This window comes from Oncorhynchus masou, chromosome 5 (genome assembly GCF_036934945.1).
Source record: "Oncorhynchus masou masou isolate Uvic2021 chromosome 5, UVic_Omas_1.1, whole genome shotgun sequence".
Lineage (NCBI taxonomy): Eukaryota > Metazoa > Chordata > Actinopteri > Salmoniformes > Salmonidae > Oncorhynchus > Oncorhynchus masou.
The window spans coordinates 47,505,552-47,793,909 of record NC_088216.1 but is presented as its reverse complement, the minus strand read 5'-3'; the positions used below and the strand labels follow the sequence as shown (position 1 = coordinate 47,793,909).

The window sequence follows — 288,358 nt, the reverse complement described above, 5'->3', positions numbered from 1 at the left end:
AGTGGTGACAGGGGTTGGGTGAGGAACAGAGGTTATGTAAGGTTGTTGGGTAGTGTAAGAGAGGGTACAGAGGGAGAGGCGATGGGAGAACCTTCCAGAAGGACAACCATCTCTGCAGTACTCCACCAATCAGGCCTTTATGCTAGAGTGGCCAGATGGAAGCCACTCCTCAGTAAAAGGTACATGACAGTCCGATTGGTCTCTGCCAAAATGCACATAAAGGACTCTGACCATGAGAAACAAGATTCTCTGGTCTGATGAAACCAAGGTTGAACTATTTGGCCTGAATGCCAAGAGTCACGTCTGGAGGAAACCTGGCACCATCCCTATGGTGAAACGTGGTGGGAGCATCATGCTGTGGGGATGTTTTTCAGCAGCAGGGACTGGGAGACTAATCAGGATCAAGGGAAAGATGAACGGAGCAAAGTTCAGAGAGAAAATGTTCTCCAGAGGGCTCAGGACCTCAGCCTGGGGTGACGGTAAACCTTCCAACAGAACAATGACCCTAAGCACCCAGCCAAGACAATGCAGGAGTGGCTTGAGGACAAGTCTCTGAATGTCCTTGAGTGGCCCAGCCAGAACCCGCACTTGAACCCAATCGAACATCTCTGGAGAGACCTGAAAATAACTGTGCAGCGACGCTCCACAGCCAAACTGGCAGAGCTTGAGAGGATCTGCAGAGAAAAATGGGAGAAACTCCCCAAATGCAGGTGTTCCAAGCTTGTAGCATCATACCCAAGAAGACTTGAGGCTGTATTGCTGCCAAAGGTGCTTCAGTTTTTTTATTGTAATAAATTTGATAAAAAAATCTAAGAACCTGTTTTTGCTTTGTCATTATGGGGTATTGTGTGAAGATTGACCGGGGGAAACGATTTAATGAATTTTAGAATAAGGCTGTAACGTTATAAAATGGGGAAAAAGTCAAGGGGTCTGAATAGTTTCCAAATTAACTGTATATTTTTTCCCAGGTAACAGTTGAGTAGGTGTTTGAGTGATCTGGACATCAGATGTAGGGTGTCAGAAACGTGTGTGTGTGCGTATTTGTGTGTGTGGTTTTGACTTTTCAGTCAAGTGAAGGTAAATGAACAAGAAAGGAGTGAGTAAGAAGCACGAGAGACAGCGTATCAGTAACTGAAAAGCATTGCCATCAGATTTGGGGTCGAGAACAGGAAGATTCTTTACCCCAGTTTTGGGGTTATAGAAATAATCTTGTTTTAGGCCTAAATGTTGTATCTGTCTGGTAAGATCTGTGTAACCACTACTTAAGTCACCCCATGCCCTACATGAAAGAATTCTCTTTTAAATGAATCAGTCAAATTAACAGCACTCTGGCCATACTGTGTGTTCGTGTCCGTGTGTTTGTGTGTGAGTGCACGCGTGTGTACGTGCATGTGCATTCTGTACGTCATGGCTGAGCAACCCCAATCCATATTAATGAATTCTGTTGTGATGGAACAGCACCCAGTAGAGTGATTCAACCACAGCTCCGTCAACCAGCTGAGAAAATACCCATTCAGCATATTTATGAAGGAGTATGTGTGTGTCTGTATATCTTTCAGTGTGCGTGTGCATGCCTTTTGTGTGTGTGTTTGGTGAAATGGTAACCTCATCCTGTGTCTGTCTGTCGCTTTCTAGCTAACCCGGAGTAAACAGAGAGAGGGGATCAGGAAAATACTCCTCTCCAATGGCCTATGACTTTAATAGTAACAATACACTCAGCAGCTTTCTACTAGGGACATGTTTACTATTGGAATTAACGCTTTCCCACGTGTGTGTATGTGTGTGTGTGTGTGGAGGGGGGTTACCATTTTAAGCTAGGATGAAGGGGGGAGGAGGTGGAGAGATGGAAAGGTGAAGGCAAAGGAGAGGTGGAGAGGGTCAGCACTTCACCCTAGCTTGCTATCAATGAGAGCACTGGGAATGGGCTTTTGATCATCTACACACAGGCACACTCGTGCACACACACATACTCAGCGCTTTGACTAGTCTCTGCACTCTTCACGTGATCAGATAGCAAAAGTGCAAAGCCTAGCAGACACCAGTGACATATGCAGGAGGGATCAGACCTTGAAGGTTGCAGTGTTTTCCTGGAGACTCAGTAAACAGAGCAGGTGTGTCTACATCTCACTGCTCTCTTCATCACACAGACAGAATACATTAGCAGCTCCATCCAGGACCGAAGGGGAGAAAGAAGCTTTGCAGCAGTTATGTCTGCTTTACTGCCCACCTGGGTGTGTGATGGGCCCTCATATCACCATGGGCACCTCATCATCCTCAGGCCTGCAATTTGGCTGCTTAGATCCATCACCTCTAAACTAAAATCCTTTGCCTGTTGAGTCGTCCTGAATTTAATTCAGCTCCTTTATCATTCTCTCCCTACCTACCATTCTAGAAGTTGTTTGTGTTGACGTCAAAATGATGTGATTCATGGTTTGTGTAGGCCAGCTCTGGTCCAACCCATTGGTTTCTGGGACCAATCAGAGGGATTTGAATGTTTTCGCATTCGAGACGTTGTCGGGGAGGAAGCAAATCAAGACGCATCATGGAGAAGAAACGTTTGTGGGTGTGGCTTTTGGGCAGAGCGATGTGGATGGGTAACCAGGCAATAAAAAACTTCCCTTGTTGGTTGTAAATGAGGATGTGTTCTCATCCATTTACCTTAGAAAATAAATGTAAGTAGTTGGGGGATTGCTGTTTGGGATGCAAACAGGAACCACATCTGAGAAACAACATTCATAAGATATAGCAATGCGGTATAAAGACAACCTGGAACGCAACCTGTATCTCTCTACAGTTAATAACATTAAAGTACCAGTACAGTCAAAAATGTGATTTCCTGTGTTTTATATATATATCTCCACACTATGAGGTTGGAAAAATACTGTCAAGCTGTGAAAATGATGATAATGCCGTTTCAGTGTAAGAGCTGTTTGAAAAAAAAACACCTGAAATTTCAGCATGTTTTGGTGGGATGTAGTTTGGGCCTGACTGGCGAAATCACCAGGTGGTAAATTACTTAATAGACCAATAAGAGAGTGCTTCAAACCAATAACAGATAGTTTTAAGGGTACAGATCCCTCCCATTAGGCTCTTCCAATTAGGCCCCTCACCCAGACCACTCCCAGAGAGTTCTAGGGGGGGGGGGTGCTGAGGAGTGGTTTTATCCAATCTGCTGATAACTAATTTTCTCTGCACATATAGGTGTAAAAAAAGGCCTAGTTCAATAATTCTGTGAGAGGAGCCTGCAGTTATTTATTTTTTATCATGGGTCGCTACATTACCCTCAGCACCCCTACTTCCCGCAGCTATGCATATGATACCATTTCATCCCTCCACAAGAATATATTTCCGACACAAATTTAGGGTTGCCGCCAGCCAAGACGACTGGTTGTTCATTCGATTGGCATCATTGCCATCCAAGACGACTGGTTGTTCATTCGATTGAGGTTTGTCCTACTGTCACGTTACTATGCCAAACAAAGATGGTTGCTTCACAGGCTCTTCCCCCTTGCTAGCTAGCCAACTACACAACTAACAGTCACTTCAAACTGAAGCTGGAAAGGCAGCAAATCAGCTGCATTTTGTTTTGTTTTTCTATTGACATGTGTCTGTACAGTGACATCAGAAAGTATTCATACCCCTTGACTTATTCCACATTTTGTTGTGTAACAGCAGGGCTTTTCAACTATGTTCCTACGGGGGCCAGATGTTAAAAAGGTTAATTGCAGGGGAGCCAGAAATTTTCCACATTTTAAAATCACAAAATAACTAAGCCTCTCAATAAATAACACAAAGATTACAGCTGTAAGTCGCTTGGGGTATGTCTCTACGAAACATGTCAAACAATGTACTGAATCAATCTTTAGAATGTTGTTTACATATATCTTGAATAACGTTCCAACCGGAGAATTAGAGCGATGGAACGCAGGTATTTCATCTGTGAACACGCCTGGTGAAAGCATGGTCCACTCATGGCTGTGGTGACTATTTCCTGTGTCAATCGACCCCCCTACACATTAGAGTCATCAGACAAATTTCTATTGACTGCTGACATCTAGTGAAAGGCGTAGGAAGTGAAAACTCATCCATATCTTGCTGTAATTTCAATGAGACCTTGGTTGAACAGAATCTGAAAAAACATGAAGTGGAACATCTCAGGTTTTTGCCTGCTATATGAGTTCTGTAATACTCACAGACATAATGCATACAGTTTTATAAACTTCAGAGTGTTTTCTATCCAATACTAATAATATGCAAATATTATCAACTATGACTGAGGAGCAGGCCGTTTGATATGGGCACCTTTCATCCAAGCTACTCAATACTGCCCCTGCAGCCATAAAAAGTTAACGACCGTTCCACAGGTGCATGTTTATTAATTTATTAAAGTTTATGGTTCATTGAACATAGCATGGGAAACAGTGTCTAAACCCTTTACAATGAAGATCTGTGAAGTTATTTGGATTTTTACGGATTATCTTGAAAAAAGGACGTTTCATTTTTTGCCGAGTTCACATATATATATATATAAACAACAACAAAAATAATGATTATTGCACACATAGTGAGTCCATGCAACTTGTTATATGACTTGTTAAGCACATTTTTACTCCTGAACTTCTGTAGGCTTGCCACAACAAAGGGGCTTTTTATTAATTTGTAAACGTTTCTAAAAACACAATTCCCTTTTATGGGGTATTGTGTGTAGGCCAGTGACACAAAATCTCAATTTAATCCCTTTTGCCTGACTCAGAAAAGCTGTCTCGTCCTGACATATTGATTTATATATGGGCCGGCAAAGGTCAAAGAGGCAAACAGCAAAGTTTGTTCAAATCCCCACAGCTGCAAAAGCAGTGCCAGGCTGGAATCAAGATGAAATAATGTCTAGATACTTTTTAAAGTTAATTAATTGCCTGGCTGGGCTGCTGGGAAAGTGGATCTAAGCATTTCTCAGACAGAACAGTAAATAGTAGTTTATTTTTGTGCCATAGACCTAGCTGTTATCAACAGCTTTTTTAGCAATGCTTGTTTTGACCAACCCGTTGTAGAATTAATCATATACAGCCATAGAATGTCTAAATATTGCTAATAAATGCCCAATAAAGTTGAGTTCAACTGTCTTACTCCATCAGAACCCGAAATATAAGCTAGATGTAATCAATTATTTCTAAACAATTGAATCGTAAACAAGCACTGTATTGCTTCAAAACATGGTTAAAACTATCATTTTAATCTCTTGGATGGTCAGTCCTTGCATCCATAGCCTTCAGAGTAGTTATATTTCTCCAGACCCATCTTGGAAGTAAGTACACTGGGGAAAATCAGCGACACCTGGAGGGGTTGGAGGCAATCACAAGGACAGGTGAAACAGATCAGGGCGTGACAGTGTCCGGGTGTCTGCTTTGTTGATTTTTAATCCCAGATTCCCATTGTATTTGTCTCATGGCCATATATGCATGCCTACATACAGTATGGTTTCTCTAGTTTGCAGTGTGATAAGGGGAGTAAGTCTGGAGTTGTGCTCTTATTTTCCCCATGCTGCCCTCTGAATTTCCCGTCCGGGATTGGTGAAGTAGTATGTTATTGTATTGTATTCTATTGTGGAGTCATGGGATTCATGGGGGGGGTTCTCAGTTTTCTCATTCATGTTGCACTACACACGGGTTCTACCATGACAGAATCAGATCTCATTAACATACACACTCATCTGAGCATTTCATCCAATACTGTGTGTAGAGCCTCTACTGCTCATATTTCCACATATATAGGTGTGTGTGTGTGTGTGTGTGTGTGTTCGTGTGTCATTCTGCAATACTCAACAAGATTATAATGGTTCACATTATCATACATAATCCTTACCCACATGATTAGTTCATTTGTGTGTGTGTGTGTGTGTGTGTGTGTGTGTGTGTGTGTGTGTGTGTGTGTGTGTGTGTGTGTGTGTGTGTGTGTGTGTGTGTGTGTGTGTGGTGCCTGCCTGTGTGTGTGCAAGTGTGTGTGTCTGTGAGAATGTGTGTGTTTATATGTGTAACATTGAATATGATAGCAGGTACTGTAACTAAGGTGGTCGTTTCAGGATACACTCATTACCAATGCTAGATGGTCAGACACTTTGTAATGACATGCAAGGCAACATTAAGAAGAGGACACGACCGCACCAGAATGCAATCAGTCCAACCAGACTCAATCTGTGGAGATACAATCTCCCTAATCCCCAGGCAATGCCTTGAAATCAGACATATCAGTGGAATGTATTTAAATTAAACTAAATGTGACTACTGATTTCAGTTTTAGGGAATAATATGAAGACCTGAGAGCTGTAAGGGTATTGATAAGAAACCTCCTGTAGATTGAGTCTAGCCCCGTAGTAAGTCAGTCTGGCCAGTAGAGAGAGAGAGATAAGCCACAATACAGTTGGGATTTATATTCAAGACCAGCCAAAACACACAAGATAGAAAAGCTACAGTATATTGCAGCATGCTCCGTTTATGATGCACACATTTACAACATGCCAATTCATTGCATTTATCAGTTGGGGTTTGGGTTAGGGCAAAGGTTAGGGTTAGTAAGGGTTAGTTGACTGTATTAGCTAATGATGGCCCAGCTCATTACTTCAATGGTGGATGCTGTCTTCTCTGGACCATCTCTCTCCCAACAGCTCACGTCACTTCTGGGTGTGACACACCGCAAACAACTCACAACCACATGACCTACACTCTCAAAACTTTATTTTTATTTTATGTAATATGTTTATTATTTTACAATAAAAATCAAATAAAAAAGACAGCAATACTAACAATGATATTCATTGTACTGTTGAATGGGATGGCCAATTTAGAGGACAAAACAAAACAAAAAACTCACACATACACAAAATAAAACAAAATCCTATTAGGTGGTACATGTATATGAAGACAGCATATAGTCATTACAAGCAGTGTAGTTAAGCCAAAAATAAATATTGAGTGGAGAACAGCACAGAGTAGCAGCAGATTGTCAACCCAGTTATGAAGCGGGACTAGACCATTTATCCAGTATCGGCTGCCATATTTTGAAAAACATTGGACTTCTATTGGAGGTATTGTATCGAATCTTTTCCATATGTACTACATTCCCTAAATCCCGTAACCACATTTCAAAGGTAGGTACAGTCTCCAGTTTCCAAAATTGCAATATGAGCCTTTTGGCTAATAGAGTACAAAGAGAGACATCTTTCCCTTCGTGGTTATTCCCATCAACCGTACCAAACAGAGCGGTCAATGGGTCTGGGGCTAGAACTCTATCAAAGGCTTTAGATAAATAATCAAAAATGAGAGCCCAGTAAACATGTAACATAGGACATGTCCAGAATAAGCGGGTCAACGTCCCCTCATCTTGCTTGCACCTCTCACACAGTGGTGAGGTGTCCGGGAATATTTTATACAGTTTTACTTTTGAGTAATGTAACCTGTGTATCACCTTAAACTGTACAAGGTTGTGTCTGGCATTCACTGAACTGTGGTTTATATTCCTGAGAGCTTCTAACCAGTCCTCATCTGAGATTTCTGACACAAGTTCTTGTTCCCAAGCCCTTTTAATGGTGTCCTTGGATACCTCTATGTGGGCCTGTAGCACATCATGCAGTCTAGAGACCGACCCGTTTGAATGGGGTTTGACAAGGATTAACCTATCTAATGTAGGGCTATTTGGCTTCATGCCATACTGTGGGATATGTGTCCTTAAGAAATTCCTGATTTGGAGGTATCTGAAAAATGTGTTGTTGGCATGTTGAACTTTCCCTGTAATTGTTGAAATGAAGCTAACTGACCATCTATGTATAGATTACCAATTGATGTGAGCCCCTTCTCCCTCCACTGTGAAAACACCACATCATCCATTGCGGGGTGAAAAGCATGATTCAGGCAAATCGGGCTGTCAATCTATACAGTGGGTATGTTAAGAAAATGCCTCATCTGTTTCCAGATCCTAAGCGTATGACAAATGACTGGGTTAGATTTTTTCACATATGATGGGCTATTAACAAGTGCAGGGAGTGAGGAACGTTGACAGGAGGCCTGATCAATCAAAAGCCATGAAGGCATATCCTTCTGTCTCATCGCAGGTAAACCTGCCCTCCAGAAAGACACAATGTTCAGATTAGCAGCCCAATAAATACAGTTTGAAGTGAGGAAGGCCAAAGCCCCCCTCTATTTTATACTTGCATAAATGCTTCTTTGAAATTCTGGATGCCTTGTTATCACATAAAAATGGAGTTACTATTGAATCCAGTTTCTTAAAATAGCTTTGTGGTATGAAATTGGGTAGACATTGGAAGAGGTAAAGAAACCTGGGTAGGACAACCATTTTAATAGCGTTTATACGATCAACCAAGGAGATAGTTTTCCAAAAATCTATATTTTGTTTAAGCTGATATATTTTCATGTCCCAATTCGCTCTGATCAAGGTCTCTTGTCACTACAATACCAAGGCTTGGGAACTTGTCCATCACTGTTCTAAACGGGGTAGATTGCATTAATTGCATATCCACAGGCCGTGATATTGGCATCAACTCACTTTTTTGCCAGTTTATCTTGTAGCCAGAGAAGGAGAGAAGGAGTCAAATGTGTTTATCAAGTTAAGTAAGGGTGGAATAGAAGTTTTAGCTTTAGACAAAAACAAAAGAACATTGTCTGCATATAGGGAAATTTTGTGCTGTGTGTTCTTTATTTTAACAGAAGCTATATCGGCACCCCTGTCGGCACCCCTTGAACAAGCGGAATGACTGCGACATTTCTTGATTGGTTACCACAGGCGCCATTGGGTGTGCATAAATAATTCTTATCCAATTAATAAATTCCTTTCCGAACCCGAAGTGCTCCTGAACCGACATCATTTATTTCCTCTCAATCTGATCAGACGCCTTCTCTGCATCAATAGCTATTACCACTGCCTCAACCTTATGATCGTGATACATTACGTTGAAAAGACGTCTCAAATTGTAGTGTATATGTCGGCCCGGGATAAAATCTGTCTGGTCAGGGTGTATGATGTCAGAAATACATGTTTTCAATCGGTTTGCCAATATCTTTGTCAACACCTTGTTTTCTATGGGGAGTAACGACACGGGGCGATAAGACGACATCTCCATGGAATCTATCTTTTTTCAAGATCATCAGTGCTATTGTAGCCTGATGCAGTGTTTGCGGGAGTTTGGCATTTTCTTTGGATTGTTTAAACAGTCGCAACATAAGTGGAGCTAGACTGGCGCAGTACTTCTTATAGAATTATATTACATATCCATTGGGCCCAGGGGCCTTGCTGTTTGGAAATTGTGCTATCGCTGTGTTAATTTCCTCCAAAGTTATCCCTGCATCGAGTGCAGAAGCTGCCCCCTGTCTAGTTTAGGAAGTTCACATTCAGCGAGTGTCACGCCTTGGTCTTAGTATTTTCTGTTCTTTATTTATTTTGTCAGGTCAGGGTGTGACATGGGTTTTGGTATGTGATGTGTTTTGTCTTGGGGTTTTTCATAGGTATTGGGATTGTGGCTTAGTGGGGTTTTCTAGCTTAGTCTATGGCTGTCTGAAGTGGTTCTCAATCAGAGGCAGGTGTTTATCGTTGTCTCTGATTGGGAACCATATTTAGGCAGCCATATTCTTTGAGTGTGTCGTGGGTGATTGTCCTTGTTTCTGTCTCCGTGTTACTTTGCACCAGTATAGGCTGTTTCGGTTTTCACATTACGTTTATTGTTTTTGTATTGATTCGTGTTTTCATTGTTTTATTAAAACACACCAAGAAAGCCGTTACAGAATCACCCACCACAACAGGACCAAGTGGCGTGGTGACAGGCAGTGGCAGCAGGAGCAACAAGGTCTGGATTATACGACTTGGGAGGAAATGCGTGTTAGTCGGCTGGTGAAGATTGTGCCAGCCTCACGCACCAGGCCTCCTGTGCACCTCCCTAGCCTTGCACGTCCTGTACCAGCCCTGCTCTCAAGATCTCCAGTACGCCTTCACGGTCTAGCCCATCCTGTGCCACCTCCACACACCAGCCCTTCGGTGGCAGCTCCCCGCACCAGGCTTCCTGTGCATGTCCTCGGCCCAGTACCACCAGTGCCAGCACCACGCACCAGGCCTTCAGTGCGCTTCGCCTGTCCAGCGCTGCCAGAGCCTTTCTCCTCTCCAGCGCTGCCGGAGTCTCCCGCCTGTTCAGCGCTGCCAGAGCCTTCCTCCTCTACAGCGCTGCCGGAGTCTCCCGCCTGTTCAGCGCTGCCAGAGCCTTCCGCCTGTTCAGCGCTGCCAGAGCCTACCTCCTCTACAGCGCTGCCGGAGTCTCCCGCCTGTTCAGCGCTGCCAGTCTGCAAGGAGCAGCCACAGCTGCTAGTCTGCAAGGAGCTGCCAGTCTGCAAGGAGCCGCCAGAGCTGCCAGTCTGCAAGAAGCCGCCAGTCTTGCATGGAGCAAGCATGGAGCAGCCAAGCCGCCAGCCTGCATGGAGCAGCCAGAGCCGCCAGTCAGCATGGAGCAGCCAGAGCCGCCAGTCAGCATGGAGCAGCCAGAGCCGCCAGTCAGCATGGAGCAGCCAGAGCCGCCAGTCAGCATGGAGCAGCCAGAGCCGCCAGTCAGCATGGAGCATGGAGCAGCCAGAGCCGCCAGTCAGCATGGAGCAGCCAGAGCCGCCAGTCAGCATGGAGCAGCCAGAGCCGCCAGTCAGCATGGAGCAGCCAGAGCCGCCAGTCAGCATGGAGCAGCAAGAGCCGCCAGTCAGCATGGAGCAGCCAGAGCCGTCAGTCTGCCAGGATCCGCCAGTCAGCCAGGATCTTCCAGACCCGCCAGTCAGCCAGACTCTTCCAGATCCACCAGTCAGCCAGGATCTTCCAGACCCGCCAGTCAGCCAGGATCCGCCAGGATCCGACAGTCAAGCAGACTCTTCCAGATCCGCCAGTCAGCCAGGATCCGCCAGTCAGCCAGACTCTTCCAGATCCGCCAGTCAGCCAGGATTTGCCAGAACCGCCAGCCAGCCAGGATCTGCCAGAGCCAACTACCTGCCTGAGCTACCCCTCAGTGCCGAGCTACCCCTCAGTGCCGAGCTACCCCTCAGTGCCGAGCTACCCCTCAGTGCCGAGCTACCCCTCAGTCCCGAGCTACCCCTCAGTCCCGAGCTACCCCTCAGTCCCGAACTGCCATGCCGCATTTTGGTCTGACTCTCCTTCACACCAAGAAAGAAGTTACAGCGAGAAAGCGTTACATACTTTGTGGATCAGTAGCATCGCATTTTGATTGGTATAGCTCTGAGTAAAACTGCACAAAGCATTTATTAATATCTGTTACTATTTTACCCTTCTTGTCTTTTATTTTGTGAATAGCTCTAGATGCCTGTACATGACTTAGCTGTCTTGCTAATAATTTGTGGTTTGTCACCCAGTTCGAAATAACTTTGTTGCGTTCTAGCAAGTAAAAGAGCCATATTTTAACTTTGTGATCTTCTCTAAAAACGTTCTTCTGTTCCCCTAACTCTCTTTCAATTTCTCTCAGCCTAGTATTGGCGCGTTTCTTCCTCTCTGATGTATAAGAAATAATGTAACCTCTAATCACAGCCTTTAGAGATTCCCAAAGGGTGGAGTCGTCAACATCCCCCGTGTCGTTAGTTCCGAGGAAAAAGGCAATCTGCTCCTTCAAACACTGACAAAAAGCCTCATCTTTCAGCAGGTATGCGTCTAAGCGCCACGGTCGCCGACCTGTCGACATATTGTCGAGTTTCAGCACCATGGACACAGGAGAGTGGTCCGTAATTAGAATAGGGTGAGCTCAGCTGCTGAAATTAGTTTGGAGTCCAACAAAAAATAGTCAATTCTGGAATATGATTTATGAACTTATGAAAAGAAAGAGTAATCCCTGTCTGTTGGGTGCGTCAGTCTCCAAATATCGACAATGTTAAGGTTTGTCATCAATGTATTTAGACAGACACTGGCATTTGATTGTTGAAGTGACCTTGATAGCTGTTTAACTAAAAGAGGATCTAACGTACAGTTAAATTCCCCTCCAACTATAACACTTGTATCCGAGATATTTGGTATGTCCTTAAATACCCTTTGAAAAAATAATGGATCATCGAAGTTGGGTCCATATAAATTGACCAAGGTTACTGGTTTCGAATTCAGTGTACCAGCCACAATAATATACCGGCCATTAGGATCTGAAATCGAGGATGAGTAAACTAAAGGAATGTTTTTCCTTATCAGGATTGCTACCCCTCTCACTTTTTCATCAAAGTTAGACTGGTATATCTGACCGATCCAGCCGACTCGTAGCTTGGCCTGAGCGGAGCGTTTAATAGGAGTTTCTTGAAGAAACACTATGTCAGCACCCAGTGATTTAAGATGAGAGAACCTTAGCTCGTTTCACCACATGCCCTAAGCCATTACAGTTCCAGCTGACTATCTTTATTCCACCTGGTCTACTCTGTGCTCTGTCACTATGTGGCATTTCTTATTTTAGATTGTTGCTGTCATACAAAACTCAGAAGAAAAACGTCCCGCCGTGCGGGAGCTTGTCATGCCACCTGTACTAATAATAAACGTGAACATAAAACACATACCCCATCCCCCCTCCCGTCCCTTTACTGAGTGACTTCCCCAAACGAAGCACTCCTTGGCTAACACACAAACCTTAGGGTGTCTAGACATACAGCTTGAACTAACTCGTCGTCTATAGATGCTCCGCATATACGCTAATATTAAATAACACTTAACTCTCACTTTAGGGGGTGAGTGGCGCTAAAACATGATGTGCCAAACAATGCTATATTAGCCACAACATCTCACCAATCATAAGTCCCAAATTCTGATCTTCTAATCGAAAAGCCTTAGTCCGGAAATCCAAACACATTCCTGGCCTGTATTTGGTAGGGAGCTTGCTTGTCAAGAACCGATCGGCCTCTTTTGGGTTGTCAAACGTACGTGTTGATCCTTCGACTGTCACCTTAAACCGGGCTGGGAAGAGGAATCCATATCCATATCGGATGTTGGCCGCCCTGCATTTGTTGCGTACCTCATCATACTCTTTCCGTTGGTTCCTCACCTCCAAGGTAAGATCTGGGTAGAAAGACACCTTGGCTCTGTTGAAGTTAAGGGGGAACTTTTGACTAGCCAGCTTGAGGATGAGATCCCTGGTCTGGGGATAGTGCAGCCGTACAATGAATGGCCTTGGTGGCCCACCCTTGGCTGGCTTCGTTGTCTGAGATCTGTGTGCGCGGTCGATCAGGATGGTCGTTTTGAAGTGTTCACTCCCCAGCAGGGCCGGTATCAGCTCCGAGACAAATTCTGTGGGTTTCCCTTTCTCAGTGTCCTCCTGGATGCCACATATTCGGATGTTCTGGCGTCTTGAATGCGACTCGAGCATTTCCAGTCGGGCTTTCAGGGTTTTGTTGTCATTTTTGAACGTTGCGCACTGTTTCTCTATGTCCTGTAGCCTGGCCTCGTGATCGACTGTCGTCTGCTCAACCTCATGCACCCTTCTCTGAGTTGCCTTCACAGTTTCAGCCAAAGTCCCAATACTCTTTGAGATATCAGCCATCCTTGTGTCCACCTTCTTGCTTAGTGAGTTTATGGCAGCCAGTATATCACTTTGCGTAGGCTCTGTGGGGGACTCTTGGAAGCTAGCCTCTTCAGCTAACTCCTCGTGGGTTGGCGACGTTGAAATTGGTTCGTTTTCTATCTCATTCAAGTTATCTTGTTTAGCGCTCCCTTTTCTGGTGCCTTTTCCCTTTGTCATATTTGTTTGAAGATATAGGTCGTGAGAGGTTAAGATAAATACAAATTTGTTTCAAACTGGAGCGGAGCTCTAGCAAAGCACGTCTACTCCATAGCACGCTCTCTAACGCCCCCCCGCTCTCGGAACTTGCCCAGTGAAACACACACACAACTGCACAACTAACGGACATAGAGTCCCATTATCCGCCTGAAAACGTCATCCTGGCACGTTTTAGCAAATAGGTAAAATGTCACAATAGCTGATGTTTGTGTCACAGGGTTGATATTTATGTCAGTACATTACACCCCTCTGAGAAAATCTGTACTAATCTTATCAAGGAAGTTAGGGGGGAAAAAAATAGGCCATGTGTGAGATGTTCTTATCTTCCCTGTAGACCTACAATAAAATGCCATCTTAATATAAACAGTACAGTTCTAAAAGCTTATACTACGTCTCAGTGTGAATTCTTTCTCATATTTCCCCCCTTTCAGGGGTATAACATTACAATTGTAAAAATAATAGGCTGTGTGTCTGTAGATCAACTGAAGTGAATGAACCTACAGCAGCCAAGGTGAAAATGGCTGGGGCCATTTTTTGCTCTTCTCCAAATAGAAACTAGCAGTTTTACTAACTGAAACCTCTTTCTCTCCCTCCGTCCACTCTTTCTACTTCAACCTTTCAATTTCCTCTGTTCCCTTTCTCTCCCGTTCATCCCGATCGTTTTGTCAGGCTGGTTCTGATAGTTTTGTCTGGAGCCGCGCCAACGTTATGTAGCTGTGAAACATTAATGCCTGCTAATATATTATTAACACATAGCCAGATAATTATAGATGGTCGTATCCCAGGCAGAGGCTAATGCAAACCTACTTACTGGACAGCACTATTGCATTTGACTGCTTGGCTTTCTCTACTCCTGTATGAAAGAGTCTACATGAGACAGCTCTTTAATTGACTCCCTCTTCAGCCCATTTCCACAGGTTGATACGCCACTAACTTTTGCTGCTGTTGAACACACGAACACATACACACAATCTTTCTCTCTATAACGTGCTGTACACACCACTACAGAGCCTCCCCAACCTGGTTTTCCCTTCTGCCCACCTAGTGGGAGAGAGAGGAGAGAAAGGCACACACACACTTTAGTAATTTAGCAGACGGCCTTATCCAGAGCGACTTATAAGAGCAAATAGGGTGAAGTGCTTGCTCAAGGGAACTTTGGAAGATTTTCTCCCCTAGTCTGCTCTAGGATTTGTACCAGCGACCTTTCGGTTACTGGCCTAACACTCTTAAACACTAGGCTACATTCCGCTGCACCCACGCTCGCTCGCTCACACACACACACAAACACACACACACACACACACCAAATTCTATTGATCTCGTAGACATGTTTAGCAGATGTTACTGAGGGTGGAGTGAAATGCCTGTGTTCATTGCTCCAGCAGTGCAGTAATATCTAACAATACAGAACAATGCACACTAATCTAAAAGACAATAATGGAATTAAGAAGTTTACAAATATTAGGACGATATATTTGTCCGGATAAATACAGTGCATTCAAAAAGTTCAGATCACTTTTTATAGCCTTATTGTAAAATCAATAATAAATAAAAAAAATCTCATCAATCTACACTATATGTCCTAATGACAAAGCAAAAATGGGTGTTTAGAGATGTTTGCAAAGTTATTCAAATTAAAAAACTTCTATCACATTTAGATAATTCAGACCCTTTACTCAGTGCTTTGTTGAAGCACCTTTGGCAGCGATTACAGCCTCGAGTCTTCTTGGGTATGACGCTACAGGCTTGGCACACTTGTATCTCCCATTGTTCTCTGCAGATCGTCTCCAGCTCTGTCCGGTTCAATGTGGAGCATCGCTTACACAGCTATTTTCAAGTCTCTTCAGAGATGTTGGATCGGGTTCAAACCAGGCTCTGGCTGGGCCAATCAAGGACATTCAGAGACTTGTCCTGAAGCCACTCAACTGTTGTCTTGGCTCCTGTGAGTGCTTATGGTCGTTTTCCAATTGGAAGGTGAACCTTTAACCCAATCTGAGGTCCTGAGTACTCTGCAGCAGGTTATCATCAAGGACCTCCCTTTACTTTGCTCCGTTCATCTTTCCCTCGATTCTGACTAGTCTCCCAGTTCCTGCTCCCCCCGGCATGATGCTGCCACCACCATGCTTCACCATAGGGATGGTGCCAGGTTTCCTCCAGATGTGACGCTTGGCATTCAGGCCAAAGAGTTCAATCTTGGTTTCATCAGATCAGAGCATCTTGTTTCAAATGGTCTGAGAGTCCTTTAGGTGCGTTTCGGCAATCTCCAAGTGGGCTGTCATGTGCCTTTTACTGAGGAGTAGGTTCCGTCTGGCCACTCTACCATAAAGGCCTGATTGGTGCAGTGCTGCAGATATGGTTGTCCTTCTGGAAGGTTCTCTCGTCTCCACAGAGGAGCTCTGTCAGAGTGACCATTGGGTTCTTAAGTGATCTGACCAAGCCCCTTCTCCCCCTGAGCTCAGTTTGGCCAGGCGGCCAGCTCTTGGAGTCTTTGTGGTTCCAAAATTCTTCCAATTACAGTTTGACGATTGCTTACACACTCTAAGTGAATTCTTAGACAAAAGCATCAAACACTTTTGTAACCATGCCTTAAACAAAGGCACCACAAGTACAAACACATTGTCTGTTTGCAACACTGCACACTGTTTCTTACATTAGACACTTCGTTCAAGAATGAAATCTCTTGGAATCATTGGGAAGACACTTCGTTCAAGAATGAAATCTCTTGGAATCATTGGGAAAACACTTTATTCAAAATGCAAAACATACCTGAAATTGGCAAAACCCACACACACACATGAAAACACTCATACAGTAATTGAACACCAATTATTCTGAGCCTTAGCACTACAAATAGACCTCAGGTCAGCTCAACTCTTTTGTGAGAACTTTGCAAACATGGAAGCAGTGAGAGCGAGAGGAAGAGAGAGAGGAGGAGGACGAGGACAAGAACAAAGAAGGGGACCAGGCAATAGATGGAGACATATTTCCGACGAAATTAGGGCCACTTGGTGGGCCATGTCATAAATCATGGCCTGACGATGAGGGAGTCTAGCCCAACCTGAGTTGCTACATGGTAGCATCTATAATACGAACATTTAGACTGGAGAACGGGTATGTCTTCAACTTTCTACACTAGACTGTACCTATGTAATTGTTGCACATCATTCAGCATGACAGTACATTACAATGTAGTCCTACAATATTAGGTCTCAGTGAACAAATAAAATAGGTATAGTGCTGTAAAGCACATGTAAGACAGTTTTGATGTTACTGTGTACAGTATGACAGTACAGTATGTAAAGAAGAACCTAACATGACATCATATTCTTGCATTTTCTACAGAACTGCCAGACGGCCTCCTGAGGGTGGAAGGCAATGTCTGTTCACCCATGAACAGGAACGGGCCATTGTCAGTCTAGTGTTGGCAAACAACACAACCGCCTACATCAAATACGAGAGCAAGTCATCTTAGGTCAAACATTCCATAATATCAACCGTGTCAGTATGTCGACACTCTGCCACATCTTGCTTCAACACCAACTTACGATGAAGCAGCTGTACAGGGTCCCATTTGAGAAGAACAGCTTTAAAGTCAAAGATCTTTGCTATGACTTTGTGCAATTAAGTGTCACTGTACTATACTATAATACAGTAATGGCAGTACATTGTGTCCTATTGGTACTGCATAGATACATTCAGACAAAGCAGGTGCCCCAAGCAGGTGCCCCATTCTGTAATCAATGGAAGTGGCATGCGGAGACATTGAGGTGGGTGAGTCCAGGGTTGGATACGCAAGGCGATATTTCCCCATTGCCTAGCCAGGGATGACATTGAGGTGGGTCAGTCCAGGGTTAGATACGCAAGGCGATATTTCCCCGTTGCCTAGCCAGGGATGACATTGAGGTGGGTCAGTCCAGGGTTGGATACGCAAGGCGATATTTCCCCGTTGCCTAGCCAGGGATGACATTGAGGTGGGTCAGTCCAGGGTTGGATACGCATGGCGATATTTCCCCGTTGCCTAGCCAGGGATGACATTGAGGTGGGTCAGTCCAGGGTTGGATACGCAGGGCGATATTTCCCCATTGCCTAGCCAGGGATGACATTGCTTGTGATGTGGATGAGGTGATATGGCCAGACCCTAAAAGAAGGCAGGATCCGTAAACCATCCACCCCATCCATTACAATCCCTTACAGTACTATTTTTTGTTTACCATTGCACAGTAATTTTACTGTAATGATTTTTGTTTACAGTAACATATTGTATTTATTACTGTACTGTAATTCAACTTTCCTTTGTATTTTTTTCATAAGCCTATTTATTTTTGTGTTCATTGAAATGTGAGTAGATGTACTGTACTGGAACAATCTTTCACAGAAGCCTGTATGAGTAAATGAAAAAGCTATACAAAGTACTAAAGACAGCAGTGTTTCATTTAAAGTACATCAGTGTGTGTTGCTGCTTTGAAAGAGTAATTCAAATGGTGCATGTGTGTATCATTTTGTTGCAAAACTGCCATTTTGAAAAGGATTGTTAGGTTTGGATTGCAGAGTTTCATATTGACATAAAAGTGAGATGTTTATCTCCAAGTGTTGTGTCTTATTCGGCTTGTGTGTAGAGTTTTGACACAATTAGTCAAATTCTGCAACAAGTGTGTAAGCAATCGCAAAAAAACTGTAAGAGTGATGGAGGCCACTGTGTTCTTGGGAACCTTCAATGATGCAGAAATGTTTTGGTACCCTTCCGCAGAGCTTTCCCTCGGCACATTCCTGTCTCGGAGCTCTACGGACAATTCCTTTGACCTCATGGCTTGTTTTCTCTGACATGCACAGAAAAATATCAAGGATGATCAATGGAGACAGGATGCACCTGCCAATGTTCTAGGTGAATGGAATAAGGTGGAGTCAGACGCAGGACACAGGTATGAGTAAAGCCACGATATTTACTCAAATTCAACAATAATCCAACAAGGATAACTTGTTATGGCTGCAATCCCGGTAACAGGATAATTGTCATCAACAACCGTTAAACTGCATAGTGCCACATTCAAACAATATTACTTAAAATATTTATATTCATGAAATCACAAGTGCAATATAGGAAAACACAGCTTAGCCTTTTGTTAGTCCATCTGTCGTGTCATTTTGAAAATTTGCTTTACAGCGAAAGCAATCCAAGCGTTTGTGTAAGTTTATCGATTGCTCAACAAAACATTATGTACACTTAGCATCAAGTAGCTTGGTCACGAAAATCAGAAAATCAATCAAATTAATAGTTTACCTTTGATGATCTTCGGATGCTGTCACTCATGAGACTCCCAGTTACACAATAAATGTTCCTTTTGTTCCATAAAGATTATTTTTATATCCAAAATACCACCGTTTGTTTGTGGCGTTATGTTAAGAAATCCACAGGAAAGAGCGGTCATGACGACGCAGACAAATTCCAAATAGTATCCATAATGTCCACAGAAACATGTCAAACGTTTTTTATACTCAATCCTCAGGTTGTTTTTAAAATATATAATTGTTAATATATCAAACGCAACTGTATTTTTCAGTAGGAAAGGGAAAGGCAACGGCTGCCCAAACTCTGTTGCGCGAGCAAAACTCATGCGAACACCTGACGCGGTTATCTTTCTGGCTCATTTTTCAAAATAAAAGCCTGAAACTATGTCCGAAGACTGTTGACACCTTGAGGAAGCGATAGGAAAGGGAATCTGGTTCATATCCCTTTAAATGGAGCAAAGGCAGGCTATGGAACCTGGAGTTTTCAAAATAGAAGCCACTTCCTGGTTTGATTTGCCTCAGAGTTTCGCCTGCAATATCAGTTCTGTTATACTCACAGACAATATTTTGACAGTTTTGGAAACTTTAGAGTGTTTTCTATTCAATACTACTAATAATAATAATTAGCAACTGAGACTGAGGAGCTGGCCGTTTACTCTGGGCACCTTTTCATCCAAGCTACTCAATACTGCCCCTGCAGCCATAAGAAGATAAACATCATGTTCACAGAACCACTTGACAAGACACAATCATGCACAAAATTACAGGGGAAGCCAGAGGGTTAAACAAGGAACCCTGATTATGGAATGGAAACCAGGTGAGTATAATGAAGACAAAACAAAACGAAAATGAAACATGGATCTGTTCTTGCCACAATATACCACCCCTACCTTGTTACAAAAACTGATTGGCTCAGTCCCCTCCTTTACTCCCTGTTCACTCATGACTGCACGGCCAGGCATGACTCCATCATTAAATATGAAGATGACAGTGGTAGGTCTGATCACCAACAACGACGAGTCGGCCTATAGGGAGGAGGTCAGAGACCTGGCCATGTGGTGCCAGGATACAAACTCTCTCTCAACGTGATAAAGACAAAGGAGATGATTGTGGACTACATGCCACATCTGCTCCCACTCTCGCCCTGCATCATGCACTCCCATCATCTATTACGCACACCTGCCTTCCCTCGTCACGCGCATCAGCGATATTGGACTCATCTGGACTCACTCATCACCTGTTATTACCTCCCCTATATTTGTCAGTTCCACTGCTCTGTTCCCCGCTTCTGCATTGATTGTTTTTTGTCTGTATTATTAGTTTGCTGATGCTGTTCCTGTCTCGTTCCATGTCCGTTCTTTATTAAATGTTTTACTCCCCAGAACCTGCTTCGTCTCTCCAGCGTCAACTCATGTGACACTACAGGAAAAAGAGGACCGAGCAGGTTCCCATTCTCATTGACGGGGCTGCAGTGGAGCAGGTTTAGAGCTTTAAGTTCCTTGGTGTCCACTTTACCAACAAACTAACATGGTCCAAGCACACCAAGACAGTCGTGAAGAGGGCACAACAAAACCTATCCCCCTCAGGAGACTGAAAAGATTTGGCATGGGTCCTCAGATCCTCAAAAGGTTCTACAGCTGCACCAACGAGAGCTTCCTGACTGGTTGCATCACTGCTTGGCAAGGCAACTGCTCGGCCCCCGACCGCAAGGCACTACAGAGGGTAGTGCGAACACCTCAGTACATCACTTGGGCCAAGCTTCCTGCCATCTATGACCTCTATACCAGGCGGTGTCAGAGGAAGGCCCTCAAAATTGTCAAAGACTCCAGCCACCCAAATCATAGAATGTTCTCTCTGCTACCACATGGCAAGCCGTACCGGAGCACCAAGTCTAGGTCCAAGATGCTTCTAAACAGCTTCTGGGTGGAGGCTGGCTAGTGATGGCTATTTAACAGTCTGATGGCCTTGAGATAAAAGCTGTTTTTCAGTCTCTCTCTCCCAGCTTTGATGCATCTGTACTTACCTCGCCTTCTGGATGATAGTGGGGTGAACAAGCCAGTGCTCGGGTGGCTGAGGTCCTGGATGATCTTCCTTGATGTCCTGAAAGGCAGGCAGTGTGCTCCCAGTGATGCGTTGGGCTAACCACACGACCCTCTGGAGAGCCCTGCAGTTGCGGACGGTGCAAATGCCGTACCAGGCAGTGATACAGCCCAACAGGATGCTCTCAATGGTGGATATGTAAAAGTTTGTAAGGGTCTTAGGAGCCAAGCCACATTTTCTTCAGCCTCCTGAGGTTGAAGAGGCACTGTTACGCCTTCTTCACCACACTGTCTGTGTGGGTGGACTGTTTCAGATTGTCAGTGATGTGTACACTGAGGAACTTGAAGCTTTTCATCTTTTCCACTGCGGCCCTTCAATGTGGATTGGGGAGTTATCCCTCTGCTGTCTCCTGAAGTCCACAATCAGCTCCTTTGTTTTGTTGACTTTAGGGAGATGTTATTTTCCTGGCCCCGCCCCGCCAGGGCCCTCACCTCCTCTCATCATTGTTGGTATCCAGTCCTACCACTGCTGTGTCGTCCGCAAACTTGGTGATTGTTTTGATGGCGTGCATGGCCACACAGTGATGGATTAACAGGGATTACAGGAGGGGGCTGGGATGCACCCTTATGGGACCCCTGTGTTGCGGATCTGCGTAGTGGAGGTGTTGTTGCCTACCTTCCTCGAAGCAGGATGCTCTGACGACACCGCTAGGGATTCCGTCTAGGCCACTAGCTTTGCATCGGCCACAGAGAACAAGAGTTCACAGTCCACACACACACACACACATGCATGCACAAACACACACACACACACACCTAGGGGTAGCTATAATGAACCTCCCTACCCCCCCCAGGTCTGGCACTATAGACTGTAATGTCTGTTATGAAGTGGGACAGAAATGGTGTCCTTACCTAGTAAATGATAGTTGTAATGATAAATGCATTTACAACGGGGGAATCTCCGATGATTACAGTACATAGGAGAGATGCGACTGAGAGGGAAATTTGTTTGGCTCTGCATGGTGTGTGTTTGTTTGTCTGAGCATGTCTGTGTGTGACTGGATGAATGTATAGTATGTCTAAGTGTGTGTATGCCTGCATAACTGTGTGGGTGTGTGGGATATTTTGTCCTCCAGCGTGCCTCAGAGTGTGTTCTCTCCCAGACTTCCTCTACCTCTTCCTCTCCACTGGGTCCTTTCCTTCTCCTTAATGTGCCCCCATCTTTCTTCCTCTCTTCTTGCCCCCTATCCTCACTAATCTCTCCCTCCTTCCCCACCCTCTTCCTCACCCTAATCCCCCCGTCCATCTCATTCTGCTTTCCTCCATGCATCTCTCTCCAGCCAGCCCTATCGCTGCTCTTCCCCTGGCAGATAATCAATGCACTATGGTGCCAGGGAGAGGCCCAGCATGTATTTCCAATGGACTTGCTGTCAGCTGTGTGTGTGTATGTGTGTGTGTGTGTGTGTGTGTGTGTGTGTGTTTAAAGTAGTACATGTGCACAGAGTTGTATGGTTTGTTTAACTTAGTATTGTTTTTTGTTTGACATACATTTCTCAAGATTTTTCACTTTAAAATGTATTTTTTCCCTTCCTCCTACACACATCCCGACATTCACTGTTTTACCACAACAATGATTAGATCAAGTCGGAATTCCATATTCTTCATCCACAACTATAATCTCATTCAATAGGAACCCCTTTCAAAACAAATCTCAAAAGTATTGTTTTAAAGATAATATACAGAACCAAATGTGAAGGAAAAAACACATTTTTCAAAATTTTTACTGAGGAGTGGCTTCCGCCTGGCCACTCTACCATAAAGGCCTGATTGGTGGATTGCTGCAGAGAAGGTTGTCCTTCTGGAAGGTTCTCCCTTCTCCACAGAGGAACTCTAGAGCTCTATTAGAGGGACCATCGGGTTCTTGGTCACCTCCCTAACCAAGCCCCTTCTCCCCTGATTCTTCAGTTTGGCCAATGTGTTTTGAAGAACCTGCAATGCTGCAGAAATGTTTTGGTAACCTTCCCCAGATCTGTGCTTCGACACAATCATGTCTATGAACAATACAGACAATTCCTTCGACCTCATGTCTTGGTTTTCGCTCTGACATGCACTGTCAACTGTGGGACCTTAAATAGACGTGTGTGAGACTTTCCAAATCATGTCCAATCAATATAATTTACCACAGGTGGACTCTAATCAAGTTTTGGAAACATCTCAAGGATGATCAATGGAAACAGGATGCACTTGAGCTCAATTTCTAATCTATTAACAAAGGGTCTGAATACTTATGTAAATAAGCTATTATTGTTTTTATTTTTCATAAATTTGCAAACATTTAAAAAAGTTTTTCTCTTTGTCATTATGGGGTATTGTGTGTAGATTGCTGAGGATTTTTAAAATTATTATCCAGAATAAGGCTGTAACGTTACAAAATGTGAAAAAAATACTTTCCGAAGGCACTGTATACTTGGAAAAAACGTGCATGTCCTAATATTTATATAATTCTTAATTCCATTGTTTTACTTTTAGATTCATGCATATTGTTGTGAATTGTTAGATACTACTGCACTGTTGGAGCTAGGAACACAAGCATTTCGCAACACCCCCAATAATATCTGCTAAATTCGTGTATGTGCCCAATCAAATGTGATTTGATAAAAAAAATGTCAATAATTGATTATCTTTTGGTGTATTGATCCAACTCCGGTCTTTTATGCATGGTCTTAACCAGGCCCATATTTCACTTAACATACAGTATGTACATTATTGATATTCTCCTTCCTGTCCTGTGCGGAACTCTCTGGCTGCCCCCCCCCCACACACACACACACACACACACACACACACACACACACACACACACACACACACACACACACACCACCCCCCACCCCTTTATTGAGCTGTGGATTGTATCTGGGGGTCAAAGTCGAAACACAAACACTACAGCACACTGACTCACACACACACACACACAATGTACGTATAGTATTCATTCATCTACACACTATGAGAATTCATGTATCAAAATCAAACTGAGGACAAATTTTTAAAAACACACACATGCATGCATGCACGCACATACCCACACACACACACTCACTCACCCTCACTTACTCACCCTGGACCAGCAGTAGTCAATTAGTACTCTGAACGCAGGGCCGGAGAGGAGAGGGGCAGTCAGATCTATAATGTACTGATCCAAGCTCCAAGGTATTTAACCCTGGAAATACAGGAATGACTGGCTTCTACTCCCACTGCTTGCATACAGCCATCCCCCCTGATAAAAATGACTATTCCCCAATGTACTAGCTAAATTCATATTCCCAATGCACAAACTGTATACTGGTAAAACTACATTCCCCACTAAGAGCCATGTACCCCAGTAAAACAATTATCACAACCTTCTATTCTGATCAGCCTCTCTCTGTGCTCCCTAATTAAACTACCAGCCATGTACCCCAGTAAAACAATTATCACAACCCTCTATTCTGATCAGCCTCTCTCTGTGCTCCCTAATTAAACTACCAGCCATGTCAGCTATTCTGATCAGCCTCTCTCTGTGCTCCCTAATTAAACTACCAGCCATGTACCCCAGTAAAACAATTATCACAACCCTCTATTCTGATCAGCCTCTCTCTGTGCTCCCTAATTAAACTACCAGCCATGTACCCCAGTAAAACAATTATCACAACCCTCTACACCCCCTCTATTCTGATCAGCCTCCCTCTCTCGGCTCCAGCCGCGCGTCGACACCAGCTTCTGGGACGACCCGGAGGGCGATGTGCAGGGCGATCCGGATGGAGACGGTGGAATTCTGATAACATGGAAGGATCTAACACGTCCTCCACCGGAACCCAGCATCTCTCCTCCGGCCCGTACCCCTCCCAGTCCACGAGGTACTGAAGGCCCCTCGCCCGACGTCTCGAATCCAAAATGGATCGAACAGAGTACGCCGGAACCCCCTCGATGTCTAGAGGAGGCGGAGAAACATCACGCACTTCAGCCTCCTGGAGCGGGCCAGCCACCATCGGCCTAAGGAGAGAGACATGGAACGAGGGGTTAATACGGTAATTAGTGGGCAGTTGTAACCTATGACATACCTCGTTCACTCTCCTCAGGACTTTAAATGGACCCACAAACCGCGGACCCAGCTTCCGGCAGAGCAGGCGAAGGGGCAGGTTTCGGGTCGAGAGCCAGACCCTGTCCCCTGGTGTGAACACTGGGGCCTCACTGCGGTGACGGTCTGCGCCAATTTTCTGGCGCCTTATGGCACGCTGAAGGTGGACGTGGGCTGCCTCCCAGGTTTCCTCAGCGTGCCGAAACCAATTGTCCACCGCAGGGGCCTCGGTCTGGCTCTGATGCCAAGGAGCCAGAACCCGCTGATACTCCTTTTCAATGTGTATTAGGGTAAGGTTAGTGGAGGAGTGACGTAGCGAGTTCTGAGCCATCTCTGCCCAGGGCACGAACTTCGCCCACTCCCCCGGCCGATCCTGGTAATAAGACCGCAGAAACCTACCCACATCCTGGTTAACTCTCTCCACCTGCCCATTACTCTCGGGGTGAAAACCTGAGGTAAGACTAACCGAGATCCCCAGACGCTCCATGAACGCCTTCCAGACCCTTGATGTGAACTGGGGACCCCGATCAGACACTATATCCTCAGGCACCCCATAGTGCCGGAAAACGTGTGTAAACAGGGCCTCTGCAAGTTTGTAAGGCCGTAGGGAGACCGGGCAAAGGGAGGAGACGACAGGACTTTGAAAACTGATCCACAACGACCAGGATCGTGGTGTAACCCTGTGAAGGTGGAAGATCAGTCAAAAAATCCACCGACAGGTGTGACCACGGCCGTTGAGGAACGGGTAGAGGTTGTAGCTTACCTCTGGGCAGGTGTCTAGGAGCCTTGCACTGAGCGTACACCGAGCAAGAAGAAGCATAAATCCTCACGTCCTTAGCTAAAGTGGGCCACCAATACCTCCCTTCAAGACATCACATCGTCCGACCTATCCCAGGATGACCAGCGGAGGGTGACGTGTGAGCCCAATAGATCAATCGGTCGCGGACAGCAGACTGAACGTACAGACGACCAGCTGGCCACTCAGGGGGAGAGGGCTCTGCACGTGACGCCCGCTCAATGTCCGCGTCAAGCTCCCACACTACGGGCGCCACCAGACACGAAGCTGGGAGTATGGGAGTGGGATCCATGGATCCATGGATCGCTCCTCTATGTCATACAGCCGAGACAATGCGTCTGCCTTAATGTTCTGGGAGCCTGGTCTGTAAGAAAGAGTAAACACAAAACCAGTGAAAAACATGGCCCACCTTGCGTGGCGAGGAATCAATCTCTTCGCCTGCCGGATGTACTCCAGATTGCGGTAGTCAGTCCAGATGAGAAAAGGGTGTTTAGCCCCCTCAAGCCAATGCCCCCACACCTTCAAAGCTTCTACGACAGCTAACAGCTCTCGGTTCCCCACATCATAGTTTCTCTCCGCCGGGCTGAGCTTCTTCGAAAAGAAAGCACAGGGGCGAAGCTTCAGTGGCGTACCCGAACGCTGAGAGAGCACTGCTCCTATCCCAGCTTCGGATGCGTCCACCTCAACTATGAATGGCAAAGAGGAATCCGGATGAGCCAGCACAGGCACCGTGTTAAACAGAGTTTTCAGGTGCTCAAAAGCCCTGTTCGCCTCAGCCGACCACTGCAAGCGCACCGGGCCCCCCTTTAGCAGTGAGGTAATGGGAGCTGCCACCTGACCAAAACTCCGGATAAACCTCCGGTAGTAATTGGAAAACCCCAAAAAACGCTGCAACTCCTTTACCGTGGTTGGAATCGGCCAATTACGCACGGCTGTAATGCGGTCGCTCTCCATCTCCACTCCTGAAGTGGAAATCCGATGCCCTAGGAAGGAGATGGATTGTTGGAGGAACAAGCATTTCTCAGCCTTGACATATAGATCATGCTCCAACAGGCGACCAAGCACCCTGCGCACCAGGGACACATGCTCGGCGCGTGTAGCAGAGTATATCAGAATATCATCGATATACACCACTACGCCCTGCCCGTGCAGGTCCCTGAAGATCTCATCTACAAATGATTGGAAAACCTATGGAGCATTCATCAACCCATATGGCATGACAAGGTACTCATAATGACCTGAGGTGGTGCTAAATGCCGTCTTCCACTCATCCCCCTTCCGAATACGCACCAGATTGTACGCACTCCTGAGATCCAATTTTGTGAAAAAACGTGCCCCGTGCATTAACTCAATAACCGTATTGATCAGAGGTAGCGGGTAACTATATTTCACTGATTTTATTAAGACCTCGATAATCAATGCACGGGCGTAAACCGCCATCCTTTTTTTCAGCGTCTACCAGGAGATCTATCGCACAATCTCCCCGTCGATGGGGTGGTAATTGAGTCGCCTTCATTTTACAGAAGGCGAGAGCCAAATCGGCATATTCGGGGGGAATGCGCACGGTGGAGACCTGGTCTGGACTTTCCACCGTAGTAGCACCAACGGAAACCCCTAAACACCTACCTGAGCATTCTCGTGACCACCCCGTGAGAGCCCTCTGTGGCCAAGAAACAGTGGGGTTATGGCAAACTTACCAGGGTAGGCCTAGCACCACAGAATACGCAGAAGAATCAATAAGGAAAAGACTAATCTTCTCCTTGTGACCCTCCTGCGTTATCATACACAAAGGTGCGGTTACCTCCCTGATAAACCCTGACCCTAATGGTCGACTATCTAAGGCATGAATAGGGAAAGGCATATCCACAGGAACAATAGGGATCCCTAAACTATGAGCTAGACTTTTATTAATGAAATTCCCAGCCGCACCTGAATCTACTAGCACCTTATACTGGGAATGCAGTGAAATAAATCAGGAAAAGAGACAGAGACAAACATTAGTGCAGCAGAGGGCTCTGGATGAGAATGGTGCCTACTCACCTGGGGTGAAGCCAGAATGCCCTGCCTGCCTTCTCTATTCCCAGAGGAACCAACCCGGCACCGACCAGGAGTGTGCCCTCTGAGACCATGAATGGTGCTCGAGCGGGAACCCCCTCCAGTCTCCTTGCGCACCATCCCTCCCAATTCCATAGGTTCGGGAGAGAGGGTGCGGGAGGATGGAACAACCAGACCCCGATCTAGACGTCCACGAGTAGCCAGCATGTTGTCCAGCTTGATGGACATGTCCACCAGCTGGTCGAAGGTGAGGGTGGTGTCTCTACAGGCCAGCTCCCGACGGACGTCCTCGCGTAGACTACAATGGTAATGGTCGATCAGGGCCCTGTCGCTCCATCCAGCGCCGGCAGCCAAGGTCCTAAACTCCAAAGCAAACTCCTGTGCACTCCTCTTCTCCTGCTTCAGATGATAGAGGAGCTCACCCGCTGCTTTGCCTTCAGGTGGATGATCGAATACTATCCGGAATTGGCGGGTGAACTCCTCAAAATGGTCCAACGCCGCATCCTCCCTTCTACACACAGCGCTGGCCCATTCCAGGGCTTTTCCGGTGAGGCATGAGACGAGGGCTTAACTCTTCTCACGGTCAGATGGTACTGGGGAGGCCGTGGCTAGATATAAGTTCAGCTTAAGGAGGAAACCCTGGCAGCCGGCAGTATCTACGTTGTATCCCGTGGGGAGGGATAAATGGATCTTCGATTCCGGAGAGGAAAAAACGTTTACGGGAGATTCCGGTTGTGGTGGTGGCACTGGAGAAACTCCCTGTCTCTCCCAGTGATCCATTTTCTGGACAATGTGATCCATGACGGAGCTTATACAGTCAAGCTCCCTCGCTTGTTCCTGAACGCGTTCCTCCAGCTCCATGGGCATAGTGTCCTCTCCTGCTGACTTCATATTTTGGTCAGAGATTCTGTCATGCATAGGTGTGTAGGTAGCAGGGAAGTCAGGCGCAGGAGAGTCAAACGGAGTGTAAAATGGAGTCTTTTAATAAAGTCCACGTAACATGCTCCATAACACTAAAAGGTACATACATAAACAAACATGGGTATGAGGACCCGACGCGCACCTATACAACATAAAACTACATTGATAATAAAACAATCTCTAACAAAGACATGAGGGGAAACAGAGGGTTAAATACACAACAGGTAATGAATGGGATTGAAAACAGGTGTGTGGGAAGACAAGACAAAACCAATGGAAAATGAAAAATGGATCAATGATGGCTAGAAGACCGGTGACGTCGAACGCCAAGCACCGCCCGAACAAGGAGAGGCAACGACTTCGGTAGAAGTCGTGACACTGAGGCTTTTTCCAAAATGTTTTATGAGTTGGAGAACACATTGGGAGGGATCTTAGACCATTCCTCCATACAGAATCCTTCCAGATCCTTGATGTCCTCTGTTTGTGCTTATGGACTGCCTTCTTTGATTCAAACCACATGTTTTCAGTGGGTTTCAAGTCTGGAGACAGAGATTTTCTATTGCTAAATGTTTATTTTGTGGCCAATTAACCATTCCTTTGTAGATTTTGATGTGTACTTAAGGTTATTATCTTGCTGGAAGATTCTTGGCTAAAATGTCCTGGTACTGGGTAAAGTTCATGATGTTGTTGACCTTAAAACCTCTTGAGACTAGGGGGCAGTATTTTGATGTTTGGATGAAATACATGCCCAAATGAAACTGCCTATTTCTCAGGCCCAGAAGCTAGAATATGCATATAATTGGCAGATGAGGATTGAAAACACTAAAGTTTCCAAAACTGTCAAAATTTTGTCTGTGAGTATAACACAACTGATATTGCTGGCAAAAACCTGAGGAAAATCCATTCAGGAAGTGCTGTTTTTCTGAAACCTCTCTCTTCCATTGCAAGTCTATCCTCCATTTAAAGGGATATCAACCAGATTCCTTTCCATATGGCTTCCCGCAAGGTGTGAACAGTTTTTAGACATAGTTTCAGGCTTTTATTCTGAAAAATGAGCGAGAATGATCACATCGCGTCAGTGGATAGACAGATGTCCTTAGATTTGTTCATGAGCGCGGCACTGGAGCGACACCTTTTCTTTCTCTCTTGTATTGAAAAGGCTACTGTCCGGTTGAAATATTAGCGATTATTTATTGTAAAAACAAACAGAGGATTGATTATAAAAAACATTTGACATGTTTCTACGAACTTTACAGATACTATTTGGAATTTGTGTCTGCCCGTTGTGACCTGCACAAGCCTGTGGATTACTAAAAAATATGTGCCAACCAAATGGAGGTTTTTGGATATAAAGAAAATCTTTATGGAACAAAACAAACATTTATTGTGTAACTGGGAGTCTCATGAGTGGAAACATACGAAGATCATCAAAGGTAAGCAATTAATTTTATTGCTTTTCTGACTTTCGTGACCAATCTACTTTGCTGCTAGCTGTTTGTAATGTTTTGTCTGCTGAGAGCTGTCCTCACATAATCGCATGGTTTGCTTTCACCGTAAAGCTTTTTTGAAATATGACAAGACAGGTGGATTAACAACAAGCTAAACTGTGTGTTGGTATATTGCACTTGTGATTTCATGAAAATTAAATATTTTTAGTAATTTAATTTGAATTTGGCACTCTGCAATTCACCGGATGTTGATGAAAATGATCCAGCTAAAGGGATCGGTGCGCCAAGAAGTTAATATCTCTACCTACATGTACATACTACCTCAACTAATTGGTGCCCCTGCACATTGACTCTGTATCGGTACCCTCCTGTATATAGTATCGCTATTCTTATTTTACTGTTGCTCTTTAATTACTTGTTACTTTTATCTCTTATTCTTCTCCATATTTTTTTGAAACTGCGTTGTTGGTTAGGGGTTCGTAAGTAAGCATTTCACTGTAAGGTCTACACCTGTTGTATTCGACGCATGTGACCAATACAATTTGTTTTGATTTGAGCAGGTGGGTCTGGGCAGGGGTGATGTTGTGGCTATTTGTGTGCGTCTGTATCTGTTTGTATGTGTATGTATATATTTTTTGTATTTTCAAAAAATTATAATACAGTTGTAAAAAAAATAAAAAAATATCACATTGGGAGTGATCTCAGACCATTCCTCTAGAGCCTTGATATCCTTCCACTGTGTTTATGGACTGCATGCATCAAATCAAACCACAGGTTTTCAATGGGTTTCAAGTCCGGAGACTGAGATGGTCATTACAGAATGTAGATTTTGTGACCAAGATTCTTTGTGGATTTTGATGTTTGCTTGAGGTTATTGTCTTGTTGGATGATCAATCCACTTGCGGCCAAGTTTCAACCTCCTGGCAGAGGCAACCTTCTTACTTTGACACCAAACCCACCACTGGTTTGTGTGGCCAAAGAGCTCAATTTTCCAGTTACAAATCAAGTGCCAATGCCATTTGGCAAACCTCGGGCATTTACAGTTGTTGGATGACATGATAATAGAACTCTTTGGCCACACAACCAGTGGTGGATTTGCCGTTGAAATGAGAATGCATAAGCAGCCTGTAAAATACGGTGGTTGGACCTTAGTTTTTATTTATGAACTTTTATTTAAATCAGGGGATCCCAATTGAGACCGGAGTCTCATTTTCAGTGGTGCACCGAGGACATAAAATTAAATATAAATCAAGCAAGGCCTGGCCTTGCAGTCATGAGTGAACAGGGAGTACAGGAGGGGACTGAGCATGCACCCCTGATGGACCCCCGTGTTGAGGATCAGCGTGGCAGATGTGTTGTTACCTACTCTTACCACCTGGGGGCGGCCCGTCAGGAAGTCCAGGATCCAGTTGCAGAGGGAGGTGTTTAGGCCCAGGGTCCTTAGCTTATTGATGAGCTTTGAGTGCACCATGGTGTTGAACGCTGAGCTGTAGTCAATGAATAGCATTCTCACATAGGTGTTCCTTTAATCCAGATGGGAAAGGGCAGTGTGGAGTGCAATAGAGATTGTATCATCTGTGGATCTGTTGGGGTGGTATGCAAATTGGAATGGGTCTCGGGTTGCTGGGCTGATAATGTTGAAGTGAGCCCTTGACCAGTGTTTCAAAGCATTTCATGGCTACAGATGTGAGTGCAACGGGTTGGTAGTCATTTAGGCTGATTGCCTTATTACCTAAGTGTTCTTTGGCACATGGACTAGGGTGGTCTGCTTAAAACATGTTGGTATTACAGACTCGGACAGGGAGAGGTTGAAAATGTCAGTGAAGACACTTGCCAGTTGATAAGCGCATGATCACAGTACATGTCCTGGTAATCCATCTGGCCCTGTGGCCTTGTGAATGTTGACCTGTTTAACTTCTTGACGCTACCCATCCCTTTAACGGTATAATTGTCATCAACAACCGCTGAATTGCGCCACATTCAAATAATATTACTAAAAATATTTATATTCATGAAATCACAAGTGCAATATAGAAAAACACAGCTTAGCATTTGTCGTGTCAGATTTTGAAAATATGCTTTACAGCGAAAGCAATCCAAGCGTTTGTGTAAGTTTATCGATCACTAGACAAAACATTATGAACACCTAGCATCAAAGTAGCTTGGTCACGAAAATCGGAAAAGCAATCAAATAAATCGCTTACCTTTGATGATCTTCGGATGTTTTCACTCACGAGACTCCCAGTTACACAATAAATGTTCCTTTTGTTCCATAAAGATTATTTTTATATCCAAAATACCTCAGTTTGTTTGGCACGTTATGTTCAGAAATCCACAGGCTTGAGCGGTCACGACAACGCAGACGAAAATTCCAAATAGTATCCGTAATGTCCACAGAAACATGTCAAATGTTTTTTATAATCAATCCTCAGGTTGTTTTTAAAATATATAATCGATAATATATCAACCGGCACTGTCTTTTTCAATAGGAGAGGGAGAGATGATGGCTACCCAAGCTCTGTTGCACAAGCAAAACTCATGCGAACACCTGACGCGATGTTATCTTTCTCGCTCATTTTTCAAAATAACAGCCTGAAACTATGTCTAAAGACTGTTAACACCTTGATGAAGCCGTAGGAAAAGGAATCTGGTTGATATCTCTTTAAATGGAGCGAAGGCAGGCTATGGAACATGGAGCTTTCAAAATAGAAGCCACTTCCTGGTTTGATTTTCCTCAGGTTTTCGCCTGCAATATCAGTTATGTTATACTCACAGACAATATTTTGACAGTTTTGGAAACTTTAAAGTGTTTTCTATTGTAATCTGTCAATTATATACATATTCTAGCATCTGTACCTGAGAAATAGGCCGTTTACATTGGGAACGTTATTTTTCCAAACATAAAAATACTGCCCCCTAGCTGAAAGAAGTTAAAGGTCTTACTCACATCATGCTCTCATGCATGATTCAGTGTTACTTGGCTCGAAGCGAGCATGGAATTAATTAAGCTCGTCTGGTAGGCTTGTGTCACTGGGCATCTCTTGGCTGTGCTTCCCTTTGTAGTCTGTAATAGTTTGCAAGCCCTGCCACATTCGACGAGGGTCGGAGACGGTGTAGTACAATTCAATCTCAGTCCTGTATTGACGCTTTGCCTGTTTGATGGTTCGTTGGAGGGCATAGCGGGATTTCTTATAAGCTCCGGGGTTAGAGTCCCGCTCCTTGAAAGTGGCAGCTCTACCCTTTAGCTCAGTGCAGATATTGCCTGTAATATTGCCTGTAATCCATGGCTTCTGGTTGGGGTATGTACGTACAGTCACTGTGGGGACGACATCATTGATGCACATATTAATGAAGCCAGTGACTGATGTGGTGCACTCCTCAATGCAATCTGTAGAATCCTGGAACATACTCCAGTCTGTGCTAGCAAAACAGTCCTGCAGTTTAGGAAAAACATAATCACGAAAAACAGAGATTACCCAAAAATAAAATGATGTTGAAACGGTTTTCTTCTGGTGAAAGAGAGGCGGACCAAAATGCAGCGTGGTTAGTTTTGTACATCTTTAATAAAGATGAAAATACAACAATCTACAAAACAAGAAACATGAAAATCCGAAACAGTCCTATCTGGTGCCACAAAGACAGGAACAATCACCCACAAAACCCAACGCAAAACAAGCTACCTAAATATGGTTCCCAATCAGAGACAATGACTAACACCTGCCTCTGATTGAGAACCATATCAGGCAAAACATAGAAATAGACAAACCAGACACACAACATAGAATGCCCACCCAGCTCACATCCTGACCAACACTAAAACAAGGAAAACACACACAAACGATGGTCAGAACGTGACAGATGTGCTATATTTTTGCTTTAAGACATTTCATGTTTGTATTACATTTATTATTTCAGATGGAAAGTTGAAAGCTTCCAAAGTTTTGAATAGAAAAGACCATTCAAAGTGGTCCATTGTGTCATCAACCGCCATTATTGATGAATCTTGTTTTTTTGCGTATTGTATTAAACTGAAACATGTTCTTGTATTTGTTTGTACGTGTCTTTTTTTAATTAACCCTGTTTGATTGTGAGGTATGAAGTCGGTTAAGACTTTTGCCATTCTATTACTTATGAGCTTTGTTATTATTTTATTGTCACAGATTATTAAACTTATGGGTCTGTAATCAGCAGGGGACTCAACGTTCAGAACGAGAATGTAGAGGTAACTGGTTAATTAGCGGCTGTTGTAAAATCGATATTCTGATATTCTTTGAGTTAATTTGGGAAATAGAAACTCAATAAAAACTCAATAAAAACTAGTTTTCCCATGTTGCCCCAGGTGAATGAGTTAACAATTTCTTGATTCAGTTAATCACGCAATTAGAAACTTTTAATCATTTGATGAGCAATAGTTGTCATATTAACTAATACAACGACAAGGGTAAAGGTTTTTATTTTTTCACTTACGTACATAATACATGTTGGGTTGCGCTCTGTTCATTCTCCATATCCTGTCACTGTTTTTTTCTGTTGCCGTAATTAAGCATGATACCGGAGAATGATCCGATATCACTATGTCATGGATTGTTTAACCCAGTTAATTGTTGAGAGCATTTTGGGAAATGAAAATGTAGTTCAATTCTTGAATAGCTTTTCTTTTGTAGTCTCCAGGTCCCTGTAAATTATTTGTATAGATTACATTTTTCAACCTCTTTCCTTGAATTTGCCTTTTTTTATTGTTACATCTGTCAATCTTATCAAATGATTTAGCTCGACTGCTAAAATAATTGTTCCTGTCTGGATTTGATCTAATATACTGTAGCTTGAATTATATCTAAAAGCACCAGTGTGTTCTCCAACTCATAAAACATTTTAGACAAAGGCTCACTGCCATTTTCCTCGCAAGATGAGGTATTGAAAACAAGTGTGTCAATAATATGGAAGCCTACGTTTTATTTATTTTTTAAATATGACTTTTTTAAAATTTCGACCAACTGGGGGGTTTAGGGTCACCAAAGGAGTACCCCAAGGCTCGATCCTAGGCCCCACGCTCTTCTCAATTTACATCAACAACATATCTCAGGTAGTAGGAATATCTCTCATCCATTTATAGGCAGATGATACAGTCTTATACTCAGCTGGCCCCTCCCTGAATGTTGAGCTAAACGCTCTACAACAAAGCTTTCTTGTGGTCCAACAAGCTTTCTCTGCCCTTAACCTTGTTCTGAACACCTCCAAAACAAAGGTCATGTGGTTTGGTAAGAAGAATGCCCCTCTCCCCACAGGTGTACTTACTACCTCTGAGGGTTTAGAGTTTGAGGTAGTCACCTCATACAAGTACTTGGGAGTATGGCTAGACTGTACACTGTCCTCTCAGCACATATCAAAGCTCCTGTCTAAAGTTAAATCTAGACTTGGTTTCCTCTATTGTAATCACTCCTCTTTCACCCCAGCTGCCAAACTAACCCTGAATCAGATGACCATCCTACCCATGCTAGATTACGGAGACGTAATTTATGGATCGGCAGGTAAGGGTGTTCTCGAGCAGCTAGATGTGCTTTACTATTTGCCACCAATGTTCCTTATAGGACACATCACTGCACTCGATACTCCTCTGTAAACGGGTAATCTCTGTGTACCCGTCGCAAGACCCACTGGTTGATTCTTATTCATAAAACCTTTTTAGGTCTCACTCCCCCCTATCTGAGATATCTACTGCAGCCCTCATCCTCCACATACAACACCCGTTCTGCCAGTCACATTCTGTTAAAGGTCCCCAAAGCACACACATCCCTGTGTCGCTCGTCTTTTCAGGTCACTGCAGCTAGCGGCTGGAACGAGCTGCAACAAACACTCAAAATGGACAGTTTTATCTCCATCTCTTCATTCAAAGACTCAATCATGGACACTCTTACTGACAGTTGTGGCTGCTTTGTGTGATGTATTGTTGTCTGTACCTTATTGTGCTGTTGTCTGTGCCCAATAATGTTTGTACCATGTTTTGTTCTGTTACAATGTTGTGCTGATGCCATGTTGTGTTGCTACCATGTTGTTGTCATGTGATGCTGCCATGCTATGTTGTGTTAGGTCTCTTATGTAGTGTTGTGTTGTCTCTCTTGTCGTGATGTGTGTTCTGTCCTCGGTTTTTATTTTATTTTTAATCCCAGCCCCCATCCCCGCAGGAGGCCTTTTGCCTTTTGGTAGACCGTCATTGTAAATAAGAATTTGTTCTTAACTGAATTGCCTCGTTAAATAAATGGTTAAACATGTCCAGAATCACACACACACAACACACACACATTTGGTTGGTTCCTGGGGGATGTAGTTGGGGTGTTAGGCTGGAGCTGTTGGGCTGCAGCTTTGAGCTGAGAGCTGACAGCAGAGCAGATAGAGCCAGCCTTAATCCAAAGAGGGAATGGAGCACGTCCCTACACAATTACACTGACAGGAATGGGGCCTGAGAAAGAAACACACACACACACACACACCCTGCAGCTACACACAAGTCCAGAGCTCATATCCATCTTTCTTGATGTCCTTCTGTTTCTAAACTATGAATCAAATATGTTCTCCGGTATGTTCAACAGAACACCCCCAGGCACAACTCACTCACTGTCAGTTCAAGTCAGGTCGGATTACCTGTATTTGTGGGAAGAAACCAATAACATATTGCTTTGAGTCCAACCTAAATCACACACTCACCTTACCTCTTCAACAGGTACACCAACAGGTCCAGAAAGAAGTCTTTCAAAAGAAGTGCTCCTTAGACTGTGCTCCTTAGACTGTGCTCCTTAGACTGTGCTCCTTAGACTGTGCTCCTTAGACTGTGCTCCTTAGACTGTGCTCCCTAGACTGTGCTCCCTAGACTGTGCTCTTTAGACTGTGCTCCCTAGACTGTGCTCCTTAGACTGTGCTCCTTAGACTGTGCTCCTTAGACTGTGCTCCCTAGACTGTGCTCCCTAGACTGTGCTCCCTAGACTGTGCTCCTTAGACTGTGCTCCTTAGATTGAATTCAATATTTGTATAATTAGACCCATGCTTTGATAATATTGCTTTTCTGGAGGGTGTTAAATCACAAATTTACAGTCAGTCTGAGTAAAGTACAGAAGAATAGTAGTCACATAATAATCAACATCAAAGGTTGCCCTAGGGCTTGTTCATATTTCTTATAATAGCTCAGTTGGTAAAGCTGTGTGTCTCAGTTGATAGCTGTGTGACCCTTGCAACACCAAGGTTGTGGATTCAATTCCCTCATGAGACCAGTTGAAAATGTATCCACTCACTACTGTAAATTGCTCTGGATAAAAGCATCTGCTCTGTGACTAAAATGTAATGTATGACCTTGGTTCATGTCACACATGCTAAATTCTTGCACACTGCATCCCACAAAACTCAGACTGCAAGCTTCACAGCCATCCCAAGATGTAGGGAAGTTTTAGCTTGATCAACATCCACTGATCCAAAAGAGTTGTTGAGGAAAAGCATATATCTGTAAAAAAAAAATATTCCGAAAAAATGAGAGGGGTAATATATGCCAAGCTCAGCTTAAAATACAACAACATTTCAATTGATCCCCTAAAGCTAGGCAGAATATTCTGAAACATTAAATTTGTGTGTCAGGCATTCACCACTCGTTAAGCAGCAGTACTTTGATACATTCTCCATTGGAAGTGTGTCTTTGAACAGACCAGAGCTGTTTGAAATAATTTCCTCCGCTGGGCTGGCTGGGCGAGGGAGAACCAGCGCCCGCATTCCTTCCACGCTCCATAGACCAACAACCACCAGACTGCTGTTCACTGCACGCTGCCAGGCATACAGCTCATATGCTAATTTAATGATGGAATAATCAGAGTGGAGAGGGGTTCTGGAGAGAGCGCTACATTCCAGAATCAGGCAGATGTTTAGAAATGTACAGTCCTGCTGCTGTTGGCGGGGGCTGGTGTAGTTGTGGTGGGGGTGGGTCATGGTGATAAACAACATTTTTGGATTCCATTTTTTTTAGGTCATTCAGGTTGAAGATGTACATTGTGAGTTGCATTTGGCTTGCCTGGAGACTCAGAGTGTGGTAATTGCGTTTGGAATGCAGATGAAGCAGTGTAGGCAGCAGGCAGGGTTTATTTTCAGCATGATTTGGGGTAGTCTGATTAATCATGCTGTAATACACAATTTAATTGGTATACTGTACACCACCTGAAAGTAATGACTGCAAAATCTTGTAAATGTTCCCTACAAGCCAGAATGTTGAATGCAATTACATTTACTGTACCAGTTGTCTGTGGTGTTGGTCCTTCAGATGGCCAACATTTTATGACAATATATCCAACTGAAAGTATTGTTTACCCAACTTTTTAGAGCGCCTGTTCTGAAGTAGACATTTCTATCACCTAGCACATGCGCAAAACCATGTAAACACCTGCTGACTTCAGTTAGTATACATGCATTGCATGCTTGTACCTTCGTCTTGCATGAAGTCAGCTGATATTTACATTTTATGCATGTGCCAGGTGATAGAAATGTCAATTTCAGTACTGGCGCTCTAAAACATACTTTCCTGTGCATATTTTGTCTCAAATTTTGAGCAGCTAAAGGACAAACTGCACAAACAACATGCATAGCGCGCACAAGACAAAAATACAAGCAAGTTCAAATGTAATTCTATTCAAGATTCTGGCTTGTGAGGAACATTTACATGATTTTGCTGTAATTAGTTTCAGGCTGTATATACCAATTCATTGTGTATTACAGCCTGATTAATCAAGTTCAAGTTCTATTGTCACATGCACAAGTACAGTAAAATACTTAACTTGCAAGCTCTACCCAACAGTTCAGTAATCAATATCAAAATATTATGCCTAATAAAAAATAAATGATAATAATATACACAATTTTCAAAAGTTTGGGGTCACTTAGAAATGTCCTTGTTTTTGAAAGAAAAACACATTTTTTGTCCATTAAAATAACATCAAATTGATCAGAAATACAGTGTAGACATTGTTAATGTTGTAAATGACTATGGTAGTTGGAAACGGCTGATTTTTGTATGGAATATCTGCTTAGGCGTACAGAGGCCCATTATCAGCAATCATCACTCCTGTGTTCCAATGGCACATTGTGTTAGCTAATCCACGGTTATAATTTTAAAAGGTTAATTGATCATTAGAAAACCCTTTTGCAATTATGTTAGTAGAGCTGAAAACTGTTGTTCTGATTAAAGAAGCAATAAACTCAGCATTCTTTGAACTAGCTGAGTATCATGAGCATCAGCATTTGTGGGTTTGATTACAGGCTCAAAATGAACAAAATTAAAGCACTTTCTTCTGAAACTCGTCAGTCTATTTTTGTTCTGAGAAATGAAAGCTATTACATGTGAGAAATTGCCAAGAAACTGAAGATCTCGTACAACACTGTGTACTACTCCCTTCACAGAACAGCGCAAACTAGCTCTAACCAGAATAGAAAGAGGAGTGGGAGGCCCCAGTGCACAACTGAGCAAGATGACAAGTACATTAGTGTCTAGTTTGAGAAACAGATGGCTCACAAGTCCTCAACTGGCAGCTTCATTAAATAGTGCCAGCAAAACACTTATCAACAGTGAAGATCAACAGCGAATAGGTGACTGCGGGATGCTGGCCTTCTAGGCAGAGTTCCTCTGTCCAGTGTCTGTGTACTTTTGCCCATCTTAATCTTTTCTTTTTATTGGCCAGTCTGAGATATGGCTTTTTCTTTGCAACTCTGTCTAGAGGGCCATCATCCCGGAGTCGCCTCTTCACTGTTGACGTTGAGACTGGTGTCTTGTTTCACGTGACTAATAAAATTGGATTTGATTTGATTCTAAAGTGATTGATTCTAAAGATTCTTTATTTTCCACTGGCTGCCCCTACTTTTTCAAAGTAGTCACCCTTTGCCTTGATGACTTTTTCCGGCGTTTCCTCTTGGGAAGCCCAAGGATTGTTTCAGAGGTACACAAAGAGCCCAGGGCAGATGAGTCAAAGTCGGAATTGAAGCCGGAATTGATTTTATTATCTGCCCATCTGATATTCAAACGTTAACATGTCTAGTAGGCTTCCAGGGAGACTGGAGGCAAAGAATAAGGTGTAGAAATTGTGATTTTACAAACAAAATAATCACTGAGTAGTCATTGTAGCGGTAAATAAAAATGCTAAATAGGCAAAGGGACTAACAATAATATATATATATATACAACAAGGAACTTTGACAAAGAAATCAAAGTCATAATTAACTCAATCCAAAATCAAGTTTCAAGTTTTAATGTCACATGCACATGTCCAGTGAAATACCTTTGTTGCAAGCTCGAAATCCAAAAATGTAGTAATCAATAACGATGTAATAGTAAAGATAAGGTAGAACAAAAACACATGAGAAATAAAAATAAGAAATAAGAGGACCAGGTAATTAAGTTGTTATACAATATGCCAGTGGCGGTCAGTGCAGTTTATGATGAGGGAGGAATATTTTTTTTTTCATGAGCATGATGTCACACCCTGATCTGTTTCACCTGTCTTTGTGCTTGTTTCTACCCCCTCCAGGTGTCGCCCATCTTCCCCACTAACCCGAGTGTATTTATACCTGTGTTCTCTGTTTGTCTGTTGCCAGTTTGTTTTGTCCGTCAAGCCTACCAGCGTTTTTCCACTTGCTCCTGTCTTTTTCTATAATTCCTGGTTTCCTGTTTTACCGGTTTAGACCATTCTGCCTGCCCTGAGCCGAAGCCTGCCTGCCGTTCTGTATCTTGTCACACCACCCCGGACTATTGACCTCTGCCTGCCCTGACCCTGAGATTGCCTGCCGTTCTGTACCTTTTGACTCTGATCTGGTTTACTGACCTGTGCCTGCCTTTGACCTGTCATTTTGCATGCCCTTGTTCTAGTAATAAACGGTTGATACTTCAACACTGTCTGCATCTGGGTCTTCCGTAAAACGTGATAGTACAAACTGGCCATGACTGACCCAGCAGACTTGGACCAACTCTGCAACCCCATCTCTTCCCAAGGAGCCACCATCGGAAGGCACGTGGAGTTGCTTCATGTTCTTATGGGAGGGTTCCAGACCTTGGCCGAAACCAATGGCTGAGCGTTGAACACATTGCTGGAGCAATTCCGCGGGTTGCCTATCAGGCAGCCTACCACGACGGTAACCTCTCAGCCTCTCAGCCCCTCAGTAACCCGGCTGTTAGTAGCGCTGCCTCCACGGCCACCCTGGTTTCCCACGAACCCCGCTTACCTCCCCCGGAAGGGCGTTTCTCGCTCAGTGTTCCCTCATCATTGAACTGCAGACCTCCTCCTTCCCCTCGGACCGCTCTAAGATAGCGTACCTCATCACGCTGATGTCCAGGAGGGCTCTCGCCTGGGCTATGGCAGTATTGGAACAGCAGTTGGCCGTATGCTTCAGCCTGGAGGAGTTTGTGGCGGAGGTAAAGAAAGTGTCCAATCTCCATTGTCTGGGAGAGAGGCTGACGGAAGTTACTCGAGGCATCACGGAAGTCCCAGATGGTGCCGTTGCCGAGAGAACCTGAGGCTAGCCTAGTTTCCTCGAGAGTCTCCAAAGGCTGCCGATTCACAGCTTCCCGAGCCAATGCAAAAAGGCAGATCCTCCGAGAGGTGTTCAGTAAGATGACAGACAGTGACACATGGACAGACAGTGACACATTCAATACCGTCTTGCACACTCTTGCCTGCATCTAGCTTATCTAGGGTGTAATCATTACTCCAACAGTTGCAAACGAGAGTTTCTATTGGACAAATTCAGTTATTTTTATCCCTGTTTCATTTGCTTCTGTTGAAAAACATTTTTCAACAGAATCGGTGGAATTAATACTCCCTTGATCATAGCAGCCACGTTGTATTCATTCTAGCCTCTCATTCTCTCATCTTTTCCCCTCGTTTGTGGCCTTCAATGTACCACACATCAGCTGTATGTGACCAGCCGAGCCAAACCATGTCATAACCGCTACACACAGCCTACATCACTGTCCCCATATTAGCTAAAGTAATGTACTAGTCAACATAACTAATAGAACTAATGTGTAAACCCGCTACAGTCATGGAGTAACATTACAGTGTACATTACAGTCAGTAAGCAGTTACACCGGTGGGCCCCAGTGGCAATAACTTGTGTTGGATAGTCATAGCCAGCTAGCTAACATAGCATCCCTCTGTTTCAGCTGGGTGTTTGAGTAACTGAACTAGACAGGTGTATTTGCTAGCTAAGTAAGTGAAACTGAAAGTGAAAAAATGTTTACGAAATCTCTCTTTGTCTTGCCTCTCCATTTTTGAATACATTTATTTTTTGAAAACTGTTGTCTTTCTATCTCTTTGAGTCAACTACTCACCACATTTTATGCACTGCAGTGCTAGCTAGCTGTAGCGTATGCTTTCAGTACTAGAGTAATTCTCTGATCCTTTAATTGGGTGGACAACAAGTCAGTTCATGCTGCAAGATCTCTGATAGGTTGGAGGATGTCCTCCGGAAGCAAGCTGTCCTCCAGTTACACGATGGTGATACCCTACAGAGTTCTGTTGAGGCAAAACAGTGTGTTTTAATCTATTATTTGATTACGTGAATATATTTAGTAGTTTCATCTCAAAAGGATAACTTTTTTTAAATATTTCACTATTTACAAAAAAAAAAAATCTAATTATCTGAGGAGCATAGTCCTCCCCTAACTCCTCTGAGGAGCCTCCACTGATTAAAACCATGAAAATTTGGACAGTCCCCTGCTGATTATGGACCCATAAGTTCAATAAATTGTGACAATAAAATTGTCATAAATGTCAAAATATGAAATTAATGTGGGAAAAATCTAAATAATGGCAATAGGCAAAAGAATAACTTACGGCAATCCTTTACGTGTGAAACACACAAAAAAATATGAAATACTTTGGATGCTTAATAAGTGACAACAAACAACAAATATATAAAGATAACTTTATTCCATTTCTCAACGATATGAAAGCATATCTAATTGAATGAATAATCTTCCAAAAAATTTTAGGTAGAATAAAACTCTTTAGAATGGCATGGCAGCCAAAGTTTTTGTATTTTGTCTGGTAATACTAATTACCCTACCGAAGACACAGCTTTTACTTGCGACATATAGTTAAATGCACTAAAGAAGAACAATGGGTATATATTAAAGATGTGCAATCTCATCCCCAGAATCTTTGTACATGTCTATTTTCAAAGGATATAGCTAAGTACATTAACTACTTCACAGTTAAAAACACTATAACAAGAACCCTGTAATATATATTTATTTCTGCTTGTGATAATTTGGTTGGGCCAACTTTTCTCAGTGCTGTCTTGAGGCTTTTTTGAGTTGGAAGTGGTTAGTGAACAAGCCTAAGAACCAGCTGGTTGAGGGGACACTTATCTATGGTCACTTTTTGGCATTTGAGGGCTTTGTAATTGTACTGTAGGTGGGGGTCACTTGTGTTTAAATTATTATAGAATTTGGTGTCTCTTTTTGGATATCAATCAGAAGAGGGAATTGGCCTAATTCTGCTCTGCATGCATTGTTTTGAGTTTTTCTTTGTACTCTGAGGTTGCTCTTATAGAATTCTGCATGCAGGATTTCTATTGGGTGTTTGTTCCATTTGTCAAATTCTTGTTTTGAAAGTGGACCTCACACTTTTCTCCCATATAGTGCAATTAGTACTATAATTGATTAAAATATTTTTTATCAACATTCTCTAACTCTCTCTCTCTGAGCTATTGATCGGGTTTATGTAATGGCAGTGCATAATGTTATTGCCATGGTTTCTATATCTGTGTGTCAACATTGTGCTTTGTAACCTACCACTGTGCTTACGGTGGTATGGGGACATTTTAACTGAATGCCTGGCATCTCTCACACACACACACACACACGCACGCACACACATTCCATTACAGAGACCCACATATAGACAAACACCCTACACTCTGCCCCCCCCCCCATGCACACACACTCTCCCAAGCATGTGCACATTTTCCTGTACATATACTTACATTCCCCCCTGTACTGTTTGTGCCCACACACACAGACACATACACACACTCCCCCACACACACTCATTACCGGGAGCGGTTGAGCATGGCAGCATGATTGAAGTGCTGGTGTCATGCAGAGAGGGAAGAAAGGGCCTGTAAACACAGGATTATATGTTTCTGGCCTGTTATTGGTTTGCTGTTGCTGCATGCTAAATGACCACGCTTTCAACTAGACTGGTCCATAGGACTCGCTGTGTGTGAGTGTGTGTGTGTGTGTCTGTTTGTGTGCATACGTGCGTGCGTGAGATGGGGAGACAGAGAGAAAGAGAGGGAGAAAGCGAGTGAGACACCAGGTCCTTTGTATGCAGCATACATCAAAATTCAGCTATTTTAAACATTAATATTACCTTTTTGTCCAGCGAGTAGCTGTCAGTGATCATGGCCCTATGGCCACCTTGTGTGTGTGTGTTTGTTAGGGATGGTCACAGTTATGGACGTCAGTATTTGATTACTTGTGTGAATATTCATGCATTTAAAAAAAAATGATAGGCCCAATCAAAAGGCTAAATTAAATTAAAATATCTATGTAACATTGTTAATTACAAGGATATACCATGACATTTCAAATTCTTAATTGAATAAAAACTAACTATTGAATGTAGTTTTTTTGACAAGCGTAGCCTTCAAACATGTGGCTTGTTTTTGTTGGCCAATTAAAGGGGCACTACAATCAAAGAAGATCAAATCAAATGTATCACATGCGCCGAATACAACTGGTGTCCACTTTACAGTGAAATGCTTGCTTACGACCCTTTCCAAAAGATGCATAGTTAAAAGAATTGTCATGAAAAATTCAACAGAACTATCAAAAGAAGAATAAAATAAAATATATTTGTTATATTAAAGCTTTAATCTAAAATGAATGAAATAAAAATAAATCCTCTTTGATCTACACACATTAGCGCATAATGACAAAGTGACAACAGGTTTTTAGACATTTTTGCCACATTTGTTTATGTATTACAAATAAAAACCTGAAAAACCTGATTTACATAAGTATTCAGACACTTTGCTATGAGACTCGAAATTGAGCTCAGGTGCATTCTGGTTCAACTGAGCAACCTTGAGATGTTTCTACAACTTGATTGGAGTCCAGCTGTGGTAAATTCAATGATTTGGAAAGGCACACAGCTGTCTATATAAAGTACCACAGTTAACAGTGAATGTCATAGCAAGAACCAAGCCCTGAGGTCGACGGAATTGTCCGTAGAGATCCGAGACAGGATTGTGTCGAGGCAACAGATCTGGGGAAGCGTGCCCAGAAATGTCTGCAGCATTGAAATTCCCCAAGAACACAGTGGCCTCTATAATCCTTAAATGGAAGAAGTTGGGAACCACCAAGACACTACCTATAGCTGGCTGTCTGGCCAAACTGAGCAATCGGGGGAGAAGGGCCTTGGTCAGGGAGGTGAAAAAAAAACCCAATGGTCACTCTGACCGAGCTCCAGAGTCCCTGTTTAGAGATGGGAGAACCTTCCAGAAAGAGAACCATTTATGCAGCACTCCACCAATCAGGCCTTTATGGTAGAGTGTCCAGACAGAAGCCACTCCTTATAAAGTAGTAAAGTGTAGTGTTTTGATAAAATGTTTGATAAAGGAGGTAAACAGGTATGCCCTGGGTTACTATTGTTAGGTGTTATTCCCTGTGTGTTCTGTGTTTGTGAATGTGATATCAGAGTTGTGTGAGTGTGGAAATAAGAGTTCATCTGAAGTTAATAAGATATAGAAATGTATAGAAATGTGTATAATAAACTGATTTAAATTTTGATAATAAGTTTCGATATGTAGTGTTATCTTGGGGTTCCGTCCATCACTGCCCATTATAGAATATAAAGGGGTGGTATTGAGTGTGGGATGTTATTTTAGGTAAGTAGCGGCAAGTCTATAATTTATGGAAGTCTAGAGAACCGCTGAGGATACGTGTGGAGCATTATTCCCATGACCGGCCGGGCAGTGTCCGGGAAACTAATGTTTTTGGGTTCCGATGGAGAGTCATTGAAAAGGCAAATGGATTGGTTTATGTGAGTACCTAGGATTTCTAACATTATCCATGGATTCTGTGAAGAAATTAAAATAATTTGAAATTGTATGTGTGCATAATCTATTACTAGAGATTTGATCAAGTAATGATGGGAATGAATAATTCTATGCAACTTAAACAAGCCATACGTAGATGTATGGGTCATTTGTTAGAGGTAAGGTTAAAGCATGATATGACTGTCTACAGGATCTGGGAGATAGCCTCAGAAAAAGATTGGCATATGTGACTCATCACCTGGATTCATTCTTATGTTGCAAAATGTGAAAAAAATGTACACTGCATTTGAGGAACAACGGGAAAGTAATTCTGCTTTGAAAGTTGATCAACTTGTAAACTCATGTTGGAGAAAATCACCTTTTAAATGTTTTGGTATCTAGTGAAGAGCTCTTCTTTGTCTACACCCATTCAGCATCGTACACACCGTTTTAATCTTTAGCCCCACCTGTCTTGTTTCGCTCTTGGAGCACACACGACGCTCTGGCCGACGATTTGTTTACCTATGGATAACATGAAAACAACCTAACCAGCTCTGCTGGCAACAATTTCATGGCGCTTTTTTGCAGATGTTTACTGACACTGGCCATATTCAATGGGTGTTGTACACACGTCACGTAACGTTAGCTAACGAGCCAGCCAGGTAAACAGCTAGGTAAACAACACTCTAACCATGGCAGATAACCTAGTGGCTAGAGCTTTGGACTAGTGACCGAAAAGTTGCAAGATCGAATCCCCGGGCTGACAAGGTAAAAATCTGTTGTTCTGCCCCTGAACAAAGCAGTTAACCCACTGTTCCTAGGCCGTCATTGAAAATAAGAATTTGTTCTTAACTGACTTGCCTAGTAAAATAATGGTAAAAAAATCTATTTAAAGATCACATATATCACGTAACATTATCTACCGAGCCAGCCAGCTAACATTAGCTAGTTAAACAACAATGAACAACGTGCCAACAAATCCACAGTGCTGGGCGCTAACCAACCAGGTCCAATGTTAGCTAGCTAACATTAGGCTCTAACTAGAAAAGCAAACAGCTCTGGGAAACAACTAATAATGTCAGCTAGGGAGCCAGCCAGCTAGCTAGCTAACAGTACACTTTAGCTTGAAATGAAACATTTTTTTGTCAAAATTCTAAACATGTAAAATCTGAAAATGTAGCATTCTAACGCTAGACTGTCTTACCTGTATACATCATCATGCATGATGGATGCGTCTCCCTGTCAGAAATGCCATACCACGGTTACCCTTAGTTTGAAGATGTAATCCGGAGACAGGTGTTTTCACCATCTCTTTAGCTATCATACTCTAATTCCACTGATTTCAAAATGTGATCCTCCAGAAAGCAACACTTATGCAGCTCCACTACACAATACATTTATAAAAAATTGGTGTTCGACAGGATTACCAACACAGACTGACGAGCTCAAATAGACAGAAGCCTTCAAAACGGTAGACCAATCTGATCTCCTCTCTCGGCATGTCCAGCCCACAGATCATCTCAGCCAATCATGGCTAGTGGGAAGGTTGCTGTCTTTTTCTGTGGCTTAACCAACAAGGCTCATTATTTAACAATTGTATTCGTATTTCACATGTTCGAGAAGGCATTTCTGATAAAAAAAATACGTTTTTTACATTCAAACTAATACATTAACTAATTATGACGAATGTTATGAAAATGTTGAGCAATGTTATAAAGTAAAGACATTTCAAATAAAGTTGCGTTATATGTTATGTTGGCTAACAGATTTGATGGTTACACTATCCTTATGAACCGCATAGCATATCATTTCTTTGAACTAGTATAGTAACTTTTCACATTATTCTTAGCTTAGATAAATGGTATAATCGTCGTGCGTTCTGAATGACCTTGTTAAATGGGGTGCTTGGTAAATTTGCTATGGCTATTTGTTCTGACTTCAGAGCATTCTTGTCTGAGTGTACCAGAGCACAGAATAACTGATGAATTTACCAACAGTCAACTCCCATTGAATATGGCTGGTGTCAGTAAACGTTAGAGAAAATAATGTATTTCAATTATTGACAGCAGCACAGTTAGTCACTAATGCTTTGAATAACATGAAAAAAGCCTAACCAGCTCTGTTAGGGTGAGTAGAATGGTCAGAGTGAAGATGAGTTCTCTTGTTTGTGTCTGGAAGTAACGTTAGCTTGCAAGGTAGCCAACTTTAGCCAGTCAGCTTGGGTGCTTGACTGCCTATGTGAGAATCAAGGACAGTGGATATTAGGTAACATATGAACATTGACAGTATATATGGGCGAGAGCACGAATTATGTTTACAAAAGTCAAACTTTATATCACGCGGCATTTAAACAATCTGAAAATAGTGCACATTTGAGGGTTATGTGTTGATACAATATGTAGTGAATGTGTTATTTGCGTAGCAAAGACAAAGAAACTCATATGACAAACATAACCATATTAGTAAAGTATTTGGTAGAGCAGGGTCACAGGACATCATATGGGAAAATACAACCAGCAAAAACAAGAGATAACATAGTAATTAAAGTGGCCTCCCTGTGAACAGAAGTTATGTTTGTTTTGACTATTAAAAAAAAATAGAAAAATGTTGACCTGGTAATTGTGTCGTTATTATGTGCTAGATGTTAAGACTGCAAACCATTATAATTGGGTTAATTGAAGGTTTTCCTTGTCATTTCATTAGCATTGGGTCTGTGTTACTGACTGAATCCTGCAATGTTTAGGTAGATATAGCAGCCAGTGTTTGTTTTAATATGTAAACTGAACGTTTTAACAGCTTGCTTAGTTCGAATTGAAAGGCTAATTTATTCAACATGAATAGCAATTTTGAGGTAATACATTTTGTGTGGCCTAAATGGTCTGCTGGAATAACCTACTGAGAATGGAGTTGTATTTGAATCCCTGAATAATGAACTGAATACAAGCTTGTCAACGATTTAAAATCTTTGTTTTATTACCTGTAGCCTAATCAGAAGAGACAGTTACCTAAATTGAAATAATTATAATAATAGCGGATAGGCAATTACGATAGAGCTGTGACCATGATCATGATAAAACTAGGTTACAACAGCAATGGATAGAAGTTGTGGGTAGTAATAGGCTATAGTATTGTTCCCACCAAAATGTGTTTCTTCCTTAAGAATTGGCTGATGTTTTTTATGCATATGCCACATTACTGATTCATCTTAAAATAATAGATGTTTAATAAGTGTGAAGAAGATGTTGGTTTTAAAAATAGAGTAATATTGTTAGGGTAGACTACAATGAAAAAATTGCCTTCTATTATTAAGGAGAGAATAATCATATTTGGTTTCCTTTATTTTCATAAACCTTACGATGGGTGACAGTGATGAAAAGATTGATAACGAGGGTTGATGTAAACTTAATGAGTGTTGACAGTATGTGAATGGTAATATGGTATTAGGGGTGGGGTTGGATAGCACTCTAATGATGCGATGTTTTAGTAATTAGAAGAAGTTGGGGTTTCAAAACAAGGTTCAGTGATTGAGCCTTGAGATTGTAAAATAGATTGGCTGTGGTTGAAAGCGAGCAGGCAGAGGGCCATTTGAAGCAGAGGTATGATACATGTTATTTGACAGTTTCTGATTATTGTTGCTTGGTTCTGTAGTTTAGGTAACACCAGTTAATTGGAGCAGGAAGGTAATGTAATTTAAAATGATAATCTGTTTCCATTATGTGAACAGTGTCAAGTATTTAAAGTGAATGTTTTAGTATTGAACATTGAGCTGATTGGATATTGAGCTGACGGGGCAACATTTTTGTAGGTCCTAGATTTGTTACAATAGGTTTTATATTTTCACTGAATTGATGCAACAGGTTACACTGATACGATACCCAGAAAGGCACTCAGGGATTGTTTACTTTGGAAGGTGTCTATTCCACTTAGTGGAACACTGTATTATCTGATATGTTTGAGTAGGATTCTTTCTTCCAGCACTGATGGTAGTCCACTAGTATGTCTGTTAAGGTAGCTCCTACATTTACTAAGACCTGGCAAATGTTGTTGTTTTTTTACCATACATTATGAATAATTGTTAGTGTTTTAATACCAGGTCTGATTTGGTCTATTTTCAGTTAGTTTTATCGGGTTTTTCATCTTAAACGGGCACACACATGGAATTTTCTGAAGTTTTATTTTCTTAGTTTAATTGAACAATAAATGCACTGTATGACATGTTTCACTGTTTTAAAATAATTTGTCTAAAAGAGAAAGAAACACTTATTTGAAGGGTTTGAATGACCCTATATCCTGACTTTCTAGTGTGGTTTGATCACCCTCACTGGAAAGCTGAGAGACATTGGATGATGATTTAAAGGTCATTTGTAATACTGATAATTACTGAGAAGTTTATAATTAATGGTTATATGTGTGATTAGGACCATGAGAAGGATAGTCTCTAGTCTATTCTTACTATGAAGTTATGGGGGAAAAATATTTATGGAGTTATGGGTAGTGATTTTAATTCGAGTTTATCATTTTAAATTGTTTTGTTTAGTTTAGCCAGCAGTCTTGTTGTTTTTACACATTAATCACTACTTGAGTCATGTGTCAAAATGGGGGAATTACCAGTCCTCTGAGATTTTTGGATTGAAGTTTACATACCTTGAGTGATATGTAGGAATGTATTGAATGATATATGAAGGAATATTTTTTTTGTTCGTTCTGTTTTGTTTCAATATAAATCTCACCAGATTGGGTCTGCTGGATGATGGGGAAACTTCCTGACCCTGTGACTCTGCGATGAGGTTGACAGTGCCATAGGGAGAGTTTAAGCCAATTTGGAAACATTGTTTCAGCAGAATTTGATGCTATTTTCTTTGATATTTGTTTTAGAAATTTGTATAAAAATATTGGTAAAAGTAATAATTTGTCATACAATCAATGCTTGCCTGGATTTCCTGAATCAGAAATTAACTGAACTAAACTGTTTTTCTGATCTGTCCTTTCTCGAGGTTATGCTGAAGGTGACTACACATGGTATCTAGATGCATGGGAGGGATAATTTGACCAAACGGTGTGGACCTCAAAACCCCCTCTAACCGGCGGAAGAAATGGCGTTCAATACGGCCCTGTCCTGCATCACTTCTATTGTGAGACCTGAGTCGTAGCCGGTAACCTGTACACAGAATCCAATCGAAGCTATCAACTGCCTTTTCTCTCATGCCCTTTCTCTTCGGGGTGCGACATGAGTCCACGTGGAGTGAGCATGAAGAGAGATCCATTCCACAACTCATCTTATGTTGCTGGTATACTGGTTAGCAAATGGACAAGACATAATAGGCGTTGTGGTGGGGCTCAAGAGAGACGTTAGTCTGTTTGGGGAAATCTGATTACTCCTGAGACATTGCAATTATCGTGTGCCATCCACTTAGAACTGTGAACATAACTGAAGAAGAGAATTAAGAGATGCCAGAAGAATTGAATGCCGGGGAAGGAAGGGGTTGGTCAACTGTGCCGTAATTGATTTAGACTTGTCTGAATTTCTTTATTTTGATGAGAAGGTTATTGCTAGAGGTATAAGATGAATACATTGTATGTTAATATAAATGTACATTCTACCAGTGTTGATGTATGTTAAGTTGAGGGTTTAAATGTTGAGTGATAGAACCAATGTAAATCACTGAGCAATTTCATTCGACATTTTGGTTGGATAATTAATTGGGTTTAAATTAGGATTTGGAAGCTTATGCTTTTTAAAACGGACTGTTTGATTTGAGTAAGTTTGTGTATGTTAATAACTAAATGAGTGGAGAAATTAATGTATTATGGGTTGATTGCTTTGATTGCTGCTATGCTAATGGTGACATGGGTAAAGAAGGTGTTGTGTACTGAAAATGTTGACACTGTACTTGGTGAATGGAGAGGTGAACTCTGATCCTGAGAGTGAAACTGATCCTAATCTAGTTGACCTATATCCATGACCAAACTGCAATTTTTAATAATAACACTCAGAAACTATAGCAGGTTTATGCTAATGGCACATAGGCGATGCCCTTATCAATTGTGGGATCTGGATGCTTGTCCTGGGTCATGTTCATTAAGCACTAAACTGAATAAATTATACTTAAACAGGGAGTCACCACCTGGATTTGTCCAACAGGATATGCTCATTAAGTTTCTACAGATGGTACTATGGGGATGGAAATAGTTATTTCTACCATGCTGACCAATGGGAGTATGCTCAGTATCAACATGATTTGTTTCATAAATTTACTGATGAAAGATTTACTCTGACTTTGCTGAGAATCTGTTTAAATGTTCACCTAAAATGACATACCCAAATCTAATTGCCTGTACCTCAGGCCCTGAAGCAAGGATATGCATATTCTTGGTACCATTTGAAAGGAAACACTTTGAAGTTTGTGGAAATGTGAATTGACTATGAGAATATAATAAAAATAGATCTGGAAGAAGAAAATACAAAGAAAAAAAACAACCGTTTTCTTTCTACCATAATCTTTGAAATGCAACAGAAATGTCCAACTTCTAGCCATCTAGCCACTCTGGTTGTAATTTCTATGGTGTCCGCAAGATGGCAGCAGTGTATGTGCAAAGATGGATATCTTGAAGTATGAGCAAACTACATGACATTTAGTGTGACGTCACCAGGTACATTTGGGCAAATCGTGAAGGAGACATTTGCATTTATATCAAAATTTTCTGCAAGATAAATCGTCAAATCTGTATACTTGGACATTGATTTAGCATTTCCAGTATTAGTAGCCATATTATAAGTTCAAAATTTGCAAAACATCCAGTTTTCAAAACTTCCTAACTCTGAATATTATTATCATTTTTGTACAAAAGGAAAAGAGATGATGTCGCACAAGGTTAGCAGCAACATTTTGTGACAGATACATAATACTCCCGTAAAGCCCAGCTAATTGGCTATCTAGCTGGCTTTGTTTGACCCCAATAGGTGCTTATTTGACAAAGTTAGAGTCGATCAAGTGAAGACCGGCCATTTCGTCGCCGTGCCATGAAGGAGTCGCTCTCTGACCAAATGTGGTGTCCTATTGGATTTACTACACCCATAATGATATAGTGAAGTCTGGTTACGTTCTAGGCCCAGTCAAACGTGTTTTGAACGAGTGGAAATACAAAATCGATTGTGTATGCCATATGGACCTTTTCAGGATATGAGCAGCAGTGTGCAGGTTAGAAACGTTTGCTTAAAACAACCATGTGTATTTTTGTCTATTTGAAAATCCCTACTGCCTGTCTGTCTGTGTGTGTGCGTGTGCGTGTGTGTGTGTATGTGCGTGCGTGCGTGCGTGTGTGCGTGCGTGAGAGAGAGAGAGAAAGAGAGAGAGAGAAAAACACACACACACTGGATGTTTGTTCTGTTCTGAGGCAGGGTAGTGTGTGTGTGTAATACAGGGTTTAAATGTGACTTTCCCTTCGGCTGTCCTCTAATCTACTGTCTACTTCCATATGCTGTACAATATTTACTATAAGGAACACATCCCTAAGTCAAGGAATCCTTTATCTATAAAATAGCTACAGTGGGGTAAAAAAGTATTTGGTCAGCAACCAATTGTGCAAGTTCTCCCACTTAAAAAGATGAGAGAGGCCTGTAATTGAAAGACAGAATGAGAAAAAAAAATCCAGAAAATCACATTGTAGGATTTTTTTTCTTCTTTTTTTTATTTTTTGTGTGTGAATTTTTACCCCTTTTTCTCCCCAATTTTGTGGTATCCAATTGTTTTAGTAGCTACTATCTTGTCTCATCGCTACAACTCCCGTACGGGCTCAGGAGAGACGAAGGTTGAAAGTCATGCGTCCTCCGATACACAACCCAACCAAGCCGCACTGCTTCTTAACACAGCGCGCATCCAACCCGAAAGCCAGCCGCACCAATGTGTCGGAGGAAACACCGTGCACCTGGCAACCTTGGTTAGTGCGCACTGCGCCCAGCCCGCCACAGGAATCGCTGGTGCGCGATGAAACAAGGACATCCCTACAGGCCAAGCCCTCCCTAACCCGGACGACGCTAGGCCAATTGTGCGTCGCCCCACAGACCTCCCGGTCGCGGCCGGTTATGACAGAGCCTGGGCGCAAACCCAGAGTCTCTGATGTCACAGTTGGCGCTGCAGTTCAGCGCCCTTAACCACTGCGCCACCCGGGAGGCCCTATTGTAGGATTTTTAATTTATTTATTTGCAAATTATGGTGGAAAATAAGTATTCGGTCAATAACAAAAGTTTATCTCAATACTTTGTTATATACCCTTTGTTGGCAATGACAGAGGTCAAACGTTTTCTGTAAGTCTTCACAAGGTTTTCACACACTGTTGCTGGTATTTTGGCCCATTCCTCCATGCAGATCTCCTCTAGAGCAGTGATGTTTTGGGGCTGTTGCTGGGCTACACGGACTTTCAACTCTCTCCAAAGAATTTCTCACAGACCTGTAACTTCTTCTTTAAGATGCTCCTCTGTCCTCCACTCGTTACCTGTATTAACGGCACCTGTTTGAACTTGTTATCAGTATAAAAGACACCTGTCCACAACCTTGGGCTTGAGATCTGGAGACACTAGGCCACTCCAGGACCTTGAAATGCTTCTTACGAAGCCACTCCTTCCTTTCCCGGGCGGTGTGTTTGGGATCATTGTCATGCTGAAGGACCCAGCCACGTTTCATCTTCAATGCCCTTGCTGATGGAAGGAGGTTTTCACTTAAAATCTCACGATACATTGCCCCAGTCATTCTTTCCTTTACACGGATCAGTCGTCCTGGTCCCTTTGCAGAAAAACAGCCCCAAAGCATGATGTTTCCACCCCCATGCTTCACAGTAGGTATGGTGTTCTTTGGATGCAACTCAGCATTCTTTGTCCTCCAAACACGACGAGTTGAGTTTTTACCAAAAAGTTATATTTTGGTTTCATCTGACCATATGACATTTTCCCAATCTTCTTCTGAATCATCCAAATGCTCTCTAGCAAACTTCCGACAGGCCTGGTTATGTACTGGCTTAATCAGGGGACACGTCTGGCACTGCAAGATTTGAGTCCCTGGCAGCGTAGTGTGTTACTGATGGTAGGCTTTGTTACTTTGGTCCCAGCTCTCTGCAGGTCATTCACCGTGTGGTTCTGGGATTTTTGCTCACCGTTCTTGTGATCATTTTGACCCCACGGGGTGAGATCTTGCGTGGAGCCCCAGATCAAGGGAGATTATCAGTGGTCTTGTATGGTCAAAGTTGATTTCTTCAAACCAAGCTGCTTACCTATTGCAGATTCAGTCTTCCCAGCATGCAGGCTACAATTTTTTTCTGGTGTCCTTTGACAGCTCTTTGGTCTTGGCCATAGTGGAGTTTGGAGTGTGACTGTTTGAGGTTGTGGACAGGTGTCTTTTATACTGATAACAAGTTCAAACAGGTGCCAATAATACAGGTAACGAGTGGAGGACAGAGGGGCCTCTTAAAGAAGAAGTTACAGGTCTGTGAGAGCCAGAAATCTTGCTTGTTTGTAGGTGACCAAATACTTATTTTATAATTAATTGGCGAGTAGTACGCTAGGGAGTGGTGCGCAATGTGCCTGTCTCCGGAGCCTGACCAAAAGACCGCTTCGTTTGCCTCTTTTACGATGTCGTTGTTTTGGGTCGCAGGCTGGGATCCATTCCATTGTCCTGGGTGGAAGGCAGAGCACAGGATCTGCTTCGCGAAAGTCAGATTCCTGGTCATACTGATGGTGAGTTGACATTGCTCTTATATTCAGTAGTTCTTCCCGACTGTATGTAATTAAACCTAAGATTACCTGGGGTACCAATGTAAGAAATATCACGTAAAAAAAAATACTGCATAGTTTCCTAGGAACGCGAAGCGAGGCGGCCATCTCTGTCGGCACCGGGTTAAAGTTAGGGTTAGGTTTTAGGGTAGGTACGTACCAAGGATTCCAGATAGCACTAACTGTGGGAGAAGTTACAGGGCGGAAAGAAAGTTGGAAGGGGTTAAGGATGTTAAAGAAAGTTGGTCCCGCTTTAAACTATGTTTAGCTTCATAAATGTGGCATAACTGTGAGACATAATCACCAATGTCAATGTGACATAACCCACTATGTCGAATATGATACAAACTTGTGTTTTATAAAGGGTGACATGTTGTGCTGAAGGATGCACACTCTTCAACACAAGTCATGTTAGTCACATTACACCTCATTTCTTTCCCAGACACTTCTGCCAAAATGCGCAGAAGGTCTGGTGGATAGTGCTGAGCGATTAGTGCTTTTTGAGGGTGGTTTGATTCGATAATTAGAAGATAATCTGTCACTCCCTGATCTGTTTCACATGTCTTTGTGATTGTCTCTACCCACCTCCAGGTGTCTTCAGTTTTCCCCATTAGTCCTAGGGAATTTATTCCGGTGTTCTCTAGTTGTCTGTTGCCAGTTTGTCTTGTCATGTTAAGTCAACCAATGTGGTTTTCCATGCTCCTGCTTTTTCTTATCTCTCTTTTGCTAGTCATCCCAGTTTTGAACCCGCCTGCCTGAACAAACTGCATGCCCTGACCTCGAGCCTGCCTGCCACTCTGTACCTCCTGGACTCTGACCTTGTTAATGATATTTTGCCTGTCCACGACCATTCTCTTGCCTGCCCCTTGGATTATAATAAATATCAGAGACTCAAACCATCTGCCTCCTGTGTCTGCATCTGGGTCTCACCCTGTGCCCTTATATAATCATGGTTTTCGATGATGTATTACAGTATGTGGGGTTGAATGCTGTAACAACACAGAATAAAGCAATTCATAAAAGTCCCATGATGGTGGTAACTGCCAATTACTGCTTAGCATTTATTAACCATAATTTATTCACATTACTTCAGTTTAATAAAATATTTCAGTTGTTGTGTATATTACATTTGTTTTATCTAACCTCTATAAAGATGCTGCCTATGCTGTCTGACAAAATCACTATTTTGTAGTTCTTCAAAGTAAATAAGGCATACTTTTAGGACTGCTGAATACCAACTATAAATCACTTATATCATCATGTAATTTCAGGTAGAGATAGCGTACGAAGCAACAGCTACTCTCTTTATCACCTCACAATCACGCATCCTTGTCTCTTCCAAAGCAGGCATAAAAAAAAGACAGAAGTAGATGCACAATTGTAGTTAATTACCACGTTTTATATGCTAACCTATGTAGAATATTGGTCTGCTTGAAACTACAACTCCCTACTACAACACACAGTTCAGGCTGGATCTGTTTTATCTCTAGAGAAACTGTGCAATGTGCACATTGAGCTCGCAGAAAAAAACAAGAACGAAATGGAATTCAAATAATTGAACTGACGTCGGTCACATAACAAGCCACACCGTGGGGTGCTGGATCCAGTCAGGTCTTCGCCACAACAATATAATAACATACCATACAGTCAGGTCTTTGACACAACAATATAACAGACCATACTGTGGGGTGATGGGGCCCAGTCAGGTCTTCGACACAACAATATAACAGACCATACTGTGGGGTGCTGGGCCCAGTCAGGTCTTCGACACAACAATATAACAGACCATAACAGACCATACTGTGGGGTGCTGGGCCCAGTCAGGTCTTCGACACAACAATATAACAGACCATACTGTGGGGTGCTGGGCCCAGTCAGGTCTTCGACACAACAATATAACATACCATACTGTGGGGTGCTGGGCCCAGTCAGGTCTTCGACACAACAATATAACAGACCATACTGTGGGGTGCTGGGTCCAGTCAGGTATTCGACACAACAATATAACACACCATACTGTGGGGTGCTGGGTCCAGTCAGGTCTTCGACACAACAAAATAACAGACCATACTGTGGGGTTGTAACGGGTTCCTTCCAACTCCTCCTCTGACGAAGAGGTGGAACAAGGATCGGACCAAAATGCAATGTGGTTCGTTCGATACATCTTTAATTATGACGAAACACGAACAATACAAAACAACAAACGTCGAAAACCGAAACAGCCCTGACTGGGGCAACAAACACAGAGACAGGAACAATCACCCACAAACACACAGTGAAACCCAGGCTATCTAAGTATGGTTCCCAATCAGAGACAATGATAATCACCTGACTCTGATTGAGAACCGCCTCAGGCAGCCATAGACTAATCTATACACCACACACAACCCCAAGACGAAACACACTACAAATAACCCATGTCACACCCTGGCCTGACCCAATAAATGAAGATAACATAATAAATATAGACCAGGGCGTGACAGAACCCCCCCCCCCAAGGTGCGGACTCCCAGACGCACAACAAAAACAATAGGGAGGGTCCGGGTGGGCGTCTGTCCATGGTGGCGGCTCCGGCTCGGGACGTGGAACACACTCTATGAATGTCTTAGTCCCCCTTCCTCGCGTCCTAGGATTGTCCACCCTCGCCGCCAACCATGGCCTAGTAGTCCTCACCCAGAACCCCACTGGACTGAGGGGCAGCTCGGGACAGAGGGCAGCTCGGGACAGAGGGGCAGCTCGGGACAGAGGAAGCCCAGCACTGAGAGGAAGCCCAGCACTGAGAGGAAGCCCAGCCAGGGAGTTGAATCTGGCAGATCCTGGCTGGCTGGCAGTTCTGGCAGATCCTGGCTGACTGGCGGATCTGGAAGAGTCTGGTTGACTAGCAGATCTGGAAGAGTCTGGCTGACTGGCAGATCTGGAAGAGTCTGGCTGACTGGCAGATCTGGAAGAGTCTGGCAGATCTGGAAGATCTGGAAGAGTCTGGCTGACTGGAAGAGTCTGGCTGACTGGAAGAGTCTGGCTGACTGGCAGATCTGGAAGAGTCTGGCTGACTGGCAGATCTGGAAGAGTCTGGCTGACTGGCGGATCCTGGCAGACTGACGGCTCTGGCTGCTCCACGCTGACTGGTAGCTCTGGCTGCTTCATGCTGACTGGCGGCTCTGGCTGCTCCATGCTGACTGGCAGTTCTGGCGGCTTCTTGCAGACTGACAGCTCTGGCTGCTCCATGCAGACTAACAGCTCTGGCAGCTCCTTGCAGACTGGCAGCTCCTTGCAGACTGACAGCTCCTTGCAGACTGACAGCTCCTTGCAGACTGGCAGCTCCTTGCAGACTGGCAGCTCCAAGCAGACTGACATCTCTGGCTGCTCCATGCAGACTGACAGCTCTGGCTGGTCCATGCAGACTGGCAGCTCTGGCTGCTCCATGCAGACTGGCAGCTCTGGCTGCGCCTGGTGCAGGGAGCTGCCACCGGAGGGCTGGGGTGTGGAGGGAGAGGCGCACACTGCCAGTGCGGCATGATGGACCAAATGCGTAGAGCCAAGGAGACGCACTGGGGACCAGATGGCATTCATGGCATTTCGACGCTCAATCTAGCCCGGCCGATACGCGGAGCTGGAATAGAACGCACCGGGCTATGCACCCGCACTGGAGACACCGTGCGCACCACAGCATAACACGGTGCCTGCCCGGTCTCTCTAGCCCCCCGGTAAGCACAGAGAGTTTGCGCAGGTCTCCTACCTGACGTAGCCATACTCCCTGTTAGCCTCCCCCAAGAAATTTTTGGGGCTGACTCTCGGGCTTCCAACCGCGTCTCCGCGCTGCCTCTTCATACCAGCGCCTCTCCGCTTTCCGCCTCCAGTTCTTCCTTGGGACGGCGATATTCTCCAGGCTGTGCCCAGGGTCCTTTTCCGTCCAATATCTCCTCCCAAGTCCAGAAGTCCTGTGATCGCTGTTGCTGCCTTTGTTGCTTCTCCTGTGGCTCCTGCCTGTTGACACGTTGCTTGGTCCGTTTGTGGTGGGTGATTCTGTAACGGGTTTCTTCCAACTCCTCCTCTGACGAAGAGGTGGAACAAGGATCGGACCAAAATGCAACGTGGTTCGTTCGATACATCTTTAATTATGACGAAACACGAACAATACAAAACAATAAACGTTGAAAACCGAAACAGCCCTGACTGGTGCAACAAACACAGAGACAAGAACAATCACCCACAAACACACAGTGAAACCCAGGCTACCTAAATATGGTTCCCAATCAGAGACAACGATAATCACCTGACTCTGATTGAGAACCGCCTCAGGCAGCCATAGACTAATCTATACAACCCACACAACCCCAAGACGAAACACACTACAAATAACCCATGTCACACCCTGGCCTGACCCAATAAATGAAGATAACATAATAAATATAGACCAGGGCGTGACAGGGGTGCTGGGCCCAGTCAGGTCTTCGACACAACAATATAACAGACCATACTGTGGGGTGCTGGGTCCAGTCATGTCTTCGACACAACAATATAACAGACCATACTGTGGGGTGCTGGGCCCAGTCAGGTCTTTGACACATTCACCCAACCACAAAATGTTGGCACCATTGTAAAAGGTTGTAATCAAGCCCTGGTCTCCAGCATGGGAACAGAAGAGGAATACCTGGCGCAGTTGTCTCAGGGTTGGACTCCTCCAAATAATCTTGGCTCTGCCACTTACACAAGCACAACCTTTGTAGTTCCATTGATTCATTTGAATACCTCTCACACCCTACAGTAACCTGTGGATCATGAGAGAACCTTCATAAATCAGCAGAACATTAGTAACCTATTTATTGAAACATCATGTAGTGTCCTGTAATACCTTGTTTGAAGTGAGACCCTTTAGGTCATTAATAACACATACATAAAGGCTTAATGATGTAAATACAAATGTATTAACACAAAACAATTATCACTTACAGCTAAAACAAATAAACATTAAAGACATGCTTAAATCATACATTTCCTTCTTTTTATAACAATGCAATTATATTGAACATTATACAGGGCTGTGAATAATGTAGCTGGTCCCTGAGCTGCCTCTCTGCCTGCTGGAGGTACTGCATGTTGGTTTCAACCTTAAAAGTAACAACAAAGACAGTTAACTTGCTAACTGTATACACAACATTAGGAAATGCCTTTGTCACACCATCTGTACAAGGGTGTTTCTGTTCTGCACTAGAAATACTCTAAATGGAGAGATGGGAAACTCAATTCGATTCTTCTTATTATATTCCTCTTTCTTTTACAAATCTCATGACATGACTATGAGTTGCGACTGAATGAGTCGTGACTGACTTTAATTTAGCTAAGCCTGCTAGCTAGCTAAATTGTGTTATGTAGCTAATTAGCAATTGCTGTGAAGTCATCCAAAATATTTGAAATAACGATTGAGGTAGCTAACTCTTAACTACTACAAATTCATGTAAATTGCACAAATAAAGGTTAACTTGTTCATTTTTCACTGTCCAGTGGCATCACAAGTGGGCATTTGATTTGCTAACCCATCACATTTCTACTTACTGCACGACAGATAAAAAGGGCATCTACTTTACACAAAAAAATAATAATCTCAAAAGTCGTTCACTGATGTGGTTTAAGCATGTTGTGAACACATAAAATCAAATGTTATTTTTTATATATTAAAACAGTGTGAAAAATGTGAAAACCCAGAAAAAAAATTGGGGTTTCCGAAACGAGAAAATTGAATAAATAAAATAATAAAAAATAATTCTGAAAAGGAAAGACAGATTTTAAAAGGCCCTACCAATGCATTTTGGGGAAAGTTGAGGTCAGGTTCAATATTGTGTCACGTTCGTCATAACAAGGAGACCAAGGCGCAGCATGATAAACTAACAAAACGACCGTGAAGCTATAAGACACGAGTGCTGACATGCAATTATACATAGACAATAACCCACAAAACCAAAATGAAAAATGGCAACCAATTCAGGCCACCATAGACCTACATTACCTAGACATACAAAAAACAGATATACAAAAACCCTAGACAGGAAAAAAAAAACATATCCAACCTCGTCACACCCTGACCTGACTAAAATAATACATAAAACATAGAGGTCAGGGCGTGACATATTGTCTACGCACCCAAGGGGGAAAGAGGTTTGGCCATCCTAGAAATGTTTAAAGTAACATAATATAATATATACAATTTAGCAGATACTTTTATCCAAAGCAACTTACAGACATGCGTGTATAGATTTTTACGTCTGGGTGGACCCGGCAATAGAACCCACTATCCTAGCATTGCAATGCTCTACCAATGCTTTTTGAAGCCTCAATTTAATATGATTTGTAAAGCATTTATTAAGCAGTGCTTATGCCACCCTTTATAAAGCACACATTTACGTCATATTTGACATAGTGGGTTATGTCAAACAGTTATGCCACATTTATAAACCCTTTATATAGAATGACATACTGTTCTAGATGATTTGTGACATCTTTATATAGTGTTAATGAAGGTTTTATGACTCCTTCATAAGCTGCACGCCATTTAACCTCTTGCGACGAGCAATCCCGTATCCGGGATCGTACTCATAGCCTCAAACGAATTAGCATAACGCAGCGGACATAAATACCCCTAGTAACTTTTTCTATTCATGAAAATCGCAAATGAAATTAAATAAATATATTCAAACACAAGCTTAGCATTTTGTTAACAATACTGTCATCTCAGATTTTCAAAATATGCGTTACTGCCAACGCTAGACAGGCATTTGTGTAAGTTTATCATGGCATAATGCTATGCTAGCTCTGCTGGCAGCAGGCAACATTTTCACGAAAATAAGAAAAGCAACCAAATGAAATCATTTACCTTTGAAGAACTTCGGAAGCTTTCACTCAGGAGACTCACAGTTAGATAGCAAATGTTCCTTTTTTCCAAAAATATTATTTTTGTAGGCGAAATAGCTCCCGTTTGTTCATCATGCTTGGCTGAGAAATCGACCGGAAAATGCTACCATTACAACGCCAAACCTTTTTCAAAATTAACTCCATAATATCGACAGAAACACGGCAAACGTTGTTTAGGATCCATCCTCAAGGTGTTTTTAACATATATATTCGATAATATATCCGTCGATGCATTGTCGAGCATCTTTTCGTGACAAAATATCTTGTTTAAAACGGGAACGTTTTTCACCCCAAAATTTTAATAGCGCCCCCTAATGCATAACTGGTTAAAGTGGGTTCAAAAGGAAATGTTTTGGAGGAAGGTCTAAGGTTAGATAAATCAGGGACTAGAGGCTCTCCTAGTAAGTAAAGACCACTATCACGCCCACACACACTTGCACAAGCACACATAGTCTCCACGATACTCAATGTGTGCTTGTGAAAGTGTGTGGGCGTGATAGTGGTCTTTACTTACTAGGAGAGCCTCGTGTCCCTGATTTATTTATATAACCTTTAGCCATATTGACTCAGAGAAACATACAGTGCACATTCATACATTGATAGATACATACAGGTACTGGTACACATTGCAAATGCCTCACCTGATACATTGTACATTCACCTACTGACACACCTAAGCCATAAGAACATGGGAGCACACCCTAAGTCCATGAATGGAATAAGATAGGGGAGCATAGGACATGAGTCCTTTGGGAGTCATGACATACATCACTGGGAAAACGTCTCTAGCAGCCTATCAACATATCTTGCAGTTTTATATGCCAACCTCCATGGCTAACTCCAATGGCTAAATCCCATACACTAACTCCCAAGGCTGACTCCTATGGCTAACTCATCAGCTCCCAATGCACAGCAAAGCACAGTGCACGTACCATAGTGTCAAACGCTAACGCTAGCTGGCAGCTCCTCAATTCTAATTCCCAATGCACAGCAGCAGCAGCACGAACACATAGGCCCGCTATCACAAGCTTACCCAATCAAACCATACAGTATATTATAGCGTCACATGTTAGCGCCCATAGCTAACAATAATTCCCCATGCACAAAACAGAATGCTATTGTGTTCCAGTCCAGGCACACAACACACACAGCACAGCAGGCTCTATCTTCCCGTTGGCTGTGCAGCGACTGCATCATGAAGCATTGCTGTACCCAGAGGGATTATTGACAGAGTTCTGCTCCTAAACATGCTCATGCTACAGCTTAGATTCTCCTCTCAATTACAGCTGCAGCAGTGTGCAATAAGAAACACCCTTTGCATCTCTGTCACACACACATGCACACACACAAACACATACACAGTCGTATAAACAGCCAGAGTCCTTCCCTTCAACATTGAGTAAATTGTTTGTTGTGTTGCTGACTGAGATGGATTAATGTCATGGCTAAAGTGAAGTAGGCTGAAACAGCAAATACATCTGCAGCATAACATACAAAACACCTTTCTGTTTAAACATGCTATTCACATTCCACATTCATGACTCGCAGTCAGCAGTCTGAATTAATATGCAGTAAAAGGGCTCATGGCTGCGTTTCATTCCAGAAAGTATTCCCCTCCCCGGTCGTCATTCACTCCACACATTAGATCTAAGATGGCTCGATACATAAGCAATTGCTTCACCTAGTATATCACTGTCATGGTTCTATTATATTGCATAGTCGGCCATGTTGCTTTCACAGACCTATCTATGAGTGATCTGTGATGAAATGAAAAGAGAAAACACATGGTCTTGCCTTCTTTGCACTAACAGCTGCACGGTAACACTTTCTATGGAGATCTCAGTGCCCGGGCTACATGCATGAATAGTAGCAATGCCAAGCCATGTGCGTCGTGGGGCAATCCTGTTTTGACGTGTGTGTGTGTGTCCATGTGTGTGTGTGCATGTGTGTGTGTGTATGTTTGCGTTCCACACAGAACAATATCAGGAATGAATCACTCAGAACGACAATGTTTAAGCGGATTTGCATAGCATTTACTGGAGTGGAACCTGAACGTGTGTGAGGCTATGAGCTGTCACTGTGATGGGGGACGTGGACGCCTAAGCGTGTGTTTAGTATGACAGCAGTCGATAACACACATGTTCTAATTTGCCCCTCACATGTTGGGTTGTGGTGGCGTGTGTCAGTGGGAGGACACGATGCGTGAATAACAGAAGAGACAGTCTCTCTGTGTGCCTACACACACACATATACACACACACACACACTGGTGCCAGTGACAGATGCTGATTACCATACAAAGGAGCTGAGGTCCTTTGTGTTAACTCATTGTGCTAGATGTGATAAAGTTGTGGCTGAGATAGATTAGCACTGCAGATAGACTCACTGGGAGACTCACTGGGATGCATGTTAATGACTGCACTGATATGGCTAAAATGGCTCTGCATAAATAGTGTTTTATGTACAGTATACTCTGTGTTGGTGTGTGGGATGTATAGCTAGCTATACAATACTGGATGCACACTGTGTGGGTGGCATGTGGATGCATGTATACCCTTGTGGGATGTACTGTATGTCTTGATATCTACCAGGGGTCTCTAACACTCTCACCTCTACTGCAAACAGGGCTGGTGTGTGTGTGTGTGTGTGTGTGTGTGTGTGTGTGTGTGTGTGTGTGTGTGTGTGTGTGTGTGTGTGTGTGTGTGTGTGTGTGTGTGTGTGTGTGTGTGTGTGTGTGTGTGTGTGTGTGTGTGTGTGTGTGTGTTTGCATAGCCTACTGTGAGTGTGTTAGCTGGATGTACGCTTTAAGCATGGATGGTGTGAGTTACCATTTTCTCTCTCAGTGAGCTTGGTGCGTCAGCTGTGAGCAGTGAGCATGCACCGAGTAGTGCATTTTGCCGGGGTTGTGTAACTGTTTGAAGTGAGCGATGGGGCACAGAGGCACAGCTGTGGTTGGAATGTTAATGTTGCGGCTATGCTAGCTGGTTGAACGTGGGAGAGGAGGGGAAAAGGCTAGAACCTGCCCACGCTAGACCTTGTACTCCAGAGACATGGCTCAGCCATTCACAGCCTGCCATTCCTTACACTGGTTTACATGTTGTAAAAACAAGCTGTTGATTTATGCAGAGAGGGAAACTGCACCCGCTGATTTGGCAAATTATTTGGGCTTGCTCCTCAAGAAACGGTGGCGGCAATGACAGAAGCCAAACGAGTTGAGTTGGGAGTGTTGTTTGATGTGGGTGTTTCTTGGGTGTGTCTTTGCCACCACCAAGACACACCCATCTGCCAGAACCTTGCCTGCAGCTGTTTCCTCCCACTCAATCAAAACAAACAAACCTCCTGCAGGTTGAGCTCAATAACTACAAGCAGATGAATGGTGAGATGTCGGAGGAAGCTTTGAATAGGTCAATACCATTCAAAGTTTAACAATGTGCAGCTTTCACCTTCCATTGTCATTCCCAGCCTATACACATACTGTGCCTATCTGCATTTTGTATGGTGGTAATGGGGCTACCTTGGCAAACCTGTCAGAGTGAGGCTGGAGGTAAAGTTCTTTGCCAGCGCCCCATTGATGGGCATAGCAGCGTAGATCAGCTCCTGGCCCCTCATCAAAGATGCGTGTTGGTCACAAACAAGCAAACACACAGACACAGAGCACTGATTACATTATCAAGGGTGGTTATGATTCAGTGGAGGCTCATAAAAATGTTGTAAAACATTTAAAAAGTTATCCTCTTTAGATAAAACTATACTAAATATAATCACGTTACTAGACAATTGATTAAAACACGCTATTTTGCAAAGAAGGTCTACGGTAGCCTCAACAGCACTCTGTAGGGTAGCCCCATGGTGTAGCCGGAGGACAGCTAGCTTATGTCCTTCTCTGGATACATTGACTTCAATACAAAACCTAGGAGGCTCATGGTTCTCACCCCCTTCCATAGACTTACACAGTAATTATGACAACTTCCGGAGGACGTTGCCTATCAGAGCTCTTGCAGTATGAACTGACATGTTCTCCACCCAATCAGAGGATCAGATAATTAATCTAGTAATGAAAGCATAAACTAAACTAACTTTGAGTAGCTGACTCAAAGAGAGAGAAAAACAATAGTTGTTATTAATTTATTAATAATATTAATTTCTTCTAAAATGAAGGAGAAACAAGAGAGAAATAGATAGATTGTCATTTTTTTCAGTTTCAGTTTCACTTACTTAGCTAGCAAATGCAGCTAGCTAGTTTAGCCTACTGAAACACTCTGCTCAAACAGAAGGATGCTATGCTAGCTAGGTGGCTATGACTATCCAACACAACACTTGACCTCTTCCAAGTCGAGGAAAGCTTTTGGTATTGCTAATTTATTGCCACCAGGGCTCACCCGTGTAACTGCATACTGACTGTACACTAATGTTGCTGCATGATTATGGGTTTACTAACGAACTAGTTATATTAGCTACGCTGACTTACTTTAGCTAATATGGTGACAATGATGTAGGCTGTGTTTAGCGCGCTTGGAATGTTTTTTTTGCCTGGTCACATACAGCTGATGTGTTGTGCATTGAAGTCCACAGCCGAAGGGACAAGGTAAGAGGAGGAGAACGCATAGAAGGACTACAACGTGGCAGTTATAAAAGTGAACTGTGTTTACACGTGATCAGGGGTATATTCTTTCCGCCGATTCTGTTGAAAAACATTTCTTAAACGGAAGCAAACGGAACTGTTACGCCCTGACTTTAGAGAGCCTTTTTTATTCTCTATTTGGTTAGGTCAAGGTGTGACTTGGGTGTGCAAATCTATGTTTCTATTTCTTTGTTGGCCTAGTATGGTTCCAAATCAGAGGCAGCTGTTTATTGTTGTCTCTGATTGGGGATCATATTTAGGCAGCCCTTTTTCCCACCTTCAGTTGTGGGATCTAGATTTTGTTAGTTGCTGTATAGCCTGCAGAATTTTACGTTCATTTATCTTTTGTTGTTTTTTGGTGTTCATCAAAATAAAGAAAGATGTACGCTTACCACTCTGCACCTTGGTCACCTTGGTCTCTCTGTAACAGGAACAAAACAGGGATAAACGTACCTGAATTTGTCCAATAGAAACTCTTGTTTGCAACTGTTGCAACTGACTAATGATTACAACCTACTGTAGATCAGATAGATGCAAGCAAGAGTGTGTAAGGCGGTATTGAATGTCACTGTCTGTCCATGTGTCACTGTCTGTCGCCTCAAAATTGTGTCTTGACTTGTGTGCACCTACGTTGTAAACTTTCATTCATACTATATGCTACGTTGTGGCAACCTCATGATAGGTATAGGGAAAATCAGAATATCATGTAGTAGCTTAAACCTATCGCTGTTACATTGAACTGGTTGAATGGAATATGAATGAGAGTTATCCAAGATGCTGTAATAGAAGTAAGGCCATGCTCATGAAAAATAATTGTTGTCACTGACCGCCACTGTTATGATCAGCCTGGTGGAACCAACCTGGTTGCTGCATTCACCTTTCTATTTCACTTCAGATATCATAATATGTGAAGTGAAAAATAATGGTTAACATAGAGATCAGGCTGGTTCCACCAGGATAGGTTATGAAGGTGAATTGGGACAAAACTCAAAACAGTTTTGAACTTTGATCAGTTCAAATGTCACCAACCTGATTCAAGTGTCCTCCATGTTCCATTTATAGTCAAGTGGTAATTGCATTTTGTTATAAAGATAGGACAAAGCTTTTTGATAATGCGATTCACAACCAAAATGACCACTACTTGTATCCGCTTGGCTGGATAATTAAACTATTAGTTTATATAACCGGGTATGTTTTAATACAACCTTTCACATAACACACAAATGTCGTTCCACTTCATGATTGTGTCCCACTTGTTGTTGATTCTTCACAAAAAATACAGTTTTATATCTTTATGTTTGAAGCCTGAAATGTGGCAAAAGGTCGCAAAGTTCAAGGGGGCCGAATACTTTCGCAAGGCACTGTATATTTACATTTTTGGAAACTTGTTTTCATTGGGTATCGATTTTTATCAAAAGTAATAACTTATGCATGTAAAAACACAGATTCTACTCATTACTCCACATTCTAATTAGTCACTTTCTTTTGAGCCGACTTCAGCTTTGGCATTGAACGAGGAACCTGGCTCACGCCCTGGAGGCAGCCCTGTTCCAAAATGAATGCAAGCAAAACACGCCAGGGCCAGACTAATTCGAGTAAAGGGGAGCGAAGTGGGAGGAGGGGTGGATTTGCACGTGGAGTTTAGCAGAAGAGGGTATGATTTGTTGACATAATTGTAATCCAAACCCAACCTTTATTTACTCGTGACACACTGAGGTTCCAGACTCTGCTTTCAATGAGACTGACTTTATGACCAAAATTATCCTATTTACACTTTGTAATCAATTTTGACACTAGATTAAATGTTTCTGATTCATATCGACGCCACATAGGCCAATTTCAGAGGGATTGGTTGCTCTTTAGGGGCTTGGTGAGTTGTTGTTTAGCTGGAAATGAAAACTGTGTGTATTGGGATGGGATGGAAGGTGAGGTGAGGGAAGTTGGGTTGGTACTGTATTGCCATGTGTTGATAATGGGGGCACACTTTTAGTTTTACTGGTATGTAATCCTATTTGTATTTTCCTAGTATTAATCAAGAAATTATGTGGATGTCCTGTCTTGTCCTTCTATCCAACAACGTTGGTGGAGAGCATTAGAAAATGGTCTGGAGGGGCCCAATTAAAGACATGGATTTTACCACCCCAAGGAAAACACACACACACACACACAAAGACGAGTCCCTGTCATCTGAAATAAACCAAACAACAAACACACACATCTGCAAAAACATTGCAATAATTTACCTCTTGACAACACAAACACACATGCACACCTGCTTCAGTCTTGATAGCCATGATACACACACATACCTCCTGCTGTTCCGACTGGCGCTAGTCCATGATCAAATCAAAATGCAAAACCCGAATGGTAGTGTGTGTGTGCGTGCGTGTGTGTGCGTTGCATGCTCATGCGTGTGTGTTTGTGTTTCTCTGCATGCATGTGTCCCTTCTCTAATAACACGTTGATACCCATCTGAAGGATAAAATAAATGCATTGACCATGTAATTTATGCCCTTTATCTTCCATAGATAAATATGGAGGATGAGCCTCATATTTAAACTACAGAACCAAAAGTATGCTCGTCGAACATCTACATTTCAAAATCATGTGGATTAATATGGAGTTAGTCCCCGCTTTGCTGCTATAACAGCCTCCACTCTTCTGGGAAGGCTTTCCACTAGATGCTGGTACATTGCTGAAGGGACTTGCTTCCATTCAGCCATAGGAGCATTAGTGAGGTCGGGCACTGATGTTGGCAGATTAGGCCTAGCTCACAGACGGCGTTTCAATTAATCCCAAAAGTGTTCGATGTGAGTTGAGGTAAAGGCTCTGAGCAGGTCAGTCAAGTTCTTTCACACTGATCTCGAAAAACAATTTCTGTATTGATGTTGCTTTTTGCACGGGGGCTTTGTTATGCTGAAACAGGAAAGGGCCTTCCCCACAAAGTTGGAAGCACAGAATCGTCTAGAATGTCATTGTATGCTCTAGTGTTAAGATTTCCCTTTACTGGAACTAAGGGGCCTAGCTCGAACCATGATTAACAGCCCCAGACCGTTATTCCTCCACCACCAAACTTTACAGTTGGCACTATGCTTTGGGGCAGGTAGCGTTCTCCTGGTAAAGACAGATTAGTCCGTCGGACTGTCAGATGGTAAAGCGTGATTCATCACTCCAGGGAACGTATTTCCACTGATCCAGAGTCCAATGGCGACTATCTTTAGACCATTCCAGCCAACGCTTGGCATTGCGCATGGTGATCTTAGGCTTGTTGTAAAGGCATCCGAGGATGATGCCATGTTGAAAGTCACTGAGCTCTTCAGTAAGGCCATTCTACTGCCAATGTTAGTCTACGGATATTACATGGCTGTGTGCTCGATTTTATACACCTGTAAGCAACAGGTGTTGCCAAAATAGCCAAATCTATTAATTTGAAGATGTATTCACATACTTGTGTATAGACTGTGCATTCGGAAAGTATTCAGACCCCTTGACTTTTTCCACATTTTTTACATTACATCCTTATTTTAAAATGGATGAAACAGTTTTTTTCCATCAATCTTCAAACAATAGCCTATAATGACAAAGCAAAAACTGTTTTTTAGAATTAAACTGAAATATGACATTTACATAAGTATTCAGCGTCTTCACTCAGTGCTTTGTTGAAGCACCTTTGGCAGTGATTACAGCCTCGATTCTTCGTGGTTATGATGCTACAAGCTTGGCAAACCAGTATTAGGGGAGTTTCTCCCATTCTCTGCAGATCCTCTCAAGCTCTGTCAGCTAGGAATGGTAGCATCACTGCACAGCTATTTTCAGGTCTCTTCAGAGATGTTCGATTGGGTTTAAGTCCGGGCTCTGGCTGGGCCACTCAAGGACTCCTGCATTGCCTTGGCTGTGTGCTTAGGGTTGGTGTCCTGTTGAGGTCCTGTCTGAGGTCCTGAGCACTCTGGAGCAGGCTTTCATCAAGGATCTCTCTGTACTTTGCTCCGTTCATCTTTCCCTCGATCCTGACTAGTCTTCCAGTCCCTGCCGCTGAAAACCATCCCCACAGCATGATACTGCCACCACCATTCTTCAGGTTTCCTCTAGGTTTTCTCCAGACGTAACGCTTGGCATTCAGGCCAAAGAGTTCCATCTTGGTTTCATCAGACCAGAGAACCTTGTTTTTCATGGTCTGAGAGTCCTTTAGGTGCCTTTTGGCAAGCTCCAATCGGGATGTCGTGTGGCTTTTACCGAGGAGTGGCTTCCGTCTGGCCACTAGCATAAAGGCCTGATTGGTGGAGTGCTGCAGAAATGGTTGTCCTTCTGGAAGGTTCTCCCATATCCACAGAAGAACTCTGGAGCTCTCTCAGAGAGAACATCGGGTTCTTGGTCACCTCCTTGACCAAGGCCCTTCTCCCGCGATTTCTCAGTTTTGCCAGGCGGCCAGCTCTAGGATGGAAGTCTTGGTGATTCCAAACTTCTTCCATTTAAGAATGATGGAGGCCAATGTGTTCTTGGGGACCTTCAATGCTGCAAAATGTTTTGGTGCCCTGCCCCAGATATGTGCCTCGACACAAACATGTCTTGGAGCTCTACCAACAATTCCTTTGACATCATGGCTTGGTTTTTGTTCTGACTTGCACTGTCAACTGTGGGACCTTATATAGACAGGTGTGTGCCTTTCCAATTCACGTCCAATCAGTTGACTTTATCACTGGTGGTGTCACGCCCTGGCCTTAGTTATCTTTGTTTTCTTTATTATTTTGGTTAGGTCAAGGTGTGACATGGGGGATTTATGTGTTTTGCCTGGTCTAGGGGTTTTGTATGTTTATGGGTCTGTGTCCTTTCTAGGTAGTTTTGTATGTCTATGGTTGCCTAGATTGGTTCTCAATTAGAGGCAGCTGTCTGTCGTTGTCTCTGATTGGGAACCATATTTAGGCAGCCATGTTCTTTGAGTATTTTGTGGGTGATTGTCTTCTGTCTTTGTGTCTATGCACCAGATAGGACTGTTTTCGGTGTTGTTTTGTATTTTGTAAGTGTTCTCGTTTATCATCTATATTAAACATGTTGAACACTAACCACGCAGCATTTTGGTCCTCCTCTCCTTCAACGGAAGAAAACCGTTACAGGTGGACTCCAAAAAAGTTGTTGAAACATCACAAGGATGATCAACTGAAACAGGACTGCACCTGAGCTCATTAAAAATGTTTTCTAAAAATGGATTTTCAGATTGTTATTGTGGGGTACTGTTTATAGATGATAAGGAAAAAATGTATTTAATCAATTTTAGAGTAAAGCTGTAACGTAACAAAATGTGGAAAAAGTGAAGGGGTCTGAATAATTTCTGTATGCACTGTATCGTGTACAGTATGTCGTAGGGGCGGCAGGTTAGAGTGTTGGGCCAGAAACTGAAAGGTTGCTGGATCGAATCCCTGAGGTGACAAGGTAAAAATCTATCGTTCTGCCCCTGTGCAGGGCAGTCCACCCACTGTTCCCTGGGTGCTGAAGGACTGGATATTGAGTAAAGCATCCCCCTGCACCTCTCTGATTCACCAGGGTTGGGTTAAACGCAGAAGACACATTTCAGCTGAAGTCATTCAGTTGTTCAACTGACTAGGTCTTTCTTTTATATCATATTTGTTCAAATATACTGCATACCGGCTTGCCTTTTATGTCATAACATATTCATCTAACATTTGCATTCTGTATCTTATGTCATTTGCATTGTGTACACCTTAAGTAACGTTCATCCAGACATATTTGATGTTTAACCAATCTACATAATTCAATCTTGAATCTACATAATTCAATTAAATCACCTCTGCCATTCCAAATGCCAATCCTCTTCCTAAAGAGAGCCAAAAAAAGCCAACAGAGCTAAAATATAGAGTGTGAATGAAAAGCAGAAATGTCTTGAGCCAATAAGTGTTCAACCCCTTTTATGGCAAGACTAGATAAGGTCAGGAGCAGAAATGATGCCTAATAACAAGTCACATAATAAGTTGCATGACTCACTCTGTCAATAATTGTGTTTAACATGATTTTTGAACAGCTACTTCATCTCTGTACCCCACACACACATGCAATTATATATAAGGTCCCTAAGTCCAGCAGTGAATTTCAAACACAGATTTAACCACAAAGACCAGGGATGTTTTCCAATGCCTCTACCTATTGGTAGATGGGTTAAAAAATGAATAAAAAAAGCATGGTGAAGTTATTAATTAGACTTGGGATGGTGTATCAATACACCCAGTCAATACAAGATACTGGCGTCCTTCCTAACTCAGTTGCTGGAGAGGAAGAAAACCACTCAGGGATTTCACCATGAGGCCAATGGTGACTTTAAAACAGTTACAGAGTTTAATGGCTGTGATAGAAGATATCTGAGGATGGAACAACAACATTGTAATTACTCCACAATACTAACCTAATTAGCAGAGTTAAAAGAATAAAGCCTGTACAGAATAAAATATTCCAAAACATGCATCCTGTTTGTAATAAGGCACTAAAGTAAAACAGCAAAAAAAATGGAAAAGAAATTAAACTTTATGTCCTGAATACAAAGTGTTATATTTGGGGCAAATCCAACACAACACATCACTGAGTACCACTCTTCATATTCTCAAGCATGGTGGGTGCTGCATCATGTTATTGGTATGCTTGTCATCGGCAAAGACGAGGCTGTTTTGTAGGATAAAAATAAATGTAATAGAGCTAAGCACAGGCAAAATCCTAGACACTAGTAGACAAATTCATATTTCAGCAGGATAATAACCAAAAACATAAGGCCAAATATACTGATGTTGCTTACCAATACGACAATGAATGTTCCTGAGTGGCCTAGTTACAGTTTTGACTGAAATCATCTTGAAAATCTATGGCAAGACTTGTAAATGGCTGTCTAGTGAAGATCAACAACCAACTTGACAGAGTTTGAAGATGTATTTTAATAACAATGTGCAAATATTGTACAATCCAGGTATGCAAAGTTCTTAGAGACGTACCCAGAAATGCTCACAGCTGTAATCACTGCCAAGGGGATTCTAACATGTATTGACTCAGGGGTGTGAATGAGATATTTTTGTATTTAATTTTCAATATATTTGCACAAAAAAGCAACACCATGTTTTCACTTGACATTATGGGCTAATGTGTGTAGATTGGTGATTAAAAAATATATATGTTTAATCCAATTCAGGCTGTAATAGAACAAAATAAGTCAAGGTGTATGAATACTTTCTGAAGGCACTTTACAGTGAAGGAAAACAGTATTTGATCCCCTGCTGATTTTGTACATTTGCCCACTGACAAAAAAATGATCAGTCTATAATTTTAATGTTAGGTTTATTTGAACAGTGAGAGACAGAATAACAACAAAAAAATTAAAAAAACGCATGTTAAAAATGTTATTAATTGATTTGCATTTTAATGAGGGAAATAAGTATTTGAACACTCTGCAAAACATGACTTAGTACTTGGTGGCAAAACCCTTGTTGGCAATCACAGAGGTCAGATGTTTCTTGCAGTTGGCCACCAGGTTTACACACATCTCAGGAGGGATTTTGTCCCACTCCTCTTTGCAGATCTTCTCCAAGTCATTAAGGTTTTGAGGCTGACATTTGGCAACTCGAACATTCGGCTCCCTCCACAGATTTTATATGGGATTAAGGTCTGGAGACTGGCTAGCCCACTCCAGGACCTAAATATGCTTCTTCTCGAGCCACTCCTTTGTTGCCTGGGCTGTGTGTTTTGGGTCATTGTCATGCTGGAATACCCATCCATGACCCATATTTAATGTCCTGGCTGAGGGAAGGAGGTTCTCACCCAAGATTTGACGGTACATGGCCCCGTCCATCGTCCCTTTGATGCGGTGAAGTTGTCCTGTCCCCTTAGCAGAAAAACACCCCCAAAGCATAATGTTTCCCCTTCCATGTTTGACGGTGGGGATGGTGTTCTTGGGGTCATAGGCAGCATTCCTCCTCCTCCAAACACGGCGAGTTGAGTTGATGTCAAAGAGCTCCATTTTGGTCTCATCTGACCACAACACTTTCATCCAGTTGTCCTCTGAATCATTCAGATGTTCATTGGCAAACTTCAGACAGGCATGTATATGTGCTTTCTTGAGCAGGGGGACCTTGCGGGCACTGCAGGATTTCAAATCAAATCAAACCAAATCAAATGTATTTGTCACATACACATGGTTAGCAGATGTTAATGCGAGTGTAGCGAAATGCTTGTGCTTCTAGTTCTGACAATGCAGTAATAACCAACGAGTAATCTAACCTAACAATTCCAAAACTACTACCTTATACACACAAGTGGAAAGGGATAAAGAATATGTACATAAAGATATATGAATGAGTGATGGTACAGAACGGCATAGGCAAGATGCAGTAGATGGTATAGAGTACAGTATACACATATGAGGTGAGTGATGTAGGGTATGTAAACATTATGTTAAGTGGCATTGTTTAAAGTGGCTAGTGATATATTTTACATCAATTTTTATTATTAAAGTGGCTGGAGTTGAGTCAGTGTGTTGGCAGCAGCCATTCAATGTTAGTGGTGGCTGTTTAACAGTCTGATGGCCTTGAGATAGAAGCTGTTTTTCAGTCTCTCGGCCCCCTGCTTTGATGCACCTGTATTGACCTCACCTTCTGGATGATAGCGGAGGGAACAGGCAGTGGCTCGGGTGGTTGTTGTACTTGATGATCTTTATGGCCTTCCTGTGACATCGGGTGGTGTAGGTGTCCTGGAGGGCAGGTAGTTTGCCCCCGGTGATGCGTTGTGCAGACCTCACTACCCTCTGGAGAGCCTTACGGTTGTGGGCGGAGCAGTTGCCATACCAGGCGGTGATACAGCCCGACAGGATGCTCTCGATTGTGCATCTGTAGAAGTTTGTGAGTGCTTTTGGTGACAAGCCGAATTTCTTCAGCGTCCTGAGGTTGAAGAGGCGCTACTGCGCCTTCTTTACGACGCTGTCTGTGTGGGTGGACCAATTCAGTTTGTCCGTGATGTGTATGCCGAGGAACTTAAGACTTACTACCCGCTCCACTACTATCCCATCGATGTGGATAGGGGGGTGCTCCCTCTGCTGTTTCCTGAAGTCCACAATCATCTCCTTAGTTTTGTTGACGTTGAGTGTGAGGTTATTTTCCTGACACCACACTCCGAGGGCCCTCAACTCCTCCCTGTAGGCCGTCTCGGCGTTGTTGGTAATCAAGCCTACCACTGTAGTGTCGTCTGCAAACTTGATGATTGAGTTGGAGGTGTGCATGGCCATGCAGTCGTGGGTGAACAGGGAGTGCAGGAGAGGGTTCAGAACGCACCCTTGTGGGGCCCCAGTGTTGAGGATCAGCAGGGTGGAGATGTTGTTACCTACCCTCACCACCTGGGGGCGGCCTGTCAGGAAGTCCAGTACCCAGTTGCACAGGGCGGGGTCGAGACCCAGGGTCTTGAGCTTGATGACGAGTTTGGAGGGTGCTATGGTGTTAAATGCTGAGCTGCAGTCGATGAACAGCATTCTCACATAGGTATTCCTCTTGTCCAGATGGGTTAGGGCAGTGTGCAGTGTGGTTGAGATAGCGTCGTCTGTGGACCTATTTGGGCAGTAAGCAAATTGGAGTGGGTCTAGGGTGTCAGGTAGGGTGGAGGTGATATGGTCCTTGTCTAGTCTCTCAAAGCACTTCATGATGACGGAAGTGAGTGCTACGGGGTGGTAGTCGTTTAGCTCAGTTACCTTAGCTTTCTTGGGAACAGGGACAATGGTGGCCCTCTTGAAGCATGTGGGAACAGCAGACTGGGATAAGGATTGATTGAATATGTCCGTAAACACACCAGCCAGCTGGTCTGATTTCAGTCTTTCACGGCGTAGTGTGTTACCAATTGTTTTGTTGGTGACTATGGTCCCAGCTGCCTTGAGATCATTGACAAGATCCTCCCGTGTAGTTCTGAGCTGATTCCTCACCGTTCTTATGATCATTGCAACCCCATGAGGTGATATCTTGCATGGAACCCCATGCCGAGGTAGATTGACAGTTATTTTGTGTTTCTTCCATTTGCGAATAATCGCACCAACTGTTGTCACCTTCTCACCAAGCTGCTTGGCGATGGTCTTGTAGCCCATTCCAGCCTTGTGTAGGTCTACAATCTTGTCACTGACATTCTTGGAGAGCTCTTTGGTCTTGGCCATGGTGGAGTTTGGAATCTGATTTATTGATTGCTTTTGTGGACAGGTGTCTTTTATACAGGTAACAAACTGAGAATATGAGCACTCCCTTTAATTAAGAGTGTGCTCCTAATCTAAGCTCGTTACCTGTATAAAAGACACCTGGGAGCCAGGAATCTTTCTGATTGAGAGGGGGTCAAATACTCATTTCCCTCATTAAAATGCAAATCAATTTATAACATTTTTGACATGCGTTTTTCTGGATTTTTGATGTTGTTATTCTGTCTCTCATTGTTCAAATAAACCTACAATTAAAATTATAGACTGATCATTTCTTTGTCAGTGGGAAAACATACAAAATCAGCAGGGGATCAAATATTTTTTTCCCTCACTGTATGTTTATAATGTCCCTTGTTATTTCAGGTAATGTTGATTGCATGACAGGACTATGTGTGAATGCCCTTGAATGACCGATTAATGCTTATCCTGTGGAATGGCATTGCCAGTGTTGAACTGTATGGGTACGTTCTTTCATATTGAATAATGATGATCGTGCGAGTCTGTGTGGTATTCCTTTCATCTCTGTTAAATGTCATGGTTCACTCTCTGTTGATGGAGGGGGGGGGGATGAGTGATCTTATTTCGGGTTTGAAGATGATATCTGGGTCCATTCAGTGCGAAGGCCACACCTTACCAAACCCTCTAACATTCCCCTTGCCCCCCTGGGCAGTGGTAATTACATGGACACGCTCCATGACAGGGATCGTCGAGCAGCTCCAGCCAGGGAGGCAAGGCTCCTCTCCCTACCCAGCATCGGACACACCTTGCTTGGCATCCTACAGCGGGGTGGAGAGTCATGGTGATCTGGATGATGAGTGAGTCTGGGGGGTAGGAACACACCCCTCTCGCTCTTCCTCTATCTCGCTCCTAATAGCTGACATCTCCTGATGGATTCCCCCTTGACCTTTAGCCTTCCATCCCTCCCTCCGATATACAACTTAATTTCAATTCCTCCATTTCATCTATCCATTATATCACTTTATTCCATTACTGTTACATCCCTTCTTTCCATCCCTAATCTTATTCTTAATTCCATTCCTCCATCTTACTATTCCATCAGTGGCGGTCAGTGCCATTTAATATGATGGAGAATGATACTTTTTTGTAATGAGCATGGCCTTATTTCTATTACAGCATGTTGTATGATTGTCATTCACATTCCATTTACCCAGCTCAATGTAATATCGATAGGTTTATGCTACTGCATGATACTGAAATGTTCCCTGTTGCTACAACCTAGCCTATAAATTAAAGTTTACAACGTAGGTGCACAGGTCGAGAGAATTTTGTGACACATTCAATATTGCTTTGCACACTCTTGCCTGTGTCTAGCTGAGTTAGGGTGTAATTATTAGTCCAACATGTCCAAATGTAAGTTTTTATTGGACAATATCAGGTATGTTTTTCCCCGTTTTGCTCTGTTTGCTTCCATTTAAGGAACGTTTCAGACAGAATTGGCTGAATGAAAACACCCCTGATCACACGCAAACACAGTTCACTTTCATAGCAGCCACATACAAACAGCATCATCACTTTGATCATTGTTTATATACAGTAATTCCTTCTCGCAACTATCTACACGCTCTCCCCCTCTCACTTTTTGCCCTCACTTGTGGACCGCTACACACAGCCTACATCATTGTCAAGTCATAGTGAACATAGATACTAGAACTAACGCATTACAGTGTATAGTCAGAAAGCAGTTTAGCAGTTACTCCGGCACAATAAATTAACAAATTCAAAAACGTACCTTGACTTGGAAGAGTTCCAGTGTTGGATGGCCATAGCCAGCTAGCTAACAGAACATCCCTCTGTTTGAGTAGACTAAACTAGCTAGCTGCACTGCTAGCTAAGTGAAAGTTAAAAAATACAGCCAAATATCTCTCTCTCTCTCTCTCTCTCTCTCTCGCTCTCTCTCTCTCTTCTCCTTAATTTGTAAGAATTTAATTTGTTGAAAACTTTTTTTCACCTTTATTTAACCAGGTAGGCTAGTTGAGAACGAGTTCTCATTTGCAACTGCAACCTGGCCAAGATAAAGCAAAGCAGTGTGACACAGACAGCAACACAGAGTTACACATGGAGTAAACAATAAACAAGCCAATAACACAAACAAGTCAATGACAGAGTAGAGAAAAGAAAGTATATATACAGTGTGTGCAAAAGGCATGAGGAGGGAGGCAATAAATAGGCCATAGGAGCGAATAATTACAATTTAGCAGATTAACACTGGAGTGATAAATGAGCAGATGATGTGCAAGTAGAGATACTGGTGTGCAAAAGAGCAGAAAAGTAAATAAAATAAAAACAGTATGGGGATGAGGTAAGTAGATTGGGTGGGCTATTTACAGATGGACTATGTACAGCTCGGTTAGCTGCTCAGATAGTTGATGTTTAAAGTTGGTGAGGGAAATAAAAGTCTCCAACTTCAGCGATTTTTGCAATTCGTTCCAGTCACTGGCAGAAGAGAACTGAAAGGAAAGGCGGCCAAATGAGGTGTTGGCTTGGGGATGGTCAGTGAGATATACCTGCTGGAATGTGTGCTACGGGTGGGTGTTGTTATCGTGACTAGTGAACTGAGAAAAGGCGAAGCTTTACCTAGCATAGACTTATAGATCACCTGGAATCAGTGGGTCTGGCGACAAATATGTAGCGGGGGCCAGCCGACTAGAGCATACAGGTCACAGTGGTGGGTGGTATAAGGTGATTTGGTAACAAAACGGATGGCACTGTGATAGACTGCATCCAGTTTGCTGAGAAGAGTGTTGGAAGCTATTTTGTAGATTACATCGCCGAAGTCGAGGATCGGTAGGACAGTCAGTTTTGCTAGGGTAAGTTTGGCGGTGTGAGTGAAGGAGGCTTTGTTGCAAAATAGAAAGCCGATTATAGATTTGATTTTGGATTGGAGATGTTTAATATGAGTCTGGAAGGAGAGTTTACAGTCTAGCCAGACACCTAGGTATTTATAGTCGTCCACATATTCTAGGTCGGAACCGTCCAGGTTGGTGATGCTAGTCGGGCAGGCGATTGCGGGCAGCGAACGGTTGAAAAGCATGCATTTGGTTTTACTAGCGTTTAAGAGCAGTTGGAGGCCACAGAAGGAGTGTTGTATGGCATTGAAGCTCGTTTGGAGGTTAGTTAGCACAGTGTCCAAGGAAGGGCCAGAAGTATACAGAATGGTGTCGTCTGCGTAGAGGTGGATCAGGGAATCGCCCGCAGCAAGAGCGACATCATTGATATATACAGAGAAAGATTCGGCCCGAGAATTGAACCCTGTGGTACCCCCATAGAGACTGCCAGAGGTCCGGACAACATGCCCTCCGATTTGACACACTGAACTCTGTCTGCAAAGTAGTTGGTGAACCAGGCGAGGCAGTCGTCAGAAAAACCAAGGCTATTGAGTCTGCCGATAAGAATACGGTGATTGACAGAGTCGAAAGCCTTGGCCAGGTTGATGAAGACGGCTGCACAGTACCGTCTTTTATTGATGGCGGTTATGATATCATTTAGTACATTGAGCGTGGCTGAGGTGCACCCGTGACCGGCTCGGAAGATGGATTGCACAGCGGAGAAGGTACGGTGGGATTCGAAATGATCAGTTATCTGTTTATTAACTTGGCTTTCGAAGACTTTAGATAGGCAGGGCAGGATGGATATAGGTCTGTAACAGTTTGGGTCTAGGGTGTCACCCTCTTTGAACACCCTTGACCGCGGCAGCTTTCCAAACTTTATGGATCTCGGACGATACGAAAGAGAGGTTGAACAGGCTGGTAATAGGGGTTGCAACAATGGCGGCGGAGAGTCTTAGAAAGAGAGGGTCCAGATTGTCCAGCCCAGCTGATTTGTACTGGTCCAGGGTTTTGCAGTTCTTTCAGAACATCCTCTGTCTGGATATGGGTAAAGGAGAAGCTGGGGAGGCTTGGACGAGTAGCTGCGGGGGGCGGAGCTGTTGGCCGGGGTTGGAGTAGCCAGGAGGAAGGCATGGCCAGCCGTTGAGAAATGCTTATTGCAATTTTTGATTATCATTATGGATTTATCAGTGGTGACCTACCTAGCCTACCTATCAGTGGTGTTACCTAGCCTCAGTGCAGTGGGCAGCTGGGAGGAGGTACTCTTGGTCTCCGTGGACTTTACAGTGTCCCAAAACTTTTTGGAGTTAGAGCAACAGGATGCGAATTTCTACTTGAAATAGCTAGTCTTTGCTTTCCTGACTGACTGCGTGTATTGGTTCCTGACTTCCCTGTACAGTTCCATATCGTGGGGACTATTCGATGCTATGGCAGTCCGCCACAGGATGTTTTTGTGCTGGTCAAGGGCAGTAAGATCTGGAGTGAACCAAGGGCTATATCTGTTTTTAGTTCTGCATTTTTGAATGGGGCATGCTTATCTAAGATGCTGAGGAAATTACCTTTAAAGAATGACCAGGCATCCTCGACTGACAGGATGAGGTCAATATCCTTCCAGGATGCCCGGGCCAGGTCGATTAGAAAGGCTTGCTCGAAGAAGTGTTTTAGGGAGCGTTTGACAGTGATGAGGGGTGGTTATTTGACCCATAGAGGATACAGGCAATAAGGCAGTGATCGCTGAGATCCTGATTTAAAACAGCGGAGGTGTATTTGGAGGGCAAGTTGTTCAGAATAATGTCTATGAGGGTGCCCGTGTTTACAGATTTAGGGTTGTACCTGGTGGGTTCCTTGATGATTTGTGTGAGATTGAGGGCATCTAGCTTAGATTGTAGGACTGCCGGGGTGTTAAGCATATCCCAATTTAGGTCACCTAACATAATGAACTCTGAAGCTAGATGGTGGGCGATCAATTCACAAATGGTGTCCAGGGCACAGCTGGTAGCGGAGGGGGGTCGATAGCAGGTGGCAACAGTGAGAGAATTATTTCTGGAGAGGTTAATATTTAAAATTAGAAGTTCAAACTGTTTGGGTATAGACCTGAAAAGTATGACAGAACTTTGCACGCTGTCTCTGCAGTAGATTACAACACCTCCCCCTTGGCAGTTCAATCATCACAAAAAAATGTTGTAGCTGGGTATGGAAATGGCCTTCCTAAGCCAGGATTCAGACACGGCAAGGACATCAAAGAATAAAAGGAGCAGATTTCTGGGCGTGGTAGAATAGATTCAGGGCATAATGTGCAGACAGGGGTATGGTGGGGTGTGGGTACAGCGGGGGTAAGCCCAGGCACTGGGTGATGATAAGAGAGGTTGTATCTCTGGATAAGCTGGTTATAATGGGTGAGGTCACCGCATGTGTGGGAGGTGGGACAAAGGAGGTATCAGAGGTATAATGAGTGGAACTAGGGGCTCCATTTTAAACTAAAACAATGATAACTAACCTAAACAACAGTATACAAGGCATATTGACATATGAGAGAGACATACAGCGAGGCATAAAGTAATCACAGGTGTTGATTTGGAGAGCTAGCTAAGACAACAACAACAGGTAATCAGCTAAAACAATAACAGGTAAAATGGCGATGAATGGGCAGAGGGTCGGTTAACTATAGACAGAGCCTGTGTTCGCGGCTGGAGCCAGCAGATAAACAAAAAAACCACAAAAATAATAAAATGCTTTTGGTACTAGATTCATTCTCTGATCCTTTGATTGGGTGGATAAAGTCATGCTGCAAGAGCTCTGATGGGTCAGAGGACGTCCTCAGGGAAGTTGTCATAATTACTGTGTAAGTCTATGGAAGGGGGAGAACTATGAGCCTCCTAGGTTTTGTATTTAAGTCAATGTACCCAGAGGAGGACAGAAGCTAGCTGTCCTCCAGCTACAACAAGGTGCTACCCTACAGAGTACTGCTGAGGCTATTGAGAGCTGCTGAGGCTACCTTCATTGCAAAATAGTGTGTTTTAATCAATTATTTGGGGATATGTGAATATAGTTCGTATAGTTTTAACTAAAAAGGATAACTTTTTTAATGTTTCACTATTTAGATTTTTATGAAATTCCCTGAGGAGGATGGTCCTGCACTTCCTACATTGTTTTTTCCATCCCTCTAAGTCATCCATTTATCCGTCCAAGGAGAGAGAGCGAGCGAGAGAGAGAGAGAGAGAGAGAGAGAGAGAGAGAGAGAGAGAGAGAGAGGAGGGAGGGAGGGAGGGAGGGAGGCAGGCAGGCAGGGAGCAGGTGTCAGGCAAGCAGGTCTTGCATATGTTAACGAAGCAGGCCAGGGCACCTCAGAGATGGTGGAAAGATTCACAAGTGGTTAGCTAGCTCCAACCTGATCCCTGCCTCCCTCCTGAGGTACACATACAAACACACACACAGACGGAAACACGCACACATGCAGGTGCACACACACATGCCCTAAGGAGAGATCTCACCTGTCGAGTTTGACAGCTTGAGCTTCCGCACACACATAGCTCTCTCTCGCTCTAACACACACACAGTCATGGGGGAGTAATGCAGGAGCTCTTCATCAGGTGTGAGTGGCAGGGCATTGGGTCTAGCTGACAGATTGAACAGGAGTGTTTAGAAAGACAGAGCTGTGGTACTGAGCTCTATCAGCCCTGGCCTCTACTGCAGCTACTGTAGCTATAGTAACACTGGAGCGGGGTTAGATGTTTTTCAGACATCTTCCTGTGTACTTCCTAGTAGTCCTTCTTCCTGAAAGCCACTAAGAGCATCTGCTGGGTGACTAAGTGCTAATGTGACAGAGAGAACAGGAAAACAGGACAAAAGAGCCTAGACCCTAGGGCTATGTCCCTAACAGTGCACTATATTGGTGATAGGGTGCCATTTGGGATGCAGCCTCCATCTTCAGCGGTCCAGAGGTCATCTCCGATGTCATTATGTATTATGTGTCCCCAAGCTAAAGCACAGAAGGACGTACTGTGCTCCACAGATGCCTTTTTAATTGATCGCTAACCATATAGCAGTCTTTTTTAATCAACTCAGGCCTTGGGGTCAGTAGCACTATTGGTTCATTCTACCCCTCTAATCAGTGAGAGATCAGTAGATAAGTTTTATTTATTTATTTAATTTAACCTTTATTTAACTAGGGAAGTCAGAACTTGTTAAGCCTATGGGTTCCCCTACAGGAACTACACCCCCCGTTCAGCTGAAACGATGGCGCAGGGAATGCAAAAATGTTCTTAGAAATATTTAACCTCCACACATTAACAAGTCCAATACCTCAAATGAAAGATAAGCACCTTGTTCATCTACCCAGCGTCTCAGATTTTTTAAATGTTTTACGGCGAAAACACAATATATATTTATGTTAGACCACCACCAAAACAAAGAATAAACGTAGCCATTTTGTACCACAAAAGATAAAATGACAAAAGCAGGATTTAAAAAAAAATCATTCACTAACCTCTTGAAAATCTTCATCAGATGACAGTCATATGACATGTTGCACAGTACTTTTATGTTTTGTTTGATAATATGCATTTTTTATCCATAAATCTCGGTTTACATTGATGCCATGTTCAGAAAATTCTCCAAAATGTCTGGAGGAAATATAGAAAGCTACGCCAGATAACAGAAATACTCATCATAAACTATGTTCTACATATAACTAAAAAGATACACTGGTTCTTAATGCAACCGCTGTGTCACATTTTTTTTACATTACGGAAAAAGGCTAACATTGCAATAATCTGAGACGGCACTCAGACGTACCAATATTTCTCCGCTATGTTGGAGTCAACAGAAATACAAAATTACAACATAAATATTCCCTTACCTTTGATGATCTTCCATAAGAATGTAGTGCAAGGAGTCCTATTTCAATAATAAATCGTTTTGTTTCATAATGTTCAATTCTAGTGTCCATGTAGCAGCATTTGCTACCACTTTCAGCTCAAATGCCCCAAAAATGACTTCTGGTCCAGGATAATTTTGCATCAAAACTTCCAAATGACATATTACAGGTCGACGAAACTGGTCAAACTAAGTGCAGAATCAATCTTCAGGATGTTATAATCATACAGACCGAATAGCATTCCACCGGGCCATCCATGTTCATCTGGGGCTGATTGGAACAGACGAAGCGCTCCAACGTATACGCGCCTTCAAGCACCTGAATCTTTTGCGACACTTTAGTACTTTCCTTCCCATTAGGTCAAAGTTCACAGCAAATTCTACATTACACTTTCTACTGAATGAGGACATCTAGTGGAAGACATAGGAAGTGTTTCCAGATCCATAACTTGTTGGGAAGGGAGGGGGCGATAACGTCAAATTTGCCCCAACTTTCAGGATTTCATAACTAGTTTGGAAGATTACCTGCCCTGTGAGTTCTGTTATACTCACAGACATAATTCAAACGGTTTTAGAAACTTGAGAGTGTTTTCTATCCAATATTAATTAATAATATGCATATATTAGCAATTTAGAACAGATTTTGATGCAGTTCACTATGGGCACGCAATACATCCAAAGGGGAAATACTGCCCCCTATCTCCAACAGGTTTTTAAGAACAAATGCTTATTTAAAATGACGGCCTACCCCGGCCAAACCCTAACCCAGACAACACAGGGCCAATTGTGCGCCACCATATGGGACTCCCAATCACGGCCGGTTGTGATACAGACTGGTATCGAGACAGGGTCTGTAGTGGCGCCTCTATATTGACATGGGGATGATAAAATATCCTCAGGCAACATCTTCATAATATCAAATACAAACACGACTACTTGTGTCTTCCTTAACTATAGAATAGCATATTACATAATTAGTCTTTAAATTTCATTATAAACTGGGTGGTTCGAGCCCTGAATTCTGATTGGCTGACAGCCATGGTATATCATACCGTATACCACGGGTATGACAAACATGTATTTTTACTGCTCTAATTACGCTGGTAACCAGTTTATAATAACAATAAGGCACCACAGGGGTTTGTGGTATATGGCCAGTATATCACGGTTAAGGGCTGTGTCCACTCCGCGTTGCGTTGTGCATTAGAACAGCCCTTAGCCGTGGTATATTGCCTATGTACCACACCCCCTTCCCTGTTTTTTCCAGACCAAATACTACTCCCCCCTTGAGCTTCCCCGCCGGAATAAGAACTATCGTCTCTCCTCTGACGTCTCTCCTCTGACGCCGTTACCTGCATCGTGGCTCACGCCGCAACTGGTCTGTTAACTATACTGCTGGTAGCAGGATTAACTCTCTCTGGTCTCACTCGCGCCCTGCTCCCAATCATCTCGTACTGTAAACCATGACTGCCTACACCCCCTTCAGCCTACCACTATCCATAAACTCAACTCTCAAGCATCACAATACTAACTTTGGTCTCCTCAACACTCGATCCATGAACCACAAAGCTCCCTTACTCCATTGACTTAAAACAAGCTTGACTTCCTCCTCCCAACGGAAACATGGCAACATCCTGGTGATTTATTTTCTCTTAACCAATCTACTCCTGCTGGTTATGGCTACCTTTGTCATCCCCCACTTCACCGGCCGTGGTGGCAGCCTAGCTGTACTGTTCAACTCTAAAATCGAAATAACTGAACTGTCTCTCCCGAGTGTCTCCTCATTTGAATACCTTGCTTACAAATCATCTGTCTCCATGACCACTATACTTGTGTACCGTCCTCCTAAAGATAATGAATCGTTCCTGTCAGAACTATTTGAACCCCTCACCATTGCTGTCCCATTTTAACCCTGCTTACTCCACCCTCTCATTTGACCACCACATAAAACAGACTGTCAAATCCTCATTCTTCCATCTCTGCAACATTGCCAAAGTCAGGTCCCCCCTCTCCCGTCCTGCCGCTGAAACCCTCATATATGCATACATCTCCTCACGTCTTGACTACTGCAACTCACTACTCTCCAGGATCAACTCAAGTTCCCTCCATAAGCTCCAAATGGTTTAAAACTCTGCAGCCCGACTTACCCACACCAAGTCCTGGCAGCACATCACCCCTGTCCTCTGTGAACTCCACTGGCTCCCTGTCTCCCAACGCATTGATTTCAAGATCCTCCTTCTGATCTCCTTCTACCCCCTTACCTCTCAAACCATCTTCTGTTTCTACCCCCTTACCTCTCAAACCATCTTCTCCTTCTACCCCCTTACCTCTCAAACCATCTTCTCTTTCTACCCCCTTACCTCTCAAACCATCTTCTCCTTCTACCCCCTTACCTTTCAAACCATCTTCTCCTTCTACCCCCTTACCTCTCAAACCATCTTCTCCTTCTACCCCCTTACCTCTCAAACCATCTTCTCTTTCTACCCCCTTACCTTTCAAACCATCTTCTCCTTCTACCCCCTTACCTCTCAAACCATCTTCTCCTTCTACCCCCTTACCTCTCAAACCATCTTCTCCTTCTACCCCCTTACCTCTCAAACCATCTTCTCTTTCTACCCCCTTACCTCTCAAACCATCTTCTCCTTCTACCCCCTTACCTTTCAAACTATCTTCTCTTTCTACCCCCTTACCTCTCAAACCATCTTCTCCTTCTAACCCCTTACCTCTCAAACCATCTTCTCCTTCTACCCCCTTACCTTTCAAGCCTTCTCTTTCTACCCCCTTACCTCTCAAACCATCTTCTCCTTCTAACCCCTTACCTCTCAAACCATCTTCTCCTTCTACCCCCTTACCTTTCAAGCCTTCTCTTTCTACCCCCTTACCTCTCAAACCATCTTCTCCTTCTACCCCCTTACCTCTCAAACCTTCTTCTCCCCTTCCAACCCACATGCGCACCACCCCCCACCTTCCCCCAACACACACACACACACACACACAAGCAAAAAGCAGCATTTAACCCTTACCTTACCCTCTGCCCTAAATCTGGTTCATATCCATATCCAAATCCCAATCCTCTCCCCATAGACTGATACATCTCACTCTTTCCCTTCATGAGGCCACCCCTCTCTTCATTTATGTCTTGTTTAGGATGATTTTCTGTTTGTCTTTTTCATTTCTATAATTGTAAAGCATCTCTGGGTCCTTGAAAAGCGCTATATAAGTCCCATGTATTATTCTTCTTATTATTATTATTCCCTATATAGTGCACTACTTTTGACCAGGACCAATAGGGTACCCTAGTAGACTGCTACAGAGTGTATGAAGGAGCAGTCTACTGAGTTGGTCACAGCCACCCTGCAGGGGCCATGCATCTGTCTCTAAGCTAGAGAATGGAAGATGATATTATTGTATTACCCAGAGCAAACGCTTACAGCATCATTAGTACTTTTAGTGTTTTGGGCTTCACTATGGGACAACCCGTCACTGAGCTAGTACCACTGAGCTGTGCAGTGCTTTGTGTGCATGCGTGTATATGTGTGCGTGTGTGTATCCTCGCAGGCCCGTTGGTTGACATTAAAGGAGGTCCTGCCTGATGATAAGATAACACTTTCAGTCTCCGTCCTTCTCTTTCTCCGATCTTCTCTCTCCGTCCTTCTCTCTCTCCCCATCCTTCTCTCTCTCTCTCTGCCTTTCTCTCTCTCTCTGCAAAATAATATAACTTTACAAATGGCCCCTGTAGCTAATCAAAACTATTTGCTTAATTTCATGTGAAAATGGACCAGTGTTGCTCCTCATTGGAAATATGTTATTGTGAGAGCTTCCTGGTAGCTCTCTAATTTTATGTCACATGCATCATTCTACTACCTTCAAGCACGTTAATCCTCGCAATGCTGCCGGTCCGGATGGCATCCCAAGCCATGTTCTCAGAGCATGCATCATATAGCGCTCACTTGTCATCATGGAGGGCTTTGAAAGTCAAGAACCATATCAACTGGGACCCACTACAATTTGCATACCGCCCCAACAGCTCCGCGAACAACGCAATCGCCATTGCACTGCACAGCACACTGCCCTATCCCACCTAGACAAGAGGAATACCTATGTGAGAATGCTGATCGTGGGCTGCAGCTCAACTTTCAAAACCTTAGTGCACAGCAAGCGAGTGTGTGCTGCCCTCTTGTACTCCCTGTTCACCATGACTGCATGGCCACGCACGACTCCAACTCAATCATCACGTTTGCTAACGACACGACAGGGTTAGGCCTGAGACAGCCTAACAGGGAGGACCTCAGATCCCTGGTGTAACAATGCCAAGAAAATAAGCTCTCCCTCGTCATAAACAAAACGAAGGAGCTGATCGTGGACTACAGCAGACAGAAGAGAGATCCTCATTGACGAGGCAACATTGGGTCGGGTCAAAATGTCACGGTTTTCATATGGTGAAGGAGAGTCGGACCAAAATGCAGCGTGTCTATTGTGATCCATGTTTAATAAAACAAACGGCGGCTACACTCCCCTGGTTTAGCCCAGGGTCCTCTCCCGTCAAGGATTTCCTCCCATGTCCAGAAATCCTTAATACGCAGCTCCTCTTTGGGCTGCTCCTGCCTGTTGACACGCTGCTTGGTCTGTTTATGGTGGGTGATTCTGTCACGGTTTTCATATGGTGAAGGAGAGTCGGACCAAACTGCAGCGTGTCTATTGTGATCCATGTTTAATAAAACAAACGTAACACGAATCAATACAAAACACTACAAAACAAATAAACAAAAATGAAAACCGAAACAGCCTAAACTGGTGTCAACTAACACATCACAAGGACATCAAGACACTAAGGACAATCACCCATGACAAACTCAAAGAATATGGCTGCCTAAATATGGTTCCCAATCAGAGACAACGATAAGCACCTGCCTCTGATTGAGAACCACTCCAGACAGCCATAGACTTTGCTAGATAACCCCACTAGCTACAATCCCAAATACATACACACCAAAACCCCAAGACAAAACACACCACAATACAAAAACTCCATGCCACACCCTGGCCTGACCCAATACATGAAGAAAAACACAAAATACTTAGACCAGGGCATGACACAAAAGCTTCAAGATCCTCTACGTGCACATCAATGAAAACCTGAAATGGTCACAACACCAACACCGTGGTGAAGAAGGCAGGAACAGCGCCCCTAAGAGCCTCACAAACTTCTACATAAGTTAGGCGTTACTGGGAGCATTATGTCGGGCTGCATTACCGCCTGGTACGGCAACTGCAATGCCCTCAACTGCATGGCTCTCCAGAGGGTGGTGTGGTCAGCGGAACGCATCATCAGGGACACACTGCCTTCCCTCCGGGACATCTACAGCACTCAGTGTCAAAGGAATGCCAAGAAGATCATTATGGACCTCACAGTCACCTGAGCCACAGACTGTTCACTGCTACCAACCCCTGTGACACAGCTCACAATCCAGAGGTGGAGGAATCTACTATGTGACATGTTGCATATTCTCCAGGCAGCGCACCTACTGATAGCCCACTCAGTAGCACATAATCTACTGTAGGTGGAACAGCCTCTCCTCTAAGGGCCAGGAAAAAGACGGTTGCTTTAATTGTTAACCCAGAAAGGATTTCAAATCCAATCAAATCAGTTTATTTGTCACGTACACAGTTTAGCAGATGTTATAGCGGGTGGAGCGAAATGCTTATGTTAATAGATCCTAACAATGCAAACAAGTATACAAATAATCAACAACAACAACAAAAAATCTAGAAACGTTGGAATGAATCAAATGAACTACCCAACTAGCATGGTACCAGTAATCCGAAGGCAATCTATGCATATTTATACACCAGATGAATTTGCACAGGATACACTAGGAATGATATAGGTACAGCAATAGATATATCAGTGAGCTATGTCAAGAGTCCAGTGTATAGATAAATACGCGCTGTGTAAAAAAAATTTAAACTAAAACACAATGTACAGTAGAATAATTATTAGAATGAGCTGTGTCGAGAATACACCATTTAAACACACAGTCTGAAACGGGAAGTGTCCAGTGGTTTAATGTCTCTGTAACACAGGACAGCAGCGTTGGCTGTGTGTGTGTGTGTGTCAGTCTGATGTTCTGGTAATAGAAGCTGTCCAACAGTCTGATGGTTGGTAATAGAAGCTGTCCAACAGTCTGATGGTCTGGTAATAGAAGCTGTCCAACAATCTGATGGTCTGGTAATAGAAGCTGTCCAACAGTCTGATGGTCTGGGAATAGAAGCTGTTCAACAGTCTGAATGCCTTGTAATAGAAGCTGTCCAACAGTCTGATGGTTGGTAATAGAAGCTGTCCAACAATCTGATGGTCTGGTAATAGAAGCTGTCCAACAATCTGATGGTCTGGTAATAGAAGCTGTCCAACAGTCTGATGGTCTGGTAATAGAAGCTGTCCAACAGTCTGATGGTCTGGTAATAGAAGCTGTCCAACAGTCTGATGGTCTGGTAATAGAAGCTGTCCAACAGTCTGATGGTCTGGTAATAGAAGCTGTCCAACAGTCTGATGGTCTGGTAATAGAAGCTGTTCAACAGTCTGATGGTCTGGTAAGAGGTCCATCCAAAAATTAATTAATGAACCTTTTTCAATTCCATATGTACTAGGATGTTACGTTTTGGGTTCTTGGGCTTCGGGAATGTGACTGAAAACGTGCCTCAAGCCTTGAAAAAGAAAGCCTTGAAAAAAGTTCAAAAGTGCAGATCAGACCGAGAGCCTAATGCTTCTTACCCGCTGACCAAACCGTCCGCGTTGTGTTTGCAAGGACGTTGCGAAATAAATGTACACATACACGTTATTCAATCATTTCAAGCAAACTGCTTGTGCGCGTCAACAAGCGTCTGCATAGCCAGTCGCTAAAATATACCTTGGTTTAAGGTATATTACCGTCACCAACTGGACTGGAGTGTGGACCTCGTTCATCTTTCAATCACCCACATGGATATATGCTCATAAAACCAATGAGGCGGGACTGGCTTGACAAGTCCCGCCTCTCCCATCTACTCTTTGGGTTTTATGAGCATATATCCACGTGGGTGATTGAAAGATGAATGAGGTCCACACTCCAGTCCAGTTGGTGGCGGTAATATACCTTACAGTTGGTTACCAACCGCCATATAAAATCCACAGAAGAAGAAAGATGAACAAGGAGAGATTAATCAAGAAACTGTTTTTTTTATCTGTGGATTAATTGTCCGAGTAGATCACACACGATTTTCTATGACTCAGAATGGGTCAAAATTCTACAAAGATCCAGCATATTAGGTCAAATACTGAGTCCATATCATGGCAAGTACAGCTCAAATAAGCAAAGGGAAATGACAGTCCATCATTACTTTAAGACAAGCAGGTTAGTCAATCCAAGTTTCGTCAACTGCAGTCGCAAAAACCATCAACAAACTGGCTCTCATGAGGACCGCCACAGGAAAGGAAGACCCAGAAATACCTCTACTGCAGAGGATAAGTTCATTAGAGTTACCAGCCTCAGAAAGGGCAGCCCAAATAAATGCTTCAGAGTTCAAATAACAGACACATCTATACATCTACGGTTCAGAAGAGACTGTGTGAATCAGGCCTTCGTGGCTGAATTACTGCAAAGAAACCACTACTTAAGGACATCAATAATAAGAAGAGACTTGCTTAGGTCAAGAAACACGAGCAATGAACATTAGACCTGTGGAAATCTGTCCTTTGGTCTGATGAGTCCAAATTTGAGATTTTTGTTTCCAACCGCTGTGTTTTTGTGAGACACAGAGCAGGTGAACCGATGATCTCCCATGTATGGTTCTCACCGTGGAGCATGGACGAGGAGGTGTGATGGTGTGGGGATGCTTTGCTGGTGACACTGTCAGTGATTTATTTCGAATTCAAGGCACATTTAACCAGCATGGCTTCCACAGCATGCTGCAGCGATATGCCATCCCATCTGGTTAGTGGAACTGCTGCATCAGATGTCCTGGCCTCCACAATCACCCGACATCAACCCAATTGAGATGGTTTGGGATGATTTGGACCGCAGACTGAAGGAAAAGCAGCCAACAAGTGCTCAGCATATGTGGGAACTTCTTCAAGACTGTTGGAAAAGCATTCCAGGTGAAGCTGGTTGAGAGAATGCCAAGAGAATGCAAAGCTGTCATCAAGTTAAAGGGTGGCTACTTTGAAGAATCTCGATTTTTGTATCACTTTTTTGGTCACTACATGATTCCATGTGTTATTTCATAGTTTAGATGTTTTCACTATTATTCTACGATGTACAAAATAGTGCAAAATAAAGAAAAACCCTTGAATGAGTAGGTGTGTCGAAACGTTTGACTGGTACTTGGTTCACAGTTTTGGTATTTAACCTGCATGTGAGGAATGCGTCTGGCGGGGATAGATCAAATCGACGATTGCGCATGCAGAGCCGGTTTGGTCAGCATGTTAGGTTGTTCTTCTTGAGTTTTAGTGTAGAAAACGATCTCTCCGCAGAAGTACCAGTTGCAGGGATGGGAAAGAAAGCTTGATTGCTGTAGCAATATCAGGAAAACTGAACAGAAGGGAGTGGTGTTTAAAAATTCAGCAGTTCTGCAACATTTTTAATTGAGCCTCACATTCTTCTTAATTTCCGGCCTCAACACATTACGGAAAGGGATTAACTGTATTGGAAGCTCTTAGGACAGGTCATCTGGATACTGGACAGACAATACATTTGCAAACAGATTATTATCTTTAGAGGACAACAGTTCTTGAGGGCTTGAACAAAATATTTTTTTCATACTGGTGAAGCAGCATTTGAGTTGTGTGGCTGCAATATCAACAGTCCCATATCCCTGGTATATATTGGCATGCAACATTCAAGACTAAGTTTAAATTGTGTGAAGCGCAATGGACATATAATGCACAATGTCTCAGGAAAGACTGTCTGGGTTGGCAATATACAGCATAGGAAACAGTCGGGCCCGCAACCTGGACCAACAGGCAGTGGTGAAACCATTTGCACACTAAAAAGGAGGACATAAGGAGACCAGGGGAGTGTAGTGGCTGTCTCCTCTGACGAGGAGGAGTAGTAAGGATCGGAGGACCAATGCGCAGCACGTGTTCATGCTCTTTATTAAAACAATCGAACACTGAAACAAAACAATAAAGGACACATGAAATAACCGACCCGAAACAGTTCCGTGTGGGACACACAGACACAGAAGATAAACACCCACGAAACACAAGTGGGAAAAGGCTACCTAAGTATGATTCTCAATCAGAGACAACTAACGACACCTGCCTCTGATTGAGAACCATACCAGGCCAAACGCAAAATCCCAAATCATAGAAAATAGGAACATAGACAACCCACCGAACTCACGCCCTGACCAACTAAACAAAGACATAACAACAGAACTAAGGTCAGAACGTGGCAGGGAGTCTCTAAAGTTGGATTTGTTTTGATTTAATTGAATTGACCTTCAATATTGCAGGCCATTTTTGTAGGAAATTAGCCAGAAAAAAAACCTGCTGAATTCATCAAAGTGTCTGAATTTATCCTCAAGCCGACTAGTTTTTTCCTCACTATCTAGGTTTCCATCCAATTGGCGACAGATTTTCATGCAAATATTCTAAAATCCGCATAAAAACAATATGTGCATTTCCCACCAGAGATGTTTCCATCAAATGGACTTCTTGCAGATAAAAGGCTGTGCGTGATGATGTAGTGCATATACACATTTATTTTTCTCTTAAATTCCCACTACATTTTCCATTGCATTTTTAACTCTACCGATGGTTTTCTCACAAAAAAATGTTTGCTTTATATAGTGTGTGCCCACAATGGTATTGGCAAGAGAACTCTAGCCAACCGTGCTGCACACTATTGGCTACAGCGCACGTATCGAACACTGATACATGCGCTGTCCATCTGTCCATATGATGAGATTATATGGACAGATGGCAGCCAAGCATCGACGGTCATGTCAGCAGAACAAGACCCTAGATATTTATTGGAAAGGAGCATGAAGCTCATCACCTTGCACTTTCACCACCCTGTGAAGTTCATCATCACTTATTTCATCTGTAGCCTAATAAACTCTGTGCTTTCCCGACAAGTTGTAGTGGGAGGACCACACGACATTGCATCGCGTGACTCCAGGTTTACTTCGATATGATGGTCATTATGTCAGTATTTGTGATTAAATGCATTTCCATCGACATTTCTCAGAGAAAGTAATTATTCCTGACACAAAAACATCTCACCTTGTCTAGCATGTTTTGTTTCCTCAACGTTTGCAACGTTTACAGACAAATGCTCTGTATCCATCAGGCCTGTCATGAAATGTTTTATCTGACATGTACTTTACTCGCATAAAAGTTTGGATGGAAACCTGGTTACTGTTAGGCTATTTCATGTGACATTTTTTTATAAAAGGTTTATAAATAGCAGCCAAATAGCAGCAAAATACACTATATAGCTTTAGATAGTACACTGCATAATGAAACAATCCCTAGTAAGCTAGTGTTTTCATGGTGGACTGACTGTATTATTTGTCATTAATAGACTGGTTTTACGCACAATACATTTTTATTCATGCTAAGAGAGAGCATGAGGACAGCTCATGTCATGCAGGTTCAGGGAGCCTATACAGGACAGTTGTAAAACTCTGCAAAAAAATAAACATCCTCTCACTGTCAATTCCGTTTATTTTCAGCAAACTTCACGTGCAAATATTTGTATGAACATGACGAGATTCATGACAAGATTCAACAACTGAGACATAAACAGAACAAGTTCACAGACATGTGACTAACAGAAATTGAATAATGTGTCCCTGAACAAAGCGGGGGTCAAAATCAAAAGTAACAGTGTGGCCACCAGCTGCATTAACTACTGCAGTGCATCTACTCCTTATGGACTGCACCAGATTTGCCAGTTCTTGCTGTGAGATGTTACCACACTCTTCCACCAAGGCACCTGCAAGTTCCTGGACATTTCTGGGGGGAATGGCCATAGCCCTCACCCTCCAATCCAACAGGTCCCAGACGTGCTCAGTGGGATTGAGATCCGGGCTCTTCGCTGGCCATGGCAGAACACTGACATTCCTTTCTTGCAGGAAATCACACACAGAACGAGCAGTATGGCTGGTGGCATTGTCATGCTGGAGGGTCATGTCAGGATGAGCCTGCAGGATGGGTACCACATGAGGGAGGAGGATGTCTTACCTGTAACACACAGCGTTGAGATTGCCTGCAATGACGACAAGCTCAGTCCGATGATGCTGTGACACACCGCCCCAGACCATGACAGACCCTCCACCTCCAAATCGATCCCGCTCCAGAGTACAGTCCTCAGTGTAATGCTTATTCCTTCGACGATAAACACGAATCCGACCATCACCCCTGGTGAGACAAAACCACAACTCGTCAGAGAATAGCACTTTTTGCCAGTCCTGTCTGGTCCAGCGATGGTGGGTTTGTGCCCATAGGCAACGTGGTTGCCAGTGATGTCTGGTGAGGACCTGCCTTACAACAGGCCTACAAGCCTTCAGTCCAGCCTCTCTTAGCCGTTTGCGGAAAGTCTGAGCACTCATGGAGGGATTGTGTGTTCCTGGTGTAACTCGGACAGTTGTTGTCGCAATCCTGTACCTGTCCCGCAGGTGGGATGTTTGGATGTACCGATCCTGTGCAGGTGTTGTTACATGTGGTCTGCCACTGCGAGGACGATCAGCTGTCCATCCTGTCGCCCTGTAGTGCTGTCTTAGGCGTCTCACAGTACGGACATTGCTATTTATTGCCCTGACCACATCTGCAGTCTTCATGCCTCCTTGCAGCAGGGCATCTTTCTTTTGGTGTTTTTTCTTTTCTTTTGGTCAGTAGAAAGGCCTCTTTAGAGTCCTAAGTTTTCATAACTGTGACCTCAATTGCCTACCTTCTGTAAGCTGTTAGTGTCTTGACGACCGTTCCACAGGTGCATGTTCATTAATTGTTTATGGTTCATTGAACAAGCATGGGAAACAGTGTTTAAACCCTTTACAATTAAGATGTGTGAAGTTATTTGGATTTTTACGAATTATGTATGAAAGACAGTGTCCTGAAAAAGGGACATTTCTTTTTTTATATTCAAAAAAAATTAATTGGTAGCTGATTAGTATGCTCTTGCAGAGAAAATGTATTTTACAATCTGCAATGTTTTAGTTTCCAACTACTTATCTTAAAAAAGGTATGTCTAAATACTTACTTTCGCACAATAACTGAACAAGTAATTACATTATTACCACCAGCCACCAGTCTAAAAATGGCAGCATTGCGACACAGTGTATAGCTTTGTGAAATGTTAGGTTTCACCTGAAATTACAAACATTTATCCATTAGCTAAAGCAAAGCTATACATTCCCTGGCACCACCAAAAGCCTATCATTGATTTGATAGGTATGCAGCCGCATACACATGTCGCAATTTCAGCACCATGGCTATACTTTGTGAGTGGCTGTCTTGATCACCCATTCAAGGGGGGGGGTCCTGAGAAACTGCGTTACTCCAGTGGTGACTACATTTTATTTTAAGTGAGTATATATTGAAAAAAACTATACTCGAAAGGAAACCTTTAAAGGGAATGTGAAAGACCACCAGGGCTGCATTATGTTCTCGTTGTGTGTTCTCCCTCTCACTGACTCCAGGTAACTATGGTTACTGTGCTTTTACATGCAGTTGGCTCTGAGGGATGTTCTGTTTCAGTTTCTTCTCTTAGCAAATACATGTTTAAACGCTCTGATTGATGACTGTGTTGTTATACTTGAATTCTTACCAAATATATAACTATAAAGTATTTTGATGGTAAGCTTAGGCCTCTAGGGGTACCCTTTTAACAAGCTACAACAGTTCTTCAGTAGGTCAGGGGGATGTCTCCTTCCACCAAAATATAATTGTGATCATTATATCTCTATCTCTCCTTCTTCTTCCTCACTATTTTGGAAACAATTATTTCTAGGTGAGAAAGTGAAAGTGAAAGTGAAAATGAATGTGTGTGTGTGTGTGTGTGTGTGTGTGTGTGTGTGTGTGTGTGTGTGTGTGTGTGTGTGTGTGTGTGTGTGTGTGTGTGTGTGTGTGTGTGTGTGTGTGTGTGTGTGTGTGTGTGTGTGTGTGTGTGTCAGACCTGGGTTCAAATACTATTTAGGGTATTTCAATTACTTTCAAAGACATTTGAATGTAAGTATTTAGACATACCTTTTTTAAGATAAGTAGTTGAATTTTGGAATGTACAGTATTTGGAATTACACCTGGAAAATATTTGAAAATACTTACTAAATACACTGACTCAAATACACCCCCATGCATTTAACACAGATATTTACAATTAGATGTGAAATAAGTATTTGAAAATACATTCAAAATGTAGGCTATTTATAGGATTTGTTTTTTAAATACTTTCAAATATGTCCAATAGAACACAAATACACAGAGAGAAAGGAGAGAGAAACAAAAGGAGAGGGAAGAAAGAGATAGAGGGAGAGACAAGCAAGGGACACTTTTATACCTGAACATAAAATGTCTGCTAGAATCTATAAGGGTCCCCAAACCTGGGAACACACTATTACACACCAAAAGCTCTTGGCGTTTTCTATTGACACATCGAGTCAGCAAAACCATTGTCTCCAAACAGGTGTCAGTCCTAACACAAGCCAAAAGAAATTCCACAATGAGCTACAGCTGATTGAGGTCTCCTTCACCAGCAAGAGTTATCCCTGATACTGCGTCCTCCCTCCTATCAAATCCTCCTCTACTCTCTTCTCCTAACCAGCGCTGTATTGACATTAGATACACAAGGCTGTTATGGCAACAAGAACAGAACGAGGGGATATGGGACAGTGCTACCAGCAACAGCCAATCAGGTTTCACCGTTACATATCACATCCCTTCTCTGGAGGGTAGACAGGCAGGGAAAGGAAAGGGTGTGCGTGTGTGCGTGTGTGCGTGTGTGCGCGCGCTTGTGTGTGCGTGTGTGTGTGTGTGCGTGTGTGTGTGTGTGTGTGCGTGTGTGCGCGCGCGTGTGTGTGTGTGTGTGTGTGTGTGTGTGTGTGTGTGTGTGTGTGTGTGTGTGTGTGTGTGTGTGTGTGTGTGTGTGTGTGTGTGTGTGTGTGTGTGTGTGTGTGTGTGTCTGTGTGTGTGTGTTACTGTGTACGTGTGAGAGAGAGCGAGAGAGAGAGAGAGAGAGAGAGAGAGAGAGAGAGAGAGACGGTTGGGATAAAGAAAGGGATAGAGGTGAAGGAGAGACAGTGACAGAAGGAGTGAGAGCACAAGAACTCAAATGCATTTTCTCCATTAACCCAACCTGAGTGGATGGTAACAGTTGGTGATACGGCTGGTGATACGGTTGGTAATGCGCGTGTCTATCCTGTGATCAAGGCTCCAGGTGAGGAGATGAAGAGATGAGTTGTGTTCGGTGCTGTAGATGTACTGGTTAATCTGTGTGTTTGTCCAGCTACGCAAAGCTCAGCCCACGGAGGCTTTGTCTTACACAACACAGAGAAGAAGAGAGCAAATAGATGGGTCAGGGAATGAGAGAGAAAGGGAGGGGAATAGAAACAGAGGGGAAACATTTTAAATGTTTTTGGAGAGAGAGGGAGAAAGAAAGAGTAAACAAGCTTGGGGATAGAGGTAATGAGAGACTCTAAAAAAGGGGATAGATAGAGAAATGACAGCGAAAGAGGAAGGCAAGAAGAGATGGGGGAAAAGAGTAAGAAGGAGAAGACAGAGAGGAGATATGGAGGGAATGATAGATAAAAGTAGAATAGAAAGAGAGGAAACGTTCAAAAACGTATGGGAGGAAGAGGAGGAGGAGGATAAGAAGGAAGAGGAGGGTTGATACCTGATCTATCTCTAATGCTGCAGTGCAGGGACCTGTCAGAGGGTGAATTAACCATCTGCACGTGCACGCATGGACACACACACACACACACACACACACCAAGGTTATTATAGTAAACTAAAACTTGAACTAAAACTAATCATGAAAAAACAACTTAGTGAAATAAAATTAAATAATTAACAAACCTGTTTGGAAAACTAAAATTATACTGAAACTATTATCTTTGACTCCAAAACTAACTCAAATCAAATTTAAATAAGACATTCATTATGTTCAGTTTTTTTCTAGTTTGGTTATCATCAGGCCTCTGAATCTGGCGGGTCACATTGAGATTGACTTCATCATTTAAAGGGAGACTTGGCGAGGTGACGTTGCCGCGAGCAACACCGCAGATATTGGGCTTGTTTGAGTGGATAAAGCAACCAAAAGTCGAGGAGTAGAGCCGGGGGAGGTGCATCTGCGACAGCCGAGAGTCAGACACTAATGTGGTTTTCCGACAGCAAGGCTCAGATCAACATGGCAGTGTTGCCAGGATGACATCAGAAACTGCAGAAACTTGCAGTCGACTGCAGTCAAAACATCGCATGGTTTTTGTAAAGTTAAATGCAGTCGACATTTATGCGCAAGTCTGAAAAAATGCCCCCCCCCCCCCCCAGAATGCAACACACTTTGACGGGCAGTGTCCATCAACTTGACAAAAGTGATCCGCTCAAACGAGCCCATTGAGATAAGCATAAAGTCACACAGAGTATGTGCACAGGTGCACTTCACGCCGCTACAACGTGGTAGCTATGGGACCAAAACAGAGGAGAACTTTTACCTCACGCTTCAACACACCTGGTTGTTGTCTGCAGGGAAACCCGACCTTGGTGTTGAACTACCCTTTAAGATTAGGTGTTGTACTATCCCTTTAAGATTTGGTGTTGAACTTCCCCTTTAAGATTTGGTGTTGACCTATCTCTTTAACGTTTGGTGTTGACCATAGAGACAGATAGAGGACTCATATAACCTGTTTTAGCATGGGAATTGCCATTGAGGGCTTCCACCCTTTTGAAGTAGTCAACTGGGTGGGGATTCCTATGGCCTTGGAACGATCAGCCAATGATCAGAGCATTGTCTTCTTCTTCAAATTGTGTTGCCTATGGTATGTCAATGGCTTTAAGCTATATCGCTGACATCTAGTGGCTACAATAAATAAATGACAAGTTTCGATTCAGGACTCACATCACTGCATGTGTCAGTAAATCGGCAATATTAGCTTCATGCTTTTTTCAAACATAAAAGAAGAAGAAAAATTACTACTTTAAAATGTAGATTTTGTGCTCTATGGTGTTGACCTGTTTGCTTTAAAATTTGACCTGTCCAATCAAAATTTGGCGTTGAGTTGTCCCTTTTATATTTGTTTTATAAATGTCCCTCTAATATTTGGTGTTGAACTACCCCTTAAAGATTTGGTGTTGACCTCTCCATTATATATTTGTTGTTGTTCTATCCCTGTAATATTTGGTGTTGAACTACCTTTTCAAGATTTGGTGTTGAATTATCCCTTTAAGTGCAAAGGGAGGGTGTCAGTCACAGAAGAGCTGAGATGTTGACTGGCACCTCTCAGCCTGTAACGCCTACATGTAGAACAGGTGCTCATGAATATCAGATGCAGTGTTTTCATGCGTTGGCGTTTCTTATAGGCCTTGGGCATAGATTCTCGCCTCTGTATTCTATCAGGTCTTATATGTAGATGCAGTAAAGGTGGTTTACTGACTGAACTATGTTCAAACTGTCAGAAAACTGAAGACTCATGTTAGCTCCCCTAACTAATGCATAGGCTTTAGCTCAGAGGGATAACTCAGGCACAAAGGTATGACAATATCGATTTGTGACTTCCTCATTTGTGTCTCTGTTTTTGACCATAACCACAAACCAGGAATCAAACCAAAAATCAAACCCTAACCCTAAGACCATGATGGCGCACAGAGCTAGTTAAATAAAGATTAAATAAAAATGTACCTTTTGTGTTAAAAACAAATCTTCAGGCAAGATTGCTCATTATGCGAGCATAATTTACCGAACCCCCTCTGCTACACAACTTCACTCTCACGACTCTGCTACACAACTTTAAACACATGTTGAACTCATTTACATTTGAAATCATTGCACTGTATGCTAGAGTCGAGACCATTCTCTCTCTCTTTCTTTCTCGCTCTTTTTCTCCAAGCTAATAACATGTTTGTGTTCCTAGAACACTCTGTTATCTACATATGGTCGCAACTATTTTAGCAACCCATCTCATTGTTTCAACCAGACTGCATTTCTTTTTCTACCTTTAACCTATTTTTGCTCAGTGTTTACAAATACTAATACAGCACATGGAACGTTTGAGTCAAATGTCCACTTTCATAAATTATATTAATTCATCAAATAATTGAATTTTTCTATGATTTGAGCATAGAGGGAAGATAGAAATGCATGTAAATCTCTCCATATATGTACTGACAAAGTATGACCGGTCGTTTCCATGGCTACCCATGCACATAATGTGTATTTTTATGGTGAGTTAAAAATGTTTTTGTTTTTTTACCTAAAACCCACTAGAGTCGGATTCCGTGCCCCCGCTGAAATCTAATTAGCATAATACAAAAATCCCCATCAACATCTGCCGGTTTAAACTGGAGATATCTGGGGGCAGAGCCGATGTCGCCCTTCCACATCTGCGGTGAAAGGTGGCAGAGCTGGAGCGGTGTTTGTCAGACCATGACACATCCTGTAAATCGCTCTTCTCACCAAAAGGCCTGTGGTGTCCGATGTATGAACATTTTGAAATCATTTCATATGTTAGCTTTGTAGAACCCACTGGAGGCCCAGTGCAGTCAAAAACTTGATTTATTGTATATATTTCCAAACTATGAGATTGGAATAATACCGTGAAATTGAGAACATTATGATAATGTCCAGTCTAGAAGCTGTTTGAAAAGACTGCCTGAAATGTCAGCCTGTTTTGGTGGGTTGGAGTTTTGGCCTTCCATGGTGACATCACTGTGCAGTAAATTTGATAAATAGACCAAAAGGACACAGAGTTACAAACCTCTCTGCCAATAACTGCTCATTTTCAGTTGACCTCTCTCCTCTCAGACCACTCCCAGACAGTCCTACCAAAATTCTTGCTTGAGAAAATGCTCTTTGCTAAGAAGGTACTGAAACCGCTACCTTGGAAACAACCACTGCATTCATATAAACCATGTATCATCAGTAGCCTACATAATCTGCTGTATTTGGGCTATACACAATTCACTACGTATTTATTTGGACAGAGGAGCTAAAACTTGGCTATATACTCCAGCGTTTTGCATTTTAGATCAAATGTTTTATATGAGGCGAAAGTACAGAATGTCATCTTTTATTTGAGGGTATTTTCATACATATCCGTTTTAGCATTTAGAAATAAATGCACTTTATGTATATAGTCCCCCCATTTGAAGGTGTCATAAGTATTTGGACAAATTCACTTAAATGTAGTCAAAAGTTTAGTATTTGGTCCCATATTCCTAGCAAAACTTGCTGGATGCATTTGCAGTTTGTTTTGGTTGTGTTTCGTATTATGTTTTTTCAAATGTATTCAACCTTTATTTAACAAGGCAAGTCAGTTAAGAAACAAATTCTTATTTACAATGAAGGCCTTTCCGGACAAACTTCCCTTAACCCGGACGACGCTGGGCCAATTGTGCGCTGCCCTACGGTCGTTGTGAACAAATGTTGTGAAACTAGTTTCAGCATCATCTCTGTAACTTTGCCACTCATCATTACTCACCATTCATTCATGATTACCCAGAATCATGGTAGCACCCAGAATAATGTAGATTTGCTCAGAAACATTACATTATTATTCTAATGACTTGCCTAGTTAATTAAAATGTTAAAAAATAATAATTATGTAATAAAAAGTGACTCAAAATGACTCATTTCTATTGGGCCCAACATAATCCGAAACACTATTTAGGCCTATAGGTACATTCTTATTCTACTAAACCTTAGGCTACTTGTGGAGTCTTAATCAAACATGTATTCCTGTATTGGGGACATGTAACCAGGCCTAGGCCTAAATTGAACCATTTCATGAATCACACCGTGGAGGGCAGAGCTGACAAGCAACAACGCAGACCTGGGACGGAAATATGATAATTATATAGGTTTCCTGATGTCATTACGGGACTATTCAAGCGGTCATCGATTCAACTGTTCAAGAGAAACGATCATGTCTCCTCAAGGATCCACTTTAAATGGGTAATCCCGATTGTGTCCCTCCCTCTTTCTCCCTCCGCCCGCCTCCCCCTCCCGCTCCGTGGCGGCGCTCGCTTCAGACGCTGTATATCTCTTTCGTTTTTCCAGCCACGGAAATCGGTGAACCGATCTTTCTATAGTTCGGAGATTGGTTGCGTTTATCTGTACTTTTTACCGCGGATGGACGTGAACCCAGTCACAATTTAGCCTAAACAAAACAAGAAACCTTGCGGAGTGAATCTATTGGGACTGCTGCTGTGCATTCGGACCACCAAGAGGATCCTTCCTCTGCGCGATATTTTCCTCCTATTTGGAGAGGAAGGGTGTTAGTTTTCGAAGTGAAATCTCAACAGTTGGTTTCCATTTGGGACTCATAACGCGTTGGTCTAGTTTGTCACACACTCCACGTCAAGTTACCGATATCTAAAACAAAGGGAAAATCTACAAAGTGCCACGATCAAGCCCGTCTCTGTGCAATGCCACAGTTGTCACATCGGAGCCCAGATGAGGAAAAAACAAAATCGTAGGCTATAGCTTGCACTTCTACAGCACGCATATTTGCGCCGATCACATAGTGGTAAATACCATCTCACTGATTTCTTTCCCCATCTCAAAGGCACAATATCAATATAGGCACTGATTTTTTTGGGGGGGTGTATATGTGGTGTTTTTCGGTGTCAAACTGTACGCCTACTCACTGAAATACCTTTTGCACTACCCAGCTCTGACAGAAGCGGAAGAAGACTGAGATACGGGATAGTGGATTTACCCGCTAGTGCAGTGTGATTGTGTGTGTTGGTGAGCTGAGAGGAGCGCTCACTTAGACCATCTCCCGCCGTCTGGTTGTCATGTAGGCTACCTAACCGCCTGACTGCCCTCAGCATCCGGGTAAGGACTGCAGCCTCTACCCTTCTCTTCCAAATTTCATGTTATTTTCCACAGGTGTATGAGTGGAACGAATGAATGGTTTCGTGCGATGCGTGTGTTTTGTACTGGCTTTACCAATGCACCATCCGCCTGTTGTCTGCAGATAACGAGTTCAGTCTTGCTGGGAGAAAATAGTCAAGTTGCAATAAACAACCTCCCCTAGTTTGGTAATAAACACTGGTGTTTTATAGGTGGGAACAGCTAATTTCCGTATGGGGGGGGTGCGGCGCGGCTACTATTCAGACAGGGGGTCTGTGTCCTTCACCAATGAGTGTTTGTCGCAACAGTTTGTCTCAGGTAGAACATGAATGGTTGGTCATGTCTGGGGAGGCATTTTATGCGCTCGTGGGTTTATCCTATCGTTTTATTTGGAGAATCCGCGTAAATGTCACAGACGGCAATGCGCAACTGTCATCAGGGTCGTCTCGTGTGTATTTGATCGTGCTCGCGTGTGCGTGTATTTATCTGTGCGTATCTTTGTGTCTGCATTATTGGATATGCCGGTTTAGCTTGATCCATTAGTTGTTCCTAGTTCAGATTCTACATGTCAACTGTAGTGAATGGTTGTGCTTTTTTTTGACTCAAACAGAATGTTTAGCTCGAGCTTCGAAAGAGAAGAGACAACCTTGTTTAATTAACAAGCGCTCGCTGGTTGCGAGAAGTAAATCCTTCTTACATAATTTCCAAGGGATGGGCATCGGCTCTCCTCTCCATTCTCCTTCCTTTTTCTGGGTGTGTCCTCGCGCTATTGCGTTTCTACAGAGGGAGACCCCGCAAAATCTGCTCGTGACTATTTTTCAGATTGTGTGACCTCCAAAGGAGGTCATCGGGGCTGTTATTTTCCTCCGGCTGCGGAGTGTCAGGGGCCACGGCTATTATTGCAATATTATTATATTCAGAACATTCAGGTTGATCTCACCCCTTTAAAGCCGGCCTTTATCCCATATACGCACTTTCACCTTCACTCTAGACTAGACTAGGTGTGACTGCTGCAGTAAACTGAAAATGTCTAATCATACTGTAGGCTACACCTTCCCCTCAGGAACAGCCTCAGAAAAACATTACATATTTAACTTATTGACTACTATTTGTTGTGTGTTTTAATGCTGTAACATACAGTACCAGTCAAAAGTTTGGACACTGACTAATTCAAGGGGTTTTCTTTATTTTGACTGATTATACCGTGTAGAATGAAAGTGAAGGCATCAAAACTATGAAAAAAACACATTGAATCATGTAGTAACCTAAAAAGTGTGAAACAAATCAAAATATATTTTATATTTGAGGTTCTTCAAATTCGTCCCTCTGATAAAGGGTATCAACCTTTTTATAGCAAAATGTAATTGCTGGTTCAAGACGCACTCTGAACTCCATCGTACTCCACACTCTGAACTCCATCGTACTCCAGACAGAACAGCAAATGGTGACGTCAGCTTCTCAGTGTGACATTGTCATATAGATTGCCGTTCCCCTCCGCAAACGTCGCAGGCATCAACCAATGGTTGCGTGCCACGGCGTCGACTGACGTATTGCTATAATATAGTACCGTTAGCTGATACGTATACGATGCCTATCCAGGCGTTGTAAGATCTGGCAGGGGTCAGCAACTTCTGAGCAGAGGATTGTGTCCTCTGTCCTTGTCCCATGGTCCCGTGGGACATCCTTTTCTGCCTCGTTAATCCACTAGTCACATGCATGAATGACTGCCCCGGTGTCTCCGCCATGCCACTCTCTGGAAGTCACCCTCTGAGTTTTCTCAGCAACACGTGATAATGGAGGTCCCTCAAAGCGAGTTAGTAGGGGCAAGGGGGGTGGTTAGGGATTCACAAAATCTCATCAGTCCCGTCATAAAGACATCATGGCTACCGACCCTAATCATTCCCAGCTTCCTACTGGTCCGTCTCTTCTATCTAATCAGCTACAGCTTCCTTCTTGCTCATCCATCCTTCAAATCTCCACTGTGCCCGAGGGAACTTGTCTGCCAAGGTTGATGGGGGAAGTTGCCCCTTTAAGCTAATATATACACTTGGGACAGTATGCTACTCTTCAGTGTTGGTCCCAGGGGCCCACAAGGATAATAATATATGCCATTTAGAAGACTGGATTGCACTCCCTGTACTGTCATGAATTCCCTGTGGCAATTGAACCCACAACCTTTGTGTTGGTATCATCAGGACCACACGGAGGCACATCCTTATTGTCCAGGGTTTGAACACAGACAAAACTCTGTCATACTGCACCTCTTTGTCTAAACTGTGTTATTGTGAATGTGTCTTGCACACGTTGCTACAGGGTTGACGGGCTCTGTGTTACGTGTTTTTTATTTGTTTTTATTGGGTTTTGTTAGTGTTTTGTTGGTCCGTACTTTAGTGTTTGTTTTGTTAGTGGTTTTTTTAGGGGGTGTTTGTTATGCTAGTTGGTGTGTATTGCGGACCTGTAGGCCTGTAGTGTTATTGTGCCGCAATTGTTCCATATATGTGACTACCATAATTAATATTCTAGAATTCACTGTGCTGCATCTTCCCAACTAAATTGTACATGTTCTATATTTTGTCTTACGCTCTGGGTGGGCTTGGGTGGCCTGCCAGAACTGTGTCCCTCTAGGAAACCTCATCAGTAGCGATCTAAATAGAATGCAATAACCTAGCAACTTCCAACGTCCATTATACTCACTTCTCTTGTTACGTTTGTACATTTTTTTTTTCTTCATGTAACCAACACCGCTAACCCATTATTGAAGGTTTTTCTACAGGACTGTTTGTTCTGGGCGGTAATGTTTCAATTCCCGATTTGGGTGGGAAGAGGGGACATCTTCCAAAAGGATTGGGCTCATGCAGAGGCTGACCGGTGTATTTTCCCTCGTTCAAATCCCCCGCTCCTCAACCCTCTTCTTATTCCATTCCTCTCTTCAATCCCCATTCCCCCCCCCCCCCCCCTTCCTCCTCATGTTCAGGATTGAGTGAACTAAGAATTGAGTTAACCTCTGCTATGAATCGTGACTCTGAGACTAAGCCCCCGAAACCAAGAGCCCCTTTAGAACCCTATCTCATCTCAGAAAGGGCCCCACACACACACGCGCGCGCACAAACACATACGCACAGAGAGTGTTAAGCCTGCATTGCTGGGTGAGTTTGTTCTGAGTCCTATCCCAGCTGGAAAAGAGAGAGGAGATAGATATAGGCCTGTGGCGTTATGGTGCTGCTACACTACATGACCAAAAGTATGTGGACATACGTTGATAATATCATTACAAAATCATGGGGATTAATATGGCGTTGGTCCCTCCTTTTACTGCTATAACAGCCCCCTCTTCTGGGAAGGCTTTCCACTAGATGTTGGAACATTGCTGCAGGACTTCCATTCAATCACAAGAGCATTAGTTAGGTCGGGCACTGATGTGGCTCGCAGTCGTCGTTCCAATTCACCCCAAAGGTGTTAGATGGGGTTGAGCTCTGGGCTCTGCAGGCCAGTGAAGTTCTTCCACACCGACCTTGACAAACCATTTCTGTATGGACCTCGCTTTGTGCACAGGGGCATTGTCATGCTGAAACAGGAAAGGGCCTTCTCCAAACTGTTGACACAAAGTTGGGAGCACAGAATCGTCTAGAATGACATTGAATGGTGTAACTTTAAGATTTCCCTTCACTGGAACTAAGGGGCCTAGCCCGAACCATGAAAAACAGCCCCACACCATGATTCCTCCTCCACCAAACTTTACAGGTGGCACAATGCATTGGGGCAGGTAGCGTTCTCCTGGCATCCGCCAAACCCAGATTCCTCCTTAGGACTGCCAGATGGTAAATCGTGATTCATCAGTCCAGAGAATGCGTTACCACTGTTCCAGAGTCCAATGGAAGCGAGCTTTACACCACTCCAGCCGGGGCTTGACATTGTGATCTTAGGCTTGTGTGCGGCTGCTCGGCCATGGAAACCTGTTTCATGAAGCTCCCGACGAACAGTTCTTGTGCTGACGTTGCTTCCAGAGGCAGTTTAGAACTCGTTAGTGAGTGTTGCAACAGAGGACAGACGATTTTTACATGCCACACGCTTTCAGCACTCGGCGGCCCCCTCCTGTGAGCTTCTGTGACCTACCACTTCGCGGCTGAACTGTTGTTGCTCATAGATGCTTCCACTTCACAATAACAGCACTTACAACTGACCGGGGCAGCTCTAGTAGGGCAGCCATTTTATGAACTGACCTGTTTGAAAGGTGGCATCCTATGGCGGTGCCACGGTGGAAGTCACTGAGCTCTTCAGTTAGGTCATTCTACTGCTAATGTTTGTCTATGGAGATTGCATGGCTGTGTGCTCGATTTTTATACTGTTAATAACCAAATCCACTAATCTGAAGAGATGTCCACATACTTTATATATAGTATAACTGCCAGGCACGCAGAGATGCGTGTTGCCACCTGGGTGTATATAATATGTTTTAGACTAAATCTATACATAACACACACACACACACACACACACACGTGGGTGTGTATATGTCCCAGTTACGCCTACATTCAACTATGATATCAGCAGTATTTTTGCTTCATCACAAACAAGGTACTAGGGTAGTGAATTGATGTTATATTCAGCTGTAAGCAAGGAAAGTTAATCTACAAAGCTGGAAACTACTGGTATCTTCTTGCATTGTAAAGTGTTCTAGACTGTAATGGACATTGTTTTGCGAACACTTTCGACATTTCTAGCTACATGCCATATTGCATTATTCAAAGGCACTCAACCCTAATTGTTCCTGTAAGTCACTCTGGATAAGAGCGTCTGCTAAATTACTAAAATGTAAATGTTAGCTTCTGTGCAGCATAAGTGGTGATGCAGGCCAGACTCTATGTGAGTGCAGTGGTTCAGGCTAGAGCTAGCAATGAGTAAGTAGAGCAGGCACGTTGCGCTTTAAGGGTGCATCGGCTGCACTGATAGACAGACTTGATTCTCTCTCAATCAGTAGACGACATGAGACACATTTGATAGAAGTACCGAAGGGGAAAAATAATTATAGTACCGAACCATTTTTCCTGTTCTTGTATCGAAAAAGTACAGAAATTTTGGTATACAATGCAACACTCTTCTCTTCTCTCAGCTCTCTCCTCTCCACTCCTTTTCTCTCCTTTGTTCGTCATCGTGGCAAATTGTTTTGAGTGTTTTTGTTCTGTATGTGTGTGTTTAGTCATGATGAACTTCTCGTTAAGGTGTTGCAGACTGCTGCTGAGGATGTGATGAGCTGTAAGCAGGCTCCATCAAGTGTGTGTATGTGTGTGTGTGAGTGTGAAGTGACAGCTCAGCGCACACACAGCTGCTAGATGTGTTGTGAGTTGTATTAATAGAGCGTGGAAGTGAAGTGTCCCCTGAGAGTCCCTGTGGTGCATTGTGGGATTGTGGCGTGTTGACAGGATCGACACAGAGTAGAGGTGGGGGGTGGTGGGGGGGCGTGCGGCTTCAGCTCATTATCACAAAACATCACTGGCGTACTCATTAAGACAAACACACACCGGTTTCTGAACACATGAAGTTGTCATTGTTGAGTTCATCTATGGTGCCAAACAATGTGACTCTTTGTCCCTGCTGCAAGGGTGTGTGTGTGGATATTAGCAGACAAGATAAAAATGTAGAACACTGACTAAGAAGTTGGATTGATTAGAAAACATGCTAATGAAGGAGAGAACGCGATGGCGAGAGAGGCACAGAGCGATAGAGAGAACAGGTATGAGTAAGGGAGGGGGGCGAGGGATGAATGGAGCGGAGAGGGATTGTGACCGAGAGCGGAAGGAGAGCAAGTCCAAGGCAAGAGGATTATATGGAGACCGTGAAAGAGGGCCATTAACATATGCTGTCGGTGATGAAACCGGTGTGACTCTAGTACCCAACCCAGATGGTTGTTTACATTGAGAGCACACCTACATTCATACACACATAGTGAAGCAAGGGACTCTTAGATAGTAGGCTACTGAGTTATTTCCTGCATTCTTTTATCATCCTCCGCAGCATGGTTAATGCACGCCCGTTTGGTCATTGTGGCTTTATCTATCAGAGCAAATTGTTGACGATCATAAATAGCAAGCCTCTGCATTTTAGTAGCACACTGTCTCATCTTTTTTATTTTTAGATATTCAAAGCAAAATATGCTCTTTAGATCATCGCAGTAGTGTTCAAAAGAAATGTCCTGTCTCTCGCTTATACCTATTATTGTTGCCATACTGATTTATTGTTTTTAATGTCATAGTCTGTCCCACTTTGCTTGGCCTTGCCACTCTTGCTATAATAAAGCTGATCTGAAGTGGAATTTGAGACTGGCAGAGAGGGAGGGAGAGAAGAAGAGGGAGAGTGGTGAGGTTAGGATGAAGTGTAGTCATTTACTGGAACCAATGGAATGTATTTGCATGGAGGGAGAGAGGGGGAGAGAGGGGGAGAGGGAGGGAGGGAAGGATGCACTGCATGGGTCGTGGAGCTCACGTTGGCTCCAGAGAAGGAGCGCGACGCATTGCACTCGTTTACTGAACTCACTATGTATGGTAACAGTACGGCAGTTAAACTCACAGAGGAGAGGTGGATGAGGGGACAGGAGAGGGGGTGGGACAAAGGGGTCCGAGGTGGAGTGTTGTAGGCGCAGAGGAAGTGGAGATCTGGATGGTTTCCTCATGTTCTGTGTTTCCTCATGCATATTTTCTCCTCGCCATTTCACTTCCTGATATTTTAACGACACTGGGCTGAGGCCTCTCCCTCTCTGTCCCTCTTTTACATCTGTTTGTGTTTATGTTGCCTGTGCGTGTGTGCGTGTGTGTGTGTGTGTGTGTGTGATGTAGTTGTTTAGTTAAATGTGTGTTTAAGTAGCCAGTGTATGTAGTTCTAGTGCTGTAGTTGTTTGGAAGTCTGGCGGTAACAGTAACACACGTCAGATGTAGCTGCCGGGCCCAATGCCAAGGGGGAACTCTCTGCCTCCATCCCCTTGTTCTCTCCCTCTGTCTCCTCTGCTCCCTGTCTTTCGTACTCCCCCCCCCCCCCCCCCCCCGTCCTTCCTCGTTTTCCCCGTCACTCCTTTTTCCTCCCTGTCTCTCTCAGTTCATTCATCATTCTCCCTTCTTTCTCTCTCTGGGATGGGGGAGTTGGTGTGTGTGTGTGTGTTGTGTAGTTAAATGTGTGTTTATGTAGCCAGTGTATGTAGTTCTAGTGCTGTAGTTGTTTGTATGTTTGGAAGTCTGGGAGTAACAGTAACACACGTCAGATGTAGCTGCCGGGCCCAATGCCAAGAGGGAACTCTCTGGCTCACTGCCTCCATCCCTCCCTCCATCCCCTTGTTCTCTGCCTCTCTCTGCTCCCTGTCCTTCCTCATTTCCCCCGTCACTCCTTATTTTCCTCGTCTATCTCTCGGTTCATTCATCGTTCTCTTTTCTTTCTCTCTCTGGGTTGGGGGAGTTGGGGTGTGTGTCGGGGGTCTGATCTGTCCACCCAGACCAGCCTCCAGACAGGCGAGTGTTTTATAGCGGTCACCGCCTTAAACTCATGTGCACACACACACACACACACATATCGTCACAGAGATTAACTGCTCGGATATTTCTGCGCTACATTAAGCTAGTTTACAAATCACACACAATGCTATTAAAACAGGGTTTTGTATTAAAACTGATTGTGCATCGTTAGCTGTTGGTTATGTAATGAGGTGTGTGTGTGTGTGTGTGTGTGTGTGTGTGTGTGTGTGTGTGTGTGCGTCCTGTGTCTGGAGCAGTGAATGGGGGTTGAATGCTGAATGCTGTATTTGGGTTGAGAAACAGGGTGTGGTGCTGTTTGGACATTATTACTGAACACAATGAGGCTGTGCTGTTCTCTCCTACTTTGGCTGTTTACTGAATATATATATATATATATATATATATATATAACACACACTCACTCACTCACTGAACTTCATTCAGTTGACTAGCCCAACATCAAATCCAAAAAGGAAATAGGAATATTATACTGAAATGAAATGTGTCTGGAAAACCTGAAACAGACGTATTTGGAAACCTTACCGAACTGCTCCACTAACGGAACAGAAGTTATTCCACGTTTTATACAGCATAAACCAACCGATTTCTACATGTCCGTTCATTCCTCTGACAGAGTTCGAAAACATTTAGTCTGCTGTTATATATGCTCAGTGGTGTTAATTGAATTAAACTGGCTAGTCTGCGTGTATCAGTGTTCCTGCTTATTTGAGGTTTAGGACAAACCTTTCCGTGTGTGTCAAACAATCAAAGGCGCCGTTGTCCTTGACCTAAATAGCTCTGCGTTATGATCATATGAATGCTGTAAATAACGTGTTTTTTCCACTGCTGCCCGACGTGCTGGTCCCATTTAAACAAGAGGCCTTACAGAAGGAGAAGGGGAAAGGGAGAGCGAGTGGGTGCGGAGACCGAAAAGCACATGGGTGCATTCATACCGACGCTGTATGTATTGTGTAGTTCCTACACGCCTCTTTTGTATGGAATGAAACATCTGATCAACTCTATACATCGCGTCTAGCTGCTGAGTAAGCTGATTGTGTCACAGAACAGAGACAAGGAGAGTGGATTCCAGAAGAGCGAATGAGGACGAAGCCGTAAAGATTGGGAGGACTGTGAGATAGGATTGTGAGATACGCCCGTCCCATCCCACAAGTATCAATGGCTCTCTGTGTTTGCGTCACTGTCTCAAGCAAACCTGGTTAGCACACATTCCAGTAGCATTAGCATGACTTCATTTAAAACAAGCGGTGGCACTGAGGTAGGAATGCTGGTGGTTTGCTGAACACCCTGAAAAACCACGACATTTGTTGTGCCTCAACATCTGGGACCATCTTGTGACAGCAGTAGAGGAACAACCTTGCAAAACAGTCATCCTGAAGCTGACCAAACTATTTTTCCTAAAGAACTAGCACTTCTCTCTCTCTCGCTCTCTCTCTGTGCGCGTGTTTCCAATGTCTTGAGGGTCGAATGAGTCTCGTTCAGTCTAAACTCTTGTCGCTTTAGTAAATCATCACTAATTACACAATGTGACCTTGCTGCACATGCCAAGTGTTATTTGTGACATTTTAGTAGTAGTCAATGTTGGCCAACATTGGATACCCCCTGCTGTTTACTTATATATATATATATATATATATTGCTCAAAAAAAATAAAGGGAACACTTAAACAACACAATGTAACTCCAAGTCAATCACACTTCTGTGAAATCAAACTGTCCACAGGAAGCAACACTGACTGACAATACATGTCACATGCTGTTGTGCAAATGGAATAGACAACAGGTGGAAATTATAGGCAATTAGTAAGACTCCCAATAAAGGAGTGGTTCTGCAGGTGGGGACCACAGACCACTTCTCAGTTCCTATGCTTCCTGGCTGATGTTTTGGTCACTTTTGAATGCTGGCGGTGCTTTCACTCTAGTGGTAGCATGAGACGGAGTCTACAACCCACACAAGTGGCTCAGGTAGTGCAGTTCATCCAGGATGGCATATCAATGTGAGTTGTGGCAAGAAGGTTTGCTGTGCCTGTCAGCGTAGTGTCCAGAGCATGGAGGCGCTACCAGGAGACAGGCCAATATATCAGGACACGTGGAGGAGGCTGTAGGAGGGCAACAACCTAGCAGCAGGACCGCTACCTCCACCTTTGTGCAAGGAGGAGCACTGCCAGAGCCCTGCAAAATGACCTCTAGCAGGCCAAAAATGTGCATGTATCTGCTCAAACGGTCAGAAACAGACTCCATGAGTGTGGTATGAGGGCCCGACGTCCACAGGTGGGGGTTGTGCTTACAGCCCAACACCGTGCAGGACGTTTGGCATTTGCCAGAGAACACCAAGATTGGCAAATTCGCCACTGGCACCCTGTGCTCTTCACAGGTTCACACTGAACACATGTGACAGACGTGACAGAGTCTGGAGACGCCGTGGAGAATGTTCTGCTGCCTGTAACATCCTCTAGCATGACCGGTTTGGCGGTGGGTCAGTCATGGTGTGGGGTGGCATTTCTTTGGGGGGCCGCACAGCCCTCCATGTGCTCGCCAGAGGTAGCCTGACTGCCATTAGGTACCGAGATGAGATCCTCAGACCCCCTGTGAGACCATATGCTGGTGCGGTTGGCCCTGGGTTCCTCCTAATGCAAGACAATGCTAGACCTCATGTGGCTGGAGTGTGTCAGCAGTTCCTGCAAGAGGAAGGCATTGATGCTATGGACTGGCCCGCCCGTTCCCCAGACCTTAATCCAATTGAGCACATCTGGGACATCATGTCTCGCTCCATCCAACAACGCCACGTTGCACCACAGACTGTCCAGGAGTTGGTGGATGCTTTAGTCCAGGTCTGGGAGGAGATCCCTCAGGAGACCATCCGCCACCTCATCAGGAGCATGCCCAGGCGTTGTAGGGAGGTCATACAGGCACATGGAGGCCACACACACTGCTGAGCCTCATTTTGACTTGTTTAAAGGACATTACATCAAAGTTGGATCAGCCTGTAGTGTGGTTTTCGACTTTAATTTTGAGTGTGACTCCAAATCCAGACCTCCATGGGTTGATACATTTGATTTCCATTGATAATTGTTGTGTGATTTTGTTGTCAGGACATTCAACTATGTAAAGAAAAAAGTATTTAATAAGAATATTTCATTCATTCAGATCTAGAATGTTATTTTAGTGTTCCCTTTATTTTTTTGAGCCGTGTGTGTGTGTGTGTGTGTGTGTGTGTGTGTGTGTATACATACATACATACGTGTATACATACATACATACGTGTATACATACATACATACATACGTGTATACATACGTGTATGTATATATTTTTTATGTATTTTTTTATTGTAATCCAGAGTGATGTCGCTTGACAGCATGCCTCTGAGTGATTGGTTAGAAGACAGGCTCAGGGTCATTGGCTGATGTGGGGTGTTCTGCCCCAGAATGCAACACAACACCGGGTGTGTAGCCAAGCCAGCATATAACCTACACAAATGGAATTAGAAGTGGAACCCAGCTAGTCATTATGAATGAAACCATGACAGCAGCGAGGCAGTACTAACATGCCATCCAACCAAGTGGACCGATCTCCCTCCGTAATATGATTCTGCTCTCTACTGTTCACTCCTGATACGTGTCATTCTCTTCCAGTGCACCGCAGTTCACCATGTCCCATTCAAATACATTTTGTACTACTTGCTTCAGTTTAGTGCTTGATTTCATTAGTCTCAAGTCATTGAATATATCGGGGAGTTGGCTGTAGGCCTATACAGCTCAGCCATTGTATCCCAAACAAGACCACCATAATTCTGAATCAATCTTTTGTAAACACCAAAGCGGGGCTGTTGGGGATAGGGCCAGCCCGTGACCACCGGTGTCTCTGCGATCAATCGAACAAGAGGTCAGCTGAATAGGGTCAGGACCAGATGTAGTTTTTTGTTGTTGCCTCTAACCTCTGGCCACACACACTGGTAGCATGCTCAGTGACACTACGCTCCAGGGTGAGTGGTTCTATAATGGGTCTCTCAGTATAAGAGCTGTTGTGTTACCGTCTCAAAAGTAGACCACTTTAACAGCGTTTGTTTTTCTTCCTCTGAAACCGTTAACTTCCTATTGACACAATGTCAAGCTGTTAGTCCAAAAAGACTTAATCCACTGCAAGGTATTTCACTCAAAAATGGAATACTGCCAGTAGAGATTGTATCCTGTGCATCACATTTAATGTAAAAATATCTCCACTTTTAAAAGCTCCAGTCCTGGAGAGCCCGTTTTAGAAGTAGTGTGTGTGTGTGTGTGAATGGGGAAGCAGGTATGTGAACAGGCGTTCACGCCGAACCCTGATTTGTGTTGGACTCCATACAGGCTGGGATTTGTGGGAGGTTGGTATGGTGCCTCTCTCATCCTTAAGCACTGGTACGCTCCCTCTCTCTGTCAGTTGATTCAGTTAGATGTATCTGCTTGTGAGAGGGAGGGGGGAGGGAGAGAGGGATGATATGACTGGCCTTTATCTGAGGGACCTTCTGTGCTATCTAATAATCACTGCTGTAGCCCCCTCCTCCCGACACACACACACTTTTTTTTACAATTCAGGGGATTTATACACTCTCCTTTACCTCAGCCACCCATCTTCTCTCTCCCCGCCCAATCTCCTTGAGGTATTGTGTGTGGAACTTGCCGCGATAGGTGGTTGGGGGGGGGGGAGGGGGGTGGAGAATTAGGCATTGGTGGCTAAAGGGCCGTCTCTATTTCTCCCACAGAGCGCTTGGGAAATGAGAGCTTCAACTTTGGTTGAATATCATGTCAGATGTTTACTTAGCAGCCTTCACACTGTGTAATTAGCATAATTACACACTGTCATCTAACCACCTGTTGGTTTTAGTTTTTCATTGTCAGTCTCTGTAGCCAGTGCCTAGACCTACCGGCTCTGTCTCACTTCAGAATTCGATGTACATCCATGTTTCTCAAATGTCAAATTGTTAAGGTTGTGGTGTTTAAAGTTAAGTTTAGGCATTCACTCCGAATTCTTGAGGTTAGGCATTAACTCGGAATGGTTAAGGTAAGGGTTAAGGATTGGGATAGGATTAGCTAAAATATAAAATCTACTTTATCATTCGTTCGAACTTGCAACATTTGCCTCGAACTTGCCTAGTTAAATAAAGGTAAAAAAAAATAATTATACAAAAATATTCCACAACTGAATCCTACTTGAAGGTAACAGTGCTCACTGTTGCCCCTGGTGGTCAGTTTACACATCTCCTGACATGGATGGATGTCGAATACTGACTTGTATCACAGGTGACCTGGCTGGCCTAGACAGCAAGAGATGAAGGGGGGGACGGGTTAGGAAAGGGGCGATGGAGGGGAGAGAAAGCTGAGGAGGGTAGATGGAAAGGAGATTCAAAGGGAAAACAGGGGCGCAGAGAGGACACTAGATGAGAGATGGTGGTGTTGAAGTGGGGAGAATGGGAGTAAGGGAGCGGGGGAGGAGAGGGAGAGTGGAAGACTGTTGAAAGCTCTTCTGAGCGATTCTAATTAAGAGATTAGCATATCCTCTGAGACTGCTAGCGTAACCACGGCCTGCTAGCACTAACGGCCAAGACATGTCGCAATTAGGAGAACAAGGATCCGCTGGTGCTAAAGTAGACCTCTCTGAGCTTGGTCCGCACACACACACACACACACACACACACACACACACACACACACACACACACACACACACACACACACACACACACACACACAGAAAGGACAAGCAGTCAGCGACACTTCGCCTGAGCTTGTTTTAAGACATGTCCTATCGCTCCAACGACAGACTACTGCAGAGCTACAGGCTTACATGGACTGTTTCAATGTTCACCAGAAAGGGCTTCCCTTTAAATAGCATCGGTTTAGAGGCCCCGTCTTTTCTGTACATGGGTGTTCAGGCCAACACAAGCTCATCTGTACTTGGGGATACCTCCACATCTGATCAGGCGCTTATCTGAACCAGGTGACAGTATCTCTTCATCCAGCCTGGATGTAGGCTCGGCCCAGTGGAGGTCAGCTGCCAGCTAACTCATCCAAGGCCTGGTCTAAACCTGGTCTAAATCAAAGGTTTTTTTTCCCCTCCCTGTGAGCCCTCTGGTTCTCATTAGCCATGGGCGCTGATTGAGAAGGCTTTATAGAGCACAGATGTTGATATGCACTTCAAAGGAGTCCCCTATAGGTAAGAGTGCTGAGAGTGGAATGACTTGGTTCATTCATGGAGGTGTAACTATTCATTGATACAGATCTAGGATCTTAATTTGAGCCAGTTTTCTACCGCAGGAAATTAATTATGTGAATTATAATGAATGGGCATTTCTTTTGTAGGGGTTAGAGAATTTCTCGTAGTCTGACATTTTTAAGTGGAATTTACAAACTTTTTAGAAGCCTTTTTAAACCTTGAATACACAAGTTTGCATTTCCTCCTGTGCAGGAAAGTTCTCAGCAACAAAAGAGTGATCAAATTAAGATCCTACATCTGTAGATGTTGCAATAGCCTAGACATCCCCAGCTGTAAGAGATATTGGTCAAGTTATTACTATAAATAAAAAAATGTATCTCTACTGACAAATTAATATATGCTATAAATCTGGAAAATAAATTGTACATGAAGACCTGGCTTATAAGTGACCTTAACAAAAAAAATAGGGATATTATTAATAATTGCTTTATCTGAAGGTTTATTGATGAGCCTAGTATCACATTCATGAATTCGTATGTTTTCTAAAGCTTGTTTTGTATCAGAAAACACATATGAAATGAATCAATGGCTACAGGATGAATGATAATGGCATATGATTGATACAGGGAATGTATGAATAAAATAAAGAAATTCCAGCAAATTGTTAGATATTCTCAATTTGGATAGACTGACATTTACACACTCCACTATCTTTAACAGGTCACGCGGGTGCATACTGTGAAATACTATTTCCTATATTTCTGTGAATGGAGGGACGAACTTAAAAGGGCAAGTAATGGTTCAGTTCTAATGTTTAAATGATCCTGTTCCAATCAGGAGTTGCTATATCCATTTTTGGGCACCTGAGTGGCGCAGCAGTCAAAGGCACTGCATCTCAGTGTGAGAGGCGTCACTACAGACACCCTGGTTCGAATCCAGGCTGTATCACAACCGGCCGTGATTGGGAGTACCATAGGACGGTGCACAATTGGCCCAGCGTCATCCGAGTTTGGCTGGTGTAGGCCGTCATTGTAAATAAGAATTTTGTTCTTTACTGACTTGCCAAGTAAAATAAAGTTTTTAAATAAATAAAATATTTAAAACAAATATTTATCCATAGATTCTTGAAGATTGTAACTTTTTAAATGCCTCTTGAGCTTAGTTCAACTGTTGTACCCCATCAGACCCCAAAATATAAGCTTGTTTTACTCCGTTTTGTAAACAAACACTATAAAGCCTATTGTTTCTACTGATTATTGCTGCTTTAACGTTAACCTAAAGAGCTACACATTACACCTCATGCCAATGCTGGGGAGAGAAAGGCCAATTTAGTTGTGTAGTTACAGTCAATAGATAGAATGGGGGTCTTCGGATGTTGCGCGCGGGTGGTCCTGGGCTGTGCAAGGCAGAAATGGTCCGAAGTAGAGGTTTGGTGAGGAACGCTAGCGTTGGCCTTCTGACTGAGCTCTTGGCGGGATCAAATCAGAAGCAAGCTGCTAATCTGGAATACTGAGCTCGGCTTCAATGGGGAAAATGACAACTCGCAAGAGGAAGTCCTTTTTCGGTAGTTCGTCTAGAAGTCGTCTTGACAGTCACCGTCTGACAGCCAAAACATTCACTGGAACGAAAGTGTGAAACGTTTTCCGCTGTTCTTTTATTCCTCCATATTGAGGGGAAGGTTGAAGATGTCCCGCCAAACCATCTGACCCTGCAGATTTGGTTCAAGCTCTGAAAGGGGGAGAAAGCCATGTTACGCCTCTCCTAGGGTTGGTATGTTTGTGCCAATTGGAGAAATTAGAAATGGGTCCATAAGTGTCCATAGAATGTTCTGCGTGTACCATACACTCACAGAAACAGTCCAATAGAGAATGAAATGAGGTTTGCAGTTCCAAGGCACCAAACCGGCATTGGTTAGGTTACACATTGCATGATTACTTGTGATGCGCATATTATACCTTGCAATAACATAGAAAAACGAAATAATGTCACACAACGTACTTTACACCAACCCCGAGATGTTATGAGTCCTTCATGTTTGATGTGCTGTTAGGAAAGGTGGTCTCGATCTTGGTCCGTTGTTGAATGAGTAGGCCTATTTTCTTAGAAAAAGACTTGTCACTTTCCATGGTCAAGTGGAAGTAGGCCTCTCTGGATCAGGACTTTATTGCCCAGTCATATACTGGAGAAAAAAGCATTCCAGCTGGGGCTCTTCTGGTTTGTCTATAATATGTTCTATAGCCCTGGATGAAGATAGCAGGCTTGATTGGGGCCTTTTCCTGGTCAAGCCTGGCTTAAAGGGACTTCTTCTGGCCAGTGGGGTCAACAAGGGTTCCTAGTCTGAAGGGGGTTTATTGGCCCCTGTACAGTAAAAGGGTTTTGTGCTGATGTGACGTGAGCGTCCACTCCTACACAGCTATGTCCATGCTACTGCAAAACCGTGTGTGTGTGTGTGTGCTCATTTAGTTGATGAGAGATTAATACGCAAACAAAAAGAATGCAGGAGAGGTACAAACTCTGAAAGGCTTGAAAGTCACCTCCTTTGAAGTATTCATAACACAAACCATACAACAAAAAGTAAAATGCATAATGAAAACAAAGTGGCTAATTGTGGCTGACGGTTGGTTGAGGTGTGTTTTGTAGGTGTGTTTGTAGTACCTCTCTGTTCGCCTGCGCTCATCTCTGAATGTCAACCTCCAGCAAAGGTAAAATAAATTGGCCGGCTGTAATGGAAGCTTGTCATCTGTCAGTGCAGTCAATTCCCACTAACAAGTGTGTGTACACACACACACACACACACACACACACACACACACACAATCACAATCACACTGATCACACACGCACACATAGCGTAGAGCTGCCAAGAGGAAGGACTTTAATTCAATGACAGCAGTCAACCATGATCAGTGGCAACATTCCCATGTGAGATGGAAAACTTACACGCACAATTATCATATGTGCGTATTCGTGTCAACTCCAACCACAACCCAAGTAGAGTTTAACACAACTTGTCCTTCAATGTTAAAAAAAAGGCTTTTACCTCAATTTGCTTAAATCCCTGTTGCAGGAATTTGCTTTTTTCTCGAGCTTTCACCAACTCTGAGAGATGGTTGGATGTTGTTTTTAGAGCTAGGGTTGGTTGCTCTGTGAGTTGAGGTTTCAACAACCCTTCTTTTTATGGGACAGAGGGACCAGATTCACCTTCTAAAGAGTTTAAGATGAGCCTGGGCCAAAACCAACAGGATCAGCTAGAGATGAGACTGTCTGTGTATTTGGCTACTAGTACAAGGGACTGGCTTTTGGCAATTGTCCATGGACTCACCATCACTATGGCAACATGTAACATATCCACCTTTTCTTCACTTTCTTTCATGTACACTGTTGTTTCTCTGGTTAGTTTTGTTTCTTTGTCCTTTGGTCTCTGCACTAGTCAATTCTCTCTCTTTCTGCCCTCTCTTTCCATGCGTTTCATGCGTTTCCCTCTCGCTCTCTCTTCCCCTCTCTCCGATTCTTCTTCTTCTTCTTCTTCCTTCAAACATTTTTAGCTCAGTCTCTCCTCTTGTCTCTTTCCATGTGTCTCGTGCTTACTCACCATGTCCCTCCCTCTCGCTCGCTCTCTCTTCCCCTCTCTCGCTTCTATCGTTCTTCTTCCCTCAAATATTTTTAGCTGTCTCTCCTCTTCTCTTTCCATGTCTCGTGCTTACTCACCAGGTCCCTTCCTCTTCTCGCTCTCTCTCTACCCCTTTTTCTCTCCCCCTCCCTCTATCGTTCTTCTCTCCTCAAACAATTTTAGCTCAGTCTCCTTGTCTCTTGCCCCTTGACTCGAACGTATTCGCTATATTCCTTGCCCTTCCTCTTTCCACATGTTTTTTTCTCTTGCCTCTTTTGCATAAATCTTTTTCTCACTTACTCTACTCTTTACCTCTGTCTCAATCTTCCTCCCCCCGCGCTCTCTCTACTCGTTCCCTCTGTCTCGTTCCCTCTTCTCTGAGCGGGCCCTCTCATTTAGTAGCTGACAGCATGGAATAATTTCTAAATGGAACCAGAGCCCACGCACCCCTGGGAGTGGCTCAGAGTGCTTGGGCACACATACAGCTCATTGTTCTGTTCAGTGAAAGAGGGAGGAGGGAGGGAACGACAGAAATAAGGAACCAAAAAGGTAGGTAGAGGGGAAAGATGGAAGGAGGAACCATTTGAGAGGGAGGAGAGTCCTGCTTTAGCCAAATGTTTCCTCGATAATCTCTCTTTACAAGCTTTTAGAAAACACGCGGTGTGTAGTTTTACATTCAGACTGAGGAATGTGATTCCACCGTCCACCCAGAGTAAGTCGGCAAGAGGGAGGAATGGAGTATGGGACAGGAATGCCAAGAATGAGCTTAATGCATGAAACTATAGTGTGTGCGTGCATCTTTTTTGAATTTCCATGGGTGCTTGTGTGCAAGCCTATGCCTACTTACAAGCCTGTATGTTTGTGTGAGTGTGCATGTGTATGCATGTCTGTGAGAATGCTTGTGTCTTCATGCCTGCCTGTGTGTGGTGGTGTGGGGTGGGAGGGGCAGGGGTGTGATCATGTCTCTGCTTCAGACCCGCCCTCTCAGATCAGTGTGGTGACATTCCAGACCAGGACACACAGAGAGACGGGTCATTTCCTCTTAAAAGCCCCAAGAGCACCAACACGACTTTATAGGAGCATATCACATTTTGTGTCAATTGAAAGCTAATGACTATTTTCCATCTTAAAAAAATAAAAAGCAAAGGCTTTGATTTCTGGTCACACAGATGGAGAGAGTCTTTAAACTCTATTAGGACTACATCAAAACACACTCATGTTGAAGAAATGGTCCCTGACAACGAATATAAGCTTTTATATTTAGTTTTGCAGAAATGATTTGCCTTCTGTAAGTTTAACAAATATTGCCTAGTGTCTTGTCATTCTGTTACCAAAAACCCACACATCTTTAAGATTTTTTTTATGGATAGCAATTTTGTTTATGAATTATTAAGTGACTAAAACATGTCACGATGTTACCAAATTGGTAACAGTGACAGATCAGTAACAGAATGACTGCAATTTAATTGGCCACTATAGGAAATCATAGTCACCAACCGCAGTGGCATTAGAGCACAGTAAAGTAGAGTAAAGAAAGGGATACTACAGTAGAGTAAAGAAAGGGACACTACAGTAGAGTAAAGAAAGGGACACTACAGTAGAGTAAAGAAAGGGACACTACAGTAGAGTAAGGAAAGGGACACTACAGTAGAGTAAGGAAAGGGACACTACAGTAGAGTAAGGAAAGGGACACTACAGTAGAGTAAAGAAAGGACACTACAGTAGAGTAAAGAATGGGACACTACAGTAGAGTAAGGAAAGGGACACTACAGTAGAGTAAGGAAAGGGACACTACAGTAGAGTAAGGAAAGGGACACTACAGTAGAGTAAAGAAAGGGACACTACAGTAGAGTAAAGAAAGGGACACTACAGTAGAGTAAAGAAAGGGACACTACAGTAGAGTAAGGAAAGGACACTACAGTAGAGTAAAGAAAGGGACACTACAGTAGAGTAAGGAAAGGGACACTACAGTAGAGTAAGGAAAGGGACACTACAGTAGAGTAAGGAAAGGGACACTACAGTAGAGTAAGGAAAGGGACACTACAGTAGAGTAAGGAAAGGGACACTACAGTAGAGTAAGGAAAGGACACTACAGTAGAGTAAGGAAAGGGACACTACAGTAGAGTAAGGAAAGGGACACTACAGTAGAGTAAGGAAAGGGACACTACAGTAGAGTAAGGAAAGGGACACTACAGTAGAGTAAGGAAAGGGACACTACAGTAGAGTAAGGAAAGGGACACTACAGTAGAGTAAAGAAAGGGACACTACAGTAGAGTAAAGAAAGGGACACTACAGTAGAGTAAGGAAAGGGACACTACAGTAGAGTAAGGAAAGGGACACTACAGTAGAGTAAAGAAAGGGACACTACAGTAGAGTAAGGAAAGGGACACTACAGTAGAGTAAGGAAAGGGACACTACAGTAGAGTAAAGAAAGGGACACTACAGTAGAGTAAAGAAAGGGACACTACAGTAGAGTAAAGAAAGGGACACTACAGTAGAGTAAGGAAAGGGACACTACAGTAGAGTAAGGAAAGGGACACTACAGTAGAGTAAGGAAAGGGACACTACAGTAGAGTAAAGAAAGGGACACTACAGTAGAGTAAAGAAAGGGACACTACAGTAGAGTAAGGAAAGGGACACTACAGTAGAGTAAGGAAAGGGACACTACAGTAGAGTAAGGAAAGGGACACTACAGTAGAGTAAGGAAAGGGACACTACAGTAGAGTAAGGAAAGGGACACTACAGTAGAGTAAGGAAAGGGACACTACAGTAGAGTAAGGAAAGGGACACTACAGTAGAGTAAGGAAAGGGACACTACAGTAGAGTAAGGAAAGGGACACTACAGTAGAGTAAGGAAAGGGACACTACACGGTAGAGTAAGGAAAGGGACACTACAGTAGAGTAAGGAAAGGGACACTAAAGTAGAGTAGAGGAAAGGGACACTAAAGTAGAGTAAGGAAAGGGACACTACAGTAGAGTAAGGAAAGGGACACTACAGTAGAGTAAGGAAAGGGACACTACAGTAGAGTAAGGAAAGGGACACTACAGTAGAGTAAGGAAAGGGACACTACAGTAGAGTAAGGAAAGGGACACTACAGTAGAGTAAGGAAAGGGACACTACAGTAGAGTAAGGAAAGGGACACTACAGTAGAGTAAGGAAAGGGACACTACAGTAGAGTAAAGAAAGGGACACTACAGTAGAGTAAGGAAAGGGACACTACAGTAGAGTAGAGAAAGGGACACTACAGTAGAGTAGAGAAAGGGACACTACAGTAGAGTAAGGAAAGGGACACTACAGTAGAGTAAGGAAAGGGACACTACAGTAGAGTAAGGAAAGGGACACTACAGTAGAGTAAGGAAAGGGACACTACAGTAGAGTAGAGAAAGGGACACTACAGTAGAGTAGAGAAAGGGACACTACAGTAGAGTAGAGAAAGGGACACTACAGTAGAGTAGAGAAAGGGACACTACAGTAGAGAAAGGGACACTACAGTAGAGAAAGGGATACTACAGTACAATAGAGAAAGGGACACTACAGTAGAGAAAAGGATAATACAGTAGAGTATAGCAAAGAAAAGGACAGAGTATAGAAAATGATAAGGTATAATAAAGGATAGTAGAGGTGTAATGTAATATACATGACTGTACTGAATATTACACTATTTCACTATACCAAATGTGGTTTTGTTTGGGGGCGGAGCTCATTAGAATAGTAACCAGTTTGTAGAATAATACCCAAACATGCAAAGGAGGATATTACATTTGTTTACCTTTTTTGTGTACATATTCAGGATACACCTCCATGAATAAAATGGCATTCATAACTAATCATTTCTGGAAAGTACAGATTGAGGATCCATGATGTCATTCTGTTACCAAGTGTTGAGCCACTTCACTTACTGTAAATATTTTTCTCAAAGTCAAGGTGTCATAATCATAGCTGACACCCCAGTCTTTCCGCAGACATTTTTTGAATCTTTATTTAGAGTAGATGTTTAACGTTGTTTTTGGAAAACGTGGTCACGTAAACTTGGAGATTTTACTGTCATTCTGTTGCCAAAATGTATGTCTGTACTCTTCAAGTAAATGTGTTTTAGTAAAATGTTCAGTAGCAGTTGTTAAAAGTAGACTTCTACAGTGCCAGTCAAAAGTTTGCACACACTGACTCATTCAAGGGTCTTTTAATTTTTTTTTTCTACATTGTGGAATAATAGTGAAGACATCAACTATGAAATAACACATTGATTCATGTAGTAACCAAAAAAGTGTTAAACAAATCAAAATATTTTTATTTGAGTTTCTTCAAAGTAGCCACCCTTTTCCTTGATGACAGCTTTGCACACTCTTGGCATTCTCTCAACCAGCTTCATGAGGAATGCTTTTCCAACAGTCTTGGAGTTCCCACATATGCTGGGCATTTGTTGGCTGCTTTTTCTTCACTCTGCAGTCCAACTCATCCCAAACCATCTCAACTGGGCTGAGGTTGGGTGATTGTGGAGGCCAGGTCATCTGATGCATCACTCTCCTTCTTGGTCATATAGCCCTGACACAGACTGGAAGTGTGTTTTGGGTCATTGTCCTGTTGAAAAACAAATGATAGTCCCACTTAGCACAAACCAGAATGCTGTGGTAGCCATGCTGGCTAAGTGGGCCTTGAATTCTAAATGAATCATGACAGCGTCACCAGCGATGCACCCCCACACAATCGCACCTCCTCGTCCATGCTTCACGGTGGGAACCACACATGCAGAGATCATCCGTTCACCTACTCTGCATCTCACAAAGACATGGCAGTTGGAACCAAAAATCTAAAATTTGGACTCCTCAGACCAAAGGACAGATTTCCAGTGGTTTAATGTCCATTTGCTTGTGTTTCTTGGCCCAAGCAAGTCTCTTCTTATTATTTGTGTTCTTTCGTAGTGGTTGCTATGCAGCAATTTGACCATGAAGCCCTGATTCATGACTTCCTCATTAAGCTGGTTGAGAGAATGCCTAGAGTGTGCAAAGCTGTCAGGATGGAAACTTTTAATTCCTCTAAATTCATTCATATTTGCTAAGTTTGAAAGAGGGAGAGGCCGTAAATAGTATTTTTATCCACTGTCTATACCTGACTGTATATGTGCTTGTGAGACCCAAATGTAACCCCAGCAGCAGGAAGACCCTGGAGTAGGAGATGAGTAGTAGTAGTGGTGTGTGTGTGTATGTGTGTGTGTTTGCTCTTTATCAATGAGGGTTGTCATGGAGATGTTGTGACTGGCTCTGACCAGTGTGAGGGTTAGAGATCCCTGGGTCTCACAGTGGATGGAAAAGGGAACCACTGATCACACACAGAGAAAGAATACAGATCACCAGAAAATATTGTATTATTATTATTATTTTTTTACTGTGAAGTAACTTGCTCTGTACTTGGTTTTTCTAATGCCACTGGTAAATTCATGTAATAGTCATCCTAGTTCTGTGAGCACCCTGGCATGTAGTTGTGTTTGTCTGTGTGCCAACATGCCTTCCAGAGTCCGTCCCAGATTGAGCCTCCGTGTTCTGATCCACTCCATCTGTCCTCCGGTGACTCAGGTGGTGCTGTCTGTCTGTGTCTCCAGCTATTTATTTAGTGTACTATATCTCAGATGCACTCCGAGAGGAGGAAAATGGTCAAAACCTTCTGGCATTGAGGAGCTGTACAGGAGGTCGTTATGTAAAGCTGTGTGGGGTTGGGTAGGTTACTTTCTAAATGTTACAGTTACTAGTTACCTGTCCAAAATTGTAATCAGTAACAACTTTTGGATTACCTGAACTCAGTAATGTAATCAGATTACTTTCTGTTTCTTCTTTCTGAAGAAGACAAAAGGGATCCATCAAACGTATTTGGTGTGTCTTCATAGTGGTCTCTGTTTGTTCCACCTGAGCGTGGTGGAACGAACTTAAACGTGCCTTTTGTCAATGCTGAATTGAATGTCATTGAGAGAACAGAAAGGTGTCATAATGTATTTTTTTCAAAAGCATCCTTTCTGATTTTAAAAGTAATCCAAGAAGAAATCATCTACTTTTTCAAAAGTATCTGTAATCTGACAATATTTTTGCTGGTAACTGATTACATTTACAGGGTAACATAATGGATTCACTTTTTTTGTAACCAGATTACATGTTTGAACGTGTGTTTTTTTTTTTTTTTTTTTAATAGCAGATTTTCTTTGGAATGTTTTACTTGCAATGAATGATATGTGGTTGTCTTACCTTCCTTAGTTGAAAGAACTGAGTGTAAGTTGCTATGGGAAGCATCTGCTAATGGATCGACATGTAAAATCTGTTTGCATGTTTTTTGTGATTTCCATTTGACTGTTGTCAGCTCCTTATATGGATGTGTGTGTGTGTGTGTGTGTGTGTGTGTGTGTGTGTAGGTTCTTGTTGTAGCTGAGTCCTTATATAGTGCTGTGTGTGCGTGCGTGTATTCAGTTTCTTATTGTAGTTGAGTCCTTATATAGAGCTGTATGTGTGTGTAGTTTCTTATTGTAGTTGTGTCCTTATATAGTCTGGGGTGTTGGGGTGTGTGCCACCGTCTTCGCTGATGTTATGTCTTGTTCATACCTTAGGGCCAGGCGCCTACCAGACACACACAGCGGGAGAGAGGGATGAGAAGGAGAGGAGGATTAGAGGAGAGGAGTTGGGAGGTGTCTTTGTGATTTGGGCTGGCCAGCTATGGCTCTCTGCTCACTGCATGTTTGAGAACACAAATGAGTTCAACGTGTCTGAGGAGAAGAGGGCGAGAGTTGCCTCGCCACCAACCCTCGCCCTCTCTCTTCATGTTTTCCCTTTTCTCATTCTCTGCCTCTTATTCACTGCCTGACTCCACTTGTTGTCTCTCTACTTACATGGTTAATCTATTTTCACTGTCTCTCTCTCTGTACTCTTAAAATCCCGTCCGTCTCTGTCTTTTTCAGTTTCTTCTCTTCCGTCTCTCTCTCTCTCTCTCTACCTCTCTCTGCAGTAAGGGATTTCCTCCTCCAGGCAGGTCATGTGACTGCAGATAGGGTGTGGTCTCCTTCATTCCTGCTTTATCCTTCTGCCACTGCAACAGTGGAACGAGGGAGGGAGGGGGAGAGAGGCGGAGGGGGAGATGTTGGTGTGTGTACTCTGTCCTGTTGCAGCTTTTTCATTGGTAAACACCAGCAACTGGTCAGCTCTTTAGAACAGAGGCAGCACAACACTGCATATACAAACACAGACCACATGCTAAGATAATGTTTGTTTAGCTGTGATTTTACTGGATATTATCATCTAGGTTTTTATATTGACTCGTATCTAAAAATAGGGGAGTGGACAGTGTGTTTGAATGCAAAACATTAGCTTATTGAATAACACACTTCAATGCTTCTCTCTCTCTCTCTCTCTCTCTCGTACTCTCGTATTCTGAGATTGTGTGGTGTTGTAGTGAGAGTAAGCACAGTTGAACTGAAGCTGGTTCTTTGAGAAGGGCCTGATTTCCCTATGGAGTGTTATATGTTAAGACTGTTTATTATATTAATCCATCTCTGAAGTCAACTGTGATCTGTGTGTGTGTGTGTGTGTGCACACCATACTGGGTGTGGGTGGAGCAAGTGTTGGCAGCGTGCGTGTGCTTACACTTTACATCACATGGGATGTATGAGTCATTAGTAGGCAGTATAGGGCCGTAAGCGATCAGCCAGCTATAGCATGTGGTGCTGGAACTGTAAAGCTGATTTTGAGCTGTTGCTGGGTGCGACTGGGCAAGTTCCCCACTGTCTAGGGTGTGGCCACAGCCACGTTTTCTTAGTGGCAGGGGGGGAGGTGGGGTTTGGTGCAGTCTGTGAGTGGGGGGTTGCGTGTCTGCTCTGCAGGGAGGGAAGGAGAGGGAGAGACGCAGTCCGTGCTTTAGTATGCAAGGCAGGTGTGTCTGCAGAGGCAGGAAGAGAGGAGGGATGATTGGGAAAGGGCAGGGAGGAGAGAGGTGAGGAGGGAGAAGTTGAGGGGCAAGAGAATGATAGAGGTGAAGAGTTCTGCTTCCTACCAACTGAACCTTATTCTCTCCTCTTGTTCTCTTTCCCCCTCTCTTCTCTTCATCTCTGCGCTCCCCTTTCTACCTCCATTAGAATACAAACCCAGCTCTTCATCTTTCACCTGTGTCACTAACCTACCCATCTCCCTTTCCTCCCTAATTTGTTTACCAGTGTTTGATCTGTTTCGCCTCCAGCCAATCTGTTTTTCCATCCCGACCTGTTGAATACCCTGACTGCTGATGGATGAACGGAGGGTGTAGGGATGGACATGAGTGTTCGAGAACTCGGAAGGACGCCAAAGTTCGATTGTTTAAAAAAAAAATATATTTTAAATGTATTTTTATAACCAGAGATTTAAAAATAAATAAATACATTTAAATGTAAAAACACTGTAAACCAATTTGGGGGAATGTGGTTTGTGGATGCCTGAGCAGGCAAGTGAAATGTTCTTGAAGACTACGTTAATTTTATTTGAGATATGGATTTGTGGGGCACAACAGAAAAGAATCCATGCCAAACGTCACACTGTTCTTCTCCCTAAATTCCCTCCATGGCTCACTCAGTTGCGTTACAACCGTGAGTGCGCGTACAAGCTCCCGTTAGACCTACAGGTATAAGTGCCTGTTAAACTGATTGGATACACATTCCTTGCCAAGTGACGACAGTTTTAGCAACAATTCAAAATGGACTGGTTGATTGTTCCAACAACGAGCTGCAGTTTTGGAATAAATGTGTCCCCTCTATTTTCCACTTAAACTAATTTGCAAACTGTTAGTGCCATTAAGAATTTGTTAGACGAGGCAGCAGGTAGCCTAGCAGTTAAGAGTGTTGGGCCAGTAACTGAAAGGTTACTAGTTCAAATCCCTGAGCCGACTAGGTGAAAAATCTGCCGACGTGTCCTTGAGCAAGAACTTCTGCTAAATGACTAACATATGAAAAATAAATACCTGTGTGTGTGTGTGTGTGTGTGAGTATTTATTTATTTATTTATTTACTTAGGAGGCCCCAAAAAAAAAATACACTGACCCTCTCTCCATCAGCAACTGTTACTCCGAAAAGCTGCTCCCAGGTTGCTGTTGTTGCTGCACTCTACATTTCTCCCTTATTTGTTTTCTGTCTGTTTTCTGTTCTGGATACAGGATAGAGTGCTCTTAACTATAATTTGATGCCAGTTCATGACAGTATATTTGTTTTCTTCTACTAATCATGAAAAGTCTGATTTTGAAAACTCTAAATTTGATCCTGCACTTTTTAATGCCTACTAGACGCTTAACAGTTTAGTTTGAATGAGATGTCAAGCTTTTTTTTTCTTCCAGACATTTTCTATCTCTTTTTCTTCTCCTCTCTAGCGGGGTTATGATGCCTTAAATAATATGCTACCATTTTAAACCAGGCAGCCATGTCCTGTCAATGTCCTCTTTTTGTCAAGTAAAGGGCTGGAATGGAAGCTCAGTGTTAGAATGGATTTACCTTGTTCACTTATTCGCTGGTAAATGCTGCTGCCACTCTTCACAGCACGTTGTATTGAAGTGGCCTAGTACTAGAGGAAGAGAAGTGAGAGAATAGTGGAATGGGAGTAGCAGTGTGTAACTGGGAATTTACACACTTAACATTCACTTACCACACACTGCGTATTGTAGAATTATTTATATCTCCAGTACTGTAGTAATACTGCGTGTACACTTTGGGTATCTACTGTAGTAGCTGTTTGCTCTAATAGTAAGACAATTTGTTCCTGGTTTGCTATATTTCTGTGCATGCACACACACACACACACACACACACACACACTGATCTAGCCTGAGGTACCGTGGTCACTAATTTCATCAGCTGGCCGATAGTAAGCAGATAAACAGTAGAGTGCTCTGTCCAGAATGGCAAAGCTTATATGGAGTCATTGGCCTGAGTCCCAAATGGCACCCTATGCCCTGTGTAGTACTAATGACCAGAGCCCACTATATAGGGCATAGGGTGCCATTTGGGACACTCTCCACAGAGGGAGAGGGAGAAAGAGGCAAAGAGACAGGGGTAGAAGGGAAGGGAGAGTGAAGAAGAGAACGAGGGAGAGCAGGTTTTGTTCCTAGCATAGGCTGTCATGTAGCCTCGTGGTCTTTGAGCCAGTAGAGCATCATTTCCCAAACTGGTGATAGCGACCCCATGTGGGGCCACCTGATTTGAAAATGGGGTTGTGAAATAAAATAAAGCGTGCTGGTTCGCAGAACCGCGGTTACGTCGGTAACCTCCGGTAGCCGCGAGATGCGGTTGTAATAAACAGAGCCACATTTGAAGGAAGACAGAGCGGTTTCAGTTTTCTTTTGAACCGTTAAAGCTACAATCACCTGCTGCCCTCCCTCTCTTTTAACATGTCATCTAATTTACCTCTTTCTACTTTACCTCTTTCGACTCTACCCCTCTTTAACATGTCATCTACTTTACCTCTTTCTCCTTTACCTCCTTTTTTTGACTCTACCCCTCTTTAACATGTCATCTACTTTACCTATATTTCTAACTTTACCTCTTTGTCTGCCCTTCTCATAGAAATCTACTCGATTTGTCTACTCTCCCTCAATTTGAATTCAATTAAAACATATTAATTGGCATGAAAACCAGTACATTGCCAAAGCAAACAAAGGCATTTGTCAAATAAATGATGGTACAGATAGATTTGAGTAAAAAAACAGACCTCAATGGTCCATTGTTAATAGCAATTTAGAAGGACAACACAGTAATGAGGACTGTAATTTAATCAGACACATGTAGCAACGTTATTGCTCTGGTGGGTTATCCATATTTCTCTTTCTACACTACCTCTCGTTCTACTCTACCTCTCGTTCTACTCTACCTCGCTCCCTTTTGTTCGATCTGCCTTTCTACTTACTAAATGTGCCTCCTTGTTTTACTGCTCTCCTTTTTCATCTAGCTCATTTCCCTCTCTACAGTACATGCATATCATTCCTCCTCCTCCACCCCCTCTGTTTTTATATCCTCATTTTTCTCTCACATTCCTCTCTCTCTCTCGCTCTCTCTTGATCTCTCCCTCGCTACATCATTCCATGCAAGAGTTGAGAAAGTGGGGCTCTTCAGTAGCTTGGCGGTGTATTCTGAATAGTATCTAGTGATGATTACAGTGTAAGTGGTGAGTTACTTGACAACAGGCCTGGTAGCAGATCAGGTTGGAGTGGTGTGTGTGTGTGTGTGGAGTTAGTCAAATACCCAGCCACGCTGTTAAAACAGAACCTCCCTGTGCTCTGCTGTGTGTTTGTGTGAATAAGGAAGTGTAGGTAGTTGGCCACATGCCTTGTATTTGTGCTGCTCTCACTTCCTTTACTCAGAGGGAATCCCTCAGCTAGTAGTAGCTGGACGCACACAGCCTTTTCTTTGGCTATTCAATACTCTGCTCTCTTCCATGTTATCGTCTACTTCTCTAAGGTATTCTGTCTCTGTCTTTTCTTTTCTCTACCCTCTCTCTCCCATCGCTGTGGCATAGGCCATAGTTTGGATGTATTTAATCAGGTCATGTTACTAGAATAATGAGGGTACCCCCCCCTATCATTTCGGCATTCAAGTGAATTATTAGATCATTCTCCTCGTCCCTGTTTTTCACATTCTTTCATTCCTTATCTCTCCATCTCACATCCCCTCTCTCCCTAATTGTATCATCACAATAGCTATAATTACTGCATTCCGTGTTAATGACATCACCGCGCTGTTTTGCATAATGAGGGAACAAGCCGCATCTGCGTTATTTTCTTGGTGTTGGAGATGCTCCGGCGCTTGGGCTAATTTCACTAATGAAATGACTATTGGTAAAATTAGCGTGCCAGTTGATTAGCTTGTCTTAACGGGTAGCTAGATCCTCACCCATCGACATTAATAAACATCTCTTCTCATAGAGACGTGTCACAGATCTGTGTTGTTGTTCATTTTGGTGGCGGTGGTGCTCATTCTCTCTGGCGACGGATCGAGGTTGGTTAATGTGGTTTATAGCAAAGTGACCGTGGGAAACGGGAAGAAGTCGGTAAAAGTCATGCTTACGGCTGTTTTTCATACCGTGTATTCATGACGAAGTAGAGAGGAAGAGATGGATGAAGAGGGGCACAGAGGAGGATAAGAGTGAGCGTGAGAACAATACACAGAGGGAGCAAAAGGGGGATAGAGCGAGAGAAGGGGCGAGGCTAGTGACTTGGGGACCTACTTTTGGTCATGTAGTGTATGTGGACACCTGCTCATCAAACATCTCATTCCAAAATCATGGGCCTTAATATGGAGTTGGTCCCCCGTTTGCTACTATAACAGCCTTCACTCTTCTGGGAAAGCTTTCCACTAGATGTTGAAACATTGCTGCGGGGAGTTTCTTCCGTTCAGCCACGAGTATTAGTGAGGTCAGGGACTGATATTGGGCGATTTAGGCCTCGCTCGCAGTCGGCATTCCAATTCATCCCAATGGTGTTCAATGGGGTTGAGGTCAGGGCTCTGTGCAGGCCAGTCAAGTTCTTCCACACCGATCTTGACAATCCATTACTCTGGACCTCGCTTTGTCCACAGGGACATTGTCATGTTGAAACAGGAAAGGACCTTTTCCAAACAAAGTTGGAAGCACAGAATCATCTAGAATGTCATTGTATGCTGTAGCATTAAGATTTCCCTTCACTGGAGGTAAGGGCCTAGCCCCAAAATCATGAAAAACAGCTGCAGAAGATTATTCCTCCACCAAACTGTACAGTTGGCACTGTGCATTTGGGCAGGTAACGTTCTCCTGGCATCTGCCAAATCCAGATTCTTCCGTGGGACTGCCAGATGGTGAAGTGTGATTCATCACTTCAGAGAGCGCGTTTCCACTTCTCCAGAGTCTAATGGCAGTGAGCTTTACACCACTCCAGCCGATGCTTTGCATTGCACATGGTGATCTTAGGCTTGTGTGCGGCTGCTCGGCCATGGAAACCCATTTTATGAAGCTCCCGACTAACTTTTTGTACTGAAGTTGCTTCCAGAGGCAGTTTGTAACTCGGTGGTGTTGCAACCGAGGACAGACGATTTTTACGCGCTACAAGTTTCAACATTGGGCAGTCCTGTTCTGTGAGCTTGTGTGGCCTGCCACTTTGCGGCTAAGCCATTGTTGCTCCTAGACATTTCCACTTCACAATGCCAGCACTTACAATTGAACGGGACAGCTCTAGCAGTGCATAAATTTGATGAACTGACTTGTTGGAAAGTTGGCATCCTATGATGGTGCCACATTGAAAGTCACTAAACTCTTCAATGAGGCCATTCTACTGCCAAAGTTTGTCTATAGATATTGCATGGCTGTGTGCTCGATTTTATACACCTGTCAGCATTGGCTGTGGCTGAAATGGCTGAAACCACTAATTTATCCACATCCTGTTGTGTATATATAGTGTATTGAAGTGTACTGTATGTTGTCTAAAAGCTCTCACTGTTTGGGCCCCTAAATTAGGGAGCCATTTAGTGGCCCTTTGATGGTCCCCAGGCGACTGCTGACATTTCACAAAGTCGATAGATTTTGTTCGGAGCTCATGTGGCATTTACACATGCATACTGGTTACATCAGGCTAATGCATTTGTAGACCAGAGCAGCGTCTACCAACTTTTTGTCCAGAAGCATTGCTGAAAACGCCATCATTGAAACTCTAGAGGCCAGGTCACTTTCCCCTCTGTGGAAAGACACTCACTCACACTCTCTCACTCACACTCACACTCACACACACTTTTTGGGGGAGCAATATAGATGGCCATTCACTTTGAATGGTAAGCTGTATATACTGTTGAAGTCGGAAGATTACCTACATCTTAGCCAAATACATTAAAACTCTGATTAAATGTCAGGAATTGTGAAAAACAGAGTAAAAATGCCATTCCTCCTGACAGACCTGGTGGAACTGCTTGAACACGCTTTTTCAGTTCTGCCCACAAATTTTCTATAGGATTGAGGTCTGGGCTTTGTTATGGCCACTCCAATACCTTGACTTTGTTGTCCTCAAGCCATTTTGCCACAACTTTGGATGTATGCTTGTGGTCATTGTCCATTTGGAAGACCCATTTTGCGACCAAGCTTTAACTTCCTGACTGATGTCAGAAATTCAGAATATCCACATAATTTTCAAGCCTTTTCATGCCATCTATTTTGTGAAGTGCGGCAGTCCATCCTACAGCAAAGCATCCCCACAACATAATGCTGCCACCCCCCGTGCTTCACGGTTGGGATGGTGTTCTTCGGCTTGCAAGTCTCCCCCTTTTTCTCCAAACATAACGATGGTCATTATAGCCAAACATTTCTATTTTTGTTTCATCAGACCAGAGGACATTTCTCCAAAAAGTACAACAATTTTTTTATGAGTGGCCTTTCAGGTTATGATGATATAGGACTCGTTTTACTATGGATTAGAGGTCGGACGATTTTAATTAGGGACGTTTTCTTAACAATCGGTAATCAGCATTTTTGGACACCAGTTATGGCCGTTTACATTGCACTCAAGGTAAGGTGCTACCTAGCATTAAACTTATCTTATAAAAAGCAATCAATCTTAACATAATCACTAGTTAACTACACATGGTTGATGATATTACTAGTGCTAGTTTATCTAGCTTGTCCTTTGTTGCATATAATCGATGTGGTGCCTTTTAATTTATCATTGAATCACAGCCTACTTCGCCAAACGGGTGATTTAACAAGCGCATTTGCGAAAAAAGCACTGTCGTTGCACCATAGTGTACCTAACCATAAACATCAATGCCTTTCTTAAAATCAATACACAAGTATATATTTTTAAATCTGCATATTTAGTTAATATTGCCTGCTAACATGAATTTCTTTTAACTAGGGAAATTTTCTCACTTCTTTTGCATTCTGTGCTAGCAGAGTCATGGTATATGCAGCAGTTTGGGCCGCCTGGCTTGTTGCGAACTGTGTGAAGACCATTTTTTCCTAACAAAGACCGTAAATTCATTTTCCAGAATTGTACATAATTATGACATTGAAGGTTGTGCAATGTAACAGCGATATTTAGACTTAGGGATGCCACCCGTTAGATAAAATGCGGAACGGTTTCGTATTTCACTGAAAGAATAAACGTTTTGTTTTCGAGATGATAGTTTCCGGATTTGACCAAATTAATGACCTAAGGCTCGTATTTCTGTGTGTTATCATATTATAATTAAGTCTATGATTTGATAGAGCAGTCTGACCTGAGCGGTGGTTGCCAGCAGCTCTTAGCGCAATGCTTGAAGCACAGCGGTTTATGAATTCAAGCATATTAACTCCTGAGATTAGGCTGCCAATAATAAAGTACCTATTAGAACATCCAATCGTCAAAAGTCTATGAAATACAAATGGTATAGAGAGAAATAGTCCTATAATAACTACAACCTAAAACTTCTTACCTGGGAATATTGAAGACTCATGTTAAAAGGAACCACCAGATTTCATATGTTCTGAGCAAGGAACTTAAACGTTAGCTTTTTGACATGGCACATATTGCACTTTTACTCTTCTCCAACACTTTGTTTTTGTATTATTTAAACCAAATTGAACACGTTTCATTATTTATTTGAGACTAAATTGATGTGTTATATTAAGTGTTCATTCAGTATTGGTGTAATTGTCATTATTATATATAAATTAATAATATAAATAAAAATCATCCGATTTTAATCGGTATCAGCTTTTTTTTGGTCCTCCAATAATCGGTATCGGCGTTGAAAAATCATAATCGGTTGACCTCTACTATGGATATAGATACTTTTGTACCTGTTTCCTCCAGCATCTTCACATGGTCCTTTTGCTGCTGTTCTGGGATCGATTTGCACCTTTCACACCAAAGTACGTTCATCTCTAGGAGACAGAACGTGTCTCCTTCCTGAGCGGTATGAGGGCTGCATGGTCCCATTGTGTTTATACTTGCGTACTATTGTTTGTACAGATGAACGTGGTACCTTCAGGTGTTTTGGAAATTGCTCCCAAGGATGAACCAGACTTGTGGAGGTCTACAATATTTTTTCTGAGATCTTGGCTTATTTCTTTAGATTTTTCCCATGATGCCAAGCAACGAGGCACTGAGTTTGAAGGTTGGCCTTGAAATACAGCCACAGGTGCACCTCCAATTGACTCAAATGATGTCAATTAGCCTATCAGAAGCTTCTAAAGCCATGACATTTCTGGAATTCTCCAAGCATTTAAAGGTACAGTCAACTTAGTGCATGTAAACTTCTGACCCACTGGAATTGTGATACAGTGAAATAATCTGTCTGTAAACAATTGTTGGAAAAATTCAATGTCCTAACCGACTTGCCAAAACTATAATTTGCTAACAAGGATTTTGTGGAGTGGTTGAAAAACATTTTTTTTTTTTTTAAATGACTCCAACCTAAGTGTGTGGAAACTTCCATTGAGGAGCAGTACATGGCCATGGTGGTTGTTTTGTCTAACTGCTTCAGTGAATGGCCTGAGGTTAAATCCTTGAGGTGCTCTTTGTTTTATATTTCTATCAAATTCCAGGGAAGATGTCAGAGTATAAAGAAGAGCATATTAACCCAATCTAGGTTAATGCCTTCCTGCAGGTTCTCGCAAGCAAACCACCTCACATACACCACTTTCCCATATATAAAATAACCGCTCCTAGGCTAATTGTAGTGTGTGTGTGTGTGTGTGTGTGTGTGTGTGTGTGTGTGTCAGGGTTTTTGTTAGGAAAATTTGCCAAGTGACTGGGAATATTTACATTTATCTGACATTTTGAGAAAATGACCCGGTCATCCATATGTATTGGGGTGCGTAACTCATTAGGGCGTCCACCCAAGCAGCCAGCACCATCAATAAACGAGCGATGTTGGTCAAATGAGCCACATTTACGTGTCCTTAAGAACAACCTTAATTACACATTTCTAAAACACTATTCCTTGTGTTTTCGGTGCGTAGCCTATGCAAAACTTTCTTTGCTATTTGCATTATTGGTTTTTACTTTCCTAAAACAATAATTATTCAGCTGTTGGAGATTTGAGCGCCAAACGCACCAGGGCGTTGCATGCATATGCCTATAGGCTTAGGCATTCACTGTACGATATTTAATAAAGATATAAATGAAGATAAAGGTTAGACCTAGAGCTGGAGAGATGCTGGTAGAATGCTGTACTGACATGCCTTTCAGATGGGCTACTGCGTCTGCTCTGATATAGGTGTACACATGGAGACTAATTCGTTAATTTTCTATCATAATTAATGATGAGTATTATATTGTTAATTTATAGGATTCACTCTGGTAGGCCTAAAACATTCTTCCTCACCTCAAGTTCAACTTTCGGAGTCAGTTGGTGCGCACTGCCACACAACACCAAACCTTCACAAAAGTTTCTAAACTTTATTTGGGTAATTTCAAAAGTAAGTTAAGCCATTGTTTATAGGCAAAATAAGAGCAGGATGTTATATTTTGGCAAACACAATATTACAGTTAACTTAATTTGGCCAAAGAAAATGGCCCAACAGAATTAAATAAATCACTTGTGAACTGGTTTAAACATTCACAAATGTTACCACAATTACCAACAAAGTCTAGTGCTTACCGTATCCAACAAATGACAGCAATAGGCAGGTCTACTTAACCTGTCGCAAACTAAATACAGAGCACACAATTTAAAAAGGCAGGTCGTATTGAGAAAACCGAATGAAACAAAACACTTTTTTTGCATATTAAACAACTGGTTTAGATGAATAAATAGAATAATAATAATAATAATAAATTATTATAAATAGCCCCCCCCCCCCTTTCACTATCGGCATACTTTTCCCCCTCTAACTTTCGTTTTACTTCAATGAAAGTGGCCTCCATCTTTGCAATCAACAGTAACTTAGGCCAAGGCTCGTCTCTCGCTCTCCCTCCTCAGCATCAGGTGCATGTACGTAAGGCAATCGGGGTGTGTATGAGAGGCAGCCCAACAATTTTTATTAATCGGCTTTTCATCATTTTTATCGGCCAAAAGTTGACTGTTGCCGGCTAACGGAAACCCTGGTGTGGATGTGCGTGTGCATGAGTGTATTTCTGGCCTGTGAGACAGAGAATGCAAATCCGGAGAGTCACACTCCAGCACATCAGTTCTTATCACATAAGCACACATCAAAGGCAGACCTCCATTTGGGGTGTTTAGTATGTCATGGAGAGCCCGGAGGAGTGGGACACACACACACACACACACACACACACACACACTGGCTCAGAGGAGTGGTCCAGAGCGTTATCTCACATTAGCATAATGTCCTCTTCCTTCCAGTCAGTTTCAACACATAGCGCTGCATTAAAGACTGCTGTATAAGACTTTGTATTGTATGGGAGATATTAACAATCTATTATAGCTCCTCTCTACAGCTACACACCACTGATAACTACTCTATAGCACTGGTGTCATAGAACCAGGTCACTATGGTGATTCCCATGGCGTCTTTATCCTCTGCCTCCATATAGGGGAATTAGGATTCTTTGTGAAAAGCAGTCGTTTTGGGATAAGCAGTTGGATCTACTGCGAGACGGCTAATCTTATACAAACAAAGGGTCTGTGTGTGTCAAGTGAGAGTCGGATTATCCTAAATATGTGTCCTACTGTATGGCCTGTCCTTAGGAATTGTTCAACCTCGATGCAAAGCATGGCTGTCTTTCCCATTCAGAGAATCACATGCTCTCTGCTTTTGAGAATCTCTTTAGCGTTTTGGCATTTTCTTCTCATCTCAGTTCCTCCACTCCTGCAATGTTCTTGCAATTCTGTACATTTTGCAATGTCGAATGTGTATGACAATGGGCAACAACAAAAACTTGAAATCACAACGTTAGCTGACATGGGCTGGTTGATCTGGACACTTTCTGACTAGATATACATCGCTCTCTATGGTCTGCAATAACTATCACGACGAGGAACTGATGATGCCGTACCCGAATTCGTAAATGCACCTTGCGCGTTCTACAATTGTAACTTTCAAGAGTACGTTTCAAACCGGGCTGAGTTCCTTAAATTACAAATGACCCCCCTCGCCCTCCCCACAGTTTGGGAACCACTGCCATACAGTTCCTGCAATAATTTTTCTTTTTTTTCTGGTTATGTCGTGGTGATCTTGTAGGATTTGATAGAAATCCTCAATAGCAAGCTATTCCTGTGGTTTATATTCATTTAGACCTTTTCAATGTTTTAAAACCTTTTTTTCTTGTCTCTTTCTCCTGCAGTTTTGTGGAACAGAAGAAGTGGCCAACGGATCATGACTCCACTGTTTCCTTGGTAGATAATATGCACTTCCGGGTCCAGACGCTCGTCCACTGATGTTCATCTCCCACACCTGGCAGAGAGACCACCACTCAATACTACTACAATACCCACATTTCCTGTCTGCACAAAGTAAGGACTTAGGTGTTGAAGCCCTTAGGTGACTTGGACTTCCTTGTTGTACTATTGAACTATTTCCGCACTACGAGCCAGTTCTTAGTTTACAACTGTCACGCACAGTGATCTTAGAGAGACAGTAGGCGAGCAAAGAGGAAAAACAATCCAACAACGACAAAATGGCCAACAACACGGCGGACCACCCTCCCGGGAACTCTGTTGCCGATGGCAACCAGGAGGGGGACTTTGGCATCACGGTGATGGACCTCCGAGAGCTGATGGAGCTGAGGAGTGGAGAGGCCGTCACCAAGATAGCCGACTCCTATGGAGACGTGCAGGGGGTCTGCCGCAGGCTCAAGACATCGCCCATCGAGGGTAAGAGACATTACACACACACTCACACATTACTGTATCACCCCATTAGCCCTACTGAATGTTATAATGATGTCATCATATATCTGACCCTTATTCATAGGTTGCACCTCTGTCACTCGGTCGCGTCATGCCATTGTTATGAACATCTACTCAAGTCGCCCTCTACTGGAGGCACAGTAGTGGTGCCCTAAAGTGATGATAAGCGCCCAGTCATTCTGGACAGAGGCTAAATATGATTTTGTCTAAATTACACAATAGTGCCTGGAAATACGATGACATTGAGAAAGTAGTCAAATGTATAGTTGGAAACAACTTTGCCAGCATTGTCATGTCGTCAAATGTACTTTAGACAGATGGCAATGTTGTCATTAGCTAGCAAAGTTCGTCAACAATTGTTAGCAATGCCTCAAGTTTGCTAGCTAAAATCAGGTGACCTTCCATATGTGCAATTGTGGTAAATTGTGGAAAGAATGTCCTCTTAAATGACAATGACCCCTAAAAAATTCACTCAAACATTCAAAACAATATTGTGATGAAACATGTACCCCATGAATAGGGCCCATGGCCAGAGTTAGGCCGCTGGTTGTGCTGAGTCCCAGGGCTAAACTGCTCTGACATGACTGATTTTTAAATCCGTTTGAGCAGCAGAGAGTGAAGGGTTAATTATGGAGGTTAAGTGATGCTGTGTGTAGGACATTTTTATCGTTGCTGTCTCCAACGTAAAGTTTTGAAAATGCAGGCTGAAGTACATCATATATGTAAAATATAGGTCCAGTATGGACTGCAAGTTCACTGACCTGCTAATGCTAACCATTTAACCCAATACAGTATCTATTTCACTGTACAGCCACTCCCCAGTCCCCAGCCTGCCTTTAGCTAGTGAAGTATTCCTTTAACTGCTCCCTCCTGCACATGCTATCCATTAGCGCAGGTGTGGCTATGGGCCTACTGCTAATGAGTTCGACACCGTTTGCTAACCAGGCCTTCAAACCATCCCCGGGCTGGCTTTAGAAACAAGGAGATAATCTTTCGCCACCAACAACTTGCACTCTGATTTATCATCGGAACATTTACGCACGTGCGCACACGTACATACACGATTGGAATCACTCAGAGCAGATTAATCACATGATATCTGACAGCTGATCAACTATGGGTTGAGAGTAGAAAATGGCCACTGCTACTTTCTCTCTTTCTCTCTCTCTCTCTCTCCACTTCCCACCCTCCCTCTTTCTCTCTCCCACCCTCCCACCTACTTTCTCTCTTTCTCGCTTGCTTGCTCGCAAGTGCCCCTCCTTGGTTCTGCGGTTCATTCCAGGGTTGGAATTAGTTCCACACTGTAGCCCTAATGACTTCATAGATCATTGCTCTATTCCATTTAGTAATCAAGGGACAGCTGGAGCGCTGTTCTCCGCACAATAAATGACTATTTTTAATGAAGGAAACATAATTATGTTTTCAGTGGACTGACGGGTGGATGGAGGGGGGGACCCACTCAAACACATAACGAAAGGCAGGTTAATTTCAGTAGAAAACAAGATGGGTTTTCTGCTGGTTGTTTTGTAAGCAAATGGGCCTCAGAAGCCTGGCATCTCATATCACTGTTGTCATAATGCCGCTATTTAGTGCGTGGATTCACTTTCTTTCTTTCACGAGACAAGAAGGGTCCGCTCGGCTCAAATGACTTGTCTAGGATTCGGTTTGCCTTGCCGATACAGTTTTACTTCAGTCCCTTGGCTGTGTGAGTAAGTGTTCTATCCACCGGGGGGGGGGGCTTCTCTGACAATGACGTCACTCTCATCTCGCCACAGCCCAGTGCATGTTACAAATGTATATCTTTATCAGTCTGTACCGCTTCCGTACCCAGTACTGTAGCTAGCAGAACACTTCCTCATTTGATATGGCTGGCTAGTTATCTACCAACTACAATGTGTTTTTATCCCAAATGCCACCCTATTCCCTATATACTGTAGTACACCACATTTGACCAGGACCTATATGGCTCTGGTCAAAAGCATTGCACTGTATAGGGGATAGGGTGCCATTTGGGAACATGTGAATACTGATGCAGTAGCACTAAGTGCATCACCTGATCTAGGATAAATGTGGTTGTTCATTTCCTAGAGATGGATCCAGTCGTTTCATTTCTATGGTTCATTAGTCTGTGGTGCATCAGTGGAGGCGGGAGAGGAGAGAAAGATGAGCATTAACCTCCACCTTAACAACACTTTACCACCTCCATTAACACTCACCTGAACTACTACACAGAGAGGAGAGGCACTTTCCCCTTTTCTCCACCCACTACACACACACATGTGCCCGTACACACACACACATGCATGCCTGCGTACACAAACAAAAGTGCATACAAACACGCACACACACACTCTTGGACACACTCAGCATTGCCATAAGTACAGTTTCATCGGATTTGCTCTTCTCTGCTATGTTGTGTTCAGTGTAGTGTTGTTTGCTCCAGAGACACTACTGTTTTTTTGAAAACACAATGCAATGCTTCTGCTCCTGCTGATTTTGCTGTCCAACCTAGGTTTGAGACTGGATCTGCTCAAGTTATCCAACCAGGGTATGGAGCACGGGGGACCAGGGTATGGAGCACGGGGGACCAGGGTATGGAGTACGGGGGACTCTATAACAACTTACGTAGGCAAGGCTTACACAGAATTAGAACACGACACATCCCTATTTTAGGCAAAGGGGAGAAACTTACGACAGTCCAGCAAGGTACAGAAACAACTAGACCTTATTACTTAGGATATAAGCCTAGTTGGATGTGTGTAAACACGCCCTAGCTCTCTTGTGGAGGCGGTTAGAATGGCGTGGCATGTAGGCATATATGACACGGGCAGAGCAGTGATTCATCGCTGTGCCTGCAGCTAACGGCCCAGCCTCTTTGGCCCAGGATATCCCTGTTCGGTGGGTGGGGTTGTATGACACATCAGCTCAGTTATGCTGCTAGCGCCATGGCAGGAAAAGCGCAGGATTACAGCATTACACCAGACTGCCTTTAAGAGTGATGAAGACTAGAATGGGGTCACCCCTGTATTTTTGAGTGTACTGGTGAGATTCACTCAGAATATATTATGGTGATTAGACCAGGCTTAGTTTGACGTTCTTGGTCTCTGATGTTATAAATAAATGAGTTTATTTCCAAAGCGCTATATCCACCAATTTTTCACGTGTGTTTTTTCACCAGAAATGATTGCTTATGATTACCTTAGTGTTTGTCCAAAATATTACTGTACTTAGATGTTTTATTCATAGATTCTAGATGTGGATAAAAAAGGTAGTTTTTTTTGTTGTTGAAAAAACCTATATATCCATTGTTAAGCTGGAATGGAATGTTCATATCCTGTATATTTCATTGTGATACAGTATGTGGTTGTCTCACCTAGCTATCTTAAGATGAATGCACTTAGTGTAAGTTACTCTGGATAAGAGCATCTGCTAAATTACTAAAATGTCTAATGTAAATACTTTCCATACAGATCTCAAATTGAGGGGAAGCATGTTTTAGCCACCTTCCAGACATGTGAAACATGTACAGTGCATTCGGAAAGTATTCAGACCCCTTGACCTTTTCCACATTATTCTAAAATTGATTCAATCGTTTCTTCCCTCATCAATCTACACACAATACCCCATAATGACAAAGCAAAAACAGGTTTTTAGAAATCTTTGTGTGTGTAAATGTCATTATTTTATATATTATTATATATATATATATATATATATATATATATATATATATATATATATATATATATATATATATATATATATATATATATATATATCACACGCATGCAGTTGAAGTCGGAAGTTTACATACACTTAGGTTGTAGTCATTAAAACTCATTTTCCAACCACTCCACAAATTTCTTGTTAACAAACTATAGTTTTGGCAAGTTGTTTAGGACATCTATTTAGTGCATGACACAAGTAATTTTTCCAAAAATTGTTTACAATCAGATTATTTAACTTATAATTCACTTTATCACAATTCCAGTGGGTCAGAAGTTTACGTATACTAAGTTGACTATGCCTTTAAACAGCTTGGAAAATTCCAGAAAATGTCATGGCTTTAGAAGCTTATGATAGGCTAATTGACATAATTTGAGTCAATTGGAGGTGTGCCTGTGGATGTATTTCAAGGCCTACCTTCAAACTCTGTGCCTCTTTGCTTGACATCAGGGGAAAATCAATAGAAATCAGCCAAGACCTCAGAAAAATAATTGTAGATCTCCACAAGTCTGGTTCTTCCTTGGGAGCAATTTCCAAGCGCCTGAAGGTACCACGTTCATCTGTACAAAAAATAGTACGCAAGTATAAACACCATGGGACCACGCAGCCATCATACTGCTCAGGAAGGATACTCATTCTGTCTCCTAGAGATGATTGTACTTTGGTGCAAAAAGTGCAAATCAATCCCAGAACAATGGTAAAGGACTTTGTGAAAATGCTGGAGGAAACGGGTACAAAAGTATCTATATCTGTCACGACTTCTGCCAAAGTCGTTGCCTCTCCTTGTTCGGGCGGTGCTCGGCATTCGTCACCGGTCTTCTAGCCATCATTGATCCATTTTTAATTTTCCATTGGTTTTGTCTTGTCTTCCCACACACCTGTTTTCAATCCCATTCATTACCTGTTGTGTATTTAACCCTCTGTTTCCCCTCATGTCTTTGTCAGAGATTGTTTTATTTGTCAGTGTAGTTTTATGTTGTATAGGTGCGCGTCGGGTCCTCGTACCCATATTTGTTTATGTATAGATGCCAGGTCGCAGTTGCAAATGAGAACTTGTTCTCAACTAGCCTACCTGGTTAAATAAAGGTGAAATAAATAAAAAAATGGAGCATGTTACGTGGACTTTATTAAAAGACTCCATTTTACACTCTGTTTGACTCTCCTGCGCCTGACTTCCCTGCCACCTATACACCTATGCATGACAATATCCACAGTAAAACGAGTCCTATATTGACATAACCTGAAAGGCCGCTCAGCAAGGAAGATGCCACTGCTCCAAAACCGCCATAAAAAAAGCCATACTACAGTTTGCAACTGCACATAGGGACAAATATTGTACATTTTGGAGAAATGTCCTCTGGTCTGATGAAACAAAATAAATGTTTGGTCATAATGACCAATGTTATGTTTGGAGGAAAAAGGGGGAGGCTTGCAAGCCAAAGAACACTATCCCAGCCGTGAAGCACAGGGGTGACAGCATCATGTTGTGGGGGTGCTTTGCTGCAGGAGGGACTGGTGCACTTCACAAAATAGATGGCATCATGAGGCTGGAAAATTACGTGGATATATTGAAGCAGCATCTCAAGACGTCAGTCAGGAAGTTAAAGAATGGTCGCAAATGGGTCTTCCAAATGGACAATGACCCCAAGCATACTTCCAAAGTTGTAGCAAAATGGACAACAAAGTCAAGGTATTGGAGTGGCCATCACAAAGCCCTGACCTCAATCCTATAGAAAATCTGTGGGCAGAACTGAAAAAGCATGTGCGAGCAAGGAGGCCTATACAAACCTGACTAAGTTACACCAGCTCTGTCAGGAGGAATGGGCCAACATTCACCCAACTTATTGTGGGAAGCTTGGGGAAGGCTACCTGAAACATTTGACCCATGTTAATCAATTTAAAGGCAACGCTCCCAAATACTAATTGAGTGCGTGTTAACTTCTGACCCACTGGTAATGTGATGAAAGGAATAAAAGATGACATCTTTCTCGCTACAATTATTCTGACATTTCACATTCTTAATATAAAGTGGTGATCCTAACTGACCTAAAACAGAATTTTTACGAGGATTAAATGTCAGGTATTTGTGCAACTGAGTTTAAATGTATTTGGCTAATGTGAATGTAAACTTCAGACTTCAAATGTGTGTATATATATAGCTTGGCACACCTGTATTTGGGGAGTTTCTCCCATTCTTCTCTGCAGATCCTCTAAAGCTCTGTCAGGTTGGATGGGGAGCGTCGCTGCACAGCTATTTCAGGTCTCTCCAGAGATGTTCGATCAGGTTCAAGTCCGGGCTCTGGCTGGACCACTCAAGGACACTCAGACTTGTCCCGAAGACACTCCTGCGTTGTCTTGGCTGTGAGCTTCGGGTCATTGTCCTGTTGGAAGTTGAACCTTCTCTCCAATCTGAGGTCCTGAGTGTTCTGAAAAATGTTTTCATCAAGGATCTCTCTGTACTTTGCTCCGTTCATCTTTCCCTCGATCCTGACTAGTCTCCCAGTCCCTGCTGCTGAAAAACATCCCCACGCATGATGCTGCCACCATTTTTCACTGTACGGATAGTGCCAGGTTTCCTCCAGATGTGACGCTTGGCATTAAGGCCAAAGAGTTCAATCTTGGTTTCATCAGACTAGAGAATCTTGTTTCTCATGGTCTGGGAGTCTTATGTGCCTTTTGGGAAACTCCAAATGTGCTGTTATGTGCCTTTTACTTAATGGTAGAGTGGCTTCTGTCTGGTTACTATACGATAAAGTCATGACTGTTGGAGTGCTGCAGAAATGATTGTCCTTCTGGGAGGTTCTACCATCACAGAGAAACTCTGGAGCTCTGTCAGAGTGACCATCGGAGTCTTGGTCACCTCCCTGACCAAGGCCCTTCTCCCCCTATTGCTCAGTTTGGCCGGGCGGCCAGGTCTAGGAACAGTCAGTGGTTCCAAACTTCTTCCATTTTAGAATTATGGAGGCCACTGTGTTTGTAGAGACCTTCAATGCTGCAGACAATTTTGGGTGCCCTTCCCCAGATTTGTGCCTCAACACAATCCTATCTCGTAGCTCTACGGACAATTCTTTTGACCTCATGGCTAGGGTTTTGCTCTGACATGCACTGTCAACTGTGGGACCTTTATATAGATGTGTGTACCTCTCCAAATCATGTCTAATCAATTGAATTTACCACAGATGGACTCCAATCAAGTTGTGGAAACATGTCAAATATGATCAATTGATGCACAGGACCAAAATTTCGAGTCTCATATCAAAGAGTCTGAATACTCATGTAAATTATCTTGAATACATTTTCACAAATTTCTAAAAACCTGTTATTGGTTTGTCATTAAGGGCTATTGTGTGTAGATTGAGGATGTTTTATTTGTTTAATCAATTTCAGAATAAGGCTGTAACGTAACAATGTGTAAATTATCAAGGGGTCTGAATGCTCTGTAAATTTACTTCCCATCAATACTAATGTATCAAGATGGTGGCAGGGTAGTTCCGTTGATCGTGTTGTTTGCAATACTGTTATAGGCTGCGAGAGTTGTCATTGAACAACACCGAACGCAACAAAGTAATCCAAGTGTTAAAACCGCAAGGACACCACATAGTGACGTCTGCTGTCTCTACACGAAGAGACCGTGACGGGGTGGTGCCTTCCCTGAAAGCTGTGAGGACATATATGTGCTGTGACTGACTGTCTAGATGCGCTGGGCTGACTAGCCTTGGATACTCTTCGACAGTCAGATTCTTCACCTGTGTTCTGCCAATCTACCGGTGTCCTCTCCTGCCTTGCTGTGCTGGGTGGTGGAAGCCAGGTCAGTATCTGCCCTGTGACAGAACATCTAGATGCGCTGGGTTTGCTAGCCCAGGTATACGCCCGCCAGGTAGACTCGTCACCGGTGATTTGCTGTTCTACAGGTCCCGCTGCTGCCTCACTGTGCGGGACACTGAAGTGACTGGGTGAATTGACCAGATTCACACACCGGGTGAATTCCGTGTCAGCGCACTCCTCCAGCAGTTGTTGAACGTGCTGGGGCTGCAGCTATGTCACCAACACTAGGGCACACACTTGGTTTTTGACTTAGCTGCAGCCTACAGGTCTAGTTAAGTCAAAAACCAAGTGTGTGCCCTAGCGTTGGTGACATAGCTGCAGCCTACAGGTCTAGTCAAGTCAAAAACCAAGTGTGTGCCCTAGCGTTGGTGACATAGCTGCAGCCTACAGGTCTAGTTATGTCACCAACGCTAGGGCACACACTTGGTTTTTGACTTGACTAGACCTGTAGGCTGCAGCTATGTCACCAACGCTAGGGCACACACTTGGTTTTTGACTTAGCTGCAGCCTACAGGTCTAGTTATGTCACCAACGCTAGGGCACACACTTGGTTTTTGACTTAACTAGACCTGTAGGCTGCAGCTGAAATTTTTTAGGACACTTAAGGTTTTAATAGCTGCATATCTGGGTTATAGCTTCCTGTTTCTGCTTTTGATAACCATCTCCTTACCCCAGAAAAGCTGCCAAACCCTACTTTGACTGACAGTGCAGCAGGTTTTATCGTTCAGAGAGGTCTGACTGTGTTACCATTTGATTCCTACTGTGACATGCTTTTTAAACTTTCTTATCGACAAGATTTGGTTTAAAACGGTTTGTTGTATCAGATTACTTTAGTTTGTATTATTTTAAAGCTGCAATATGTAACTTTTTGGGTGACCCATTCACATAGAAATGGGAGTTATAGATCTGTCATTCTCATTCAAAACAAGTGTAGGAAGTGGTAGATGTTTTATGTGTTATTTCTATGCTTCCCGTTAAGTTTAGTTTTTGTCTTTGTACTTTCAGTTTTGTACACCAGCTTCATACAGCTGAAAATACAGTAATTTGGGTTATGGAGAATATCTTTCACTGGTTTAGCTGGAACAATAATTTTCTACACTATACTTGCTAAACTGAAATTAGTCGAACTATTTAGTATTTTAGCAACCAGGAAATGGCGGAGCGATTTCTGCATCCTGCATCTTTTAAGTGTTCTAAGTGTAGAGAGATTTGAGGAAGCAGCAAATCAAGGTGTTTTATTACAGGCTTGGCTGGTTATAATGGTTAAGCGACGGAGTATATTAAAGACATTCATGTGGTTATTGAACTAAGGTCTTTATCTAAACCAACGTTTTTAGCATCGGAACTGCAGTTATCAAATGCTGTGAAGTTAGACTTAATAAGATGTTATATTCCTCCATCTGCAAAAGTAGAATCCCTGGATTCTCTGGCTGAACTACTGCGTGGTTGGGGAAAGCATTAAATGGTGCTCATGGGCGATTTTAAACTAAGCCTGGGACTCTCAAAACTCTTGAGGCTATAAGAGGACTGTGCAAACCACTGAATTTTACTCAACTGATAAATGCAGTCACAAGACCCAACCCAAAACACATCTCCAAGTCCACACTTACTGATGTTATTCTAACTAACAATCTGCGTAAGTACCAGGCTTTTAATATTTTCCATAGCTAATGATTTAAGTGATCATTGTAAAGTTGCTTGCATTAGACACTAAAATCCCAAAAGTGCCCCCTCGGTTCATAGTCAAACATCATTTTAAGCAATTATGTGAGCAGGCATTCCTGTACAAACTTTCCGCCTGCAACTGGGATAGGATTGCGTATATTACTGACATCGAAGAATGTTTCTCCTATTTTCATTCCATGTTTTCTACAATCTGTGATCAACACGCCCCTCTTAAAAAGTACAGGGAATTATCTGATTTGATCCATAAATGAAATACACAATGGGCCAAAGCCAGAAAGGACAACTCCCAGGCTGAATGGCAATTATTCAGGGCACTGAGAAATAAATGCACTTTGTTAATAGGGAAATGCAAATTTAGCTTCTATTACGAATCTATCAAGGCAACCCTCAGTAACCTGATGAAATGATTGAAAACCATTAAGTCCATATGCTAACACAAACTCCTCTGGTCTTCCGCTGAGGTTGACCTCCAAATTCAATGGACGGTTAATCTATTTCATTTGACCGAGATTGCGCTTTCTGAAGTTGTAAAGGTAGTCAAATCTTTAGATATTAAGATAGCGGCCAGCCCGGACTAATTGAACTTAAACAAAAAAAAAACTGCTGCAGAGATCATTACTGACCCTCTCACACACAAATTCAATATTTCATTGGCAAGTAATATGATTCCAAAAGTCTGGAAAGCAGCCTACATCATCCCTTTACATAAGGGTGGAGATTCGTCACGGTTGGATAGCTGTCGTCCCATATCTAAACTGTCTACACTGGAAAAAGTTTTGTAAAACACAGTGAACTCCAAGTTGAAAGACTTCCTGTATAATAACTCAGTTTTATCTCAATCCCAGTTGGATTTTAGACCTAGCAGTATTACTTATTTATCTGAGAATGAGGCTGATGTATAGCATTTGGCAAAAAAAACATGATTATTTTGTCTCTGAAATGAAACCATCAAGTGATAGACGTGTATTTGTTTAAAATCTGTCATTGAACAACCCCATTCCATGATTAGATAATAAAAAAACACACCAATCTCTTTCATAAGTTCTTTAAAGAATAAAAACAAATTTAGAGAGAGAGAGAGAGAGAGAGAGAGAGCAGGTAGATGCTTTTGTCATAATTTTGTTTGGCATCCCCTTTCTTGTAATGCTAATAATGCTTCTTTAATTGAGAAGTTAGAAGGGAGTGAGGGGGAGAGAGATGGGTGTTTTATTCTCTTTGCAGTGTAAATATATCTGGTCTCTAGGCTACTCTAAATTAATGTGGAATGGACAGACCACATGATGGACAATCTGGGCATTATCCCTCCACTGGCAGACATGCAGCCATCTTGGTTTGGTTGGAAAAACAAACAAACGTATTATTCTACTGACACCCATAGGGTGGTTTTGTTCAGAAAAAAAAGACAAATTCAGAAGTAGGCTAATGTTCCGTCGTTAGTGAATTAAAGCATTGTTATCTCTTTCAAGGTCATAGTCTGGGGAAATACAGTGTAGCATAGTACAAACCAGTGTGTGCCTTGTGATAGCTTTGATTTGATTGGTTGGACTGGGCTCTATGACTACCAGCTTTGTTGCTGGGTCAACCAGCAGATATGCATTGTAGTGGACAATGCAGATGTCATTATGTCATAGAGAAGACATGGCCTTAACCTTGGTCCCAGAGGTTCAATTCTGCTCATTCTGCTCCATCCATTTTGGCCCTTAGAGCAGAAAGAGTTTGGAGATTCTGGACATCATGACATAAGTGCCCTTCTTTATTTAGCTCTGTTAGCTTTCAGAGTGAATGACTGCTTTTTTGGGGGGGTCATTGTCATTTTAAAAGGACATTCTTTCCACAATTTACCACAATTACACATATATAATATACTGAGTGTGTGTATGGTCTGTAAGCATGTATGTTCAGGTTAAAGAGTTTGTTAGTCTGTGGATGCTTTTAGAAATGAGTGATGTGAGAAATTGTGCATCTTCACTCTTACTGGGAACTATGGGTGCGTGACAAGGATAGTCACAGCAATTTCACTTGTTCTCACATACATGAAAACACATACAGTACACACACAACCTAAGGGCTGGATGTCTGTTGAAGGTGCACCAGCAGTTAAAAGACATGCAGGCCTCTTCCCTGCAAAACAACTAGTATACTGTACCTCTTGTCTCTCCCTCCTTTGCCCTCATTCCCCTTTAGCTCCTCTCCCTCTTCCCCTATATCTTCTCATTCACCCTCTGACTCCTATCCATCACTAAACCTCTCTCTCCATATCTACCTCTTTTCACCCTATATCTGCCCCCTCTCTCTTCATCTCCCACTCTCCTCCCATACCTCCACCTGTGGACTGTGTTCTTGTCCCTGCCATTCAACAGTTTGAGGTAGTGGTAAGCTTGAAAAAATGTTGTTTGTAATATATATTATATATATATATATTACCAGTCAAGTTTGAACACACCTACTCATTCCAGGGTTTCTCTTTATTTTACAATGTTCTACATTGTAGAGTAATAGTGAAGACATCACAACTATGAAATAACACACATGGAATCAAGTGTTAAACAAGATTCTTCAAAGTAGCCACCCTTTTGCCCTGATGACAGCTTCTCTCAAACAGCTTCATGAGGTAGTCACCTGGAATGCATTTCAATTAACAGGTGTGCCTTGTTAAAAGTTCCTTTGTGGAATTAATTTCCTTCTGATTGCGTTTGAGCCAATCAGTTTTGTTGTGACAAAGTAGTGGTGATATACAGAAGATGGACCTAATTAGTAAAACTTCAAGTCCATATTATGGCATGAACAGCTCAAATAAGTAAAAAGAAACGACTGTCCATCAATTTCAGACACGAAGGTCAGTCTGTGGATAATTTCAAGAACTTTGAAAGTTTCTTCAAGTGCAGTTGCAAAAACCATCAAGAGCTATGATGAAACTGGCTCTCATGAGGACCGCCACAGGAAAAGAAGAGACAGTTACCTCTGCTGTAGAGGATAAGTTCATTAGAGTTACCAGCTTCAGAAATTGCAGCCCAAATAAATGCTTCAGAGTTCAAGTAACAGACACGTCTCAACATCAACTGTTCAGACGAGACTGCATGAATCAGGCCTTCATGGTCGAATTGCTGCAGAGAAACCACTACTAAAGGACACCAATAAGAAGAAGAGACTTGTTCAGGCCAAGAAGAACGAGCAATGGACATTAGACCGGTGGAAATCCAAATTTGAGATTTTTGGTTACAACCGCTATGTCTTTGTGAGACGCAGAGAAGGTGAATGGATGATCTCTGCACGTGTGGTTCCCACTGTGACGCATGGAGGAGGAGGTGTGATGGTGTGGGGGTGATGTGCTGGTGACACTGTCTGTGATTGATTTATTTCAAATTCAAGCCACACCTAACCAGCAGGACTACCTACCACAGCATTCTGATGCCATCCCATCTGGTTTGCAATTCGTGGAACTATAATTTGTTTTTCAACAGGACAATGACCCAACACACCCCCAGGCTGTGTAAGGGCTAATTGACCAAGAAGGAGAGGGATGGAGTGCTGAATTAGATGACCTGACCTCCACAATCACCCAAACTCAACCAAATTGAGATGGTTTGGGATGAGTTGGACCGCAGAGTGGGGGAAAAGCAGCCAACCAGTGCTCAGCATATGTGGGAGACTGTCGGAAAAGCGTTCCAGGATAAGCTGGTTGAGAGAATGCCAAGAGTGTGCAAACCTGTCATCAAGGCAAAGGGTGACTACTTTGAAGAATATATATATATATATAGATAGATAGATAGATAGATACCACACACACACACAGTGGGGCGAAAAAGTATTTAGTCAGCCACCAATTGTGCACTTAAAAAGATGAGAGGCCTGTAATTTTCATCATAGGTACACTTCAACTATGACAGACAAAATTAGAAAAAAATTCAGAAAATCACATTGTAGGATTTTGTTATGAATTTATTTGCAAATTATAGTGGAAAATAAGTATTTGGTCAATAACAAAAGTTTCTCAATACTTTGTTATATACCCTTTGTTGGCAATGACAGAGGTCAAAGGTTTTCACACACTGTTGCTGGTATTTTGGCCCATTCCTCCATGCAGATCTCCTCTAGAGCAGTGATGTTTTGGGGCTGTTGCTGGGCAACATGGACTTTCAACTCCCTCCAAAAATGTTCTATGGGGTTGAGAGCTGGAGACTGGCTAGGCCACTCCAGGACCTTGAAGTGCTTCTTACGAAGCCACACCTTCGTTGCCCGGGCGGTGTGTTTGGGATCATTGTCATGCTGAAAGACCCAGCCACGTTTCATCTTCAATGCCCTTGCTGATGGAAGGAGGTTTTCACTCAAAATCTCACGATACATGGCCCCATTCATTCTTTCCTTTACACGGATCAGGCGTCCTGGTCCCTTTGCAGAAAAACAGCCCCAAAGCATGATGTTTCCACCCCCATGCTTCACAGTAGGTATGTTGTTCTTTGGATGCAACTCAGCATTCTTTGTCTTCCAAACACGACGAGTTGAGTTCTTACCAAAAAGTTATATTTTGGTTTCATCTGACCATATGGCATTCTCCCAATCTTCTTCTGGATCATCCAAACTTCAGACGGGCCTGGACATGTACTGGCTTAAGCAGGGGAACACGTCTGGCACTGCAGGATTTGAGTCCCTGGCGGCATAGTGTGTTACTGATGGTAGGCTTTGTTACTTTGGTCCCAGCTCTCATTCACTAGGTCACCCCGTGTGGTTCTGGGATTTTTGCTCATGGTTCTTGTGATCATTTTGACCCCACGGGGTGAGATCTTCCATGGAGCCCCAGATCGAGGGAGATTATCAGTGGTCTTGTATGTCTTCCATTTCCTAATAATTGCTCCCACAGTTGATTTCTTCAAAACAAGCTGCTTACCTATTGCAGATTCAGTCTTCCCTGGTGCAGGTCTACAATTTTGTTTTTGGTGTCCTTTGACAGCTCTTTGGTCTTGAGAGACAGAAATCTTGCTTGTTTGTAGGTGACCAAATACTTATTTTCCACCATCATTTGCAAATAAATTCATTAAAAATCCTACAATATAATTCTCTGGATTTTTTTCTCATTTTGTCTGTCATAGTTGAAGTGTACCTATGATGAAAATTACAGGCCTCATCTTTTTAAGTGGGAGAACCTGCACAATTGGTGGCTGACTAAATACTTTTTTGCCCCACTCTATATATTGTTTAACACTTTTGGTTACTACTTGATTCCATATGTGTTCATTCATAGTTTTGATGTCTTAACTATTATTCTACAATGTAGAAAATAGTAAAATAAAGAAGAACCCTTTAATGATTAGGTGTGTCGAAACTTTTGACTTGTACTGTATGTAACAAACAAACAAGTATGTGGATATCTCTTCAAATTGGTGAATTTGGCTATTTCAGCCACACCCGTTGCTGACAGGTGTATTAAAATAGAGCACACAGCCATGTATTATCCATAGACAGCCATTGGCAGTAGAATGGCCTTACTGAAGAGCTCGTCATAGGATGCTACCTTTCCCTACTCGTCAGTTCCTCAAAGTGGTAGGCCACTAAATCTCACAGAACAAGACCACCGAGTGCTGAAGCACATAGCCCGTAAAAGTCCTCTGTCCTCGGTTGCAACACTCACTACTGAGTTCCAAACTGTATCTGGAAGCATCGTCAGCACAATAAGTTTCTTGGGAGCTTCATGAAATAGGTGTTCATGGCCAAGCAGCAGCACACAAGCCTAAGATCACTATGCACAATGCTAAACTTTGGCTGGAGTGCTGCAAAGTTAGCCGCCATTGGACTCTGGAGCAGTGGAAATGCATTTTCTGTAGTGCTTAATCACGCTTCACCATCTGGCATTCCAAAAGACGAATCTAGGTTTGGCGGATGCCAGGAGAACGCTGCCTTCTCCATTTGCATAGTGCTAACTGTAAAGTTTGATGGTGGATGAATAATGGTGTGGGGGTGTTTTTCATGGTTCGGGATAGGCCCCTTAGTTCCAGTGAAGAGATCTTATCAGTACAGCATACAATGACATTCTAGACTATTCTGTTCTTCCCCAAACTGTTGCCTTAAAGTTGGAAGGACCTTTCCTATTTCAGCCTGACAGTGCTACTGTGCATAAAGCAAGGTCTATACATAAATTGTTTGTCAATATCGGTGATGAAGAACTTGACTGGCCTGCACAGAGCCCTGACTTCAACCCCCATCGAACACCTTTTTGGATGATTTGGAACGGTGACTGCACGCCAGGCCTAATCACCCAACATCATTGCCCGACCTCAATAATGCTCTTGTGGCTGAATAGAAGCAAGTCCCCATAGCAATGTTCCAACATCTGGTGGAAAGCCTTCCCAGAAGAGTGGAGGCTGTTATTTATTTAACTAGGCAAGTCAACTAAGAACACATTTTTACTTTACAATGACGGCCAAACCCTCCCCTAACCCGGACAACGCTTGGCCAATTATGTGCCGCCCTATGGGACTCCCGATCACGGCCAGTTGTGATACAGCCCGGGATAGAACAAGGGTCTGTAGTGACGCCTCTTGCACTGAGATGCAGTGCCTTAGACCACTGCACCACTGTTATAGCAACATGTTAATGCCCCTGATTTTGTCTCGATTCAGTCTTATGTAGCAAAATTTGAAATAGTGTTTATTTACATTGGATAAAAGTAGAGACTCAGCTAGAAAATCGTCTTATCATGCACTGCAGTTGAGGAACAATGAGAAGGTAATTCTGCTTTGAAATTTGATAAACTTGTATTCCCACTTTTGAGAAAATGGCCTTTGAATGTTTTGGTACACCTACTCGAGAGCTCTTCTTTGCCTACACCGTTCAGCGTCGTTCACATCCTCTTAAGCCCCACCCATCTCTTTAAGGATTCACATGTGGTAAACACACGCTATATCAAATAAAATATATACATTTATTTGTCTCATGCACAATGTAGAGATGGTGTAAATGGTACGTTGAAGTGGTTACTTGCATATATTATAGATATTTGATCCTTATTAGATGATGCATAACTGACACACTTGTCTAAATTAATGTGAAAGAAATGCTATAACCACCCCCCAGCCACATCTCGATAGGTGGATGGGTCACTATTGTCTAGACACATGTTCATGAAATACAATAGATGGCCATAATCTCAACTAGACACACCTGGCTAATTTCATGGGTCATGTAATAATCCGGTCGAAGTGTAGTCATGGAGCTCGCTAACATTAGTCTCTAACTAGTATTCAAATGGATTTCTGATTTCAAATAATATTACCACACAGATCATAAACGTAACATTTGCTAGCTAACTAACAGAACGCTTTAACTTGCAATAAAAATGTTGAAACGTATATATTTCTGAAAATGTTGCTAGACTCTTACCCGTGTACATGGATGAACGCTTCACGGCAGACTGGAACCATTTAACTCTGCTTTGTTTGTAGCTACATCTTGTTTGTGTCGAGTCACTCTGGTTCACACTGACCGTGGTGTGTGCAGAAAGTAACCCATCTCTTTTTCTAACTGCTAATATCAGTGCATCAATGTTGAGTAAAAGTAGCAAAACTTTTGTAGTGGCTAATGTTTTTTTTTTTTTAAACGGCACAGTAGAAAGGACTGCCAACACATACTGAACAGCTCACGTTATGGAGCATGCTACATGCCAGACCAATCCAAATTCCTCTCTTGGCATGTCCATCTCACCCATTATCTCGGCCAATCATGGCTAGCGGGAAGGTTCCTGTCTTTTTCCGTGGCTAAACGAACTAGGCTCGTAATTTAACCATTTTATTTGTGTTTATGGGTGGAATATGAGTTATATTATTAAGGCACATGAAAGTTTACATTCAAATGCTGCTCCTGTGAAGTAGTGACGTGCGACATATGCCTAGTTTCCTGAAACGAGTCATACATGCATACCTACATTATTCAGACCCCTTGACTCATTACACTTTTTGTTACGTTACTTCTTTGTTCTAAAATTGATGAGAGAAAAAAAACTACACACAATACCCCATAATGACAAAGGTTTTCAGACATGTTTTCAAATGTACAACATTTACATAAGTATTCAGACCCTTTACTCTGTACTTTGTTGAAGAACTTTTTGGCAGCGATTACAGCCTCAAGTCTTCTTGGGTATGACGCTACAAGCTTGGCACACCTGTGTTTGTGGTTTTTTCCTCCCATTCTTCTCTGCAGATCCTATCAAGCTCTGTCAAGTTATATGCAGAGCGTCGCTGTACAGCTATTTTCAGGTCTCTCCAGAGATGTTTGATCGGGTTCAAGTCCAGGGTCTGGCTGGACCACTCAAGCCACTCCGGCATTGTATTGGCTGTGTGCTTAGGGTCGTTGTCCAGTTGGAATGTGAACTTTCACCCTAGTCTGAGGTCCCGAGCGCTCTGCATCAGGTTTTCTCTGTACTTTGCTGCGTTAATCTTTCACTTGATCCTAGCTAGTCTCCCAGTCCCTGCAGCTGAAAAACATCCCCACAGCATGATACTGCCACCACCATGTGACGCTTGGCATTCAAGCCAAAGAGTTCAATCTAGGTTTCTCGTGGTTATCAGTCTTGTTTCTCATGGTCTGAGTCCTTTAGGTGCCAAGCGGGCTGTCATGCATCTTCCGTATGGCCACTATCATAAAGGCCTGATTGGTGGAGTGCTGTCGAGATGGTTGTCCTTCTCTAAAACCTTTTAAGAATGATGGATGCCACTGTTCTTTGGGACCTTCAATGCTGCAGAAATTGTTGGTACCCTTCCCAAGATCTGTGCCTCAAAACAATTATGTCTTGGACTGCTACGGACAATTCCTATGACCTCATGGCTTGGTTTTTGCTCTGACATGCACTGTCAACTGTATCGACCTTATAATGACAGGTGTGTCTGCCTTTCCAATCAATTTAATTTACCACAAGTGGACTCCAAGTTGTAGAAACATTTCAAGGATGACCAATGGAAACAGGATACACCTGAGCTCAATTTCGAGTCTCATATTAAAGGGTCTGAATACTTATGTAAATAATTTTTATTTTTTATTTTTATACATTTGCAAAAAAATCTAAAGCGTTTTTCACTTTGTCATTATGGGGTATTGTGTGTAGATTGATGAAGATTTTAAAACTAATTATGCTCTTTAAAATAAGGCTGTAATATAACAAAATATGGAAAAACGGAAGGGGTCTGAATACTTTCTGAATGTACTGTATATGCCATTTAGCAAATGCTTTTATCTAAAGTGACATACATTCATGCGTGCATACATTTTCACATAGGTGTCCACCGCGGGAATCAAACTCTTGATCCTGAAGTTTCAATGCTCTAACAACTGAGCCCCGTAGGACCACATGTATTGCATACATATTCAATCTAAAGTTATTCCGCTACCCAAGAGTGGTGAAGTGGCCTTTACTGGATCTAACAGCAGACCTATCAGCTTTCTGCCAGGTCTTAGCAAACTGTTGGAAATAATTGTTTGACCAAATACAATGCTATTTCTTTGTAAACAAATTAACAGACTTTCAGTATGCTTTTAGAGAAGGACACCCAACATGTACTGGACTGATACAAATGACTGGTGATTGGTTGAAAGAAATTGATAATTCGAAGATTGTGGGAGCAATACTGTTAGATTTCAGTCAGCCTTTGATATTCTTTTCAAAGTCCCCAGGTCCAGATCAAATTCAAGGAAATGTATACATTATACACAAAGCCATCAGTGCATGGAACTCCCATCTCATATAGCGCAAGTGAACAGCAAATGTGGTTTCAAAAAAACAAATAAAGCAACACCTCATGGCACAACTCCTATCCCCCATGTGACCCTCTTGCTGTGTTTATGTACTGACATGTATGTTTAAAGTCTTTTGTCTGTAATGTCTTTTTAGTTATGTCGGACCCCAGTAAGACTAGCTGTCACCATTGCTGTCGGCTAATGGGGATCCTGATCAATCAAATCTAGAGTATAGCCTGGTATGCTCTCTACTCGGACAGTGCATATATAGACTGCTGATCTGGAGTCAGTGATTTACTTTAAGCCCAGGCTTCCCTCGTTACTGTGCTTTCATGTTAACACGCTTTTTTTCAATGGTTGTTGACAAGTGATCTAGATGACGGTGGAGATGGTGTGTGAAGGCGTGGAGCGTGTGATGTGTGATTGTGTGATGCATATGTTCATGCATCTTTCAGAGCAGGCAAGGATTCTCAGGGGAAGGGGAACAGAAATGTAGTTATCAAGCTGCCTGGAGATGAATGAAGCACATTCACAGTGTGGTAATTAGGATACAAGATTGAGTAAAAGAGGAATATTATGGGGAGAGGGATAGTGAAATATATAAGGGGAGTAAGAGAGAACGTGTGGGAGACAGAGATTGGGATAAAATGCAAAGAAGTGAGAAATTGAGAGTTAGGATGGTGGATTGAGAAGAGGGAGAGAGTGGGACATGGGGGTTGAGAGAGGGAGTGAGGGGGAGAGGCTAACTTGGCCTCCCTCCATGAGAGCTTGTGCCCTGCTGCTGCCCATGTGTTCAGGAACCACAAGACTTCTGTGGTGTCAGAGCATATTTTTAAATTGTTTATTACTGAAAAAATAGACTAAACAAATGTTGGTGAAGGGATCCCTGGAATAAATGTGGGGGGTCTAATACAATACCATTAATCTATCATTTATTTTCTTAACCCTGGGCCTGGGAGACAGGGATATTGGTATCCACAGGTCACCAATTTATAAATGTGCCAACTTAATATTTATTGTACCCCCCCCAAAAAAATGTTTTTATTTTTTTTATAAATGCACTGTAATGTATTATCTTGTGTGTTCTGATTTATGAATTTGTCCCCAGACTCAAGATTTGAGAGACCCTGCCTTAGAGAGAACGAAACGTACATAATGGGAAGGGTCCTCCTCCAGATAATGGGTGTGTCCTGTTTGAGGTGGACTGTATCTAATTCTGATGTATTTTTTCTCTCTCTCTCTGTTGCACAGTAGGGCCTTTTCTTATATTTTATTATGTTTATTACAATTATCAAAATGGCTTCACCGATGGTCTCCATTCCATTCCTGCTATTTCACCCGTTAGCCCTATCCATATACGCCAATTCTCATGAGTATAAAGGGCTAAGTTAAAATGTTTCTTACACAAGAAATATGAAAATCATATGCATTACCATGGTAGCAATTGAAAGGGAACAGTTTGGATTTCATGGTAAAATGATTACTCCCAAAGTGGAGACCCAACCGTTCACCCGACAAGACTGAATCCAAACATTTCACTGTTAATTTGAGGTGCATTTTTATATTTGCTGTATTTTTCGTCGTATCTGTCGTGAACGAACTCTGAAAATACTACGTTCAGTAACAGGATAAGAATATTCCTGGAAAATGTGGGGTAGGTGCAACAAGACAAAACAATGACAAGGGTTTTAGTGAGAGGGCTAACTGGTGCCTCGACGTGGCCACATCTCTCCAAAGCGTGCACCGTTCCTAAGTCATTTCAATGCACTTTTTATGATTCAAAGAAGAGTCTTCAACTATAAGTTTTTTTTTTTAGCTCTCCTAGTTGTGAGGAAGTAGAGCAAAGCACACTTATAGTTGTTTTGTTTGGAACACAACCCTGCATCGCCGCCATCACACAATTACGGTTGTTGTTTATGCAATCCAAAACATACCATTTTATAAATAGCAATCAGGGTCAGGTGAGCATCATAAAGCTTGTTCTATTGCCAACATGACTAGCTAAGTTATCAAATTTGACATTAGTCTTTCACAATGCAATTCCGGGAAACTGATCATCATTATGGTGCCCATAGAACGAGTCATGGGTGCTTTCGGGTACTTGTGCCGCAGTGATTTTTCATCACAAAAGACAAACCAACTTCATTCTCTTCAGAAAAACCCAGGGTATGACGCCATGTCATCTTGTGACTGTACATTAAACATTAGTGGCCATAAAGGTTTACACTGTATATTACATGTGTGTTATGATATGGAAATGTGACGTGCACACACGGGTGTTTGGCTTGCTTGTATGACATCAGTGGTATTTATTATAATCCTCCATGTTTAATCTTTCAAATTACATAGTGCTCTTCATTTACAGCCTTTCCCTCACTCAGATGTGCAAAGTTGCTCAGTTAGCGTAAGGGATGGGGGCAACTTCTTGTCGCACGAGCTGCTCAAGTGAAGCACTATGATGCACGGAGCCAGAGTTCTGACGTCATGTACAGATCTTTACTGTACAGCCACTGAGTTCCAATTTATGAGTTTTTCAGTGCCATTTGAAACCCGGGTACGAGTGTAAAGGCCTACCTCACAATAGTGTGATTATTATTTTTTTATTTTAATTACTCTCCTATCGAGTCATTTTGCATTTTCTCTCACTCTCTCTCTCCCCCTTACACTCACTCACTCACACACTCACTCACTCACACACTCATATATATATATAATCAGTCACCTTGACACCCATCGCCCCCGGTAATGGGCCCTTGGGTGTAACTTTGGGATTCCGCCAGTCTGGATGAGTGATTCAGAGAAGCCTGTGTCCTCCAGAAGCCACTGAGGAAGGAAAGGAGCCCGAGGGGGGTATTTTGATTGGCTCCCTTTGGTGTTTCCCCTGGAGTGGGCGGTCTCAGTGGATGGTATTTATCATCAGGTCTAGCAGTGAACTATGGGGGCATCTTAAATTTCTTTAATCTTACACCCCTAAAATGTTTGCTGAGTGTCCGTTTTAAATTTCTGACGATACATGGTGCACAAGTACAACAATGTGGTCACCATGGTTTCAAACATGGCTCGGGAAGAAGTTTTTAGAGGGAGAAACACCCCAAAATTAATTGTTGTACATGTCTATACAGATAGTGTTGTCTTTTGTGCCGGAGAAGCCCTTGATTTTCAGCTCTACCTCTGGGAAGCCTCAGATGCTCTTGGACTAATTCCCAATCCAGTAAAAGTGTCGGAGCGCACATAAAAACACTTGGCTGCCTCTGCAGTAAAAAGGCGGCACAGGCCGTTAACAGTAAAACATTGACACACGGGGGGTGGGCATCAACCCTTATTGTCTGTTCTGGTTTTATCAACTTTAACACTGCTTACAGGAGAGATTGGGGGATGAGATTGAGAGAGGAAAATGAGGGAGGGTGTATTGCTGAGTGATTAGTGATTTTTGAGGTTGGTTCGGTTTTTGGAAAATGTTGACAGTTTTCAATTTCGTTTTGAGATTTTTTTTACATTATTTAGTACAATAAATGTGTATTTGTTTTAGTATGATGACTTTATTATAGCTATTTCATAAAAAATAGCAAGTAGTGACTGCCCATTACTTATTAGCAAACCACCCTTTATCACAATCCTTTACTTTAATAAAATATTTAAGTTGTGTTTATTACATTTATTTTTATTTGATGAATTTTATTATTTTATTTCAAGTCATCTCATCTCTGCTCGGGCAGTAGCAGCCACCATTTACAGGTAACTGCCAAAATAATGGAAACAATTAAATAAGGGATACAAAGTGTTTTGAAAGCAGGTGCTTCCACACAGGTGGGGTTCCTGAGCTAATTAAGCAAATAACATTGCATCATGCGTAGGATCTTGTATAAAAAATTGCTGGTTGGGCCACCATCCACAGGGCAAGAGTTTTATTTATTTATTTATTTATTTTATTATTATTTATAACAGAAAACACAAGGAAGGGATAACATTAAATTATTAGAACATGAAGGACAAACAATATAGCATCAAGACACTATCAAACATGTATCAGTCTTTCCTCAACAGAGCCATCCTTATTGTGTGAGGGTGTTTGTGCATGATAGTGATATAAAATACGTCATAGTTTCCATTTTCATGATCACAATCTTGTGAAACCCGAACCCTCCAAGATCCCCCCCCCCTCCCACAGAGAAAGAAAAAATACAATTAATTCCATTCCCCACCCCCAAGAACCCCCCCAATGCACCAACAACTAAGTTAATGAACTAAAGAGAAAAAAGGAAAAGACAGAAGAAAACAACAATGCAAAAAAAATCATACAAAATAATACATTTAAAACAAAGGACATCAAGGACAACTGAAAACAGCAATGTCAACTGTATATGTTTGCGTGCATGTCTGGCACTATTACATGTATGTGTGTGTGTTCTTGTATGTGTTTTATTTGAATGATAGTTTGTGTATAGACGTGTACAAACACCTGTGTCATTCAAATGTACTTTTATTATGTTTTATTTAGACTTTTTATTTATTTTATCTTTTGACCACCATTCTCTCTCTCACACAGCAACTCCACTCCCTCAGCCCATCTCATCTATCTCTGCTGGCCACCCACTTCGGGTTTCTACGCATCACATACCTTTCAACTATGCTATTATGTATAACATACAATTTCTATCTAATCGAATAGAATCTACAGATTGCGTGTTGAAGATAAATACTTTCACTAAGTGTATTAGTATATTAGTAATTGACTGACCCGGTCTCTCCAGATCTCCTATCAGTACTATTTCTAGGGTCAATTTTAGATCAATGCTATGCATTTTCAGCCATTCCTGAACCTGAGACCAGAAACGGGCTACCTGAGGAAACGGGCTACCTGAGGAAACGGGCTACCTGAGGAAACGAGCTACCTGAGGGCAACTGGTCTATTGATTCTGTATCCTCACAACAAAATCTGCAGAGCTTCCATGATTTTTATGGCCCACTGGGCAAGAGTTGTCACTTAATGGTTTAATGAGCATAAATTATGTAAACCTTATGCCATGGCCGTCTCAGTCACCAGATCTCAACCCTATTGAACACGACAGATTCTCGAGCGCCGCCTGAGACAGCATTTTCCAAATTATGGTATTTCCTGAGGAAGAATGGTGTCACATCCCTCCAATAGTGTTCCAGACACTTGTAGAATCTATGTGAAGGTGCATTGAAGCTGTTCTGGCAGCTCACGGTGGCCCTATTAAGACACTTTATGTTGGCATTTCCTTTATTTGGGCAGTCACCTAAGTATCTCTGTGCTCCCCAATGAGCCATCCTAATTGGGCTTGCTAGCTGGTTATGCTGTCTGACGAAAGCACTACTTTAGTAGTTCTTCAAAGTAGATAAGGCATACTTTCAAGACAGATTACATTAAAAGAATCAGATGTATTGTCGACGAGAGATAGGCAACCTCAAAAAGCAACTGTTTCCGTCTCTTTCCCTATCCGTCCACTGTCTCCCTAACGTCGTGCTCTGATGTTCCCTACTCTCACGAGGTCTGTGTCGAGAGGGAAAAAATGGAATTATGGTGATGATAATAAACTACAATGTTTTCTACGGTAAATTATGTTGACTATTTTCATTTTTAAAACCTCAACTACCGACTAAGTTCCAAATCAGCTAATAATTAAAACTGAAAAGAAATCTCAGCTAATCGCTCAACACTAAGAGGGAGGGAAGTGAGGGAGAAGGAGCGGGGAGATGTTGTGAGGAGAATAAAGGTGACCCAATGATGGAGAGGGAATGATAGAGAAGTGGAGGCAGGGAGAATGAATGAGGGATATAAAGGGAGATGGAGCAAGGGAAGATTGACAGAAGGAAGGAGAGATATACAGTAGCAGGCTTCACAGGCCAGTTGGCACGGAGGGCACTTTATCAGAACCCAGGAAGGGAGAGAGGGTGTGTGTGTGTGTGTGTAATGGCTGACTTTTATGGATGGAAGAACCCAAGTAGTGCTTCAGCAGGAAGGGAGAGACGGGAGAAAGGGGGGGACGATGGAGAGAGGAGGGAGGCAAAGAAGAGGTGGGTGGGTGGGTGGGTGGGTGTGACTCTCAATTGGCTAAGCTGTTTACCCTTATGAGCGGCCATATGTAGCAGCGCATTGAAGTCGGTGATCCACACATAGAGAGGGGGATTGAAAGAGAAACGGAGGAGATAAGATGGAAGGGCATGGGTAAGTCTGAAGGAGAGACTGAGGAGATAAGATGGAAGGGCATGGGTAAGTCTGAAGGAGAGACTGAGGAGATAAGATGGAAGGGCATGGGTAAGTCTGAAGGAGAGACTGAGGAGATAAGATGGAAGGGCATGGGTAAGTCTGAAGGAGAGACTAAGGAGATAAGATGGAAGGGCATGGGTAAGTCTGAAGGAGAGACTGAGGAGATAAGATGGAAGGGCATGGGTAAGTCTGAAGGAGAGACTGAGGAGATAAGATGGAAGGGCATGGGTAAGTCTGAAGGAGAGACTGAGGAGATAAGATGGAAGGGCATGGGTAAGGCTGAAGGAGAGACTGAGGAGATAAGATGGAAGGGCATGGGTAAGTCTGAAGGAGAGACTGAGGAGATAAGATGGAAGGGCATGGGTAAGGCTGAAGGAGAGGAGGAAAGGATGCCCTTCCGTGTCATTTGTTTACACAGAAGATCTCTGCTAAACAGCATCACATGGTGTATCCATCTCCACTCTGACCGAGAACTTCAGTACAAAGTTGCCAATCTCAGCAATTGATACAATCACGTGACGTATACAAATATGAGTCAAATGGCAACTGAGATGACTGCGTTAAAAAATAGAGTAGGCTGTGGGCCTATTTTAATCATATTGAAATACATTTCGTGTTCAATCGAGTAATTCGTTTTTTTTTTGCTACTTGTAGGCTACTTGTAGGCTAGGCTACTGTCTGTAGTTTGTCTCAGTATATGGCATGATGTGCCAAATCAGAGGTTTAATGCATTTTTATCAGGTAAGCGTTAGAATAACCTGCATCAAAATGTGCAGCCGTAGGTGGAAATATTTGTCTAGAAGCTCATGTCGTCAGTATTGTGAAATAATGCTAAGGTAAGATTTGAATAAAGAATGCTGATCCTAGAGCAACGCCCCCTTTCTTTAGATCCCATTAACAGTTGAAGTCAGAGGTTTACATACACCTTAACCAGTTTTTCACAATTCCTGACATTTAATCCTAGTAAAAATTGCCTGTCTTAGGTTAGGATCACCACTATTATTTTAAGAATGTGAAATTTCAGAATAATAATAGAGATTTATTTCAGCTTTAATTTCTTTAATCACATTCCCAGTAGGTCAGATGTTTACATACACTTAATTTAGTATTTGGTAGCGTTGCCTTTAAATTGTTTAACTTGGGTCAAATGTTTTGGGTAGCCTTCCACAAGCTTCCCACAATAAGTTGGATGTTGGCCCATTCCTCCAGACAGACCTAGTGTAACTGAGTCAGGTTTGTAGGCCTCCTTGCTCACACAGTTTCAGTTCTGCCCACAAATGTTCAATAGGATTTAGGTCAGGGCTTTGTGATGGCCACTCCAATACCTTGACTTTATTGTACCTTAAGCCATTTTGCCACAACTTTGGAAATATGCTTGGGGTCATTGGTCGCAAATGGAACTTCCAAATGGACAATCTTTAACTTCCCGACTGATGTCTTGAGATGTTGCTTCAATATATCCACATCATTTTTCTACCTCATGATGTCATCTATTTTGTGAAGTGCACCAGTCCCTCCTGCAGCAAAGCACCCCCACAATATGATGCTGCCACCCCTGTGCTTCACGGTTGGGAAGGTGTTCTTTGGCTTGCAAGCCTCCCCCTTTTTTCTCCAAACATAACGATGGTCATTATGGCCAAACAGTTCTATTTTAGTTTCATCAGCCCAGAGGACATTTCTCCAAAAAGTACAATCTTTGTCCCCATGTGAAGTTGCAAACCGTAGTCTGGCTTTTTTGGGGCAGTTTTGGAGCAGTAGCTTCTTCCTTGCTGAGTGGCCTTTCAGGTTATGTCGATATAGGACTCGTTTTACTGTGGATATAGAAACTTTTGTACCCATTTCCTCCAGCATCTTCATAATGGGATTGATTTGCACTTTTTCGCACCAAAGTACGTTCATCTCTAGGAGACAGAACGCATCTCCTTCCTGAGTGGTATGATGGCTGCGTGGTCCCATGGTGTTTATACTTGTGCACTATTGTTTGTACAAATCGACGCGGCATCAGGCATTTGGAAATTGCTCCTAAGGATGAACCAGACTTGTGGAGATTTACAATTATTTTTCTGAGGTCTTGGCTGATTTCTATTGATTTTCCCATGATGTGAAGCAAAGAGGCGCTGAGTTTGAAGGTCGGCCTTGAAAATACATCCGCAGGTACACCTCCAATTGACTCAAATTATTTCAATTTGCCTATTACTACAGGGAACAAGCTTCTAAAGCCATATAATTTTCTGGAATTTTCCAAGCTGTTTAATGGCATAGGCAACTTAGTGTATGTAAACTTCTGACCCACTGGAATTATGATACTGTGAATTATAAGTGAAATAATCTGTCTATAATTAAATGTTAGAAAAATTACTTGTCATGCACAAAGTAATATCCCAACTGACTTGCCAAAACTAGTTTGTTGACAATACGAGTTTTGATGACTCCATCCTAAGTTTATGTAAACTTCCGACTTCAACTGTATATCGACACATGCTCCAACATTGCACGTAGTGACCGTTCTCTCTCCGCTGTGTTTTGGGAAACGCATGTTAAATATTTGTCCGTTGTAGGAAAAATACATCGTTAAAACACTCCTAAGCCTAAATTCCATCGCTATCGGGAAACTGGGCCCCTGGGTATTCAACTCTTACCTTATGTGGTTCGGGGCCTGCTGATTCTGTTCTACCTGATAATTAATTGCACACACCTGGTGTCCCAGGTCTAAATCAGTCCCTAAATCAGATTATAAAGGCGTTTGACTGCACCTGTCCGGTGCATGTGACAAATAAAACACCTATCTGTTGGTTTTAGCCTCAGACTATTTGGGCTCCCGAGTGGCTCAGCGGTCTAAGGCACTGCATCTCAATGCAAGGTGCGTCAATACAGTTCTTGGTTTTAATCCAGGCTGCATCACACCGGGCAGTGATTGGGAGACCCATAGGGCGGCTCACAATTGGCCCACTGTAGTCCGGGTAGGCCGTCATTGTAAATAAGAATTTGTTCTTAACTGACTTGCCTAGTTAAATAAAGGTTCAATGTAAAAATATATATTTTTAAAAAGGCTATAAATGGTGATGACTCAACATGGCAACTTCAGACTGTAAAAGTGTGGTTTTTGCCTAGCCTGACGACCCGTTGCTGTGTCATGTTTGTCTGTGTGCAGACAATGCCCCTGAAACCCCAGACACCTCATCATTCGCTTCTTCTGTTTTCCACGGCAACTTCTCCCAAATTATTCATTTGCCCCCTCTGCGGCTGCCATCCCATAACCCCTCGACTTCGCTGAACGACGGTTGTCTTGTATGTGTTTTCTGTCAGGCTGCGGCAAGATGGATTTCCTTTCAGTTTTCCTCTCTCGCTTTCTCTCGCTCTCTCTTTCTTTCTTTCTTTCTTTCTTTCTTTCCATATGGCTTCCTCTATACCTATTTTCCTCTTCCTCTCCACCGACCCCTCCCTCCCTCTATCCTCCCTCTATCCTCCCTCTGCACCTGCTCCCGTATCACTGCCCATGGAAATAGAGGGATGAAAAAGTGACAGCAACGCTTCACATTTATCATGGTAACTGGGAGGCCAGACTAACAGAACAGGACTCTAGGCAGACAGCCAGTGTCCACAGACAATACTCTGTCACTTCTGATAGCACCCAATCTCCTGACTAGACTCAGATCCTGACAGATAGCCAACCAGAAAGCGCTTGGCAGCGGTGCTTTGTATTGGGGCTTTTGTTCTCGTTCTTTTTCCTTATTTTATTTGGCCACAGTACATTCCTCCTCTAGCCTCACAAGCCACCTGATCTCGTGAGCTTACATGGATGTTTGCTACACGGTTATCTGTCTGGTAGGGCTGTAAAGCAAGTATGGGTAGCTGCAAGCCAATGTGGCGACCGTCGTATGGGCGCGTGGGTGTGTCGAAAGGAGTGGGTGTGTCGAAAGGAGTGGGTGTATGGAATCAGCTAATTGGGCAGATTTGTTGCCACTCAAGACGGTTTTGTGTGGCTGATTGGGCTGCATGACGAGTCAATAAATCGGTGCGAATGTCTAGGTTGTATTGAGGTGCCTGAGAATCTGTATTGCTGGCGGTAGCTAACATGGCAATCAGTGCACCGGTGTTTGTATCGAGGTCCTTGCCAACCTTCCCACTGAGCAGCTTTATCACTGTGTGGCTGGTCAGTAGATGTAGCCATGACTTTAGGGAGGATAGTAACCTAAACAAGAAATTACTAATTGATAACCATCTAGATGTCACTTTGATACATACATGCAGTCTATTCAATGTGGCGGGAATGAACGGCAACAACACTGGGATACAGTGTCCTTCACTCCCTCGTGCCAATCACTACTTGTCTTGCAATGCATCGGAAGTAGCTACCTAGTGGCTAATATCAGGGTGACAGTCACAGTAAGCACAAGGACACAACACTTACAAGCAAACAGTACACCCATCATCAGTACTTTAAATAAAACATGAACAATTAGCAATTTTATTTCTGAATATTTACAATTATTTGTGTTAAACTAATAGTGAAATGCAATTTAAACATACACATGGTTAGCAGATGTTAACGCGAGTGTAGTGAAATTATTGTGCTTCTAGTTCCGACCATGCAGTAATGTCTGAAGTAATCTAACAATTTCACAACAACTACTTTATACACACAAGTGTAAAGGAATGAATACTAAAATGTACACAAAAATATATGGATGGGCGATGGCCGAATGGCATAGGCAAGATGCAGTAGATGGTACAGAGTACAGTATATACATTTGAGATGAGTAATGTAGGGTAAACATTATATAAATTGGCATTGTTTAAAGTGGCTAGTGATACATTTATTACATCCAATTTTTAATTATTAACGTGGCTAGAGATGAGTCAGTATGTTGGCAGCAGCCACTCAATGTTAGTGATGGCTGTTTAATAGTCAGATGGCCTTGAGATAGAAGCTGTTTTTCAGTCTCTCGGTCCCCGCTTTGATGCACCTGTACTGACTTCACTGCCCTCTGGAGAGCCTTACGGTTGTGGGCGGAGCAGTTGCCGTACCAGGCGGTGATACAGCCCGACAGGATGCTCTCGATTGTGCATCTGTAGAAGTTTGAGTGTTTTTGATGACAAGACAAATTTCTTCAGCCTCGGAGGTTGAAGAGGCGCTGCTGCGCCGCCTTCACCACGCTGTCTGTGTGGGTGGACCTTTTCAGTTTGTCTGTGATGTGTACGCCGGGGAACTTAAAACGTTCCACCTTCTCCACTACTGTCCCATCGATGTGGATAGGGGGCTGCTCCCTCTGTTTCCTGAAGTCCACAATCATCTCCTTTTGTTTTGTTGACATTGAGTGTGAGGTTATTTTCCTGACACCACACTACGAGGGCACTCACCTCCTCCCTGTAGGCCATCTCATCGTTGTTGGTAATCAAGCCTACCACTGTAGTGTGGTCTGCAAACTTGATGATTGTGTTGGAGGCATGCGTAACCACACAGTCATGGGTGAACAGGGAGTACAGGAGAATGATGAGAACGCACCCTTGTGGGGCCCCAGTGTTGAGGATCAGTGGGGTGGAGATGTTGTTTCCTACCCTCACCACCCGGGGGCTGCCCGTCAGGAAGTCCAGGACCCAGTTGCACAGGGCGGGGTCGAGACTCAGGGTCTCAAGCTTAATGACGAGTTTGGAGGGTACTATGGTGTTAAATGCTGAGCTGTAGTTGAACAGCATTCTTACAAAGGTATTCCTCTTGTCCAGATGGGTTAGGGCAGTGTGATTGCAATTGCGTCGTCTGTATTTGATCACTCCAATATGGCATCACAATACCAGATTAATCGTGAACTAGGCATGGCCAGACGAGCATAATCTTGTCGGACTGAACTCAGGGCAGTCATGGTTGCTATGTCCCTCCATCCCCCTCTAAGGAAGTGGAGGCAACACCCAACACGGCTATCCTGACCTGGTCCGCGGCAGCACCATTGACTCGATAGTACCTAACAAAAGTGCTAGACGACGCCCAACTTGCCGAGGCGCAAACCCAAACCCAGAGGGACTAGAGCAGGGCTGCCCAATCCTCTTCCTGGAGATCTACTGTCCTCTAGGTTTTCAGTCCAACCCTGATTCTTCATAATTTCTGATTCAGCTAGTTAAGATCTTGTTGTCCAACATCTACAACCAGCTGGGACAATGAATGCAAACAGGTCCACCTGCCCTCTCCCAAACCTTTCCCACAGCTCTAACACCAACTGAGGGTGTAGACTCCAGTCCTCCTTCAGCAGGCCATTTCTCAAAAGCATGTTCGCTACACGGTTCAAGACCTCGTGGATGTGCGTTAACCGGGGTCTAAGCCCACAGCAAGAGCTCGGAAGCCATTTTGTGTAGGTGCCGTGATCTCAGTCTACCATGGTGATTGATATACGCCGCTACCGCGTTGTCTGATCTGACCAGAACATGCTTCCCTTCCATGCTTCTGGAGCTATTGGAGTGCCAGGCGAACCGCCCTGAGCTCCAGCACATTGATGTGCTTGCCACGCCATGGGGGCTCCAGCGTCCGCTCGCTGTCATTCCTCTGAACACTGCCCCCCAATCCGCTAGCGAGACATCAGTGCACACTAGCTCCCTGCGGTGGACTCTGTTCAGTATCACTCCCTCCAACAGGAAGGAGTGAGTGCCATTTCAACAGAGTCCACACATGCATTTGTCACGATAGCTGACAATGTCTGTCGTCTCTGGTGTAGATGATGAGAGTTGATCAGATATGAAGAGAGAACCTTTGTGTGAGTAGTTGTTGTAGGTTGATGTTTTCCATTCAAGATAGATCATTTAACCATGAAGGAGTTGCAGTTCTTAGCCTTATCAGTGGGCATGCATCTGGAAGGCTGTGTGCATATAGTAGGCCTAACCAACCAAACAGTATGCAAATGGTCTATTATAATCACGTAGTATTTATTATTGAACTGTGTGTTTATTTGATATGAATAGCTGTTTCTATAGTTACTAGAAAGTCATGGAGAATCCTCAAACGTATCCATTATATATGATGGGTATAATGTTTCCTATGAAATTTGATATATGCTATTAAATTGTGTAAATATACCACTGTTTTTAATGAGGTTGATGATGTTCAAATGACCGTTCAAGTCTGACAAATGTGCCATGGTAGACATTGTCATGTCTTTGGTAGACATTGTCATGTCTATCCTTAAATGTGAAGACTAATTTTATCCAATCAATTGTGTAATTATTGTTACGCGATTAAACTAATCATGTAAACTTTAATTAACTAGGATGTCGGAGAAGCATGGGATTTTTGTTGTCGTCTCTGTTTCCCGAATCGACTCTTCAGACATTTTCATATTTTATCAATTAGTCTTCCATTCATGATTATTAATTGTTACCTTCTATCAGTCTCATCTGAAGGTTGTAAAATTATTGGTCTGCATGAACCCTAGCATTAATTATTAATCAGCAATATACAAATTGGCTTAATTATTTATTTACTAACTAAATAATCACAGAAATACATAAAAACAAACAGTAGATATTGGTTACTAGCAATGATGGAGAAATCCCTAGTGGGCTAAGCCGATATGACCGCTTGGTAGACAAAGAGAAAGGGGTGGGACTGAGAGAGCGGGAAAGACAAATGGATTCATTACACAGTCTATAATTTTATTCATTGATGCTAATCCTTTGCCTATGAATGACCGCTCATTCGAAAATAAATTGCAATTTATATTTACGCCCGTATGTCGTTGTTGTCTTCCGTTGGAATCCTCGATCATCCTGTAGGGTTCATCAGTCTCTGAATAACTTTCCCACAAGTCACAAAGTCTTTCGTGGTTGTAGATGTTTAGAATGGATACTTCCGAGTACTATTCAGAAATGTTCTCATTGAATAGTTGCTTCGGCGGTTGTCGGTGTTCTCGTCCTAGGTTTATGTCATTTCTAGCCGCAGTCTAGTAATTAGTGTCGTCTAGAATTTCTCACTCATTCTGTAGTGAATCGATAGTCTCAGAGTTGAACCATTTCCTGCCATGTAGCCAATGCTCCACATGGGATGGTTTTCTAGTCTTATCGTTTTGTAGGGGTCCTAACCATTTGAAACCACAGCTCACGCTTAGGTTTGCTTAGTCTGACGTGAATTGGGTCATGGGGGCTTTATACTGGGGAAGTGAAGGGCATGTTTCATCCCTCTCCAACCAATGTATGTTCACTTGGGCGTGGCCCCTGAATGGGCATAAATTACTTGTGAAAACAATTCTCTCATTTAAAAGGCTAAAATGACATTTTATCTTTTCACAAATAGTTTCATATTGAAACATTTAAATTGCACAACAATTCAATGTTAATCTGAACTAGAATGTGTAGACTTTCCACAATACAATTTATCAGATATAATGTCCCAGAAAACAACTGATCTGTACCAACGGACACTTTCAACTGGTTGGATTACAGAAATATTGTTCTATTCCCCAACCTTTTTAAGTTACTGTATTGCAAAGTCTCTCTCTGTGGTAACAAAGGATTTATTGCAATGTCCATTCTATAGAGTGGAGAGGAGAGTTTTGGTATTCATGGGGGGGGGGGGTCATAAACTGCTGAGGGGAAGAGGAAGAAAGGGGGTTTTATGACCCTCACCCAAACGGGCAAAGTCATTACATCTTATTCTAGCCCATCTTCTCAGCTGTCCACTTTCTAGGCTCAACAAGTAGCATCGACGGAGGAGGGCCTGGAAAACGATCGCTGTCATCAAGTCACCCAATGTTTGCTTCTTGTACAGTTTTAATATATTCTACAATAACCGTAAATTGTGTATATTCCATTCATAACCTTTGTATTATGCTACTAGATGTAAGTCGTTTAGGTCTATAGTATACGTAGTGACAGTCAAAAGGAGATAAAGGAGACCTCTACTTGGCAGACTTCTACTTGACGCATTTTGTCAACACCATGCTGATGTGAAGCCTTACCAATCAGAATTGCATGTCAATATGCAAAACCTACGAAAACCTGGTTTGTAATTTGTCTTTGTTTAATAAAACAAACTGTTCTAACACACCGGTCACTAAATGAAACAATATTGTTCCATAGTTGTTTGACATTTAAGTGTGTTACATACTGTGTTACATAAGTGTGTTAAATTTTTTGAAATGCAACAGAATCTAACTTTTTATCGAATCCAATCAGCTGTCTTGATTAATTTCAACTGTTCACTTTAGGACTGTGGTATTTCTCAATCAGTTATGCATAGGCTACTAAATACTAAATGAGCCCCCAAAGGATTAAGTAATGTTAGATGTTTACTTTATTATAGTAGACAACAGGATAGCAATGCTTTACATGACAGTTTGAACTCTGCTAAAAAAAATCTTGAGATGCAAATTACAATGAAAATCCCATCTCATTGCCTCTATGCTCCCTACCATACCTGCTCCATTCTATGTGAAATCAGTAATATGTGTACCAGTCCACAGTTTGGACACACCTACTCATTCAAGGGTTTTTATTTATTCATACTATATTGTACATTGTAGAATAATAGTGAAGACATCAAAACTATGAAATAACACATGGAATCATTTAGTAACCAAAACAAGTGTTAAACAAATCTAAATATATATCATATTTGAGTTTCTTCAAAGTAGCCACTCTTTTCCTTGATGGCAGCTTTGCACACTCTTGGCATTCTCTCAACCAGCTTCACCTGGAATGCTTTTCAAACAGTCTTGAAGGAGTTCCCACATATGCTGAGCACTTGTTGACTGCTTTTCCTTCACTCTGCGGTCCAACTCGTCTCAAACCATCTCAATTGGGTTGAGGTCGGGTGATTTTGGAGGCCAGGTCATCTGATGCAGCACTGTAACCAGATGGGATGTTGTATCGCTGTAGAATGATGTTGTTGCCAAGCTGGTTAAGTGTGCCTTTTTGAATTCTAAATAAATAACAGACAGTGTCCCCAGCAAAGCACCATCACACATCCTCCATGCTTCACGGTGGGAACCACACAGGCAGAGATCATCCGTCCACCCGCTCTGCGTCTCGCAAAGCCAGCAAAAATCTCCAATTTGGACTCATCAGACCAAAGGACATATTTCCAATGGTCTATTGTCCATTGCTCAAGTTTCTTGGCCCAAGCAAGTCTCTTCTTCTTATTGGTGTCCTTTAGAAGTGGTTTCTTTGCAGCAATTCGACCATGACATTTTCCGAATTGACTGAGCTTCATGTCTTAAAGTAATGATGGACTGTCATTTCTCTTTGCTTATGTGAGCTGTTATTGCCATAATATGGACTTGGTCTTTAACCAAATAGGGATATAGTCTGTATACCACCCCTATCTTGTCACAACACAACGTACTAAGAAGGGAAGAAATTCCACAAAATAACTTTTTACAAGGCACACCTGCTAATTGAAATGCATTCCAGGTGACTACCACATTTATGCTGGTTGAGAAAATGCCAAGAGTGTGCAAAGCTGTCAAGGCAAAGGGTGGCTACTAGGAAGAATATCAATTAAATAAATAAAAATATTTGTATATATTTTAATACTTTTTTGGTAGCTACATGATTCCATATGTGTTATTTCATAGTTTTGATGTCTTCACTATTATTCTACAATGTGGAAAATAGTACAAATAAAGAAAAGCCCTTGAATGAGTAGGTGTGTCAACTTTTGACTGGTACTGTAAATTCAGCGAAGGTTCTCTGTTGACTGTCGGAGGTTGCTGTGTCAAAACTATAGGCAGATTTCAATTGACCCAACTTTATTTGACAAAAGCAATGTCACACAAAAAAAACATTGCGACATGTTCAATGGTCACTGCAACAATCGGAGAAATGTTCTCAAGATCTGTTCGACGGATGAATTTTTATCTTGCTGAACTGTCTTTATTGCGAAAAATCATAATGGGAACGATTGTATTTTGAACTCCCCATTTTTATTCTAAATTCCTACTGCTTGCTAAATCTATTTTTAAACTATAAAAATAATGCTTCTTTGCAGGACAAGGGTTGTCTTGACTTTCAAGAATGCCTGAATTGCTTCATCTTGATTTTCTGGCTGGCTGGATGCAAGTTTCGTCATCAAATTATTTCAGATCTACAGGAGTGCAAGTTTCACCATGGCACGAACCGGTGGGATACATTGGCACATGACAATTATTAGAATATGGCAAATATGATTCAATTAGTGCCTTCTATCCATGCTGTTTTTGCGGTCTTCCTGAGACATGGAACAGATAGGTGGGAGGGTATACAGACTGTCGACAATGTATTAATATGCAATTTGCCTGAATGGATAATGGAACTTGGACTTCAACCACTCCATTTTTATTTGACACAAGGTTTTTGCGTAACAATATTTTTGGGGGGTTTGACTTCATTACGTCCAGCTGTTTTCAGCAACATAAGACAGCCCCCCCCCCCCCCTCACACTTCCCTCACCTTCTGCCTTTCTTCCCCACTCCCTCACCCACCCCCTGCCCCCCTCTCTCCCTCCATCCCTCCCTCTGGTTGTCCAGCTGGCTCACAGTAGCGGGAAAGCAATATGATGGTGGTTTTAAGGGGCATCTGTCATAGAGGGCTGGGACTCCTGTATACTGTATTTTGCTTATCCAGCTTGTTCTCACGTTTATCCGGTTAGCTTAGCTAACTACAGTTCTGCATATCGGCAGTGTAATACATCAGCATGTTAGCATAACTAGCTGTCTTTAGTTGTGGATCTACTCACCAGTCATGCACTACCATAACAAGCCATGTCAATACTAAATGTATTCTGAACTTATTGATCTTGTATAACTGTTAGTGTGCTGTACTATCGATGTATCCTATACACCTCACCAGTTATACACTCCGGTTATCCATAGCTAGCCACATATCTCAGTATCTGATCTATTTGAATAGACCTTGAACTACATGAGGGAGATTGATACAATGAGGACATAATGTAAAGCTGCTGAGTGAAAGATTGAACGAAGCAGGGAGAGTGGTTAAATCCTGGACCAATGTGGGAGTGACTAAAGCATAATTGATTCACTGTCTGATCCTTCCGACATTCAATCCCAGAGGACAGGAAACAGTCATGACAGCTACATCCCCAATGACGCCCGATTCCCTATGGGTCCTGGTCAAAAGTAGTGCACTTCATAGGGAGTAGCTTGCCATTTTGGGACGCGCCCAATGTGTTCAGCACCCTTGTGATAATTTCAAACGCCTCATGGGTTCTCATTGACTGACCTCCTTTTTGTATTTTTTTTTTAATTGCAGTTTTCTAGATTTATTTGCAACATTTATGAATCATAAGATTTCCATGAGGTGATGATATCTTACTCAGAATGTATTTTTTGATCTTAATAGGACAATACCAGATGATCTAGCGGTTTGATTGATGAAAAATGTACCAAAGGGATATTATGTTTTGTCGGACCGATGTGTGATTTTGTCCAACTGAAATTCTTTGGCAGTGGTTGTCTAGCAGCTTGTGACAGCAGCGGGAGGCTGACATGGGGTGTGGATGGGTGTGTTTGGACTGTCAGCTCTACTTGGTTCTGTTTGATATGGCAACAGCCATTGTTGTCATGTTTATCCTCAGATAAAGAAAGGGTGATGTTTCACTACAAAGTCATTTTAGACATTTGTACCCAGACTTATACAGCAACCTATAGACAGTGGTTGGAAAATGTACCCTATTGTCATACTTGAGTAATTTTCTATTAAGACGTCTAGACTTTTACTCAAGTAAAAGTAAAATACTACTTGAGTAAAATTCTAAAAGTATTTGGTTTTAAATATACTTCAAATTCCTTATTAAGCAAACCAGATGGTACAATTGTATTTACAGTTAACCAGGGGCACACTCCTACGCTCAGACAATTTACAAACGATGCATTTGTGTTTAGTGAGTCCGCCAGATAAGAGTCAGTAGAGATGACCAGGGATGTTCTCTTGAGAAGAGTGTGAATTGGCCCATTTTCATGTCCTGCTTAGCATTCAAAATGTAACACGTACTTTTGGGAGTTAAGGAAAAGGGATGGAGTATAAAGTACATCTACTTTCTTTAGGAATGTGGTAAAGTAAGTTTAAAGTATTTTCACTTAAGTACTTTACACCACTTCCTATAGAATCCCCTAAAGACTTCTAACCCTGACGGGTTGTCATATGTTTTCATACCTTTTTATAGTGAGTGTATGTATATATTCAACATCTATTGTTTTGATCTCATTATATGCATTTCTGTGATAACTGGTCACTATATTAACTGTCTCTTCTCCTTCCTCCTCCTTTTCTTCCCTCTCCTCCTCCATTTCTCTCAGGTCTGTCTGGTAACCCAGTGGATCTGGAGAAACGCCACGCGGCATTTGGGAAGAACTTCATCCCTCCTAAAAAGCCTAAGTCCTTCCTGGCGCTGGTATGGGAGGCCCTACAGGATGTTACTCTCATCATCCTGGAGATTGCTGCCGTAATCTCCCTGGGCCTGTCCTTCTACCACCCCCCTGGGGGAGATAGCGAGCGTGAGTAGTACACCCTAACCCGGGGCAGTTTTGGACAGGTGGGAGAATGAAGAGGGTTTGTAAAAGTTTTGGTCCTGTGTTATTCACTTGGCCATGTTTTGTTCCTGTTCTATTGACCTTGTCGGGTTTTGGTTCTGTTCCATTGACCTGGTGGTGTTTCAGCTCTGTTCCACTGACCTGGTTGTGTTTTGGTCTGTTGTTATTAAAACTGGTGTGCTCTGGTGTTCTGGTTTCCCCAGTGTGTGGTGAGACAGCGTCAGGAGTGGAGGATGAGGGGGAGGCGCAGGCGGGCTGGATCGAGGGCGCCGCCATCTTGTTCTCTGTGGCAATCGTTGTCTTGGTGACAGCGTTTAACGACTGGAGCAAGGAGAAGCAGTTCCGTGGGCTGCAGAACCGCATCGAGCAGGAGCAAAAGTTCACCGTCATTCGCAAGGGCCAGGTCATCCAGATCCCCGTGTCCGAACTGGTGACAGGAGACATCGCCCAGATCAAATATGGTAAGCCATGGTTCATTTAAAAAGCATTAAATCATGGTTCAATTAAAACGCGGTAAAACATGGTTCAGATAAAACAAGGTAAGGCATCACCCAGATCAAATATGGTGAGACAGGGTTCCGTTAAAACGCGGTGAGACAGGGTTCCGTTAAAACGCGGTGAGACGGGGTTCCGTTAAAACGCGGTGAGACAGGGTTCCGTTAAAACGCGGTGAGACGGGGTTCTGTTAAAACGCGGTGAGACGGGGTTCTGTTAAAACGCGGTGAGACGGGGTTCTGTTAAAACGCGGTGAGACGGGGTTCTGTTAAAACGCGTGTGAGACGGTGAGGGGTTCTGTTAAAACAGGGTTCTGGTGAGACGGGGTTCTGTTAAAACGCGGTGAGACGGGGTTCTGTTAAAACGCGGTGAGACGGGGTTCTGTTAAAACGCGGTGAGACGGGGTTCTGTTAAAACGCGGTGAGACGGGGTTCTGTTAAAACGCGGTGAGACGGGGTTCTGTTAAAACGCGGTGAGACGGGGTTCTGTTAAAACGCGGTGAGACGGGGTTCTGTTAAAACGCGGTGAGACGGGGTTCTGTTAAAACGCGGTGAGAGATATAGCTTGAATTCAACATTCTGTAATATACCCCAGACAGGATACAGTGAACCAATATAATGAGGTAACACATTGACCGAATGCACCAAGGTAGGGTATATGATGAGACATTGTATATCGCAGTCATATAACTGTGTAACTGTTTCCTAGGTGACCTGCTGCCAGCTGATGGTATCCTGATCCAGGGCAACGACCTGAAGATCGATGAGAGCTCTCTGACCGGCGAATCAGACCAAGTCAGGAAGTCCCTGGAGAAGGACCCCATGCTGCTGTCCGGTGAGAGCGCCTGTTAATAACATCACTATTATCAGACATTCAATATCCCAGTCAAATCAAGTCAAATTGTATTTGTCACATGCGCCGAATACAACAGGTGTAGACCAGTGAAATGCTTAGAAAATACCCCCCCCCCCCCAAAATAAGTAACAAATAGTTAAATAGCAGCTGTAAATAAAAATAGTGTTGCTATACACAAGTTGTTCCGGTACAGAGTCATTGTGCAGAGTCACCGGTGACGACGTTATATGTAGGTAGAGTTGTCAAAGTGAATATGCATAGATAATAACAGAGAGTAGCAGCATATAAGTAGCAGTGTATAAGAGGAGGAGGGGGTGAGGCAATGCAAAAACTCTGGGTAGCCATTTGATTAGCTGTTCGGGAGTCTTATGGCTTGGGGGTAAAATCTGTTTAGAAGCCTCTTGGACCAAGACTTGGCACTCCTCTCTGCTACCGCACAGCAAGCAGTCCCGAACAGTCTATGACTGGGGTGGCTGGAGTCTTTGACAATTTTTAGGGCCTTCCTCTGACACCACCTGGTATAGAGGTCCTGAATGGCAGGAAGCTTGGCCCCGGTGATGTACTGGGCCGTACGCACTACCCTCTGTAGTGCCTTGTGATCGGAGGACGGGCAGTTGCTTTACCAGGCATTGATGCAACCCGTTAGGATGCTCCCGATGGTGCAGCTGTAACACAGTCCCCTGTCCCCTGAGGGGGAATAGGTTTTGTCGTGCCCTCTTCATGACTGTCTTGGTGTACCATGTTAGTTTGTTGGTAATGTGGATGCCAAGGAACTTGAAGCTCTCAACCTGCTCAACTACAGCCCCGACGATGAGAATAGGAGCATGCTCGGTCCTCCTTTTCCTGTAGTTCACAATTATCACCTTTGATCACATTGAGGGAGAGGTTGTTGTCCTTGCACCACACGGTCAGGTCTCTGAGCTCCCTATAGGCTGTCTCATCGTTGTGGGTGATCAGGTCTACCACTGTTGTTTCATCAGCAAACGAAATGATAGTGTTGGAGTCGTGCCTGGCCGTGCAGTCATGAGTGAACAGGGAGTACAGGAGGGGACTGAGCACGCACCCCTGAGGGGCCCCCGTGTTGAGGATCAGCGTGGCAGATGTGTTGTTACCTACCCTTAACACCTGGGGCGGCACGTCAGGAAGTCCAGGATCCAGTTGCAGATGGAGGTGTTTAGTCATAGGGTCCTTAGCTTCGTGATGAGTTTTGAGGGCACTATGGTATTGAACACTGAGCTGTAGTCAATGAATAGCATTCTCACGTAGGTGTTCCTTTTGTTCAGGTGTGAAAGGGCAGTGTGGAGTGCAATAGAGATTGCATCATCTGTGGATCTGTTGGTGCGGTATGCAAATTGGAGTGGATCTAGGGTTTCTGGGATAATGGTGTTGATGTGATGCATGACCAGCCTTTCAAAGCATTTAATGGCTACAGACGTGAGTGCTACGGGTCTGTAGTATTTAGTCAGGTTACCTTGGTGTTCTTGGGCACAGGGACTACGGTGGTCTGTTTGAAACATGTTGGTATTACAGACTCAGACAGGGAAAGATTGAAAATGTCAGTGAAGACACTTTGTTTGTCGCGCGTGCTCGGGGTACACGTCTGCGGCCTTGTGAATGTTGACCTGTTTAAAGGTCTTACTCACATTGGCTGCGGAGAGCGTGATCACACTGTTGTCGGAACAACTGATGCTGACATGCATGTTTCAGTGTTACTTGCCTCTATTTAGCTCATCTGGTAGGCTTGTGTCACTGGGCAGCTCTTGGCTGTGCTTCCCTTTGTAGTCTGTAATAGTTTGCAAGCCCTGCCACATCCGACGAGCGTCGGAGCTGGTGTAGTATGATTCGATCTTAGTCCTGGTTTGACACTTTGCTTGTTTGATCGTTCTTCTGAGGGCATAGTGGGATTTCTTATAAGCTTCCGGGTTAGAGTCCCACTCCTTGAAAGCGGCAGCTCTACCCTGTAGATCAGTGCGAATATTGCTGGTAAATCCATGGCTTCTGGTCGGGGTAGAAACGTACAGTCACTGTGGGGACGACGTCCTCGATGCACTTATTGATAAAGCTTGTGACTGATGTGGTGTACTCCTTAATGCCATCGGAAGAATCCCGGAACATATTCCAGTCAGGAACTTTGTCTTTAAAAAGGGTAATATGCAGTTGCTACATCCAATTTGCCCCTTTAAAGATAGAATCCGCAATTCAAACTATCCAAGCTTTCATCCCGCTTCTGTTTTTGTAAAAAGCTGTGGGATGGGCCTAAAAAAATGTTACCACTCAAATTCATAGGACTGACCATCCATTGATATAACAATTATAGTTTTAAGCATATTTTTATGCTATGCAAATTGTGTTTACATTTACGTTGTTTACAAACATTGGTCTAAAACAATCTTGTACTTTGTGTTCTGATGGTGTACGACAGTTGAAATAAGCTCATGAGGCATTTACGCATAAGTTATAGTCTTCAGGAATCAATTGTTATATATATCACTCATTTATAAGTCCGACAATTGGTGTAGCAACTAAGGATTCTAGCTTGAATGATAACATGAAGCGTGTGATGTAGTATATGGAGACTACACAATGGAGTAACACACAGTACAGTCATTCATACGTACAGTATACTGTAGCACAGTCATGACCTTTCTGTTTATGTGCTAGTACTCTCTCTTTCTATTTATCTTTCCTTCCCTCCCTCCTCCAGGCACCCATGTGATGGAGGGATCAGGCCGAATGGTGGTGTCTGCAGTGGGTCTCAACTCCCAGACTGGAATCATCTTCACTCTGCTGGGGGCGGGAGACAGCGATGAGGAAAAGAAGATCAAGAAAGGTGAGAGATAAACGGGGAACAATTGACAAAACGCATGTCGCCACGGTCACAGTTCACAGAGAGTCAGTGACTTGCTTTTTTACAAGTGGTCCCCTTCCTCTGCGTTTCTTTCCGCCGAGCTCTCTCGGTCTTTCTATGTGAGTTCTCGGTTTGCTGGTTCCCTGAGGTAAGATTCTGGTACGAGGTTGAGTAACTACACAGTCTGCTGAACTCTAGAATGTTGTAGCGAAGAGTGGGACGGCCATGATCCACACTGTACTATGAAGGCCAGCGGTTCCATTCTGAATGCTCAGTGTCACTGACCTCCCTGTCCTACCCTTCTTTTATCGAATCCTTGGTGTTAGATTTCACATCCAAGCCAAGGCCCTTTCTAGACCACTCCTTCCCAGAAGGGGTTCTGTTCATGGGTGGTCATTTTATTCTCCACTCCTTCATCCCCCCCCCCTCCTTCGTATCTGTTCTAACTACACTGGAACGCCATTGTCAGAACCCTGTACTTAACCTACTTAAATCTATGACGTCACAGGCGCTGAAGTGAGGAGAGCTAAAGCGGGGACATCACTGTATGTGTTCAACATCTGTCATGCATCTACCTCTCAAGGGACTAGACGTGGGGAAGCTCGTGGATAGATATGATCACGTTAAACAACAAAGGCCTGACAATACATTCGATCTGTGTATCTATCAATATGGCCTCTAATAAGCGTGTGTTCCGTACTAATACTTTGCCACGTCTTCTTTTCTGTTTGGTAAGAGTTTTTTTGCTAAGATTTCAGTTCTTCAGGCATTCATTCTAAAGGGGCTGAATGTGCCTGCTCAGAGGAGGGAGCTGCAAGGCAACAACTCATTCCAGTTGGCATCTCATGGCATCACAGAATCAGACTGTGATTTCAATTCTTCATGAAACCGCAGAGCGCCACCATCATGATCTTAATGTCATGGGTTTATAAGAAAGTAGATCAGAGCAAGTACAGGCTAGATGCAGACACACACACAGGCGCACACACACACACACACACACTGGCTGCAACACAGGCACACACACTAGATGTTGAAATGGCTGTCTTCCTCTGAGACAGGTGTGTACAGCAAGGATGGAAACAGAAAGAGTGCTGTGTCACCTCCACACACACACACACACACACACACACACACACACACACACACACACACACACACACACACACACACACAAACTCACCTCCCATGCGTTCACTCATGCACACACACTTCCCCTTCATGCTCACACACACACACACACACACACACACACACACACACACACACACACACACACAGACAGTCAAACACATATACACACACACACATTTGCCAGAGACACATACTGATACAGTTACTCATAGAGTAGATGAGGGGGCAGAGACTTCAGGACATTTTGCTGACAACTGTTACGTATACACACACACACACACACACACACGTATACAAACACGTATACACACGCGCACACACACAATTAATTTCCACATACACCCCCCTTCAGGGCTACACACATCTTGAACTGACATACACCCCCCCCCCCATTCTTCACCACCACTCTCAGGCAGAAGGAGAAAAACCTGTGGCCATGCAGCCTCTTCGTCTGTCTGACATCAATCTGAAATGACTGCTTCCCTGAATGTCAAGACCGAGGCATGAGTGAATGGATGGTGTGTCTGTGTGTGTGTGTGTGTGTGTGTATGTCTGTGTTTTTATAAACTTACTGCCGTTAGTTACACATGTATTGACTGAAACAGACAAGAGCCCAGTGACACCAGTAATCAGTAACCGACCTGCTGTCTATGGTGGATGCTCTACTTTATACTCTACAGCCTTAAACCAACTAGTGCTCTCTCTCCTCTGATGGCCCGTTCCAGCCCCCAACACACGTGAATTTCTATTGTTTTGATCTTCTGTTCTGTTTGGCTTTATGATTTTTTAATTTCCTTTTAAGCCATGTTGTCAGCATTCCGCACTCTCTCTCTCTGTCTGAACAGGTAAAAAACAAGGACCCCCCGAAAATCGCAACAAAGGTAACCCCTCCATCCCTCCCTCCCCCCTCCATTCAGCAGCAGTCTGGGAGTCTCGTGTCCGTCTCACTCTGTCTCTCTCACTCTCGCTTCCCTCCACCTGCTGAAAAGGGGAGGTTCTTCTCGTCTCGCTTTACCTGTGAAAGGATGCAACTCTCACCTGCCACTGGCACACAGAGAAAAGTGGGGTAGGCTGTCAATGCTACCGTAGCAGACCCAATCAATCACTAAGCTAGCTAGGGTTAGCATTCAGCATTACTGTTATTGACTACAGTTATATCATTCAGAGCTATTTAACTCCAGTAGATTTTTAACCCTTATAGAGCTAAATGGGTTTAGCTTTATCTCGCTCACAGAGCTGCAAAGGGATTAGTTCTAGAAGTTTCACCATCCTCACATGCTATGTTGAGATTGAAAATATACATTCCACATATATTTTCATCTCAACAAATAAAGGTTTAATTAAAGTACTTACAAAAATGTGTGTATGCGTGTGTGTGTCAGATGTGGAGAGGTCAGATACATTAAACAAAGGACCCGGGTGTTGTAGCTCTTCCCGGATTTCCTGGCCTGGACGGGTCCACCCTCCCACCCTCTGTGGCGTGTTATTCAGAACTCATCCAAGCTTTGCCCCCCCTGCCTCCCCCCTCACACACCATACCGTCCCCCAGCCACCTAGGGCCTGAGCATCTGCTACTTACACCTCCCCAGCCCTCCTGCCCTCTCTTTCCCCTCGCCCTTGGACTTTATCACTAGTGAACAGATTGTCTCCTTTCTAGCATGGAGAAATATTGCTGGAGAAGGTTAAATTAATTGGACATGTCGACCTGACCTGCATTCACTTCACAACATATCATAGTCTGAAAATGTCTACATACTTATTTTAATTGCAGTGAACCCAGTGTAGCTTTATGGACGCCAAGTCATCTCTGTCTCTTGAGAGGTAATGGGATGGGAGTTGTAGGACCCCTGATACCATGCTCCACATACATTTCATGAATCTGGGAATTTGGCAATAGTGATTGGGCTTAGTGTAAATAGAAGGGATCTTAATAGAATTGTAGTAGAATACTAGAATATCTAACACTAGTCTCTAGGGGTTAAGGAGACAGCATTAGCTCTGGGAAGTGGCTCAGTGTGGGAATTGCACCCTGACAGTATCAATTGGCTGTGGATTGTTGTCTGGTCTGTTTCTCTATTGTTTCTCTTTAATTTCTCTCACTGTTGCCTCTTTCCAGGATGTTGCTCAGGACCTCATGCTGTCTCTCGTACTCTCTTATCACCGTTTACCTCTCTTTCTGTCTCTCTCTCTCTCCCTCTCTTTCGCAAAAAAAAACTACCTCTGGAGATTTGCAGCCTCCTCTCCTACCTCTTCTTTACTACCCTCCTTCTCTTCTTTTTTTTTTGTGGTGGTTGTATCGCTCTGCTTGGTTTTTTTGGGTATCTTTTTGCAGTTTGTCGGTTCCTTTGTTTGTTGACATGTTTTTTTTTTCTTTTTTCGTGACACACACTCGCCCCCCCTTCTTCGTCGTGGTGCGTGGTCCGTGCTGCGTTTGTAAGTGCTGTGCGTGAGTCAGTCCGTCCGTCTGCCAGTCCAGTCAGTGTGTGGCTGTGTTTATTCTGGTCTGTTCTAATGGGTTTTGTGTTGAGACTGGTGGCCTGTTCTGCTCAGCACAGGGGGACTCATGTAAAGTCATATTATCTAGGCAAAAGCAACATGAGTAGACGGTACAAAATGATCCTGCTAGATTGTGAATGTACTGCTTTTGTGTGAACTGACTAGTGTTGAGTGTTGCATGTGCCACAAATGGAATGCATAAGGCACTGATTACCATAGAATTCTGATATCTTTATTCATCCATTACTTTATCACCTTTATTATACTCACCCTTAGATATTGTGGATTATTTCTACTGTAAAATAGATAGTGAATTGTTGCAGTGCCAGGTTGTTGGCAGAATGAAGATGAAACACCGAGATCACAATGCTCCCAGAGAACAAACAGAGCAAATCTAAGCTGTTGAAGTGGTGAAATGCAAATCTCATATTTGCGTATGTAAAACATGACTGAGCTCTGTAGCAGAGATGGAAAATGTTCAGTTGACAATCCCCCGACAATGAACCATTGTAAAATGTACAACCTGTATCTCTTGTTCTGAATCTATTCTCTGTTCATATGAATGCTGTAAAAATGTCTCCGTAGACTCTGGGACAAGTTGTATATCGTTAAATTGCTGCTTTAAATCCGTTTTGTATCATTAAATCCTTTTATCTCAAGCATTTCCTGCTGAATTCTGTGCTATGTGTTTACTCTTTCAAATACCTTCTTTCATAATGTTTCATTTATGCATAAGAGTACTTAAACAATCAGTCGATTTTAATTTTTTTGAATACCGATTTTCCTTTAATGAAGAATACACATTGCTGAACTTTCCATCAACCTGACAGGTAACAACACATAATAACATCAGTGTTGATCACCTTAAGGGATTTGTTCTGGTTAAAGAGCTCTAAGTGATCCACAGCTGAGTTGTTTCAGTGGATCACTGTTCAGGACCGGAGTCTGGTGGTTTGGTGACTGACTGTGTCTGTCTCTCTTTCAACCGTAACTGAACCACAACCTCTGTCTCTCTGCCCTTCACCCCAACCCCTCCTTGATCCCCTTACTGTTGCTGTTCATCTCCCCGACCCAACAAAACCTCACCACCGATCATCTTCATCCTCATATCACTATCTTAACCCCCACCTCCCCCAAACCTTCCCCACACCACTACTAAATGCTTCCCTCCGCTCAACCTCCCACTCCACCTCCCTCTATCCCAATTCCCTTTACCCCCTTCCTCTATCCCACCCATCCCTCTTCCCCATCCCGTTACCCTATCCAATAGCTAAGACCCAGGATGGCATTGCTCTGGAGATCCAGCCCCTGAAGAGTGACGAGGCGGTTGAGTCTGAGGAGAAGGAGCCTGAGGTGGAGGTGAAACGGGTGAAGAAGGTTCAGGTCAACAAGAAGGAGAAGTCTGTGCTGCAGGGCAAACTCACCAAACTGGCCGTGCAGATCGGGAAGGCAGGTGAGGACCGAGGCGGAGATACACACTTACACGGACACACACACAGATGGACATAAAACGATATACGTTATAGCTGTATTCTAAAATGTTTTTGGTTTTTAAATCTTTCAATCTACACACAATACCCCATAATGACAAACTGAAGAGTGGCTTACATCTTAGCCACTCTACCATCAAGGCTTGCAGAGATGGTTGTCCTTCTGGAAGGTTCTCCCATCTCCCCAGAGGAACTCTGGAGCTCTGTCAGAGTGAACATCGGGTTCATGATTACCTCCCTGACCAAGGCCCTTCTCCCCCCAATGGCTCAGTTTGGCCGGGTGGCCAGCTCCAGGAAGAGTCTTGGTGGTTCCAAACTTTTTCCATTTAAGAATGATGGAGTCCACTGTGTTCTTGGGCACCTTCAATGCTGCAGACATGTTTTGGTACCCTTCCCTAGATCTGTGCCTCGACACAATCGTGTCTCGGAGCTCTACGGACAATTCCTTCGACCTTATGGCTTGGTTTATGCTCTGATATGCACTGTCAACTGTGGGACCTTTTATATAGAGAGGTGTGTGCCTTTCCAAATTGTCCAATCAATTGAATTTACCACAAGTGGACTCCAATCAAGATGTAGAAACATCTCAAGGATGATCAATGGAAACAGGATGCGCTTGAGCTCAATAAGTCTCATAGCAAAGGGTCTGAATAATTCTGTAAATAAGGTATTTATTTTATTTTTTGCAAAAAAAATTAAAACCTCTTTTTGCTTTGTCATTATGGGGTATTGTGTGTAGATTGATGACGACACTAGTGCTGCACGGTATACCAAACGTCTGTACTGTTTCGATACTAGAACATAGAAAACGGTTCGGTATTAGAATTTTTGTTACTTACTGTACTTCTGTCAAATGTGTCTCACTCCATCTACTGAGAGCATAGATCAAGTAATGTATTCACACCCCTTGACTTTTTTTCTTCACATTTTGTTGTTTTACAGCCTGAATTTTACGCAATATCCCATAATATCCAAGTGGAATAATGCTTAGACATTTTAACAAATTAATTTAAAAACAAAGCTGAACACCCTTTTGTTATGGCAAGCCTAAATAAATTCAGAAGTAAAAATGTGCTTAACAAGTCACACAATGAGTTGCATGGACACACTCTGTGTGCAATAATAATGGTTCAAATTATTATTTTTAATGACTACCTCATCTCTGTACCCCACACATGTAGAATGTTCTCTAAGGTCCCTCAGTCGTGCAGTGAATTTTAAACACTGATACAACCACAAAGACCAGGGAGGTTTTCCAATGCGTTGCAAAGAAGGGCACCTATTGGTACATGGGTAAAAATAAAAAGTAGACTTTGAATATTATTATTAATTACACTTTGGATGGTGTATCAATACACCCAGTCACTACAAATATACAGGCGTCCTTCCTAACTCAGTTGGCGGAGAGGAAAGAAACCGCTCAGGGATTTCACCATGAGGCCAATGATTCTTTTTTAAGTTAGTTTAATGGCTATGGTAGGAGAAAATGGAGGATGAATCAACAACATTGTAGTTATTCCACAATACTAACCTAATTAACAGAGTGAAAAGGAAGGCTGTCCAGAATAGAAAATATTCCAAAACATGCATCCTATTTGCAGTTTAGCTTAAGTGTCAAAGCAATTTTACTTTTTGTCCTGAATAAATAGTTATGTTTGGAAATAATACAACACATTACTGAGTACCACTCTCCATATTTTCAAGCATAGTGGTGGCTGCATCATGTTATGGGTATGCTTGTAATCATTAATAACTGGGGTGTTTTTCAGGATAACAAATAAATGGAATGGAGCTAAGCACAGGTAACATCCTAGAGGAAAGCCTGGTCCAGTCTGCTTTCCACTAGACATTTGGGAGATTATTTCTCCTTTCAGCAGGACAATAACCTAAAACACATGACCAAATCTACACTGGAGTTGCTTACCAAGAAGACCGTGACTGTTCCTGAGTGGCCGAGTTACAATTTTGACTTAAATCTGCTTGAAAATCTATGGCAAGACTTGTAAAAATGGTTGTCTAGCAATGATCAACAGCCAATTTTACAGAACTTGAATAATTTTGAAAAGAATAATGTGCAAATATTGTACAATCCAGGTCTGCAAAGCACTTAGAGACTTACCCAGAAAGACTAAAATCTGTAATCACTGGCAAAGGTGACGTGTATTGACTCAGGGGTGTGAATACTTATGTAAATGAGATATTTCTGTATTTAATTTTCAATACTTTTGAAAACATTTCTAAAACCATGTTTTCACTTTGTCATTATGTGTCGTGTGTAGATTGGCGAGAAACAATACCTATACTGTTCCCCAGTAGGCCGTCATTGTAAATAAGAATTTGTTCTTAACTGACTTGCCTAGTTAAATAAAAATTCAGGCTGTAACACAAAAAAGTGGAATAAATGGAGTATCCATACTTTCTGAAGGCATTACAGCTGAAGCTAACATCAATGTACTACCATTGTACCTTATTTGTGATAATATGCAAACCATAACGCAAACATATTGCTGCTTTTAAAAGCTGATTGTCACCAAAACTTCATGTCTCTCCAAGTCAAGGTGATCTTTGCTTGTTCCTCGAACTGTGTGTGAATGACATCATGGCTCTTAAATAGACCATGCACACTATTCTAAAAGAAGAGATAGCTTGCGTGCAAATGTTGTTGATCAGTACAACACAAGTCGTCCCAAATGTAGCCCCATGTAATCACACAAACGAAGCTCAAAAAAACTCAATGAATGTGCACACCCCTATTGAATATGCATTCACCTGTATTGCTGCATCTTGATTTGCCCAGTTTATCAACCCGAGATTTACCATTGAAATAAATGATTACCGTCATATTGTTATGTAATTAGATTGATTGTATGCATGTAATGATATTGAACTCAAAAGATCTGTCTGGAAGTGCTATTCTGTGACTAATGCGCCTTTTTTCTGTTTTGCCATAATATCGTTTTCGTATCTGATATTGTGACGGTATCGAGTATCCTGATATTAAACTCAAAATGTAAAAAAATCTGGTATTGTGACAACACTAACGAGCACACACAGACAGAAAAACCATAGAGAGACACACACAGAGACGGACCATGCAGATTGGGAAGGCAGAGAAGGTCTTAAAAACGTTAGGACGCACATCGTTCTTATATTCCTTCTCCTGGATTTGACCGCAGGATTGCAATTGTCTACTTCGTTTCCTATGCCCAGGTCTGATCATGTCAGCTGTGACTGTGATCATTCTCATCCTGTACTTCGTGATTGACACGTTCGGGGTGCAGGGTCGCCCATGGCTGAAGGAGTGTACCCCCATCTATATCCAGTACTTTGTCAAGTTCTTCATCATCGGAGTCACTGTTCTGGTGGTGGCTGTGCCTGAGGGGCTGCCCCTAGCTGTCACCATCTCTCTGGCCTACTCTGTCAAGGTACACACAGAGAGACACACAGTGTGAGCGCGCACACACACACACACACACACACACACACAATGCTGGTAGTGGCAGTACCAGAGGGGCTGCCGCTAGCTGTCACCATCTCCCAGACTTACTCTGTCAGGTACACACACACACAGCTCTAACCTGTACTGTCTGTCTTGTCCCCTGTGTAGAAAATGATGAAGGACAATAACCTGGTGCGTCACCTGGATGCATGCGAGACCATGGGTAACGCTACCACCATCTGCTCTGACAAGACAGGCACCCTCACCATGAACCGTATGACCGTGGTGCAGGCCTACTTGGGAGACACACACTACAAGAAAGTACCGGAACCTGACGTCATCAAACCATTCACTCTGGAAATCATGGTCAACAGCATCGCCATCAACTCAGCCTATACTACTAAGATTCTGGTAAGAGAGAGACCCACAGACAGACAGACCAGACCAGACCAGACCAGACCAGACCAGACCAGACCAGACATGAAGCACACTCTAATATCGTCCCAGTCTTCAGTAATGGTCCATAATAGCATTTAAGAAAAATGTATGCTGCCTTCCATCCATTCATTCATCAGCCCATCAACACCAATTCAGATAATCACACAAGATGGAAGACACAGGCTTGAAATAGCCCTTAGGGAGTAGCCCTCACTCACCTTCTCGTTCCTTGGAGCATAGCGCCCCAACATATGGCTCACCACTCTACCTCTACACAGTGTGTGCACATCCATACGAAAGCATAGTGTCTTCTTCTCTAGTGCATATCTACATGGTTGCTTTTACACTCTATATGATGCATGTCTCAATGTCCCTTCTGCTGAATGTCTTCATGAAATATACATGTTGGTAGGATACGGTATGTTGGTAGGATACGGTATGTTGGTAGGATACGGTATGTTGGTAGGATACAGTATGTAGGTTATATGTAACATTTTTGTTGCTCCAGTCCCCAGAGAAGGAGGGAGGTCTGCCCCGCCACGTCGGCAACAAGACAGAGTGCTCCCTACTGGGCTTCGTGCTGGAGTTGAAGAGAGACTACCAGCCAATCAGGGACGAGATTCCCGAAGAGAGTCTGTACAAGGTGTGTAGCTGCTTCAAAATGTATCCATAACGTTAATGGTGCAATCTGTAACTTGTCTATCTAATGTATGTATATGTGTGTTTTGTTCCCGGTGGCCCCAAGACAAAATATTCAAATAACCTACTACCCATTATTCTTACAGAGAGCTAACTTATACACAAGCTACTGTACTATAATAATATAGTGTAATATGATAGTTATAACTGATTGGTGTGTTTCAAGGTGTACACCTTCAACTCGTCCCGTAAGAGCATGAGCACGGTGCTGAAGAACACAGACGGTAGTGGCTTCCGCATGTACAGCAAGGGAGCTTCCGAGATCGTCCTACGCAAGTACGGAATGGAGGGAGATTGGTCTTGTCTTTCCCTGATGAACAGATACACAGAGATGGATAAACAGAAAGATGGAGTTGATCATCTGCGATGTGATGAGTTAAACATCTCTTCCCCCTTCCCTCTCTAGATGTTCTCATATCCTGAACACAAACGGGGAGCCACGTATCTTCAAGCCTAAGGACCGTGACGAGATGGTGAAGAACGTGATTGAGCCCATGGCCTGTGACGGTCTGAGGACAATCTGTGTGGCCTACAGGGACTTCCCTGCCGAGGCAGGAGAACCAGACTGGGACAACGAGGGCGACATCCTTGATGAGCTCACCTGCATCTGTGTGGTCGGCATCGAGGATCCCGTCAGACACGAGGTGGGACACAGAAAGACGCATTCTGCATGAACAAAACACACTGGTGGACACCCTCAGCCTGATCAGAAAGCGATTGGGATTTTTGTAGTTGATCCCTTCAGAGCTGAGGTTGGATATTGCTGGACACTGCTTAGATTAGCTGTGTAGGGTGTTGTCTGGAGGTTGTCTGGAGGTTGACTGGAGGTTGACTGGAGGTTGACTGGAGGTTGACTGGAGGTTGACTGGAGGTTGTTCACAGTATCAGACATTTAGACATGAAACCCAATGTACTATATTTTCCCAATGTACTATATGGGCTATATTTTCAGCTGGCGCGAAGGTGGTGCAAGTCTTGTAATTAATTATGTACTACCTTATTGATTCATTTAATCAGAATTATTTGGATTTGTAGCTTTAAAAAAATAACTTGTTGTCAATTTCGCCATGTGTAAACTGTCGCTCTGGCATTTTATGCATCGCAGTGCTTGAGGCATCACTACAGCCCCGGGTTCGATCTCCGGTTGCATCATAGCCAGCCGTGACCGGGAGACCCATGAGGCATACACTACATGAAAAGATACGAGGACACCTGCTCGCCGAACATCTCATTCCAAAATCATGGGCATTAATATGGAGTTGGTCCCCCCTTTGCTGCCTTACTAAAAATATATATATATATTTAACCTTTATTTAACTAGGCAAGTCAGTTAAGAACAAATTCTTATTTTCAATGATGGCCTTGGGACAGTGGGTTAACTGCCTTGTTCAGGGGCAGAATGAAAGATTTTTTTACTTTAACCTGTTGAAACTCCCCATCCCGGATCCGGGATCGTGACTAAAGCCTCAGGCTCATTAGCATAACGCAACGTTAACGATTTCTGAAAATCGCAAATAAAATTAAAATAATGCGTTTGCTCTCAAGCTTAGCCTTTTCTTAACAACACTGTCATCTCAGATTTTCAAAATATGCTTTTGAACCATAGAAATGGACTAATTTGTGTAAGAGTATGCAAAGCTAGCATAGCATTTTGTGTAGCATGTAGCACGCAACATTTTCACAAAAGCCAGATAACCAAATAAATAAAATCATTTACCTTTGAAGAGCTTCTGATGTTTTCAATGAGGAGGCTCTCAGTCACATACCAAATGCGCAGTGTTTCCTGAAAGCGTCTGTGTGTAGGAGAAATCGTTCCGTTTTCTACATTGCGCCTGGCTACTGAAACGAACCGAAAATGCAGTCACCTACAACGTAAAACTTTTTCCGGATTAACTACATAATATCGACCGAAACATGGCAAACGTTGTTTGGAATCAGTCCTCAAGGTGTTTTTTCACATATCTCTTCATTGACATGCAGTTCGTGGAAGCTTGCTTTCCTCTCTGTATTCCTTGGAAAAATACTGGCAGGTGACTTTTGCGCACCAATTTCGGCGCAGGACACCGGGCGGACACGTGGTAAATGTGGTCTGTTATGGTCAATCTTCCAATGATCTGCCTACAAATACGTCACAATGCTGCAGACACCTTGGGGAAACGACAGAGAGGGTTGATTCATTCCTCTTGCGTTCACAGCCATATAAGGAGATCATGACAAACAGAGCCTCAAAAATCCTTGTCATTTCCTGGATGCCATCTCATCTTGGTTTTGCCTGAAGCTCACGTTAAAGGGCACGCACAGAGAAGATCTTTGTATTTCTGGACACGTCAGAGTGTTTTCTTTCGAACAGTAGCAATTATATGCATAGTCGAGCATCTTTTTGTGACAAAATATCTTGTTTAAAACGGGAACGTTTTTCATCCAAAAATGAAATTGCGCCCCTAGAGTTCCAAGAAGTTAACTCAGGGATTCAATCTTGCAACCTTTCGGGTACTAGTCCAACGCTCTAACCACTAGGCTACCTGCCGCACCGCACATGACCAAAAGTATGTTGGGACCTGCTCGTCAAACATCTCATTGCAAAATCATGGGTATTAATATGGAGTTGGTCCCCCCTTTGCTGCTATAACAGCCTCAATTTTCTGGGCAGGCTTCCACTAGATGTTGGAACATTGCTGCGGGGATTTGCTTCCATTCAGCCACAAGAGCATTAGTGAGGTCGGGCATTGATGTCGGGCACTGATGTTAGGCCTGGCTCTCAGTTGGCATTCCAGTCAATCCCAAAGGTGTTCGATGTGGTTGAGGTCAGGGCTCTGCGAAGGCCAGTCAAGTCCTTCCACACCGATGTCGACAAACCTTTTCTGTATGTACCTCGCTTTGTGCATGTGGGCATTGTCATGCTGAAACAGGAAAGAGATGTTGCAAAAGTTGGAGGCACAGAATCGTCTAGATTAATTGTATACTGTAGCTAAGGAGTCGCCTCTTCACTGTTGACGTTGAGACTGGTGTTTTGTGGGTACTATTTAATGAAGCTGCCAGTGTGTCTGTGAGAATTGTGGGAAAGGGCTGGTGTTGCCATAGCAATTGTGAGTTGAACTCTGTGAGATAGACTCCTAAGTATATAGCGCAGTTTGTTTAGGCGATTTTACAGCTAGCTAGCTACTTCACATGCTGGTATTGACTTTGGTGTTATTGTGTGTTGCTTAAGGTGACCAAATTTCTGAAATGAAAACCGGGGACATTTCCAGTTCGGCGGTCAATATATAATTAAAATATCCAATGTTATGATCTATGAAATAAAAAAAGGGGGACAGTTCCGGGTTTCAGGTATTTAGTCTAACATGCACACTGTGATAGAGAAAACAACTATACTACAGAAGCACTACAGACTAGACAGAACTGTCTGATCTGAACAGCCATTCAGTGGTCCTGGTAGTCTGGGTAGAATAAGAGCAGAAGAGAACATGAGCAAAATTGAAAAAACAGAGACAATAGTATAACATAATAAAGAAATAAGATGATGAGGAGATTGGTAACTACATAATAGACTTATACCAACCAAATCGTTCATTTCTCAGAAGAATGTATTTTCTTCAGGATTGCTCTGTCTTTGGCCAGCTTCTCCATGAACTCCTGGCAGGGCAGGTTGAATTTTGTCTTCACAATAAGCATGGCCTTGATGGTAGGAACCTATTTCTTGCTGATGTCCATATATCATTCATTTGGGAGAACACTCTCTCGACTGGTGCGTTACTTCCAGGTAAGCACATGACAACAAATGCTAATCTAGCCAGGTTAGTGTGTGGGATGTGATTCTCTTTGAAGTGGGTAACCACCGTGCTCCATCTCTGACTAAGCGGTGTCTCAGATGTTTTCCATTCTTCAAGCGATCCCCCCTTTAGGAACTCTTGCAGGCAGTAACCTCATCACACAATGCATCCTCATTGATGGTCACATTGGGGAATTTTTTTCTGCAGTGTGGCTACTGCCTTCTGGATCTCTTCGCGCTGAGGTTGCCTTTTTAAAAGGAGACCATGTAAATCTTTGCTTGCATGTAGTTCACAGCCATAGTGAAGAATGAGTGGGATGTTTTGAGAAAGCTCTCTTTAGACATTGCTCCACATTTTCCTCCAGCTCTCTCAGAAGTCCTCTGACCAAAACCGGAATGACGTTTTCATCACGTCTTGCAATCAATTTTGCCTCAACGTTTCTCAGAATTGCAGCTGACTCCACAGCACAGCGGTCCTGGCCTTCAAGCATCTTGATCGTGTCACTGAATACGGTCAGGTTTCCATGGACAAAGGCCAGGCAAAGTTCGGTCAGTTTGCAGGACAACAGGGGATTTGTCTTCAGAAAGAAAATAGGGATTTCAATGGCACATACATTTTCAGCATTCTTTCTAGAGCAGAGAGCATGGACAGCCAGCGAACATTGTTGTGTAATAAAATGTTATGGTACTCCTGGCAAACAAACTCACAAAACCTCTTCAGTCTTTCTACTCTGATGATAAAAATATAAAAATATCTTTGAGCAGGTACTCAACATCAAGGGGAATCATATGCAAATCTGTTCTGGCTGTGTAATGAATTATGTGGGCAGGACAACCTAAGTCAATCACCTCCCGCTGTAGATTATTTTAAACTTTGGTATAGACATTCACCCTCCCCAGTCTATTCAGTCCTCCAAAGTTGGTATTTGTGTTGTCGGCAGAGAATGCCACAACTTTGTTTTCCAGGTTACATTTTTGGATGAACACCAGGACCTCCTCTGCAATTCCCTCTGTTGTTTCTCCTTTCAATTCAACAAAATCAAGCAGTTTTGTTTCCACAGATGTGCTGCCATCATGTATCTTACAATATCTGACTACTATTGTCAGCAGCTTTACATGTCTATGATTGGACGCAATCTTTCCTTCTCCTCCAATCGAGCTCCTCCTCTTGTCTTCACTTGTCTTCCTTCTCTTTCTTCCTTTCCTTCTCTTTACCTTTCCACCTCACTCTTCTACACTCCTCGCTTCACTCGTTTTACTCCATTGGTCCTTCTCACTCTCTTCTCCTTCTGCTCCAATCTTTAATTAATAAATAGTACACTATTAGATAAAATACTTTGGTTAACTTCTTGCGTCGAGCAATCCCGTATCCGGGAGCGTAATCATAGCCTCAAGCTCATTAGCATAACGCAACGTTAACTATTCATGAAAATCGCAAATAAAATTAAATAAATATATTGGCTCACAAGCTTAGCCTTTTGTTAACAACACTGTCATCTCAGATTTTCAAAATATGCTTTTCAACCATAGCTACATAAGCATTTGTGTAAGAGTATTGATAGCTAGCATAGCATTAAGCCTAGCATTCAGCAGGCAACATTTTCACAAAAACAAGAAAAGCATTCAAATAAAATCATTTACCTTTGAAGAACTTCGGATGTTTTCAATGAGGAGACTCTCAGTTAGATAGCAAATGTTCAAAAATATTATTTGTGTAGGAGAAATCGCTCCGTTTTGTTCATCACGTTTGGCTAAGAAAAAACCCCGAAAATTCAGTCATTACAACGCTGAACTCTTTTCCAAATTAACTCCATAATATCGACAGAAACATGGCAAACGTTGTTTAGAATCAATCCTCAAGGTGTTTTTCACATATCTATTCGATGATAAATCATTCGTGGCAGTTGCCTTTCTCCTCTGAACCTAATGGAAAAGTGGACGCAGCTGGAGATTGCGCAATAATTTCAACGGAGGACCCCAAGCGGACACCTGGAAAATGTAGTCTCTTATGGTCAATCTTCCAATGATATGCCTACAAATAGGTCACAATGCTGCAGACACCCCTCTGTTGGCCAAAACAAGCACAATGTGATTGAGACGTCAACCGGTAGACTCTGTTGCCTGGTCTTTCTTGACACCTAAAATATTATTTCACTTTGTGGTCTGTTTTGAACACACACAGTTAAAAACGGTCCAATTCCGGGTACATCTGTCCCCGTTTGGTCACCCCAGTGTAGCTACGTTTGCTAGCTAGTTAGTTAGCCAGCCAGCCCAGAGAGAGCGCATTGCATTGTAGGTTTTGTAATCAAATTGAGCTGCAACAGATACCCACAACGATTTTCACATGTTGCTACCATCCTTGTTGTATTGACGTAAACAAAACATGTGTTCACAAAAAAGTTTGTTTAAAGCTGTAATATGTAACTTTTTGGCTGACCTGACCAAATTCACATAGAAATGTGAGTTATAGATATGTTATTCGCATTGAAAGCAAGTCTAAGAACTGGTAGATCTGTTCTATGTGCACTGTTTCTTTGCTTCCCGTTCTTAAGTTTTGTTTTTGTGTCATTTACTTTCGGTTTTGGACACCAGCATCAAACAGCTGAAAACACAATTGTTTGGTTATGGAAAATATATTTCACAGCGGTTTAGATGGTACAATGATTCTCTATATTATACTTGCTTGCAAACTGAAATTTGGCAAACTGAATTTTACTACTACTTTGCAAGCTCCCATTTTGGACGTGTGTAAAAGTCGCTCTGGATAAGAGCGTCTGCTAAATGACTTAAATGTAATGTAAATGTAAAAAATAAAAACTCCACAGACACATGTGTACAGTCTCACACACAGACATACAGTCTCTCTCTCTACTCACCACACACACACACACACACACACACACACACACACACACACACACACACACACACACACACACACACACACACACACACATCACATGTAAGTGACGCCCGTTCAGTGAAGCCCAAGTATTTTATTAGGATGCCCCCCAGCTGAACACACCACCTCACTCCACTGTGGCCCTAGAGGACTGAAATGTCCCTGTTGTCTCCTAAAAAAAGTCTTCTCTATAACTCCAGCCAGAGCCATATTGCCCATAAACCTGATAATTAGAATTCAAATGTAATATCACAGAGCACTGAACTTTGGTGACAACAGCATTATGTAAATCTAATATAGCCATTTTTGAGAGTGTGACTGTGACATATTCACTATTTCCTTGCTCCGCCCAACCGCCACTTGCTGTGTTCTTCACGTGACAGACTGATAGTCATTAGAGTTTTGAATGTCAAGCAGCAGCAGATAAGAGTGGATGGAAATAGCTTCGTAGCCAGTGGGTGACTGACTCTACCATTTCCCAATAGAGTCGGGAGGAAAGGGCGGCTAGATGAAAGATACTGTACCGTAGCCGCCAGTATAATGGCTGGGCACTTTAGTGCTGATCTTTCATGACAGCGGCGTCTCTGAAATGAGCTGCTGGTATGTCGAAGATTTACTCGTATCATCTATTAATTACGGAGATGAGGAACACTTTTAATTCCCATGATAAATGAGGAAAGGACACCTGTGTCATTTTATTATTCAAATGCATAACTGAGGGGAAAATGCAAAGTATCAGGGATATTATCATGGTTTGGACTAAAGTCCAGAAATGTGGAACATCGGAGAGTGAGTGATCGTAGGTTTGTGAGTTGTTTTGAATTTTATATATATATGTTTCTTTTTTTCAAGCAATAATGCAATACAGACAATAAAAATGGCTGCCCCCATTAGTGGGTGCGCTGGTCAGATGGTGCTCTCGCCCCCACCCGCCCCGAGACACCAGCAAGGCCCTGGCCCAAATGGATTTTCCAAAGGCAGGAAAAACCAAGCACAGCCCGGCGCCCGGGTGGAGCGCACAAATAACTACCAGGACCAGCACACACACAGCTCACAGCATGAAACCAAACCACAAAACATAAATAGCAAAACGCAAAGCGTACAAAAATCCCATTCCCACCCTTTCCCCTGATTGGAGGACCTCAAACATTTACGCTGTACATTTGTGTATATAATTATTCCAACACCCATCAATTCCACCATTCAGACAGCCACAGATCAACCCCTCTTCCCCAATAAGTCATTCTACCATTTCCTATTGCAATTCATCCCACCATTCTCCCATGGTGTCTCACTAGGGACTTGAACCTCCCAGTTTGCAGCATTTCTGACAAAATTGCCCCAAAAATAAACAATTTAGCCAAGAGCACAATTATATTTCCTATTGACTGTGTGGTCCTTCAAATCCCTCAGCAATACAGTTTGCAGGTCAACCTTACCCTGATATGTCATAGTAACCATTCTTGGACCTGACTCCAAAAACAAGCTTCTGATGGACAGTACCAAAGAGATGCTCTATTGATTCTCTCTTGATTATGTGGGGCGAGAATTTAATATAATAGCTTAAATTGATGCATCAATTGTTCGGTATATCAGTTCATAAACCCAATGCCATGGTATTGAGACAACTATCTTGAATTTTATGCGGCATATTTGTCAACACTCTTGACCGTATGTGAAACTGATACATTTTACAATTTACATGAGTGATTTCAAGGATTTGGCATTTTTAATTGGTGGCAGACAAACTACTTCATTGCATTTTCCATTTTTTGTGTCGGAGCTACGATGAGTTGGTTATATTTTCCATACACCTGGATGAATTGGTTGTAACACCGTCATTGTTCACAATGTCATTCATAAACATACCTTTCTTATACATCTCTCTCAGTACATTGGCATTTAGCCATATTGTTTGCTGTAATATACCCTACCGTTCAAAAGTTTGTGGTCACTTAGATACAGATGCCTCACAAGTCCTTAATCTGTCAGCTTCATTAAATAGTACCCGCAAAACACCAGTCTCAATGTCAACAGTGACGAGGCGACTCCGGGATGCTGGCCTTCTAGACTGAGTTGCAAAGAAAAAGTCATATCTCAGACTGGCTCCCAAAAAATAAAAGATTGAGATGGCCAAAAGAACACAGACACTGGACAGAGGAACTCTGCCTTGAAGGCAGCATCCCAGAGTTGCCTCTTCACGGTTGACATTGAGACGGGTGTTTTGCGGGTACTATTTATTGAAGCTGACAGTTGAGAACTTGAGGCATCTGTTTCTCAAACTAGATACTAATGTATTTGTCCTTGTCCTCTTGCTCAGTTGTGCACCAGGGCCTCCCACTCCTTTCTATTCTGGTTAGAGACAGTTTTCTCTGTTCTGTGAAGGGAGAAGTACACAGCGTTGTACGAGATCTTCAGTTCCTTGGCAATTTCTTGCATGGAATACCCTTAATTTCTCAGAACAAGGATAGACTGACGAGGTTCAGAAGAAAGTTCTTTGTTTCTGGACATTTTGATCCTGTAATCGAACCCACAATGCTTCAGATACTCATCTAGTCTAAAGAAGGCCAATTGTATTGCTTCTTTAATTAGCACAACAGTTTCAGCTGTGCTAACATAATTGCAATAGGATTTTCTAATGATCAATTAGCCTTTTAAAATGATAAACTTGGATTAGTTAACACAACATGTCATTGGAACACATGAGTGATGGTTGCTTATAATGGGCTTCTGTACTCCTATGTAGATATTCCATTAAAAAAATCTGCCGTTTCCAGCTATAATATTAATTTACAACATTAACAATGTCTACACTGTATTTCTGATCAATTTTGTTATTTTAATGGACAAAAAATGTGATTTTTCTTTCAAAAATAAGGACATTTCTAAGTGACCCCAAACTTTTGAAGGTTCGTGTAGATTCTGCCTCTTCTGGAGGATAAATTGTAATTTTAGAAAACTCTGCATACCTTCATTTAAAAATAAGAATACTTTAAACAGGGTTACAATCCACTGGAAATTGATATTTTTAATCTATATAACAGCAGAGAGCCCCCTTTTAAACATTGGATGTGCCACTTAGTCTCCTCCTGGAAAACCAGTTTGGATTTAGATATAGTTTCAGTATAATATAAGCTTTAAGAGAGAGGTTTGAATGTCTTGATATTTATTTATTTTAGTTAAATAAAGGTGAAATATTATTATTCTTTGCTTTAAAGCAAAGGGGGAACCAACTCCATATTAATGCCCATGATTTTGGAATGAGATGTTTCAGCGAGCAGGTGTCCTCATACTTTTTCATGTAGTGTATGCCTCATGGGTCTCCCGGTCACGACGCAGCCAGGGATCGAACCTGGGGCTGTAGTGATGCAGTGCCTTCGACTACTGCGCCACTCAGGAGGCCCTCTACTGGAGAGAGCTTCTTTGTCTACACCCATTCAGCATCCTTCACATCCTCTTAAGCCTTAGCCCCACCCATCTCTTTAAGGATTCACATGTGAGGCCATGTGCTAATCATGGTGAATAGGGTAGTGTAGTAAACAACCAAAGATTTCAAGACTAAAAGTGGTGAGTTGTAGTAAGAAGTAGTAGTAAAAATACACTTTTTCTAGTCCTTGGCCTATATCCTAATCTGACTTTGAAGCAGGTCATATTGTTCTTCACATTACCGTCTTTGGTAAACACACGCTATATCAAATATAATCAAAGTTTATTTGTCACATGCACAGTATACAGAAGGTGTAAACGGTACAGTGAAATGGTTACTTGCATAGTAGAATATTTTGTTTAGACATTTGGCTAGCTAGCTAAACAATCAACCATAAATTAATCCTAACTCATACTACCATGCACAATGCATGAATCTGCAGGTGTCTAAAGCTAACCAACTATGTTCAATGTTAGCTAGCTAGCTAATTGGGCTATAACTAGCAATGCAAATGTATCTCTGAGATACAAATAATATTACAACATAGATCATACAGACCATTTAGCTAGACTCTTACCCGTATACATGGATGAACACCTCTCCCTCTCTGTCATGGATGCCATGGTTGCCCTTTAGTTTGAAGATGTAATCCGGAGACGGGTGTTTTATACAACAGCCTTCTGTGTTCTCTTTTTGACTCTCCACATTTGGCAATGATCTCTCTTCTTCCACTGGGCATTCCACTGATTACTAGCATTATACCTATTCATGATTATAACATGACTAAACATATAGATAAACAGTGCATTTTCTGTGTAGGCTAGTATCTGTTTATTATATAGGCTATAACAGATACATCATCAGATGGAATAGTATGTTTGGAATTACCACCGCAAATGTGAGTTATATAGCCCAGTGGCAGCCATTTGGCATAATGGCCAATAAAGTAAACTCCAAAGAAATTATGGTTTATCATTTCAGTATTTTGGTTCATAAACCTATGGCAACAAGCTCAAACTCCTAACCCACGAGTTTAGTCAACTGTTCACATACCCTGGTCCTTAATGCGTGGGTCCCTCTTCCAGTTGTCAAAACTCTCTGGTAGAGGCGACACCTTGCCCACCTCCGGTGACAAAGAATAGCCTAGTTAATTACAACTAACGTCGTATCAGTCCATCATGCCCCTGAGTTGTTCTGCGTTAGGGCGTGAGTGGATGTTTGCATGAGGTGGTCTGCCAGTGTTATTGTTGGATCATTCCACCATAGTGGGTCAAGGTTCTATTGTTTCTTTGTGGTTCTCTGTTACTTTGGGGGTGTGAGAGGGTTACTCAAAGAGTGTAGCTACATGTTTAGTGGTCTATGTGAGGGCAGAGGAGGTGGGGGTGCCAGGTTGGGGTTCAGCGGTGTGATTGACAGGCAGACAACTGTGGGGGGTTTCTAATGATCTATAAATAAGTAATCTCATTGGTCTAATGAGAAGTGACTCATCACATGCCTGAGGGTGGATAATTACACAGGACTTCAAACGCAAGCTCACATACAAGCACAGACACATACACACTCACTCAAACACACAGAGAGAGCGTCTCGCATACACAGCGGGTTGAGAGGTCAGGCCCGAATGAGCAAAAGCTGTCAGGGCTTCACATTGTCATGCTGAGAGAGAGAGAAACTAAAATAACATCCGACACTTACTGTTACTGAGACTAACCCTGGAGTGGGGAACATATGGAGGGGAATATACATACAGAATCACTCAGATACAAACATATACCTGACACAGACTGGCCTGAGATCAGCACTGATACTATACCAAGGAATGTTGTGAAGTGGATCTATAACTAGAGAATACTGGCTGATCAATGTCCTTGTAGTGATGTTCAAGTCATGACTCTCTCCTCCCTCACCTAAAGGTACCTAATGCCATCCTCAAGTGCCAGAAGGCCGGCATCACCGTGCGCATGGTTACCGGGGACAACATCAACACTGCCCGCGCCATAGCAACCAAGTGTGGCATCCTGTTGCCGGGTGAGGACTTCCTGTGTCTGGAGGGCAAAGAGTTCAACCAGCTGATCCGTAACGACCAGGGAGAGGTGAGACACACCACAGGACTTTTTTTTATTTTGAAAGGGGTACTTTTATTATTATATATTAAAGATGAGACCGGCTTGGGGACTTAAATTATGTCCTAGTAGTAGTACTAACATTGGGAGTGATGCATTTTTTAAAAGTTCTTCATTGGTCGAGATTCAGTCCCTCTGACTCCGTGTCCTCCTGTGCTCTAGGTGGAGCAAGAGCGTCTGGATAAGGTGTGGCCCAAGCTGCGTGTGCTGGCTCGCTCCTCTCCCACTGACAAACACACTCTGGTCAAAGGTGGGTTAAAGCTGTCACACATCTCTCCTTTTCTTGTTTTTACTCCCCTCCTCCTTCCTAAAATGTGTTCTCTTTCATGTGTGATCGACACACACAGCGGACCCAGGGGTCTCTAGCACTGCCATCCCCTTCAGCCCAACCCAGTTTTCTTCAAAGACTAGCCTGTTTCATCTCAGTTGGGGGTGGTGGAGGGGTGGAGAGAGAGTTACAGGCCAGGTGAGGCATAACGCAGGTGTTGGTCATGAATATGGAGACTCTTGACTAGAAGACTTACTGGGGAAAAAACACTGAATTTCAGCCACTGAAAAAGCAAATGAAATGGCTAAAAGGCCATTTCGAAATATTGGGGGACCGACATTTGTTAGTTATGTTCATCCAACAAAATGCCATTCCTCAGAGAATGTGTATACTGCTGTCCAGTGTACTGATATCTGAGGGGTGTGGTCTTGTTCATCTCCCTCAGGTATCATGGACAGCACCGTCCTCGAGACACGACAGGTGGTGGCTGTGACAGGCGACGGAACTAACGATGGCCCCGCCCTAAAGAAGGCTGATGTCGGATTCGCTATGGTAACACTCTATTCACATCGGTCTGTTTTCATGGTTCCCTTGTAACAAATTTCCTTCCGATTTTACCCCCTCTATTTTCTCAGACAAGAATTGTTAGCGAGAACTTAGTAAGTATTTGCGAATACACAACAGCCATGACAAGCTAATTTTGCCCAAACCTCATCTCTGCAACTCTCCAATTTACTCCAAGTGCCCCCATTTAAGATGGCTGTGTAATTGGATAATAAATCATTAGAGGGAGTAACGACTGGATAAATCTGCTTATCACCAGACAAGCCCCACTACATTCACACACACACACTGCACCCCTCGTAGAAAGACCTCTGGGTTTGGGAGTTACAGAATAAGAGTGAGTGTGTGAGTGTACATGTGTAATTATACTGTGTTGTCTATACTCTTGTCTATCTGTGTGCTTGGCAGCCCATGTCAGTACGCCGCTGTGAGGAGCCTTGTTTCAGATTAGCAGTCGGCCTTGTGGTTCAGTTAAATCCCATCCCAATATAGTCCCCTTCACATTCATTCAGACTACACTCCCTCTGCGAGCCTGTGTCACACTAACGGGGAGACCCCACAGCCAGGAAGACCAGTTCATAGAATCAATCACATTTATTTATGAAGCCCTTCTTACATCAGCTGATGTCACAAAGTGCTGTACAGAAACCCTACCTAAAACTCCAAACAGCAAGCAATGCAGGTGTAGAAGCACGGTGGCTAGGGAAAACTCCCTAGAACCAGGCTATGATGGAACCAGGCTATGATGGGTGGCCAGTCCTCTTCTTGCTGTGCCTGGTGGAGATTATAACAGAACATGGCCAAGATGTTCAAATGTTCATAGATGACCAGCAGGGTCAAATAATAATAATCACAGTGGCTGTCGAGGGTGCAACAGGTCAGCACCTCAGGAGTAAATGTCAGTTGGCTTTTCATAGCCGATCATTCAGAGTATCTCTACCGCTCCTCCTGTCTCCAGAGATTTGAAAATAGCAGGTCTGGGACAGGTAGCATTTGGAGCAGCAGCACGGCCAGGAGAACTGGGGACAGCAAGAAGTTATCAGGCCAGGTAGTCCTGAGGCATGGTCCCAGGGATTAGGTCCTCCGAAACAGGGAGAGAATTGAGAGAGAGCGATCTGCTTGAGAGAGAGCGATCTGCTTGAGAGAGAGCGATCTGCTTGAGAGAGAGAGCGATCTGCTTGAGAGAGAGCGATCTGCTTGAGAGAGAGCGATCTGCTTGAGAGAGAGCGATCTGCTTGAGAGAGAGCGATCTGCTTGAGAGAGAGCGATCTGCTTGAGAGAGAGCGATCTGCTTGAGAGAGAGCGATCTGCTTGAGAGAGAGCGATCTGCTTGAGAGAGAGCGATCTGCTTGAGAGAGAGAGAGCTGCTTGAGAGAGAGCGAGCTGCTTGAGAGAGAGCGAGCTGCTTGAGAGAGAGCGAGAGAGCGAGCTGGGCCTCCCGGGTGGTGCAGTGGTTAAGGGCGCTGTACTGCAGCGCCAGCTGTGCCACCAGAGATTCTGGGTTCGCGCCCAGGCTCTGTCGTAACCGGCCGCGACCGGGAGGTCCGTGGGGAGACGCACAATTGGCATAGCGTTGTCCAGGTTAGGGAGGGTTTGGCCGATAGGGATATCCTTGTCTTATCGCGCACCAGCGACTCCTGTGGCGGGCCGGGCGCAGTGCACGCTAACCAAGGTTGCCAGGTGCACGGTGTTTCCTCCGACGGGTTGGATGCTTGCTGTGTTAAGAAGCAGTGCGGCTTGGTTGGGTGGCGTATCGGAGGTCGCATGACTTTCAACCTTCGTCTCTCTCGAGCCGGTACAGGAGTTGTAGCAATGAGACTAGATAGTAATTACTAACAATTGGATACCACGAAATTGGGGAGAAAAAGGGGGTAAAATTCACAAAAAAAAGAGAAAACCGAGAGAGAGCGAGCTGCTAGAGAGAGAGCGAGCTGCTAGAGAGAGAGCGAGCTGCTAGAGAGAGAGCGAGCTGCTAGAGGGAGAGCGAGCTGCTAGAGAGAGAGCGAGCTGCTAGAGGGAGAGCGAGCTGCTAGAGGGAGAGCGAGCTGCTAGAGGGAGAGCGAGCTGCTAGAGGGAGAGCGAGCTGCTAGAGGGAGAGCGAGCTGCTAGAGGGAGAGCGAGCTGCTAGAGGGAGAGCGAGCTGCTAGAGGGAGAGCGAGCTGCTAGAGGGAGAGCGAGCTGCTAGAGGGAGAGCGAGCTGCTAGAGGGAGAGCGAGCTGCTAGAGGGAGAGCGAGCTGCTAGAGGGAGAGCGAGCTGCTAGAGGGAGAGCGAGCTGCTAGAGGGAGAGCGAGCTGCTAGAGGGAGAGCGAGCTGCTAGAGGGAGAGCGAGCTGCTAGAGGGAGAGAGAGCTGCTAGAGGGAGAGCGAGCTGCTTGAGGGAGCTGACTATAAGAATCCTGTGGATACAACAATTGCAGAAGAAGAATTATTGGAAAAACTACGTGCTTTCCAACCCAAAAAGGCCTGTGGTGCTGATGGTATTTGAAATGAAATGATCAAATATACATCCACAAATTCAAATTTGCTATACTCAAACTCTTCAACATTATCCTCACTGCAGGTATTTTCCCCGATATTTGGTTTCAGGGATTGATCACACCAATCTAAAAATGGAGACAAATTTGACCCAAATAATTACAGAGGAATTTGCGTTAACAGAAGCTTGGGGAAAATTCTCTGCAGTATTATAAATAGCAGACCACACCATTTCCTTGACCAACACAATGTCCTGAGCAGAAGCCAGATTGGATTTCTAAAACATTATCTTAAACAGACCACATTTACGCCCTCCACACTCTAATTGACAAACAAGTAAACCAAAACAAAGGCAAAATCTACTCGTGTTTTGTTGATTTCAAGAAACATTTGATTCAATTTGGCACAAAGGTCTTTTTTACAAACTAATAGAAAGTGGTATTGGTGGGAAAACATATGATGTTATTAAATCAATGTACACTAAAAACAAATGTGCAGTTAAAATTGGCAACAAGCAAACAGACTTCTCTCGGGGATGTGGAGTGAAACAGGGCTGCCCAATAAGTCCAACACTACTTAACATCTACATTAATGAATTGGCAAGAACATTAGAAGAATCGGAAGCACCTGGTATCACCCTACACAACACTGAAATCAAGTGTCTGCTGTACGCAGATGACCTGGTGCTGCTGTCTCCCACTAAAGAGGGGTTACAGCAGCACCTAGATCGTCTTCACAGGTTCTGTCAGACCTGGGCTCTGACCGTTAACCTAAAAAAATAAAAAATATAATGATATTCCAAAAAATGTCCGGAAATCAGGATGAGAAATCTAAATTCTATTTGGACACAGTTCTATTAGAACACACCAAAAACTACACACATCTCGGACTAAATATCAGCAACACAGGTAGCTTTCACATGGCTGTGAATGAGCTGAAAGACAAAGCAAGAAGAGCATTATATGCCATTAAAAGGAACATTAAAATCGAAATTCCAATTAGAATCTGGCTCAAAATGTTCCAATCGGTTATAGAACCAATTGCTCTATATGGCAGTGAAGTATGGGGTCCACTCTCTAATGAATTCACCAAATGGGACAAACATCCAATTGAAATACTGCATGCATAGTTTTGCAAGTGCAAAGAATAACTAATAATTGGGCCAATACCCCCTCATTCGAATCGAAAAAAAGAGCCATCAAATTTTACAACCATCTAAAAACAAGTGACCCCAAAACATTCCACCACACAGCTCTACAATGTCAAGAGATGAAACCAGAGCAGAGTCCCCTCAGCCAGCTGGTTCTGAGGCTCAGTTCACAAACCCAAACCAAACCCATAGAGCCTCATGACAGCACTCAGAAAATCTGGCCCAACGAAATCATCACAAAACAAAAAGAAAAATATATCACCGATTGGAAATTTGCCACAAAAAATGAAAGTAAACTTCAATGCTATTTGGCTCTAAACAGACAGTACATGGTGGCAGACTATCTGATCACTGTGTCTGATAGAAAACTGAGGAAAACACCGACTAGGTACAGAGAGTCTATAGTCCCACATAGATCTCCATGAAACACTCACTGTTCTTATATGTAATGAGGAAAATGGCCTAAGTGAGTTCAACAAAGCTTTGAGGGAAAGCACAGTAATTGAAAATAGAAAGGATAATGATATAGCCTCGGGTATTAGTGGCCCCAAATGTTCTGTGTAGAGGAAGGGTCGAGGAGAGATGAAATACATTTTAATAGCTAGACTTTGTCTCCTTCCCTTTTTTTTCTCCAAGGTTAATTGACTCGCATGATTTAGAGGAGAAAAGGGGAGATGTTAAAGGGGTGGAATGCAGTACCAATATGTCATGAAATGCAGGCGGTTTGCATGCATGCTAGTTCTTTTCACCGGGACTCAAACTTTGACACTTAATGCTGTGGGTACTGGTTACTCACTCTCACTCATCACTCTCATCCACCTGGCTGATGCATGGCAGCCATTTTGTGGTTCATGTCCCTGACTGACTGCAACTTTTATTGAACCTTTATTATTACGGCCGGCCGAACTGAGGTCACATCTGGCAAAAAAAGGCTGCCGTTATCAGCCAGGCACAGTAGATTGGTGTTACACATTGGTGGTGGATTAGGGTAGTTCCCCATACAATGTAAAGCAATTGAGATGTAATCGATAGCACTATATAAATGTAATTCATTGTTAATAGGCCTAAAGGGAATATGTAATAACATTTATAAAAACAATGGGAACGATCACGGCCATTTCTATCATCATCAGCCTCATCATCATCCCTATAAACCGAACTTCTCCATCTCTGTCTCCTGATAGGGTATTGCCGGTACAGATGTGGCTAAGGAAGCATCTGACATCATTCTGACTGACGATAACTTCACCAGCATCGTCAAGGCTGTGATGTGGGGCCGCAACGTCTACGACAGCATCTCCAAGTTCCTCCAGTTCCAGCTCACTGTCAACGTGGTGGCCGTCATCGTGGCCTTCACTGGCGCCTGCATCACACAGGTAACACACTTACCCTTTGATCCTTCTTGAAATTCTTTTTTTTTTTTTTTTAAAGACCCGCACACACCACCTCTCTCTCTCTCTCCCACCCTTGTTCGCTTTCTCTCTTTCTGTCTCTCACACTTCCACTCCACATCGCTCTTTTCCTCCCTCTCTCCAGGACTCTCCTCTGAAAGCAGTGCAGATGTTGTGGGTTAACCTGATCATGGACACCCTGGCATCTCTGGCTCTGGCCACCGAGCCCCCCACCGAGTCCCTGTTGCTGAGGAAGCCGTACGGCCGCAACAAGCCCCTGATCTCCCGCACCATGATGAAGAATATACTGGGTCATGCCGTCTACCAGCTCACCATCATCTTCACCCTGCTGTTCGCTGGTGAGACCATCACACGCTGGAACACACAGAGAGTCAGACCCCGCTGGAACACACAGAGAGTCAGACCCCGCTGGAACACACAGAGAGTCAGACCCCGCTGGAACACACAGAGAGTCAGACCCCGCTGGAACACACAGAGAGTCAGACCCCGCTGGAACACACAGAGAGTCAGACCCCGCTGGAACACACAGAGAGTCAGACCCCGCTGGAACACACAGAGAGTCAGACCCCGCTGGAACACACAGAGAGTCAGACCCCGCTGGAACACACAGAGAGTCAGACCCCGCTGGAACACACAGAGAGTCAGACCCCGCTGGAACACACAGAGAGTCAGACCCCGCTGGAACACACAGAGAGTCAGACCACACTGAAATCTCGAGACAGTATGCTTAAACAAAAATTTAAATATATTATTCTGTTTGCTCTTCCCCTTTCCCAGGAGAGAACTTCTTTAATATTGACAGCGGGCGTAACGCGCCTCTTCACTCACCACCGTCGGAGCACTACACCATCGTGTTCAACGTGTTCGTCATGATGCAGCTGTTCAACGAGATCAACGCCAGGAAGATCCATGGAGAGAGGAATGTCTTCGAGGCCATCTACCGTAACCCCATCTTCTGTAGCGTGGTTATGGGAACCTTCATCCTGCAGGTACACACACATACTGTAGACACACACACAAACACACACATACTGTAGACACACAAATATGCATACACTCACAAACACCATATATACACACACACACTAACATGCACTCTCACACACAAGGAAAGGAGATGGTGAAGAGCAGGGGGAGAACTCAGATGCACTGCTTTTGGAATGAATGATCACTTCCCCATGGAGATCAATGAAAGAAGAAAAAAAACTGTATCCCATCATGAAAACAAAAAGCATTGCCTGAACTAACGAGTCTCCTTGGTGATGGATAGGCTTTACGTCAACGGGCAACGCAATTGCATTGGGACTCTAGAATCACTTCCTGGCAATTTTAAAGCGTCGTTCAAACCTGAACTTGTGTGTTGTAGTGTATCATCACGACTTCAACTACAACAAATACATGCTCTACTGGTTTTCACTTGACAAGGAAAGGGCTGCATATAGCCCGTGTTCATGTATGTAGCCTTCCTAATAAAATAAATGAGGTTTTGAACTTGGTCAACATAAATAACTTTCACATTCTAGCTTTAAGCGAAACGCATTTGGAAGCATCCGTTAACGATGGACAAATGAACGTAGATGGGACAGGAATAAAGATGGAGGTGTAGCGTTGTACATTCAGAATCCTATACCTTTCAAGAGGAGGGATGACTAGGGCTGTTGCGGCGAACCTATTACCGCCACACCGGCAGTCACGAGTCATGAAGGCAGTCAAATTCCACGTGACCGTTTAGTCACAGAAATTAGGCTTCTACAAATTCTGATGCTGCTGATGGACATTAGTAGCCTACCAAACTTGCTAACTGCCTGGTACTCAGCTCTCTATTGTCCCTCTAATCACTCTGACATAAATGTAATCGAAAATCAAATCAAACACTACATGAGACCCAATGAGTTCATGTTGCGCAATATTTCTAAAGGCTATGCAATTGCTAGAGAAAACAGAGTGATGGACTGTTAAAAAGAGGAGGATGCCATCAGATTTCTATAGGCCAGGCCTACTATATTTACAGTTGAAGTCAGAATTTTATATACACTTAAGTTGGAGTCATTAAAACTCGTTTTTGAACCACTCCACAAATTTCCACAAAACTTATTTTGGCAAATCTACTTTGTTTAAAGACTGATTATTTCACTGTATCACAATTCCAGTGGGTCAGAAATGTACATAAACTAAGTTGACTGTGCCTTCAAACAGCTTGGAATATTCCAGAAAATTGTCATGGCTTTAGAAGCTTTTGATAGGGCTAATTGACATCATTTAAGCCAATTGGAAGTGTACCTGTGGATGCATTTCAAGACCTACCTTCAAACTCGGCACCTGTTTGCTTTTTTAAAATCATCGTTAGTCGCATCATGCAGCTTTACAATGTATTAAGAAACAAAACATACAGCCCAACGTTTGTAGAACAAGTTACATTAAGAACTCTAAATTAAGCCTATAGGGGGACCTATTTCTTTGTTAATCGCTCAACACAGTATAGCGGGATGTGCGCACTCCCTCAAATTCCTATTTTATTCAGCTTTGTTCACTTGTATTCTTCATACTATAAAATAATGCCATGGAATTCTAACCAAATCTGGTCTACTAAATGAACTAGCGTAGCCCACAGCCATATGGCATAGCCAGATCAGGAAAATGTATGTTACGAAGGTCTGCATCAGTGGCTTGTAGGCTGGAAGCCAGAAGATGCTAAGTGTGTTTATGCTAATTAACGGTCAATTACCGTGAGACTGACAATTATTTGCTTGGCAATCACCGGTAGGTAAGATTTTGTGACCTCCACAGCCCTAGGGATGACCTTAATGTATGTCAAGTAGATACACTATAGCCTTGTACATCTGCCTCACCAGGCACCCATATTGATAGGATGTGTGTACAGACCTCTTAGCTCAAAGGTGTCTTATCTGGATGACCTAGGTACTGGGTTTGACCAGGCCACACATAGTAACAGAGATATATTTATCTTAGGGATTTTATATAAATTGGAACAGAATAATTCAAATATAACGAAATTATTGAGAGATGCTGAGAGCTGTGGTTTGAAGCAAATGCTTAATGACACTACTAGATCTTCAACCAAGACGTGTCACTATTCTGACACATGCATTGATCTGATATTCTATAATATACCATTGCAATGCTTAGAGGCCAGATCAATGCCTGTCGGCTGGATAGACGATAATATTGTGACCATAACCATGAACACCAAGGTTTCAAAGAAACCCCCAAAGATTGGGGTCAAGAAAAAAAAGGTTTAAATCATGAGCAATTTCAAAATGATTTGGCTGCTGTACCCTGGGAGCGGACTTACCTAGAGGATGAGGATTAAATCACGCTACAGAATGTTTTATTGATTTGCTCACTGGGGTAATTGACCATCATGCCCCAGTAAGAAAGAGTGCAGTTGGGGCTCATCCATCTCCATGGATGGATGATGACATGGGTGAGGTGTTTTCTCAAATAAATAAAAAACTTCCATACCAAATGGCAAATCTACAGGTTATGATTTTATGGACATTTTTTTACTTTGCTATGCTGCTCCCCAGATTGCAGCTCCACTGAAATACATATTTGATTGGTCACAATCTTTGGGGGTTTCTTTGGATCCTTGGGAAATTTCCAAATGTATGGAAGCATGCTAAGCTGTGTCCATCCATTTGGGGCTACCAAGTGGTGCAGTGGTGCAGTGGTCTAAGACACTGCATCTCAGTGCTAGAGGCGTCACTACAGACAGCCTGGTTCAAATCCAGACTCTATCACAACCGGCCGTGATTGGGATTCCCAGCATCGTCCAAGTTTGGCCTGTGTAGGCCGTGATTGTAAATAAGATTTTGTTCTTAACTGACTTGCCAAATAAAGGTTACATAACAAATAAAAAGAACACATTATTCCTGCCAATAGTCAACCAATCAGTCAACTCCCTTCACTCGGTAAGATATTGGAGGGTATTGTGAGTAGACAAATATGGGAGTACATGGAAAAGAATGATCACAGCCGATCAGCATGCTTATCGCAAAAAACAATCCACAACCACTGCATTGGTGGACATGACTAACCATTGGGTCAATGCTATGGATAATGGCAGGTTGTAATATTTGTAGATTTCAGATCATGGAATAATTTGGACAAAAATATTGCACCATGGGTTTAAGGAGGCAGTGTTGAATTGGGTACAGTCATATCTAACTGTCAGAAAAGAGTCCGCCTTGATCAATTGGTCGTTTTCTTTCCCTCATGCTTTAGACTGAAGTACCGCAGGGCAGCTGCATTGGTCCACTTCTTATTAAGTATTCAGTTGTTAAGAGACAAACGTTCAGTCAATACTAGGAATAGATTGTCCACCATCTGAGTCATTCTGGCAGAAAAGAGAAATGGGCAAAATAACATTTTGATTCAGAGCAATGAAAGAATAGATAAATTAATCTGAGCAAACCAGAAACCTTTCAATATACTTTATAAATTCAAACAATATTTTAGAACAATTTAGATATATTAAATTGGAAGGTTGTGCAGACTAGGGTAGATCTATCAATCTATCTTTTCAGACTGTCAAGAGTATTTATCAAGGACAATACGTCAGTGTATGTCTGTTTGTAACAGTGTGTTATATGTGAACATGTGATTGTATTGTATTATAAATTGCACTTTTATGTGTAAGCACTCTGGAATATTAGTCCAAATGAGGACTAAAACGAACTCGAACACAACCAGGCATACACTCACACACACCACATGCACTCTCTCTCACACACACTGTTTCTCCATCTGTATTAGTGTCTATTAGATCTACAGGTACACACACTCACTCTGTGTCTCTATCTCAGATTGTCATTGTCCAGTTTGGAGGAAAGCCCTTTTCCTGCACAGCTCTGAGCATTGACCAGTGGCTCTGGTGTGTCTTCATTGGAGTGGGAGAGCTGCTCTGGGGACAGGTAAGACACACAAACAATCTCTGTGTGTGCGTGCGTGTGTGTGTGCATGAGGCAGCTGGTACTATAGGTGCCAGTGAACTGTTGCTAAGTTGAGACGGGTTCAGGAACACAAAGCGGTTGCGTTTCATGGTTACCATCACATACGTCACTGTGGTAATGAGCGCTGGCGCACATGAAAGCAGCATGGCCCACATTTGCCCACACCCCAGAGGACGAGAACCCAGCACAATACTCCCTCTGCGACTATATATACACACACACACACATGTTCAAAGACATGTACACACACACTTCTCCATCTGCATGAACTCACACACACACACACGTTCAAAGACACACGCTCTTCTCACTTTACACCTACACACTCACACCCACAGACTCATATATACAGAGAAAGAGATCTCATACTGTCTATAGACAGGAGCCTGTACCCTCAAAGACGAGCTTCCCCACACTGAATTCAGCTAGGAGGCGGAGAGAGAGATCTCTCTGTAAAACCAGGTAGAACAAGCTAGTGTAAGTCTCCCTGTATCCGCCTATAATTAATCGGCTGTCAGCCAATCAGCATTCAGGGCTTGAATTGCCCATTTTAAAATATTACATGATGATGCCCTCCAGCATGTGTACGTGCATGCATATACATTTCTGTGTTTGTCTGTGTGTGGGAGTCTTTGAAAGCATAATCGTTCAGAGGTGACTAAATGAATTTGAGTCATCATGACTTGTTACATAAGCGTACCTTGTTTGAAATGCAGACAAGAGAACATAACGCAGCACCACCTTACCTTAGTATCTATATCTCCACCCTAAGGAATGATACAGCAAGAAAGTTTGATACCCTTCTACTGACACTGCAGTTTGGTTTAGGCTGCATCCCAAATGGCATGTGTCTCTCTATTATGCATGGGAATAATTGGGAACAGATGTCTTAAATTAAAATCACCTGGAGCTGGTTTCCTGGTGTTTTTACAGTCTTTTATGTCCAACAATAAAGCTTTTTTTTTTAAATACCAAATTGTATTTTATTTATTTATTTTTGCTCAGAACTCTGGTGGCCAAATAAAACCACCCGCGGGCTACCAGTTGGGGAATCCTACCATATCTCTCTGCTTCACCAACCCATGTCTTAAAAACAGTCACATGAAGACAAACTGGCTGGCAACCACTTAATTAACTAGAACCATTCAATATAAATAGTCATTGAAATGTATTTTTCTTTATTTCTTGTTTTACCCCAATTTCGTGGTATCCAATTGGTAGTTTGTCTTGTCTCATCGCTGCAACTCCCGTACAGACTCGGGAGAGGCGAAGGTCGACAGCAGTGCATCCTCCAAAACACAACCCAACCAAGCCACACTGCTTCTTGACACAATGCCCACTTAACCCAGAAGCCAGCCACACCAATGTGGCAGAGGAAACATCATACACCTGGCAACCGTGTCAGCGTGCACTGCGCCCGACCCGCCACAGGTGTGGCTACTGTGCGATGGCACAAGGACATCCCTGCCGGCCAAACCCTCCCCTTACCCGGACGTTGCTGGGCCAATTGTCCTCCACAATTTGTCCTCCGCCCCATGGGTCTCCCGGTCGCGGACCTGACCCAGAATCTCTAGTGGCACAGCTAGCACTGCGTTGCAGTGCCTTAGACCCCTGCGCCACTCGGGAGGCCCATGTATCTCTATGCTGACAACACCATAGAATTGCAGTAATTTAGTAAATTCTCTGTGGACAACCCTTTCTTCAGTTTGGGCCTGGGAAATGACCTTGCTTGCGCTTAAGTGGCATTATTGCTGGGGAAAATGGAGCGAATGCTTTAAATGAATGAATTTCAGACCATTAATTTAATTGAGTTACTGAACCGATATAGACTGAGTATACAAAACATTAGGAACACCTGCTCTTTCCATGATATTGACTGACCAGGCGAAAGCTATTATCCCTTATTGATGTCACTTGTTAAATACACTTCAATCAGTGTAGATGAATGGGAGTAGACCGGTTAAAGAATGACTTTTAAGCCTTGAGACAACTGAGACATGGATTGAATGTGCCATTCAGAGGGTGAGTGGGCAAGACTAAATATTTGAATCCCTTTGAACAGGGTATGGTAGTAGGTGCCAGGCACAACGGTTTGAGTGTGTCAAGAACTGCATCTCTGCTGGGTTTTTCACGCTCAACCGTATCAAGAATGCTCCACCACCCAAAGGACATCCAGCCAACTTGACACAACTGTGGGACGCATTGGAGTCGACATGGGCCAGCATCCCTGTGGAACGCTTTCGACACCTTGTGGAGTCTATGCCTTGATGAATTGAGGCTGTTCTGAGGGCAAAAGTGGGTGCAACTTAATATTAGGAATCTTTTTGTACACTCCGTGTAAGTTCATATGGAACATTATTAATGCATGAGCCTGCCGAGAAATATGATGGGAGGAGAAACCAGTGGACCGATTAACAAGGTGTTATTTTCAAGTCCGAGCTCTTTAATAGTATACTCAAATCAATTTCTATTCATTACATGCTACGTAAACAACAGGTGTAGAAAACCCTTCCCAAGAATGCAGAGAGAACAAAAATGGAGAAATAATTTTAAAAAGTTATAAATGCACAGTGAGTAACGATAACTTAGCTATGTACTGTACACGGGGTACGGAGTCGATGTGCAGGGCTACAAGGTTAATAATAAGTACACAATGAGCAACGGTAACTTAGCTATATACTGTACATGGGGTACGGAGTCGATGTGCAGGGCTACAAGGTTAATAATAAGTACACAATGAGCAACGATAACTTAGCTATATACTGTACATGGGGTACGGAGTCGATGTGCAGGGCTACAAGGTTAATAATAAGTACACAATGAGCAACGATAACTTAGCTATATACTGTACATGGGGTACGGAGTTGATGTGCAGGGCTACAAGGTTAATAATAAGTACACAATGAGCAACGATAACTTAGCTATATACTGTACACGGGGTACGGAGTTGATGTGCAGGGCTACAAGGTTAATAATAAGTACACAATGAGCAACGATAACTTAGCTATATACTGTACATGGGGTACGGAGTCGATGTGCAGGGCTACAAGGTTAATAATAAGTACACAATGAGCAACGATAACTTAGCTATATACTGTACATGGGGTACGGAGTCGATGTGCAGGGCTACAAGGTTAATAATAAGTACACAATGAGCAACGATAACTTAGCTATATACTGTACATGGGGTACGGAGTCGATGTGCAGGGCTACAAGGTTAATAATAAGTACATATGAACATATAAGTAGTGCAAAAAGGGTAAATGCAGATAGTCCGGGTAGTTATTAGGTTAACTATTTAACTAACTACTTAGCTGCCTTATGACTTGGGGGTGAAGCTGTTTAGGGTCCTGTTGGTTTCAGACTTGGTGCCGCGTGATATCAGAGAGAACAGCATATGACTTGGGAGGCTGGAGTCTTTGACAATTGTTGGGGCATTCTTCTGACACCGCCTGGTATAGAGGTCCTGGATGGCAGGGAGCTTGGCCCCAGCCGTACACGGTACCCTCTGTAGCGCCTTGCGGTCAGATGCCAAGCAGTTTCCATACCAAGCTGTGATGCAGCTCGTCAAGATGCTCTCAATGGTGCAGCTGTAGAACCTTTTGAGGATCTGAGGGTCCATGACAAATCTTTTCAGTCCTCTTAGGGGGAAGAGGCGTTCTCGTACCTTCACGACTGTGTGGTGTGTGAACCATGATAGATCCTTAGGGATGAGGACACTGCTAAACTTGAAGCTCTCGACCAGCTCCACTACAGCTCCGTCAATGTAAATGGGGGCGTAATCAGCCCTCCATTTCCTGTAGTCCATGATCAGCTCCTTTGTGTGGTGCAAGGTTGTTGTCCTCACACCACGCTAACAGGTCTCTGACCTCTTCCCTATGGACTGTTTCATGGTCGTCGGTGATCAGGCCTGCCACCGTTGTCTTCAGCAAACTTCATGATGGTGTTGGATTTGTACACAGCCACACATTTATGGGTGAACAGGGAGTACAGAAGGAGACCCCGTGTTGAGGGTCACAGAGGCGCATGAGTTGTTGCCTACCCTCACCAACTGGGTCCGGCCCATCAGGAAGTCCAGGATCCAGTTGCAGAGGGAGATGTTTAGTCGCAATGTCCTTAGCTTATTGATGAGCTTCGTGGGCACTATGGTGTTGAAGGCTGAGCTGTAGTCAATGAACAGCATTCTCACATAGGTGTTGGGCAGTGTGGAGGGAAATAGTGATTGCCCCATCTGTGGATCTGTTGGGGCAGTAATTAGAGTGGGTCCAGGGTTTCTGGGATGATGGTGTTGATGTGAGCCATGACCAGCCCTTCAAAATATTTCATGGCTACAGATGTGAGGGCTATGGGGCGATAGTCATTTAGACAGGTTACCATGGCGTTCTTGGGCACAGGGACTATGGTGGTCTGCTTGAAACATGTAGGTATTACAGACTGCATCAGGGAGAGGTTGAAAATGTCAGTGAAGACACTTGTCAGCTGGTCAGTGTATGCTCGTGAGTACGCATCCCGGTAATCCATCTGGCCCTGCTGCAGTGAATGTTAACCTGTTTAAAAGTCTTACTCACATGGCCTAACTTTTATTGACAATTTGTACACTTTTTGGTAACAAATGATACTCTACAGGGATGATGTACTCCACCCAAACCATGTCAGAGCCTGGACCTGATCTTTCAAGGCCGCGTTAAGCTATTGACTCCGAGATGTACCAAGCTCCACTCATATATCTCCCATCCTCTCTAAGCGTTACTGTTGGGGGTGTTGTCAGTTGTAATCTTGTACCCATTAATTTAAATCCCTCTTAGTTCTGCTATTGTTAGCTCAAGAGAGGAGTATGTGGTCTGCTCACCCAGTGCTTTTAGTTCAAATGAGAATTCCATAAACTTGAATAACCCCTCGGTAACGTAGAGGGATTGGGCTGTTGCGCAATAGCAACCAAAGCCCATGGAAGTCAGTTTATAACATTCCATCATTGGTTACTCTGAATTCCTCATATTGACATTGGCTGCGGCCTCAGGCCCTATGGCGCTAACCTTGGAAAAGTATCTCCAATTTCTTCTCCTTCCTCTATTACTAATGGGGATAGACCAAATGGTGCAGTTCTATGCAAACGTATAGCCATACTAACTATTTCAATATCAACCATCAGACAGGGCCTGCAACCGCCTATTGAGCATAGCTTGTTTCAGCTGGAGTTTCCATGTGACTTAAAAAATTGTAAAGGACCTGGGTTGATGTAGAATTGTACCATTCTATTCAAAATTATATTGGGTTGGATGCTGATAGGAGACATTTGCTGAATTATCAGAGAAATGATAGTGAAAGCTTTTCTTTTAGGCTATTTAAAAAATAAGTCCTGGATGCTTTGCTAGCAACAGACACAGGGAGCGTCCAATTGGATCCCGGTCTGCTTGAGTGTGCAGCGCCCATCAATGTTGGCTCAATAACCCTCATTTTCTATTTTATATTGTTATCAGGAAATTTTCCAAGTATGGAAATCAGCTTTTGAGCTGCCACTCCATAAGTGAGGCGATAGTAGTGATCTTAATAATTATCGCCCCATTTCAAGGCTTCCTTGTACAGCTAAGATTCTCTAATCTTGGTAAATATACAACTTTTCTCTTTTTTTATCTGAGAAATGTACTTTTAATGTAAACCTATCCGGGTTTAGGCCTGGACATAGCACTATGACAGCAACCTCTTTAGTTGTTAATGATCTTGTCAATGCTTTAGACACTAAAATGAAAAGTGCTGCTTTGTTTGTGGATCTGTCAAAAGCTTTTGATAGTTTCTTTTACCTTTATTTAACTAGGCAAGTCAGTTAAGAACAAATTCTTATTTTCAATGATGACCTAGGAACAGTGGGTTAACTGCCTGTTCAGGGGCAGAATGACAGATTTGTACCTTGTCAGCTCAGGGGTTTGAACTTGCAACCTTCCGGTTACTAGTCCAACGCTCTAACCACTAGGCTACCCTGTTGATCATGGTATTTTATTGACTAAGCTGTCCTAGATAGGCCTGAGTTCTGATGCCTTTTTATGGTGTCATGATTATCTTTGTGACAGAACTCAGGCCATCGTGATTGATGGGGTTGAGTCTGAATTTCTTGCTACATGAAGGTGTACCACAGGGGTCAATTTTAGGACCTGTTTTCTTCACTATTTATATAAACACTGTTGGTCCATCTGGTAAAAATGGTAAACTTAATTTATATGCAGGTGATACTATTATGTATGCTATTTCCTTGACTGTTGATCTGGCTGAAAATAGAATGTATGTTGTTTTAAAAGTCTCGTAAGACTTTTGCATGTTCACTCATTAGATGGTTCTCCAATTAAACGTGTTCCTGCATATAGAGTACCAGTCAAGTTTGGACACACCTACTCATTCAAGGGTTTTTCTTTATTTTTATTATTGTCTACATTGTAGAATAATAGTGAAGACATTAAAACTATGAAATAACACATATGGAATCATGAAGTAACCAAAAAAGTGTTAGTGATCAAAATATATTTTATAGTTGAGATTTTCAAAGTAGCCAGTCTTTGCCTTGATGACAGCTTTGCACACTCTTGGCAATCTCTCAACCAGCTTCACCTGGAATGATCTTCAATGAACAGGTGTGCCTTGTTAAAAGTGAATGTGGAAACTGGATCCTGGACTTCCTGATGGGCCAACCCCAGGTGGTAAGGATAGGCAGCAACATGTCTGCTACGCTGCTCCTCGGCACTGGGGCCCCTCAGGGGTGTGTTCTTAGTCCCCTCCTGTACTCCCTGTTCACCCACGACTGTGTGGCCAAACACAACTCCAACGCCATCCTTAAGTTTGCTGTGGTAAGCCTGATCACCGACAACGATGAGACAGCCTATAGGGAGGAGGTCCGAGACCTGACAGTGTGGTGCCAGGACAACAACCTCTCCTCCAATATGAGCAAGACAAAGGATCTGATCGTGGACTACAGGAAAAGGTGGACCGAACAGGCCCCCATTAACATTGACGGGGTTGTAGTGGAGTTGGTCGAGAGTTTCAAGTTCCTTGGTGTCCACATCACCAATGAACTTTCATGGTCCAAACACACTAAGACAGTCGTGAAGACGGCACAACAACACCTTTTCCTTCTCAGGAGACTGAAAAGATTTGGTATGGGTCCCCAGATCCTCAAATGTTCTACAGCTGCACCATTGAGAGCATCCTGACGGGTTGCATCACCACCTGGTATGGTAACTGCTCTGCATCTAAGGCGCTGCAGAGGGTAGTGTGTACGGCCCAGTACATCACTGAGGCCAAGCTTCCTGCCATCCAGGACCTATACACTAGGCGGTGTCAGAGGAAAGGCCAAACAATTGTCAAAGACTCCAGTCACCCAAGTCAGACTGTTTTTTTCTACAGCACGGCAAGCGGAACCAGAGAGCCAATTCTAGGATCAAAAGACGCCTTAACAGCTGCAAATGACCTCGACTAACCTGTACCCCCTCACATTGACTCGGTACTGATACCCCCTGTATATAGCCTCATTATTTTGTTACTTTTTATTCTTTTTTTACTTTAGTTTATTGGGAAAATATTTTCTTAACTCTTTTTTTTGAACTGCACTGTTGGTTAAGAGCTTGTAAGTAAGCAATCCACAGTAAGGGCTACACATGTTGTATTTGGTGCAGATGACAAAAAGTTTGATGTACTCTGTTCCTTGCCTCAGGCTGTACATGCTGTTCTCCAAGTGATCATATTTTCACTCATCAGTCTATTCTCAATTGAATCTGGTCTTTGCTGATAGGTCAAATTAGTTTAGATTTAGAGTGGTCCATTGTCAAATTGGCAGGAACAGGGGGAGGTGAAAAAACATGTCATCAGTATGCACTCCAGCTGGTTCATTTTTCACTCATGTTGGGTAGGTTATTCCGGTTATTTCACTTCATGCATCAACCACTGTTTGAGGAGCATGCAGCCTCTCACCAACAGCAGGTGATATTCAGCCTAAACTCTGTATGCCATGGGGTCTCCAACTCTGTTCCTGCAGCTACCCAGTGCTTAGTTAGAGAAACTAAACTAAGTCTATCCGGGCACATCAATAGTAATATGTTTTCACACCTAAACATTTAACTGTTGACACACCCTCTTCTGCGCGCTTGAGAAAGGACTGAAGGAGATATTCTGTACTTAAAGTTAATGTGTCAGGCTATTATTTATGGCTATAGAAAAATGCCCTATTACTAGGCTATTCAAAATCAAATCCAAATTCACGCTAGGCCTAATTTTAGGCTCACTCTGAATTTGTTTAATTTAGGCTACCAGTTATAAACCAAAGATGTTAAAACAGTTTTTCTGCCTTGCTTAATATGTGTAGGCTATGTAATTGTATAATATCACAATCATTCTTTTAATTCTGATTTTCTTTCGACCTGGGCTCGTATATAGGCCTATGCTTAAACTCTAACATGCGAATGGTGTTTTTAATTAATTATCACCTTAGAAAGCGCTGTCCAGGTTGTCGTGTTAGGCTTTGAAACAACGTTCACAATGACCATGTTTTCTACTCAGTTTCAACCTGTTGTAGAATTTCTTTGTTCAAATTGATCAATCACAGTGAGGCGAGTTGAAAAAACAAATGCATACAGTTTTGATACGTGTTTTTGATGTGATTTTCGAATGCTTTTGAATTGATGTCAATATGGTTTGAGGGACAATAGAGGCCTGAGTGCCAGGGCCATTAGTGACCTGACGATTGTTAGCGAGTTGGTGTGTACTACTACCATGTGCATAAGAGGAGATTACCGTGACTCAACGGCCAAGTGGAATTTTTACTGCGGTCTTGACTCATGACTGCCAGTGTGACAGCCCGAGGTGAGAGGTTTTGGGGGCATGATCTGTGTGCATCTGAAACGTTCTCACTCATCATTATTCATTCATGTAGAAGTGTTCAGAAACATATTATTATCTACAATAAAGGTGACTCCCCTCCTCAAATCGTTGGGGCATGGACCATGTTGACCCCAATGCACACTTTTGACTAAATGTGATGCACTTTCAAAATGGGTGGACTCGATTTAAAGTGCATTCGTTTCTAAGCGATAAAACATGCTCTCAAATAAAAGGTGATATGGGGAACGTAACACCGTACTTTTGATCTCAATTCTAAAATCGTTGACTATAGAGACATTAAGGGTTTTAGCCTCACTGTCCAAATAAATGCGTAGGGGAGTGTATATAGAGTGCCTTCAGAAAGTATTCACACCCCTTGACTTTTTCCACATTTGTTTGTGTTACAAAGTGGGAAGAAAATTGATTTGTCATTTTTGTTCAATGATCTACCCAAAATACTCTGTCAAAGTGGAAGGAAAATTATAAATATTTGGTTAAATAAATGGAATATAAAACTAATCTTGAGTATTCAATCTCCTGAGTCAATGCATGTTAGAATCACCTTTAGCAGGGATTTCAGCTGTGAGTTTTTCTGGGTAAGTCTAACAGCTTTGCACACCTGGATTGTACAATATTTGCACATTTATTCTTTATTGGTTGTTGATCATTGCTAGACAGCCATTTTCAAGTCTTGCCATAGATCGTCAAGCCGATTTTAGACAGAACTGTAACTAGGCCACTCGGGAACATTCAACGTCATCTTGGTAAGCAACTCCAGTGAATATTTGACCTTGTGTTTTAGGTTCTTGTCCTGCTGAAAGGTGAATTTGTTTCCCAGTGTCTGTTGTAAAGCAGACTGGACCAGGTGTTCCTCTGGGATTTTGCCTGTGCTTAGCGCCATTGTGTTTCTTTTTATCCTCAAACTCCCTAGTACTTGCCAATTACAAGCTTTACCCATAACATGATGCAGCCGTCACCATTCATGAATATATTAAGTGTGGTACTCAGTGGTGTGTTGTTGGATTTGGCCCAAATATTACACTTTGTATTCAGGACATAAAATACATTTCTTAGCCACATTCTTTGCAGTTTTAATTTACTGCCTTATTGCAAACAGGATGCATGTTTTTGGAATATTTTGTATTCTGTACAGGCTTCCTTCTTTTCACTCTGTTATTTATGTTAGTATTGTGGAGTAACTACAAGGTTGTTGAGACATCCTCTGTTATCTCAGCCATTAAATTCTGTAACTGTTTTAAAATCACCATTTGTCTCCTGGTGAAATCCTTGGGTGGTTTCCGTCCTCACTGGCAACTGATTTAGGAAGGGTACCTGTGTCTTTGTTGTGACTGGGTGTGTTGATACACCATCCAAAGTGTAAAATTAATAGATGCCCTTCTTTGAGAACCATAGGAAAACCTCCCAGGTTTTCGTGGTTGAATTTGTGCTTGAAATTCACTGCTCGACTTAGGGACCTTACAGATAATTGTATGTGCGGGGTACAGAAATGGTGAAGTCATTTCAAAATAATGTTAAATGCTATTATTGCACACAGTGAGTCCATGCAGCGTATTATGGTACTTGTTAAGCACACTTTTATTCTCCTGAAAAAGTCGAGGAGTGCGAATGCTTTCTGAAGGCACTGTAAGTGGCTCTGAATGTTAATGCACCAAATTGACTGTTCTCATGTGCACTGCTCTCTTTCTTCCCAGATGATCTCGACCGTTCCCCAGTACAATCACACAGCGTCATTACAGGGTGTATAACTACTCCTACTGTGCTGAGTGAGAGAAACTGTTTATTCAAACATTCTCTCTTCCTCTCTCCTCCAGCTGATCACAGCCATCCCCACCCACCGCCTGAAGTTCCTGAAGGAGGCTGGCCACGGTACCCATAAGGAGGATGTTCCCGAAAACGAGATGAACGAGGGGGATGATGAGATCGACCATGCTGAGATGGAGCTCCGTAGGGGACAGGTCCTCTGGTTCAGGGGCCTCAACCGCATCCAGACTCAGGTACGCACCGGGGGGTCCTCAACTACCATCACCTGCTCTCGCTTTAGCAGCCCCCCTCTCCACCTCCCTCTTTTCCTTCCAGTCCCCTCCAGGGGTTCCGCAGGTATAGGAGGATGAGAAGAGAGGAGAAGACCATCTATAAGGGGTTGACCGGGTTGGATATTCCTCTCCCTCTCTCCCCCACCTCTCTCCCTCCCCTTTCTCCCATCCACTCGCCAGAGTTCACAGGTAAAGACCGAGAAGAGATGAGAAGAGCTACAAGAAGCACTGCATTGTGATGAGAGGAGGGATATACTTCCCCCTTGTCCTCCCTGTTGTGAGGAGCTTTAACCTGCTGTCTGTTCTCCAAGGGGAAGAATAAGACAACATATTTCTTCACCGTGACCATTTTGATAACTGTTGTGCTGGTATTATGTGGTTGTTTCAGCCTACTTTTTTAAATGCAGTCATTCTAATCTGTGTTATGTACCAAAGATTTCGCAATGACACCGAGTACAAGGAGTGGAATGCTAGCTAAACAGACTGCTACCCAGGCTAGTTCTAAGTCTCTCTGAAAGTTAAGCATTTAAGTAAGGGTTTTTCTCTGGGATGTATTTTGCTGCTGCCTCCTGTGAATAAAGACAGGTCTGTATTGTCGTCTGAGGGAGACAACAGGGACTGTGACAGAGTCTGATGCCTGGGCTTTGATTTCCTGTCACTATGCCACCTCTGTCTCTACTGTCTAACTTGTCACCCCTTAGCTGGATAGCTCTCTAACTAAGTGATCCCTAAAATGGTGGGTTGGGAGTCAGGATCCTGATGGGTAATATCAAGAGGAGATCAGATACCAGGGGGCTGTATGTATGAAGTGTTGCAGGGTAGTAGCTGATCTCGGATCAGTTATGCCTTTTCGATCACAATGAATACGATTATATGGATAGAGGGGAGCTGATCCTACGTCAGCACTCCTCTGAGACGCTTTGTAAATATGGGCCCTGGGATATAAGGTGTCAGTAGCTCTGGGCCCCCAGGTGGGGGAGTGGAAACCCGACTCAGACACACTGGAGGCCTGCCTTTAGCGATAGTCACTAACCACCAACACAACTAGACATATCTCTATATAACCTGATGGAGAGTTGCAATGGATGACTCTCAGGATCATACTAATACTGCTGTTGCTGCTACAAAGGATCGTCTCGCTCGCTTTCGCTCGCTCCCTCTCTCCCTCCCTCGCTCTCTCGCTTTCTTTCTTTCTCCAACTGTCTCAGTGTACACAGCCTTGGGGTTGAAGAGACTTACTGTGATGGGAGATGGGGAGCAGAAACACACTTACTGCCTGTTGCGCACACACACACCATTGGCTAGCTTATATTTAGAGACTGTATTCAAATAGAGCTTTTCACCAGGTCTCCAATTGCCTTATGTAGTGGGACACACACACACACCCTTTCATATTTGAGGCACATGGATAGCAAAAAGAGCAATGGTAAAATGTGCAGAATTGCAAGAAACTAGCTTTCAAACTGCAGAATTGTCTCTTGGTTCCATGGCAGAATATGTCGAATTGCGGGAAATTTGTTGCATGCGCCACCACTGCTCAAAGAAATCAGAGTGGCAAGACTAATGGAGGTGGAGAGGAAGCCGAGGTCCATTGTCTCCATACACACACACACACACACACACACACACAGTGCAGTAGAGATGGCACCACTCCCATGCCCACCAGATTTCACAGCTACTCTTCCTGGGGTCCAGCCAAATTAAGGCAGTTCTATATAATTACAAATGTTACAATACATTTCACAACAGATTAAGTGTGTGCCCTCAGGCCACCACTCTACTGTCACATATCTACAATACAAAATGCAACGTGTGTCTCTTCACAGTCCCCGCTGTTCCATACGGTGTATTTTTATCTCTTCTTTTTCTCATTTTACTGCTAGCATGAGTTAATTCATTTGGAATAGAGTTCCATGCAGTCATGGCTCTATGTAGTGTGCACCCCCCCCCCATATACTCTTCTGGATTTGGGGATTGTGAAGAGACCTCTGGTGGCATGTCTTCTGGGGTGTGCATGGGTGTCCAAACGGACAGCTCGGTGCATTCGACAAGTCAACGCAAGGAGTGATGAAGTCGATCTCTCCTCTACTTTGAGCCAGGAGAGATTTACATGCATATTAGTAATGATAGCTTTACGTGTACATTTAAGGGCCAGCCATGCTGCGCTGTTCTGGGCCAATTGTACCTGACCAGACGAATGGACAGTAGTCCGTCTGCAACAAAACTAGGGCCTGTTGGATCTGCCTTGTTGATGGGGATGTTTCGAAAGCAAAGCAGCGCTTTATTATGGACAGACCTCTCCCCATCTTTGCTACTGTTGCATCAATACGTTTTGATCATGACAGCTTTTATAATCCAGGGTTACTCCAAGCAGTTTAGTCTCCTCAACTTGCTCAATTTCCACATTGTTCATTACAAGATTCAGTTGAGGTTTAGGGTTTATTGAACGATTTGTCCCAATCACAATGCTTTTATTCTTTGAAACATTCAGAACTAACAGAAGAGAATGTCATGGTTTATTTTCAGGTTGTTTTCCCAAAACAAACCTAAAAGGTTGTCGGTGTTCCCCTTGTTTAGAATACCTCCTCCTCTCTCTCCGTGTGTTTTCGAAGGTCCCGTTCTCCACGACAATGCATCGGCCAAGTTGGGTCCTTTCTTCGGCCCCGTGAGTGGGATTCCAAGGCCGTGAACGCTACAATAAAGTGGGCCTATGGAGACGTTTCCAGAAGCCAAGCTTTGGTTCGGCAGTGCTGCTCTCCCCTCCTACAGGAGTGAGCTATAGGCAATCGTAGCGCTAGCATGTCCGGAGGCTATTTCTCTCTATGTCCCTATGGGCCTCATTAGCTTTCGCTAACGCTGAAACAATGCTGAAACAACATACCTGCAGCAAAAAAAAAAACCTGTAGAGTGGGCGAAGTATGATTAGCTTGTTGTGTTGTTTGGCTGTAAACGTATACGTCCCTCTCGTACAGTGGGTCAAAAAGAGTTCAGTCTTTCTCGGTCTGCCGTTGGGGATGCGGATGGAGGGATGTGGGTTGCTTTAACGTTCTTCTTTTTAACTATTTCATTATCTACAGGGCTGTGGAAGACTCCAGTCCTGTCTCTCTAGTGTCTGTTTCTCTCTCGCTCACTTTCTCTCTCTTTTTTTTCTTTCTCTGTCTCTCTCTCTCACACACACACACACACACACACACACACACACACACACACACACTCCAGAAGCCTATACTGTTTGTGCACCCTGTAACTGACTAACCTTCTACCCTCTTCTTCATCTGAAGTATGCAACTCTTCGTCTCACATTTGTTTCTGAATCGTTCTCTCTTCTCGTCCTTTAGCCCTCTCTCCCTCTCTCCCTCTCTCCCTCTCTCCCTCTCTCCCTCTCCCTCCCTCTCTCTCCCTCTCTCTCCCTCTCTCTCCCTCTCTCTCCCTCTCTCTCCCTCTCTCTCCCTCTCTCTCCCTCTCTCTCCCTCTCTCTCCCTCTCTCTCTCCCTCTCTCCCTCTCCCTCTCTCTCTCTCCCTCTCCCTCCCTCTCCCTCCCTCTCCCTCTCTCTCCCTCTCTCCCCCTCTCTCTCCCTCTCTCCCCCTCTCTCTCCCTCTCTCCCTCTCTCCCTCTCTCCCTCTCTCCCTCTCTCCCTCTCTCCCTCCCTCTCTCCCTCTGCTATTGTCCATTAACTGTCTTTTTTTTACGAGGGAAAGACTCTCAATATGGTTGACCAGAATAATAAAGAAATAGATGTTTTGTCTTTTATATTGTGTTTTAAGGTATTTATTCGTATGTGTGTAGATTTCGAACTGAATAACATATTTTACTGTTGATAAATGTTCCTCATTTACTGGGACACAACGCCATAATTGACCGTTCTTATTAGTTTCTTCCAAGTTGGTTTCTGTGTCGTTCGAGACGGATTCTAATTCCCATTCCGACGTTCCACTTCCTCAGTTTAATTTCCCTATTTATCACCCTCTTCCCGTCCTCTCTCCATCCTCCCTTTCTCCCTCCATCACACTGATAAAGGATGAGATGCACTCGAGCATTTCTCACTCTCTTTCTCCTGGGGAGGGAGGATAGAAGGGAGAAAGGTGTGTGTGTGTGTGTGTGTGTGGGGGGGGGGGTGATGGAGAGAGGCAGTGAGGTAATTAGGTCCTTATCTGCCCCTCTGACTCTCCTCCCTTCCCTCTGTCTAATCCTGGTGGGCTGTGTGGTTAGGATGTATGTGTGTCAGCACGGCTGGTTAGTCAAATACAACCAGGACATAATTGGCAAGAGGAGGACGACTTTGCACCAAACTTTATCCGTGGCCTGTAGGAACACTCTCTGCCGTTTTCGTTTGTTTCCCTCCCTCGCTCCTACCAGTGCCCTCAGCCTTTTTCCTCTGTCACAAAATATTACCCCTTTCATTCAGTGGCAGGCCTTCCAGTCCTCTCCCTCTCCATTCATTCCGCTCTTCCTCAATCTCTCCAATCCCCTGTTCTGTCCCTTCCAACTAACGATTTAGGGATTTTCTAAATTTGTGCAATAACCACTGTCTGCTCTGCCCATACAATGTTTCTTTCTGCTATCTTCCCCTTCCTCTTTTCACTTCCTATTTTCCTCTCTCCCTTCTTTCTATCTCTCCCTCTCTCCTTGCCCCCTTCTCTCTTTCTTTCTCTCCCTCCGTCTCTCTGTTTCTTGTGACTGTGCTCTGGGCTGTTGTTTGCAGATGGACGTGGTCTATACGTTCCAGACGGGTCAGGCTCCGGTCCCGGGGGCATTGAGACGCCAGCCCTCTGTGGTCAGCCAGCACAACGACGCCAAAACTGTCTCTAGCCCCACCCACGTAGGGCTTTCCTCTTCCTCCCTGTCTGCCAACTCTGCCGGGGCCCTGCCCCTTCCTGCAGCCGCCGCCGCTGCTTCCCCCTCCACTGCAGGCAGTGAGTGAGCGGTTGCGATGGCGACCCCTTAACAACAAGCTATCTTTTCTCTGCCGCCTCCTCCTCCCTCTCCTCCAGTCAGAATGCTGCATGACTGACTGTTTGATTTCTTGATTGAATTGCTGACATGCCGTCATTACCCCATCCACAGCCTGCCGATGCCTGCTGACTACTTCCTCTCTATGATTGTCTCTCTATCTTTCTCTTGTTCTATGTCTGCTTTGTTCCCTTTCTCTCTCGTTGTTTTATTTACTCTCTCCTCGGTTTCACTCTCTCCTCGGTTTCACTCTGGCTTTCCTATGGCTTCCCCAGTGCATCCTGGGGGTTGGAGTTCTCCAAACTCCTAATATATGATCTGCATGTATTAACCCAGGTGAGACCTCGCCGTGAGACGAGATCAACCTAAAATAATTGTCAGGAATTACAAAGAGCCAAATCTGTCTGTCCTAACTCTGAAAATTCTATCATCTGGAATCCTGACTTCCGTTTTCTTTCCCTGGCTGTCCGGCAATACAGTGGCCTCGGTAGAGAGATAATTGGACTGGCTAATCTCACCCAGGGTATAATCTGAAAAGGTTAAATCCCGCAGGCAGGCCCTAATCTGAGAGGCTGTTATCTGAGGCAGGGCCCAGGAGGTCTCACGGGGGTTAATAGCGAAGGGTTAATTGCATTGTCTAATAACTGTGCATCACTCCATTTACTGAGCTGCCTCAGCACTTCTCTCTCTGTCACTCTCTGTCTGTCTGTCTGTGTGTGGGTGTGTGTGTGGGTGGGTGCGTGAGCAGTGTTTAGTATTTTTCAGATTCCTGTTTTCTACTTCCAGTGGCAACATATCAGAAAGCATGTATCTTCTACCTTCTCTCCAACTGTTACTAAAGACACACAGGGCCCCTTAAAGGGCTATGGTCACAGTTGATCACTGATAGCTCAGCCATCTCCATGTCCAGCCCTGAGGATCCATGTGTGGAGAAGGAGAAAGTCTGTGTATGACTGAATGAGTCTTTGAGTGATTGATTCTGTGTCAGAAGTCATGCAGTCATCTGCGTGGTTAGTGTATAGAGAGTCCATTAGTTCCGGTGATGGTGTTGGACTGTTTTAGTAAGAGAGCTGAGCTAAGTCATGTGAGATATGATAGGCAGCTTCCTCTGTACGGATGAGAGGGACAGAGGGATGGGGGATGACCTTGCCCTTTGCTAGAGGGAGGGATGGAGAGGTGAGAGGGAAGAAAAGGGGGACGTCATTCCTCACACCACGACACAGCACTTCCTCCCCCCCTCCGAGACACACACATGCCGTCTGCCCAGCAACAGAGTACTGAGAGAGACACATGCACACACACACACTCTCGCACGAACACACACACTCGCTTGCGCGCACACACCCTCACACCCTCAGAGGGCTGCAGGGAGATGGCTGACAGATGCTGCAGCTACTCCCTTCTCTCTCCTTCCCCCTTTCTCTCGTTCTCTCTCGCGCCCTGTGTCTCTTCTCCAGTTGCCCCCTAACTCATGTGTATGGATGAGGCCCTCTCGTTTTTCTACTTCACATGCATCTTTCTTTCTGCCTTGCCCTCAATCTCTCTTTCTCTGTCTCTCTCGTCTTGTCGTCTTTCTGTCTTCGTCTTATTCTCCTCCCTCTCTCTCCTCCCTCTCCCTGTCAGTCCGCTATTCAGGGAGGACTTATGACTCAGTGTGTGTTTTATAAAATAAAAGAAATTAAAGACTCTGCTGGCAACCTCAGAGCTGACTTCTTCCTCCATGACAGCCTCTACATCTCACTCTGCTTTTTTCTCACTAAAAGAGATTTATGGGGAAGAAAGATAGCCATATATTTCTACCACATTTTGTTATGTAAAAAGGGTGATGGATGCCTGTGGTACACTGGTGTATCTTCGCAACCTCCAACACGCTCACATGAGAGTCACGCAGAGATCAGACGGATATGAGAGGACTTAGAAACCTAGAGAACTACACACAAATGTAGACGCGCGCACACACACAATCCCATATTAGAGGACTTAAAGCCCTGGGTTTAAGAGGCAAGGTTGCAGAGACACTCGTCACACACTGAGGTTCTGGAGTAAAGGAAGAGGTGGTGCAGGTAACGGATTTGCAAATTAAACTAAAGTCTCTGGAAAATGTGTGAATATGATTAAAGGAGGGTTAGGACTGAAGAATACAGTGTGGAAAATATCTAAATATATGAAATAGGTCATGTAAGACTGAGAATACAAAGTGGAATTGAAGTAGCTGTTATTTTTTTCCGTAACTCATAGGAATTTGTATCGGCTTTAAAGGCTCATGCGGTATTGAGGCAAGCGGTCACCTTCTACCTTTCACCCCTGACCCCATCCCCAATCTATGCACACATTTAGAGCTGCTGGATGGTGGTTGTTTAACATGATCACTTCTTTTTTTCACCCATGACCTTTTCTCCTTTCGCTTTCTGATCCAATTGCTGTAGGCCTTGATTCCCAAACCTTTTGCTCTTTTTCTTATTTGTCTTTCACTCTGTTTTCTCTGATACTATTCCCCATGTTGCCCTCCTTCATCTCTTGCTTCTCTCGCTCTGCGTATGTTTCCATCCTCTCCCACTCGTATGTCTCTTTCTACTCCTGTCTCCCTCTCTTCTCCCAAGATGCTCTCCTTTCTGACTACAGGGTAACAATAACAGACCAGTAGTTTTCATCTTTGTTTTACTGTGTGTGTGTGTGTGTGTGTGTGTGTGTGTGTGTGTGTGTGTGTGTGTGTGTGTGTGTGTGTGTGTGTGTGTGTGTGTGTGTGTGTGTGTGTGTGTGTGTGTGTGACTGTTCCTGGTATGGAAATGGATCAATGGAAATATCTTTTGTTCAACATCACAATGCTCTCTTAAACAAACACATACGCACATAGCCAGAGAAGTCTGCCTGAAATAATAATTTAAATATCAAGATTCATCAGAGGTTGGATGCTGATTGGATAGTCTGTAGAGATGAGGTCCACCAAAATAGAGCTCATTTCTCGTCATAATCAGCAGCATCATGCCAGAGAACGCTGTGGAAATGATTGGATTTGACCCTTTTTAATTTTTTTCTTAGTTCTCTCTGACACACACACACACATACACACATACTACCATTCAAAAGTTTGGGGTCACTTAGAAATGTCCCTGTTTTTGTCCATTTAAAATAACATCAAATTGATCAGAAATACAGTGTAGACATTGTTAATGTTGTAAATGACTATTAGCTGGAAACGGCAGATATTTATTTTAATGGACTATCTACATGGGCGTACAGAGGCCCGTTATCAGCAACCATCACTCCTGTGTTCCAATGGCACGTTGTGTTAGCTAATCCAAGTTTATCATTTTTAAAAGGCTAATTGATCATTAGAAAACCCTTTTGCAATTATTTTAGCACAGCTGAAAACTGTTGTTCTGATTAAAGAAGCAATAAAACTGGCCTTCTTTACACTAGTTGAGTATCTGGAGCATCAGCATCAGCTCAAAATGGCCAGAAACAAAGACCTTTCTTCAAAAAATTGTAAGGCTATTCTTGTTCTGAGAAATGAAGGCTATTCCATGCGAGAAATTGCCAAGAAACTGAAGATCTAGTACAACGCTGTATACTACTCTCTTCACAGAACAACGCAAATGGGCTCTAACCAGAATAGAAAGAGGAGTGGGAGGCCCCGGTGCACAACTGAGCAAGAGGACAAGTACATTAGTGTCTAGTTTAAGAAACAGACGCCTCACAAGTCCTCGACTGGCAGCTTCATTAAATAGTACCCGCAAAACACCAGTCTCAACGTCAACAGTGAAGATGTGACTCCGGGATGCTGGCCTTCTAGGCAGAGTTGTAAAGAAAAAGACAAATCTGGCCAACAAAAAGAAAAGATTAAGATGGGCAAAAGAACACAGACACTGGACAGAGGAAGATTGGTTAAAAGTGTTATGGACAGACAAATCTAAGTTTGAGGTGTTCGGATCACAAAGAACATTCATGAGATGCAGAAAAAATTCAAACATGCCGAAGGAGTGCTTGATTCCATCTGTCAATCATGGTGGAGGCAGTGTGATGGTCAGGGGGTGCTTTGGTAGTGGTAAAATGGGAGATTTGTACAGAATAAAAGGGATCTTGAAGAAGGAAGGCTCTTAATTGGAGCCATTTCCGCCTTCTGACGAAGGCCGTGAGGCTGATGCATAAGCTTATTAAAGATCAGTGATACAATCAAGAGCAGTGTGGGGTTTCCTTTTGCCTTCATGTATGTTTTGGAAAACAAGGACATTTCTAAGTGACCCCAAACTTTTGAATGGAGGTGTAGGCAACTAGATAGAGAGAAATTGTTTGCTCACATTGTAGTGTGGTACAGATTATAGTCTAATTGGGTTATTGTAGGGAGTGTTGAGTACCATCAGCTTCATAAGTATATTTGAGTGTGTTTGTGTGTCAAAGGCTGTGTGTACTATACGTGTTTCTGTGTGAAAGGCTGAGTGTGTACTGTGCGTGTGTGTTTTGTGTGTATGAAGTGCATGTTTTCCCCCCATTTCGGCGTCAACCTTTCATGCCCTCTACCAACGTCTTCTCATCATCTAGCTCTTCCTGCACTTTCCCTCACCACACTCCCACCTATCACACCAAATATCCCACTCGTCGTTGGTCGTCAACCAGGGAGCCCAACAGACAACTCCCTCCATCCCTTTATTCATTGAAGAACATTGAGATGCTGCCAGCTAGCTGTGCTGTTCTGTAGCTGTGTGTAGGCTGGTGTGTTGGTGTGCATCCTAGCGTCACAGTGATAAGAGACTGCAGCTTGTAGCCTCAGATAGCACTGTATGTGTCAGTGTGTTTGGGGGAAGGGGGGGGGGGTGTTGTAGAATTAAGTAGCTGTGTGGTTGTGCTCCTGATGCTTGCTAAATATCCGTCCACCGTCATCATCCAGTGTTCCCACCTCGTAAGTTGGTATTTTAGTATTATTCTGTGTTTTTGTGCTCTATTTGTTTTGCGGTGCTCCTTCTCTATTTTCCACTTCGCTCTTATGTATTGTAGTGGACTGGAGGTTTTTGTGTGTATGATTTGGGGGTAGTTTGTCTTCCTTTTGCTTGCTGTTTGATTTAATGATCGGTGAGTAATCGAAACTGCAAAGAGCGACCATGACATCCCAGAATCCTTCACATCCCACCTCTCACCCCCCCCCCAGCAGATTACCCATAAACCCCTGCCTGTCTGCCTGACTCCTCTCATCGCCATCAACACAGGAAGACCGAGCCAGGACCCTCATACTAACTGTCCTTTTTATTTATCTCTCTTTCTCTCCATCTTTCCCCTCTTTATCTCCCCTGTCTCTCTCTCCCCCTCTCTCTCTCTCTCTCTCTCTTCTGTCTCTCTAAAAGATTAAGGTGGTCAATGCGTTCCGTAGCTCCCTTTACCCGGGGCTAGAGAACCCAGAATCCAGAAACTCCATCCATAACTTCATGGCCCACCCTGAGTTTGTCCCCCTGTCTGAGGAGGAGGCGCAGATCCCTGAGAGAGAGGAGTCCAGCAGCGATGAGGTGGATATGGAGATCCAGCCCATCCCCAGCTCCTCGACTGGGGGGGGAGAAGCTCCAGACGTCAGCCACGAGACCTCCTGCTGATCACCTCCTCTCTTCTCCTCCGCTCTGATCTATCCATCCACCCGTCGGCCAGCTGGCTCCCCCCCTGCAGTTTCTCTCCTCCACCATGAGGAGGACCAGCGGTGCGCCCCTCAGATCCTTAGACTCATCCCACAGAGGGTGCACCCAGAGTGGGCAAGGGGTCCCGGTCCCAGCGCCTCCACCTCTTCCCTCCACTTCTTGAACCCTACACCCACCTCTCACCTGACCACCCCCACCTTGCCATTCTCATCGGCTTGCACTGACTGTGTCGCGTGTGCCCTTTAAGTCTGTGCAGAAGAGTGACATGCAGAGCATCCAATCACATTGTGCCCCTAACTCATGGGTGGGAAGGACCATTTGGGGTCCACCAATCTGCTCCGCCGAAGGCCTTAGCCTGTCCTTCTGTCCATCTTTGGGGTTTTATATCAGTTTTGTTTTTGTTTGTTTTTTTAACCTCAGAGTAGCCTAGAACTGAAACGCTACATGTTTATCCTTCTGTACTAGCTTATACTCTGCATACACTAACTGGCACAGAACTTTAAGAATATACCCATGTGTACATTAATATTGTAGGTACATACATGTAACTGCCAAAATTAAAGAAGACACTTAAGTGAGGGATACAAAGTATATTGAAAGCAGGTGCTTCCACACAGATGTGGTTCCTGAGCTAATTAAGCAATTAACATCCCGTCATGTATACAAATACCCAGTTGCCCATTATTTTGGCTTCCATGGTTAGAAGAAGAGGCCTCAAAGGAGCATAGGGGGTTTAAAGTGTGTGTACGTGTCTCAGTCCCTCGATCTCAACCCAACTGAACGCTTATGGGAGATTCTTGAGCTGCGTCTGAGACAGCATTTTCCACCACCATCAACGAAACACCAAATTATGGAATTTCTCGTGGAGGAATGCTGTCACATCCCTCCAATAGAGTTCAAGACACTTGTTGAATCTATGCCAAGTCGCATTTAAGCTGTTGTGGAAGCTCGTGGTGGCCCAACGCCCTATTTAAGACACTTTTGGTGTTTCCTTTATTTTGGCAGTTAACTGTATATATGCTTTATAGGCTCAACGCTCCAAGCTGATTGGATGATCAGATGTACATGGCCCATGTGATTAACAGCTTTCAGCTACTAAGTTTCTCTTCTCTATTTCTCAATCTGTGTTTTAATTGTACAGCATGTATGCATTTGATCTGTTTTGAAGCAAGATGTACTAATGGGTTGCTCAGTTCAATGCAGGAAACCATGTCTTCATTGATTCTGACACACTACAGCGTTTCAACAATATAGGTTCAATCATCTAAACATCTCTCACTTTAATTTGGTTCTTCTGGGTCCATTTGACATGATTCCATTATGATTTATCCTGTTTTTGTTGAAGGACAGTGTAAAGAATGCTATGATATTTTAACAGAAAAGTGAATTCTCTTAAAACAACATTTTCAAAGTAAAGCTTGCAGCAGGCTAGAGCCAGGGGGCACCCACTCTCTGTGGAGCAGGGTCATGGCAAGACGATGTGGAGGTATCTCCCTCATCCGATGACCTCATCTTTATCTCATCCAATCAGGGTTCTGGTTTTCCCCAGCCCCTTGAGAGTAAGTTGACAGCTTATGAAACTGCCTCTATGGAGTACGATTAAGAACGTCAGAGTGAAGTGAATGATATTTCACCCCCATGGCTCGTATGCATGACGTATATCATCCGTGTTTCATCTGTGTTGAGTAGAATGGGAATTGAGAGATGGGTTATGTGAAACATTATTCGGGGTGGGGTTAAGACGTACGTATTCCTGTGGACAGAAATGGGTCATTGTTTTTGCTTTAGTCTGTCTCAACAAAAAAAATCCACAAAAAAATGAAAAAGTCCACACAAATACATTCTCTGTACCTTAACAAGACAAATCAAGTCCTCGTCTTACACTGTCGACGGAGGGGCGCTGGGCTTGTTCCTGTTATCTCCGGTGTGAGTGTGTTGTATGTTGTTATCGAGCATCACTGTGTTGGCTGCAGAGTGACACAGGGGACTATCGATCTCTCCCATCATGCCTCTGGGAGAGCCAACCGTGAGCGGCCCAGATATAAATCCAATATCTCCCCCTCCCTCCTCACCCGGCACCGCTCCCTCCCACCCTCCCTCCTCCGGGCTGCTAGGATAGGGACACAGCACATCCCCCACATCCCCACATGTCAACCAACCACAGATAATGGTGTAACAATAAGAGGAATACTCTAACAAGAAGAAGAAGAAGAAAAAAAGACTCAACCAGAGATGTGTATGAGAGCTCCTGTATTCAGTAGTGTATGTTGTCGTCAGAGGTGTCATGCCCGTAGGGGGCACAGGGGCTCGTGTGCCCTCAGATTTGTCATGTTTAAAAGATCTTTTTTTGGGGCCTTTTTTTCTCTCTGTAATACTACTAGGCACTTAGCAATTTTATATAACTAGCTACCAAGAAACCATTTCAGGCTATCAATACAGTTAGAGTAGCTAGCTTGTTGTCCTCTTAGCTGGCATGCCTGCTGGCAAGGTTGGTAGACTTCAGAAAAGCAAGCAATAACTAAATGTACTGAATAAGACTCACATTCCTTTCAATATTATACCAGAGATGCAGAAAAAAATAAAAAATAATTATATATATATATATATATATATATATATATTCTTATTTTTTTTTAAGAACCACAAGTCAGAAGGATACAGACAGCTCAATTGGTATGCTTAAGTATTCAGAAAAACATACATTTTGTTTTACATAGAATTAAGCATAATGATTATGGCTCTAGATTACAGGAAAAAAGCTGCTTCAGATGTTTGAAAAATGCTAAATTCTCCAATTTATGGTCGGTGGGCTTACCACCCCTCCGGACCACCCCCCCCTAGCCATCCTCACGTACTTTGTGCCCCCTAAGATTTTTGGGGTGCATGATTCCCCTGGTCATTGTTGTATATGATGGTAGAGAGAGTGTTAACTTGGGCTGACCCCCTTTTCCGCCTCCAGCCACCAACTCTGTGACAGAGATTGTGACGCCCTCGACAGGACGTGTGCTATCGATTACCAGTAATGTACTACTGCCATATTTTCAACCTTATTTTCATATCTAGGTTGCTTACTTCGATAGAACCCTCTGGTGATACGCCTTTTCTACTTACTCAGAGCCATATTTTCTAGGTTGTCGTTGTTGTTTTGTATCCCATCGTTATTGAGGTTTCCTTTCTATTCCCCCTGACCAAAAAAAAAAACTACGACAAAATGTGTCACTGCCGATACAGTATATAAGTCATGGACCACTACGATGTTTACAGAACATAGTCAGCCTGATGCAGTAAGCCTGCTCGCGCTGCACTTCACTCCAACCGGCTAGTCTCCTTCGTTCCCTTGCTTTCGTGAGTCTTAGTACATAGTTATGGGGAAGCTTTCTTGCATGATTTTCATAGAAAACTCAATGTTTTGTTCATTTTTTACAATTCTTCTTCTGTATTTTTATATTAAGTACTTTTTGGAAATATATAAATATGTATAGGCTGAAGAGTTTTGATGACAGTACAGACCATGAATAAGATCAATCGACAGTGTAACATGTTTTTGCCGTTCTATATACAGTATATTTATGCCACATTTGTAAACCATGCTTGGTCGTCTGATGCTGGGGCTAACTAAATTAAAATAAATTGTTTACTCACTGTAGGTCATGTGATTGGACATACTCTTTCAGCAATCTAGTCTTACCGCCCCTTTCCCTTTCACTATATATACAGTCTTAAAGAGAGTATCTTCAATTCTGCTATTTCTTTCTATAGCTTAAAGGGATAGTCCGGGATTTTGGCAATGAGACCCTTTTATCTAGAGTACTTCCCCAGAGTCCGATGAACTCGTGGACACCGTTTTTTATGTATCTGCGTCCAGTATGAAGGAAATTAGAGGTGGTTTCGGGGGCTAATGCTACATAAATTGTGCTAACACTACTTAGCAACTTCCTTCAAACTTGCACACAGATACATAAAAATGGTATCCACGAGATCATCTGACTCTGGGGAAGTAAATAAAGGGCCTCATTGTCAAAATCCCGAACTATCCCTTTAAATCAAATGTGGTCCAATGAAAGTGAGTGAAATAGAACATGGTAATATACAGAACATTGAAGATTTGCTAAATTAATTGGGGGTATATATATATATATTTTTTTTTTTTTTAAATCTCTATATAAATGTATTTGTTAATTTTTTTTCTGTTCTTTCAGACTAATATGACTGCGAGTTTAACTTATTTTGTGAGAGGATCGGTGCTCTCGGATGCCTGTGTAGTGACGTTAGTCGACTTGTTAAAGAGGGCATGAATTTCATCCAAATTCAGCATTACCCTTTTAATTCTAATGGCTTAGAACACTGTTTATGGGAAGAGAGTAGAGCTGTTAAACTGGTAGTGACATCACTTCCTCTTCCTGTTTTTGTCCATAAACAGAAACTAGATGCCTTCGATGTGGTGTCCGCTCGACCATTAGACAGTCTCATTTTGGGGACACATGTTCAATTGGAATCTTTTATTTTCTTCTGACTTACTCTATTTGGAAGACTGCGCTTATACATTCAGTATGTGTAAATATTGTCATAGGATGATGTTGAACTTAACTTATAAATCTTGGTAATGAACAAGGGGCAACCAGTCAGGGATCACCGAGCATAGCTTTAAGAATGTTCTGCCAAAGTCTTGCTTTGTACAATCATTGCTTTTTTGTCCTTTTTTTTATTTTTGCACAGATTGTTTTAAATGACAATTTTCAGGTGAAGGTGTTTTCCTTGTTTTCCATCTTCCCAAAATAGCAAATGTTTTTGCATGTAAACGTGGAGAGAGAATACAAAGAGCTTGAAGCGTCACTAAGATTGTCCCTCTTCTATTGCCATGGCCTTGGTTGTGCTGTTGTGATCTCTTACTGGTTGCCCTCCCATTCCATCCCACAGGTGAACATCTACTCCATCCTCTAGAAACTCCCCAATGTTTTTGTTTGTTGTTTTTGTTTATTTGTACCTTGGCACAACTGTACAACAGAAGCAGACCAACAGGTCTGCATGTCTGAGGTGGAGGGAGAACTAAAGAACGGCTAGACCGACCTGATAAAGCCAATGTTTGGTTTCTCTGATGGATAAGCCCACCGTGGCTTCTGACCAATCTGTAAGATCTGTTCCTTCTCATTGCACAGGTCTCAATGACTCATGTATGACAAAATGAAATTGCTAAGGCATTGTGCAATACCTGTCAACTGTAATGGACTGCATTGCTTCTCTAAAGCTTCTCTTTCTTAGATAGCTTTTTATTTCTTTAGATTTGGGGGATTTCTTTGGGGAAGCTTCTCCGCAGTTGTAAATAATAAAAAAAAAAGGTTTGAAAACTGGAATATCACAGTTTAAAGTCATAACCCCTTATTTTATGTAGGACGATATTTACCCGAACCAGTTCTTGTGTTTTAATACATTTTCAATTGTATCTAATTGAGAAAAGACCGAAAAATAACTTTCTGTCATTGATATGATGCACAGTAATAGACACTGGTGTTATTTTTGTATAAACATAATACCATCTATGTGGCATGCATGACGTATAAACGATTTTGTGGTTTAAAGCAATATGTCCGACCTGGTTGATTGGTACTTTCGTGTTCTGTGTAGCTTAAACCACGCTGTACTAAAAGAGGAAACAAATACCTGCATTTGGGGAAAAAAAGCTAAGTGTTTAATATGTGTTCAATGTTCTGCATGGTTAAGTATGGAATGAGACATCCCAAACGTTGACTTGCTTTCAAAACAAAACATGCACGTACAAACCCGTACACATTTTGACTCCGTTTCTGTCCCCCGTGAAACATACACTGAGAGGATGCTGCCTTGAAGATATGGAATGGGTGGATGTGTGAGTGAATGGGACTTAAATTCAGTTGCACAAAGATCTGTTCAATGAAGGGTTTTATCTGCAGGTAGCAAGTCCCTGTTGGGTGCTTCATCACTAGTGTTGAATGATTCCTACTTGGTTATTAGCTAAGGTACTTCTTGACTGTATCTTGTGTCTGTTCATTCCAGTGTGTCTCACAGCAGCCATGCAGTCGACCATTCTACTTTACCCCATCTCACCCCAGAGGCCTGACGTGATAACCAACAAAAACGCCATACACACAACACTGCTGTTTATCATGCATAACGCAATAATAGTTTTGCAGTTAATATTCGTTTTATTTATCCATGAGAGGAGTCATTACTTTGAGGTTTTATTGGCATTTTAGAACATTCCTAAATCAGTACCCCCATGCTGAATCTATTTCACCACCAAATGAGAAGTAATTATGATACCACGCTGTTCATTGTTTATTCCATCATCCAGCCACAGCCACGGAGAATCACCCTCTACCAAGGTAGGCATTTGCTCATCAACTCATTTCACACCTATCACATAAATCGATTTCCTCATTGCCCTCCCTCAACTCTCCTTCTCTCCTCTCTCATTCCATCTCCATCCAAGGACAGCGCTCATCTGTCAGTGCCAAACAGCAGTCAACCTCTCTTCTAGCTGCAGCATCTAGATGCCTGAGATTCTTTACTGGTTTATTCAACAGTTCTATCCATTATGGTAGTTTCTTTTTAGTTGACACTTTGTGGCTCGTACACAAATCGACCACCAGAGTTGGTCTTTCTCCCTTTTGATATTTCGCTAGTTGTTTTTTCCTAGAAAGGCTGTTGCTCTGTCGGTGAGACCTGTGTGTTTGTCTCTGTGTGTCTTGGGGCCCCAGCTTTCCATGTTGATAGTCCTGCACCATCTGCCCAGACTCGCTTAGATTACCAGAGCTCAGATCTGTGTGTGTGTGTGTGTGTGTGTGTCTGCGTGCAGTCACCAAGGGCTATGGGGCAGAGCAGAGATGTTAGAGGCCATACGTCTCTTGTCTAGGTAAAAAAAAGTGGCCAACTTGCACCAGAGAAGAATTCGATTTCGGTAACAAATGAATGGTATTCCGCTAGTGTCAAACGCAGCCTAGCTTGTCTCTTCTTCTCTACTCTGTGGGTTAAGCTGCTGGTCCAGAGGAGTAAGACATAAGAGAGAGAAGGAGAGCTTCTCCTCTGTTCTGAGTCGGTGTCGTTTACATCCCCAGCTACTGTGACCATCACAGCTGTGCCTCGTCTTGAACACCGCTTTCAACTGGTGTCTCTCTTCATAGCTATGCTGTTGAAACTAGGCAGTTCCATAGCCCGAGAGACATTCTGAATATTTCTGTTCCCAAGGAGACCTGTCCGAGAAGGCGGCTGATTGGTTGATCTGAGCATGTTGGAGTGACCGCGTTCCATCACTCATTCTGGTTGGCTTGGTGTGAACATAATTGTACAACCATTTCAAAGAGCACTGTCTTGTTTTGTTATCTTGAACTGTGTTAACACTGACAGCTTTTGAAATGTGTTTTGCTAATTTCTCTCGCACTTTGGATGAGCCGTTGTTTCATCACCCTGGCCTGTGCTGACGTTAATGCAATCATGACTAATTCTGACAGGCACTCGGCATGGTTTGGCGTTAAAGTGAAATGTGTTTTGGCTTCATGGTCATGTTCCCACAGCGCTGAGATACTGAAACAGTCAGGCCTGTTGTTTTTGATTGACGCAGGAGAAACAACCGCTGCATCAAAGATAAGGGAGGAATTAAATTGGCTGAAATTGTTCATTAAATACGTTGCTGTGGTTCCTTGAATTGTGTGTGTGTGCGCATAATAATGAATGTGCGAATATGTGTGTGAGGGTTGGTTTGTATTGAAGCTCATTTTCGGTGGGTACAGTAACGGTCTGTAACATTTCTTGGAGGGCCTATTGCGCAGCACTTCCTCAGTGTGTGTCTCACCTGACAAACACAACACACATTCGCTGTACTCTCCATATCCCCCTTTTGTAAATAAGATTCATTATCATTCTAAAATGTCACCCATGTTTGCTTCAAACTATGCAACAATATTCTACAATTATAATACTGTTGTTTTAGTTATTTTCACAGTTCTTCTCTTAAAGGCCCAGTGCAGTCAAATGTGATTTTCTTGTGTTTTATATATATTTCCACACTATGAGGTTGAAATAATAGGGGAGAGTGGGTTAAGTTGAGCCTTTTTTTATTTTAAATTTTACCTTTATTTTACTAGGCAAGTCAGTTAAGAACAAATTCTTATTTTCAATGACAGCCTAGGAACAGTGGTTTAACTGCCAGTTCAGGGGCAGAACGACAGATTTGTACCTTGTCAGCTCGGGGGTTTGAACTTGCAACCTTTCGGTTACTAGTCCAACGCTCTAACCACTAGGCTACCCTGCCGCCCCAGCCTATGGGGTAAGTTGAGCAACCCTTGTGTTAAGGAAATCATAAAAATAAAATAAATGTATAATTTGACTAAATATTTAAGAAAGTCATTTTGTGGATTCTGTGAAGGTAGAAACCATATGGAAAAAGTGGTAAGCCAGTTTTTTTAAAACAACAGATTTTAGCCAAATCAAATTAATTCATTGTGTCAGAGCAGCGTTTCCCAAACTAGGAGTCTTTTGAAAATGGGGTCGCGAGAGAAACTCTGACAATAATCAAAACATTAGGTCCGTAGCCTCCGGTAGCCGCTACAAGTAGTTGTAAAAAAACAGAGCCATTTCTGTTTTCTTCCTAATGTGTGTCTCTTTCTAACAGTTTAGAAATAGTATTTTGTTTCCCTCTAAAATGCCCACAATGACTCAGTAGAACAGAGTGGACAAGACCAGGCAATAAGTCAGGCTGTTGGAAAAAGAAAATCATCAACAATACATTATTTTCTACACAGAAGATCACACAAAAGTATTGCCTGAGGATCTGAACTTCCCAATACTTTTCTGATGCATTTAAGTCACTTCAACCCAACTTCCAGCAGAATTAAATACTTTCAGACTGATTTGTAATAGACTGTCATAGCCCAATTAGAAAGTTAACATTGTCAATTGATTAAATTATTGTCTTCATATGGTGGGGTCGCGATACATTTAAAATGGGGTCCCGGAACAAAACAGTTTGGAAAACCTTTTGTGTAGAGGTTTCATGATGCTTGTATCTAAACCAAAGTAGATCATTTTAAGATGTTTTATACATCAGTCTCTAAAAGCTACAATATGAGGTCCTAAGTCAAGCATGAAAGTGCATCCTTCTAGCTGTGTGGGCTAATATAGTCCAAATGTGTTTGCCTTGGGGCAAGTTGAGCCCATCGTTGAGCCAATGGCAAGTTGAGCAAATTGAAGTGTTTTCTTCCCAGGCATAACCACTGGGATATGACGTCACAACGGTGTTTAAAAAGGCACAACGTTTTTCTGAGGTATTAAAGCCTTTGTTTAAAGATGCTTCAAAATGACTAAAAGACAAAAATGCGATTTGTGATTGTGTTGAGTTGTATTTGGGAAACAAAAGATAGCCATGGTTTTAGAAAGGTAGGGATAATATTTAATTTAGAACAGATAATTGTAGGAGGTTTAACTTATCCCATAACCTGGATAAATTGTGCCAAGAGACCACTTTTTTGGAACAAGCTATGTTTTAAAAACTGTCATGTTTACAGTACATTAATTCTGACTATTTCCAGGGATACATAACATCCTGAAATACATGTAGATATCTTTGTTAGAAAGAATACTATTTCCTTGACAGAGTGGTGCTGAATATAAAAAATGGCTCAATTTACCCGTCTCCCCTACTGTGAAATTGTGAAAATGATGATAATGACTGTTTAGTGTAAGAGCTGTTGAAAAGACCACCTGAAATCTTAGGCTGTTTTGGTGGGATGGAGTTTAGGCCTGCCTGGTGATATCACCAGTAAATGAGATTAATAGACAAATGACAGCTAGTTTTCAGTTTTCCCCTCCTCACTCAAACCACTCCCAGACATTCCTAGCAAAATTACTCTTTGCTAAGAAGCTATTTGTACTTATTTTTGACCATTTCAATTGAAAACAATCCCCGTAAGGTACTTAACTGTTACTCTGAAATGATTTGCTATTGAGATAAAAACAGCTGCATTGGATCTTCTAACGCTCTCCTCCTCTCTCCCTCTCGCTCCTCTTTCTTTTTGTCTGTGTGCTTGTTTATGTCTCAATGGATGCAGTTGTTTCCCATATTTCAAGTCTTTATACTAAAAGAAAATCCGGTGTATTATGTATGTGTGCGCACGATGTGCACGCACCCTGCATTTTTCTTTACTCTTTTGTAATATATGATCATGTGGAATGCCTTGGTCTTTATGTCCTGTTGTTTTGAATTTAACAGAACAAAAAAAATGATAATCAAGCAATTGAGGTGAAAGTTATTATAAATATATATATATATAAACAAATCTATATACATAAAATAAAGCCATTGGAATTTGAAATACATTGGTTTCAGCGTGATTCTTTTTGTCATGGTTCATTGTCTTGTGATTCAAGTCAGCCAATCTTGTGTTCAATCACTATTGAAGGTTTTTTTATTTTTTATTCTCTGATACAGTATCACGTTTGATCCTTCCTCTCTAAACATTCAGGCCTTCTAGTTATGGAAAAAGTCCATGCTGATTTTCCAAGAATAGAGATGTTGCTCGAAGAGTAAGAAAGAGTAATTTATTTATCCTCTTAGTCCATTCTTTTCATGTTCATCAACTTCATTTTATTCCGGATCCTTCTCATTTTTGCAAATATACAGTATTTGTTTCTCTTTCATGAAGTCAAGGTCAGAAAGGGTTTTAATGACATCAAATAAATGATCAAACAGCACCACCGTGTGGGTAACATTGGTATTCAATCAAGACATCAATCAAATTCTCTGTACCATATTTTGTAGCTGAAAGAGGACTGTTCAGATTCTAGCATTAAAACATTGAGGTTTTCCTAGTCTATGGCCTAAGAAATTACGTCTAAGAAATTATGTACATGGCCAATTGATTTATCAATTGAACTGATATTTGAGCAACAGATGTACAAATCTATCTTTACCTACCAAATGAGAACAGCACAAGGTCTTATTCTGTGCTCAAGCGGGCAGCTTGTGTGTTTACAGGGTCACTAGGGCCTAGTTTTTCAAAATGAAAATGAATCCAGATCAAAATTATCCTGTGTTGGGTTCAATTATGTTCCCCTTCAGATGTGGTCCATCCTTACTTTGGATGCAATTTTACTGAACAAAATCTCTAACATATCACATCAAATGATACAACCAAGAACATTTTATATAATGACATGTCTATGTCTTTGAAACTGAAGGAGGAACACAACATGAGACCTGGATTGAGGCAACACACAATAATTTGATCTGGATTAAATGTTTTGAAAAACTGCGCCCAGGTGGATAGTACTGATAGTATGGTACCGGATTTGATTTGACGCAGTAGAGCCTGGGTGTAGTAAGACCATCACACCACTAGAGGGACTATACTTTCTGAATCAATGGGGCGGCAGTAGGTCAGGGATGTGCAAGAATACTGCATACTCCCTTATCAAAGGAGCCACAGTAGGTCAGGTCCGGGCTGAGCATGAATACTGCATACTTCCTTCCCTTCTAGAAGTAATCAATGTTCTGAAAAAATGGATTGGTTGAAGAAACGTTGAGACCCAATATTGTTGTTCAGCTAAACTCAGTTGGACAATTAAAGGAAAGACAACATTTCTCAAAAATGCACAAATAAGATATATTTCAAATGGGTGAATCTTTCATTTAAATCAATTAAAAGTAGCTTTGTTACCTTAACCTGATTTGAAAACAGGGTTGGTGTCTCACAACAATGGAATCGTGTTGGAACTTTTAATGCCAACATGGTGACCGTTGAGAAATTTAAAGCATTAACCCAGCTGAATTCTGTCTGCACATTTTAGTGGCCTTTGATTGTCCCCAGCACAAGGTACACCTGTGTAGTGATCATGCTGTTTAATCAGCTTCTTGATATGCCACACTTGTCAGGTGGATGGATTATCTTGGCAAAGGAGAAATGCTCACTAACAGGGATGTAAACAAATTTGTGCACAAACTTTGAGAGAAATAAGCTTTTTGTGCGTATTGAACATTTCTAGGATCTTTTACTTCAGCTCATGAAACACGAGACCAACACTTTACACTAGTGTTCAGTGTAGTTGGTTGCTGGTCAGAGGTCTTCAACAGTGAGAGAATCCAGCATTATAAACGCATACCGTAACTGCCCAAGCTCTTTTCTTTTCTCTCTCTCGCCCACAGACCTTTTAACAGCAGGCTGCATTTCTCACCTAGGGAAACCTGGCCCGGAAGGTGTCAAGAGGACCGCATTTCCAATGGCAACTCTCTCAGTGCCGTGGTAACGGGAGACTCCACTGTGGCAGGTTCATTAGGGGGAGGGTTGTGTTATGTCAGAGAGCTGAAGAACAGAACAGCTCTAAGGCCCAGGCATCTTAACTAGTGGTGAGGTGGGTATGCTAACAGAGAAGTTCAACCTACTGCCCACTCAAAGTCTCTTCTCTGTTTCTTCATGCTTGTGCTTCAGTTTGTTGACTGCCACTCAAGTTGAATCTGAATGCTCCTCACAATACCCAAGGACCCAAGGCATCAAGATGTTGCTGAATAGCCTTTGTCTTGTACTTCACAAACACTGTAAATAAGATTGATTTGGTATGCATTGGAATGACATGCACCCCGATTCAAAGCACTCTCTTTTCATTTAATGGTCTTTCAAAATTGTCTTTGAGAGAAATTGTTGGACAATGCTGATAAATCCTCTCCTCCTCCTACCTGTCATTAAACCAGACAATGTAGACAATACCTCAACTGATGAAAGCTATCCAAACCCCAAATCCTGAACATCAGAGGAATTCAATTATGCTGATACAAATAATCTGATGAATTGCACGTTTTCCCCTCACAACCCTCCCGCCTCTGGGAAAAACACCAGTCAAAAGAGTATAGACACTAGACAAAAAGCTTTGAAAATCCATTTTGGGATTGGAGTTTATTCCTAAATTGACTTGGCAATTTGAACATACTGTATATTAGCATATCAATGGCAGGGAATGATTTGTGTCTCTATTTGAGGAAGGGAAAAAATGGAGTGACATTTTATCTTTAGCAGTGTGACGTGTGACTGTGTAGCCTAATTAACGAGGGGTGTGGGTGTATGTGTGAGGTCAGCTATGGTGTGTGTGCAGGCGTGTGTCAGGGAGAGGTATAAAAGGTTAATGTCACCCTCTCTGGGGGCTAATACAGTAAGAGTCTAAGGAATCAGGGAAGACTGTAGCTGTATCAGGGAATATGTAAGTACATCTTGATACCTTCTAATTTCCCCACAGGTAAACTGGCTAGAGATCAAATTAGAATTGACCATTACTGACTAGAGATTCTTGATTTCTGGGCGTGTGTACTAACTGTGTTTCAGGAATGTATCATACGTTATTTTGTGAAGTGTGAGTTGAGTGACTACGTAGTCATTATTTTGGTAACTCATTTTAAATGTGTCAAGTCTGTTATTACATTTCAACATTATTTCACAGTATCTGCTATTACCATGTATGTCTGCCTGACATCATTTTATTAAAAAAAAGAGTTTCCCAAACTGTGTGTTCTCTAAGGGCTATGCAAACAAACTCTGTATTACTCCTGTTGGTAATTACTAAGAGTCAACATGTATTTTTTTTGTGTTTCTGAGAGTTTGATTGATGATGAACAGATTAACACCTAAACGATGGATTAACATTAGAACACCGAAAATGTTGCTCGTTCTCAAAGGAATATGCAAATAGAGGCAGAGATACAGTAGGATGCAGATGCAAAATAAATTTGGGCCATTGCTTGCGAACATTAGAAAAAGTTTAAGTTTAAACAATTTTCTCCGTCTCAAAATGTGCATCAGCTAATTACAATTGTTGACGTAGCTGCAAGTGATCAAATATATTCTTTAGCTATTCCCAACAGAGCTCTGTGCTAACCTGCACAGCTGGCCGGGATTATATCCGGTTCAAATCTCATATCAGCCAAATAAAATGGTTGGCATAGTTGGACCTGATCCAACATTCGTTCACGAAAGCACCCTTAACAGAAGTCCAACGGCACGTTGTGATAATCCGAACAATGAGATTATGCGTGCTTGACTGACTTCTCCAACAGAACTCTGTATAGAGTGCCGAGCTCTTTGAAATTGTTGCAGATTGTGGCATGGGCTCAAAACTCATATATGTATTTATTTTTTTCTTTGAAATGTATGATGACACTTATTGTGTTAGTGTGTTGAGAAGAGAAGTGCTGCCAAAACCTTGTAAATGAAGATTACAAATACATTTAATGAGGAGCTTCTTGCTGGAGTCCCTCTTGCAGACCAACACATAGGCTACTGGCAATGCTATCTAAATGACCTCTACTATACTATGATCTCTACTATAGGCTATATTACGTAGATGTTAAGGCCTACAATTACGTATACAACATGTTATATCCACTATTATAATCACCCACTTAGCCACATATACGTTATTTGAATCAAGCGTCGAGGGCCAGAAGTGAACAGTGTTTTCCTTAAAAAAAAAAAGAAAATGGCTGATGGGGGGGGGGCTGGAACCCATGGTTAATGATGTACGATAAATTTAAATGTTGTGTAGACCTTTATGGGTTGTTTTTTTTTCATTAAAGTACATGGATTGTGTGCGAAACAGATTTTGTCATATGTGAAAACATGCCTTTTAGAATTTTGTCTCATTTTAGTAGTAGCCTGGTGTAGCGCGGGGGATTTACACCTAAATATCTATTCCCGTAGCCAATACTACACCGCCTTTGTTATACACGAGCGGGAAGTCCTCAGGACTTAACTTCAACACCAAGTTCTTCAAATCAGGAGTAGAGCCTGGGAATAAACAGGCCAGGTATAATACACAAATATAGATTTGATTCATAATAGGACTAATAGAAAGCTTAGACTGGAACAATCATCTTCAGCGCTTAGCGCTCTGCACAGAATCTTCTGGACAAGGAATCAGAGTTATGCCGTCATCAATTTGATCATCGTCATTCAATAATCGAGGTATCACATTTAAGTTCTGTTGAACTCTGGCCAACGTACAAAACCTGCATACCAACAACCCAGGAGGGCATGTCAAGGGAGAAGGAGAGCGGCACCAATGGAGACGGGCATTCTTGCCATTGAACATTAAACACCTCCATTTGAGCTACACCGTGGTCACTGCTCCCGTCCTCCCATGACATGCCAGTCTTTACAATGTTAGGTGAGCCCCTGAAACAAAAGAAAATCACAGCTTTTATACCAACAGCGCCGGTAGGTCTAAGCCTTTTATATACGAAGCTAACATATGTAATTGTTTGATGATTGTATGATGATGGTCATAAAATGGATCATTTTGCCATTTGTTTTTAAAGGACAAAAATGATGAAACGTTGGCCTTTACTGCTGTAGCTCATAGAAACACATTGAATAACACATTTGTACATGGAAAAACAGTCAAATAAATCCTTAGGAATAAGATTTTAAAGTGTCTGTCCTATATCTGCGAGATATGAAAACTCAGGAAAAAAAATAGTTTTAAACCCATGTTGGGTAACTTTATTTGTGTCACTTTTGACCCCCTATGCACTTTGCCATTTAATGGGTTACCTTCAGTTGACTCCCCTGAATACCTTTCAATATTGGTGACTTATTAGTTTGTAGCTCAAACGGTTCAGATTTTATAGACGATTGTGACAAATGTATTGTCCGAATCCTCTCATGTGCAGATAACATTGTGCCTGACATGGGGATTGTGAAAGCAATCTTTATATTGGTGATTGAGCTGCAGCCAATCCATCAAATGGTAAGGCTCTAGCATAAAGACATGGAGAGCTATTCAAATCAAATCAAATCGAATGTTATTTGTCACATACACATGGTTAGCAGATGTTAATGCGAGTGTAGCGAAATGCTTGTGCTTCTAGTTCCGACAATGCAGTAATAACCAACAAGTAATCTAACTAACAATTCCTAAACTACTGTCTTATACACAGTGTAAGGGGATAAAGAATATGTACATAAGGATATATGAATGAGTGATGGTACAGAGCAGCATAGGCAAGATACAGTAGATGGTATCGAGTACAGTATATACATATGAGATGAGTATGAAAACAAAGTGGCATAGTTAAAGTGGCTAGTGATACATGTATTACATAAGGATGCAGTCGATGATATAGAGTACAGTATATACGTATGCATATGAGATGAATAATGTAGGGTAAGTAACATTATATAAGGTAGCATTGTTTAAAGTGGCTAGTGATATATTTACATCATTTCCCATCAATTCCCATTATTAAAGTGGCTGGAGTTGTGTCAGTGTGTTGGCAGCAGCCACTCAATGTTAATGGTGGCTGTTTAACAGTCTGATGGCCTTGAGATAGAAGCTGTTTTTCAGTCTCTCGGTCCCAGCTTTGATGCACCTGTACTGACCTCGCCTTCTGGATGATAGCGAGGTGAACAGGCAGTGGCTCGGGTGGTTGATGTCCTTGATGATCTTTATGGCCTTCCTGTAACATCGGGTGGTGTAGGTGTCCTGGAGGGCAGGTAGTTTGCCCCCGGTGATGCGTTGTGCAGACCTCACTACCCTCTGGAGAGCCTTACGGTTGAGGGCGGAGCAGTTGCCGTACCAGGCGGTGATACAGCCCGCCAGGATGCTCTCGATTGTGCATCTGTAGAAGTTTGTGAGTGCTTTTGGTGACAAGCCGAATTTCTTCAGCCTCCTGAGGTTGAAGAGGCGCTGCTGCGCCTTCTTCACGATGCTGTCTGTGTGAGTGGACCAATTCAGTTTGTCTGTGACGTGTATGCCGAGGAACTTAAAACTTGCTACTCTCTCCACTACTGTTCCATCGATGTGGATAGGGGGGTATTCCCTCTGCTGTTTCCTGAAGTCCACAATCATCTCCTTAGTTTTGTTGACGTTGAGTGTGAGGTTATTTTCCTGACACCACACTCCGAGGGCCATCACCTCCTCCCTGTAGGCCGTCTCGTCGTTGTTGGTAATCAAGCTTACCACTGTTGTGTCGTCCGCAAACTTGATGATTGAGTTGGAGGCGTGCGTGGCCACGCAGTCGTGGGTGAACAGGGAGTACAGGAGAGGGCTCAGAACGCACCCTTGTGGGGCCCCAGTGTTGAGGATCAGCGGGGAGGAGATGTTGTTACCTACCCTCACCACCTGGGGGCGGCCCGTCAGGAAGTCCAGTACCCAGTTGCACAGGGCGGGGTCGAGACCCAGGGTCTCGAGCTTGATGACGAGCTTGGAGGATACTATGGTGTTGAATGCCGAGCTGTAGTCGATGAACAGCATTCTCACATAGGTATTCCTCTTGTCCAGATGGGTTAGGGCAGTGTGCAGTGTGGTTGAGATTGCATCGTCTGTGGACCTATTTGAGCGGTAAGCAAATTGGAGTGGGTCTAGGGTGTCAGGTAGGGTGGAGGTGATATGGTCCTTGACTTCAATATCCAAAATGATGTTACTGTTTGACTCACAGGCCACAGGCGCATCTATCGACTTACTTTTTTTATTATTAGATTGAGGTGCACCTGTGACTGACAGAGGCAGGAGGCTGTGTTCAAGAACCACAACAAACTCCAATCCCTTCCACCCTAATTTTGGAATGTGTCCTCATATTCGACACAAAGTCAAATAAGCACTCTACTCAAAATCTCCGAAAGAAATAAGGATAAAATAAGGCTAAAGGGTAATAATGCAAAAACACATCACATAAATAAAGGTTTGGTCATAAAATAACATGCAAAAGGCACACTCGAGATACTTAAGGGATAGTAAATATCAAACCACCATGCAAAAAGACAGAGCGAAAAGGTATGCAATCTCGTCAACTTCTTGTTTCTTCATATTTTCTCCAGCTTCTCATCACCAGTCAGTTCACTTGGGAACCATAACCATACGCAGTACCAGTCAAAAGTTTCATCACTGTCACCTTAGAGAGCCTTTTTATTTCTCTATTTGGTTAGGTCGGGGTGTGATTTGGGTGGGCATTCTAGTTTTCCTATTTCTTTGTTTGGCCTGGTACGGTTCCCAATCAGAGGCAGCTGTCTATCGTTGTCTCTGATTGGGGATCATACTTAGGCAGCCTTTTACCCCCCTTTAGTTTGTGGGATCTTGATTTTGTATAGGTGCTGTGTAGCCTGCAGAACTTTACGTTCATTTTGTTGGTTTTTCGGTGTTCATTTTAAATAAAGTAAGATGTTCACCTACCATGCTGCACCTTGGTCTAATTCATCCAACGAACGTAACAGAAGATCCCACCACAAACGGACCAAGCAGTGTGGCCAGGAGGAGCAGACATCCTGGACATGGGAGGATATCTTGGATGGTAAAGGATCCTGGACGTGGGAGGAGGTCATGGCTGGAAGGGATCGCCTTCCATGGGAGCAGACGGAGGCAGCGAGGGAGGAACAACGACAACACCGGGGTTCGCGTCCACAAAGGCAGCCCAAAGGTCGACCGACCGAGGTGTGAACCAGAGACAACCTGGGGGAGGTAGAGAGGTGGTCGACCGACCCAAGGAGAGTGCCAGAGCCCGTCTGGGATTCAGTAGAACTGTGCGAGGAGGGATACCGAAGAATGGAGTTGGCGAGGAGTATGCGGCAACGTAGGCATTTGGAGGAGTGTGTCACCAGTCCGGTGCAATCTGGGCCGGTCCCACGCATCAGGCCTCCAGTGCGCCTCCCCAGTCCGGTACGTTCTGTGTCTCCTCCTCGTACTCGCCCTGAAGTACGTGTCACCAGTCCGGTACGTCCTGACCCTGCTCCCCGCACTCGCTCTGATGTACGCCTCCACAGCCCAGTACGTCCTGTGCTACCTCCCCGAACTCACCCTGAGGTGTGTGTCACCAGCCTGGTGCCACCTGTACCGGTCCCACGCCTCAGGCCTCCAGTGCGCCTCCTCAGTCCAGTATGTCCTGTGCTACCTCACTCGCGGTAAGTAAGATGTTCGCCTACAACGCTGCACCTTGGTCTAATTCATCCAACGAACGTAACAGACACACCTACTCATTCAAGGGTTTTCATTAGTTTGACTTTTCTACGTTGTGGAATAATAGTGAAGACTTCAAAACTATGAAATAACACAAGGAATCATGTAGTAACCAAAAAGGTGTTAAACAAATCAAAATATATTGTATATTTGAGATTCTTCAAATTTGCCACCCTTTGCCTTGATGACAGCTTTGCACAATCTTGGCATTCTCTCAACCAGCTTCACCTGGAATGCTTTTCCAACAGTCTTGAAGGAGTTCCCACATACTGTATGCTGAGCACTTGTCGGCTGCTGTTCCTTCACTCAGCGGTCCAACTCATCCTCATCTCAATTGGGTTGAGGTCGGGTCAGTGTGGAGGCCAGGCCATCTGATGCAGCACTCCATCACTCTCCTTCTTGGTCATATAGCCCTTACATAGCCTGGAAGTGTTTTGGGTCATTGTCCTGTTGAAAAACAAATGATAGTTCCACTAAGTGCAAACCAGATGGGATAGCATATCGCTGCAGAATGCTGTGGTAGCCATGTTGGTTAAGTGTGCCTTGAATTCCAAATAAATCACAGTGTCACCAGAAAAGCACCCCCACACCATCACACCTCCTCCTCCATACTTTACGGTGGGGAACCAAACATGCAGAGATAATCCGTTAACCCACTCCTCATCTCACAAAGACACGGTGGTTGGAACCAAAAATCTCATATTTTGGCTCATCAGACCAAAGGACAGATTTCCTCCGGTCTAATGTCCACTGCTTGTGTTTCTTGGCCCAGGCAAGCCTCTTCTTACTGGTGTCCTTTAGTAGTGGTTTCTTTGCAGCAAATTGACCATGAAGGCCTGATTCACACAATCTCCTCTGAACAGTTGATGTTGAGATGTGTCTGTTACTTGAACTCTGTGAAGCATTTATTATGGCTGCAATTTCTGAAGCTGGTAACTAATGAACCTATCCTTTTCTGTGGCGGTCCTCATAAGAGCCAGTTTCATCATAGCACTTGATGGTTTTTGTGACTGCACTTGAAGAAACTTAAAGTTCCTGAAATTTTCCAGATTGACTGACCTTCATGTCTTAAAGTAATGATGGGCTGTCATTTCTCTTTGCTTATTTGAGCTGTTCTTGTCATTAAAATGGACTTGGTCTTTTACCAAATAGGGATTTCTTCTGTATCCCAACCCTACCTGGTCACATAACTGATGGGCTCAAATGCATTAAGAGGGAAAGAAATTCCACAAATTAACTTTTAACAAGGCACATCTGTTAATTGAAATGTATTCCAGGTGACTATCTCATGAAGCTGGTTGAGAGAAGGTCAAGAGTGCGCAAAGCTGTCATGAAGGCAAAGGGTGGCTACTTTGATGAACCTCAAATATAAAATCTAACACTTTTTTGGTTACTACATTTTTTTTAACCTTTATTTAACCAGGCAAGTCAGTTAAGAACAAATTCTTATTTTCCATGACGGCCTAGGAACAGTGGGTTATCTGCCTGTTCAGGGGCAGAATGACAGATTTGTACCTTGTCAGCTTGGGGGTTTGAACTTGCAAATTTCCGGTTACAAGACCAACGCTCTAACCACTAGGCTACCCTAGTAAAAATAAAGAAAAACCTTTGCATGAGTAAGTGTGTCCAAACTTTTGACTGGTACTGTCGCTCGCCAGATTCTATAATGCATCATACCCTATTCTCTTGCACACACTGGCACAGTTATCTTCATAGATCATTTGTTTCATCTTCATAATTATATTTAAAAAAATACTTGGTGCATAGGATCAGTTGCCAAATGTTAACAATAGTAGGCCTACTTACTGGAGCTCCTCGTCAGCCACTTGAAGCCAAGTTATGCTTGCTCTGGAAATGCGATCTGGAGGCTCCGTACTTGGGGTTCGTGCTTCGTTCTTAATCGTCAAGTGTCTCCCACATTTTGTAACAATCCGTATAGCTCAGTATCGACATGACTGGTTGATGGTAGATGAGGGCGGGAGGTTCTGTATAAACACAAACTCACTTCCTTGGCAACTCCCTTTGCAACAGCTATGCGAAACACAAGAAGTAAGAATGCTCTGACTTCTGCCGAAACCGCATCTCAGTAAATGCTACACGGCCACTGCAGACGACGTCAGATTGACCATGTAGCGGCTCTTACGCGCTCATTGGTTACACTGATGGCATGGGCCATTTCTCGGCCTGCACCCCACAACCGAACGAAGAGCCCAGTCCCTCTATGCTCAACCGTGTTTTGTCACTGAGGCAGCCATAAACTCCGTAACAGAGAAGCACTCTTCTCAGCAACATCCCCTCCAACTTCCCACATGGCAGTGACACCTCCAACCTGACACCTCCAACCTACTTACCCAGCGGCCAGGCCACAAGCCACACACACTGTGATGGAATTATGGAAACAACCGTGCCAAGTACCGCTCCTTAACGCATCTCAATCCCACTCACCCAAACACCACAGCGGGACACCAGGCTTCAGAGGATCCCTAAAACCAAGGCCAACCCAAGGCCGCACACAAAATCAAAATGCACCAATACCAGTTGCGACCCGTCGTCAAGGGCAGGTGGATAAGAGCAACTGTTTTGAGCCAAACCTGTTTAGCTAAAAAATATATATATTTTTAGTGTCTGTTTTGCACGTTAGTTTGGAATTAATCCGTTTGCAAATAATGTAAAAAAATTCAAATCATTGAGTTAATAAAGCCGCATACAAACATGGTCTCTTTTTTGCTTTCTTGTGTAAGGAATCTCCAAAATGCAGGTGTTTCAGCCTAGCTCAGTGCTTTCTGTGGTGGTGGGGCAGCCAGCGGAAATGACAGAGCCTAGGGGTTGGTAATGTTGTGCTGTGATTGGCTCAGTGTTCTGTCACTCATGGGGACACTACGTCACCGTAAAATCTACGGATAGAGCTCGAAAATGCCCATCCAAGAAGGCTCAAAGTCATTGGCAACAGATAAAATGATGTAAAGTCACATATCTACAGTAGCTTTGATTGGACATCATACTTTCAAAATCAAATCTTAGCTAGCATTCGTCACCCTGAATCTAGACAATCTACTGGCAAATCCTTTTCATTTCTTGTCATATGAAGAGAAATAATAGATAAACTGTATCGGTGCTCATCGGCCATTGGACACAAACAATACACAACAAGTTGGAAATCATAAATTCACAAAGAGTGGTTTGGAAGGAATCATTGGCTAACTACAAGCATTGTACAGCAATCACTAAACTGCTATTCAATGGAGTGGGTGTGTGGTCCAAGTCTGGTTTTAAGGGTCTCTTCTCCAAGCTTAAAAGGATTAACATTCAACATTGGCCATGCTGTCAGTCCAGAATTACTTCTGCCGTGCTCAAAACAACTGCAAATCTCAGACTTCAGTGAGTTCAAGACAACTGGAAACTCTGAAAAAAACTAGCTTCCACTGGGAAAATACTTTTTGAATGGTCATCCAACTCTGAATTGCAAGTCGGGAACTCGGACCTCTTTCTAGAGCTCCGACCTGAAGTTAACTGACGTCATCGTGATTCAATCCTGAGTTCCCAGTTGTCTTGAAAGCACCATAAATCCAGAGAATGCCAGACTTTGATGACAAAGTTTGATGACAAAATTTTCCCACGAAGGACCGCCACCACACCTTCCTGTTCAAGTGAGCATTGCAAAACATTGTGAGTCCAGAGGTGTAGTGTATGCTGCTGCATAAATCATGTAATATGCCAGGAAGTGAATGAGGCTGAATTAACTGTTTCGCTGCCAGACAAGGCTCCGCTGAAAGCCAGGTGTAGCAGTGGTAAGTTGTTGGGACTGCTGTTGGGACAGTTTTATGTAAACCCTAACAGTTTGTTGGCATGGTTTGTCACCATTATAGTGCAATTCATGCATTGTTTAGTGTTATGATGTGTAGTGTAGTGGCTTTGCCGGTGTGCATCAAAAAATGAAAAAAATCCCCCACAAAGTTTTACATGCTAAAATCGCCACTGACCAATACAATAGTTTATATAAAGTTAACTAATAGGCAACCCAAAAAATTATATTAAAATACAGGTCTCAGAAAAACAAATAATATTTTGAATATATTTAAGTTATTTGAATGAGAAAACGGTGTAATTGATGGCTACCAAAACTACAACAGTTAGTTGAATTAGTCTAAATCTATGATCATAAGCACAATACATGAGGGAATGGAATCACCTCAACACTAGTACAGACCACTTGTAGCGTCAAAATGACTAACAGATATATTTTCATAATGAGTGAGACAAAGGTAATACAGTAACACTTGACATAAAGTTCTTATACATGTGTAGTAACTTTGATTACATTAGAAACATTGTGGCATAGGACTTTGGAAATCGCATAATAATGACATTATTACAGTCACTATTCCTTGTGTACTCTCAGCTCATTGCTATGCAATTACCAAAGTATTATATAACAATGTAAAGTGTTACTGAGAATGCTAACAGTAACAAAGCATGGCTATTAAGTCTTGAAAGGGTGACTGCCTGCTTGAATCAACTACTGCCAGTGCCGGACTACAGCATTTGAGGCCCCGAGGCACAGACTTTTTTTTTGGAAAACGGCTAATATCCTGCAATTTTACACTTTTTACCATTGGGCAGAAAAAAATAGTATTGTTTTATAGCTCATCCCATGCTTTTGTTCACATTTTGACAGGAAGCTGAGAGAATTTTTCCATTTTAAAGCAAAGTTTTGGTTCTCCTACACATTTTACCATGGGGTTGAGAAAGTTGTAATCCTGTAATTTTACACATTTTGCTAGCATATGCCATCTGGGGGCCCCCCATAACCATTTTTTTTGGGGGGGGGGGGTGTTTTGTAATCTGGCCCTGACTACAGCCAAGGTAGGTTGAAAATCATGTTACTTTGTATTCTGAGTAACCGATCTCTAAAGATGGCATAGTGTGTTTGAAACAAGAACACTTGCCCTCAGATGAACAAAGACGTTCAAAGTGGTTTTTGTTCATCATCCAAATTACTGTTTGCAAATTTTGCCAATGGCTTTAAATTACACTGTTCAGTATGTTCAGGTATCATAAAATGAAATGCAGCTTTCCAGATATGTTTTAAAATGTCATGTTCACAAGTACAGTGAAATGCCTTAATTGCAAGCTCCAAACCCAACAATGCAGCAATCAATATCCATTTAGCACTAAAATGTACATAGGTATAAAGGTATAAAAATATATATGTGTATAGAGTCTTCTTGGGTATGAAGCTACAAGTTTGGCAGACCTGTATTTGGGGAGTTTTTCCCATTATTCTCTGCAGATCCTCTCAAGCTCTGTCAGGTTGGATGGGGAACATTGCTGCACAGCTATTTTCAGAGATGTTAGATCAGTTTCAAGTCCAGGCTTTGGCTGGGCCACTCAAGGACATTCAGAGACTTGTCCCGAAGCCACTCCTGCGTTGTCTTGGCTTAGGGTCGTTGTCCTGTTGGAAGGTGAACCTTCGCCCCAGTCTGAGGTCCTGAGCACTCTGGAGCTGGTTTTCATCATGGAGCTCTCTATACTTTGCTCCGTTCATCTTTCCCTTGATCCTGACTAGTCTCCCAGTCAATGCCACTGAAAAACATCCCCACTGCATGATGCTGCCACCACCATGCTTCACTGTAGGGATGATACCACGTTTCCTCCAAACTTGGCATACAGGCCAAAGAGTTCTATCTTGGTTTCATCAGACCAGAGGTGGCTTTTGGCAAACTTCAAGCTGGCTGTCATATGCCTTTTACTGAGGACTGGCTTCCGTCTGGCCACTCTACTGTACAGGCCCGATTGTTCAGTTTGGCTGGGCGGCCAGCTCTAGGAAGAGACTTGATGGTTCCAACCTTCTTCCATTTAAGAATGATGGAGGTCCACTGTGTTCTTGGAGACCTTCAATGCTGCAGAAATGTTTTGGTACCCTTCCACAGATCTGTGCCTTGACACAATCCTGTCTCAGGGGCTCTACAGACAATGCCTTCGACCTCATGGCTTAGTTTTTGCTCTGACACGCACTGTAAACTGTGAGACCTTTATATAGACAAGTGTGTGTGCCTTTCCAGATCATGCCCAATCAATTGAATTTACCACAAGTGGACTCCAATCAAGTTGCAGAAACATCCCAAGGATGATCAATGGAAAACGGCTGCACCTGAGCTCAATTTCAAGTCTCATAACAAAGGGACTGAATACATATGTAAATTAGGTATTTCTGTCTTTGCTGCATGCATTTGCAAACATTTCTAAAAACCTGTTTTCGCTTTGTCATTATGGGGTATTGTGAGTAGATTGAAGAGGGAAAAAAACAAGTTAATCAATTTTAGAATAAGGCTGTAACGTAACAAAATTTAGAAAAAGTCAAGGGGTCTGAATACTTTCCGAATGCACTGTATGTGGACACCCATTCAAATGAGTGGACTTGGCTATTTCAGCCACACCCATTGCTGACAAGTGTATAAAATCGAGCACACAGCCATGCAATCTCCATAGGTCATTCTACTGCCAATGTTTGTCTAACGGAACAAATTTTTGCGTCATATAACAAACGTGCCCACTGCTATTGGCAGATGCGCTCTAGCCAACTGCTTGCGGGTATAAGTGGGATGGGCAACTGGCCCCCCTTTTGAAGGCCCTCGGTTCAACCAAACCCCCACCTACCCCCAGTACAGGCCTCAAATTACTGTTGCGAGTAACGAGAGTAGAATAAACAAGGTGCCATTTCTAAATTTGGTTGTGCGTCAGCAGTTTGATAGTATAGGCAATTAGCCCATGTCAGCTAACATATTTTATATAGACAAGTTAGCTGGCCGAAAAAACATCTAAACTTGTTAAAAGAGAGCGAGATTATTCCAATTTATCAAATGGCAGCCAAAGATCGATTATCATGTCACCAGAATAAGACCCTCGATATTTATTGGAAAGGTGCATCAAGCTCATCTCCTTGCATTTTCACCATCTTGTAATGTTCATCATAATTTAGTTCATCTGTAGCCTATTAAAACGGCATTTCATCCCGAGTCGTAGTACGAGGACCACACAAAATGTCATTAGGTGACTCCAAGTTTACTTCGATATGATGGTTATTATATCAATATCTGCGCATGAAAGCGTTTCCACCGCCAATTCTCGTATAATGAATTGTGCAAACACTAAAATATCCCACCTTGTCTTTTGTTTTAGATTTGAAACTCTTCAAATAGGACGGTCAGACAGATTGGAATAGCATACTCATTCCACAAATATGTAGGTTCCTCAAACGAAGCTATTTGTTCCACCGATTCAATCATTACATTCCACAAAGCATACTTCAAACTATAGTTATCCCATGTCTATAATAAAAAAGATTACTTACAAATGATTTAATTTAACGCTTAAAATATTCCAATGCTCCGTTCTCTGCCGACTGTCGTCAAACATAAAGTGGGGGATTTACCGAAACTAAAACATAGGTTCTTTAAATGTGGAGCATGGGAATTAACAGACCAGGTATAAAACAAACATCTATGTAATTCACAATAGAAAGTTTAGACTGGAACATCTTCCGCGCCTTCCACTCTGTAAAGAATCTTCTGATCAGTTAAATCATCATCACCACCCATTATTAAATAATCAAGCTATCACATTTAAGTTGTTTAACTCCGGCCAACATACAAAACATACCAACAACCCAGGAGGGCACGCCAGGGGAGAAGGAGAGCGGCACCAACGGAGATGGGCACCATAGAACATCACTAATGATTAAAATCAATTTTCGCTACACCATGGGCACCTCTCCCATCCTCCTATGACATGCCAGCCTTTACCATTGTTAGGGTATACTCTGAAACAAAAGTTAAGCACAGATTTTAGAATCACGCCCTGAAATAGAACGAGGTACACCTTTGACTGACACAGGCAGAAGGCTGTATTCAAGAACAACACACATCAACCTGTTACACTAGTCAAGGATGCAGAATTTGTTACAGGAAATATTCACTGTCACTGCTCAGGTTAGCATGGGGATACATGTGCCAGGTTATGTAATGGGAACAGCTAACATGTAGCGTTTGATCACGTGCAACTACTTCAACGGTTTTAATTGGCTGACGCGCATTTTGAGACGCAGAAAACGTTTGAAATGAAACTTTTTCTAATGTTCGCAAGAATGGCCCCAGTGAGTTGAGGAATTACATGAAGTTTTTGTGAACGTTTGATCTCTGCAGACGATGCTGGTATCCCAAAAGCATGTGCAGGCCGTTGCTGTCATGGTTCTTGTCGTCTTCACAGTCGGTCACTGTCAGGAGAATGAAAGGTAAGTCTCTGGTTCCTCTTAAAGTTAATTCCTTTATTGTTTTTTTATATATACTTTTAGGCATGCTGAAAGTTCATGAAGTCTATTTTTCACACCTTGTATTTGTTGCGCGCAAACTACACACTACAGCTCTCTCCTCCTTGTCTCTCCTCCTTAAGCATCATTCTATCACATTATTTTCCAGAAGATATTACTGTGCTACTCTCCCTCCCTGCTCAATAATACATATCTATGCCCCCCCTCACCCCTCTTTCCTCCACTCCTCCCCTCCTCTCCACTCCAGCAGGCGAGCGGTAACGGAGCACCAGCTGATGCATGACCGTGGCAGGACCATCCAGAGCCTGAAGAGACTCATCTGGTTGTCCAGTGCCATGGAGGGTCTCCACACTGCCCAGACCCGCTCCTCCTCCCTGTTGCCCCCCACCGTACTCAACCCCATGCGGGGCCACACCCCGGGCCTCTCCCCTGCCCTCAAACCACACTCTGCTGGCTTACAATCTGGGGACCACAAGGGGTCACTGGAGAGACTTATGAAAAACTTCTTCAGCCCCAACCTCATGGACCTGTCTGAGGGGGAACCATAGACCCCGCAACTAACCGAACCATCTCTATTTCGCATTCTGTGTTGCTGCTTTGATTGTCAATGAGTATGTTAGCCTACTAAAAGTCTGCACATGAAAGTAAAACAGACCATGACTTTTATTCATGGGTATCTGCTTTGAGCCTGCTATTTTTGGCATGTTTTTCACCCATCAGATCTCTCAGCCTGGTCTCATAGACTAGACGTAACATAGTAAATGTAAATCCGGGACACTCAAATAAACTGAAGTATGGTGGGTGGGCGTGTAACGTGAATGTCTAGCAATCTTAAGGTTGCGAGTTTGATTGTCATCAAGGACAACTTGAGCATTTTTGCTAATTAGCAACTTTCAACTACTTACTACATTTTAGCTACTTCCCCTAACCCTTTTAGCTGATCGTTCCCCTAACCTTAACCCTTTTAGCTAAACCTAACCCTAACTATAACCTTAACCCTTTTACCTAACTCCTCAACTAAACTCTAACCTCAACCCCTATTCTAGCTAACTTTAGCCAGCTAACTAACGTTAGATACCTGGTTAGAATTCGTAACATATCATACATTTTGAAAAATATAACATATTGTATGTTTTTCAAATTCATAACATATTGTACATTTTGTAAATTCGTAACACATAATATGAATTTTAATTTGTAACAAATAATATGAAATGGGTGATGGACATCCACAAATGAATACATATGATATGAAAGGTAGCTTATCATACTAAATGGAGTGACTTGGATTTACATGCAGAATAATACTAAATGCTCTGAGACCAGGTTGGATCTCTGTGAAGATGTACTGTAAATGTCAACTAGTGCTGTATGCAACAATGCATGGTCGTCTCATTAAAATACTTTTTCTTTATCTGCTGATGATGATCGCAATCATTCTTAATTGATTCTTAATTTACTCTAATGTTCTGTTGAACTTCTTTATTAACCGAGACCCAGAAATATCTGCAGATTGCTTTGACTCCCCTGCCTCTGCTGGTCGTTCACATATTCCCAGTGTATCAGTGCTGTAAATATTGTGCGACAAACATTCCACAGTCTTTTAATAGAACCCCTCTATTATAGAACCACTCTAATCTGTAAATAGTGGCTGATTGGCGCTCGGTTGTCCCATCAGGACACTAGAGGCAGTCCTCTTAAGAGTAGGCTGGACAACTCAACAGCCAAGGGTTTCTGCTCTCAGAGTTCCATGGATTCTAACTGGGTTTTAAACCTATTAGTGGAGATGATTATAGGGAAACTTGTAGACCGGGGGAAGTATCATTTAAAGGGAAGTAGATGGCTTTAGTTGTCACAACAAGAAAAAAGGGGTCAACCACATTTATTTCAAATCCAAATTGTCAGCTCTCTTTGTGCTAACAATGACTTAAAAATGAGAAAAAGACAACACTTTTAAAACTCCACACTTCTTTATTTTCACTGTGTATAAATAATGTACTTTGCTTAAATGTCTACAGGCAGATCGATATAATCTTGAAGTTGAAATCATGTGCTCATGCGACGCTACAATCTCTATTCATTCTTTCTGTACGAAATGTTGGATCATTCAATCACTATTTAAAACGAACACCAAGTAACATTAATGTTGTTGTTTTTTGCTACATTAAAATGTGTAAAAGATATTGAACGTATCTCATAACTCACAAATGTTGAATTACTCCTAATAACAATAAACATATCTGTTAATTCTCTAGAACTTAACAGTTTGGGGTATTGTCATTAACAATATGTGAATATTCATGCATAGAATATCATTCTAGTCCTCTGGATGACAGAGGCAACATTGGTGCAGTTATGAAACGTCCTTTCAGGACAGAAGGAGAAGGATGAATTATTATAACTTAAATTGTAATAAAATACATTTTTATACTTGAATTATAACCAATAGTACATAATTGCAAAGCTGTTATCTTGAGGTTGAGGATTGATCCACAGATCCATGTGTCTTGTGAGGACAACCCCAGAATAGAGAGTGGAAGCTGGGACAGAGTTCCATGTGGAGGAGGTGGTCTGGAACTGGCTTCATAAAGGCAAACAAACACAGCAGGACGGCATGACGCACAAGCACACAAACTGCCCTCTGATTGGTTGAGTCCTGTGCACATCACTGAGGACCTTAGATAGTGGAGGTGGCAGGTGATGGGATAATTCTGGGCTGACAACATTCCTGAGAGAGAGAGCAACAGAGACAGAGAGAAAAAGAGAGAGAGAGAGAGGAGGGAATGAGCGAGCATTGAAATCCACAGCAACTCAAAAGTTATTGATATCGCTTCATCGGAAAGACAGGAATACTACACATCACGCTCTGTTGACTCTAACCTTTAGGCTTTCTCTGAGGATCAGAACCCCAGGGTTGAAGCTAAACTTCAAGTCTCCGGGCCTTAATCCCACACTGACTGGTTATGAGGCTGATTGATGACTCTTCCACCCCTTCTCGTGGCCCTAACATTCAATGCTTATCGACACCCTGCCTCCATGTATACCCCTGCCTTCCCCTGTATCTCCAGCCTCCCTCCCAAGGCACCTCTCTGCTTCCCCCCTGCCTCCCTCTGCCTCTCCCTGCCCCCTACCTGATCTGTCTTTTCCAGCTTTTCCTTACCTTCCTGCTTTCCCTGCTTTTCCCCACCTCCCCTGTCTCTCCATACCTCCCCTGTCTCTTCCTTTCTCCTCTGCCTCTTCCAGTCTCACCAGAAATGTTAGCAGCTGCCCCCATTAGGCAGCAGCCAGGGGAAAACAGTAACTGTATCTGTTTGTCTTTCTCTCTGGCGTCATCCTCGTTGGCTTCAATGTTCTGGCCCCTCACTGGTTTTGCATGAGAAAAATACACATTTCTGAGATCAATGACTGCATCCCTGAATACCTGCATGTGTATTTGTGCCTGCATAAGTGTGCATATGTTGGCCTATGGCCTATATGTGTGTTCCTCTCCCTCCACCCAATGTGATGACTGCATGATATCAGCCAGTTTCTCTTTAGTTATACAGTAATATTACAGTAACTCACTGTGATCACTGCATGATGTCAGCCAGTTTATCTTTAGTTATACTACAATAATATTACAGTAACTCACTGTGATCACTGGATGATGTCAGTCAGTGTATCTAGTTGTACTATAGCAGTGTTCACCAACAATTTCTGAGTCAAGATCACTTTCACAGTCAAAAAGCAAGGTGAGCTCTACTGCTCAGAAAACAGTTCTGTAGGAATGTGGTTTGTGCAGTAGGCCTCATACATTATCACAGAATATTATTAACTATATACCTGGCCTGCCAATATTGTTATTCTCAGACCATATTAAATGTGATAACAAAATAGATCAGTTGGTGTAGAAGTCGCGAGGCACAGTTGAGCATAAATATAAATAATTTGCAGATCATTTGCTTTTTTATTTTGCTGTTCTGGTGGTACCTGGTCTGATGGTCATGGTGCTTTCAAGAGAGCTGGGAAAAAAACAAAATCATGACAACAGTGAACTTCAGGTCGGTCTGAGTTCCCAGATGTCTTGAATGCACTGAAGTCGGAAGTCTGAGATATCCGAGTTGCCAATCGGGCTCCCGAGTGGCACAGCAGTCTAAGGCACTGTGTCTCAGTGCAAAAGGTGTCACTACACTCCCTGGTTCGAATCCAGGCTGCACCACATCTGGGTGTGATTGGGAGTCCCATAGGGCGGTGCAAATTGGCACAGCATTGTCTGGGTTAGGCCGTCACTGTGAATAGGAATTTGTTCTTAACTGACTTGACTAGTTAAATAAAAATATATACGTAATCATTTGAACATGGTGTCATAACATTGGCCTCTTCGGGTATAGCAAGCCCATCCCCTTTCCTTGCCTCCTTCAACTAGAGGAGGTCGTAAATTCCTGAGAAGACCTCATCAACACACAGTTATAGAGAGTAGTTTTTCATGGAAACAAAGGAAATCCTTCCACCTCACAGAACTCACAGAGGTACGAACAAATTTCATGTTCTGGAGAAAGTGTAAAAGATCGGTGAAGAATCCAGCTACAAACTGGTCCGTTTGTCACAACTTGGGAAGCTCATGGGAGACGGTGTGGCCACATTACCATAACGCTGTTTATATAATAGCCCCAGATATAAGGTTTACATCTAATTGTTGTATAAGGTGAATGAGTGAGTATGATACTGTTTACACAATTTTACAATGTGATTTTGGCCTGTTTAATGAAGGAAAGCTCAAAAAGGGAATTGGATTTGAACTAAATCAGAGGACCGCCCCTGAGCCCAAACCTAATTACTAGTCTGCAGCTAGGAATTCGGTATCATTGAACGCGAAGAACGACAACCGCCGAAACATCCATTCAGACATCCTGGGACAGCCCTTTCCTGCCATTCCGAATAAAACCCAACTTTGAGAAATTATCACCAGACCGAGCTTTCCTCAATTACGAGATGGCTAAAGGTTGCAGACCATTGATGAATCTTTTAACCATACCACGTGGTTAAACTCTTAGACTATCGATACCGACAGAATGAGAACAAGTCTTTGATATTAATTACTAGTCTGCAGCTAGGAATTCGGTATCATTGAACGCGAAGAACGACAACCGCCGAAACATCCATTCTATAACAAATGTCACTTTGAACTATCCCCTCTAACCAAGACAGAGAGAGAGAGGGAGAGAGACGGACAATTCTACAAAATAAAGACTTTTCACCAGCCATCAAGACGACACACTGAGCGTAAATATATATATTGATTGCAATTGTTCTCGAATGAGTGAGCGTTCATGTGTAAAGGATTAGCATTTTAATTGTTATAATTATTAACTCTGTAGTGACTTCTTAGTTGACCCCCACTTCTCCTTTGTCTAACAAGCCGCCATGCCGGTTTAGCCCACTAGGGCACATCCTCCTATCATTACATTTACCTTTGTTTGTTTGTTTATGCATTTCTGTGAATTACTTAGTTAGTAATAAATAAATGATTTAAGACAATTGATGTATGGATGACTCATAGTGAAGACTGGGTTCGTGCAGATAACCAACAAATTACATTACATTACATTACATTTAAGTCATTTAGCAGACGCTCTTATCCAGAGCGACTTACAAATTGGTGAATTCACCTTCTGACATCCAGTGGAACAGCCACTTTACAATAGTGCATCTAAATCATTTAAGGGGGGGGGGTGAGAAGGATTACTTATCCTATTCTAGGTATTCCTTGAAGAGGTGGGGACGACGTTTGGAATGAGACTAACGTGAGGTAAAGTAAATAATTAATTAATTTGAAGACTAATTGATCAGATAAAATATCTGAAGAGTTATTTTAGGAAATTATAACTTTGTAATCTGAATATTTTTCCTTGGTGCCCCGATTTCATAGTTAATTAGTGACGTGATTAATCAGTTGATCGCATAGTAAGTAATTACAGAGAATCTTTGATAAAAACTATCAGTCTTCAGTAAATGATAGTAAAGACACGACAATGGCATTAGTCTTGAGGGAGGGGGAGAGCAGCAGAGGGTCTGCCTCTCACAGTCCCTGCTCTTTCCTCCAGTGAGACTGACTAGAGAGAAGACACAGTCTTCCACCTGAAGGCGAACCTCGAGTCACACCGCCTCAGGCACAAATTCATGTTGTTCCTATGACCAGAGAAAGTGAAATACTCCTCGATATTAAAATAGACACGACGAGCTCCTAATAATAATACAAATGCAGGGCTATCTATAAACTTGGCTTCGCATACATTGCAGCGGGAGTGGAAGTAGAGAGAAGCTTGTTTTAAGTTTTGTAATAGTGTTGAATAGAAACAGTGTTGACAGTGTTGAATAAAACTTAGACATGAACTCACTCATAAAAACTGCAGCTCTTTGCTATATTTGGCAGGCTCTCTTTGCTGTGTTTTTTGACAGTTACGAAATCTCACGTGGCCCAGCATCACACTTTGCTGTGGACGGGGTCATGGAAGCTGTAGGTATGCACAGTAATTTGAGATATCCAATTGGCCAGCAAAGTAGATCCACTGGAGTTAGGCACAGATCTCCCAGGCTGCCGTGTAGGCAGAGTTTTTCTTTTCAGACAAATGAAATGATTCAAAATGGGAACACCTTGCCTACCCAGTATGCAGGGCTTCTGAATCAAGTGCACCTACCGCCAGCAGTGCAGCACGAAGAACAAAAGGAGAGCAAGCCTTTAATCGTTGGCTTTTCTACAGAAATGTTTGGTGATCTACTAGGAATGCCTTGAAGGTCGACCAGTTGATCGTGTTCGACCGGTTGGTGACCACTGTACCACAGTAATACCACAGTAACTCACAGCAATAACAGCATGATATCGGCCAGATTCTCTAGTCATACTACAGTAACACTACATTAACTCACTGTAGTCACTGCATGATGTCTGCCAGTTTCTCGTGGTAGTACTCGTAGTTGTCCTGGCAGTCCTCCCAGGGGGTGAACGTTAGGTCGTCATTCTCCACAAAAGTGTCCCAGACATAGGTGAAGTCCATGGGTTTCATCATCCTCAGCTTGCACCCTGCTTGAGACAGAGCATTCAGCCCCGCTTGGATGTCTTGATCCTCCCACTCAAACAGCCGGGCTGAGAAGAGAGTCATCTTGATGCTCTTCCTGGCCTGAAGGGCCTCTGCGATCTTAGCTGCGCAGACCGCACAGGGACTGGATGACATGTACCTGGGACAGGGGAGAAGGTAAAGTTGAATTAGGCACAGATGATGAGGTCATAGTTAGGGTTGTAATTGTTTCATTAAATGCTGCTAAATTTCTGTGAAACGAGTCACAGCTATCTGCGGAGATACTGTATGGACGTGACAGTGTATTTGAGAGAGATTTCATAGGTCACGGTATATTTGAGAGATATGGACCAGGTGACTGTGTGTTTGGCCAATCGTTACCAGGTGTATTTCACAGATATGTGTCTGAGAGATATGTACCAGGAGACCATGTATTTGAGCGATATGTCACAGGTTACAGTGTATTTGAGAAATATGTCCCAGATTATAGTGTATTTGATAGATATGTACTAGGAGAAAGTGTGTTTGAGAGATACGTACCAGGTGACAGTGTACTTGACTGGGAAATACTGTAGATACGTCCCAGGTTACAGTGTATTTGAGAGATATGTACCAGGTTACAGTGTATTTGAGCGATATTTCACAGGTTACAGTGTATTTGAGAGATATGTCCCAGGTTACAATGTATTTGAGAGATACATATCAGGTGACAATGTATTCGAGAGATACTGAAAGCTAACGGTCAAAAGTTTTAGAACATCTACTCATTTAAGGGTTTTTCTTAAAACTTCTTTGGGCTAGGCTCCTTTTTTCTCAATCTCCGCCTGAATGACGTGCCCAAAGTAAACTGCCTGTAGCTCAGGCCGTAAAGCCAGGATATGCATATAATTGGCACCATTGGAAAGACAACAATTTGAAGTTTGTAGAAATATTAACATAATGGAAGAGAAAATAACACAAAAGATATGGTAGGAGAAAATCTAAAGAAAAAACAACCAGAAGTTTTTTGAGAGAGACCAAGGGCATACTGAAAATTAGCTCCCAGGATGCAATTCCTATGGTTTCCACAGGGTGTCAGAAGTCTATGTTCAAGGTTTCAGGCTTGTAACTTCCAAAACAAAAAATAAATATCAGTTTTAGTACAAGGACACAGTCTTGTGTTTGCGTGCGCCATGAAGACAGGATGCACCTGCTAAAATTTGTTTCCTACTGAACATACTTCTTTCTGTAAGAATGAATATAGTTTGATACAATTTTAGGGTATCTGAGGAGTATAATAGAAACATATTTTGACTTGTTGAAACAAAGTTTAGTGGTAGATTTTCAAATTCCTTTCTCTGCATGTTGAACGAGTGGATTACTCAAATCGATGGCGCTAACTAAACTGACTTCAAAAAGTAAGCGAATATTTCATCGCTGTTTGTAAATTTATGAAACCTGTGCCAGTTGAGAAATATTATGATGTGGGGCGCCATCCTCAAACAATCGCATGGCATATTTTCGCTGTAATAGCTACTGTAAATCGGATAGTACAGTAAGATTAACAAGAATATAAGCTTTCAACTGATATAAGACACTTATATGTACCTAAATGTTTAATATCCATCATTTTTATAACTGTTTAGCTGGCTTCAGAAGTTTTCTTAATACTTTTTTGGTTACTACATGATTCCATATGTTATTTCATAATTTTCACATCTTCACTATTATTCTACAATGGAGAAAATTGTAAAAATAAAGAAAAACCCTTGAATGAGTAGGCATTCTAAAACTTTTGACCTGTAGTGTACGTACCAGGTGATAGTGTATTTGACAGCAGGGTCGTAGTCTGGGAGAGTCTGGAGGAAGAAGGCCTGCTCAGCGTGGGCTCCTGAGTGTTCATCCTCCAGGTAACCTCTCATCAGACCGGCATCAGCCTTCCCTTTGTCCACCAGGTAACACAGGAACGTCTTGTTACGACCTGACGAGTACTCCACGTTCTTGAACTGGAACTTGAATTGGAACGGGTCGATGCGGTCCCTGGATGGAGAGGGAATATGGGGATGGGTTTAATTTAACAAATGGGAGAAGGGTTCTCTACCTTCAGGTCTCTATTCAAGGTTATTTAACCTTGGAACATTTTGTCAACCCAAACGTATATATATAGAAGTGTTTATTCTAAGAGTGCAAATGTTATAGTTATCATTACAGAATCACTCCTATAAGGGCCTCCCAAGTGGCGCAGTGGTCTAAGGCACTGCATCGCAGGTGCTAGCTGTGCCACTAGAGATTCTGGTTTCGAGTCCAGGCTCAATCACAGCCAGCCGTGACCAGGGGACCCATGGGGCGGTGTAGAATTGGCCCAGTGTCGTCCGGGTAATGGGAGGGTTTGGCCGGCAGGGATATTGTTATCCCATTGCGCACCAGAGACTCCCGTGGCAGGCTAGTGACAGTGCACACTGACATGGTCGCCAGGTGTAAGGTGTTTCCTCTGACACATTGGTGCGGCTGGCTTCATGGTTAAGTGGGCATTGTGTCAAGGAGCACTGCGGCCTTGTTGTGTTGTGTTTCGGAGAACGCATGTGCCTCGACCTTTGCCTCTCCTGAGTCCGTACGGGAGTTGCAGTGATGAGACAAGACTGTAACTACCAATTGGGGAGAAAAAGGGGTAAAAAAATGTATATTATAAAAAATGATGTCTTATATCAGACAGACAGTGGGTACGCAGGACTAATTTTAGGGTATTGGTGTGGCTTAGCGTGGAATGCCAGCTCTGTATTTTTAGCCCTCTGACTCAATGACCCACATCAAAATTAACCATGGCGGTCCAGGGCTTTGTGTGGCCCGAAGTGCTCAAGATCACCCCATTGGTACGGTACGTGGTTGGTACTAACTGGACAGGACTACACTATCTAGCTATGGACACAACTCTATTCACAAACCCTATTCTTAACCTTTATCATTGCCCTAGTCCCAAAATCAAGAGCAAAAAGCTCATATTTGTGCTCATCTATCTCAATTGTATTTCCACTTTTACCCTGTCGAGTAATAATCTATGCTACTGTATATTGTGATGTAGTCAGATAGTGAAGGGGAACAGTCGCTTGTTGAATACAATAGTTTTAGTGCCTCACCATAAACTAGAAGAAGTGCATACTACTTTTACGATCATTTATTTCCCAAGCTGTCACAGCTCTTCAGGAGTTCTCTCTGGAAGGCAGGTTTCATATCATGACAGGCATTCCGGAAACCTGACCCAGTTCAAATGTTTTGATTATGAGTCAGCTATTTTGTGTGTCTAACGGAGGCTTTTAATGGATGTCTTGAGTCAACTGTGAAGTGAATACACAAGTAATGCGTAGGCTCTGTCCACAGACATGGCTGAGGGTTTGTTGTTTGGGCCTGTCCTTTTTTAAGAGGGCCGTGTGTTTCAAACTCATCACGGTGTCTTAATCCCCTTTGACTAGCAGATCTCCTATTAGTCAGGCTGGGCTCTACCAGATGTGACACTCACAGACACAGAAGCCCTTTCCCAAAAATATGGAGAATGACTCTTTTCTCATTTCTTGTTCCTTCCTTCCTTCCTTGTTGTTGTGCTAGTTTTGATTGTGTTCCTTTTATATTGTCATGCTGGTTTGAACCAAGTCAGGACACTTTCAAGAAGACAACACATCTGAAGTAATAAAACAAAAACATAGCTGAAACGCATGCAAAGTGGGTGACTGGAAAGTATTACACTTTATCCCTTTGGTTTCGCAACATATGCACCATCTATATTCCATTTGTTGCAGTGTTAACAAATGTAACCTCCATCACAGCCGTACCCAAAGAATGACAACAGATCCACCAGATGGAGGGGTGATAAAAACAAAATCAGAAGGTATTTCCGGTCTCTGGGCCCTTCAGCCCCAAGATGACCTCCGAAACCAAGACCCTTAAATCTCACCCTAAACAGGAACCCAAACACAGATCATCTCAGAATGGAAAAATCCACCTGAGCTATATCTGAACCAAGCCCCTCACTACTGCAACATGACCCACCACGCTAACACACAAACTCACAGATGATCAACCAATGACTGTGCAACTTTACTATCCAGGCCTCTGGTGGATAACCAATGACTGGGCCGGTTGAAATCTGTGGAGGCATATTTAAGTCCTCAGACATCACTGTGAAGGTAATGATAATGGAACTTCCCTACATTTTCTGTCTGGCCTCAATGGGTTGGAAACAATCCAAAACAGTATGCCTTCATTTTGGATTTAATTTGACTTTATGGTAAAACTCAGTGGCTATGTTCCTACCTAACATTTGACCACTTAGTTAAGCGTTTCATTGCTGTCACAATGTTGAGTCGTATGGACAGACACAACAAAACCACTGTGAACATTCCAGAGTTCAACAGAGTTGTAGAACATTCCACAATGTTCGACAATATCTTTCAGTGTTTCACAACGTTCTAAAGCCATTTCTTCCTGTCATGTTGGAATGACAGTGGATCTTTCTCTCCAGAGTAGGAAAAGTAACCCTCGCCATCCCTCTAAAGGTCATTTGGCAACACTTTTACATTCAGTTCTTTATGCCTACTTTGGTAACAACTACGTTATTACTCAGTTGAACATAGTAACTGCTATATAGAGTAGTAAGTTACTCTGTACTTTGGTAACTACTATGTAACTACTCAGCTGTATTGTAGGAAACAAGACTTGAATATTAATGATATGAAAGGCAAGTCCCTGGCACTGTATGTATAATGAAATGAGAATGACAGCACACCAACTGCCGACAACAGACGTACAGCACGCACACACATGGTATCTGTTGTCACCCACCCTTCGATGATCTCCCAGGGGGGCAGCTCAATGGGTTCGTACTCCCCATTTGCTCCGTTAGCTTTAGCCGCCGCCGCTTCCCCGTTAGCCACGTCTTCGTTAGCTGTGGCTCCCTCTTCCATTGGGACATCTCCGTTCCCCTCCACTTTCTCCCCCACTGCCAAGACCTTCTCCTCCTTCTTCACTAAACTCGACTTCACCTCCCTCTTCACCTCCCTCTTCATCTCCGTCTTCATCTCCGTCTTCACCTCTTTCTTGACCTCTTTCTTGACCTCCACAGTCACCGCTGTCTTTGTCGTCCTCTCTTTCTTCCTCACCAACAGTTTGCTGCTGGCAGCAGCGCCCTTCTTGTCGGCCATGGTGACTGGTCCGGGAATGGTAGTCCTGTGTGTGAGGTGTGTGTGATTGTGAGGTGTGCAGTTGAGTGTGTGTGAGAAGGGGAGGTGGTAAGGGTTTGGGGGTTGAAGCAGAGATAGGGGAAAGAGGACAGGAGAGTTCCGGAGAGATAGAGGAAGGGGGTAGCAGAGAGAAAGAGAGAGAGATGAGGAGTGGGGTTGAGAGAAAGAGAGAGGAGGGGTAGTAGAGAGAGAGAGAGAAGGAATGAGAGGGAACGAGAGAGAGAAAGAGAGACAGAGACACAGAGAGAGAGAGAGAGAGGGAGAGAGAAAGCAAGATAAGGGGACAGACAGGGACAGGGGAGAGGTGGTGCAGACACACTCCGGCAGCTGCTGCTCTAACTCCAGCCAGGTCTATTAAAAGACCCAGGGGGATGGGATCGGCCCTAACTCCCCCCTGATGCCCCTCTGTTGTGGCAGGAGGAAGGGGGAAGCGGGGAGGGACCCCAAGGGGGGGCAAGGGCTTGATAGGGATTTATTGTGTACGATGTAACATGAGAGCCTTGATTAATGTGTTTGTTATTGCAGGGGGATGGTTATAAAGATGGAAGTGGGGAGCCGGGTTTGTACACTGAGTGTACAAAACATTTGGAACAAATCAAATCAAACTCTATTTGTCACAAGGGTAGACCTTACCATGAAATGCTTACTTACAAGCCCTTAACCAACAGGGCAGTTCAGGAAGAGTTAAGAAAATATTTACCAAATAAACTAAAGTAAAAAATAATAAAAAGTAACACAATAACATAACAATAACGAGGCTATATACAGGGGGCACCGGTACCGAGTCAGTGTGCGGGGGTGCAGGTTAGTTGAGGTCATTTGTACATGTAGGTAGGGGTGAAGTCATAGATAATAAACAGCGAGTAGCAGCAGTGTACAAAACAAGTGGGGGGGGGGGGGGTCGTCAATGTAATAGTCCGTTGGCCATTAGAAGGGTAGCAGCCGTTGAGGAGCCTTTTGCTCCAAGACTTGGCGCTCTGGTACCACTTGCCATGTGGTAGCAGAGAAAACAGTCTTTTGACTTGGTTGACTGGAGTCTCTGACAATTTTATGGGTGTTCCTCTGACACCACCTATTATATAGGTCCTGGATGGCAGGAAGCTTGACCCCAGTGATGTACTGGGCCGTACGCACTACCCTCTGTAGTGCCTTACGGTCAGATGCCGAGCAGTTGCCATACCTGGTGGTGATGCAAACGATCAGGATGCTCTCGGTGGTGCAGCTGTAGAACTTTTGAGGATCTGGGGACCAGTGCCAAATCTTTTCAATCTCCTAAGGGGGAAAAGGTTTTGTCATGCCCTCTTCACGAATGTCTTGGTGTGTTTGGACCATGATAGTTTGTTGTTGATGTGGACACCAAGGAACATGAAATTCTCAACCCGCTCCACTACAGCCCCATTGATTTTAATGGGGGCATGTTTGGCCGCCTTTTCCTGTAGTCCGTGTACCAAACTCACTAAAAGTGACTAAAAGTGACAGTAATAAACACTCTCTTGAAAAAGCCAAACCTTCACCCAGAAAATATAAAAAAATATCAGCCTATATCGAATCTTCCATTCCTCTCAAAATATTTAGAAAAATCTGTTGCGCAGCAATTCACTGCCTACCTGAAGACAAACAATGTATACAAAATGCTTCAGTCCGGTTTTAGACCCCATCATAGCACTGAGACTGCACCTGTGAAGGTGGTAAATGACCTTTAAATGACATCAGACTGAGGCTCTGCATCTGTCCTTGTGCTCCTAGACCTTAGTGCTGCTTTTGATGCCATCGATCACCACATTCCTTTGGAGAGATTAGAAACCCAAATTGATCTACACGGACAGGTTCTGGCCTGATTTAGATCTTATCTGTCGGAAAGACATCAGTTTGTCTCTGTGAATGGTTTGTCCTCTGACAAATCAACTGTAAATGTCGGTGTTCCTCAAGGATCCGTTTTAGGACCACTATTGTTTTCACTATATATTTTACCTCTTGGGGATGTCCTTCGAAAACATAATGTTAACTTTCACTGCTATGCGGATGACACAGCTGTACATTTCAATGAAACATGGGGAAGCCCCAAAATTGCCCTCGCTAAAAGCCTGTGTTTCAGACATAAGGAAGTGGATGGCTGCAAACTTTCTACTTTTAAACTCGGACAAAACATAGATGCTTGTTCTAGGTCTCAAGAAACAAAGAGATCTTCTGTTGAATCTGACAATTAATCTTAATGGTTGTACAGTCTCAAATAAAACTGTGAAGGACCTTGGCGTTACTCTGGACCCTGATCCCTCTTTTGACAAACATATCAAGACTGCTCCAGTTTCAACTGTTCTGCCTTATTATTATTGGACAATGCTGGTCATTTATGAACATTTGAACATCTTGGCCATGTTCTGTTATAATCTCCACCCGGCACAGCCAGAAGAGGACTGGCCACCCCACATATCCTGGTTCCTCTCTAGGTTTCTTCCTAGGTTTGGGCCTTTCTAGGGAGTTTTTCCTAGCCAGCGTGCTTCTACCCCTGCATTGCTTGCTGTTTGGGGTTTTAGGTTGGGTTTCTGTACAGCACTTTGAGATATCAGCTGATGTACGAAGGGCTATATAAATAAATTTGATTTGATTTGATTTCTGTTTCAAGGACAGCTTTTATCCATCTACGTAACATTGCAAAAAATCTGAAACTTTCTGTCCAGAAATGATGTATAAAAATGTATCCATGCTTTTGTTACTTCTAGGTTAGACTACTGCTATGCTCTATTTTCCGGCTACCCGGATAAAGCACTAAATAAACTTCAGTTAGTGCTAAATACAGCTGCTAGAATCCTGACTATAACCAAAACATTTGATCATATTACTCCAGTGCTAGCCCCCCAACACTGGCTTCCTGTCAAGTCAAGGGCTGATTTCAAGGTTTTACTGCTAACCTACAAAGCATTACATGGGCTTGCTCCAACCTATCTCTCTGATTTGGTCCTGCCGTACATACCTACACGTACACTACGGTCACAAGCCCCAGGCCTCCTAATTGACCCTAGAATTTCTAAGCAAACAGCTGGAGGCAGGGCTTTCTCCTATAGAACTCCATTTTTATGGAATGGTCTGCCTACCCATGTGAGAGACGCAAACTCGGTCTCAACCTTTAAGTCTTTACTGAAGACTCATCTCTTCAGTGGGTCATATGATTGAGAGTAGTCTGGCCCAGGAGTGTGAAGGTGAATGGAAAGGCTCTGGAGCAACGAACCGCCCTTGCTGTCTCTGCCTGGCCGGTTCCCCTCTTTCCACTGGGATTCTCTGCCTCTAACCCTATTACAGGGGCCGAGTCACTGGCTTACTGGTGCTCTTTCATGCCATCCCTAGGAGGGGTGCGTCACTTGAGTGGGTTGAGTCACTGATGTGATCTTCCTGTCTGGGTTGGCGCCCCCCCCTTGGGTTGTGCCGTGGCGGAGATCTTTGTGGGCTATACTCGGCCTTGTCTCAGGATGTTAAGTTGGTGGTTGAGGATATCCCTCTAGTGGTGTGGGGGCTGTGCTTTGGCAAAGTGGGTGGGGTTATATCCTTCCTGTTTGGCCCTGTCCGGGGGTATCATCGGATGGGGCCACAGTGTCTCCTGACCCCTCCTGTCTCAGCCTCCAGTATTTATGCTGCAGTAGTTTGTGTGTCAGGGGGCTAGGGTCAGTTTGTTATATCTGGAGTACTTCTCCTGTCCTCTCCGGTGTCATGTGTGAATTTAAGTATGCTCTCTCTAATTCTCTCTTTCTCTCTTTCTTTCTCTCTCTCGGAGGACCTGAGCCCTAGGACCATGCCTCAGGACGACCTGACATGATGACTTCTTGCTGTCCCCAGTCCACCTGGCTGTGCTGCTGCTCCAGTTTCAACTGTTCTGCCTGTGATTATTATTTGACCATGCTGGTCATTTATGAACATTTGAACATCTTGGCCATGTTCTGTTATAATCTCCACCCGGCACAGCCAGAAGAGGACTGGCCACCCCACATAGCCTGGTTCCTCTCTAGGTTTCTTCCTAGGTTTTGGCCTTTCTAGGGAGTTTTTCCTAGCCACCGTGCTTCTACACCTGCATTGCTTGCTGTTTGGGGTTTTAGGCTGGGTTTCTGTACAGATATCTTTCAGATATCAGCTGATGTACGAAGGACTATATAAATTAAATTGATTTGATTTGGTCAGCAAACTTAATGATGGTGTTGGAGTCGCGTTTGGCCACAGAGCCGTGGGTGAACAGGCAGTACAGTATGGGACTAAGTACACACCCCTGAGAGGCCCCAGTGTTGAGGATCAGCGTGGCAGACATGTTGTTGCCTACCCTTACCACCAGGGGGAGGCCTGTTAGGAAGTCCAGGATCCAGTTGCAGAGGGAGGTGTTTAGTCCCAGGGTCCTTAGCTTAGTGATGAACTTTGTGGGCACTATGGGGTTGAATGCTGAGCTGTAGTCAATGAACAGCATTCTCATACAGGTGTTTCCTTTGTCCAGGTGGGAAATGGCAGTGTGGAGTGCGATTGAGATTCCGTCATCTGTGGATCTTTCGGGGCGACACGCGAATTGGAGTGGGTCTAGGGTATCCGGGAGGATGCTGTTGATGTGAGCCATGAGCAGCCTTTCAAGACATTTTATGGCTACCGACATGAGTGCTACGGGGTGGAAATCATTTAGGCAGGTTACCTTCACTTCCATGGGCACAGGGACCATGGTGGACTGCTTGAAACATGTTGGTATTGCAGATTCAGTCAGGGAGAGGTTGAAAATGTCAGTGATGACACTTGCCAGTTGGTCCACGCATGCTTAGAGCACACGTCCTTGTATCCATCTAGCCCCACGGCTTTGTGAATGTTGACCTGTTTAAAGGTCTTGCTCACATCGGCTACCGAGAGCCTTATCACAAAGTCATCCAGAGCAGCTGGTGCTCTCGTGCATGCTTCAGTGTTGCTTGCCTTGAAAGCGAGCATAAAGGGCATTTAGCTCGTCTGGTAGGCTTCCGTAACTGGGCAGCTTGCGTCTGGGTTTCCCTTTGTAGTATGTAATAGTTTTCAAGCCCTGCCACAATCGACGAGCGTCAGAGCCGGTGTAGTAGGATTCAATCTTAATCCTGTATTGATGCTTTGCTTGTTTGATGGTTCGTCTGAGGGCATAGCAGGATTTCTTATAAGCATCCGGATTAATGTCCCGCTGCGGCAGCTCTAGCCTATAGCTCGATGCAGATGTTGCCTGTAATTCATGGTTGAGATATGTACGTACGGTCACTGTGGGGACGACGTCGTCGATGCACTTATTGATGAAGCCGATGACTGAGGTGGTATACTCCTTAATGTCATTAGATGAATCCCGGAACATATTCCAGTCTGTGCTAGCAAAACAGTCCTGTAGCTTAGCATCCGCGTCATCTGACCACTTCCGTATTGAGCGAGTTACTGGTACTTCCTGCTTTGGTTTTCGCTTGTAAGCAGGAATCAGGAGGATATAATTATGGTCAGATGTGCCAAATGGACTGTGTTTTAGAGCTTTGTATGCATCTCTGTGTGTGGAGTAAAGGTGGTCTAGAGTTTTTTTTCCTCTGGTTGCACATGTGACATGATGGTAAATATGTAAAACTGATTTAAGTTTGCCTGCGTTAAAGTCCTCGGCCACTAAGATCGCCGCATCTGGATGAGCATCTTCTTGTTTGCTTACGGCCCTATAGAATTGGTTGAGTACTGTCTTAGTGCCATCATCGGTCTATGGTGGTAAATATACAGCTACAAATAATATAGATGAGAACTCTCTTGGTAGATAGTGTGGTCTACGGCTTATTATAAGGTACTCTACTTCAGGTGAGAAATACCTCGAGACTTCTTTAATATTAGACATCGCACACCAGCTGTTACTGACAAAAAGACGAAGCTTCTCTGTTCTGCCGGTACATGGAAAATCCCGCCAGCTCTATTGCACCTGTCCTTTCCATTACATAGACTGACTAGGTGAATCTAGGTGAAATTTCTGATCCCTTATTGATGTCACTTGTTAAATCCACTTCAGTGAGTGTACATGAAGGGGAGGATACAGGTTAAAGAAGGATTTTTAAACCTTGAAACAATTGAGACATGGATTGTGTATGTGTGCCATTCAGAGGGGGAATGGGCAAGACTAAATATTGAAGTTCCTTTGAACTGTGTATGCTAGTAGGTGCCATGCACTGCTGGGGTTTTCTACTCAACAGTTTCCCGTGTGTATCATGAATGGTCCACCACCCAAAGGACATCCAGGCAACTTGACCCAACGTTGGGAAACATTGGCGTCAACATGGGCCAGCATCCCTGTGGAACGCTTTTGACACCTTGTAGTCCATGTCCTGACGAATTGATGCCGTATCTGAGGGCAAAAGGGGATGCAATGCAATATTAGGAAGGTGTTCCTAATGTTTTGTACACTCAGTGCATGATGTGTACCATATGGGTTTGTAAGTGAATATAATAAAATAAACATTAAACCTGTTTACTTTCAATTGCTTTCACAGCCTTGGCCCACTGAACATGCCATCCACAGCAGTGAACCATTCCCAGTATGGAGAAACAACAGTGTAAAGAAACAGATCAGTGTGTACAGGGTAAATCCATATGAATTCAATAATAAAAATACCCATGGAAGAAGTGGTGAGAATGTGACTTTTTGGACCTGAATCCCAAAACATTCAGGAGATAAAGTTGCTCAAAATTTACCTATGTTGCATACCTCAACATTCCATGAAATATCCAGCACTGGAAGATAAACGGTTGAGTTTGATATAATTTCAAAGCTTACAAACTGGGTTGTGAAACTCTTTTATACAGTCTTGAATAGTGCTTTAACCTTTAACGTCAATTATCTAAAAACGCGTAAACTACAATTTCATATTCGCATATGTCGTAGCTTAGGCCCTACTTTACATCCTCTGAGGTTTTTGTGGGTTTTGTCTAGAAGGGATACAGCTTTTGTCAAAATGTACTTTTCGTAGCAGGTTTAGGAGAACTTACGCAGCAGGTTAAGAGAACTAGCGTAGCAGGTTAGGATAATTAGGTGAAATGGTAAAAAAAATATGCTTGTGAAGTCAAATTTTACAAAAGCTGTATCCCATCTAGAGTTGTGTTATGCCCACATTTGGTTGAGACACAACATGCTCTTGATGTATGGGTTTGACATTATAATTTAAAACAAAAGACATTCCCATTCAAGTCAACAGTCTCTGATGTGTGGACCTCCAACCATTTAAAATACAAAAATGTTTGTACATTTTTCAGACAAAACATGAAACCCACCCGTATTCAAAAGCTTGTTGAGCGTGGTGGACACAACACAAAATCATCAGACAATGTCAAAAAGGGTCTAAGCACCGTGCTTTGAGGTTAATTGACGTTTAAGGTTTTAAATAAATAATTCAACAGTTTGACAACCCTGTTTGTAAGCTTTTAAATTATATCAATCGCAACCATGTATATTTTCCTGTGATGCAGACATCGTGTCTCACAGTGTGATGATGAATGCAAAATAGGTCAACTTTGAGCACCTTTATCTCATAAATGTTTTGACATTCAGGTCCAAAAAAGTCACTTTCTGAGCACTTCTACAATGGGCAAATATGTACGGAAGGTTTTGTTCAAATCAAAAGGGCTGCTGTCAAAAAGTGATTGAATTCAAATGGATTTAGCCTACAGTAAATCTGTCTCTGTGTAACTTAATGCTGAAGGGGTTTTTCCCATCTCCAACACCACCTGCCCTGCTCCCAGCTCCCTAAACGGTGCTCTCAGGGTTATATGTGGCGCTGCAAAATGCCAAATGGCGAACAGAATTAGCCAGTCAGTCACCATTGAAACATACAGTCAAATAGTCAACCACTGAATATAGTCCTGATATCAGCTCTATTTTACACCAATGATGCTATGATGATTAAATTATCCTCATATTAAATTCTGCTTTGATGGGATTTGAAATTTGGAGTTTGATTCCATTACAGTATTACCGGGTAGTTGAAAACTGTCATGCACTTTCATGACTCTTCCACTAGGGGGGAGTATGAATGTGTCTGTGTACAGTAGTTACAAGAAGAGGACAGTTCATTGCCTACGATTTAAGGAGCCATTCTCTCTTTCTTTCACTATTTCTCCCTCCCTCCCTCCTTCCCTCCCTCCCTCCCTCCCTCCCTCCCTCCCTCCCTCCCTCCCTCCCTCCCTCCCTCCCTCCCTCCCTCTCTCACCTCCCTCCCTCTCTCTCCCCCTTCCCTCCCTCCCTCCCCCTCCCTCTCTCTCTCTCTCTCTCTCTCTCTCTCTCACCTCTCTCTCACCTCTCTCCCTCACTCCCTCCCCTCTCTCTCTCTCTCTCTCTCTCCCTCCTCTCTCTTTCTCTCTCTCTCTCCCTCCCTCTCTCACCTCTCCCTCCCTCTCTCTCTCCCCCTTCCCTCCCTCCCTCCCTCCCTCCCCCCTCCCTCCCTCTCTCTCCCTCCCTCCCCCTCTCTCTCCCTCCCCCTCCCTCCCTCCCTCCCTCCCTCCCTGGTTTTTAGCCTCATATGAACCCTCCTGGTCTCGCCAGCTTTCACTCTGTTTCACTACATGGTAACACAATGTAAATTGGCGAGATTAAGATGGTTCGTACGAGGCTAATAACCCACACCTCTCATGAATGAACAAACAAGATTGCAAATGGATAGTAGTCTAGATCAGTGTTTTCCAAACTCGGTCCTTGCCCCCCCCCCCTCCCCCATGCACGTTTAGTTCTTTACCCTAGCCCTACACAGCTGATTAAAATAATCCAAGCTTGATGATGAGTTT

The 288,358-nt window shown here is 43.0% G+C and overlaps 3 protein-coding genes across 11 annotated transcripts; 2 read left to right on the top strand and 1 right to left on the bottom strand.

Annotated features, from left to right (window-relative positions):
• Window positions 1-99,989: 99,989 nt before the first annotated feature.
• LOC135539729 (plasma membrane calcium-transporting ATPase 1-like) lies at window positions 99,990-250,382 on the top strand. Of its 9 annotated transcripts, none has more exons than XM_064965805.1 (24): window positions 104,948-105,456; window positions 105,602-105,767; window positions 142,329-142,857; window positions 181,363-181,560; window positions 181,800-182,057; window positions 182,800-182,925; window positions 185,651-185,776; window positions 187,774-187,809; window positions 190,695-190,877; window positions 194,125-194,339; window positions 194,522-194,764; window positions 195,300-195,434; window positions 195,657-195,766; window positions 195,897-196,134; window positions 207,502-207,681; window positions 207,874-207,961; window positions 208,425-208,531; window positions 213,353-213,544; window positions 213,705-213,918; window positions 214,358-214,569; window positions 218,407-218,514; window positions 229,245-229,427; window positions 234,170-234,286; window positions 239,754-250,382. In XM_064965805.1, exons 3-24 carry the CDS (start codon window positions 142,662-142,664, stop codon window positions 239,994-239,996), a joined length of 3,708 nt encoding a protein of 1,235 aa, XP_064821877.1. In that variant the 5' UTR covers window positions 104,948-105,456; window positions 105,602-105,767; window positions 142,329-142,661; the 3' UTR covers window positions 239,997-250,382. The 9 variants fall into 9 exon arrangements, with proteins under 9 accessions (XP_064821870.1, XP_064821871.1, XP_064821877.1 ...); XM_064965801.1 differs by having other exon boundaries at window positions 234,170-234,380; window positions 239,754-239,843; XM_064965798.1 differs by lacking the exons at window positions 104,948-105,456; window positions 234,170-234,286 and adding an exon at window positions 99,990-100,151.
• Window positions 250,383-267,143: 16,761 nt separating this feature from the next.
• On the top strand, window positions 267,144-267,882 carry pth4 (parathyroid hormone 4). The gene is made up of 2 exons (XM_064955719.1): window positions 267,144-267,285; window positions 267,569-267,882. The coding sequence occupies exons 1-2, from the start codon at window positions 267,200-267,202 to the stop codon at window positions 267,867-267,869; spliced, it is 387 nt and encodes a 128-aa protein (XP_064811791.1). The 5' UTR covers window positions 267,144-267,199; the 3' UTR covers window positions 267,870-267,882.
• Window positions 267,883-269,272: 1,390 nt separating this feature from the next.
• On the bottom strand, window positions 269,273-279,870 carry apobec2a (apolipoprotein B mRNA editing enzyme, catalytic polypeptide-like 2a). Its single transcript, XM_064965795.1, has 4 exons — window positions 279,189-279,870; window positions 276,171-276,395; window positions 274,228-274,536; window positions 269,273-270,049 (listed from the first exon to the last, which is right to left on the bottom strand). The coding sequence occupies exons 1-3, from the start codon at window positions 279,545-279,547 to the stop codon at window positions 274,233-274,235; spliced, it is 888 nt and encodes a 295-aa protein (XP_064821867.1). The 5' UTR covers window positions 279,548-279,870; the 3' UTR covers window positions 269,273-270,049; window positions 274,228-274,232.
• Between the last annotated feature and the right edge of the window lie 8,488 nt (window positions 279,871-288,358).

Coding starts and splice junctions, on each gene's coding strand:
- LOC135539729 (XM_064965805.1), top strand. CDS start 142,662: ATGGCCAACAACACGGCGGACCACCCTCCCGGGAACTCTGTTGCCGAT. Junction 142,858..181,362: donor CAAGACATCGCCCATCGAGG/GTAAGAGACATT, acceptor CATTTCTCTCAG/GTCTGTCTGGTAACCCAGTG. Junction 214,570..218,406: donor TGGGAACCTTCATCCTGCAG/GTACACACACAT, acceptor TCTCTATCTCAG/ATTGTCATTGTCCAGTTTGG.
- pth4 (XM_064955719.1), top strand. CDS start 267,200: ATGCTGGTATCCCAAAAGCATGTGCAGGCCGTTGCTGTCATGGTTCTT. Junction 267,286..267,568: donor CACTGTCAGGAGAATGAAAG/GTAAGTCTCTGG, acceptor TCTCCACTCCAG/CAGGCGAGCGGTAACGGAGC.
- apobec2a (XM_064965795.1), bottom strand. CDS start 279,547: ATGGCCGACAAGAAGGGCGCTGCTGCCAGCAGCAAACTGTTGGTGAGG. Junction 276,396..279,188: donor CCCTGGGAGATCATCGAAGG/GTGGGTGACAAC, acceptor CTCTCCATCCAG/GGACCGCATCGACCCGTTCC. Junction 274,537..276,170: donor GTCAAATACACTATCACCTG/GTACGTACACTA, acceptor CCCCTGTCCCAG/GTACATGTCATCCAGTCCCT.